Source organism: Aethina tumida, chromosome 2, assembly GCF_024364675.1.
Source record: "Aethina tumida isolate Nest 87 chromosome 2, icAetTumi1.1, whole genome shotgun sequence".
In the NCBI taxonomy this organism is placed as follows: Eukaryota; Metazoa; Arthropoda; class Insecta; order Coleoptera; family Nitidulidae; genus Aethina; species Aethina tumida.
This window is the reverse complement of record NC_065436.1, coordinates 31,979,189-32,267,546: the sequence shown is the minus strand read 5'-3', so window position 1 is coordinate 32,267,546 and position 288,358 is coordinate 31,979,189. Positions and strand designations below refer to the sequence as shown.

Sequence of the window (288,358 nt, the reverse complement as noted above, 5' to 3'; positions counted from 1 at the left end):
TTGGACACCACTAACAATTATTCAAGAGGTGTCTCTTATAACAAGTTCATTATCAATTTATCTCATGTTCATTAACTAAAAAAACGTAAAAGATAAATAATGGTATGGTTATTCCATTCTTGTATGTTATTTCACTAAAATCTTCAACAAGTTTTTCTTCATAGTCGATATTATTTTTTCTTGCGTTATGTACAGAAGTATATTGAGAATAGAGTTTATCACAAATATGGAACGTGGAAGTTACTATATCTATTATGTAGTATAATAAACAATTACAAAATATACAAGATTACATTACAATACAAAATTGTATAATGAAATATTATACAATAAACAAGGAAACTTTCTTTTTCAGCAGGAGGAAAAAATAGCTGGGACCCGAAATGGATACCACCAGATATTACATATCAATTGTTTAAGGCATGTCTCATGATAAGTTCATCATCAAAACATCTCATGCTCAGCTAGTTCATTAACCAAAAGGCGTAAGAGCTCAATAATGGCATGTTTGTCTCTTTCTTGTGCTTCAGTGAAATCCAAAAATGCATGCCAAATAAGACTTCTCATGCTCTTACTCTTCAACAAGTTTTTCTTCATAGTCATTACTATTTCTATTTTCTCTTGCGTTTTATAAAGAAGTAAATTGAGAATAGAGTTTACCACAAACCTGGAGCGTGGAAGTAGTATGGTTTCTGATTCTAACTCACATATTGTAGCATATCTGCGTTTCACTTCCTCGAACAATTTTATGTTCTTCTCGAGGGCGGCCATTAAAGTCTCGTGAGAGGGTACGATTTGATTGTGAAGCGTTTCTGATCGAAACTCATCAGGATCAAAATTGTCGGCCATATTTAAAGACATTGTTCTATCACTAAGAAGCAAATTGGTAAAATAATTCTCTCCAATTTTTCTATGAACTATATCCAATATTGTAACTATTTTTTAATAGTTCTATATAATCATTGACTATTACAGACGAGTTTTGTAAATGACACAAATGACATATTTATCCAATTTATCTATCGAAATCGGGTTTGTGTCAAAGTTGGCAACAAAATTTGACTATAGGTAAATCAAAAATGAAATATCAAATTTGTAATCCACATCATTTATTATGACATATTTACTTTTATGCATTATGTCATGCTATTATATATGATATGTACAAACTAAATAACAAATAACATTGTTGATCAACAACAATATATAACAAACAGTAACTACAACTAATTAACATTAATTCTAGAGGGCATATTATTTACTATGGCACAATAATCAATATTATGTCATATTATTATTATTATTAGTTTATGTAAATAACTAAATAATAAATAATATTGTTGATCAACAACAATACATAACAAACAGTAACTATGGGATAATAATGTATATTATGCCATATTATTATATATTTTATGTATATAACTAAATAACAAATAATATTGTTGATCAACAACAATACACAACAAACAGTAACTACATAATTAACATTAATTGTAGTTGGCATATTATTTACTATGGCATAATAATCAATATTATGTCATATTATTATTATTATTAGTTTATGTAAATAACTAAATAATAAATAATATTGTTGATCAACAACAATACATACCAAACACTAACTACAACTAAGTAACATTAATTGTCATAAATGTATACCACAACGTTCTAGTTCACAATGTAGTTGATCTATGAGCTCAATGCTCATATGTCTTTCCGATTCATGTACTTCCGCAAAATCCAGCAATGCGAACCAGACAAGGTTTCTCATGTTTTTGTGCATCACTAAGTTTTTTTTCATTGTTGACACCACTGCTATTTTTTCTTCCGTTTTATAAAGAAGTAATTTCAGACTGACGTTTATTACCATCTTAGAGCGAGGTGTTGGTTCCATCCTAGATACCAAGTCATAGATTGATGTAAAACCACGTTTAAGTTGATGGAACACACGTAGGTTTCTTTCGATTTCTGCTAACACCACTTCATAAGTCGGGATTTTTTCGTTGTTAGGTATATCATGTTGAAAGTGGTGTTCATCATCAAAATTGTCGCCGGAAGACATCGCCTTTTGCACGTACGACTTTGTAAGTTTGCAAAAATTAAATATATCTCAAGAAGTTAGTTAATACCTAGTATGATTAGTTTTCGTAATCCGGATTGTGCAGGTTTAACCTAATGCATTGAACAAATCCTTAAAGTGAATTTAGTTAATTTAAATAGATGTTTAAAAACCTTTTGGTCTTAAAGCTAGGAAACGTTTTCGTCACTCTCCGTTAAACAGGAAGTATCGGGTTGTGAACTTTGGCTAACCATAACCACCTATGGACTGACGTCGAATGGTTCAGGATGGAATAAGGTGGGGCAGACTAAGTACTGATTGGAATAATGAAGTAAATAATGCAAGTGGACACGATTTGTTAAAAAATTTATTGTTTATAATATAAAAAGGCTGATTCCAGCAAGATTTTAAACAAGAAGTATTTTGTTTCCTAATGGTATTAAGTGAATAATCTTATACTATGCCTTATAATATACACGTATATAAATTTAAAAACATAAATAATACAAAATGTGCGACAATACCAATACAATATATTGAAGAAAATAGACTTTTTGGTAGCTTTGCAAACAAATACATTTAGAAGTGTATTTTCCAAACATTTAGTGTTTCTAATATTTTCTCATACAGAACAAGGCTAGTATCTGAATGGGATACCAACATGTGTCACATTGTTCATGATGTATTGTAGATTCCAGTAAGATATTAAATAATTTACAAAACATTAAGTATTTTGTTCCCTATTGGTACTGAATGAACACAATTAAAAAAATACAAATTATTTATACACTAGTTATACTAATATGCGTATATACATTTAAAACTACACAAAATGTATAACAATACCGTGTACGTGTAGATGATTAAACATAATTCGTTCTCCTTTTCCTCAATTTTTAAGAAAGCCTGATAGATAAGTGTATGCCTATTTTCTCTTCATTGAAGAAAATATACTTTTGTTTCGGGCAGCTTTGTGAACAAATACATTTAAAAGAGTATTTACCCCAAATTTAGAGTGTGGGTATAGTCTCTTTTAAGATATTTTCTCTTACAGCACCAGGCTGGTACCCGAAATGGATACCAACAGATATCACATTACTATTGTTCAAGACGGGTATCACATTCTAATAAAAAATTAAATAATTTACAAAACAAAAAGTATTGTTCCCCTATTGGTACTGAATGAACACATTTCAAAAAAACAGGTAAAAACGTTTCGTTTCATACAACATTATACATAATATATATACAAGTATATACACGTAAAAACACATAAAATTATGGAAAAGGTATAACAATACCGTTTCGTTGTAGTATATCCTGTACGATTCGTATGTGATCAGCATTTTCTTGGTTCTCCAATTTTTCAATTTCCAAATATTCCATGTAGGTTTGCCAGAAAATGACATCGCTGGATTGACTCCTCAGTAATTTTCTTTTTATTAAAGAAAATTCACTATAGGTGCTGGCAGATCTGGCACCAAGTGTTTTTAGCAATGAATCCACCACAAATTTCATCATCGGAAGTAATTCTGTCTCTGACACTTTATCATACAACATCTTATAAGAAGAGTTCATTTTACGGTGGTATTCTATTTTTTTATCCAGTCTCGACAATAAAAGTTGTTTGGTCGGAACGAGTTCATTGTCGACTAAAACCATGCGCGTTTGATTGGGCATTTGCTCTTCGCCACCCATCTTTAGAAATTTTCTAAAAAAAGTAAAAAACATGTAAAGTATGTATGTAGTATACGTTATTTCATACCAGTTGTCCAGAGAATTCGACCAAGATAATTCTAACTTCCTCCAAATACAATATGTACTAATTAATGATAGCTCGTATCCTGACCCCTTATCAGATAATATTCCCTTTTTTACTGAATCCTCGTTTCGGCACAAATCACATTAGCTGACGAGTTTTGTAAATGACACACATTTATCTGATGCAACCGTCGAAACGTAAAACAACATGTGAACTTTTTAATTCCAAGATATTAATTTGCTTTCGAGTCTGCACGCATGGCCAGGCGCAGTTTTCAGCCGAGTCTGCAAGTCGGAAGAGATAAGAGTTTTTTTAATCAATTTAACCGGTTGATGGGTGGGATTTTAAAATGCTTCACGTTCCACCGGACTTATTGCCTCTTATGGTTGTGATAGTTTAGTCACTTCGATAAAATTGCAAGCACCAATTTGTCTCTCCTGTTCGGCCACGAACCTACGCCCAACTTCCAACGAATTCTAAAAAATATTCAAATTAGAAGAGTTTTTCAGAATTATAAGTAACAGTTTTCAGTTACTTCAGTTCAAAAATGGACTTCAAAAAAAGTATCATAAAATATAAAATTTTGTATATTTATACCAGTAAATTAAATTATTCAATGAAGTTTAAGTATGTTGTTTTTAGTAAAACACTCGATACATTTTTAATACAAAAATCAGCAAATATTTGTCGAGGGATACTTATATATTAGTGTAATTAGGTGGCACATTCAAATATATTTTCGTTTGATAACACTATTTAACAACAATTTTAGCAGTGGAAAGACAGAAATATTGAACTCTAGAGAAGAGAGAAATGATTAATATGAAATATCAAGGTCTAAATATTGCTGACATCACTAAAAACTCCCGATTAATGGTTTCTGATAAAAAAAAAACAGAAAAAATACAAGAATCAACCAACTAAATCATTTCTTGACTTCTTGGCAAATAAAAAATGAATTAATTCAGACATACAACATCAATGTGTCCAATGAATTAACAAAATTTTCATGTATTTCAGTAAAGAAACCATTGATATAAAAAAAGTTTAAACTTTGCACAAAAATATATTTAAGTAAAACAAAGTATTTTACATTTACATTGTATATTTAAAACTCACTTTCTTCATTTTACAATACTTCATAATATTTCCGATTAAATCCAATCCCAAAACAATAAACCGGATGCTTTTAACAAGAACATATGATTTTTGAACATGAAACCCTCGACTTCTCGACAACCGTCGATTGATTAGCTTCGCGTTCGTTCTCTTGAAAGTGTTATTGTGGATGGCGATTTGAAATTGATTTACTATAGCCAATGAACTGATACATTTCTGATTGATAAACTGCTATCACACAATCGCCTCGGAACGATTAGTTACAATCTGCCTTCCAATTTTTGTATGGGGCGAGTCACGTCGACGTTAGATGCTGATATATCGAATTAATATATCAAACTGATAAATATAGGTTATGTCAGCAAATATATATATATCAAGTGTTTTTCCTAGTCACGATATAAGCTTCTATAATCTACTTATCTTTATGTGAGCATCGCAATTTCAGAATCGTTAAGTGTTTTACCAATAATATTTATTGGAAGGGATAAAGGTTAAGATTATGCGATAATAAAGTTCACTTGGATAAATATTACAAAATTCAATACCCGCCATCTTGATTGATTTAATTAATGTGCGGTACTTTCAGTTTCACCGGTCGTAAATCGATTGCGTTATAAACTTAAACAAAAACTCACCAACTGACGATGCGCTGAACCTCACAAAAAACTCCAGTTTTTATTTATGCTAGCCAAGGGAGATGCACCGTCTACAGTTTAAATTCCGTAATTTTGTGACGTACCTCACAAAAAATTCCAGTCTATTGGTGCTACCAGAGGAAGACACACCATCCACGAATTGAATCCAGGAAGTCAGCAAACTTGTTTATCCTGTCGTTAAGCCACAGTATTAATCCGCCGCTCATAAATCGATTGCGTTATTCATAAATTTTATACAGGAACTTACCTACCGACGCTTCGGTACACCTTACAAAAAATTCCAGTTTGTTGGTGCCGTCTACGGATTAAATTCCAGAAATTCCAAATTTCATTATCCTGTCGAATTGCCACAGTCCCAATCCTGCCTTGCGTTATTAATAGATACTACAGACAACTGCCTGATCCGAACTAAAATTGCATCGCCATTATTAGTTCGATACGAAACGAAATTGCGGAATCGGTATTAATTATTTTAATTATGAAATTTCCAGCCCAATCCGTCGTATCAGTTCGGATTTGACGTGAAGGACGATCACTACACTAACTACCAGAACCGCAAGGAACAAAGGGAGGGCAACAAAATCACCGGAAGCTATTCGGTGGTCGACTCCGATGGTTTCATCAGGACGGTAGCTTATACCGCCGACCCCAAGGAGGGGTTCAAGGCCGAGGTATGTCCAATGCATCGTTGTCACTTAAATATATGAAAAAAGCACAATTATACTGGTTTACAAATTTGAGATACCTTTGTGACTTCCACTTTATGCTGATTCCGATAAAAACATTGGTTTTGTAGGTAATAAGTCAAAAGTCAAGATTTACAAAAATAAATAATCTTTATATCTAATTTCGATTTATTTAATATAATCGCTTGACTTCTTTCTGTATACTCAAAAAAAAAAACAAGTTGACTATCTGAAATAAACATGTCGTTTACATCCATATATATTTTTCGCAGGTAATTATTGCAATATAATTTCAACTTAGAAGTAATCATTCCATTAGTAGGTAACGTTTGAAGCCAATCGTCGGTTTGAAATGATGTATCAGCATTTCATGTTGGCCCAAACAAAAACGCTGATTCGTATCAATTTTAGGAAACCTTAATTTGCATGCAATTTGCAAATTGTTTAACCAACTTTTTTTAAATACAATTCAGTTTAATTAAAACAGACCGAAAGCAATTACAGTAATAGAATTAAATTTATTTAGTTGAAAGATATTTACCGTTTTTAAAACACATTTTACGGCCATGAGATTTTATTTTGTACAATTAGGGGCGTTCAATTAAGTTAAAAACAATAAAACGGACTATTCAGCATTTCGGTTTGGGCGTTATATGAATTTGTTATAAAATTAAAGTGCATTTGAATATGTGCAGGTCAGTTTTCTATCTGGTAAATTATTGCCTGCATTAATTCCATTGCAACTTTCATATTGACATTACAGAAACCGGATTAAACGTTTTTCAGCCTCGTTTTAACCATTACTCCAAAAAATCAAAGTACATGGTGTTGTAGAAATCATAGAAAATCGTTTGTGTTATTTGTTAATAATGATTGAACTACCTACAATGTGGCGTAGTGCTTGTAGTTGAAAGTTAAACAACGTAAATGTAAGATATGATTACGATAACAATTGTAATGTTTACACCTTTTAACAGGTAGTGATAAAGTCAGACAGGATTTCATATAGTTTATTTGCCAAAAATTAACTTTCTGCTGTTCACCTGTGAATCAAAGATTAAGAATATTTATGTGTTTATTTTAAATTTTAAATATATATTATCTAAATTTATTAATATCATAACAATAATATAATTAAAGAATAATTAATCATTCATTGCTTGTAATCACATCAGCTCAATGTTTCTTTCTTTCAAAGAAGTCTTTCATTCTTATGTTGCCACGATAGACTAATCTTTCTTGCAGCTGACTAATATCTTAATTTCATCGACATAGAAGAAGCCAAAGTCCAAGAGCACTCTACGTCTATATTCTCCCAAGTATGTTCTACAGCCTTCACAAACTATTCTTTGTTTTGAGACTGAAAATTGTATTAAATTTATTTCTTGTGCCATTCATCTCCAAATATTTTCATTTGAATTTAGATAAGAACCTGGTTGGCTATGGCAACATGTGTATATTATGTGTAACCTGTCTGGTGTGCTGGAATGTGTTTGAATAGGCCCATACAATGGAACAAACATTATGATCTCCTCTATTGAGAGATAGAGAACGATTTTTGCGGATCAAGAATTCCTTGATTCCGACGGCTTAAAAAAAATCAACATCTAGGAGTTCTCTACGGCTGTTTTCCTCCAAGTGTGTTATACTGAAAAGAAACTTTCACTCTTGTCCTCACAACCACTTTCTTCTTGGAATTTGAAGGTTTTGCTTACTTATTACAGAAAGTTCTGCAATTATCCCAAAACTGTAGCTTTGATTTTTTGTTTCACTTGACAATGTTAGGTCATTTAAAACATTGGGAAAAAAAATTTTAACCATCATTTGCTAGCCACGACTACCGACACGATTGTGTCACGTAGTCAGCGTATCGCACCGAATTTTATTTTTTCGTTAATGAATAGGTCGGGAGTTGTGCGACACCCTCGGAATCAATTTTTCTTTCAAACCAACATATGCGTTTGTTGCAACGCCGGCCGCAATAAAATTGCACAGAGCCGATTCATAATAGCATTACAAATTCCGTCAAGTGCTCGGACGCAATATTTCCACGCGGGACAGTATCAAAATGAAAAACGGCAAAGCGAAAGAACCGAAAACCTATTGCGCCGTTATTAGGGATCGCGTCGCATGGGGCATGAATGTTAATTTTTTGACGCTTTTAGTTTTTTTTTCAATGGGCCGTCGTATTGATTTTTTTCCGGCCGTGTTGCAGGTCACACGGCAGCCGACTGATATTGTCGTCAAAATACCCAAGCCCGAGCCCCAGTACCAGAGACAGCCCCAACAATACATTCAGGTTCGTAGAATGAATTAATGAAAACGTAAAGCTTTTCTTTTAATTTCGTATTTCAGGCGCTTCCTGAAAGGAACGTACAGTACCAACCGCAAGTACAGGCAACACGTCCCGCACCCCAGAAGCCCAATGTGATTTACCAATACCAGTGAAAGGTTCTAGAATCGTAATGATTTAGTTCAAATAATAATTTTTTATGCTTATTGTTACTATAGTTATTAATTTAATTTCGTAGGGAGTTCCGTAGACTTGTTTTATACTGATAAGTTTTCTAGGAATAAATAAAATTTGTAAATATTTCAAATTGACTATTAGTTTTGCATGCATGGGGTAAGTATATCGGATGTAATTTTATTTCATTGCTCGGTATATGCGTTCGTAAGCCGGATCGCAAAAATATAAATTGAAGTATATCCGATGTGGCTTTCAATTTTACGCAGCGAACGAACATAAAAGGGAATATCGAGGTATTTTTCTTTACCTAAATTTTCATCTGATATTAGATTGTCTAAACAGAAATTCTGATTTAATATCGACAAATTTTACAAGTTAAAAAACAGCAATAAAAACTAACTAGTCGAAATTTAACTAAAAGAAATTCAATTTTCTTGTAATATTAGATTATTAGGCAGTTAAAACATTCGATGCATATTTCCTTGCTTCAGCTAAAATTAAGTTACTTTGAAATTAGTAGTCGTATTTTTAATATTTTTTAAATTTGATTTTATGAATATTTTTTGAATATTTTCCTTGATGTTGGTTTTATAAAACCGAAGCTGATCAGCTTATTATAAAATCAATTTTAAGTGAATTTTCATGTAATATTAAATTACTAGGCATATAAAATATTAAATTTTGGTTGTTAGAGTTTAGTTTATATACTCACTGAGAAAGGAATTAGATTATAATAACATAACTACTGTTATGAGATGTTGCCAGGCATGATTTAAAAATGTCCAAAATCGGAGAAGAATAGACACCCGACGTTAAAGGGACATATATGAAGTTCAAGAGAGACAAGTAGATCTTTGGCTGATGAGTGGTTAGGAAAACAAGGACATGTTGTAAGTGTCTGAACGATTTACCGCCGTGTAAGATCATTTGAACTTCAACATTATGGGGCCCATTTTGTACTATCTCTGACAGATGAGCATCGGCGACAACGACTTTGAAATGTGGAATATCATCAAGTTGTCTTCTCTGATGAATCCCGATTCTGCTTGGGTGGACATGACGGGCAAAAAAGAGTCAGACGAACTTGTTTGATATTGACTTCACCAAACAATGGGCGTTATGGTATGGAGTGCTTTTGCTGGACTCTGTTATGTATGTCTGTTTGTACATCGTCTAAGGAAAACAAACTGGAAGAATCGAAGAAAACCGGTGAAACAACAAAACCCGAAACCGAATTTACATACCAGCGGCGTGGCCCGGTGGATTTTATCGACTGGATGGAATTGCTTGTAAATAGGTTACTACATAATGCGATACCTTTTCGGACTCGCAAAAATAAATAAATTGTTTATGTTAACTACATTAACAGATGAGCATCGACGACAACGACTTTGAAATGTGGAATATCATCAAGTCGTCTTCTCTGATGAATCCCGATTCTGCTTGGGTGGACATGACGGGCAAAAAGGAGTCAGACGAACTTGTTTGATATTGACTTCACCAAACAATGGGCGTTATGGTATGGAGTGCTTTTACTTATGGAAGTAGTTCACTTTTAGACTTTATTAGAGGTCACATGACCGCAACGTTATCATCAGGAAGTAGTGGAGTCGTATGTTCTTCCTTACCTTAATCATCTCAGGAGTCCAATTTTTCAGCAAGATAATGCTCGGCTCCATGTTGCCAGGGTTAGTTTAAGGAAATTTATCCCAGCCCCTACAAACTTTGGAGGTTCTAAGACATGAAGTACAGGCAGATTCTGATACTATACCTAAGATGAAATGGATCACCTCACTGTATCAATACCAAGGCACGTTTTATTTACTACTTGCTATAACATGTTTTACTGAAACAATATTAAATTTGAACACCCGTTTTTTGGTTTTGCAATTTGTTTGTCTGTAAGTATATTTCTAATAATAAAGAAGTTATCAAGATGCTCACAAACTTCTTTTTTTACATTTTTTATTATATCTTATTTATTTTTTGAATAAATTTTTGAAAAGGCTTTAAAGGACTTAATTTATGAATTTTATAGGATGGTCATATGAGTCTCTCTGGCGATTCTAAATTTAATTTATAAAAAATAATGGTTCTGTTTATGTTAAATATCATACAGAGACAAAACTACACAAAAAGATTGTGTAGTTTTGTCACCTACAGTGAAATATAGTGGCGGTTCAATTATGCTCAATTTTTGTGGCGTAGGCCTCTTAGACTGATTTATGTACAGCACTATATTAAATAACAATTTGCTTTCAAACATTGAAGGAAAGAAACTCTTGATAAATATATTTCAACATGAAAATTATCCCAAACTCAAACCCAAAAAGTGCTTCAGATTAGTTAAAAGTCCAAAATATTGATGATTTGTCTTGCCCGTCCAAATCTTCACATATTAACCCTAGAGAATAAAAATTTTAAATGAACTCAGTAATTCAAGAACCTTCAAAAAATTAATCTTAAATTAAATAATACAGATCTAGTCATTAAAAATTTCTTTAAGAATTAAAGTAGTTTTATAATACCATATACAACAACAACATTTTATAGATTTTCGGGTTCGGGCAGTGTGAAAATAAAGCTGACACTAAATTAAACTAAAATCTATTAAATACATTTAAAATTAATACACTCCATTTACAGTTTATATACACTAATATTTATTTTCAACCCTTGTGGTTCTTTATCTCTAACGCTCACAGCTGCAAGTCTAACTCTCTATAGTACCTCCCTGTTGGTCAAGCGTACATTTATATCCATAGCCTGTTCTTCTAGAATATTTGATCCCGGTCGAGACTGGAGTTTTGCACATTGTACGCAGCGATCCTCGGCAGATCGTCCATACTTTTCTCAAATTTTCTGGCGCGCTGATTCATCGTCTTTTGTTCGCCACAATATTAAATTAATGTTAAACATTTTAACAATTTTCTATAATAATGATTTCCATTGTATGTATTAACTTTTTAACTCAAAGTTTCTTATTTTTTCTTGCTGCAAAATAACCTTAACTATAATTATTTATAACATCCTTGACACCTCTTAGCCAATTAACATTTTCTAGAGCGTCTGCTAAATTTAATATTGGCCGCGGCGGCACTTGTTCACAGACAGGGCCGTCGAGTGGTTTATTGCTTGGCAAATCGATTGTGCAAAACTTGGCAAAACAAACACCGGGCCAATATATATATAGCAGGTGAGTGACAGGTCTAAGGGCGCTTCACGGGGAACCCCACGACCGTGCGCAACACGAAAACAGTAGCCCAACTTAAAGATTCAAACCACCGGTTCACGTTTAGCAGGAACTAACAGCACGGAGTACGTTTAACAAATGGTTGTTTTCGTCTTTTTTTTTTTTTTTTTTTTTTGTTTTGGGACGAGAGAATGGAAAATCTTGCTAGACGCCTCCTGAAACTGGGTCGGCGGAGGCAAGTGTCCGATTCACACGGACTAAAAACCACTCTCCGGGCACCGATCCGAAGATCATAACCATGCGGAATGAGCGAACCGAAGTCGCGGTGAACAAAGGGGGGTATACTTCGGTACTGTTAGCGGACTGACCGCTAATTTGGGGAAGATGTCGCAATGGACGCTTAGAAATCGGGATCGATAGCCAAAAGGCATGGCCTTTTGTACCTATCGGTTCCTCGGGGGAGTATGTCGCGCAGACTGGAGATCTCCGGGTTGGGGTGTTCGGGAAGCGAATTCCGGAGATTTACGGCGTATCTATGTCTGATTTCCGTAAAGGTTGGAATATTATATTCGAGGCGGACTTGTGCGTTTCGAATATAGTAAGGAATGCCCAGGGCAGATCTCACCAAGCGCATGTAAGTTCCTTGCAAGGAACGAACATGGCACGGCTTAATCGTGCCCCAGATCGGCAAAGCATATGTAAATATGCTGTGCACCACCGCGTTGAAGACGCGAAGTTTGGTGCTTTGGGAGACTTTCTTCGCATGAAAGAAAGGTTTGAGAGATACAAACGCTGCCAAGGCTTTTTCCCTGGACAGCTTCTTTTGGGGGAGGAACGACAGCTTTCTATCCAGGATTACTCCCAGATATTTAGCCGACGGACTCCATTCTATTTGATGGTCATAGATATGGAGTTTGGGGGGTTTTCTGAGACGATTCGAAAAGAAAACGGCCTCAGATTTCGCGGGGTTAATGTTCAATCTCCACTGAGTGTACCAGGAGAGAAGTTCAGGGAGAAAGTTCCTTATCTGCACCGCAGACGAACGAATCGTTTTGTTGGAACTGATGAGGGCAACGTCGTCAGCGTATAGTGCCTTTACGACGCTAGGGCGGGTGGGCATGTCACAACAATATAGATTGAATAAGACGGGAGAGAGACGGGAACCCTGCGGGACGCCAGCCGTGATGGGTTTGGGGGTGGAGAGTTCCTTACCGATCCGCGTTCGAAACGAACGACTGGACAGGAAAGAACGGATCGTACCTACCAGATATGGAGGAAATTCCATGTCAGTAAGTTTATGGATCAGGCCATCGTGCCAGACACGGTCGAAGGCTTGTTGGACGTCAAGGAGGAGCATGGATACATGTTTACCTTGGTTGCGAAAGCCGGCGATGGTCTCGGTCACCCGCAGAAGCTGGTGACCGGTGCCGTGTGCAAGCCTGAATCCGAACTGATCGTTCGGGATCAGGTTGCGTGCAGCCACATGATCGTCGATCCGAGAGCGTATGACGCTCTCGGCGACTTTGCTCAGGGTGGAGAGGAGACTGATGGGTCGGTAGCTGGAAGTAAGGTTGGCAGGTTTGCCAGCCTTGGGGATGGAGATCACGGTGGCTTGTTTCCAAGCCGCCGGGAAGTGTTGGAGGCGGAGGATGGCGTTGACTATGTTAGTCAACATCGTGATGTGGAGGGGTGGGAGGAGTTTCAGGGCATGATTCGGTATCGAATCAGGTCCTGGACTCTTGCGGTTTTTTAGGAGACGAACGAAATCGGAGATTTCGTTCGGGGAAGTGTGACGGATGTTCGGATTGGGTACGGGATGGACCATGGCATCGATGGCCTCGGAGATGTCGCGGTGTTTCCCCACGAATTGGGGGTCACTGGGATTGGGGGAGCACTGGGCTTCCAGAGACTCAGCGAATGCTTCAGCTTTGTCGGCGTCAAGGGTGAGTTGGGTTCCGTTATGTGAAATGGGAGGGTATCTCGTGCGGGCACCACGAATGGACTTCACGACTTTCCACACTCGTCTAGGGTTAGTTTCGGCCTCGGCTACGAAATCGTGAAACGAAGCGCTTCTGATTTCACGCAGCCGAGCTTGAAGTTGGCGGTTTAAGGCGTTATATTCCGCTTTAAGTTCTGGGTCCCTGGAACGCTGCCATCGTTTACGAAAACGATTTTTCCTTTTGACAAGGATCACAGCGTCCAGTGGAAGTCTGGACAGGGCACGGCGGGCGGGTACGAGTGTGGTCGCGCGGTCGATTGCTGCAATGATGTCGCCGGCAAGTTTGGAAACTTCTGCATCAATGTCAGCGGGGGTGTTCAGAACGTTGCATCGAACGTCTGACTTCTCCAGAAGAAACTGGTAGTGAAGCCAGTTTGTTTTCTTCCGGAGGGGGTCGGATTGGTCAAAATCGGACCGGGTTTCCATCATGACCGGATTGTGGTCAGAGGAGAGGGCAGCATGGTTGACGATGTCAACCGTGAAGGGGATGTTTTTGCATAGAAAGACAGTTAGGATGTCTGGTGTTAGATCCTCACTGTCCGGAAAATGGTTGGGAGTTTCGGTTGTTTCGATGACGAAACCGTGAGCAAGGGGTTTTCGTCGAAAACGTAGCGGGATATAGAGCCGGAGCCCATAATTTATATGAAAAGAATTCAAATGGTGTATCGGGAATACTTTTGTTATGGACTCTGTTATGTATGTCTGTTTGTACATCGTCTAAGGAAAACAAACCGGAAGAATCGAAGAAAACCGGTGAAACAACAAAACCCGAAACCGAATTTACATACCAGCGGCGTGGCCCGGTGGATTTTATCGACTGGATGGAATTGCTTGTAAATAGGCTACTACATAATGTGATACCTTTTCGTGCTCGCAAAAATAAAGAAATTGTTTATGTTAACTACATTAACACGGGAATAGCGTTATGGGAAAATTATAATAGACTTCTTTTTTGGTTGGCAAGTAGAACGAATGGAACGTCCGGATTTCAGTTTTAAATCTAATAATTCCGTGCACCGGGAGCTTGTCTATAACGGTGAGTGGAAATAAGGTCTTTATCCTCGCGGGTGCACTGTTCAGGATTTTCCAGGAATATATTTTACAACTGCGAAATCTCCGCGCTATCGTTACACCAAACATAATTTTATTCCAGTAAAAATATTAAAAAGAAAGACGTAAATATACGTATCCACGTTGAAGTTTCCCATTGCCGTTTTACTGCACCCCGTGAAGCACGACTACCGAAATCATTTACAGGACACGTCTCGAATAAACGATTTTATGAACACTAATTTTAACTTCAAGATAAATACACTGTGGATGAATTTATAAGTCGTATTTTACTGCGATTTGTGGCCTGTGTTTAAGCGCTGAATTATTCAGGATTTATGGCCGAGACCTGCATTTTGTCGGAGGGTCTTTTGGGGATTTAGTATTTTTGTGGTTGTTGCAGCCAGTGATGCCTTTTCGTGCATCCGTGCAGTGACTGTTAAATGTTAAATTAAACTTGATCAATTTGTTAATTTTATTTGCTGTGATTTTAACGTATAAAATTTGTCAATATTAAATCAGAATTTATGTTTAAACCATATTTTTTAGATTATAGCAAGTGATTGCAAAATAAAAGAATACGTCTTTACTTTACTTAAAATTAATATACTCTGCAACTAGCTTAGATTTTATGTAAATGTATTCTTTAGAAAATGTAGTGTTAATATTTTATCTCCATTAAAACTTACTGACACAAACAAAATTTAGTTGCGTAATAGGTATGTGATTCTAGGTAACTGATAGTTTCTTATTGGTTAGTTCGGAAAGGCTGGCTTCTGTTGATTACTGTTTCATACTTAAATTTTGTCAAGAATGTATGAAATCGAACCATATTTATTTAATTTACAAACTGTTTATTACATTTCTATAACCAACAAAATTTTAATTATAAAAATTTCCTGTGAAAATTATTGTGAAATAAATTTCTTGTGAAAGCAAAATTGGAAGAAATTTCGGTGCTCTCAAACAATTTAGTTTCGAAGAAAATTTCCCGTATGAGTAGTAAATACTAATGAGCCATACTTTCGAAATTTCTTGGGTGTATTAATTGCTACAATTACGAGTGGTAGCCTTAAATAAATATATATACATACAGTATATATATAAATATAACGATGTTACCCAAAACGTTATACGATTAAAATCCATATGATCATTTTCCATACGATCAAATTCATACTAATTAAATTACATAGTTTCACTTTAATAACTTTATGATTTTTATTTTTTTACTAATACTAATTTATTGAAAAATCATTAAAAAAGTAAAAATAAATAATTCTAATTCTTCCAAAAAATTACTAAAAACGTAAGAAATAACTAAAAGACATAATCATTTTATTAAAAGAATAATTCTTTTTAATTTAAATTAATTTTATGATTAACCAGCTGTACCCGTGACTTCGTCCGAGAGGCGCCCGATATGACGGCCCAGTGGTGGCATGTGCGTGGTACTGGACAGTACTTGGACATTATATTGGCTTTATTTTTTTTTAAATAAAAGAATTTTTCTAAGATAAAAGTCGCCTAAGTTAATCCTTATTACATCAGCTACCTGCAATAAAAGTCCTGTCAAAATCGGTCCAGCCATTTCAGAGATTAGCCGGAACAAACAGACAGACAGACAGAGAGACAAAAATTGTAAAAAATGTTATTTTGGTATATGTACAGTATTTATATTCATATGCATCTAGTAAAAAACGGTAATTTCAGTATTACAAACAGACACTCCAATTTTATTTATATGTAGAGATGTATAGATTATTATTATTTATTTAAAATTACGGTAAATTATACCACCAATTACTATCTGAATTTTTATACTAAATTTTTAAATTCAAATAATTTTTTAATATTTGTTTAAAATATTACTTAAAATTCTTTGGTTTTGAATATCAACAATCCCGTGTACTGTGCGTGAATAGCGCCTGACTATTGTTGACTTCACTCCGTACCTTATACGAATACACTATAGGTTAAAATTTATCAAGCAAAAAAAATAAATAAATATACAATTAAGATTAAAAACAAATAAATCTTTAGCATTTATTAAAATAAGCATTTTATGAAGGTCTATGGACGCGCAGTACACATAATTGTTGACGGAACCTTATTTAAAACTAATAATATTACATATATTTAAAAAAAATCTTTTGAATTCAATAATTTAATATAAAACTGAACAATTGGTATTATTTATCGTAATTTTAAACAAATCACGAATAATTATATTAATAAAAGAAATTGCAAAGGACAAAGAAGAGGGTGTTCAAATGTAATATTGTTTTGGTAAAACATTGTTATAGCAAGGAGTAAGCAATTAAAATTTGAAAATAAAACATCAAAAATTCCTAATTTTGTTAATAATGTGTGTGTCCACTGAGGTTATCTAAACACTCCCAACACGTCTTGGCATTGATTCAATCAAGTGGTCTATTTCCTCTTGAGGTATAGTATCATAAGCTACCTTTACTTCATATCTTAGAAAGTGCGTGGAGGCTGGGATAAATGTCTTAGCCTTCTCTCTATACATCATATCTCAAACATGCTCTATGGGTGCAAGGTCGGGAGATCAGATTCACATAGGTCTCTTCAAAAAAGTTTAACCTAAACCTGGCAACACTGGGCCGAGCAATATATTGCTGAAATATTGGATCCCTGAGCGGAATAAGGTAAGAAACAACAAAAGGCTTCACTATTTCCTGTAGTTAACGTTGCGCTGTTGCTTTTAATAAAGACTAAAGGGGACCTACTTCCATGAACTATAGTACCCCATTGTTTCGGTGGTTCGGTGCTCAACATCAAACTCATGTTAACGTTTTTCCCTCCGACATCATCTGACTCTCTTTCGCTCATCATGTCCATACAAGCAGAATCGGGATTTATCAGAAAAGACTACAGATAGTAAACAAATACACTTTTTTACCTGTATATAAAAATAAGAAAGTTTGTCTATAATATCTGTGGGTAAACTAACTGAAATACTAAACCTAAGTTGATTTTTATTATGTCAAAGATATTAAATACTCTGAGGGTATCTTAACGTTTTTATTTTTCAAGTCTCTTTAGGGCTGCTTATCTTAATAATTTAATTTATAAAGAATAATAGTTCAGCTTATGCTAAACATTTACGGATCACATTGCACAGAAGAGTGGGGTTAAGCAGTTTTTGGTGATGAGTCTAAATTTAATTAATACAAAAAGGTAGTTGGTGTATGATGGCAGTTCATTTATGCTATGGGAATGCTTCCATTCTTCTGGAAGGGTCTATGGTGGACTAATTTATGTATAGGTATTAATAATTGTGTTATTATCCCAAATACAAATCCAAAATTGTTTGGGATTGATTAAAATACCAAAGCACCGATATTTTATCTGGCCTGTCCCAATTTCCAAACATCAACCCTATAGAATCATGGATTACTTTTATAACCAAATTCAACATAAAAAATTTACAAATTTAAACTCATCACGGCAATTCAAGAAGTTTCTTGGAATATATGCGAACATGATCGAATCTACGCGGAGATGGACTAAAATAATAAAACAAAATGAATATTATTATTATAACATAGATTAATTTAATAATTAAAAATCCCTTTTAAAATTAAAGTTGCTATATTTATGGCCAGTTCAATTCAGAAAAATATATGTAACTTTTTATAAAATAAGAATGTAGTGGTCTTATAATACTCTATAAAACAACAATACTAAATTAATATTAGTTTAATAGTACACATTTAATAAAAGAGTTATGGGTAAAATATATAATATTTTAAAAAGTTGCATAAAAAATTATACAATATTAAATAATACGTTTAAAGTTTAAAAATATATCTTGTAGTTTAATAACAATCACAATTGATACTTAACCAGGTAAGTATTGAAAGTTTAATCGTGAATGCACGAGTGCACGGAAACAATGTTGAACAAAGATTCATTTACGGCGGGAGTTTCGACACGGGTTTTGGTAGGGGAAGATGTATGAGAGAGATAAGTCGAAATCGTTGACACTTACGATGGCTACAAGAATTTCCTAGAAAACGTGCACGGAATTCCTTCAAGAAATATCGTCGTAGTCTTATGAAACTGCTCGCGTACAGGACTTCCTCGACCCCACTAGATGGTTTCATATTCATTTTTCACCAATTTTCTCTTTTATATTTATCGTAAGCAACCGTTCCTCCTTTCCCATCCGTGTCCTTTTGCACAATAAACGGTGTGCTGTCGATGAAAAACGACATTTCAACCGCCAAACTTATTGACAAAAAAGAGCACACAATGTTTCACGTAGTTTTAATATAGGAAATGCGTGGAGGTCGAGAATTGGATTATCCGTTTTGTGCGATGCAATTTGATACGTTATTGAAGCAGCCTCTGGGAGTACCATAAAAGTTGAAAAGTGGCTGGGTATTACGGTCGACATTTTGAAATACAATTCGTTCATCATCGCACTCTATTTCAATATCTGGCTTCGAAACTGTACGGAACGGTAAAGTGCGACATTTACGGGCCGCAACACACGAAAACTTCCCCCCTCACAAGTCAGTAAAACCCCAATTTTCCCCGATCGAAGCGGAACGGATGAACGAAACGACGATTGTAAGAATTGTAGTTCGGTTATTTGGCGTATTTTCACATGGCGTGTAGATAAAGACCTGAGGGCGTGTGCGGGAATCCCGCATCGGCCCGATAGGAACACACCACCTAAATCTGCACCGGAGCCCTTGATAAGTAAGACATGAATCCACGTTGCCAGATGAGATTTCCGAACGGGTCAGCACATTGCTATAAATTATATATTTACCGGGCCAGTTCATCCCATCTATTTTATGTCCTCGTTCAGTAGCGACTCGTGATTAAGTGTCCGCCGGAACGAAGATTTAATCTTTCCGCTGTCGATGGACAAACTGAAACAATCAGTCCGTCTCATCGACACGCTCCCGGTCGTCTTATCGATTTGCTTTTGTTAGTTTTCCCTTGCACGAGTAATCTGACTTTTTTTTTCCTTATTCACTCCGGTTTGAAATAATAATAAACACGACCACGGGGCACTGTGTCGACGCGACACATTTCAGGATTATTTCATGGAGAAAAAAAAAAAATACTGCAGGCGTAATCAGATCAGAACGCCTCGTATCCCGAATCAATGGCATCACGTGTTCAGACCGAGTGAAATGTGAGATTGGTGCCGGCGAATTGACAGCTCGCAAATGGCCGTGCGTGTACATAAATCTCGAACACATCGAATGAATATATGATTTCTATCTGATTGATGAAAAATGCGATGCGACAAAGCACTACGTGACGGCACTTTATTTTGCGTTACAGCTAGGGGATTCGTCGCCGCCGGACCAGATGTTTAATATTTTTTCCCTTCCATTTTCGTCGACTCCGTTCGTCGTTGTTTTGAGTTTTAGGAATTACATAATCGAATACTGATGACATTCATTACGGGTCAGAAAAATGGAAGAGGTCAAGTTAAAAATAAAAATCCACAAACATGGAAAGATTAATAGAATCGGTTTCCAATCAGACGCGGCAAAAAAGAAGGTCAATGTGAACGGACAACAAAGAAATTTCATTTTTTCAATTCCGGCATCGTTGTTAAGATTGGAATCTCGCACATATAGGACTAATAAAAACAATTCCTTTTTGGACTTTCCAGCTTATGAATGACGGATCCGTGGTCTGAATGGGTATTTCCACTTCGTTATTCGTTAAACTTTCAGATCTTATATAGAAAAGATCTCAATCTCTAGTGAAATCCTTTGAGAGCGTCATCTTTTTATCGAAATATCTGTCCGTTATTGTCACATTCAATAAATTCCTTTTACGGTATTTTGGCTGAATGTGAGGGGATTTCTCAAATAAAATTCATATCCAGGGGTTGCTATACGCATAAGTTACCTGCTATTACATGTATATGGAGCATTTTCAACCATTGTAGACTTACACGAGAATGCGACTGAATAAATACTTTTAAGAATTTTTTATTGGGTTCCATCATTGTCATTTTATTACACCCTATAGTGTATTCACATAAGGTACGGAATGAATTAGCTAATAGTCAAATGACGCGGAAATATGAGAAAAAGAACAATTTTTTGATCTGTGTTTACTTCAAGAAAAACATTAAAAACAATTTCTTAAATTTTAAATTTTGCCAGGGTACCACTCAGGTGTGATGAGTTTAGTAGTTCTATTCCAATAATAATAAAATAAATAATATAAGTTATTGTGTTCACTTTTATGTTAAATTATCAAGTACAAAAGATTTTTAATATGCATTTTCAAAAAATAATTTAACTTATAAATTATAAAATAACATAACTTAATATAATAGAACACACTCCATAGCACTTTGTTTAATGCAAAAATAATGCCATTTTACTATTTATCATATTTCTGGATACCTTTTATATGGTGCAATTCAATACATTTTGTGTTATTGACTCACTATTCATCAAATTTTTACAAAAATTCTTTTATTATTATGGAAAGGAGGGTGGATCATCACTACGTGAAGTGGTTCGTCAAATGGACACACCTATGAGTGTAATAAGTAGATTGTGGAGACGTTACGATGAATATAATGATGTAGACCACGTTTAATGGTACCCCGATTGTGTTTTGGAAATCGCGCTTATCGTTTAGCTTATTCTCTTTTCTGATGAGTCAAGATTTTGCGATCACCCAAATTCTGAAGCGAAACGTATCTGGAGATCTTGGAGGAGGTTCACTGATGTTTTGTGGAGGATTAATATTGGAGAAATAACCTAACTCTTTTTAATGGAAAGCAGTTTGAATGCAGTTCGATGTCGCGACAACATAGTTTTACCCATTGTGTTACCATATTTAACTAAAATGAGTTCAAATTTCATTTTCCAGCAGGATAACGATAGGCCGCATACTGGAAGGATCGTACGAACAGTATTCGACATTCGACATAAGGTTTTCCGTGGCCAGCAAAACTCCCAGACTTTAATCTAATAGAAAAGAAGACATTTGAATTGACAAAACCATTATGGAGACCACCAGCAATTAATTTTAGTGGTACAGGAGATGTGGCGAAATCTGGACCAAAACCTACTCGATAAGCTGTCGAAAACAATCGAGAAGCACTGTCCGCTTATTAGTATTTAATAAAAAAATTATGGCATAATTATGATGATAATAATAATACCACCTTGTTCAGTTTTTCATGCTGTGTTTAAAAATACCCTAAACTCCGACTATCTTTCGTAACTTTATACTTTATCCGGATGCGGATGTGCCAGATGCATTAAACGATTTTGAGAATTTACTCTCGAGCGCCGCCCCAATTAATTAATCAAATGGAGGCGAAAGGACATCACAAACAATGAGAGTATATTTCTTAAGCTCAAATGTGCAGCTCCGTCAATGTTTTTAAAGGATTTTAGTTGTGAGCAACATCGAACTTTGTTTGGTGTGCATTTGAAGTGGCACACAATTTTCCATTCTATGTATTTAAGACTTAATTGGAAAGTTACAAAATTGAATTCAGTCCATACACAATGGCCTCAGTTGCGAAACAATTATCATAAATTATACCCACGTCCGACATAAATAAAAAACAAATCAAGAACAAGCAACTAACCTGAACAAATCAGTTTCACACTTGTCCAAAGGAAACTTTCAGGGAGTTAGGTAGTCACTTTTGTACCGCTTCCTCTTATTCCGGTACATTAACCACAATCTGTTTTCAGTTAGAGTTCCATTCTTGACTCACTCCCTTTCTAATATCGCCCGAATCGCTAAACAACGCTCGCTAAGATTTATTTGATCCGAACATTTTAGGCATTATCGGAAATGTATTTCGGTCCTAATTGATTTTATTGGACACTAGGAAACATCATTTTTTTGTCTCTATTGTTCTTAAGCTTCAAATTGGACAATAAAAACTCTTTTTATATATTACGAAGCCATAAATGAATTTCTTAGGAATGCTATACTACATTCACACTAGTTGATAACTACTTGATACTTAAATTTGGCCAAGGTAGCATTCCCGTTACATATTGTCACACATGTGACTTTATTGGAGGTTGGCGAGTAGCTCAGATAAACACAGATTCCAAATATATACAAAATACTTAGCAAATAGTTACAAATAGTAATTTATTATTATTTATTTAAAATTACAGTAAATGATATCCATTCTAATATTCATTTTTATGCTATATTATTGAATCCAGAAGAATATATTTTTTTAATATTTCTCTAAAAATATTTTTTGGATATCTTTAGATTTAGTGTGTATGCATATCTTTTGTGAACAGACTATAAGTAAATTTTTTCTAGGATATTTTTCTACAAAAAATTATTCAGTTAGACTGATTCCCTAGGGGACGTAGCCATACCAGTATCAGAGACACTTTTTTACATATGCCCAGGTAGTAAAAAAGTAAACATAACTTTGTTTGTGGTAATACGTTTAACGTAGAAAAAGGTAAACCTCTATAACTTCTATTTGGGTGAAAAAAGTAAAATTAGTATCAAAAGTGTTTTCTTTAAACCATATTTTATAAAATCTTAATTTTTTGTTGTTTCTTAAAGTCCTTGAAAGATTTATTCAATAATAATATAAGATCTAGATAAAGCATGTAAACCAAATAAGTTGGTGAACTTCTTTGTTATTGGAAATATAGAAAAATAGGTCACATAATAAATAGTATGACATATCTATGTCTAAATTAACTGAAATACTTAAAGATAACAAGGAGATAGATTAATTTTCCTTATGTCAATGGTGTTAAATTTCTTGAGGAATATCTTAACAATTTAATTTTTCATATTTTTTTAGGCCCACTTTTCATAATTACATTTTGTCTTTATTTATTCGATTAGTAGTTGGTAAGTTACCGATAATCTCTCCTATTAGGTCATCCGATGGATACATTCATGAAAATAATAAGTTTACAATAAAATTCTACAATGTATTAATTGTAATGTGTAAAGTGTAAATAAATCTCATAATTTAGGCTACACATTTGAACCTAAGAAATATAGTTGCATTGTTTGCAAAGTCCTTTCGCCCCCACTTGATTAATTAATTGGGTCGGCGTTCGAGAGTAAATCCTCTAAATAGTGTATCATCGTTTAATGCATCTGGCACATCCGCAGTCAGATAAAGTATAAAGTTACGGAAAACAGTCACATTGCTCGGCCGCTTTACGTCACACTCGGCATAATGCCACATGTTGCAGTGGCATCTACCAACACTAAATTTCCCTCGCTGAATCTCATTCTAATGTCCAAACATCGCGTCTATACTACGGTTCTATTGCTCTGCACTGCTAGCCTGAAAATTTATTGTTTTTGTATTTTTGTACACAATGCACATTTGAGTGGTATTCGCTGTTCCTTCTCGCAAAGCTACTTTTCTGATTTATACTTACATCCATCCACAATAAAACGACAATAGAAGAGTGGACAATGAAGAAAGAAATATTAACAATATTCAGACGTTGATTTCTTTAAAAACGGGACGACTGGTAGAACAGTGACGGCTTTATCGTGGCTGTTCCATCATTTTCCACTAATTTGAAACCGGAGAAGAGTGTAAAAGAAAAGTAGGCGGCACCGGCTGCAGACAACGGTGACACGGAATTGTTCGTCGTCACGAGACGTGAAACTTGTGGCTGCGCAACTCTCTTACGGACTCCGTAATTAATTAATCAACTTAACCTAATAGAGCGGATCCGTTCAGAATGGCAGAAACTTGTGTCTGTCTATTTGCATGTGTAATTAACCGAATAGAGAAAACGTAACATTCCGCCGTCGCTTTTACTTAACCGTCGTGTCCCACTCCAGCCTAGTAGCAAACTTACTTATTGTGCGAAGTTGCCCGGAATTGCAATATTTGTCGATGTACGTCGGAAATTTATGCAATTCGATGCCGGCTTCTGGGCGGATTCCTGACTCAATTATAACTATTCCCTGTTTTGGAACAATGTGGCTTTTTCGATTGGGACAATCGCCATCCGCACGGGAGACACAGAACTCCGGACCAACTAACATTTACACTTAAGTGATGCACCAAGTTGTTGAACGGGTTTTAATTCCGCTTTGGGAAAAGATAAAATTAAAATCTTGTTAAGAGGTGCTGCGTGACTGCACCGAATAAGATTCCCTCACGCTGTAGTACACAATGTGCAACAAAGTGAAATTTAATATTAACGTTAGAAGTTGGCATGTTCCGGCTAATATTTGCCAGTATTAGCACAATAATTTTACACAAGAGATGCTTCGCAGAGCACTTAATATTTAATTACTATCAGAAAGGCAATTTCAACAGGTGCACACCCACTAATAATGTATCCAACATGAGGTCCATTCACTAGACGCTGCTGCATCAGCAGCGTCGGCGGCATAAGGCTTGTTCGTACGTGTAGTGTTACACGACCGTCTGGAATTAGCGTGCATAATTAAATTTCTGGCAGGCCGACGTACACAATAATGGGACGAAGTCCAGGACTCCTGTCCAAGAAGGACTGATTTACTTGTATTTGAGTTGGTGGGACGGCGGACTGTCCCACGGACCCGTGCACATTCCGCGTCGCCAATTGACTTTGTAGCGTGGTTCGAGTAGATGAGGGCCCACTTAGGTAAAGTATCTCTTTTATTTGAGTTTACTCCGGACAAACATCGTTAAGTCCGCCAAGTTTGCGCAGATGTCCGTTCGGTTCGGCGTACGGCTGAAACAACGACGAAAAGAATCTATTGTCACGTAATATCGAAGTGCTGAATTGCACATGATTCGATGGAAATTGATTTTATATCGGGCCTTTATTGATCCGGTTTTCCTTCTTGAAGCACCTGATAACCGGCCATCAGGAATAACTGCGTACTTACGAAAGTTGGAAATACCTGCCGTAAAACTGGACTGCTGAAATTTGAAATTGAAACACATGCGTCTGTGTTTACTCTTTGGTTAGCACTTTGGTATTTCATTCACAAAACTTAATATTTTGTTGAATGAATGTGTAATTTGGTAATTAACAATTTTTTATATACAGGACGTCCAAGATTGTTTATTTTGACTGTTACGATTATTTAAAGACTAAACAGAAAAATAGACTGAAGTGTCCAAAGATTTTTTTTAACATTGAATGCCTCAACTGCTGATTGATTTTCCGAGCGGTTCTGAATTATTTACGAAAACTGACAAGTATATTTATTTTTTTATTTCGTTTTTTATGAAACTGCTTTATGTAAAGAATATGAAAAATTTAAGTTTTAAAAAGTATTTTACAGTGGTGTAGAAATTAGAACAAGACAGGGATTCTTTTTATGCACCGTAGCACCTTACTTTTTGAGTATTTCAGTTACTTTAGGGGTAGGTATGCCATACTATATATAATACGTATATATATGTTATTATATTCTCCATTCAAATTAGATCTGGAGTAACATAAAGGAATTTAGTTGTCAATTGAGGAAAAATCAATTCAACTGTCCACTTTTCACAAGTTAAGTCATAAAGAACTTACTCAAAGACAAGCTTTTCTACTCAATAGACTTCATTTCCAAACTTCAAAATGTTAATTGGAAATTTCAACACATCAACTGTTCCTATTCATTTCATTGAACCCAATTTTTTTTCGTGACATGAACTTGTTTTTAAGATGTTGATTACAATGACATTTATTTATGTTGAATAGACCTGATAGTAAGCAATTAGGTACTGTTAATTTACAGCCAAATAATATGATTACTAGAAACAAATGGTGTTTCGTCTCGTTTGAGGTCTAAGCCCCGTCCAAGCATTTTCCAGTCAAATAGTCTTAATCAAAGATTATTTTCCAAGTGATCGGTTAGCGGCGGAGATTGAGGAGCCTGTCCTGCCGTAACGACAGTATGACTAACCACCTCTGTTAACAATTGACAGCGGTTATTTTTCACGTCGGGAGATGGGGCAAAGGGGAAAAAAATCAGTTTGTCTGTTGCGCTGACATTAACATTTTCCCGGTTCACATTTATACATCGTTTATTACGGAATGGTGCGATTTATGTCTGGTTTTCGATTCCGAACAATACACTGGATAACTGGTTAACAATTTATTGCGCCGAGTTTCTACGCCGGAAAGAAACATGTGCATCAAATATTTAGACGACGGATAAAATCGACGAGAAAAAGAGACAATCATATTAGAAATAATCTAATGGAGTGGGAAAATTCGAGCGGGAAGGGTCTGAGTGTCGTAAGAGTCATGCAGACAATTTATGCCCCGATTATGTCTTCTAATGTTGGTTTCTGGTTGGGCCGTTGGGAAGTATTTTCCCTTTAACGTTAGCTCGACGGGGTATATTCGCCTTTAACGTGGCAGATAACCAAACCCCAACAATATTAGCATAAATTATAGCCAATTTGTTTCTAATCTGTATGTAAGTGGATTGTTACTTTTATCATCCGGGTATTAAGTTTGTCAAAAAAAAAAAAAAAAAATAATAAGAAGGACCGTAACGTGAGAACACTATTAATAACGACAGTCAGAAGTGCAATTTCATTCACGACGCGACTGAATGCTTAAGCAGGTACTTTTAAAAACTTACCTCGAATTAAGAATTCTCCTCAACTTTTGGCGCAGACATTTTTAATAAATTTTCGTCGGTGATATTTTTTAAGTGCTAATAAATGCAGTTTTAAATGTAAATAATTAAATATTAAGTCATTAACATAAGAAGGCAATTAAGACTTAATGCACACATTAAAATTTTATCGTTGCCAAGATGAGATATTTAAATTGCGAATTTAAACGGAGTAAATTAGGCGCACAACCGGTGAAAAGGATTGTGGATTTCACATAGTACTCGGTGTACCGAGTTTATTACCTTCTCGGTTCAATGAAAATCTCCTAACAATTGTGTCGAAATTGTGATATTATATTACAATAAGACCCGGCAAAGATTTAATAAAGAATAAGAACAATTGCTAATGAAATTTTAATGGGGAGTAATTTCTCGTACAATGAAGATGATTCGAGTCACTAAATCCATTCTTATAATTGAGAAAACAAAAAGACAATCGCATTATCATCCAACGAAATCCTAAATAGTTATTAATGTAAATTGCCTTTATTAGAGTTGAGGAATCTTTTATTTCCACGAGATCAGAATGTATACGGAAAGTTTTACACAAAAGATTTAATTATTTTCAGTTGCAATTCAAAGGCGGATTAAAACTTGAAAGTATAACAAAAGAAGGGCTGAAAACAATGAAAACAAATTCCATTGAAAAGAGCCGCGCTGTAAACAGACACCTCACTCATTTTTACACATCATTACAGTTTGAAACTTTCTCAATTTGCTTGAAATTTATATAGTGGAGCAAGGTCCCTGTCGTCTTACAAATTTTTAGGTAAATGTAGTGTAAATTTTTGCACGAAATTTTACATCATTTAATAATTCCACTTTTAAAAAGTCATAAAGCATCAATGGGTTTTATGGCCGCGTAGTGCTTTATGTTTTATGACACAAACTCAATCAATATTGTTTCCGCTGCGGTTTATTACTCTATTATACTTTTTCCACTTTAGGAGCTTCATTTGTGAAAATGGATGTTTTGTGACTCCGATCTCAAACATTGGCTCCATTACACCCTATTTGTTTTTTCTAGTTTCATGTTCCAACATTTAAATACATTTTGTTTAATTTTGATTTTACAAACAAAATAAATATTTTTACTTTTCTATATATTTAGTTTTTCAAAACTATATATTGGATATTTATACGTATCTTATATTAGAGTTTTTAAATAATATGACACATTATTAAATATAAAATTTGGCTTTTTAAAAACATACCGAAAATAAAGTATCAGCTTTGTTCTCTTTGTTGCATTGTCGACAATATTAATTATCTCGAAATTTGCCATAAATATTATTTATAAAGATAATTTCAAAAATTTTATAATGTCTACTTTTTAAAATTTTAAAAAGAATTCAAAAATACAAAATACACAGTTTTAAACAAAGAAGTTGACAAGTGGTAAAATTGTATGTTATAGAATATCAGGTAATAAAATATTCCTTAAAAATTTCGAGATCATGTGTGGTTCAACCTATTTCTTTCGAAAACATATTATCTCGAAAATTACCAGACATATCGTTAAAGTGTCATATTATTATATTTTTCTAAAGTTATAAATTTATTTTGAAGACGAATCCAAAAATTGAAATTTAAAGAAAGTCTATTTATTATTTATTATTATTATTTTTTAGTAAACGGTAAAAAAATAATATGAGATACTCACCTCAAAGATATTTTGTACAACTTATATTATTTCCTTAAATATTAAACTTTAACTTGGATATTTAATGACTATTAAACATAGGAAAATTTTATTCTCTACAAGAAAAATATACTTTATAAAATAAGTTTTTGGTTGATTAACATTTGACAAATATTGAAAAAGTATTTTACTTTCTATTTATTTGTTCTTTGACTTCCAGATAATATATACAATTTTCAAGTGGAAACCCTTATTTTATTTGCCTATAAAATGTCGTCATAACTGTTAGATAACATATTTCTTATTAGTCAGTTTAGAAGGGTTGACTCATGTTTTACCTATTTCATGTTTCATACTTCATTTAGACATAAAGACCATACAGGTAACATATTTATTTAATTTATTATTATTTTTTATAATTATTATTATATACTAAATATTATAGTTATGTTGTAATATCACTTTTAATGCGAAATTGAGACCAAAGGAATATTTTTTCAATATTTGTTTAAAAATACAATATGGATATATTTAGTTTTAGGGTATCGTACCTTATGTGAATACGCATAATTTATTTATTATTAAACATGTTGTACCTGTTCCCAAATTTTGACTACTATTTGGAAAACAGGTTGTATAAAATTCCAGACACAGTCCAACTTTATGAAGAAATTAAAATATGATCAAAAATATAAATTACTTTATCCTGTACCTGTTATACAAATTGTATCACAGTTTTGAGGAGGTCAAGAACGAAGCTTATACAATTCCTAGTCCAGTTTCGTAACTGTTGAATCAGTCGTGGGCTCCGTTGAAACGGGACAGACATAAAGCAAAATAACCGTTTCATAATTGCATGAAAGTAATAAGTCGGTAATTTCGTTGGCGAAATTAAATTCGTCGTCGCAGCTAGAACGTTACTTGTGTGTTGCGAATTAAATTTTCGGATTAGTCGAGCGACGGGGCACTGAATACAAGAGTACGCAGAAGACACGCAGCAGCACGGGGGCCGGAGGAGGGAGCGCAGTATCCTCCAAGGAGGGTTCAGGTGATAAGTGCTGATTAGTGTCGACTTAACAAAGCCGGAGGCTCATCCCGTGGCGATGCGGTCTTACGCCGCCTTACTTAACAAATATAATGAATAATTACGCACTTTCGTAATTGCTCATTTGTGGTCCTTCGCCATACAAAATTTCATTATCACTTCGCCATATTTCTAGGTTAATAACTAATTACCCGGTTTGCAGCATTTCCACTCTAATTAAATTACATTTAATTTATGTCTGGCTTGTTTTCGAATAAACAAAGTGTCATGCCGTGTAACTGAACGCAACAACATATTGTTTAACTAACGAACGAAAAACGGTTATGTCTAAATCAAACCTCAAAACATTTAGACAAATAGCAGAACGCGAAATTATTTCCTGTTAACGCGTGCACATCTACATTCATTAGATACTGGCAAAAGCTAATTATACAATCTCTGCCCCGGGATAAAACTCAACGAACATCGTATCGACATTAATCACACTTATACAATACATGCATTTTGGTTTGTAACATTGAGCTCGTTCTCTGATAAACATGTTTCCGTTGGTAGCGTCTGTACACAAAACAGTTCAATGATGCGGCCGTAATTAACAATATGTGTTGGGAGTTCGCTGGGAAGATATTAACTGAATTCCTTTTTGTCCGGTGGAACTTGCGAAAATAAAAGTTAGTCTTTGTCTTGAAATTTAAGTGTTGAAGTTATAGTTTCTATGTACGAATATAAAATAGTTTGGGAATTTTTAAAAATTGGTGGATGCGCCCAAAACTTGTCATTCAAAACAACAAAACAATCCTTCATTAGGTTATTATACTTATGAGGCAGTCCACGATTGATTGATCATTTTTGTATTAAATATATTATATTATATTATATTTTTCAAATTTTAGATAATTTTTAATAATATAAAGTCTTTCAAATATTGGTGAATGATATGGTCGCACCATGAATGTTATAAATTGGTGGACATACTAAAATGGAAACAACAAAGATTAATACTTAAATGAGTCTGTTCTTTGTCCCAAATTTTGAATAATTTCAAAATATAAAGCCTTTCAAATATTGGAAAATGCTTTAGTATATCTTTGAAAATTTGATGAATGAACACGTTAACATGGGCGAACCACTACAGATCCGCTGAGATAGATACCCCATGAAATCACGAATTTATTAAAAACAATCCCTTGTATTATTATAGATATATGATAATCCGTACATCTTTGAACAACCACTTTTCCGTGCTCTTTTTTAATATTTTGAAAATGTAAATTCTCAAATTTTATTGTAGTATGCTTTGGTACATCTTTGAATATTTGGTGAATACGCAGATTGACCCACCGTGAATGCAGAAGCTCTGTGGCCGTACGGAAATGAATAGATTAATAAATATTTATTAGAAACGCTATACATTATATTATTATTTATATGAGATGGTACATGAAATTGATCATTTTTGAATTAAATAAGTCTCTGTATTTTTTTTTTCAAATTTTTCAAATGATAAAAATATAAACTCTTCAATATTGGTGGATGCTCCAGTATACTTTTGAATGTGTTGAAATCAATATTCAAAATAATAAAGATTAGTGTCTTAAAATTACTATTACTAAGTTTGCAACTCTGCAAATAACATTGTTTTCATATTTTTCAATTTTTAAAAACTTTAAATTGATATTGATGTTACATAAGATTTTTAAGCTTTATAAAATAACTTATTAATTTCGGAATGAATAAATAATTTATTTTCTCTGTAAAATTATGTTATAAAAATAAAAATTAAGTTGTGAAAGAAATATTAAATACTTGTTCCAAATCTAATCTTAAAATTAATATAGAAGGGAAGAAATGTATGAAAAATAAATAAAAAAATATCAAAATTTGTAAAATTATTATTATTATTATTAAAATCACAATTATATTGTGTTCTATTCATTCAATATTTTGTATTTCCCTTTTTGTAAGTTCATTAAAAAATTGACAATATATATATATATATATATATATATATATATATATATATATATATATATATAACATTTTTTCAGTTTTTAAAAACTTCATATTCTTGTTGATGTTACATAAGATTTTAAAGTTATATAAAATAAATTATTAATTTTAGGTTGAATAAAGAACTTTTTATAAAAAATCAAACTCCAATAATTTGAAATGTTAATAATTTATTTTCTTTATAAAATAGTGTTATACAAATGAAAATCAAGTTGAGAAAGAAATATAATAATACTTAATAACACTTTTTCTAAATCTAACCCAAAAATTAAAATAGAAGAGTGTTGTTCCCTTGATGAGGCTTATTGCATTAAACGAAGAATGGATGAAAAAATAAATAAAAAAATATCAAAATTTGTTATTTGAAAAACACAAAAATATTATGTTCCATTAATTATTTTTTGTATATTTCTTTTTGTAAACTTCATTAAAAAATTGACAATTTGAAAAAAATATTGTATTTTATTATGATTAGGATAATTTTAAAAAAACGTTCTATTTTAAAGAATTTAATTGTTTAATAAAGATATTTGGAAAGTAGCATATTTATATATTTTGTAGGGTGTAGTAAATTTTATATGGAATCCCCACGTATGGTATATATGTTTATATTAATACATTTACCAGTACACATAAAAAATTAAAATGCTAACATTTATCTAACCCGATCGTACGGATTAAATACAGTATCATCCACAATGTAAGCCAAACTGCAATACTGTTATTTTTACTAATCCATTATTTCCATTTGCACATATGTTTCAAGTCTACTGATCTATCATCAATTTTTAATTAAATTTTATGTTTGTTTTAGTTGTTATCTCATATGAATCAAAATTATATTTGTTTGATCGGTTCTGTCCGCTTATAAAAAAATAGAATTGTTTGTCCATAGTAAACACGATGAATTCGTGTGAAATTAATATAATACTTTGACATTACATTTTATTTTAATTTGGAGTCGTTTAATCCGGAAATTTTGTTCGTATTGTTCGCACATATTGTAATATAATATTGCATCTGCAAATGTAACTACTAACACTTAAAACGAAAATTTGATATATTGATCAAGTAAGCGGAAATCTCATTAATTACAGGGGATAAACATAATATTCTAACTCTATAATCAACAATTATAGTATTGGGGTTTCATGCAATTAATTACAGCTGTTGAACTGAACGTTATTTTTAACATTTCAGTGTGTATAGTAATATCAGGTTAATTACTACATACTAATTATGATTAGTAATTGTGTAAGTTTAGGTTTCAATTCAACATCCGAATTCCATGATAAACGAAATTAGTATTGCTAATTTACGTTACAACAACACAAATATCGTCCGCATTTCAATACTTTACAGAACTAATCACAACTAATTTTACGTTAATCAAGAAAAGAGCCGGCATAGACGAAACATCCCAGGAACAGTGGAGAATGAAAATCGCGGGTAAACTGCAATAAAAATCGCGGGCAAGGGAGATTGGTGCCCAAATAAAGCGAAGTGGTCTATTCTAATTGAAATTTCTTTGAGTGGTGCAGTGGCCATCGTGAAAGAAATGCAAATGTTTACAGTTTGTTACTTTTTTTTCATTTTGGACTGTTGGATGTTGTAAAGGAGTTTCGCGGCCCGATCTTTTTATTCTGTTAACCAATGAGTTTGTTAAAAGCGCTTAGCAGGAGCAGGAATCACTTTAGTTCTTAAATCGTGTTTATCGATCCCTAGACGGCGGTTTGTTGGTAACCACAGACTTTCTCTAAAGAAAAGGTTACAATTTAGATTCCGCCCTCGCCAGGTTATTGAAGTTTTTCTTGATTTCCCAACGGCACTATCCTACAATTTACTGGCCCGGTTTTTGAATATATTTTAACTGATTTTTTATCTTTTTTAATGCGTTCGGCCGGTCCTCATTCAATATTCATTGATATATTATCTAAGCTGCAACATTATACCGACTGAAGGAAAACAATCTACAATTACAATAATTAATCATGCCACCAGCAAAAACTATTTTCCGAAGTGTATGTGTAAATTTTAACGAATTGAAAACCCAATAAATCATCTACCGTGAACTCGAACTATTTATTCTTCATTTACATAGTAAACAAGTAAAATTAATGAGTTTTAGTTTCGGGACAATGCATCCCTGGTAATAAGTTCAACGGTTTTCTGTGGCAAACAAAAACCATCAACGCGCAGATATTTTGCTAAACTTCTCAACAAGTCGGGCTCGGTTATTAATTATTTTAATATTAAGTAAACTGTATTTTACCCTGGGTTACTTAAGGGTGGTAACAAATAAAAACAAGAAAAAAAATTGCTTTTAATAATCGCATAAGAATTGGCTCATTGAATTTCATGAACATTCGAAATCATTAAATAAAAAAAAACCAATTACCAGGCAAATGATTTGCTTTCATTCAGAGGTAAAATTCCCGATTCCGAATGCATCGCGTCCATTTGTCTACGTCTCTTTGAGCGAATTCCTGGTTGTAATTGCATTCTTATTGCATGACATATTTACAGTCGAATGAATCTTTTGTGCCCGCAAAATATTCTACTAAAATAGCAATTATAATTTATTTACAGCGCTGTGCTAATTGCATTTACATATGGTGGGATTCTGATGCTCGTTGAATAAATGTTATTGTTTTATATTCTGATTTTAACTTTGTTCGTTGCTCCCATCAATTTAATTTTTTAATATTTATGTACTAGTAACTTATGTAATTTAATTTTTAACGTTTGATTTTAAATAACCTTTATTCAACAAAATAATCAGCATTATAATCAATTAATATTATCCTTGTAACAGAAAAAAAAACAGGTTAGATTTCCTCATGAAATATATACATACAAAAATTAACAAAAATAATGAATTAATTTATGAAAATTATTATTTCAAAAATTAGGATACTAATAATAATATATTGCAATAAATAAAATAAAACTGCAAACCATCAAGAGAACTTTTAAAGCAATAAAACTAATATCTTCAAATTTTTTAGGCGATTAATGAAATAAAATTAATTAAAATTGAAACAAAAATAAATAGAAGAAAGAAGTAAAAAGTCTACTTTGAGACAATTTACGGTGCTAAATAGCCGTTAAATTAATAGTGAACCGAATCTCTTGCGTGCAAATCCACAAAATGATTTAAAAAAAAATAGAAGAAATAAAATTTTGTGTCTGTTAAATGTATAAAAAGTAAAATAAATTTAAAATACTGAATGTCAAGAGCTGCAAATATTCAAATAATATACTGATCAAAATAAAACAAATTGAAAATATTGTTAAATATATTTAATATATACTCCATTCAAACTAGGAACATTTTCTTGATGGTCAGTTCGTAAGGGTGTTGGCCTGCTTCATATTTAAATTTTGCTACGGTAGTATTTTGATATAGTCATTGCCGTTACATATTTATTTAATTTATTACAATAAATAATTATTTAAAATTACGGTAAATAATAGCAATTATAATGTTTTATTTAATTATAAAAGCGGTCAATATATGGATATAATTAATATTAAATGCGGCGTTAACCATAATTACTGTGCAATTGTTTACTTTACTGAATACACTACAGGAAATTCGAATTATCTACTTCAAAAGATCACTTCAGATGCACTGATTTATATGGTGGATATGGTACAACTTCCTATTTAACTTTTCAGTTAAGGAAAACCAGAACATATTATATTGACCAGTTTAACTGATAAAGTTTTCCAAGGATCTGGTTAATTTTCCAGCGGTAGGCAGTTGCATTGACTATTTGACATTTGATAGTCAGTAAATATGTAAAATTCCACCTGCAGTTCACCATATAAATATCAAAATGTTTGTTAGGATAAAACCAGCTTCAGCTTATTGTCCAGATCTACAATAATTAGAATCAACCCGTTTTTAGTCACATGTAATAATATTATCAACAAAAGGTTCATTTGCGTCGCGCGTAAGGAGACAAAAGAAAAATTGCTAAAAGTTTAATTCTCTTACTCCCACTTTTAAAACTTCTACAGTTAATGTGAAATCTATTGGTATAATTTTTTGATAAAATTCTTTGCATCAATGGAACGAGCAACACTTTGTTCACATTCAATAACCACTTGGGAAAGATAAATAAGAAAAAGTACAAAAAATCTTTCAAATAATATATACAGTTTAATACAGGAATAAAATAGTAATTATTGTTATAATAAACAAGTTAATTTTTCACTTTTATCTGTCAGTAAGTAAACATTATTAAGTTTATCAACTAAAAATAAATAAAGACAACTTTTCCGGTTTAATGTTCTGCAGATCTCATATTCCGAACAGTAAACGCTCATTTCTTGAGCTTTAATGGAAGTTGTAAAGTAATTTCTACATTGTAAGTACTATATTGCGTTACTTATAAACAAAGGAAGCTTTTGTACTTTTTTAAGTCCGAATACAAAAGACAGATTATATTTGCTAATTAAGCAAAAGTTCATTTTCTCATTGCGACCAATTAAAAATGGATTAATATGACGGAACGGGTAGTTTTTCAACTGAAATATTCTTTTGTCGTCATAATGTTGAATATATATTTTTATTGTTTTATTTTTATTTCTGTGTACCTCGGCGTAAGCAGAAAAACAAATCAATTAAGAGTCGTCCGTTGAAATGTTTCGGGGTGAAAGGCGCTCTTTTATTATCAGTTCGGGATACAATAAAATTTTAATTTCACATGAACGTACTTTGTCACTCAAGTATTTTGTAGTGGAAATTAAAAATACCAACACGATCTGCCTAAAATGTCTGGGTTTCGGCAAAATTTAATTAAATTTCACTCACCAAAAATATATATTACGTTCGGATAAAACAAGAATTTCTTTCCGCTGAATGTGTCCGAATGTGAACATTTTTTTTCCACTAATATCTTCGAACCTGCGAACTGGAAACGTGTAACGGCGAATGAATCTAAAAATAACAACAATCAAAAGTTGAGAAGCGTTCTTGTTTTAGCTGATTATGTGTCTCTTCAGCGAAGTTTCCCATTTCCCGGATAACGGGCGAAAGATTTGTTTTTATTTGTGCATGGAAAGTTTGATGCGAACACAGAAGCTTAGAGCTGACACTGAGGCGTCACTGCTCACACACTTCACCCACTTTTATAAAACTTCCGATGTCCTACAACGGTATTTCAATAGCGACAATAAAATATTCTTAAAAATCTGCATTCTCCGTAAATATTTGTACTCCATTTACAGAAGTGAAACATTCAATTACTGGTGGCAGTAAAATTGCATTGACATTTTATAGAGAACGATTCAAGTGGAAACGATAGCGTTTCAAGTGTATGCAATATACCGTGTCTAACCAGGTTACACTGTTAACCCAGTTTCACATCAGGAAATGGGGCAAAATTGCTTGCATCATTATATTAACGTACGTATTGTGTTTGGCTGCCTTTTAAAGCATTTCCACTCATGATATCTGATACCGCCTTACCATTTTCGTCTTGCTGTAGTCAACTTTTCTTGTTTGAGTATTAGTGGTTATGAGTACGTTTATTAGGAAAAGCTTTACAGTGGAATTAAGTCAGTTTTAAGTGCTTAATACTGTATATTATGAAATATATACAATTTCATTTCTTATTGCTTTCATGATATGCAATGAGTTTCCAAAAGAGATTATCAATATTGAGATCAGAGTTTCTCCTGAGGAAATTATAACCTCTTGAATTTAAATATCAAAAATTGTATTTTTTATAAACTTTTATTTAAATTTAGTATATTTTTTCCCAAAATACATACCTTTAATTCAAAATAATACATTTTTCCATAATAATACTTTGACATTGATTCTGGGGGATTTCTCCTCTTTTTTCCCATATTTTCTACGCCACTGAATATTTTAAAAACTATTGAGCTTTTCTTTACACAATTTAGTAATCTTCATTAATTTTTATTAACCCAACCGTTTTAAGATATTGCAGTTTAGAACAATATCCTATACTCCATTCAAACTAGGTACGCAGTAACAAACAAATTTAGTTGTGTGATAAGTCGTTGATCGCAGGTAATTGATGGTAACATTCAGAGATAAATAGTATCGCGCTATTTTGGTTACACATTTATTTAATTTATTATTATCATTATTTAAAATTAGGGTAAATTATATCAATTATAATATACATTCTTATGTTAAATTATTGAGCCCCAAAGAATAATTTTTTAATATTTGCCTAAAAATATTGAATATCTTTAGTTTTAAAATGATCCTGTTGACTTTATTCACTTATAATAAAAGCTGTGGATTTTAGTACATATATTAGAGGAAGATTTGGAATAAAATAAAGTTTTAATTAGGTAACATTGCTTATTGTGCACTATTTTAATTACCATTTAATTTTAACAGAATAAGACGTTCTTGGTTTTAAAATATTACCTTTTCAACCACACACCACATATCTGCCTTTTAATTTTTTAAAATGTGTTCTAGAACTGAATTGGCTTTGTTTCAAATATAAAATATCAAATCCTCCATATATGAGCTTTAATTGGTATTAAATTTATTTTCGATTTCACCGCGAGCTAAATCGGTACACGTTGATTAGATATCACATTTGCGGATTCGTAATTAGCGTTAGTAATTTAATTAGGCATGTAGATGTAATAATTTAGGGTATCCCATTACAACGGGGTTGCCGATCGATGCAATCACTTACTTGTCACAACCATTGAAGCCCATTACTGGGAGTACTAATTAAGGTCCACTTGCTCGTTCCATAACTCATACGCCGGCCGGCGATTGGGCACGATACATTTCGATGATTCCCCGATATCAACCTGTAACGGGGCTGATTTATTTATTGCCTTTTAACTTGCGCCCGCAATCAATTATAAATACTGATTTATGGCCGTTCGGGGATGCCGCAATTTTGCTAAATGTTACATCGACGTTTGAAAACTTAATCAGTCCACACGAGCCGTGGAAAAGGTAGAGCGCAAACGGAATGATACAGGGGTGCTCGGGGTAATGGGAAATTTCAAAAGTAATTTTAAAGGTCGGTCGGTCTCGGTGGTGTGTCACCGAGACGTTAATAATAAAATGGGTCAATAGGTGCATTGTGGCGTTGACGGTTCGCACAGGGGACCGATATGATATTTATGCAATAACCTCCGCGTTACACGGCATCGGTACTTTCTTTACCGATCCACCCAATCAATACACGTTCATTTATGCACGGGGCGCACTGTTATTATGTTACAATGGGAGTGATCAAGGGTGTGTGCGGCAAAATTGTTCCAAGAAACTTGCAGTTTCGAACGGATGAAGCTCTATTAATTGCTAGCATTATTTTGCTTTGCTGAGTTGCTTGAGTAACATGAAACGAGTTTCTCTGTTTTATAATAAACTAGAAATATAAATTTTTTAGACAATTACATAATATTTAGTAAAAGGAGAATGGTGCTTTGCAGAATTGTGTAAGTAAGCTAAAACCATTAATTTTGAAAAATAAGTTTTATAATTTTAAGGTAACATAAACTTTTTAGAATATTACATAATATTTAACTAAAGAATGATGAGTAAGATTTATATTTTTTCTTAGTTAAACAGATTTATTATTTTATTTATATTGCCCTGCTTTGTAGAATTGTAGAAATAATTTTGAAGAGTTCTTTTTATAATCATATGGTATCATAAACTTTTAAGAATATTAGATGATATTTAATTAATGAATGATGAGTAAGATTAATATTTTATTCTTTTTTCTTAGTTAAGGCAAGTTATTACTTCCTACTTTGCCCGATTGCTTAAATAAGCTGAAACAACTAATTTTGAACGGTCGGCTTTATAATCACGTGGTAACAAATTTTTTTAGAATGTTTGATAATATTTAATTAAAATAATGTAATTATAGTATCCTGTTTTGCAGAGTTGTTTAAGTAAGATAAAATATCCTAATTTTGGTCAGTCATTTTTATAATATAATGGAAACAAAAATTTTGTGGCATATTTGATAATATTAAATAAAAAATGATGAGTAAAAATTAATAGTTCATTTTTTATTAGTAAAAGAAAGTGTGAACAGAATTGTTACTGTACTTAAAATATCCTGCTTTGCAGAATTGCTTACGAAACACAAAACACTCTAATTTTGAACAATCAGTTTTATAATAAAATAGAAACATAAATTTTATGGAATATTTGATAATATTTAATTACAAAATGACGAGTAAAATTAGTAATTAATTTTTTATTAGTAAAAGAAAATGTGAACAAAGTCGTTACTGCACTTATATTACCTTGTTTTGCAGAGTTACTTAAGTAAGACAAAACACCCTAATTTTGAGCAGTTAGATTTATAATAATATGGAATCATATATTTTGAAACATTTGATAATATTTAATTAAAAAATGTTGAGTAAAATTAGTATTAGTAAAAGAAAATGTGAATCAAGTTGTTACTGGACAAAACATTTTGAGCAGTTAGTTTTCAAATAAATTGGAAACATAATTTTTTTGGAATATTTGACAATATTTAATTAAAAAATAGTAGTTAATTTTTTATTAATAAAAGAAAGTGAGCAAGTAAATTAATAGCTTATTATTTACCCTAATTAAAGATAGTGTCAACAGAGTTGTTTGTTACTTTAATTTCTACAAATTAACTGTAGGAAAACTTTAAACATCATTATTACGCTGCAAAATATTTATATTGAACTGTTGTACTGTAAACTTATTTTAAATTAATTAACTTATTTTCAGTTTGTTTGAATACTGAAACTAACAAGAGTATAAATAAAAATATTGCCATATCCAAGAGCTACCATTTACTTTTAAAATGTTTACCCTTTAATGAAATTTAATTAAATTAGTCTCGATGTAGTGTTTGAAGGTATTAAATTAATATAATTAATATTTGCACTCTGTTCGCCATCAAGGAATTCGTTGGGGCATGAAAAATATTCGCCTTCATTTTCTGCACTGAGGAATCTTTAGTTTTCTATTAAGCCGGGTTAAAATATACGACGTGCACGCAAAGGCGACATACGCCTCATATTTAAGTGTACAAGACACACGGGATGAATGGAGATGACATCCAGTGCTTCACTAAATAGTTGATATGATTGATGAATTCACTTCACAGTATTACAACCAAACCATTATTAATAACCTTTCGTGTATAAACAAAGAAGCTCAATCTTAGTAAAAGCCTTATTACATTACGTACAGTCTAATTAGAAACGTAATACAAACTTAATAATGATGAGAAGATATATGATGCAGTTTGTTGTCGCGTCGAATTAGATGTGCCGAATAAATCTGATCAGGTTTCATATTTACGTCGTGACGTATTATTTAATTAGTCCTAAATGAAATTCTTGACAATTTCCAAAATGCATGTCTGGTGTGCAATTATACAACTCTGTGTTTGTGTTGGGTCGTAAATTCACCCACTTCCATTCACTATTTACTGCAAACCGAATATTAACATGGAATCTCGTCTTCAAAACATAACACCACACGCTACAACTTACATATATATAAAACTAAGGGCAACTGGATTTCAATTTAGATGCACGTAATAAAACCAGTACATGCTTGTCGTAAACAACGAATCGATACTCTTCTAAGTTTCTTGAGTAAGATGTTTTCGTATTGATTTGGAAGTTTTAAGCATTAGAGGTTTAAAACTTCACTACTAAATTACAATTATTCTATTACACGTCCGATTGATTGTATTAGATTGGCAAGAAAGTTATTTGTTTATTTTAGAGGTGAATATTCTGTCAAATTATTAATTTGTGGATGTGAAGTGATGTACAGTTTTAAAGCACGTGTTTTGTTCTATCTTTAGTCATTTATTCAGGATATTGAATAAAGTATTTTCCTGTTCTCGAATGAGCTTGCGACATCACCGATGCGTTTGGCCCAGGAACCACGAACAAACGTACAGAACTATAGTGGTTTCAAAAATTCCGTGGTCCTTTGAAGATGATGAGCACAGCAACCGTCCATCTATTGATGTAACATATACTACCATTTTCAATAACCTAAAACAGATCGGAAACACCAAAAAGCTGGACAAAAGGGTGCCACACGAGTTATGAATGAAAATCACTAAAACCGTCGTTATGAAGAGTCATCTAGACTTTTTTTATGCATCGTTGCCGAAGTAACGCAGTGACTAGTGATGAAAAGTGGATATTATGCGATAAAAAAAGAAATTGCACCAACAGAAGGCTATGGTTACTGTTTGGTGGTCTGCTGTCGTTGTGAACCAACCATTCTTCACGACAGTACTCACCCACAACTGACACTGAAAGACCTGGGGTAAGAAAGTCTGCGTTGTGTCGATAACTTTCTACATGAGACATTCTTTAAAAATCAAAATGATGTCCAAAACACCATCAACGACTTCATCGCTTCTAGAACATCAGTGTCCTATTCCACCGGCATAAACAAGCTTGTTCCTCGTTATCAAAAATGTGTTGTCTCAAATAGTTTTTATTTCGATTAATAAAGTTTTGTTTAAGTTCATTTTTAAGCTTTCTTAACATCCTAATAATACTTATTTAAACTTGACCACCAAACCAGAAATTTGTCTAGGCAATCGATTCTTGCAAACGTAAAAACGAGGACGGTCGTCTTGTTTTGTGCATTGTTATGGTGGAACGGGGAAAAAAGAAGGAACATCATGATGGAACAGCATCAGCATTGCAACGAGATGGTTGTAATTTGCGCTCGCCTTACGAATTTCAAGGAAGTGGGTCGATCCCCAACCGAGAATACATTAGCACACTAATTTCTGAAATTATTTAAGAGACAATGGGGCAAAGTGCAATTTCCCTGAATAACTTGTTTGTATTGTTATTACGTCGGACTAAGCGACTCCCTCGCTCGGATAATTAAAATGTTTATAATTAGTTAATTTCGTTCACCTGACGGTCCGGCTCCGGGGACCGTTTTTGGCGGTTTTAACATATTTAATTATGAATTTTTCATTTGTGTCGTGGCAACGGCTTTTTTGTGAGACCTAAACGTTGGGAGTAGGGAGGGCTGAAATAATAAACGTTACATGTATGATGTTTGATTGCTTGTCAGACATGAGAACAAGGTATAAGTAAACATGTTAATTATGCACAAGTATTTATTTCCAGGTTAGACACTCGAATGTTATGCAAATAATACATATTATACCAGCTCCAGTTGCGCCGTTGAAATGAAACTATAGAAATTAAATCCTAAATAATTGCATCTCATAATTTGCCAACAATCATTGTGTTGGAATATACGTGTGTTTATTGATCGCTATAAGCGGCTCGTTTCACTTTTGGAGTTGTGTTAATTATTGAATTTAATCTGATTATAAGAAGAACAATACTAACGGAATTATATGGTTTATTAAACAATAAGCATTCACGATGAAATTATTTTATATGTGAACATTATTCGAATGTTCTAGAAGTAAATACGACATTTTTAATTTTCAATCTTCAAAATAAAAATAAAAATTTAAATTTATTAAAGAAAAATTTCTAAAATAAAGTTTCTTGGAAAATATTTTTATTTATAATTAATATAAGTTCCTCCGAATCATATTAAATTATTATTGATTTTTATAAATAAATTCCAAGTTATAAATGTCTAAAAAAATATATTTACAGGACACATTATTATGATTTAAACTACTTATATTTTATAAATATTGATATTCTTATGGTTTTCGTAAATTTACATTAAGTTATCGAGTAATATAATAATACTTCAATTTGTAATTAATGTTAGCAAACATTTTTTTAAACATATTTTTAGATTTATTTTTCAAAACATTAATTGTTGATAGTATATATTAATGTTGTTGTCAGTATATGTTTTATGCTATTTAATTCAAATTTTTATCAATCTATATTAAAAAATATTGATATTTTTATGGGAAAATGGAAAAATTGTCCAGAGTCCAGTAATATTTTAATTCTTGTTTATTCGTATATAATTAATTTTAATAAGATAAATTTTTTGACAAATATTTTCAATTTTTTTTTGTTATTATGTTTTTAATACAAAATTCTTCAAATAAAAATTTAAACCAAATTTAACTATCTATTTTAAAAATATTTTTTTAAATATATTTTTTCTTATAATATTTTAATTCTTAAACATTTATTTGTAACAAATTATTATTGCTGTTTTAAAATATTTTCATATTTTCTAATATGTATTTCTCTAAATATAAAATATTTAAATCAAATTTTATTATTTATTTTAAATATATTAATACTTTAAAATATTTAAATCAAATTTTATTATTTATTTTAAATATATTGATACTTTATGCATATGAGAAATTTGAGTAGAATTTTACAATTTTTCAATATTTTCAAACATTTATTTGTAATTTATTTTTGTATAAACGTTTTAATATAAATTTATCCAATTTAAAAATATCAAATTTTTATGCAAGTCAGAAATTTTACCAGAACTTTCCAGTTTTTTAGTAATATTTCTGAACATTCATTTTAATTAATATTTAGAAGATACATTTTTGATAAATATTTCAAGATTTTTTATTATGCTTTTAATATAAATATTGAATTCATATTTTATAAATATTAATGTTTTTGATTAGAATTTTGCAGTTTTTCAATAAAATTTTAATTCTTAAACATTTATTTGTAACAAATTATATTTTTTAAAAATATTTAAATAAATGATTTATTTTTGTATTGTTTGTACCAACTTTTATTATTAATCTTACTTTTTATTTGATTTGTAAATTTATGTAGAATTTTCCAGTTTTCCAGTAATAATATAATTTTTCAACAATATTTTCAAGATTTATTTTTATAGTAATGTTTTGATATAAATTTATCCAAACATACAATATTTAAATTAAATTTTGTTATCCATTTTAAAAATATCAAATTTTTTATATAAATGGAAAATGTTACTAGAATTATCATTTTATTAACATTTTAATTTCTAAACATTAATTTGAATTATTATTTACAATTTTTGATAAATATTTTCAAGATTTTTATATAATTATGTTTTTAATAAAAATTCTTCACACATAAAATATTTAATCCATATCTTTAAAAATAAAAATGTTTTATGCTACTGAGAATTTTATTTGTTTTCCAGTTATAATAAATTTCTTAAACTTCCTTTTGTAACAAATATTATTTTTTAGTCATGTTTTTAATATATTTTAACAAACAAAATTAAACCAAATTTAATTAACTGTTTTAAACATATTGATATATTTATGCTTAAAGGAAATTTATCCAGAATTTTATTATTTTCCATTGATATTTAATTCCTAAACATTCATTTTTAAATAATATTAACAAGATAAATTGTTTGACAAATATTTTTTATTTAATAAAAAATATTTAAATAAATATAATAATAAATATTGTTACCTATTTTAAAAATAATAATGCCTAATAAATTTAACAAAAATTTATAGTTTCCAGTAATATCATAACATGATATATATTTTGACAAATATTAAGATTTATCTTCATATTAATATGTTTTAATATAACATTCTCTAATTATTTAATTAAATTTTGTTTTTTATTTTAAAAATATTAATATTTTACTGAAAACTTTCCAGTTGTATTATTATTCTTAAACACTCATTTGTAATTAGAATATATTACAACATATCTCCTTATTAATTTATATATATTTTTTAAATATTATTTAAAATATATTTAGTTAAAATTTTGTCTCAAATATTTTGTATATTTATTTGGTAATTTACGAAACATTTATTTGTTACATTTTTTTGTTCAAATGTTTATTTAAAATACAAATATCCGTATGTTTTTAATAAAAACAACGAATAACAAAATTTACGCAAATAAACTCGTATTTAACACTGTAGTATTTCGGCTTTTTCAAATTTTTGTTGTCGAAAGCTTAAATTGTATTAACACTGATTTTATTTTCAGCGAATCGATTCCGATTTAACGCAATTAAAAAATTAAACGGCAAATAAAATTTCCAATTACAGCTTAAAAATGCTTGTTTATGCATTTTTTATTTCGAGTTTAAAGTTTTTTGTTTCTTAAAATAAATCATGAACAGTAAATAGTGAAGAAAAATAAAGAGGAGAATTAAATTTGTGTTGTTTCTTGTCCAAATACATTCGGTCGGTTTTCTATCCACTTATCAAATTGCGATGATTTAAAGATAATATAACAACATACACAACAACGTTATTGTTTGTTTTGTCTGAAATAGATTGGTTTCGCCGAGATATTTTATTGTATTGGGGACCGGATGGAATCGGCCATGATGAAATAAATCTGGTCCGTCGATATACACGATATATATATAACCCCGATCAAAAATACCGTGCTCACGTCGATTGTATTTTAAGTGCATTGCAAGTGGAGATACGACATAACGAAATTACTTTTTTTGGGCAGCGATCATCTCAAGACGGCACACACCGCCCCCGGATTCGCTAATGTCGCCGCCATGACAATGAAAACAAATAGCGGCGGTTAAATCAACATTCCTTTGTCTTTTCGTTTACACTAACATTTATTTCACTCGGCGGAATGTTGTTGTAGGCAATTTATTTCACGGGTCACTACGTCCCGTTTCAGTTTCAGTTACCCCGGCCATAAGCCGCGGCTGCGAAGCTGCACTACCACTCACTCACTCACATCGTCAGCTCATGTAAATCCCACGTCAAACGTTCGTCGGGTCGCGTTTTTCAGTTTCGTCCTTTTTATGCGGCCCGCCTCGGCTCGGTGATTAGCTCTCGACGTTTCCCAGATGTTTGTTTTCGGCGTCGCCCCCGATCACTCCTTCCTTAATGGATAATACAGGGGTTCACGACCTTAGACACTAAATCAAGTTGCATCAATTAATTTTGACCATTTCAGCCTGCTATTGCTGATGATGGTGTTTCTGAAAAAATATATTTCTCTGAAAACATGCAGAAATTATTGCGGAAAAATTTCAAACATGCACGCAACTAAAATATAAATTAAACAAAACATTCCAATTATTTTAACTTAAAATTAAAATATGCTAACAATACGATTATTTTTGTATCCTGTTTAATTCAATATTAAAATGTAAACATGTTGCATGTTAAATTTTAAAATTAAAATTAGTTTTAATCATTGTTATAATATTAATTATTAAATTTTAATACGACACAGTTTTAGAATTATCCAAAACAACCATGGTTTCAATTAATTAATTAACTAATAAATTACATTAAATTATAATGAACAAAAAATTATTCATAAATTGAAAATATAATTTTAGATTAATTTTAATCCCAACGTGTAAACATCATTATCTATTTAAATTTGAAATTTCATAAAATAATATAGTGGTAAAACTGTCGCATTTAATAGGATAATTAAAAATAATAATTAATTTTCTCACAGCATGAAATAAATCTTAAGTTGCAAACGATTATTAATTTTGGTTAAATATTTTTCCCAAACTTAAATTACTCGGTAATATATGCCACTATACAAAAGTTTAATTTTAGAAATATATGTTCTACACATTATTTCTACAAAAATAGCCTAATTGTTAATCCAGAATATAAGATATAAAAAATTCAAAATTGGTAATTGTATTAAATTATGGTATAACGAACAAAATATTATTCATGATTTATATTACGTTGGAAATATAATGTTAAATTAAAATTAGTCTTTAATAGAAGAAACATTTTTTTAATAAATACATAAAGAGTTAAGGACAGAATATTGAATCAGTCTTTATTGACAATATTTTTTCAATAGCACATTTATCAAAGTTAAACAAACTACAAAAATTTTGGAAATCTTTTTGTTTAATTTTAAGCCAATTTATTGTATATAAATAAGTATTCTAAATAGTATACCAAAATATAAGGATTTGTTTCAAGTTTGATAAAAAATTAATAAATAGTTATAAATTAATTTTCGCGTATATATAATTATTATAGATGTTATAAATGCGTAAACTATAAGAAATCATTATATCATGTTTTATAAAAAAATGTCAAATATTTATTTAATATATTTGAACATATATTTTTTATTAATTTTCTTCAGCTTCGGCCTGCAAACGTCATCCCTTAAGTTCATTATTAGTAATTCTATGAATTACATACACTATAACTGCACTACCACTGCACTACCACTACACTACCACTGCACTACCACTACACTACCACTACACTATCACTGCACTACCACTTCACTACCTCTGCAGTACCACTGCATTACCACTACACTACCACTACACTACCACTACCAATACCACTACCAATACCACTACCATTATCACTACCAATACCATTACTACTACCACTATCACTACCACAACCACTACCACTACCACTACACTACCACTGCACTATCACTGCACTACCACTACACTACCACTGGACCACTACTACTACCACTACCACTACTACAACAACTACCATTACCACAACCACTATCTCTACCACTACCACGACCACTACCACTATCACTACGAATACCAATACCACTACTAGTACCACAGCCAATACCACTACCACTATCACTACCAATACCACTACCAATACCACTACCATTAATTAATTTAATTAATAACTAATAATTGTTTTATAATAATAACAATTTTTTAAATTATCATGTAAGGTTTTCAATATTCTAAAAACTTTGGTGTAGGTGAGACTGATTGCAGCATATTTGTCTATCTGTGTATAATTCTATTTATAATTTTAACAGTATTTAAAATTATAAATTATTTGTTACTATAATTATGTCCAACTCAATTCAGAGAAATATATGTTACCTTTTTATAGAATAAGAATATAGTAGTTTTTATAATACTGTATATAATAATAAATATATGTATGTATAACAGGTCACATCAAATAAAAGAGTTATGACTAAAATATTTAACAATTTTAAAAGTTTCTAGAATAATGTTCACTATTGTACATATTAATTAGAAAATAAATAATGATTAAACTTTTATTGTAAATATTTCTAGTTGGTTTCTTTAATTAATAAATATATAATATGTTTTAGTTGAAATTATGTATGTTTTTGTATTTTTTTGTATGTTGCCGAAATTATTTATGTATATGACACATTTGCCCATTAATTTTCTGATCATTCATACGGTCACAATGTGCTGCCAAATCGATTTAATTCGGTGCAACATTGTCGCATTTATACAATATCTTCAAGTGACCGGTCCCGTTTATGATTCATTAAACAACTGAATTCCGTTTAATATGAATACGGTCCATGTATGGAATAATTAATAGTTGGTTTGTAGGAGGCCGAATGCCACTGTTATTTATCGACGGTCAAATATGCAAAGTCGGCCACTGCTCCCGAGTCCGGGAGTCCGGGTGTACCCGCTTTTTGGCCGACGAAATTCCTCCGCACATACTTTTCGGTATTCATCTATGTATGTTCACTGTTAAATAAATGAAACTGTAATCGATTGACAAAAAAGGGACGATTTTTTTATTGTTTCAAATAAAAGGCATCGAATTTTTTAAAACTCAATAATATACTGCTGGTGTTACAAATATTTTCAATTAAAATTTCAATTTCGGAAGCCTAATAGAAATATGGGAAATATCCACCAATCAAAAACGCATTATTAATATTATTCTAATGATAATAATGAAATTTGCTTTGTGATGTAATATTTGCTGATTTTTAACTCCATATTTATTGAATAAACGTCTGAACTAAATACAATTTATGCCAGTAAAACGATTTCAAACAATTTACATTTAAATCTACTAACGTACCAAAGTATTTTGATTAAAACTTGCTAACCCCGATCATCACAAAAATTACATGTGACTAACATTCTTCACCTAATGAGCAACGTAGGCAGCGACTCGAGTGGTAATTCGTGCTCCCGTTTCGCGACTTAATCAACAATTATTAAATTAGAAACGGGCCCGGCTCCTCACAAAGACGGAAAACTTGCCCGACAACAACGCATTGAAAATAAATCCCGACTGTACCGGAGAGTTGTGTAAGCCTCATCAAAGAAACAGTGAGCTATTTAACTTTTCAATTTTCCAGTCTCAAGAAGGGGTTCGTTCACGTGCTGTTAGTCACTTTCGCGAGATTATCCCGCTGGAAACTATACTACGAGAGAACAAAAATGGTATTTCTTATTCGGTTGACGTCTCTAGATAATTACACTCCTACACGGATACATTAATAACTAAGAAAAACTAGTTGAATTCGATGTAAAAGCATTTTTTTGTAGCTGAAGGTTATTGAAGTAAATGCGAATAAACTCCAAAGAGCATTAAAACATTTTATTGTGTTATCCAGAAAGAGTTTTAAAAAGAAATATTGCGTTTCTGAGAATATGGAATAATTTATTGAATTGCTCTATTGAATTTAATTTACTGAATACATCAAAAGAAATTCTTCTGTTTGAAAGCTTGAATTCGCATTTCATAGTTCACAGACTCTATTGCCGTTCACTTAAGATAATTTCATGAAAGAAATTATATCAATAATTGTCCAAATAAATTTTTAATGCAACTAATGCACGATTCAAACTTTAAATATTGATCCAATAACTAATGAGCAACTAAGACGATACTGATGCAAGTGGGAGTAATTTGTGCTCGGGTCTTACGACATAATTAATAATTGTTAAATTGGAGACAAACTCCGCGTGAAACAAAGACTTGATATTCGACGGTATATGTGTTTGTTTACAAAATAATTTCAACTTTGTGTTTCATCAAAGAAACAGTGAACTGTTTATCTTTTCTATTTTACATGATACGAATAAGAATTCTCGTGCAGTTAGTCACATTCTGGGGATTATCCCTTTAGAAATGCCGACGGAATTCGTCTTACAAAATGGAATTTATTATTTAACTTACACATATCCTCAGCTTAATGTTGTGATGTTTTATAATGAAAATTTATTAACACAATTCTAGAGATTAATTATGTCTTTTTGCAAACAAAAGCTTATTTAATTATAATCTGTGAAAACTTAATTAAATTTAATTGCAACTGTATTGGGTTTTTATTCCAGCTTTTACATTAACTTATTGAATAAAAACAAATCAATGAATTTAAGTAATTTATTAGCATTGTCATTGAATGACTATTTAAATGGTTTCAAGTAGGTACTAGGAGGCAGATAAGCGACTCATTTGGAAGTACACAAGACGAGACTTTTCCCCATTGAATTATAGAATACTTCAAAAGAATTTTTTCTGTTTGATAACTAGAGTGTTCATTTCATAGTTGCCACTCACTTAAGACAATTTCATAGAAGAAATTTAATCAATAATCCGACAAAAAGTTTTTTTAATACAACGCCTACACGATTGAAGCTTTTAATGTTGATACAATCACAAACAGCCATATCTAGCGAGTATCTAAGACGATAGTGGGAGTAATTTATGCTCAGGTCTCACGAAATAATTAATAATTATTAAATTAGGAAGAAGCTGACTTGAAACATATGCTTAATATTCGAAATTTCAACTTTGTGCTTCATCAAAGAACTATTTACATGATCTCTTGTAGTTAGTCACTTTCTGGGATTTATCCATTCAAAAATATCGACGGAATTCGTCTTACAAAATTGAATTTATTATTTAACTTACATATATCCTCAGCTAAACGTTGTGATGTTTTGTAATAAGAATATATTAACACAATTCTGAATTTCAATTACGTCGTTTTGCAAACAACAACTTACTTATGTTAATTATAATCTGAGACAGCTTAATTAAATTTAATATCAACTATACTGGGTTTTTATCCGAGGTTGTACATAACTTGGTTGAACAAATCAATTATCTTAATTAATTTATTAGCTTTGTCCTTAAATTGACTATTTGAATGGTTCTGGGTAGGTACTAGGAGGCAGATAAGCGGCCCGTTTGGAAGTCCACAGGACGAGACTTTTCCCATTGAATTAAAAGAAATTCTTCTGTGTGATATCTAGAATTGCAATTTGATAGTTGGTAGAGTCAGTTGCCACTCACTTAAGATAATTTTATAAAAGAAATTAAATCAATAATCCGGCAAATAAAATTTTAATTCAACGCCTACACGATTGAAGCTTTTAACATTGATTCAAGCACAAACAGCCATAACTAGTGAGCTTCTAAGACGATAGAGATCCAAGTGAAAGTAATTTGTGCTCAGGTCTCACGAAATAATTAATAATTATTTAATTAGGAAGGAGTTGACGTCAAACATAGGCTTAATGTTCGACAATATATTGTGTTTACAAAAGAAACTTGGATATTGTGCTTCATTAAAGGAACAGTGAATAGTTTTACTTTTCAATTTTACATGATACGAATAAGAGTTCTCGTGCGGTTAGTCACTTTCTGGGGTTTATCATTTCAGAAATGCCGACGAAACTCATATTATTTAATTTGCACATATCCTGTCCTTAACGTTGTATTGTTTTGTATTAAGAATTTATTAACACAATTCGCAAGATTAATTACGCCTTTTTGCAAACAAAACCTTATTTAACAATAATATGAGAGAGCTTAATTCAGTTTAATAGCAACTATATTGGGTTTATATTCGAGGTAGTACCTACATAACTTATCAGTTAAAACAAATCAATGGCATTAAGTAATTTATTAGCATTGTCATTGAAATGTCTATTTAAATTGTTCCGTCTAGGTCCTAGGAGGCTGATAAGCGGCCCTTTTGAAACTCCATAGGGCGAGACTTTCCCCCATTGAATTATAGAATACTTCGAAAGATATTCTTCTATTTGAAAAATAGAATTCTCATTTCATAGTCGGTACTCTCTGTTTCCATTCACTTAAGATAATTTCATAAGAGAAATTAAATCAGTAATATCATCAAATAAAAAATTTGAATACAACTCCTACACGATTGAAGCTTTTAGCGTTGATATAATCAAAAACAGCCATAACTAGCGAGCATCTAAGACGATAGTGACGCAAGTGGGAGTAATTTGTCTCGGGTCTCACGAAATAATTAATAATTATTAAATTAGGAAGGATCTGACGTGAAACATACGATTAATATTCGACATTATATTGTGTTAGTTTACAAAAGAAATTTAAACCTTGTGCTTCATCAAAGACACAGTAAACTGTTTAACTTTTCAATTTAACATGATACGAATAAGAGTCCTTGTGAAGTTGGTCACTTTCTGGGATTATCCTTTCAGAAATACCGACGAAATTTTTACAAAATGCAATTTATTATTTAACTTACACATATATAACGTTGTGATGTTATATAATTAGAATTTATTAACACAATTCTGAATATTAATTAGGTCTTTTTACAAAGAAATTCTAATTTAAGTATTATCTGAGAGAGCTTAATTATTTATTAAGATCAACTTATTCGAGATTGTACATAACTGATTGATTAAAACAAATAAATTAAGTAATTTATTAGCAATGTCATTGAATTAATTATTTAAATGTTCCGAGTAGGTTCTAGGAGCCAAATAATCGGTCCGTTTGGAAATCCATAGAACGAGACTATTCGTCATTGAACAATATAATTCTTCCACTGTTTGAAAGCTAAAATCACCATTTCATAGCTGATAAACTCTGTTGCCATTCACTTAGGATAATTTCATAAATGAAATAAAATCAATAATATGCCTAAATAAACTTTAATGCAACTCCAACGTTATGGAAGCTTTCAACGTTGATACAAGCAAAAAACTAACCAGCGAGATTCTAAGACGATAGTGATGTAAGTAGGAATAATTGCTCAGTTCTCACGAAATAATTAAGACAAAATTTGACTCAACATAACATAAAAAGTATATTACCCCCGTAATGCAAAGTTAATGAAAATGTTTTGCGATTATTTGTATTTTTCAGAAATTTTAATTTCGCATGGAATGACTTAAAACTGATTAGGATTCCACGTAATTGACATTCCGGCAATTTATGTTGTTTAAGTTGGTTCTCATAACGACAGGCGGCCAAGGATTTATTAAATTTTTAACCCAACTTTCGCACGCGCTAATTTAATAAAATCATAAAATTCTTTTAAAACAATGAACACATAATGCATTATTTAATCCAGTTTCCGTTCGTTTTATCACACTATAGTGTGCCCCGTTACAATGTTTGCGTTGGAAAAATAAAACCTTGATGAAATAATAAATCCCTCGGACAATTTAATCTGGTTCGCGGCAGTAAATGTATGCCATTATGCGTTATTACTTCCTTATTAGTGGTGATGTGCTAAAATCGAGGGTTTGCAACAAAGTATTTAACTTGGGTCCTTGTTTACTCGGAAGTTTCTGGATTGAATGGAAACTGATACTGGACTGTGTTATGAGTTTCGCGTTTGTTAATCGGATTAGGCCATTTTGAGACTTAATAAGTATTTAATAATGAAGTTTCGACGAACTTCTCTGAGACACAAAAACCACAAATAAATAATGATTTAATCTGTTTCTGTGTTCGGAATTAAAAACATTCAATAAAATATTTATAAAACGGCAATACATATTTATGGGGGACGTACGGGAATGAAATAAATTGCTCTTGGAGATAAGTTGTTGAGCTCAAGTATTAAAATATCCCCGCATTTTACCGGTAACGACATTACGATTGAAGAGGGTTTGGGACGCCATTGAAATAAATAAATTTTTATCGTGTAAGATAATTAATTCTTCTAATTTATCGTGCTCCTTTACTCTCGTTCGTTCCGTCATAATACAAATACTCGAAATTCCATAATTCAATGGGGAAAATTCTCGTCTTGCGGTCTTTCAGACGGGCCGCTTATCTGCCTCCTAGGGCCTACTTCGGGACAATTTAAATAGTCGATTCAGTGACAACGCTAATAACTTATTTAACTCAATTGGTTTGTTTTATTCAGCAAGTTTATCCGGAACCTCGAATTAAAAATCAGTGCAACAGTCATTAAATTTATTTAACCTTTTTCAAATGATAATGCACGAGAACTCTTTCGCTAATTCACGTATTATTAAAAAAATATTATTATTATAAATAAAATTGGAGTGTCTGTTTGTAATATTGAAATAACCGTTTTTTACTAAATGCATATGAATATAAATACGGTACATGCACCAAAATAACATTTTTTACAATTTTTGTCTCTGTGTCTGTCTGTTTGTTCCGGTTAATCTCTGAAATGGCTGGACTGATTATGACAGGACTTTTATTAGCAGGTAGCTGATGTAATAAGGAGTAACTTAGGCTACTTTTATTTTTGAAAAATAAAGTACTGTTGCAATGTCCAAGTACTGTCCAGTACCATGCGCACCTCACGCGCATGCCACCACCAGGCCGTCACGTCGGGCGCCTCCCGGACAAAGTCGCGGGTACAGCTGGTTAATTATCAATCAAAATTAATTTAAATTAAATTTAATTAAGAATTGTTCTTTTAATAAAATGATTATGTCTTTTAGTTATTTCTTACGTTTTTAGTAATTTTTTGGGAATCCAGGAAGAATTAGAATTATTTATTTTTAACGATTAGTATTAGTAAAAAAATAAAAATCCATCCAAGTTATTAAAGTGAAACTATGTATTTTAATCGTATGGATTTTACTTATAGATATTAATTGTATGGAAATTGATCGTATGGATTTTGATCCTATGGAAAATGATTGTATGGATTTTGATCGTATTGATTTTGATCGTATGGATTTTAATCGTGTGGAATTAGGTCACTTTACGTTTTTAGTAATTTCTCACGTTTTTAATGAATTTTTGATATTTTAGTAGTTTTTTACGTTTTTAGTAAATTTTTACGTTTTTCGTAACATCGTTATATACTGTATGTATATATATTTCTTTAAGGCTACCATTCGTAATTGTAGCAATTATTGTACCCCAGAAATTGCAAAAATATGGCTCATTAGTATTTACTACTCATACGGGAAATTTTCTTCGAAACTAAATTGTTCGAAAGGACCGAAATTTCTTCCAATTTTGCTTTCACAAGAAATTTATTTCACACTAATTTTCACATAAAATTTTTATAATTAAAAATTGTTTGGTTATAGAAGTGTAATAAACAGCTTGTATTAAATAATTATGATAATATAACTAAATTAAAGTTTAAGAACTATTAAAATTACAAACGTAAAAAATTATTAATTATTACTTGTGATATGTTTTAAAAAATTATCGTTGTAAAATATTTTTTAAATATCATTCAAAATTAAATTTAAAAAATATATGATAAGTTAATTAAATTAATAAATTAAAAATGATAATTAAAATCACAAAATAATTAAATAAAAATTATCAATTTTTATTTATAAACATATGCTTTAATAAATTATCGATAAGATCATTCAAAAGCAGTTTATTTAATTTTTTTATGATTCAGTAATTTAATAGTTTTTAATTTAATAATAAGAAATCAAAAAACCCAATTTAATTTAGGTTTTTATAATTTGAGGTCATTCAATTAGTTTTTAATGTATAAATGAAATATAATTCAAATTTTTTTAAATTATCAGCTTTTTCAATATTTTCAGTTTACATTGATTTTTTTTTAAATTTAATAAACAATAATTATTATGAACTTTAAAATTTACACAAATTATATATTTGTTGTAATTACAATTCAATTAAATCAAAATTATCAATTCTTATTTTTAATAAATTATCGATTGTAAATATCATTCAAAATCAGTTAAAAAATAAAAAAATTAAGTTAAATTTATTTTTTTAATATTTTCAGCTTACACTGAATTTTTTTAAATTTATTATTTTAAAAAATTTAATAAACAAAAATTATTATAAAGTTTCAAATTTTGAACAAAATATATATTTATGAATATTATTATTTTAAACATCAGCAAAATCAGTTTATATTATTTTCTTATGACATTACACTGTTTTTCTCAATTTAATAAACAACCAAAATAGTTTACATTTTCAAGAAATTATTAAATAATTAATATTGAAAAATATTTAATATAATTAAATTAAAAAATTAATTTAATTAATTATTTATAATTAAAATTACAACATAAATAAATAAAAATTATAAATTCTTATTTATAATTAGATTTTTTAATGAATTATCAATTATGAATATAATTTAAAACCAGCTTATTTCATTTTGTTGAAAATTATTTAATAATTTTTAATTTAATAATAAAACAAATTTTAAATTTATTAAACTGGTCAAATTTTTTAAATATATTTGTTTCTCATTAACTAACTTTTTGAATGTTCATATAAAAAGTTAATATAAAATAACGGTTATAAAGTTAAATTTAAATAATTATGATAATATAATTAAATAAAAAAATTATGTTTATATTATATGATTTAGGCCTATTAAATAATTGTCAATTTAATATAAAACAAATTTTAAATTTTTGAATATAGTCTAAATTTTTAAATAATTTTATATTATATTTAGTTATATAAACAATAACTATTCTGAATTTAAACAAATTCCTAATATTACATAATTATGATAATTTATTTGTGTTAAAATATAAAAATAATGTTTAAAATTACAATAAATAAATTAAAATGATCAAATCTTATTTGTTTTTGTTTTGATAATAAATCATCGAATTTAAATGTCATTCAAAACTAGTAAATTTCAATATTTAACCATTAGACCATTAAATAATTTTTAATTTAATAACAAAATAAATTCATTAAAAATGACAAAATTTAATAAATTTATTTCAGACTAATTAATTATTTCAATGAACTTTGATATATTTTTTAAAAACTAATAAACAAGAATGATTCGAACATTTATAAATATTAAATAAGTAAAATATTAATAATTAAATTTAATTAATTAATAATTAAATAAAAAAATTTAAAAATTTTGTTTAAAATTACAATAAATTAATAAATAAATAATAAAATTTCTTATTTGTGATTCCATATTTTAAAAAATCATCACTTTTAAATATTATTCAAAACCAGTTTATTTTATTATTTAGTCTCATTCTTTTATTAATTTAATAATAAAAATTTTCTGTTCAAAATTAGATAATTATAAAATAGTTAGAAAAAATTATGTTTAAAATTACAATAAAAAATAGACAATAATTGTCAAGTTTAGTTTGTTTTTTAATAATTAATCATAATTAAATATCATTCAAAAACAATTTATATTGACCCAATTAAATGCCATTAACTATTTTATATTTAAATTATTAATGTTTTCCTCTGAATTTTTATTTGTAGAAACTAATAAATATTACCCATTCTAAAAATTTAAATAGTAAATATTAATATAATTTATATGTTACATACAAATAATTATAATTATATAGGTATGTGGTAGGTATGGTTGAGGGTCACTTAATAATTTTCAACACATTAATTTCCAAATTTAATTTTTCACATAATTTGTAAACTTTTATTGTTAAAATTCATAAATAGGCATTAAACAACAAAATACCAAAATTATGAAAATACAAGTTATGTAAATTTAAACAACTGGATTATTTTGATACGCTAAAATTATCCAGATTACAATGTAAACTCCAGTAGTGGCACCAATTATAATAGAGACAAACGGTAGTCGAGTGGAAAGATCAGTCACGCAGCTAATAGAGGCTAAATGTGTGTTCGTTCAAAATTAGTATGAGTTCAGCACTAATTAGACAGATACATGAAGTACATGTGTAACAAGTACAAATTTATGCTAGTGTAGGACCCGTACCCCATTCACCGAATCCCGAAAACAATGGCGAAATATCCGGTAAATATTTACGCCACCGAAACACAAAAGCAATCGAGCACAAATACAGAAGTGAGAAGCCGCAATTTTAAACGTAAACAACTTGTTTTTGAATTGCACAGCCCTTGAGTCGGCCACTTTAGACGCGGGAATTTACAAAAAACTAATCCACCCCGAAAAACACTCGGAACTTTGACTGATACAGAAGTTTCAACAATTCCAAGTTCCACTGTTCTAAATTTAATATTAATGCGAGGTTTTCGAGGGTGTTGTTATTGTGCACGAAGTTCGGGCATAGTTCAACCTCCCGGCTTATTTCATAACCATGCACATTTCAGATTCGTCCGCAACTTTACGCGTACCGTTCTCCCCCTTTGTGAACGTAATGCAATCTGGAAAGATTTACGTTTGTTGTTGTTTTTTTTTGTTCTTCTATTTTTGTGGGTCGCGCAATCTCGAATTGCCAATCTGAAGGAGAACAGGCACACATCTTCAGCGGCGCCTTTATAATGCATAAAAATCAAATTTGTCAGGTGTAATTCCTGATCTGTGCCCGAAAAAATAAAAGTAAATTTGTGTCGGCGCTTGTTTTGTTGTGTTGTTGATGGGCCCTTGCCGTTTTTACACTGGCGTGCAAGTTTGCCAACGTTATGAAAAGCATGGGGTGATTTACTGTTATAATATAACGTTGGTTGTAGACGTTTTTATTTATTTTCAAGTGGAATTTTCTGTTGTTTAACTAGCAGTGGGTCGGAATGTAATAATTGATGCTGTTGCAGCCAAGAAATCTCTGCCAAGTTATATTGATTATAATGGTCATTGTTCACATTTATCTTTGTTTTCAATTGCTTTTTTCTATGGACACTTGTAGGAGTTTTTTTTGTTGTGTCTAGTGTTGAAAACCAAGACAAAAATATAGAAGAATAAATAAATAAATATTTTTAATTCCCTTATATCTTGTAAATCACTATAATCTAATGTTTACATCGTTCTGTCATTTTTTTTTTAATTTAATTCCTGTAAGTACGATAAAATTAAAATTAATAAGGTAACTAATTATACTTGCGAATGCAATGATGAATGTGTTGATATTGTTATTAATTATTTATTTATTATTGCAGCCTGTGGAAAAATGATTAAAACATTAGCACATGCACATTAAGACATAACCTAACCTAACTTTCCCTAAATCCCCAATAAAATTATTTTTAAATCCAGAACTATGTACCTAGAACTTGATGTGTATAAAATGGGACAAAATCAGTGTCAATTTATTTACCGTTCCATCAAATCAACATGGCTACTTCTATCGCAACATCATACTTCAACAAAGAAATCGGAGAGGACTCAAAAATTCCGGAACCTGAGTCTGAATTGATGCGTAGTGGGAATAATTTGAGGGGATTATTATTTTCAAACAATACCCACTTAAAAACACCTGATAAAGTGACTAAAGAAACTCCAAAGGATGAAGTAATGGAGCTCTCCAGACGTAGAACGTTCAGTGAAGGAATCACCAGCGGAATAATAAATGTTTGGAATTATTTTAGAAGGGGACCAGATACCAAAGAAAAAGCCATAGGTGACGAGCCAGAACCAGAAGGTTTATTGGTTCTGGCTAGGAAAAAACTGGATAAATTAAACCACAATATTAGGCAACGTTTGAGGAGTGATGTAAGTGAATGCGAAGATTAGAGAAGAGGTCATTGACAGTACCACAAATATATTAAACCATATTAAGAGATTGGCTACCAAAATATAGCTATAGTATAAAACCAAGTACATTAAATTTAAAATAGATAAATAAATAAAATTATTTATAAATTCTGATTTGTGTATCTATAACTTGATGGGACAAAATTGGAAACTACTTATTATCATTCCTTTAATCCAAAATAGCAATGACGATTCAAATATCCAATATTCTAGAAACTGTAGGATTCGAATTGATGTGTAGCGGAAATAATTTAAGGGTATGATATTTTCTAATAACACCTATTTAAAATCACTTCATGGAGTGACTAAAGAAACTCCAAAGGGAAGTCTCCAGGCGAAGAACCTTCAATAAAGAGATCAACAGCGGAATATTAAATATTTAAAAATAAGGACTAAAAATTCCGGAACATCGGAAAATTCAGAGTCTGAATTGATGCGCAGCAGAAATAATGAGGGATATGCTATTTTCTAATAACATCTTTTAAAATCACTTAATAAAGTGACTAAAGAAACTCCAAAGGAAAGTCTCCAGACGTAGAAGCTTTAATAAAAAAATCACTAGTTAAATATTAAATATTTAAAAATAAGGACTCAAAAATTCTGGAACATCGGAAAATTCGGAGTCTGAATTGATGCATAGCGGAAATAATGAGAGGTATGCTATTTACAAATAACACCTATTAAAAATCACTTAATATACTAAAGGAACTCCAAAGGGAAGGCTCCAGACGTATAAGCTTTAATAAAGAAATCACCAGCGGAATATTCTAATAATTTTTAGATGAAGGAACAAACCACAATGTAGGTTAATGTTTAGAAATGGACTAGAGAAATGTGAAATTTAACAGAACTACAAATATGAGAAACGAAACTATTTCAAGAGAAGATCAGATATCAAAGAAAAATGAATCGAATAAAATTGTAATAAATGAAAGTGGAAGAAAAATGAAAATAATTTATTGTAATTTTGTAAATTTTACTCAATAAAATGAAATTGAAAAAAGCTAAAAATTAGTCCATTAATAAATAACCTAAAGAACCGAAATATTTCTAATACCATTCAAAAGAATTTTTGGTTTGATTTGTACCAAATAAAGTCAATAAAATATATTAATGATTTGCGCTTTGCCAAACAAGTATAAAACTACTAAATATAAAAATGAATATATTAAAAATCCCAGTCTTCTTTATAATGATATCGAAGATAATTCTTTATTCCCTGCTTTCAATCTTTTAAAGTTTGCACGTAATTGACATTGCCTAAATTTACTTTTCTCAAGGAAAATTTACTTTTACGAGAGTAATCATTTCATTACTCTTGTCAGCTTTAATCTGATTTTATTCAGTACGAATTCCCTTCATTTCATAGTGAACCTTTTTAATTCATACTCCCAGAATGGATATTAGATTTGCTGATACATATTTAAATAAGGCCATAAATCATATTAATGTCAGGAACATGTGTATTTTATATGTCAGTTTTTTATAGTGCATTAATGCGTTTTATTGCAATCGTATATCATATTTAAAGTAGCAATATAATCTGAAAACATAAATAAAAATGTCGTTTTTCCTTTTGCAAATATTAGGCCATATACTACTTTATGGCCACTTATCACTTACACGAGATAATAAAATTCGAGTTAAGTCAGCCTAAAAAGCTTCGAGGAAGTTATCAAACAACAGTAAAGCTTTTTTCCTCGGTTAAAAGGAAATATTAAATTTACTAAGGCACCTTGCCTGCTCTCAAAACTTTCCAAAACCAATATTCATAATAATGGATGTGTAAGTGATTTTACATATTCATATTGTTAAAATAAATTTAAGTTAATCTAGAATTGCATTATGCACTACATAAAAGATTAGCTAAAGTGCATTAAATTGTTACCTAAATCTTTTAATGCACCTGCAAGGCCTTCCATAGGTAAAGTTAATTTATAATATATAGCGTTAAAACTTTAAACTAGTTACTTAACAAATACGATGTCATCTTTGGAAGTCGCAGCCTTCAACAAGTGTATTGGAGAAACTACTTCTCATGGGAGACAATGGGGGTCCTATGAGAACTTAGACTCCGACGAAGAAAGGGACTTCATGGAAAGCAGAGACTGCATACGTAGACTGACATATTCTGCAAACTATGACATGAAACCAAAACCAAAGAAAAGAACCCAACTAAAAATAAAAAACTTGGAAGATCCTAAGAATAAAACTATGATTGGAGAGGTGTATGATAAGATGGCCACAGTTTTAAAAATATTTAAAGGAGAGGTGAAGAAGAAGAAGGAGTTAACTATGGGAGATGAGCCACCCAGCGAATGTGTGTTGTCTGTCAGCAAGAAAAAGCTTGACAGGCTCAAGTATAATATCTTAAAGATGTGGAAGAGATTTTAATTAAGTTGTTGTTTGTACTGTATGTATAATAAAGTTAATGTTGTTAGAAAATACTTTTAAACAAAAATTGTGTGCATAACCCAGATAAACTCACAATGAAGCTGACTTAAAAAAGTAAAACGAGCTGCAAAGTATATTCGGTTCACGTATGGAGAAAATTCTTGGACAATTGGAAAATGTCAACCGATCCAGTCTCGCTTGCTGTCAAAAGCAGATTTCTTTGAAATACTACACGCCCCCACGACTTCATAAAAACGATCCGCTCCGGCATGATAATGTGTTGTTGGTTGCATCCGGAGACATATACAATCTCGAATCAATTTAACTCCGGATGGATAAAAAATTGTAAAGGTATGTACTTGATGATGTTTGTGGATTTTATAATTCAGTCTCGAAGCTCGAATAAATGTCCTTCGCACAGCACTTTCGTAATAAAAAAAGCTTTGGGCGTTTTTTCTTTTGACGGGCGTGGAATCAATAAACAACTGAGCGCCGAGAAACATGAGTAAAGGTAGTTAGGGACACTGAAGGAGAAATGGCTTTGTCCATTAATCTAGTGTACTTCGGCGAGTTCGCCGCATAAAATTAGAACTGTTCCATTTCCCGGCACCGAACGTAAGTAGTTTTATGGTATCAATTTTCTCAATTAGCTGCCATTTTCGAAACTTAACCGCATCGAATGAGGATAATGGAAGAGTATCTTTTGTCGGAGAGTTCGTCTCAGGTGTCTTGCATGGCCGAATTGCCTATGTTCTTTTATAAATTGAATCGCGCTCTCCGATATTAGCTTTTCGCAGAATGAAATTGCAAAAGTGCGAGGCACACTTAATCTCTAAAGAGTTGTCGCGAAAATTAAATTGCGAATACAACTTTATGGCCCCCATCCCCCATGCAGGGACAACTTCTTCGTTCAACCATTGCAAACAGCATAATTGATAAGAAATTACCATTAGATCACGTTTAAAGTTACACACAAAGAAATATTCCCAATTCTGGTGTATCCGGTCGTAAAGTTTTGATCTGGGTTTCGGCGAGAATGTGACGGACGGAGCCGTAAAGTCGAAGGTGCGGCTCATAAAGGAGCTGTGGAGGAAGCCGCCTTGACCGACAGCCACTTTATCCGGCTTTATCGGCAGCCATCACTTTTCAATAAGATATTCCGATGCTGATCTTTTCCTTGCGTGCTGTATGTAAAACGGCTCAGCTGAGGTTTGTTTTTAAAGCCCGTTAGCACACAACAAACCAAAACAATGACTGGTAAAAAGCAAAACTTCCACAAAAAGTAGTAGGCTGGCAGATAACACCATTAGACTCTACATTTATTATCCGAATCAAACAGCATCAAAGAGAACAAATTACATTAATAAACGTCACGATTGCGTAAGAAGATTGCAGGAAAAAATCGATGGCAAGGGCTCGGCTGTAGCTTTGTATATTCATTAGTCTGGGAGGATGCATTGGTGGTTCGAACAATGAGACAAAACAAAACGTTTAGACTCTAATTATCGCGTCGTCGATGGAACAAAAGGGCCTGCGTATTTCAGTTGTTCGCTCATTGTTGGCTAATGATATTTAAGACATCGTGTTGTGTCTTGCGGTCGCGGGATTATACGTAAAACTTGCTTAGAATCTCAGCAACTTGTTTAAGATTATATTAATATTAGAGTTCGAAGTTGGAACTCAAACTCGACGGCGCATGCTTCAATGCCAAGAAGATTAGGAGTTTTTTAAAGGAAACATTATGTGATAAACAAAGCTTAAGAGTAAAAAAGAATTTTTCATATAAAACGAAGGATTTTATTATTAGTTTTACTAATGTAGCTAATTAGTTTCGTTGACAATACTACAAATATATGTTACCATAATAGGAGATCATATAACAAAGGAAAAACCTAAACTAACCTAAAATTAAAATAAATCATCAATTAAATTATTTATAAATCCTGATTTGTGAAATCTATAGCTTGATGGGTATAAATTGGGACAAAATTGGAATAAATTTATTATTATTCCTTTTATCGGAAATGGCAATGCTTAAACAAAAAATTCGGAGAACATTTCAATATTCTAGATCCTGAAGAATACGAATTGGTGAAAATCGGAAATAATCTGAAGGGTTCAAATATCTCCTATTTAAAGTTTTCTACTAAGTGACTAAAGAAATTTCAAAGAATGCAGTAAGGGAAGTCTCCAAAACTAGAACGATGAGTGAAGAAATCGCTGTGATCAGAAACCAAAGAAAAAGCCGTAGGTGACCAGTCATAATCAAAAGGAAAAAATTGGGTAAATTAAACCTCAATATAAGACAACGCTCAAGGACAGATAATCTGAAGATTAGAGAAGAAATCATTGACAGTACTACAAATATGTGGAACCATAATAGGAGATCAAATAGCAAGGGATATTACCTAACCTCAATTTAAAATAAATACTCAATGCGCATGCTTCGATGTCAAGAAGATTAAGGTTTTTTAAGAAAAAAATTTACATTAAACTGAACCTGGGAATAAAAAAAGAAATTTTCATCAAAAACGAAAGAAGAGACGAGTTTCCAAATTAGTTAATTAAATTGATAAAATTATTTAATATTAAAATGGTACCAGCCTGTATGTGTTTTTCCATTTTGACCTTAAACTAAATTTAATATTTAAAGATCGCGTGTATAATATAGTTTAACATTATTTTTTATACCAAACAGGAATAAATTATCATATTATATTAATACTAAAACCATTAAAAATTCAAATGATCTTTTATTTACATCATTTGAGTGAGTCATGAATGTCAATGAGCATCAGTGTTATCTCACAGATTCGGTTACCATCTCGTTTATAATCGATACAAGTGGAATCGTTCCATGCAAACAAATCTTTCTACTATAAAAAATATTAATGAATGCATTCGATTTCTAGAATGGGTAATCAAAATCAACTGGTGGCCTTGGGTACCAGCTTTTTTGTTGATATATAAACAGATTTTTGGCAAATCGTTTCAATCATCGGGATTCTCTGACAGTGTCCAAAATGAAAACTATCGTGGTTGCTGTGCTTGTGATCGCTTTGGTTGGAGTTTCTCACCAGGTAGGTCAAATTATTATTATCATGTGTGATAATTGTCAATTTTTTTAAAACCTTTTTTTTGTAAAGTTGCATATTTCCTTCATTCTGTTTCCTTCCTCAATATGGGATAATAATTTTAGTTATTACTTAATAACTAATAATATTTTTATGTAAGCTATTCACTCAGGAAACATATGGTACCTAACCAGGATGTGATAAGATATGATAATTTATTGAAGACAAAAAGTTGTTTGACATTAACTTGCCGACATAAATTAATTAAAATTGATTTAAATCCACAACCGACCAATAACTCATAATAAATTTTAGCAAGAGGACCCCGCCGCCATCCAGAAGAAGCTCTTGGAATACCGTGACCAATGTCTGACCGAAACCGGCGCCAACAAAGATGTGGTCACCAAGGCCGACGCTGGCCTCTTCGATGACAATGACAAGAAACTGCAGTGCTTCGCCCAGTGCTTCTACAAGAAGCAAGGCTACATCGGCGACGACGGTGCCTTCAAGAGCGACGTTGTTGAGGCCCGCCTTCCATCCGGTGCCAACAAAGAGGAATCCTTGGCTATCATCCGCAAGTGCCAAGCTTTGAAGGGAGCCGACGGATGCGAAACCGCCTACGTGATCCATAAGTGCTTCTTCGAATACATCAGACAACAAGCTATCGCCGCCGCTCAGGCCGCCCAAGCCGCCCAAGCCGCCGCCGCCGAAGCAGCTAAGAAGGACGCTCCACCAGCCGCCGCCGCCTCCGCTTAAATTTAATTTTTTCCTAACGATTTTGGTCATAATTTTGTTTTATTTATTTTATTGTAATTATGTAAATAAATTAGTGTAGACGATAACTTGGGTTGAAAGTTTTAATTTTCCGGTCATGATTGGCTCCCTCTACGGAATATAGAGGTTGGAGTTAATTAGCAGAATGGCTAATGGCGAACGGTCGCATCGCTGATTAATGAAATAAATTCGCATGTGTTTATTTATTAGCGGTAACACTGGCACGTTCAAACGCGGGGAATTACCACGGATCGTATTGAACACTATACATCGAAGCCACCGCGGTGGCCCGTTCAACATTCAGGACCGTGATTTACCAATTCCATTAGCGCGGCAATTATGTAAAATGGTGCTCACTCATTGGACATTAATTCCGTGCAGGTTTGTATGGGGACACGAAGCCAAAAATCGGGATTGACACCTGAATTGGTATATTTACAAAATCATAGTCAATTTATTCGTGACAGGTGAATGTTATGACCACTTGATGATTGACCGTGCAGATTGTTATATTTATTTAATACTTTCGCCGGGGTTAAACACCAATGTTCCAATTATTTTAGGCAAATAAATCAAGGGAGGTTAAACGGCACGAAGGCAATTCATAAAGCCTTCGTCACAGCATGATTTATTCCGGCAAAAACTGAGACAAGCTCAAAATTACAACTCGCAGATTACGAAACATTAGTATGTTTCTAATGAAATTTTGCCGCGTGCTGGTTGGAGTTTTACTGGAAGTGGGAAACTGTAAATTAATTTAAGTTTTCTGCCAGGCCAGACAAAATTCCAAATCCCCATTATATAAATTATTGTTAAAACTGACGAAAAATATAATTTGGGTCAATCTTCTCTTTCACCAAGAAAAAAAGAGACGTGAATAAGGTGTGAAATTTTCCGGGACGGGAATGAAGGCTTCTAATCAGAAATAACGTGTGTATAGGTTTGCTACGTGTGCCAAATGTTTGGAAAATGAAGGATTCGTGGTTGAATCGAGAAAATTAGACTGGTTTCCGATCGCCGTGGCAAACACAACAATTTAACGGGAACGTGGGGCAATCGAAATTAGTGCACATTTGACGGGATTTGAACGTTAACTAGAAATAAAATCGGATGCGTTTTCGGTTGTGGATAACATCTGTTCTTTTATGGCTCGGCTCAAATCTGTCACTGGCTGTTACGAAAAGTGCTCGTCGACTAATTGTATTTGAAATGTATTAAAAAGTTTTGGACAAGTATAAAAAGGTTAAGTGAAAACCATAAAGGGGGAAGCGATTACTACAGATGTCAGACGGTTGAAAAGAGGAAAATGTTGGGGAAAAAGTAAAGTGACATTGACGGCCATAAAGATCCGTTTTCAATATGATTGCGGACTTTTTAAGAACCTACAACAAATAAATAACGTTAAGTCCTTTAATTATTCTATTTCTTAAGGAAGCACTTTTCTGCTGGCTGAAATATTTTATTATTGACTTGAGGATGAATTTCCTTGCAAAATACTAACATTAAATGAACGGAAATATATTTAAATCTTCTTTTATAACGCATTTCAATTTCCCTTTTAAATCCTAATCCATTATTCTTATTAAGGGAGTTACTGAAATTAGCATATCCATTTATAAGTTGGAATTTTTATTTCCAGCGACATCTGCATTCAATTTTATATTATTGCGAGTGTCCAATAAACCTGAACTGTTTCGGTCTATAATTTAGACAAACGTACATAAAGTGATTTGTAAATTTTTTGTCCTTTACAAACTCGAAAATTGGGAGCAGTTAGAACATTTCCAATAAGAAGAAAATCGAAAAATTATTATTTTTCTATATTTGTCCTGAAGAAAATACAATCCCTTAAATTTAAATTCAATTATTGTGGAAAACCACTGAAAATTAGTTAAAACTGACACATTAGCAGAAGTTATGGATTATTTCAGTTAAATAGCACTATATCTGTCAAAAAAACATTAAATGTAACTCAATTAAGCTAATTTAATCAAAATTTGTTTACGTTTTCCTTATTTTACTATATTCCCCATTAAAATAACATGCAATTGTTTGGAATCGCGGCTCCATTTATTTTTGGCTATAAAAAGTTGAAAAAACGACATTTTTTATATATAGACATAAAGAATATGTTTTGATCAACTAAAAAAAAAGTTTAAGTTTGGAAAATGGATATTTTTGTTGAATTTTTTATGAAAAATTTTTTTTATACCATATGCCTATTTTTTTTTTCAAAAAATTTATTAAAAAGACCACAGTTTGAAAAAAAAACCAAAAAATGTTCGAAAACGTAATTTTTCAATTTTTTATTTTAAGTTATCAAAATTAGAATATTTTCAAAAAAAATGTCGATAACGTAATTTTCCAATTTTTTATGAAATAGAATCTTAGAGAAAAATAATTTTTAATTTAAAAAATATTTGATTTTTTGAGGTTTTTTCTTGAAATGTTTATGAACGTATATAATAGTTCAAACTTTTTGGAATTTGTAAACATTTTAACAATAATAAGATTTTCAAATATTTATTTAATAAGAAACAAATAATTTTTTAAAAATAAACAAGATCATAAAATTCCATTTTGAGTGAATTTAGTCAATAATTAATATAACTTTGTCTGTTGATGATAAAATAAATAAAATTTGATTTCTTTTTCAATAGAAATTTTTCGTAAATTATTGAGTGTTTTAAAAACAGAATATTAAAAAAAAGTCATGAAAAAAATAAAAATATTTTTTTTATTAAATTTAATAAAAATTACAAAATATTCAAAAATTTATAAAAAATTGAAAAAAAAAAAATTTTTTTTTCTAAAAATATTCTGTTTTTGATGAACTTTCTGAATAAACTAGGTTAGGTTGGTTTTCTGCTTTTGTTTTGGAAAGATTTTATAATTGATGAATTCTCTGAAAAAAAATATGCACGCAGTATAAAAAAAATTTTTCATAAAAATTTCAATAAAAAATGTAAAAATTTTTTCAAAAAAATATAAATTAAAAATATTATTTTTTATATTAATATTAATTAATTAATAATTTGACCACCTATTTGAGAAACACCTTGTACAACTTTCGTTGTGTGAAAATTGAATTAGTTACCTCCAAACCAACAAATCACAAATTTACGACCCTACACAACCAACTCGACGGGATAGCGGGAAACGTTACGAATTCTGGTCGTGGAGTAGTAACACATTGAAAGATAGACAGGGTCTCCCTTGACAGAGGTGTGTATAGATAGCAGTTGTGGTTAAAAAGGTCAATACCACACCGCCTTCCTACGCTGATGCCCCTCGGTTTTCTCCTCAAACACAGATAATTCTTGCAACCAAGATAAATAGCATTAGTTCGGGGCAAATCCGATCGGAACGTTATGCAAACTGTGTCTCAATTTTCGGCAACGGCCATTAATGTTTCAGTGACGAACCACGATTTATTAACTCCAGTTCCAGATGTGTGTATGTGGTCTGGATAGACCTTAGGATGCGAACAAAAAATAGTTGCGGTGTTATAAATCTAATCAGAGATTGCACCAGACGCAGTAAAGGGAATGATCATAAAACAGAATGTGCAACGGAATTACCGACAGACATACTTTAAGTCTATGACAAGGTTCATAACTTCACTGCTCTCAGACTGTGTAAATCTAATGGAAATTTTAAAAAAATCATTTATTACGCAGACGTTTACTCCATTTGCGTCTGCCATTGTTTGTGATGGAGATTTCGAGCCAATAAAAATCTGATGGATTACAGTTTGTTTTTTTTAATAACACACAATAGAGCCTTTTCAACAATACTAGTAAATCATAAATCCTTTCATACGAGAATCATCCATCCCTTAAAAAATTAATAAAACCCTAAATCTATAAATGATCAAGAATGAAACTAACATAATAAACAAATATAACGGTTCATATTCATCGATGCTTTGAACACAATTTTTTAATAATCCACGACCACATACAGACCCATTTGTCCAAAATTATCTTGTTGACGTTGGGATTACTTCTATGGCCTGGCCATCTTGCAGTTTAGACCTTAACCTAAAAGAACATATCTGCAACATATCTTAACCTAATAGAACATTCTTGGCAGACGTTTAAGGGACCATTCTTAAAGGATGTGGAGCGTCTTCTACTTGAAATCTGGAAGAATTTGGACCAAAATAAAATTTGAACCCAGATTTTGAGTACAAATAGAGGATGTGAGGTCATCATTCGTAGTAGGGATAGAAATGGGGTATTTGTATCCCTCCCTCAGTATTAAATTTCGTTAATTTTTTGTAACAATTATACATAAATACCTATTTTTAAATAAATATACAAAGAGTATATATACGTTTATTTTTCAAGTTTTCAGAAAATATTACTAATAATCAATTATAATCAATTAATTTCTTGTAAAAGTGTAAAAGCACTAAATTTTTAGAATACAGCCTTAAAAAATTAATAAACGATACGTAAACACTAATAACAATTTTTGTAATAATATCCACAAACTACAGGGCAATAAAGTCATCATGGTTACTAATATAATGTGTGTGGTCATTTGTTCAGTGATAAAGGCTGGCCAACACAAACTCCGTACAATTTACCGTCACAATATACTATTTAATTTAATAGTCGGTTTATGATTACCCCAGTATTTACCAGATTTGTCATATTAAAAGGTTCATTAAAGCGAATTGTCCCAGACGAATCGTTATGGTTTTTGATGAATGGTGCTCTGAAATGTTTATGAAGCTGACGATTATTAAATTAATTGAAGTTGATACATTCACCATATGATATTACGAGTTTGGTTCAACATTTAAGCTAAATCAAATCAATTAATTGGACTGTTTTATAATTGCAAAGTGAAATGTACAAACCGTAACTAACACTGAAAACTTGGGGCGTTAATTCTATTTGAAAAGGCGGCCACAATGAAAGGAGACTTGAATAACAGGCGGCGTCTCCTTACAATGCACATAAGGAAAATTACATTCTGATGTTAAAATATACAAAGATATTGATTACTTATCACATTCTGGGCCGAATGAAAGCACCACTCGGATTACATTAACTCCAACGCCAATCAATTCCGACGAACGGATGGAATCCATTATTGTCCCTATATTCGAGCTAAAATAAACGATGGTCCCGATCAAGTGGATTTAATGAAACCCACCACCACACACATCTGTATTCACTTTGATGCCACCGAAATTATTTCGACGTGAATTTGCGTGAGTCGTTCCAATTGGTATTATAATTCGATTATCTTGAGTTGAGAGTGCAGAAGTTCCTTTTTTTTACTCCCTCGTCGTGCAGGAGTGGGAGTAGCGACTTTAAATTACATTTTATGTGCGCCACCCATTCCGGAGAACCGTCATCTGTTACAGTTTTTGTTGCTTTCCGACTTCGGCTAATATCATAATAGCAACGAAGTGAACTATAACAAAAAATTGCTGAATTGTTATTTTCCGGAAAATATTACTCGATGTCAGATGAACTTCTTGAAAAGAAAGTTATGAGAGCAGCACATCTGCTGACTCAGCCGGCGAGTGCATCCAACAAAAGGATAATGTGCCGTTTATTACAAGAGTAAAAAAATGTTTACGCCCGCGGGGACATAACAGACAACTTGCTCTTTTGGCTCACAAAACCAGTGCTTTAATTTATGTCGCGATTTTGTTAATTTGCACTGGAGGATAAACGTCCAGAAAATCCTTTTTATAATAGTTTACATTTTCCACACCATGAAATATACTGCTGCGTGTTTGCTTTAAGACTTTATTCAGACGAAATCCGACTGAGGATGTAGCCGGCTTTTTTCAATTTGAACTTGGGGGATCATTTTGACATCAAGTAAAAATAATTCAGCCAAAATTTCACCTCGAACGGTTTTCGAGATTTTACATAATATCTCTTTTAAAGATTGAATTATTATCTAATAATAAAAGTCAAAATTAATGAATGAAGATTTTTTTCCAATTCTTAGGAGTAAAAGACATAAAAAATACCATTTTTAATAACAAAAATTAAACTAAACTAATCGCAAAAGATTAAACTGCCTTATTTTAGAACTAAATGATTATTTATTAAGAATTAATATTGTAATTGTAGAATTGTAATAATAGAAATAAACATCAATAAGAAATTAAATCAAAGACAACTTAAACTTTATTTTAAATAAGAAATTTTGGTCCCACATATGAAAAATACACTTTTCCTTTTAATATCGAGTAATCCCTCCTACAGATTGCTCTTACAACTTGTACTCTACCCATGTTTTAATGTTTTCGTTTTTATGTTTTCATTCGCAAATAATCAACGTATACAGGACGTATAAATATGTCTGGTTAAATTTATAATTTGGATCAATTTAAATTCAATTTTTTGACAGCGTTTTTAAGAAGTGTCCACCGCCAAATTTTATCAGAAAATTGGAACATTCTATCGTATTTAGAAATACATTAAAGTTAGCATTAACTCAGTTAGTGTATATATAATACACCTTATCAAATACAAATTATTGTTTTTATTTATTAAAACTGTCGAAATATTGCCAAAAGTATAGTACCTTTTTTATTGCAATAAATTTTTGTATAAAAAATATTTTTAACGTTAATTTAATAAACTTTTAAAGACCTAATCTTTCAAAGGATTCCATTTCTTTATTTTCTAAAATATTTTACAAATAAAATAATTGGGTATATAATAAAATTCATAGAAAAATATTGTATTTAAAAAAATTATAGATAAATTTTTTTTGCTTTAAAAGTACAACAAGATTATTTTATATACAAAGTTAATCAACAGCATTAATTATTATTGACTTAGATTTAACACACAAAATTAATTGTTAAAATTCACAGTATGGTATCTTAAAATAACAACTAATAAATTAATGGGTGTACTTTTTACGTTTTAAATAAGAACACATAAATAATTGTATTTAAAGAAATTGACTTTGAAGTTGAAGTTGAAGTTTGAAGGAATTGCATATTTTTTTATAATATTTTTTCAATTTTTTATTGTAAAAGTACAACAGAATTATTAAGAATAATAATTGTAAAATAAAATTTTGTACAGATTAAAATAAATTGTCAGGTTGTTAGTTATAAAAAAGCTTTCAAACTAAAGTATATCATTTTTTTATTAAATAGAATTGTGAACATTGCATTTTACGGAAATAGATAGATAGCATCATAGTTTCTGTTTGTTTTTGGTTAAGTAAAGGATCCTTTGAGTATCCATTGACCTCATTATTAAATTGGTGTAGGTCACGAATTCATTTTAAAATCAAAACTATAATTAATTATTACGTAATAGAGTGTTATTTAATGAATGGACATAAAGATAATATTACTATTAAAATCTGTTATTTTTTACTACGGTTTAATTTGCAAAATATAAATATTTTTATATAAAAGTGAACTGTAACTAATGAAACAGGATTATTTTGTGAATTGATCACATTTTGTGTTTTGGTTTCAGCAAAACATCTATAGAGTAATGCACATTAATAGTCGTGAAATGTTTATATCCATGTTTTCATGCAACGAATTAAATATTAACAAATTTTTAACCATCTCTTCAACCGGCAAAATTTACATACACTTTTTTATTAAAATTGAGTTGTAAAAACCACAGCGGGATAATTTTGCAAAAAAAGCACTCGGCGTCACAGTTCGCTTGTTTTTGGGAGCGGTAATTTTTGTATAATAGCGATAATTGGTTTTTGATTTATGACGTCGGTTTTGACATATAAAGCTTTTTCTGTTAATGGGTTATTGGACGCTTCATTAATGTTTTCCGCTGTACATCCAACGTATTTATCAGATTACTAATTTAATGATGTTTCGTAAGTGTGAAATGAAATTAAGCGTGTACGTGTTAATTAATTTTTAGTGTAACAATGTTAACCTATTTAGCCATAGCACACATTACCGCCTAAGCATTTTGCAATATTTAAAACCACCATTCATCAAATTATGCCATTTTGTGCAGATTATCAAAAATTCTAAACTATAGTGCTAACGCTCCAATATAATAAACTCGTGCCGAAACAGTGAAAAGCTTTTTATAACCGTGCTCCGCCAAAGTGCGGGGCAATAAAGTCATGATACACAAATCGTGATTTAGCGTTCGTGCGGTCATTGATAAATGTTGGCGAACTCGGAACGTTTATACTTTCCCACCACAATAAACTATTTAATTTAATCGCTGCTCCTTGTTTGTAATTCACCACTATTTACCGGATCTGTCATATTTAAAGGTTCATTAAAGTGAATTGTCCGCATCCGAATCCAGGACTAATTATTTAGTTGGAAATGGGCTCATGACGAATGGTCAGCTGTTTCGGTTAAAGGTTATGTTCGTGTTTGTATCAAAAATCTGCCCCTGCACCAAATTTTTAGCTATTTACCTTAAACATTTTTCGAGTTATGTACTTAATAATATATATAAAAGAATTTGAAATTTATTATTACAAATTTGTCAAGGGGGCACTTATTCTATTATACTAATGTATTTTTATTCTTAAATGAATCTTATCAATTAAATTTTATTTTTTCATCAAATAATCCTTTTGTAGTTCCTACAATGAAAAATTGAAACATTATTACAAAAAATATGTAATTTCTCCAATTTTTTTTTTATAAATATTAGACTGTTTCAAAAAAATCTATAAATTTTTATTTCTTGTTTATATTGAAAATCTTGTTGGAAATGGTAAAAAAATACTGTGAAAGTTACAGCTCTTAATATTAATATTAAGAGGTGCCGCATCGTAAATTTTAATTTCCCGTTTAAATAACACGGTAACGGTGAAATTTTTTAACTCTCGTTAGAGATAATATTTCAAAATGATCAAAACAGATTTTTATAGAAAATTTAACGCTCTACAAAAAATGTCTCTCATAGTTTTTTGATATATTCATTTTTTCAAAAGTTATTTAACATTAAAGTTGGATTGATTTAAAATTTGGACATTTTTCTCATGTTCTGACGCAACCATCAACTTTATGGGAAAATTTTATATGACATTTTTTGTAGAGAATTCAATTTACTATAATTTATCTCCGAAAAAGTTTTTGATATTTTTTACAGATCACTAGTTTTTACTAAAAAAATTGATTTTCCCATAAAGATGATGGTTGCGTCAGAAAATGAGAAAAATGTCAAAATTTTAAATCAATCCAACTTTAATGTTAAATAACTTTTGAAAAAATGTATATATCAAAAAACTGTAAGACACATTTTTTGTAGAGCGTTAAATTTTCTATAAAAATCTGTTTTGACCATTTTGAAATATTATCTCTAACTAGAGTTAAAAAATTTCAAAATTCAAGAGAACACCGTTCCCGTGTTATTTAAACGGGAAATTAATATTTACGATGCGACACCTAATAAATTTATTAATTTAAATGTGTCAAGAGAATACTTATTTGAAGATACTAATGTTTTTTTTCTTCCTTAACTTAACTTTTTAGACAATATAATAATATTTTTATAATGAAAAATTGAAGAAATATAAGAAAAAATATGTAATTTCCCCAAAATAAAGTTTCTGCAGTATTTTTTTGTGAAATTTACTGCCAAAAGGACGTGAAATTCAATTATCTATATTAGTTCATATAAAGTACCCTTCAATTTATTAATGAATGTATGATAAGACGGCACTTATTTTATGTCCTCAATGTTTCCTACCTAAATGAATCATCTGAAGGGAGAGTGAATTAAAGAGAAACTTTAACACCAACTAATAAAATTAAAGGAATAAAATATATTTACATGGATCATGATCCTGGGGACCAGAAAGGCGCACATGCGAGAAAGGCATGGCAAAAGGAAGTCACGTCCCATTGTAAATGAATTACACACACACACAGTCGCACACATACACTCACACACTAAATTGCAGAGAACAGTGGCACTGTAAAGGGGCGTAAGAGCTCGAATGCCCCGCAGGTATTGCAAAATAAATTAAGCTTGCACTGGCAAATAAAACAAAATAATAATAAAATATTACGTTGCACAGACGGTGAAAATTAAAGAGAAAATGTGCTAGCCGACATTCCACCTCTGCAACACCAAAACGGCACGGCAATAGTTATAAAAGTTCATTATGGGCCCTAAATCCACCTTAATCTTGTCAACATTTTCTCTATTTTTATAGTGGTGTTGCAGTGAGTTTCCTACACTTTCTTACGGTGTTTTTAACCCCGATGTTTGTCACTCTCAAGCGGTTCCAGTACAGTCCTAACTCCTAACTATACATATAACCGTAATGTCCTGTTGGAGCGGTGCATTTACTGAAAACTCAGATGAAAATATAACTCGCTCAGGTATGTCGTGCTGCTTTCATTTTCGCTCCAGTATTATATGCGACGTCTTAATTAAATTTGAGCGCAAAAATTCCGGAGTTCATGAAAAATTGATAAAGTTTCGCTGAAAAGCAACTTCCAATTTTTCTTTCTTACAATTTCCACTAACGTTAATTACGGACGCTGCCACTCAAAATAATAAAAAGACTTTATAATTGGCATTTTTAATACACGAACTGCCGGATATTCTTCGGACAACAATAAAAAACCCGTAATTATTATTTTCACTTCTTGCATGGTTTAAATTAGAACTTAATTAAACTTTATTATCCTTTTTTTTTGTTCGCAAATAGTCTCAGGGCCTTGAATTGATAATAAAAAAATCTTCTTAAAAGAAGAAAATTATGTAATGTCTCCAAATTTAAGTATAATTTATTAATTTATTATTTATTTTGTACTAATCTAAAACTCACTGCCACTTAAAATGATAGAAAGACTTACCATTAACATGTTTGGCATTTTTAATATACACTATCGCTCATATGTAGTACAACTTTAGAAATTTTCTTTTGTCTTGATAAAAGTGTACGTTTAAATATCCATATTATTGTGAGCTATAATCGTTTTTTCAACTGATTTTTAACTGATTCGTAAAGTTCATTAAAATTTTGTACTTTGTACATGTACTCCTTAAGAAGTGAACCATTGTTTAATTAACTTAGACGTGAGATACTTAAACTCATGTTATCTTCGGCAAGCATATGATTCTCCAGAATGTAACTATAAATGAAATGATCCATTATCCCCCTATTTTAATCAGCGGGCCCATGCCAAACTCAGACAAACATCACCAAACCATAACGCCTCCTCTACCGTGCTTCACAGTAGGTATTTGGAATTATACATTTCATTAATTGATCTTCTCACCCAAAAAATGTCATCAGATTTCAATAATTGGAACGGACTTTCATCAGACAACAAAATTGTTTTCCATTGCCCATCTGTCCAGTTCTCTTGCAAAAAGAGCTTCTTTGCTGATTTTCTACCATAGAGACCAGGTCTTCGTTTTATGGTACTCTCCGATATACTGACTTCTTTTATTGCTTGATTTATGCGGGATACGCTGGTAAAAGGGTCGCGAACGACAAGAATATTTATTTTCCTGTTCACAGCTCTGTTATTTTTGCGTTTTCTACTACTTTTGAAAACTTATTCCAGTGAATTCCTTCTGTTAAAATTGGTAATCGTCCGCAAAATGATTGATTTGTATAAATTTAAATCGACTGCAATTTTATTCTTCTTTTCACCATTCCAGAACTTTTCTACAATTTATTGTTCAATTTCTATTGACAAATGGACACCTCTGGCCACTTTTAGCTTTAAAGAATTATGTCAGACACATAAATAAATTATAAAGTCAGCTTATGAACCCTGCTCGAAATAAAAAGTCTTCAGATAACAATAAATAATCCATAATTATTATTTTCATTTCTTGCGTGGTTTAATTATAACTTAATTAAATTTTTAGTATCCAAGAAATAATATTAAAATAAAAATCTTAAAAGGATTAAAATGTAATGGTAATATATAAATCAAAATTGTTAACTGTAATTTCACGACCAATTTGTAACTTTTGTCGTTCAATGTAACGTTATTCATGAAGTGGATATCCATAAATTTATATGCAATAAATATTGATCCTTCCTGGTTTTGTGCATAGATAATATTTATATTTATGGGTAATGTTAAATTATTAATTGAAACGAAAAACCAGGATGTTCACTTTAATTAATTTATTTATTTACATAGCCGGATTGAATTTAAATAAATTTCAATTATTGATGCACAGTCTAATAAGTTTTAATCACATCGAAAATGGATGTAATTTTAATTTTTACAATTCACATTTAACGTAAATTATTGAACGCGACCATTATTAAATGCCCACGTATTTTATGCGTTGTATTTGTTGTTTGTACGCACGGAATCTTCTTGATTCGACATTAATTCGTAATAAAATGTTTGTATTTTAAATACTCAACATTGATTTAAAATAAAACTTTTATTTAATTTCTATTAATTATTCGTTTTTTAATGTGTTTGTTAAACATGTGAAAATTATATCGTTTAAAGCTCACAAACACCGACGTACTTATATCGATCTGTTGCTGATGTATATGTGTAAATTTGTGCATGTTCAAAGATCCCGACTGATGATTATAAGCCCGAAATTATGTGTACTCATTATAGCCTAAATTTATATGCATGGGGTTGGCAATCTTCTATATTCATACCATAAAGTTAATTCTGTTTGAATACGTAATTTTGTAATAATCTGGGCAAACATATATTTCTCGAACCGATCTTATTTATAGTACAGTCTGCTAAGACACACGTATGTATGTGTGTTTAATTAAATGATTTAACGGTAATTAAATTCCGTGAAATCAAACGAATCAACTAGGACCTTATCAATAACATCCAGACGTTTTCACCAGCAAAATTTTAGGTTTAAATTATATTTATTATCCTTTGCAAAAAGTATAATTAGTCCTAAAGTTACAAATATCTTTTTTTTAGTTTCTGATCAAATTTTAACTTTGAAGTGTCCTAAAGTAAGACAGCAAATGGTAATACCCAATTTTCTGGATGTCTCACTGGGTGGTCGATTTATGCTAGTTCCATTTAAAATAAGTAAGTGATTGGAATTTAAAATAGTAAAAATAAAGAGAAACACCAAATACCTGGTTGAATGGGAAGTAACAGGGTATTGAAATTATTTTAGAAGAATGTATGGCATCGAAAGTAAGGAAAATTTCAAATTAGTTCTCTATAATCTTCTGATGAAAATTTGACTTTCAAGTGTCCTAAAGTAAGACAGCAAATGGGGTACCCAATTTTCTGAATGTATCACTGGGCCACTATTTCAAAAAGTGAACTTCAGCTGTACAATGTAGAAACCTGTGAAAATTTTATGCTAGTTCCGTTTGAAATAAGAAATTATTAGTATTTAAAATAGGGAAAATAAAGAGAAGCACCAAACACCTGATTCAAACGGAAGTGACAGAGTATTGAATATATTTTAGAAGAATAGGTGATATTGAAGGAATCCTAAATATCATATTGGTACCATTCACAAGTATACAAACTTCTAATAATAGATGAAAAAGGAGCAAAAAAGTAAAAACTCATTTTTAAAATTTATAAATCCCTGAGATTTCTTAAAAATAATTTATATTTAAATCTGTAATTTTCTATTCCAATCAAATAAAAATATATCAGAAATAAAATAATCATATTTACTGACAGTGTACTATACTGTTAAACATTATTTAAAACTTCATAAAAAATCCATTCTAAACAACATTAAACATCAATATTAAATTATGCTATTTAGATGTATTTTTTTGGAAAGTATATTAATAAAAACTGGGCCTTACGCATAAATAAATCAGGGTCAGTTAGACACCATTAGAATATTTATATAGGCATGAGATTGGAATAACGAATGTCGACGAAGGGTTTTGTTGACACAATCCATTTGCCACCTAGGTCCCATATCATATCTGCCGAGAACACCCTTCTCTCTTTTGAAGTGCCACATCGCTGTGCATTTCTTATTTCCTCTCCAGAAATGCCAGACATCTTTTTAAGTTATGTCTCTGTTCCAATATAATTTATATTTTATTTCGGCGCGTCTCTTTTGCTTTGAACACGAATCTACATTTATTACAGATATACTTCGTTAGTGTAAGTCTTTAGAGTAATGAAATTTTGATATACTTGCATTTAGCTTTTCCTTTACAATCTCCTTTCATATTACGAGGAATGGACTGAATTAAATTTGCGAAATTCGTTTATGTTTCTCCCAGACAAGATATATTGGATTTCGTGACAACAAAGACGTAAATATTATATTGCGTATACAACTTTATTTCGAGAATAAAGCCTATATTCTTCGGAAAAAAAGGAAATAACGTTTTAATACCGTCCCAGAAAAATTGTATCTATAAACGATGACCAGGAAAACATTTTATTATTTATTGTCATGTAAAACAATGAAAAATTTAAAGCAAACTGTTGAAACGTAAACCAACATACCTTGTCGTTTAGTTTGATAATGTATTATAATAGATTCGGGCAGACACAAATAAAGAAAGCTCCTTTTATCGTTCTATTTCAATTGGAAAATTGGAAAATGTATTCAGGATCAATTTGGGATGCCATTCAGACCATATTGAGCATTGAAATTGACAAAATGGAATAATGCGATCCCCAAGTAAAAAAAAAACTCTATGTACATTCCACTTAATATTATTCATTCGTTCAGCCAAACCAGGAGACGCAATAAAACTCAAAAGGTCGACTTCTGAGATTTGTTTTCACGCAATTGGGAGCCGAATCGAAAATGGATGTGTGTACGCACCACATATATCGTTAACTGATCGCGTGCATATTGACGTGCACATAAACTAATGCCATTGATCCCGTATGCCATTAGTAAGTAAAGGTTGAGATAAAGCCCCATCACCAGCTCATTAGATTTGTAATGTAGTGTGGCTTAAACAATTCCATTAGTTCCACTACATGAAACAGGGGCTATCGTTGCTGTCAGCGACGGCAGAAACCCGGATTTTACTCGGAAACACCCCTGCACACACACATTCACACACTCACTGGTAGAATCGATTGTAATTGTTCTTTTCCGGTTCGAAATTCCTAAGATTCTGGTCGTAAAATCGAGTTTAATTAATAAATTAACAACGTTTTCGCGATGCGAAAACGGGACTGCGGCAAATAAACATTTGGAAAATGCTATTTTCTTTATATTACAATATAATTTGTAATAAACTAAATTATCTTTATCTAACATATAACGTTATTTGTAAAAAATTTCAAGATATTGTCGTCTATATATAATTTGTAATACATTAAATTATTTTTATCCAAGATATAACGTATATTTCTGCTAAATTTCGAGATATTCAATACTGTCGCCTATGAAATATATTAAAAATATTATTTCTTACAGTTAACAATGATAAAGCTACCAAATATGATATTTGTATGGTAATATAATATTTCTGTTAAATTTCGATATATTTAACAATGTCGTCAATGAAATGTGTAAAAAATATCATTTTTAAAGTTAACAATATTAAAGCTACAAAATATGATACTTTTAATATAATTTGTGACATATCAAATTATTTTTATCCAAGATATAACAACATTCCTGATAAATTTCGATATATTTAATATTGTCATCTATAACATATATGGAAAATATTATTTTTACAGCTGAGAATGTCAAAGCTTTCAAATATGATATTTTTAATATAATCTTTACCTAAGATATATCACATTTGTAAAAAATTGAGATATTTAATATGAGAGTGTTAAAGCTAACCCATATCATATTTGACAAAAGTATTATTAACGATTAAAAATTAAGATAAATTTATTTATAATATTAACAAAGACGATTTTAAATTTTTGCTATATTATAAATAATATTTTATAAATTAAATATATATATATATATATATATATATATATATATATATATATATATATATATATATATAAAACCAACAACATCGAGAAATCCTTTATAAGTTATCTAAGCTTTTTCAAAAATGTTTCCGTCAGTAAGCCGATTAATCGATTTCGACTATTTCGCCTTTTTCGGAAACTAGTTCCGCGACTTCCGTGCCACTTTTCATTCAGAATCCAATTTAAATATAAGGAAAATCCGTCGTACATTGAACAACTCCATATGACCGCATAATACGGAGCTGTAATGGCTTTCACGTACTCCATTTACATTGCGATTCAACCTCGGTCTGTACTTGTAATTCATTTTGTGTAACAACTATAAGCCGGAATGATTGACGGCCGTTATGCTAAAAGCTTTTACCGCGGAAACGCGAAAAACGCAAATCCGCCAGATCTGACTTAAAGGACTCTATTACGTCTATATCGGAGAAAAATAATAAGTTCAGTTGGAAACAACATTTTTGGAATCGTAGATTCGGATAAGGTTGAAGTTTTCACGGTAACCGTGAAAGTTTTCTTTGGGAAAAATGTGTGACGATAAAAATAACGACATAATGATATTGCGACATTAAGATATCTCATTTACATAGATACGGTCCCGCAAAAGATAGACAGTCTCACTACGAAGAAAAATAGTTCAAGTTTAATCTAAACTTCAAAACGTAACTTCGCCACTTTAGCAGATGAAACAGATAAAACTATTTCCATTTTCCGCAGTCATAGACTGCTCGTGGCCGTGCATTAGCAATAAAGCCATAGTTTTACCGTATAACTTATTAACAGATGCAATGTGCAATGCGATGCTATCTATGACGGTAAATAGAATTACGGAATTTTGAGTAGGTGGCCGACCAAGTTTTGATTTAATATCGCGGCTAGTTTTAGTATATTAATTTACGTAAGGTATTTCTGAGCTAACGAGCAAAAAATTACACGGCTATTTTGGTATAATTAAAGTGATAGTTTAAGCTCTAATTAATTAGTAACTTTGACATAGCCCTAATACAAATATAAAAGGCCGATGCTTTAAAGTTTTAATAGCGTTTAAGGCGAAATCATACTGCGCAACATGACACACAAAAGTAAGTTTTAATTATTTATACAGTGATCAAAATTTTGATTAATTTTGTTGATTAGTGGTTATTTTTTCGTATTGAAGTTATATAATATAAAATGGATTTTTCCTATAAAAAAATAAGTTTCATAAAAAGGTAAAATATTCGAAATCGGTTAATCGACTGGGAAGCTTTCCGAAAAAATTTTGATTTTGAACTCCTTCATAGAGTTCATTCAAATTTGACAGTCTTTTAGCATAGATTTTCCTATAAATTTCATCCCAAAGGTTTTCAATTGGATTGAGGTCTAGGTTTTGTGCTGGTCAAGACACGTACTACTTCTTCAACTTAGACTCCTTCAACTTAAATCTCTTATAACTTCTCTTCTTATGACACCTATATTATCAACAATTTTTTGTAATGGTACTATACCATGCCAATAAAAATAATCCCAAATCATAATATTTTGTCCATCGTGTCTCAATGTTTTTGTACTGTGCTTTTTATGAAATGTTTTCTATTAAATTTAGTACTCTTTATTTTGACCACAACTGTAAATGTAAAATTAAAATGTATATTTGTAAATTTGAAATATCCATATTAAAGGAATATTATAGTCTATAATCATTAATTTTTAGGTATAAGAACAAATAATTTGTTTATATTAAAATTAAATTTATAATATGTTTCTCTATAATCTTCATATCACAAATGAACAATTCAGGTTCATTACCTGTTAACAAGCTCCAATCAAGCACAATCAGCACTTCAGATATAAATGGCAATAAAAAGGAATTATATCATGCAGCAAAACCGGTAAAATAAACTTTGATTCATTAAAATGGAGTAAAGTCTGTAGATATTAGTTATAATCTGAAATAATTCTTTTCAATTCAGAAAAATTATTTGCCCTATACAACATTGTACGACTCTTAAAAATATATTTTGAAAAGTTTGTATTTGAACTGTGTTGTAGGATAGTTTTTTATTATCCTTTTCGAACAATTGATGACATAAACCGATTTGCCGATGTCCATTGCGGCATGGTGAACATGCAAAGACAACAACCGCTAATCTGATTTATAATATCCCCGTAATTGATTTAAAGTTGTTCGATCCACAACAAATTCCGTAAATGCGAGCCAGCAAGCTGACATAGCTTTTAGTATAAATTAATTTAACATAATTGTATTACAACGGGGTATTATATCGGAAACTTAATAACCGGCGGCTAAAACGTTACATTATCACCGATTAATGTTATAACTCTTTAATGTACGGCACATCCGAATTAATATTGTTTAAGCCGTTTCAATCAATGCACGATGTCGACAATAGACAGATTCGATCATTTTATTACCAGTTCAGTGACGATTACGTTTTGAACGTTTAACATTACTTTTAACGTTGATCCACCGTTAATAAAGACGTCGGATGCTAATAACAAAATATGAAATTGGGGCGACGAAAATTGTCAATAAACTAGTACTAAACTCGTTAAACCGCAATATCATGATCCTCACAATTAATAGGGTATTATAATATTAATTACGATCGATATCTTTAATAGATTTGATACTATTTGTAATCAGAAAATTAATCTTAATTGACTATTGCATTTATGTGCAATCAATAAGGGCATAAATAAATTTTAGTAGGTACGTTTATTAGTCGTATAAAAATATAACTATGACAGATAAATTTGGTGGATTGTTAATTTTATAACAACCCTCAATGGTTATTAAAAAAATATTATTAATGAGTGTTTTGTGAGATATTCAATACAATATAGAGTCGTCACACACAGTCTTTGTTAAAGGATTAAAAAAGCCTCACCACGAAACTGACAGGATGACAAGTGAAGCATATCGTATTTAATGCTATGTAAACTGATAACCATATGTGCAAATGGGACGACGTGATTACAAACATAAAAATTATAGAGCCATGAATACGAACTGACGAACGTGAAATGTACGTTTTTTATTCGGATTTATTGTTTTTTTTTGTGATAATATCCCAATAAGACAGACTCGTCTGTATATTTCGCTTTGTGTACAAAATGTGAAAGGAGCGTCTGCGATTTTTTCTGTTGCCGTAACTGGGCTAAGTAATTTTTGACTGACAGTCGCTGGATTTCAGTTAAAATATTAACCTCTTAAGCATTTGAGGATTTGTTAACTGGCAAACACTTCGGGGCATTCTAACAACTTCTGCACACCATTAAAGCAGTCTGATGAAATGGAGGAGTTGAATTTATGCGGATTTAATACACTCGAACGTTTTAAGGGCAGCTGTGTAAATAGAAAGTTTTCATATTGATAAACATATTTATGTAACTCTGTATAATCATAATGGTCACAAATTTTTATTTTATTGTTAAAGAAGTTATTTGTTTTTATCATAAAATATTCACTTTTCTATTCTATTCACTAATATTCTATTTCTATTATCTATTTTATATTCTAGGAGTAACTTAGGCTACTTTTATTTTAGAAAAATTCTTATATTTTAGAAAAATAAAGTTGCAATGTCCAAGTACTGTCCAGTACCACACGCAGCTCACGCTCATGCCACCACTGGGCCGTCACGTTGGGCGACTTCAGGACGAAGTCGCGGGTACAGCTGGTTAATTATAAAATTAATTTAAATTAAAAAGAATTGTTCTTTTAATAAAATGATTATGTCTTTTAGTTATTTCTTACGTTTTTAGTAATTTTCTGGGAATCCAGGAAGAATTAGAATTATTTATTTTTACTTTTTTAATGATTTTCAGGAAATTAGTATTAGTAAAAAAATAAAAATCCATAAAGTTATTAAAGTGAAACTATGTAATTTAATCAGTATGAATTTAATCGTATGGATTTTATCCTATAGATTTTAATTGTATGGAAATTGATCATATGGATTTTGATAGTACGGATTTTCATCGTATGGAAAATGATCATACGGATTTTAATCGTATAGAATTATGTCACTTTACATTTTTAGTAATTTTTCACGTTTTTAATGAATTTTTGAGATTTTAGAAGTTTTTTTACGTTTTTAGTAAAATCTACGTTAATATTCATTTTAAATTTAGGGATGTTTATACAAATCTAAAGGTTTTTAAATATTTACCTCAATTATGCTAAAACATACATGGTGTTCCATGGAAAATAACAAAGGTTTTGATGTTCTACGACAAATAAGATTGAATCCCCAAATCAATGTATTAATAATTGAGATGAATTTTGAGGATATTCTTGTTAAAAAAAATTCTAGTCATATTAACAATAAATATATTAATAATTAAAGAACAATATTAAACATTTAATGATTCAAAACATAAATATCTGTAAAAATTTAATTAAATATTTTTGGAACGGTCTGATGAAAATGAATTAGAAATAAATATTAAAAAATTAACTGTTTTTAAGTATTATTGAATTTGAGATCTTATATATACAAATTTAGAAATTCAATAATATTTAAAGGCTTTCATTAGAAAAAAAAAGTGACTATTGAAAATAATTTAGAAAAATGTAATATATTATAATTAATATAGCTGCAATCAAAATTTCATATTTTTAGTTCTCAATAAATTTTTAATGAATCACTTTGTGTTATGTATATTTTAATTACAAATATTGAAATTATTCATTGCCAAATTTCAAATTGTACAACTAATATAATGTATTGTGTTAAATGTTAAAATCACTTTAATGTTATTACCATAAAACATTAAAACAACATAAATTGCACAAAGTTGAAATAAATATTTGTTATCAATCAATGAGTAAATTTTGATTATAATCTGCATTTATTTATATTTATTTAGCGGTAATGTACTACATATTAAATTAATAATATCAATAAATTATGTTTATAAAACTGAATAATTTCTTTAAAATCAACATTTATTTTTAAATGCCAATAAATATATATTAATAATTGAAGTGAAAAATATTATTTGTATTTTTTTCTCTTTTTTGATATTTTTGTTAAACACTTAATGTCTACAATTTAAATTCATTTCAGTATTTTATATGATCGAACAAACTGATATTAAATTATTATAATAATATCAAGCGTTAATAAATAATTAATTATTCCCGTCATATATTTTAAAGGTTCATTAAATTAATTAAAACAATTTTATTCTTGTGCCGTAAAATTTTATTAATATAAAATATTAAGTGCCAAAAGGTTGCCTTTATTTTTTTTTTTTTTTTTTTGGAAATAGGAAGAACCCTATAAATATTATTAAATATTTTGAATATACATAAAACATAAATATATTTTGTTTAATAATTTGAAATATATATATAATATAATAATATTTGAAAATCTTTGTTATCATGTTTACTTGTAAAAAAATGTTTAAACAAATATCTCAAAAACACATGAAGATATTAATATAATTCAAAAAGCAATAGATAAATTTTAAATGTAATATACAAGGTGTAAAGGAAATGAAGAAAGTTTCACCACGGGTTAAACTCGTTATTCCCACTGAAGAATAAATCGAAGATTGCAAAAATATGTCATTGAAAACAATTGTTTGCAGATATCATATTTTTCCACACGTCTCGATCTCACATCATGGACTTGGACATGGACATGGATTTTCAATGTCATACTTTTGCACTTTTTCGACTTGAGTGGCGGATAATAAAATACAAACAAAAATAATAATAAAAAACAAGATATGGGTGATTCAATTAGGTGAATCACCCAGTATATTAGGTTTATTATAGTTTAAATCAAAATATTGTATTTATTCATTTACCAAATTGCAATTGTGCAACTAATATGTTGTATTGGGTTAAATTTATTATTCTTATTATCATAAAACATTTAAACAATATATAAATTATACAAGTTCAAATAAATATTTGTTATCAATCAATGAGTAAATTTTCATTATATTCTACATTAATTTAAAATTATTTAGTAGTAATTTAATTAATTATATCAGTACATTTCGTTTATAAAACTGAATAATGTGATTAAAATCAATATTTTTTAAAACGATTAACTGTATATTAATAATGTTATGTATGTGAAAATATTATATATTTTTTAACAATTTTCCGGTCACATTAACAAAATTCATTTCAGTATTTTATATGATAGAACAAATTGATATCAAATTAATAACATTACACGTCAATAAATAATTAATTGTCCCAGTGATATATTTTATATGTTCATTAAATTAATTAAAACAACAACTCTTGTGTTCATTGTAAAATTTTATGAAATATAAAATATTAAATGACAATTTATCAGAAATGCTGTCTCCCAAATTTCTTTAAAATCCAAACGACGGAGACCCAATTTGATAAAAAAATAAATTAAAAGAAAGTTTCCGATCTGTAAAAGTTTAATTAAGAATTTTTTGACAAGCTCTGACGATCAAGTTAATTACAAAAATATTAAAAGATTGCATTTTCCCAAAAAACTTTCAAATTGTTTGCCACGTGAAAAAATGTAACAAATTAATAATTCCTCATCGAACGAGTCGTTAGTTAGGATGTGCATGCACCACACCACCACCACGAACCACGAACAGAAATTTAATTACTGCAACATTGAAAAACATTCCGGCCGCCGAAGCTCTTAACGCCGATCATGTTTGAATTTTTTAATCTGGTTGGTATCCGGCATTCGTTCTAATTTCCATTCTGCGCGGCGGCGCCCCGAAAAACCCTTTGTCGACGGCTGGAAAATCATAAGTCCATTTTATTCAATTTAAGGGAAATGATTTTTCCCGCATTGCAACGTCACGGCGTATCCATTAGAAAAGTTTGCAAACAATTGCGAATTGAAAACATATCGAAATGGAGAAATGGCATTGTGATTTTTTTTTTACTTCACAACGGAACGTTAATATTTATTAATCTGGGGGTCGCCGTTTACAAGTACAAACATAATAGACAATAAAAGAAGACTACAGGACGTAAAAAAAACTAATTTGTTTTATGCTCCTAATATTCAAAAGGATTTCTATGTGGAATGATCATAACATGGCATTAGCAAATGAGGTTTTCTCAAGCCGTTTTATATAATTGCGTTTTTCTCGCTCCGACCGCATTTCCCGGTTTTGCATCTTTCCTTTTTTTGTGTCATATCAAAAGGCACGACAGTCGTAAATGTTTATAGAAGTGAGAAAAACAAGTCGGATATGTCCTTTATTTTTGGGTTATTAATTGTTAAACATTCGCATGGAGAATATTCAGTAAAATGAAAAAATTCCCCGGAATGTAACTGACGAATGATATCGCCCGTTGACTTTTTTCATCTCTTTAAGCAGATTCATTTGATTTCACGAAAGAAACAGGGCGGAATGAAAAAGGAAATTGGACAACACAAATCTGTAAAAGACAGATCAGGAAATTCGGTATCAGGGATTTCGCATCCAATTTTCTCTGTTAAATCGCTATCTCTCAAATTATATTCGAGTTTAATTAATTTCTTATAAATTGAAGCAATTATGTCGACGGTACGTGGGACGAATGTCCAATTAATGACTGATTAAACATCGGATTTATTTTTGGTACGTTTAAATAGATAAAACATCGACGGTCAATTAAATCTTCACGTTAGTCGAAATGGGCATTTACAAGAAGGCGAAGGAAAGTTTTCGGTATTTATAAAAACTGAGCGGGAGAAAAATGTAGACGTGACGGAAGCCGCGAAACTTTTTCATCTCCACGCTTGTCTTTATTATGAAGTTGGGGGTCTCCGTAAGCATTTGCCTTCTTTAACTTTTATTCTAGAAAAAGAAAAGTCCTCCAGTTCCATGTACGTATCACAAGGTATGCCACTCCCGGGACTGCTATTAAATTAGGTTTTCAAAGTATATTTTGATTTAGGGAAAGTGACAACTAGAATACACTGCTGACATATAGCTATATTATTTTATTTTATGATCATATATGCACGACATTTGTGGGGGATGTTGTCTTTTGTAAAAGTTTCCACGACGAGGGAAACTCGAGCGGGGAATATTTGTTCCCAGTTTAAGTGCAGTTGTGAGACAGAGAAATGTAATTTTAGTAAAATGTCTGATGTACATCCACTACGACCAATTCGTGTTATGTCTCGACTGGTTTATTAAATTGTACTGGAATATTATATTTAGGCTCATACTTCCAACGACAGCTATACAAAATAAAGCCACTGATTTTCATTCCTTATTCTCATATCCATGGAAATACAAATGAAAGAAAACAACAAAAACCAATTTATTATTTTTATCACATTAAACGTTTTTATAATTAAACTATGAGGTTGTCAAGAAGGTTATTGAGTTTTCAAACTTAAAAATAAAATCTGAAATCTCAGCTTGAACAAAACTTTAATCGAAATATGAACCATTAGAGTGAATACATTTTTACGAACGAGAAACAAGCTTATTTATACCGGTAAAATAAAAGAATGAGCTTCTGGAAGTCGTTGAAGGCGTTCTGGGCATCATTTTGATTTCTCGTGAAGGAAGTTGTCGAATTGGGGTAATTGTTTAGGATCATGGCTCCACCTATTTTCAGCTATAAAAAATCGAAAAATTGAGCTATCTATATATATATTTTTTCAAAATGCGCATTGTTTTGATATTAATATCTCTTAGAGAAAGATTACTTTTAATTTATAAAAAAATGCCGAATGAAAAATTTTGACCAGTTTTCAAGTTCAAAAATTCAAAAATAACATATTTTCAAAAAAAAAAAAAAAAAAGAAATTTACCGATAACATAATTTTTCAGTTTTTTATGAATTTTTGAAAATTTAACAGTTTTTATTAAATTGAAGTTTTATATCATAAAAAATCAAAAAATTAGTATTTTTTCACATTTTCTATTTTTAATTGGGAAGGACTTGGTCAGTGAAAAAAACAAAGTTCATCAAAAATAGAATATTTTCAAATAAAAAAAAATTGTCAATAAAGTAATTTTTTATTTTTTTATGAAATTGTTGATTGGCTGCATTGTCGAATTTATAAATCCAACGTGAGCCATCTCGAACGTCGACGCGGACGCTAACGGCGTTTATAAGTGCTTCCATAGGAATGCACTATAGTTCAACATTGAACGCCGACGCGGACGATAACTGCGTTTATAAAAGCTTTCATACACTATTTTATTGAACGCCAACGTCGAGTTTATAAATCCAGCGATAGTTCAACATCGAACGCCGACGTTAACGCCAACGTCGAGCTGGTAAATTTATGTACAATAATTTATAATAGATTGATATTTTTGGTTTAGAGTGAAAATATTAGGCCCACTAAAATTTTGCAAAAATTCTGTCTGTGGAGTATCACAGAGAATCACAATCTTCTTCGGGTGCATTTTCGCTTTTGAAAAGTATTTGGGAGTTTGATTATAGTCCAACTATTGTGCTGAACATTGCTGATTATCGTATAGTATCCATTTTTCATCACCAGCCACAATCCAATCGAAAAACAACTTCACAATGCGTAAAAGAAGACTAGAAGACTGTTTGCAATTTTCATTCAATTCGTAAGACACCCATTTGTTAAACTTCTTGGACTTACCAATCTGTTTTCGATTGTTGGAAATGGTAGTACACGTTATGTCTTATTTAAAGCCCTGAATAAATGGCTAAATGGTTTCAAAAAAAACTAATTTATATATTTAAATAGGTCTAAACACGTGCTTTAAAATCACCTCACTTAACACATTAATAATTTGATCGCATATACACTACTAACAAAACTCGCAATACCTTTCTTGACAATCCAATAATTATGAGTCAGCAGCTGCAAGTCGAATACTAAAATGTTTAATAAAAAACGAAACATCTCACTGGACGTAAATGTGTAAAATATTGAAATGAATCGACATTTAATTAAGTCACATATTAACCGGAAATTCCAATTCCCCAATGATATCGACAAAATAGTCCCCAGAGTCATTTTTTAACAAATCTATGGACATGTAATTTATAATAGAAAATCATTTTTCAAATTTTACATTCAAACGCAATTTATCAAAGTCAATAAATGACCTTTACTGCATAACAGTAAAAAACAATTTATATTGCACACGTCGAATGGTCCAATTAAAATTAACAAAAAAAAAAATTTCATTTGTACTCGGACTGTTGGTCTTTAATTAAGTTTATTAAAAATGTACATTGAGTGGTGTTTGTTTTATCAATTTTAGTCAAATTTGAAACGGGACCTTTTAATCACATGACTAATTAAAATCACACATTACAAAATTACCTGTAATAAATATGTTGAACTGTAGCAGTGAATACATTTGTTTTATCCAATAAATAGGAAAGTTGAAATTATATTTGTTTATTAAACTCTGCTTTTAATTAAATATGTTTTTTCAATTTATGTTATTTAATTAATATCATTTTCTTCGTTTATATAGAATGCTATAATGGATTTAAATTTAAACAGTTATTTTAATGAAACAGAGAGGTAAAAATTAACTTTAAGTTATTATTAAAAATTTGAAGTTAAAAGAGTCATGATAATAATAAGCATTGTTGCCTATATAGGATTTTGACTCATTTGATCAAATCCAGTAATTGTTTGCTAATTGTAAATATAGATTTAATATGTATCAAACTAGTGGAAAATTAATTTTTATATATGTTTAATATGTTACAAAGTTTGCTGATGGATTTAATTGAACATTGTATCTATTTGCGATTTGCATGTTTTGTATAAAAAAATTTAAACGATTAACTTTAAAATAACAAGAAATGCATCACGGGTTTCATTCAGTTTTAACATTCTCCTTAGAATTAAATCATTTATTATGTAAAACACTTGTTAATAACAAAAATAAATAATAGCCACATGAAGAAATATCTAGACCATATGGTGTATGAGGTAAAATTTGTCTTTTAAGATTTAAAAGATTTCTGTGAGTCTTTAATGTCAGTTACATCTTTTTTGGGTTATACTCTTTTAATTACTATTTATATTTTGGTCGAAATTTATTTATAATAATTTATTTTTATGTAAATAATATTGTATAACAGAAACAAAATAATTTTGTTATTCAGAATGAAAGTTAAAACAGTGATTGACTTAACTTGATTAATCAACAATTTCAATTAATTAAAATACTTTATTTTTAAAAAACCATTGTAAAACATGACATGTTTTGTTATAACTTGCAACTGTTTTCGAACCTGCATAGAAATCAATTTTTATCTGTATCTCTGAAACAAATAATCATGTTCAGGAGTGCAAATATGGATTTTCGCTCTAAACAAATTATTCACAGCTCCATAAACATAACAAGCTGACAAAAAGATGAGTTCCAACCAGTGTGTTATGTCGCAATTGTTATGCAGTATAAAAATATTTTTACGATTCCGTGTCGTATAATTTAATATATCGGGCATGTGTTGTGGCAGCATCAATTTCGCAATTTAATACGTATTTGAAAATCCACAATAGAGTGTGAATGTGTCTTTAAAGCACTGGCAGATTGCCATAAAGATTCGCTGCAATATTATTTGCACTCGGTACTTTTTTTGTGATTTATTTTGTTTTATTATTATTTTTTTTTTTTTGCTGCAGCCAAGACATCTGGATCTTGGTTCGGTTGATTACTTTCGGATGCCCTATTGAGACTTTACCACGGTCGCATTCCGATTTCGGTTTATTAAATTGCCATTTTAGTAAAAGTTTCGTACCTGGGTCCGGGAAACTAAATCGTTGTAAATGAGCCAAACTATGTCGTAATTAAATTTCTTGTAGACAAACCGAACAATTCGAGGACGGCTCGATTTGTCAATGTCCGTGGAGTGGAAAGTTTTGCGGGATGCACATTCGACGATAAGGAAAACGTTGCGTGTTGACTACAATAATTAGAATTAAGGGAATTACAGTGGCGAAAGCGGTCCGCCGGTCCCCTTTTGAACCAGATATATCGTAAAAGCTTTCACTTTCTTTTAATGATCAGTCAGTTTTCCTTTATCTCGTCAGCACTTACATTTATTGACTATCTACGTGACGCTGTATCTGTTTCTTATTGCCACGGACTCGCACTTACTTTTACTTATTGGACTTTTTACTTTTGTCAGAACACAACTTGCCCTTTACGGGGGTTAAAGTTGTCGCGAAAATTTTCCTTTCAAAGTACTTAAGCTGTTCAGGAGGAAGAAGTGGCTTAAGTGTCTGCAAGTGTCAAATTTGTTAAATGTGGATTACTTCATACCGCATTTTGATTTCTATCGCTCTTTCGCAGATATATAACAATATTTTGGGAAAGGTTCGTAATAATTAATATAATTCTTTACTGTTGTAAAGGGCAACTTGATTCTGACAACTTTAAAAACAAATAAAATGAATAGTAAGAAACCTCCTTTATGTTTCATTGACATATTATCTTGAAATTTACTAGAAATATAATATATTTCAGCTTAATATAATTAAATATAAAATATTATAAATTATATTTATTCGGAAGCTTGAATTTTTTACAGTACCATATTTTAGCGATAAATTTAATTGTGTTTTACATTTGAAAAACATGTTACACATTTCTGGAAATTTTTGGTAAATTTTGAGATAATTGTCTGTGGAAAGCAGAAGGCGTTAACAATGTTCAAAGTAGTATTAAATACATGTTTCAAGAAATCTATCTCTTTTAATTTTTAGAGACATATATATGCAGGAATTTTTTCAATTCAAAAAAATTAACCTTTTCAAAAATATAGAATTTATGATATAATTACTTATATTTAGCTGATATGTAATGAATTTTCTACTGAATTTCAAGATAATTTTTAGTGCAATCCATGGAACGTAGAGGATGTTTCTGACAATTAAATTTATTTATTTCAATAAATCAAATAAATTAATATTTCAAGATAATATATGTAGCATTTTTTCCAAATGAAAACCGTAATTTTTAAATTATTCAATAAAAAATATCGTAAAAAAATCAACCTTTTGAAAAATATAGAATTTATGATATTAACTTATATTTTGCAGATATATAATGATATTTCTGGAGAATTTCGAGATCTTTAATACTTCTGTCTATGACAATTAATTTTAATTGTCTTTAAGGTTCAGTTTTCACAAGCAGTAGAAACATTCTAGTGGTAATTTTTAATCTAGTATTAAATATACTTATTTCAAAATATATATATCTTCTTAATTTTTCAATAAAATATCGTAAAAAATAACCTTTCGAAAAATATATATTTTATAATATAATTACTTACATTTAACTGATATATACTTCTGGAGAATTTAGAGATATATATAATAATAAATAAATGATAATATGAAATGTAGAGGACGTTTCTGACAATTTATTTTATTTATTATTTAAATTTCAATCTTTATTTTTTACTCACACTCATGTAATTGACAAACAGTAAAAACTTACGAGAGGCACTTTTTTAATCTAATATTAAATACTTATTTTAAAAAATATATATCTATAATTTTTTGAGATAATATATGTTTTTTTTTTCAAATGAAATCTATAATTTTAAATTTTTCAACCTTTCGAAAAAATATATATTATATTATATTATTACTTATATTTAGCTGATATATAACAATTTCTGGTGAAACATAGACGACGTTTCTGACAAACGTTAAAAATTTGTAGAGGCACTTTTAGACTAGTAAATACTTATATCTTTTTAATATCTATAGATAATATATGCAGTAATTTCTTTTTTTGGGTCATGGAAACCATGATTTTAAATTGTTCAATAAAATATCGCAAAAAATCAACTTTGTTTATAATATTATATTATAGCTATACTTCTGAAGAATTTCGAGATATATAATAGTGTTGCCCATGAAATGAAGGGGGCGTTCCTGACGATTTATTTTATTTATGTTTTTAAAATTCAATTTTTATTTTGTATTCAAAAAAAAAAACTAAAAACTTTTTACAGGCACTTTTTAATCTACTTATTTCAATATTTTTAATTATCCGAGATATTATATGCAGATTTTTATTCTTTTTTCAAATAGTATTCAGCGTATATACGATATTTCTGGTATATTTTGAGATAATTAATAGTGCTTTGTACGAAATGTACATTACTGACATTTATTATTTTAAAACCCAAGTATTATTATTTACTCACGCTCGTGCAATTGATAAACGTTGAAAACTTTCTACAACCACTTTTTGACCTAATATTAAATACATACTTAAAAAACAATATTTAGCTAACATAAAATAATATTTTTAGTAAATTTTGAGATTAATAGTGCTGTTTATGAAACCTAGATGACGACTTGAATTAAGAGGTACTTTTTAATACAGTACTAAATACTAAAACTAAAATTTAAGAAAACTTTTATTGTGATACTGATTTATACTACATAGTTTTTGTCGTTTCTAAAAAGAAAAAAGTTATTCCACTATTTTGAAATTTGTCAAATGTCAATTTTTTTAAATATTTCCGGAACGGAACAATATACAGTTTGCTACAATCAACAAAAAAAAATTGGCCACCGAACAAGCAAGTCAGTTTTTCTTTATCCAGTATGAGAATCTGGTAACAGCCAAAATTAACTGTGGTGCACCTTGTACGTTCGTTGTTTGCTCCCCGTATTGTGAAATCCTGACATTTTATTACTGCACATAAAACTACGAAAATAAGACGTAAAATTTTTCAGGACCATTAATGCAACGTTCGTCCAGTATTCGGAGATACGTCGACTCTTTTAAAAAGGATGCGAGTTGCTCTGATGAAATCGGTAGCATCTGGTTATTGCAACCGCGCTTGTCATGTTAGTTCATGGATAAAATAAACAGAATAATACATCTTCTGTCATACGGTCCGTTGTGACAGCGTTTTTTATACTATATTTTCGTATTTATCCCCTGCCACACGTTATTAGTAATACATGTTTAATTTGTTGAAACAGTAATATAAAACTATTTAAAATAATTAGTTAATTCCTAGAATTGCAAATAATCCGATATTGTTAATAAACAAAATTAATTAATGAGCTGAATTTTGCAGTTATAAACTTTTAATGAGATTCATTTTACTGGCATTAAGTACCATGATAATTACAATAATGAATTATCAATTAATTTATATTGCGTTTCATTTAATCCATAAATAAATGGCGAATCTTCTAACTCACCCGCAAAACGAACGCATGCGTCTAATTCAAACGCCAACCAATTAAACTAATTAATCAAATGCGCAATGAAAAGTTACGTACGTAGTAAAGATTAAACAGGATAAATTCGTTAAATCCACGATTAAAAGTAAACAAAGCCAGCCGAAAAGCATAGACATGTAAAAGTGGTTACACCCGTGCATTTCGGTTTTATTTCCACCCCCTAGCCCTATCATAATGAACGACGAAGCGTTGCGGCTCTCGTCGTGAAGCGGGAACGTTACCCGCCAAAAATTTGGGACTAGATCAAAATCGCCAAAAAATCTAGACATGCGGCGAAAAGCGCCGTCGCGACGCTCCGTCCTGCGAGAAGTGCGGCTGCGAAGCTGCGAGCTTCGGCAGTTTCGATGCGCGTCTCGTGACGGACGCACGACGCCTCCTACTTCCCATATCGAAGTTGCGACGTGCGGATAACCGAGCTGCGGTTCCCTGAAGTTGTTGTGGGTGCTGACTAATAAAACTTTTTATTTTTATTTAATTTTTATTATTATTAATCGACTTGGGTGGTGTTTTAGCAACGGATTGATCGAGAGGTTAGTGTAAAAAATTATTAAAATATCCTTTTATGAGCATCTGTTTTTTATCAGTTTGTTAACAATTGTTAAAAGCAAACTAATATATTAAACAAATTTTATTGTGATTTTTTTTACAGTTCACGGTTTACAGTCACATTAAATGTGCAATAATTTAAATACGTATACTTTTTAATATAATATTTTTACCAATAAAATTATGTTCATTAATTTAATACTCTAATAATCAACTTCAATAAAATTTAATTAAACCAAAATGATATATTAATTTTTGTTTTAGCAATTTTAATGTATGTAATTAAAACTACTTTCAATTTAATTTATACTAATTTAATTATGGTGGTACATTATTTTTACAGTTTTGTTTTAATTTTCAATTAATAAATCTCACCAATTACTTTCAAATTAAAATTGAATTTTTTTATATGATATATGTAATAAATTACGTGAAATATTAAATTAATTTAAATTTTAAATTTCTTTTGTATATAATAATATATAATTATAAACTTAAAACCATTAAATACATGAATTATTCTGAATGACATACACCAACCTCTTTCTATAAAATAAAAATAAACACTTTAATAAACAAGCATTTAGACACAATAAATGAAAAACAATTTTATTAACCACAAATAAATGTTTTTTTTTTAATTAATTTTTAATTTTTTTGGTATTAAATAAATTATAAAATATTTTTAATGACTAACTTGTTTAAAAAATTAGAAAAATAAAATTAGGTAAACAAAAAAATTATTAAACAGGTTTTAATATTCTTTTTAATTATAAAATCTAATGATTATATATTTAAAAATTATACTTATGTGTTTATTAAATTGCTACGAAAACTATAAATAAACATTTTATTAATATTTTCTGTAGTCTTAAAGATTATTAAATTAAAAATTGTGGAATATTTTTGTATAAATATTAAAATGAAAACGCATCATATAATATTATTAAACAAAAAATTAAAATATATTTAATAATATATAAATAAACTTATTTTTCCTCAAAAAGTATATTTAATAAAAAAGATACTTTAATCAACATTTTAGGAATAATTTTTATATTTTAATATAAAAATCTTAGTAAAGAAAAAACGCCTAATTGGATATATATATAAATTAAATTGTAAGTAAAAATTAAATGAAAATACGGAAACCACAAAAAATATTTTTTAAATTCTATTTATTGATAAAGATTATTTAAATAAAAATTATGGAATATTTTTGTTGTAAATAAAATAATTAATATTATAAGTTACATAGATAAACTTATTTTTTACAATATTTTTGTATTTATTCAAAAAAATACTTTTATCAAGAATAATTTTTATATTTTAAAACTTTTATTAAAGAAAAAAACTTCATTGGATAGACATTAAATAAAAAAGACAATCGTAAGTAAAATATCTGAAAAAAAAAAATGTATTACTACGAAAACCACAAATATTTTAGTAATAAAATTTTAATATTATTTAATTAAAAATTGAAGTACTTTTATGAATTTATCAAATCAATGAGAAAACTATAATAAACATTTTTTCATATGTAAACATACTAGTAAAAAAGAATTATTTAAGTAAAAACGGAAGAATATTTTTATAGGGGCTAAAAAAACATCATTAATAAAATAATAAATATAAATAAAAAATTAAAATATTCTTAATAACAAAAATAATCATAGTTTTACTATATTAAAATTAAGTTTTATTTTAGTAAAATAAAAATTTTAGAACAAAAACAAAGCTTAGATAGATACACATTAAAAAAATAACTGAAACAAAAAACTGCGGAAACCACACAAAAATTTTTTAGAATTATATTTGCTAATGAAGATTATTTAAGCAAAAATTATGTAAATATTAAAATGATAAAGTATCATATAATATTATTTAAATAACAAAAATTATTATAATAATTCGAAACGATACTTTTATCAACATTTTTGGAATAATTTTTATTATTTTTAAACTTAAACTTAAAAACTTAAAAATCTTGGTAAAGAAAAAAAAACTTCATTATAAAACAAAAAAATAAAAAAAACTGCAAAAAGGTATTTGAAAAAATTAAATTACTCTGAGAACCCCAAATATACTTTTTTTAATATTCCTTTTCGTAATAATTCAAAGATACTTCTAACAACATTTTTGAAATATTTTTTTATCTTTAAAATCGTGGTAAAAAAGTTTCACTGGATAGACAAAAAAAAAACAGAAAGCTGAAAAACATTAAATTACACAATTTTTAATGTTCATTTTAGTAATAATTAAAAAAAAATACTGAATAGTTTTTACGTGACAATTAAGTTGAAAAAAACCCATAATCTGAGTTTATATAAAAATATATAAAATTATTCTTAATTTTGTGTATTTATCTATTTAATCACAAATATATTTTTATCAACATTTTAAGAATTATTTTTACATCGTAAAAGGAATAATTAAAGAGTACCTAGTTATAAATTTTTATAAAAATATTTATTAAACCTTGACTTTTTTTATACATTAAAAGTTTACTCAAATTTCGAAAAAATATAAATTCTTTTATAAATTGAAATTGGCAAGATTTATTATTTGTCAATATTAAATGAATTATTTGCACATACTTTTAAATAAAAAAAATAATAATTTATACCAAGATAAATATTTCGTAAAATCATAAATAAAATTTATCATGTTTACACCTGTTATTTATTTATATATTGAAGAATAAATGTAAATAAATATATAATTCATTTTCAAACTGGTTTGTGTTTTAGAGATAGAATTTTCCAACATTTTGTGTATATAATCGAGTAAATTAATTTAAAGCTTACTTCTAATAAATCTACTAAAATAAATAGTAAATATTTTCTGTATTGAAAATTTATATTTATTAAAATTTAAACCATATTAAAAGTCAATAAACAAAATACGTTTTAAAATCACAAATTGTTTTATCCTTGCACAACAAACCAATAATAACCCTTTCGTATATTGTTCATTAAATAGCTTTCATTCCGTTATTGCGAGAAACTTCCGATGAGATCGATGCAAACTCGAAATATTAACAAAGTTTGGTCTACAAGAACGCGAAATCGCTATGCGCTCTTCAGAAACTTTACCCGGATGATAATCCCGTCAATTGGAAACAGTTAATGCCTTTATATAAATCGCGGGAACAAACAGATCACTCAGTGTAGGTGTGCGTTGCCACGAAGTTTCAAAGTTCAAAGTTTAACCTAATATCGACTTGTTTTATTATGAATCTCTAAAATAATTCACCGAACCCGAACCGTATTTGTATTTTAATAACGGACCGCGGGGAATAAAATATTGGACCATGAAATTCGCTCAATTGGAACTTTAATAAAAGAATATTGAAACAAATACAAGACCATAATTTACGAGAGGTTGTACGCGCAAGCTGTTTTACGTAAATAGATTTTTCTGTGATTTGTGCACACAATATCCGTGGCAAAACCAAAAAAAAAAAAAGTAATAATATAAACACAGTCAAAGTGTCTAGGGAATATCTATACTTTTAAATTATTTATATATTATATTAATATAATACTTAAATGGTGCCTTTCCATAATAATAAAAGTATTTTTGTAAAAATTTAATGAAAATTATTGGGTCAATAACACCAAATATACTAAATTGCACCGTGTAACAGATACTCAGAAATACGGTAAATAGTAAAAAAGCATTATTTTTGTATTAAAAAAATGTGTTATACATAGTATTCTTTTATATTTAGTTATGATATTTTATAATTTATATGGTAAATTATTTTTTTAATTTAATTTAATTCGATTTTTCTGGGTGTTCCCCAGACACTTTGACTGTATATATTTTTTCGCAGTTGTTCATGTGCGGTTGCGCATTTTCAATTTGCCATTTAACCGCAAAGTCCGGATTTTCTACGGAATGTGTGCTTGATTAAAGCACATAAAACACGTATACCCGTATGCTTTTTGAAATGTAGAATTATGCAAAGTTTAATATTGCCCGAAATATTGCGCACGTATATTTCCCACATGGTGCACGACGTGGGACCGAGACGCTAAAAATATTTAATACAGTTGTCATAATAAAGTGGATGCAAATTTTTGGAATTGCACACCACCAATTCCATTTTACACAAAAATTTAATTAAACCCGCACTCGACAACTTTACGCCGATTGTTTTTCGAACGCTCTCAACAATTAATGCGGAAAACAGGCACAAAAAAAAAAAAATAAATAAGCCGGTGATTTTATTAAAGTTTTTTTTTGTCCCGCAACTCCGGAGTGATGTTTATGTGAGACTGCGTCAACCCACACAAAACCGCCATTAAATAATTCATGAAGTATAGAAATTTAAACGTCCCACGTAAAGCTCAAACCCGGAAGCACATTAAAAGTAAATCATACACACACAAAGATCGATCGGAAGCGTGATTCAAAAGAATAAAAACGGCCAAAAAAGTCTGTCGCGTAAAGTCATTGACGGGCGGAATGGCAAGGGAAGTAACGAAGTGTCACGTCAATTCGGACGGAATTTCCAAACATAAATACATGCGAAATATGTTTTATTGTTGTACACGAAAGGGATATCTCTAGTGGAAATTATTAGCGGTGAAATTTGGACGTGAATAGAAAGTCTGGCAAGTGCTGTTCAACTGAAATATTTCTCCCGTAACAAAGGAATATACAACTTTTATCATTCATGATGTTTTTTTTTATGCGGATCGCAGTCATTGTAGCGTGGTATTTGATTGTGCGGGGCCTTTTATTAAAATGTAATATACAATATCGTCTGGACGATGGACAGTTTATGAAAAATATTCTATATATATATAGGGTGTTACACATTTCGAATAATTTTTCTATACAATTTCTTCTAAAAATATTAAACCACAGTTAAGATCTTCATAATTTTTAAAAATATACTATTTATGGTAAATTAAATTATGTAACTAAAATATTAAATTTATTATACAAATTTTGAGATCTGAACTTTTTATATACCTAAAATCTCAAAGTAAAACATATGCTTAAAATTTAGATATAATGCAGTCAAGTCGTAAAAGTTCCCCTTTATAATAACTCACATGTGTAAATATTGCCCTGTAATAATTTCAATAATAAACACAATAGTTTTTTTTTATTTTTGAAGTTTATTTCATTAAATGAAGAGATATAATGCAGTGAGGTCGTAAAAAATATTGCCCAATAAAATGTTTTGTAGTAATAAACAGTGAATAGTTTTTTTAAATGGAAACTTGGACATATATAACTTATCATATAATAAATTATCTTAAACTTATATAGAATACTATATTTACTTGAAAGAAAAATATATCCTCCAAGTTTCGAGATAACGCAGTGATGTAAAGAATCCTCAAAAATATATAATTTATTATTTATAACATAGAGTAACATAATCACGTATGAAAAATAATATTTTCCGTATGTTCTACAGACAACAAAATTAAATATTTATTTTAAATATATATTTATCGGAAATATCATCATACCTTAGATAAAAATTATATATTGTGGAAAACCACTACATTTTATAGACAAATTCTGTTAAAAATAATAAATATAAGTTATATGAGACATAAATTGCTCTTTGAGAGAGTCAAGTCAGTTTTCTTCTTACTCTCCCTCTTTGGTCTGAAAATACTTATAACAGACAAAATCAAGCAATTTGGGACACCCCGTACAGTTAATACAACCCGACAATGTCGCCGCCTCTAAAATGAGGTTCTTGACTAAGCTTGTTTGGCGCCATTTATTTTACAACTCAAATAAAAATAAATACCTATAAACATGTAACAGGCGTATAAAATACGAAAATGTCGAGGCACGTGCAAAATCTTTTTCCAAACATTGTAACAAATTTTTATGCAAACGAAACAGTTACTGAATTAAAATGAGTAAATGTCAAAAAATATGTAAAACTTAGTTTGTTGAAGAAACAAATAAATACAGAAGTTATAAATCCTTATTCGTTAATGTAATTTATCCGTAGAAACTCTCCAAAATTATATGTTCAAAAGAGAATCTAAAACAGCACTTTTAAGTTAATTAAAACTGAATTTATTGAATAATTTATGGTGTTGAACTTAACTTTAAGTTTTGTAAATTGAGGCAAACTGTGTCCAATGTTTTGTTTAGATACGCATAAATTAAAATATGCCTTGATTAATGCTGTTCCATATTCACATGTACGGATACATTTACATTTATTTTTAACGATTTTTATTTTACATGGAACATGGCTCTACTAATTGCACTCGATTGTTTATTCATTTTTTTTTTGTTTTTGTGATTTTCAGTGCAGTAAAAAATGTGATTTATAATAATCAATGGCATGAATAGGTGATATAATAATTTCGCATACTGGGTGATATTTATATATAATAATAAATGATAAATAAAACTGTAATAATAATAATAATAATAATAATAATTTTAACTTTTTTAAATCTGGTCATAATAACCATGTCTATGAAGATCAGACAAAGAAATATAATTACGTTTGTAATTTACGAGACAGATTAATTAAAAGTTGATGAAGTTTTAATAGTATTTAGCTCATTAAAAAGTATACCCATATATATACAAAAAATGGAGACAATACTAACTCAAGATAATTGTATGTACTTTTACAAAGCTAAACAAATTTATAAAAATTAGTAAACAACAAAATAAATTCGAATAAAAGCTTTCGATAGGAAGCTTTTTGTTTGATTTGAGCAAAAAGTTGGTACGATTTATTGCGACAGTTTACGTAGATTCTTAAAAACTGCGTCGTAACTTTTAGTACACGGGTATTTTGCTTTACGACCATCAGAACCAATAAATCGGAATAAAACGGCCATAATAATATAATTATATATTTCTCTTTTTTTCTGTTGAACCGTACTAGAACGAGATCCGTTTCGAACACTCGACGAGGTTGAAGTGCGTATAAATTGAATTAAATCGTCATACATAATTTCTACGTTTGGCTGGTTTCAGTGTTACAGTATGAAATCAAATTCAAATTCGGTTAAACTTATTTGTAAAGCATGTTATCCACGTCTAATCCTCGACTGTTCATGTTAAAAGCTGTTGAAAATTATCTATGAACTAAATAATCCATTAGCATTTGGATAAAGTTATAAATACATAATCCCGGGCGAAACTTTACGAAAGCATTTAAATTTTGAAATAACGTACGGCGTGCAACTGAAACTGAAGTTTTGACTGGATGTGTCTGGAGTTATTCCGCTTAAAATTGATGTTCGATATATATTTATCAATTTGTTGGTTATTATTGTTGTTTCTGCACACAAAACGCTATGAGAAGTACAAATGCTGCAGTTTTCATAGAAACCGGACAGTATCGAAGCTATTTCAGCGTTTTCGCGTCCGTATTATTCGTTTGAAGAATAAATCCCGTTAAGATGTTTTCTCATCTTTGATTTGTGATAAAAGTTGTGCGATTTATTGCACACCGCCTGCAGTTTACGCAGTTCCTTACAAACTGTGTCGATGATTTTATTATACCAGTATTTTGCTTTATGAACTGTTAAAATAGGATTAGTCTAATAAATCTTAAATAATACCACCATTAATTTTTAGATTTCCACTTTCTGAATCGTAATTAATGAAGTTTTCAGACTTACTTAAATCATGAATGGCGAAATTATTAACAGTTCTCTACGAGTTAAATCAAAATTAATTGAAATTCAGTTTGTAAAACGTGTTATTAATTATTAATTATTGAAGTGGCTACCTATTAAAATTATTTGTGCATGTGCATATATTATTGAGCGAAAACAAACGTGACGTTTTTCAGTTGAAAAAGTGATGAAGTTTAAACATTATCACCTTTCAATAATGATTGGTTTGAAAATTGATTTTCATTATTAATTAAAAAACGTATCCGGATTCATTTCGCTTCCCCATTTTTCGAATTGTGCAATAAATTCACCGGTTCTACTACTTCTAATTAATTGCTTCCGTGTTCCAAACAAACCGGCAAATAAAAGATAATTTGAGGGAATTGTCTCTTTATCCGACCTCCTTTCAGTGTGTTTTGTTGTACATTTAGGGTACAGAAAAAGTTTTTTCTTTTTTAATATATATAAATAGTAATCAATTAAATTAATCAAATAAAATTATTGGAAAAGTGGCCAAAAAAGTCTAATTTTCTTTCCAATTTACCAACTAATATATAATATTAGTAACATTAATAAATTAATATACTTTAATTTAGAATATTTTCTGAACTTAACCGCTTTGGCTTAACGAAAGTGGATAAATCTAGCATCAAAAGGAAGAGTTTTCTATAGCCTATCTTCCACATTTTATTGAGATTATTAATCTTCTTCATTTCACACACAGGAACCAGTAATTTCTCTCCTTGTTAAAATTTTTTCAAACATTTCAAATGGAATATGATTTTTTTAATTTCAATAGTTATAGACAAAAATATTTATTAGTAAAAATAGCCCTAAAAGAGTGGAATATATTTTTAATATTCAAAAATAATGTACCAACTAAATCTGCTTTTAATATATTCTAATAGTAATCTTATAATATAGACTATAACATTATTAAACATTAAAAATGGCCCTAAAAAAGTGGTGGTATAGGGACAAACATTGAAAAAGATAAAAGTCGATAAATTCATTTTGGTTCGATAAATCTGATATCAAACGGAAGAATTATATTATTAAAAATGTTTATCATCTCACCCTGTATAAACAGTAATAATTATATTTCATATATTTTAATATTAATCTTTAGACTATTTATCATATTTTTTGTTAAAAGTTTTTTTTACGGTATTTCTTCAAATAAAGTTATGGTATGGCATTAAACATTGAAAAAAATTAAAGTCGGTAGCTCGACTTTGGTCCAAAAATGTTGATAAATTTAGTATCGAAAAAAAAAAAGTTTTCCTTGCTCTCTATTTTGTAATATAGAGCTAATATTATTTTGTTCACATCAGCTGGTTATGGTACCAATTTGTCCACTCACAAACATTTTTATGCAATGTAAAGAATAAAAAATTCCCTTAATCTCTTCTTTATTTCCAGAGATATAAAGAAAAGTATAAAAAGTATTTTCTTAACATGGGGTTTATGTACTTAAAAAAAAGTCAACGACAATCTTCATTTAAAAAACTGGTTAAATATAAATTATTCGATAATGTAGTATTGGTTCGAAAATTGATTTCCATTATTAATTAGAAAACTATCTGCATTTACTTCGTTCCCCTATTTTCAGATTGTGTAATAAATTCGCCGGTTTCATTACTTTTAATTAATTGCTTTCGTGGTATAAACAAACCGACAAATAAAAAATACTTTGAAGAAATGTCTCTTTATCCGACCTGCTTTTTAGGTACTGCATTTCATTATACATTTAAGGCACAGAGAACGTTTTCAATCTTTACAAAAATATTTGAATACGAAATAAATTCATATTTAATTGCTCCTGAATGAATATATTTGTCCATTTCTGCACGAACATACTTTAAATCCGCCCTGGTATTTTATATTTTCCATTATTCGTTTTGTCAGTATTACACAATAAACATGAAGGAAATTAAAAATTAATTCCATGAAATTGTATATTTTCCATCTTGCCCCGTTTAATAAAAGGAACATTTAATGCAATGTAATTGAAAAATGATGTTAGAATTTGTTGAAAATTACCTGGGGAAGTAAATAATCGTCCATTAAAATTTCGCTGATGTTTTATGAATTCGTAATTCACGAAACTTTGGCTATAACATCTACATTTCGTAATGTACGAGCATAAAATTCTGTACCAACTGAATTGTGCGCTGGCCAGATATTAAGTTAAAAACTGATGAAGCTTTAATGGTATCACCATCCGATAATGAGTTTTCGAAAATTGATTTTCATTGTTAATTTGGAAACTATCTGAATTTATTTTAAGCCCCCGTCCGAAATTAAGCTTCGAATTTATCACGTACGTGTGTCGTTTGGAAAAAAAAGACCAAAAGGAAAAATATGTTGGAAATTATTGAAGTTGCCAGACAGTTTGGAGTTATGCACGCAGATACGTAGTGATGTGTCCGAGTTCACCGGAGAATATCACAATAAAGTCGAATAAAAGACGATCGAAACGGTTACTAGGAAAAAAGCTTTTCTTTGATTTGTGATAAAAGTTACACGATTTATTGCCGTTGGTCTCCTACAGTTTGTGTAGTGTCTTAAAAACGTTGTCGTAAATTTTATTACACGAGTATTTTGCTTTATGGACATTAGGACAATTGAACTCGAATAATATTACAATGAATCGACAATATTAATGCAATTATTTTTTGCTAGAAGGTACGTTGGGAATAATTGTTTCGGGCTTAATTAATAGTTAGCTCCATTCCATTTCTAACATCAAACAAGCTTTTAGTGAACAACTCCAAACAGACTTTTTGCTTAAAACTACCCACCAAAAACCATAATGAATACCTGTCTACTAACATGCCTTGTTCATATATTATTGTCAAGATTATACAGATAATTAATTACGGTAAAAACCTCAGTGAATTACGGAGTCAAACAATAAAAACAGGAACGTTTTGATTTATTTACAGAACTTAGTTACATATGTCTAGGGAGAATTAGTTAGTTTTAGTCGTAATAACGATTATTTATTTGTTTGTAATGACTTGACGTCACGGGGGCTTTTAGAAAATAATTTCCTACATTGGAATTAATCTTAAGATGTTCACATTCATTCCTACATTTTGGGCAAAGCAATCATTGTCGAACGGATATTAAACTTTAGTATTTATATTTTTGTATGAACAGTTTTGAAAGACTTTTTTCAACGTTTTGTGTTTTATGTATTTTTAAATAACTGTGGATCAATATTATAATAATAAACGGGGTTCTAGTAAAAATTCTTTAAATGTGACGTTGCACAACTTCTACAGTAGATTAAAGGTTTGTGATTTTTATGTTTGAAGACTTTTTCAATTTGGTTTGTAACAGGTTCGTTAGAAACTTGAATTTCTGAAAATCTAATTACTGGACACGTTTTCCGTTCAAGACTTTGATGCATCGCTACTCTACCCTCTTAATGGATTGCTAACAGCTTCGAGTTGTCATTTAATCCAGTTAAAAAAAAACGAGGTGTACCTATAAATATATTCAGTGACGTAGAGAACTTAATATAATGTAGACAAAGTTTAGTGTTCATTTCGTTATAAAATGTGTTTTTCATAGAAACCGCTGTTTTGAAGCTTTTTCTTACCGTCTCCTTGCATACCCTTCACATTGGAAAATCATCATTAAAGGCCAGGAAGATAAACACATTGAAATAGACATATGAAATTGAAATCCCATTTAACATTTTATTTTTTTTAGTTATTTAATAAATTTAACAAAAGAGTTGTTAGGTTACTATAAAATAAACCTAAGAAGAGTATAATAAATTTTATAGATATCTGTGCGGGGATCACACTAAAACTATTTTATGGATGTGAGTGAAACTTACCTTAGCCATAACCTATATACTAAGCCAACATTTAGAATACTTTCATTTCTGAAAATAAACAAGGCTGTTTAAAATTGTTAAAAAACTAATCAGTGGCGACATCTATTTTTGAGAAGCAAAACTAGAAACCTTTAGATCTCTTTGGGGGTACTCATTAATTAATTTTCTTAAAATTTATATAAAATTTAAAACTTCTAAACACATAATAGTGAATGTTAAATAAAATATTAAATATACGATCAATACTGTGCGTATTTTGAAATAGATGAGTTAAATTATTTTATAAATCAGAGTACTCTTTGGGTAACAGAGGGTGTAAAAAATATGTCCGGGCTCTAAGACCAGCTTCAAGAAACCTTCTTCTAATGATAAACAGACAAAATTTTCTTTGAGGCACTTTATGAAAATTAAAAATAAACAGAAAAAAAATTCAAATCCAAAATATGCGTTTTTTCAAAATAAAAATTTTACAATTGATAGAATAGAATGTTGTTTATTTTTATGGATATTAAATATATAATAAAATAAAATGAATTTAATATATTGGTCGTAAACTACTGTAAATATTTAAAATATTTTTATGTCCAATGTCACTGCTTGTATAATAATACTTCCTCAATAAATCTGGGTTATTTAACCGTTTCCCCCTAAATGGTACGTGCCAGTTAAAACACGGTTTGTGGCAATCAAAGGTCGATCGACTCGAAAAAAAAAACCTTCTTCGAATAAGCCGTGCAGACGTGACGTGAGGAGAAACGGACGCAGGAAGCTTTCAGATCGAACCGGAAGACGGTCTCCTCCAGCCTTTTTTCCTCGACTGGTGGCCGGGAGTTTTAAAAGCTCGCATGTCCCGGTCCCGGCGTCCCGGCGCACGGCTTATCTGGCTCGGTTCGCATGTATCAGATCACCAACGGCTAATGGACTGTGTAATGCCTCCTCAATTACGCCGTGCCCGAGATTAATGACTCTCATTTGTGTCCCCGTAGTTTTATAATCGTCGCGACCGTTCCCAAACTATTTTTCAATTTAGCGGAAAAACTGTCCGGTGCTCGAAACGAAAGAAACGACGTCATTAACAGTGCAATTCTCTTTGGGCGATGGAATTGATTGAAAATTTCGCTTGGTTTCAGCCGGTGCTGTAATATGTACACATTATCGGAATGCTTACAGGGTTAAAACGCCTATACATGTATAGAGAACGCCGCGTGGTCATTTATGGCGAATGGCAAATACACCAATAATGATCAAATAAATATCGGAATCGGCTGGTTTTGCCATTAATATTCCCGTTATAACTACGGTCACCTTGTTCCCATCGTCCCTTTTATGCGGATCCCTTTCATGTATATGATTGATAACAACTGGTGTGGAAATGAAAAATATATATTCAACGTTTCAACATATGTAGGACCATTGTGAAATCTGATATTCATGCTTGGGGGTCCGATTTTCCATCTCTTTCTCTTTCGCTCACCGCGTTTTGATCTCGCATGTCTTTGAGTGCCGGGTTTATTCATAAGATGGGAGAGGGGAATTTTTGAAAACGTGAAAAACCGCGTGAAATACCTCTGCCGAATAATTTACTGTGCCCCGACTTATCCTAATACAATTTAAAACTTTTGAAAACAATATTTTATAATTTTTACCGTCCTGAAGTTTTGTTTATTTGTTTTAAAATATCGCCTACATTTTCTCAAGAGTGAGAAATGGTAAATATTAATTAAAAAAGAGAAGAGAACGTTGAATATATTAAAATTCCACCCTATATAAGTAATATATAGCTAATATATAACCTTACTGAAATAACAAATTATACACAATATCTCAAAATAATATATATATATTTTTCGGAAGGAATTTGTTTTTTGTCGAAATAAGCCTGTAGATTTTAATTAAAAAAAAATTATTAAGTATTAAGTATTTAAATATTTTCTTTTATATTAAATACTACATTTTTAAAATTTTAATAAATATATAGATAAAAATTGTATAAACATCTTTTTTTTAAAGAAAATTTTATATTGTATAACATATATATATATATATATATATATATATATATATATATATATATGGTTAAAATTTCCATTGAATTTAAAAAAGTAATACATTTTATCTCAATTTTATAGATATATTCTTTGATCTAAGAGTGTTTAAAGTGTTTACAGATCATTAGAGAAAATAAATGAATAATTATTTTTGAATCTAAATATATTTTTAATATTAACACACTTTTTTATTTATAAATTGAGTATTTTACTTTACTTTTTTTTTAATTTATAATTAAAATTGAATAAAACTATTAAATTTTCAAAGTAAATTAACTACATTTAATTTAATATTAATTTGTAGTATAAAAATTACTGTTACCATACAATTATAATTATAATAAATATCCAAAAATTAAATAAAGATTTTTTAAGAAGTTTATATTTTTTGATTTATTTTCAAATATTTTGGCGAAAATATTTAAAATTAAAAATTACAGAAAGAATTGTTAGTCTGTAAGTATTTTATTAAGTGAAAGTATTTGCGGGTTTTTACTATTCATCAAAAAGAATACTATTTCATGTATCTAAATATGTTTTATTAATTTATTTATATATTTTACTTTTATGATTATTTTTTGTTTTTTATTTTCTTTAATATTTTTTATATGAAAATAAACTGTGCTTCACTAAGTTTTATTTTTTTTTTGGTTTCTAGAGACTATTGAGTTTCATTATAACTTTTTATAACAACCAAATTTACATTTGCATTAAACAATATGTTTTTAATATATATTTGATAAATTTACTAATATTTGAAATATTCCATCTCTTATAAACTAACTTTTAAATACATTTTAATATTAAAAAACACCTATAAAATCAAAAAACAATTGTTCGAAATCTACAAAACGTTTAATGCCCGTGACAAAACTATTTGTTCGAGCTGTCACATCAATTCGCGTCGAATGGGAACGAAGCGGGCTTGAAAATTTTTAGAATTAAACAAATCATTAGACATCTGGTTTGGAAACGCTCTCGAAACTTTGCCATCAAAATCTCTTATAATGCATAATGTAACGGCTTTCGTATTTCGAGTGCAAAAATTCCAGTTTATGGGAAATGCAGTTGACAGTTTGTGATGTATCTTTTCAGCGAATTCACATTCAAATATGTACTTTTATAAATAAACAGACACACTATTTGTTATAAAATATAAAACTGAAATGACAATGGCAATTTCCATTTTAATCTCATATTTCCAGTGGAAAATCGGTTGTCCAGTGATTTATTTGATCGTTTTGAATGACGTTTTAATTAAATTTTTGTCGTGTTTAAAGAACTTCATTTAAATAAATGCGTAATTGGAAGTATAAGCCAAACAGTTGCGCGAAAAATGTAAACACGAGCCGCAACGGGGGCACATGAAATAATAAATGTGTGTGTGTGAGTGTGGAAATGCCGCCATGTCCCCGAAAAACGTTTTTCGGAGAGGCGACCAGACTAAAAATTAACGGACTAACATTGTTACATACGTCCGTTAACGCAGAAATTTATTCGGGTCTATGCACAGTGGCGTGATCTTTCTCAAAAAGGGTTAAAAAATATACGAAATAATAATGTTTTCCAGATAAAACATAAAATTTTCGTTATATACCTCTAGGTATGTGCAAAATGAAATTCTCCTCCTAATTCCTTATCTGGGAAACTTATAAAAAGTTTAATAACAAAAACTTTTTTTCAATTTCTAAAATTAACAAACAAGGGATTTTTTTCCATAGTTCTGGATTGAAATACCAAAGAATTAGAAGAATATCTAATATCACTAATATGTAAATTTATTAATGGAATAAATGTACAAACATCAAAACAAAATGAGTTATTAAATTAAAATAATACTTAAATATAAAATTTTTATTTCAATTGAAAATTGGTATATTTCATAATTAATAACTTTTCAATCACAATTTGTAGCAATTAGTTAAAAAAGTAAAAATAGATAAATTTTGAGAATTTCTATATTAGTGTTGATTAAAATTTATTTATCAATTTTACCTTTTTTTTCAAAACATCAATAAAAAATATTTTTTTTTTAATTATTTTCAAGAGTAAATTTTTCTACTAAAATATACAATTTAATTAAAATAATAATTAATTATATATTTTTAACTAGATATAATAACTGATCATAAAAAATAATTTTCTTATAATTATTTTCAAGAATAAATTTTTCTACTTAAATATATAATTTAATTAAAATAATAATTAATTATATATTTTTAACAAGATATAAAAGCTGATCATAAAGCATTACTATAATTTTTTTATTTTTAATTTTTTAAGTTTAATGTTTCAATATTTTTTATATTTACATACTCATTTTTACTTTTTTAAGCTTATTTATTTTATTTTTGTTATTTTTTAAGTTTAATAACTCAAATAATAAAAATTTAAATTCATGATTTTAATTTCTAAATAATTTAATTAAATAATAAAAATAATAAATTAATTTGCAATGTAAAAATTATTTTTAACGTACAATTAACCTATTTTAGAAGTATTTATATTATTTGCAATAAAGAATTGTAAGAATTAGTTAATTAATTTTATTTTAATTTTTGTAAATATCTTTAAAATATCTATAAAATTGTATCTTATATATTATAATTTCAGGAAATAAATGTGTAAATTTCAGAACAAAATAATTTAATTTATAAATAATTTAATTAAATATATAATTTTAATTAAATATCATATTTGAATGTATATTAATAATCTGTGGGTGAAATAGAATTATATTGAATATAAGGATTTTAAGAATTTGTATATTAAACATTGGTAAAAAATAATTAATTAATTTTACCGAAATTTAAGGAATAACATGAAAATGTATTTTCGATATAATAATTTCACCGAATAAATGCATAAATTTCAAAACAAAATAAATAATTTTTAAATGTGATTAAAATAATAATTAATTATATAATTATAATGAGATATATTTAATCGTATATGTTATTATTAATAATTAATGAATATTAATGAAATTAAATCAAATAAAACCACTATATTTTCGATGCAATCAAAAAAATTATATACTAGTTACATTTTATATTTAAAACTTTAAATATTAATTATATTTTATAATATACAAATAGGAATAAAATTAAATCGAATAAAGCTGCTAATTTTTCGGAGCAAAGCAGTTTATTGAATTATATTTTTAATTTTTAAAATTTTAATATTAATTTACATTAGAATACTATTTTAGTAATAATTTTGATGTTAAAAATAAACCAAGGATAAAAGATTGGGTGAGATTCATATTGAATGAATAAAATATTGAGATAAAAACAAATAAATGTTAAATTTTTTATAAACATATTGAAAGAATAAAATATTAAAAATATTCAGAAGATATAACAAAGAAACATTTTATTATAAAATATATAAAACATCTCAATGTAAAACATTTTTATGAAGTAACACACAGAGGCATTATATAATATAAATTTAATACTAAATTTTACTAAAATAAAGCAGTCCATTATGTGCAATAAGTACATTAAATATGTACATATTACTTTGCTAACTAGACACGCATAAAGATCAGCCATTTTACGAGTACGAAATCAAACCGCATACGCCACGTTAAATTCAATATAAAATTTATATTAGCGATGTTTAAAAGTTTCTCGGTATATGCACAGACAGAAAACGAAAATATACGACTGGCAAAACTTTGGATGGTCTAGATAAAGCAAACTGCTCATCCCCAAGTATAACCTCGTAATAGAGAACAAATTTAATGAAAGTTTCGCTGATATAACAATAAATGTGGTTTATTAATATGGCTCTTCTATCGTTCGTTCGTATTATGATTATGGTGCCTTGGATGCTATTAATAACTGCTTAAGCTGCTAATATTAACTCTGTTTCGGGCGTTAAATTTCATTTTTATTATTTTTAAACAGTCGCCGTCGCGTGTAATAACCCGAACATTTAGCTCAATTATCACCAGGTGTAAAATACATCGACAATCATGTGCCATCATCATTTTCGTGGCGCTCTTTTTTCCTGCCACGAACCGAAACTACGGCCGCGTTTATGTAAAACCCACAGACTAAAATATACATGCAAAAAAAAAGACTGAACAGTCACATTTCGGCAGCGCACTGGGGGACAGAATTCTATGTTTTTGGCCAAAATTATTTTGTGTCTTTATTTTTATTTGTTACTTGTGTAAATAATAAAAATATTATAAAAAATAGTAAAAGTAATAGGAAAATTGATATCTTAAATTTATATTCGATATATTAAAAAATTAAAAATACATATATGAATTACAAAAATAATAATCATAAAATATTTAATTTAAATTTATAAAATTTAAAATATTAATCTTAAAAATTTAAAAATGTTTGTTTAAATCTAAAAAATTAAAATCTAATTTATATTTATAAAATTCAAAATGAAGAATTAAATTTAAAAAAAAAATGTCATCTTAAATTTACAAAGAAATTTAAATATATAAAAATAAACATTTAAATAAAAAAATTCATTTACTAAAATAATATAATAATATATAGATATTGAGTTTAAAATATAAGTAAATAGATTAGATAAATAAATTTGTTATATTTTTTTTTAAATTAATTGAAATATTAATAAAAATATTCATTTAAATTATAAAAAAATAAAATCGTTAATTTCAATTGAAATAATTCAAATTTGAAATATTAAACTTAAAAATTAATTAAATTTATCATATTTTTGCAATAAAATTTTACAAAAAAATATTATACTAAATTTATAATACAAATATTAAAGGTAAAAGTTTCAAAATCACTACTTAAATTCAAAAAAATTAAAATTATAATGTTTCTAAAATTAGATTAAAAATTAAAAATAACCATTTAATTAAAAAAAATTAAAACTGTTAAATTAAATTTATAATATTTGGGACATTCTGCTTAAAAAATAAAATCGTGAATTTAAATTTATAATATTTGAAATATTAAGCTTAAAAATTTAAAAATGACTATTTAAATTTACATAAATTAAAATCTTTAATTTAAATTTATAATATTTGTAAAATTAAGCTTAAAAAATTAAAAATAAACAATTAAACTTAAAAAATTAAAATTGTTCTCTTAAATTTATAATATTTGAAATATAAAATTTAAAAATAAGCTTATATATTTTAAAAAATTATTATTAGGAACATTATTGAAATGTATAAAATTTGAAATATTAAGCTTAAAAAATTAAAAATAGTCATTTAGGTTTAAAAATAACAAAAGTTTTTATATAAAAAAAATAAAATTGTATATTTGATATTAATCTTAAAAAATAAATTAAAAAAATATAAAATTGTAAATTTAAATATTTGATAATCGAAATATTTAGTTTAAAAAAAGTAAATAAATTTTAATAAACTTAAATATCATTTTAAATATTTGAAATATTAAGCTTAAAAAATTATAACAATCATTTAAGTTTGGAAATTTAAATTTATATTTATAATGTTATATTAAGCATAAAAATGGTTAAATATTATATCTAATTAAAAATGATAATTTGTTTAAAAATTTTCTTAATTTATTATTATTCTTTTTTATTTTATTACATTTAAATGAAAATAATAAATTAAATTTTATCTACATTAATGTAAAAATACTTAAAATTGTATTTAGTATATTAGTATTAATACTATTTATTTAATATATAAATTGAGTTTAAAATGCTAATTATTATATACTTAAAAATAATATCGATTAAAATTGTACATGCTATTCCATTATTAAATGTAAATATTAATATTTTAATAGTAATTAATAAAAAATATATATATTTATATACTATTCAACCCAGAATTAATTAAGTTAATTATCAATATTTGTACATAATATTTTCTTTCAATTATTAACTTTAGAAACTGACAAAATGGTAATTAAAAATATTTTTTACTTTTTATTTATGTCACCTAATTAAAATTACAACTAATCTAAAATAATAAATAAAATAATATATGTTACAATACTTATATTTTATAAGTACATACACCATGATGCACCCACCATATTTACAGCGCATTCACCATATTTCCAACGCATTCGCCAATTTTATAAACCGACGTCTGTTACCCTAACAAAGCAACACTGAGATCGGATTTAAAGGGAAATGTTTAGCATTTTTTGATGATGCCATAAATAAGACCGGCATAAAAAGGTAATAAGACGAATATCATCTACGGCTGAAACTTATAATTCCGCGAGGGTAGATCCATTAGGCAGCACGCGACACCATAAATATTTATGTCTGCATTTATCTGTTTCAGGCGGGCGCTAAGAAAGGAAATCCAGCCATCCACATTCAAAGAGCATCATGGTGCAGGAAAATGAATTCCTCGACTGGTTCCGTATTGTTTGTAGACAATGTGGGAATATACGACGTCGACGTGCGACCCATAATGAAAACGGCGTACGAACCCGGGATCCCGACGCCGAGATGTAAAACATATTTCAGCCCGAACAATAAGTGAAACACACACACACACACTCACAAACAACCGCCCCCGAGTCTGTATCGTGAAAAAGAAACAAAAACGCGAAAAAAAAAAAAATAAAAAAAGTAGCGAGAAGCAAAATAAAAATAAAAAAACAAAAACAACAGCAACAACAAAGCCTGAATGTTTGTCGGCGAGTCGATCCGATGTAAATTCCAAAGGGGGTGATGTGTTGCAAGTCGCGGGGCGGACTGTCCCGTCTGGGACTGATTTGGGGCCTCTTCGCGTCCGTCGCCCTCCTCATCGCTTTCATCGGTGGCTCGTGGCTCTACACGAAGGAACCGGTCACGCTGCCCAATTCTCAGCTCACCACCTCCATCAGTTTTCGCATCGGATTATGGCGGGTCTGTCCTTCGGTCAAAAGGGTCAATTCCTCGACACGTGAGTGCAATTTTATTTGTTCGCACGGGCATGTCTTTTAGCGTTTTATGTGTGCTAGTTTAAGGGATTGGGTTAGTAGTATAGAGTACAACGTTTTTTTAATAATTATTTAAAAAAAATATTAAAAAATATAATTTTATCATTTCCCCAACTTTGAAAATCTATTATTATTAAAATATTACCAATTATATAATATAATTACATAATTTCTTAAATTTAATTAACATTTTTAAATATTATTAGTAATCAGTATGTTTAATACAAAAATGTGTAAAATGAAGGTTTCTTAAATTTTTAAAAATATCGTAAAATTCACATTTTTTCTTCTAGTAGCCACAAATTAATTGATTACAGGAACATCAAATTTATTTAAATAATAAATTACTAAAAATTATATAAATTAAAATTTCTTAAATATAATCAAAATGTTAAATTATTTTTAGTTATCAGTATATTTAACATTAATACAAAAAGATGTGAAATGGGGGCTTAATAAATTTTTAAAGACATGGTAAAATCCATATTTTTTCTTTTTGCAACCACAAATTAATTAATTATATGAACATAAAATTTATATAAATAATAATTTATTAAAAAATTTAATAGTTCTTAACATAATTTTGAATCAATATTTTAACTTTGAAGTTTTATTATTATTAAAAATTAAGAATTACATAAATTATAATTTCTTAATAAAATTAATATTTTAAAATATTTTTAGTTTTCACTATGTTTAACAAAATTGTGTAAAATAGGTGTTTATTAAATTTTTAAAAATATGGTGAAATCCATATTTTAGTTCTAATAGCCACAAATTTATTAATTATAGAAATATAATATTTATCTAAATAATAATAATACTTTAAATTAAGATAAATAAATGAAGATTTATAAAGTTTAAGTTAAGTAGCCAATTAATGAATTACATATTAAGTTAAAAAAAGTAATTAAAAAGTTTTATTAATGCTAAATATAATTTTGAATAAATATTAATTATCATTAATTGTCATGGTTTTGTTAGAATGTATACTTATGTAAAATATAAGAGTTCATTATAACAAAGTATATTAAATTAAAATTAAATTTTATTAATTTTATATTAAATTTCAAAATATAATAAATAAAATCGGTTTTTATTTTTTATGTTACTTTTTATGAATCAAAATATTTATATTTTACTAAAATAATTTTTACCCCATAATAAAATTATTTTGTTTTATAAATTATTATTTTGTAAAATATATTTTTAAATTTTGACAAAGAGTTTACATTTAATTTGCAACAAGCCCACAAAGAGATTCATTCGCATTTTGATTTCTCTATGGATTTGCCAAATTAATATATAAAAATAAAAAGCAAAAAGCAAACAGTAATTTAAAAAATAAAATCAAATTTATATGATATTGAATACGAAATCGTGACTGTGTCCGACAAAAATTCGAATATTAATTTTAATACGTATATTTATTTGAAACTCTATATCGTGGTAAAAATAAATTAAAAACGTCGTTTTATTTTTTGTAATTTCAATATGACATGAATGGTTCAATGAATTGGCTAACATATAAAACACACATTGTAAATATCAAATATTGAACATCAAAATTGTAATCATTATACATAATGTATTTATATAATTTTACAAGTACTTTTCACTTTTCCATCAACAGAAATAAACTACAGCTGCAACTCAAAAATTTCTAATGATGGCACGTAAAAGTGGGCCATAACGAATTACATAAAAGAAAAATGTGAGCAAACAAAACACACAGAAAGAAGTCATTAGTGGAACTATTGAAAGCAATGTTGACTTTGATGTAATGACATCAAAGCGGACGAAAAGAGAACGATACTGAAGCCGTACGGGAATCAGTGTTTTACAAGAACAAGAGTCTTGCAACAATACACTTATTAAGAATCTACAGCCACCCACTCCCTTCTCCTTAAATTGAATTTAATTAAAGTCACAAAATATTTCTAGTTGTCTCGTTGCAGTTTCGCGAAACGGGAAGAACGAAACTGCGTAATCCTCGATGACACGAATGACGTGTTCCAAAAGTCTTATTGTTTTTGTCGGGTATTAATAAACTGAAAACGTTGGCAAAATTGAAATGTTTAAGTAGTCCGTAAACCTGTACGGTTTTATGGGCTTAACTTTGCGAATATGGCTTAAAATCACGTTAAATTCTTAAATTGTTTCAAAACTTACCAGACTGAAGCTTTGCTACTTACACTTTTTCCATGCGGATTTAAGACTAGTGCCCCGGCTTTATATTAGCGAATTTGAAAATCCCGCTTCCGTATTCTGAACTTCTTTCGATTCCAATTCCGATTACGTGTTTTAATTAATTATTGATATTTATACCGGACGTTGACAGGTCCAAAATGACGGGGATTTCGCTAATAAATTTATCACGCCCAGTTAATCCCCGCAAAGGATTTGGCTCCCTTTTAATTTAATTCCGGGCAATATTTTCAGCAACGTTTGGCGCATATGGTCAGAGAACACCTACGATAATAGATTTTTAAGACCGAATTTATAGCGCAAATTTCCCATTATGTGTCCCGTTAAGATTTTATAATTGAATTTTTAAACCGTCCACCAAGTGAAATAAATAATTCGCTATTTCAGTCAAACCGTAATTAACTGTCGTAAAGTAACTCGAAGATTAGCACTGCCTTTGTAGTGCTAAACCCACGTTGTATAAAATCGAATAAGGGCGTATATGAATAAATGTAACATATTTAACATTATATTTCAGAATTTGCACATATTACTAAATTAAGCCAACTATATGAAAATTTTAAGAAATAATTAAAGAATATACGTGTATGAAAAATAATATGAAATTAATTCTATGAATATAAAAATTTCAATATTTATCCAAAAAAAAAAAAATAAGAAAATTTCAGAAATTGTATAAACCTTTAAAAAAATATATTATATTTAGGATTACAAGATTTAATTTACGAGTTATATAAATTACAATTTATATGTTTTAAATGATTTTGGTTATTAATATATTTAACGATAATACAAAAAAACAAATAAAATTAAAATATTTTTACAAATTAAGTTAAATAAATTTAGTATTGGTTATTAATGTTTTTCAATATTTTTAAAAATATGAATAATCGTTAATAAATAAATGACGATTTTTAAAATATAATTTTAATTTTTAAAAAAATAAATGTATAACAATTATTATAAATTAGATAATTAATATACTACTACTAAGGATTTTTACAATTTATTTAATTTGGTAATTTATTACTACTTTCTAGTAATAATAAATTAAAATTTGATAAATATAATTATTAATATATAATATATTTAAAAATAATACAAAAATGTGTAAAATATGGATTTATTTAAAAATTTTTACAAATATGGGCATTTTAAATTAAGTTGCGTAAATGAGTATCTTTAAAAAACCAATTAAAATTTAAAAAAAATTATCGGCATATTACTAGAGAATAAGTTAATTAACTGAATAAATATGAAAATATTAAACATTATTAAAAATGTTATTAAAATCATCCTAATAATTTGAAATAATATTTTTATCATTATTTTATAAGGTTTGTAAAATTTCTGTATTTTTGACACTTTATTACTACCAAATAATTTCGATTTTTTTAAATTTTAAAATTAAATATAATTATATATTTAAAATGTAAAAAAATTATAATCATAAACTTAATTATTAATATTACGAATTTTACAAATTATAATTTCTTAAATATATATTAAACTTATTTTTAATTATTAATAAATTTAAAGGCAATAAAAAATGGAAAAAATATGAATTTAAATCTGAAGATTTATTGCAAAAATAAAGATTGCAATTTGTCTAGATTTAAATTTTATTAATTTATTTAGAATCATACCATTAAATTTATTTAACTAAATGGAGAATTTAAAAAATAATTAAATAATATATATGAATAATAATATGAAATTAATTATATGAATATAAGATATTCAAAAATTTTCCAAAAACTGAAATTACAGAAGTATAATAATAAATCAAAATTATATTATATATATTATATATTCTTAAATATTCTTATATTCACATAATTATTATATTTTATTTATTCATTAAAGATATAGAATTTCATAAGTTTTTTTTTTAAATACTTTAATTTTTTATAACAATATTAATCTAAAAATTTTATAATTAAATTTTGAAACTGTAACTCGAAGATTAGCACTGCCTTTATAGTGTTAAGCCCCCCTTGTATAAAATCGAATAAGGACGTATCATTATCTATGAATAAATGTATCCTCGAGTCTTAGGTTCCATCAGCCTTTACACAAGATTATCGAGGGTCAAACCAATTTCCATTGGAAAAAGGGTCAATTTTCATTTTATATATTATTTCTCCCGCTAGGAAAGCTGTGTAAAATAAAGCTTAACTTTATAGGACGAAAGCTACTGGGGTTTTCATAAATATAACTATAGTGGTGAAATTAAATGTGATGTTATTAAGTTTGTCCTTAAAGGGAATCAATAAGACCGTTCGGCCATAATGGACCATAGGAAAAATATAAAATTTTATTTGTTATTTCCCAAGAAATGACCATTATTTTTTATTCCGTATTTTTAAATTTATGTCCGGAGTAAGTCGGGCAATATTTATGGTTCGGCAAGATTAACCGTTGACAAAGTACATATGAAAAATTGTAAAACGCCCCCAATAAAAAATAATAAATGCGTCAAACTTCTTGCCACGACGAAGTTGCGCCAGCAAAGTTAAATGTCTTGAGAATAAACCGACGCAACGAATACTACGCGAATAAATCATGCATTTTGTAATAAATATAATGCAGTGAGTAATGTGAAAAATTTGCATGGTGTAAGCAATAAATCTTCGCCGAAATTATTGACTTTTTCAACACGGTCGGGGAACACTGGAAGAAATAAATAAAAAAAGAGGAAAATCGATACGTGTTTCCGTCTTCCTTCGGGTTTCACAACGAGGCGATGGGGAAAATGTCGTCGTTTTTAATAATAAGACGGAAAAAAGATTAAAGAAAAAAATTGCCAGAAGCGGGATAATGAAAGTGAAACACGGAGGTGCGACTCTATCTCTGCGATTATGACTTGATTACCTCTAATGACTAATTTACAAGTCAAGATACGATAAATTTATCCTCGGGTTTCATGGTTCGTTATTATGTTTTTCAAATTTAATGCCCGGCAAGCACAATATTAAATAATAACGTACGAACGACAGGATAACCACAAAAAACCTTCAAATATTTTAACTCAAACCTAAGCAAATATGCGCCGAAACCCTAAACAAATAGGCAATTTTCGAATCATTGTTCGTTTCGCCGGGACAGTTCCGCAATATAAATTAAATTGTATCGCAAAATGAACCTTATGTGTTTACTTATCATGAAAACTGAATGGGAACTTCAAAATCATTTCTGTACAAATCACCAACAATAAATAATATAATATTGGTGTGTTTATTAATTTATTTTTTAAATATCTGAATTTGGAATAACGTAAATTATTTCTATATTCAATAATTATGCTAACTTAAAATTTATTAAAAATTTAAGCAATACGCTCTTTTGCTTATTATAATTATTTAAACATTGGTCGAAGTGAAACTGAAAGAAAAATTATAATTCACCAGTGACTAAAAATTTACGGCTTAATAAATCAGTTGTTTCCCGCATTATAAAAAATTTAGAGAAACTGGTCAGGTAGTAACTATGAAAAGAATTATTTGATCTCAAAAAACTTAAAAGAAAATCAATAGCTAGGTAGCATATCAAAAAATATTCTAATCTAAACGTCAACTGAAATTAAAGCCAACCTGGAGAAAATAGAACTTACTGAAATTAGTTCAAGGATTGTGAGAAAATGGTTAGTGGATGGGGATTCGTTTGACCCCACACATACAAGACAAACTCTAGTTTCTACTAATAATGTGACCAATTTAGACTCGCTTAGGATCACATTGGCTAGACCACAGAACAACAGAGAAGAATAGCTTTTTGTGACGAATTATAATTTAATTTATAAAAAAGTGATTAGTTTATGTTAAGCATTCTACAGGAACAAAACTACACATAATTAAATAACACAAATTTAATCTTTAAATTTCTTTCAAAAATTGAAAGTGCTGTATTTATCTCCAGCTCAATACCGAAAAATGTATGTAACATTTTATAGAAAAAGAGTATAGTAGTTTTTATAATCCTGTATAAAACAACAGTAGTAAATTAATATTATTTTATCAGTTCACATTACACAAAAGAGTTAAATTTTAATAAGTTGCTATAATAGTGACCAGTACTGTACACCAATGCTAAAGTTTTCTTAATACTGAAATAAGAAGTTTCACACCATATTGCCATTTCAATCTACGCGTGTTGTGTAATATTTAAGAATATACAGTTTATTTTTCCTTATATTTTTATTTATAATATTTTTTGTGGTACTCACTCAAAATTATTGGAATTATCAACAACTATTTATAACAAAATATGCTTATAGATTGAACCATGAGTTACCCTTCATAATATTTTCTATTGGGGTTACCCCCATAAAATGTTATTTCCTCCTTCGAGGGAAAATTCGAACGGAAATTCATTAATTAATGGAGATTTTCTGACCATCTTGTAATTTTCCAACAAGTTTCAATTAATAATATAATTAAATAAATCATGAATTGAATCACACTTTTTTATTTATAAACAAAAATGAGGAAATTATTAAAATTTTTTTTATAGAATTTCTCTACTTTTATGTAATGTTTAAGAGTATTCTATTTATTTTTCCTTATATTTTTATACAAGACTTTTTATAATACCCACTCAGAATAATTAGAATTATTTTTAAATAATTTTCAACTAATATTTATAGTATATGTAGATTAAACCCTTTATAATATTTTCTATTGACGTTATCCCCATAAAATGTATTTCCTTCTTAGAGGAGAAATTCAAAAGAAAAGTTAATTAGATATCTAAAATAGTTGGAATTATCATAAATCAAATATTTTCTTTTGGTTACATAATTTGAAACAAATATTTATAACAAAGTATATTCAAAGAAAATAATCATTAAAATTTATTATTTTAAAAAACAAAAGTATATAAAATGTTTCATTTCATAATGTGTAAACTTAGAAATTGAAATAGAAGTCACTAAAAATAATATTTGTAGTATCCTCAAATATTTAATTATTAAAACCTTAATTAGAACCTAAATTATTTCAATAATTCCCTGAAAGTTACTATTTTTTACCCTTTATAATGTTTTCTATTTCCAGAAAATGTTTCCTTCAAGAGGAAATTCAAAGAGTTGGTTAATTAGAGATGTACTGACCATCTTGTAATTTTTCAATATGTAGCAATTTAATAACTTAATTGTACAAACAATTGAATCATTCTTATTAATTATTTATTTGCGATACAAAATTCAAAAACTTTTAAAATTTACTTCTATATATTAATACTTAAAATATATATATTTATTTATATTTTAATTTACAATATTTTTAATAATAGTATGTTTTAACAAAGTATTCATTTATCTATTCATAAAATAAACTATGTAAACTCAAAAATTGCAATAGAAATCATCATATCATAATATTTGTTGCATTCTCATAAATTTAATTATAATCCAAAAAATATAAAGAATAATATAAAATAATTTAGACTAATCTTAATTATTTCAGGGGTTCATTTTCCGTAATTCCCACAAAAGTTATTATTTTTTTTCTACGCTTCATAATGTTTTCTATTGACGTTACCTCCATAAAATATTATGGCCTCCTTCAAGGGGGAATTCAAAAGAAAAGTTAATTAGACAATTTCTGCCAATCTTGTAATTTTCGAACATGTATTAATTTGATAAATTAATTAACCTAATAAAACACGAATTGAATCACTTATTAATCATTTATTTGTCATCAAAATTTCAGAAACTTTTATACTTTCATTACAGAACTTGTATATATTAATTTTAATATTTACATTATTTAATATATAAACTTAAAAATCACCAAAAATAAATTTTGTAGTATATTCATGTGGAATAACCTAAATTATTTCAGAAATTCATTTTACGTAATTCCTATAATGTTACTATATTTTTCTACAGTTCATTAAGTTTTTTATTAGAGTTATTTCTATAATCCTACTTCGAAAAGAGTAGTTCATTATTACAGTTTTTTGACCACATTGTAGTTCTCTGACAATTTAATATCTTACTTGAAAAATGTTTGCTTTTATTCAGAAAATTTATAATTGCTTTATAAATACTGTTATTTACAATATTTTCATTCATTCGAAAAGATTGAAATTATTAATAACATAAAATATTTTAATAAATAATTAATTTACAATAACAATTATTTTTGTTTGGTTAAATAATTTAAATCAAACATTGATATGTATGAATCTCATACACTCATAAAATAAACTATTAAAAGTGATTATACTATAAAACACAAATGAATTAAATGTTTAAAGTAATTTAATAATATATAAACTATATAAATCACACATAGAAATTCCAGTAATTGTTTGTTGATACCTCGTTTAAATGCTAAAAATTTAAATATGAATAAATATAATAATAATATGAAAATTGTTTCTACATTTTTTATAATTTATTTGTATTTAAATGAATAAAGTAGGTAAAGATTTTCCAGATTTGGTTCCCGAAAATTACCATTCAAATGGAAACCGCAAAAAGCATCGATACACGAAACCAATAACAAAACACCTCCTTAAAAGAAACATAAAAGAACAACGTACTTACTGAACAAAAAAAAAAGAAAAATCCTCTATTTATTAAACTCCTTGCCATTGCGACGAGCACCGTAATAAGATGGAACTCATCCACGAAGACAAGAAATTCATTCGCGTGGCTTTTCTCGGTATCGAATATTCGGGGGGTTAGACTGTCGGATTCATAAACGATTTTCGATGAGACGAACACACACACATACCCACCGCCGCTGTGTTAAAGGTTTTTCGATCATCCCCTTTCGCTGCGGGCACAATTATTCTTATTTATGTTTAATGGGGTTCGTAAAAACGGAAATGATTTTCAGACGATACGACGGGATAAAGTCGATAAACGAGGGCAACCAATTAATTTGCCAATAAAAAAGTTTTGCGTGTGTTTTATTTTTAGACAAGGCTCCAAGTTATTTTGGGGTTATGGAGTAATAATTATTTGAGGCAAATTTCTTCGTTTTGGATTAAAAGGACAAAATGATAAGGTTTTTTTTAATGAAAACTTTCTAACAGCGGGCTCTTATTATAAAGTTCGTTCACAAGAATAAATTAGGGAAAATCCTGCGATTAAAATCAATAATTTAGTCGCTTTGAGAGTTGAATTTACCAGTAAAATAGATAATTTTAACTATTGTTCATGGTGCACAAAAACGTGGCCTTATTAATACACAAATCTGCAAGATTTATTAATTAAACGTGTAAAAAAATCTTAATTAATCACGTCAATTAAAATAAACCGTTGCAATTAAAACTGGCATATTGCGGAAAACTGTTGGTGTAACCTAATTAGGCCTTTTTGACTAGGCATACTTCGTAAACAATAGTTTATTTTGTTTATGATTACAATGTTCGAATAATTCATGTGCATCGTTATTACGGCCAATGTTAGTTTTGACAACAAAGCTTCATGTTATTGAAGTTTGATTTAATTTTTATTCGTATTACGTCAAAATATTTTAAATTAATTGTTATTAATGATAGGAATTGGTTATTGGACAATATAATAAAATAGATTTTGCATGAAAATAAATTTATTAAATGAATACATGGAATCGACAAAGGGCTTTGAGGGAAAATTACATAATAATTATTATACATATCGAACATATCGATAATTCAAAATCATAAAATTAATTAATAGGCATTTACATCTAATAAACTTCAAAGCATTGAATCGGCAATAATTTTAATTGAAAAACTGTACAACCATGACTAAGGAACATTACTATTTTACGTTACCACCAAAAAAAAAAATAAAAAAAGAAAAACATTGGTGCGTTGCAACGTGCATCAAAACCATTTACGAAACATCATCCGACTATAAGATAACAAAAACGAGCCCTGTCCATTTCAATACGGCGCACTGGGAAAATATTATTATGTAAAAATCGTATAGGTAATGTGTTCATTCAGCCGTACGGGAAATAAAATAAAGGGATCGAGATAGCGGGAGATGATGTTAATGCGGCCATGCATGCAAATCTGCCGCATTATGGACGGCAAAAAGTGTAGTTGGTGTCAAAGTTCATTTTATGTTGCACCGGGAATCGACTCTGATGTGTTTTTGGTGGTGAAACATAACGGAAACTAATTACTTCATTGTTTGTAAAATATAAAAAAATGACTGCCATTTAAAGGCTAATATGTTTAATAGTTTATTATTAAACGAGCACATGAGGATGGCCACAAGTATAATACTGTGCATATTATTATATACTTTAACTGGCTGGAGTACTAGCCATTATACCCGAGGTTATGTTAGAATTTGGTTAAGTAAACTTGTAAATCCATTGAGTAATGGCTTTATTATTCAATGATTCATAATTATATGATAGATTCTTAAAATAATTATAGATAAGCAGTAATATTTTTATAGCAAAAATTTATTAAGGATCAAAAACTGAGAGGATTAATGGTGTATTAATAAACTGAAAGTAAAGATGCATATTATATTTTAATATTATGCATAATACTCTTAAGTACAGGAAGAAGTAAGTAACATCTTTAAAGTTTAACTTTATCAACTATACTCCACAATGTTTCCCATCATTATATAAGCAAATTCTTAACACTAGAAAAACCTTCTGTTTTCTTGGAATTGAAGAAGAGATCCTCTCTATTTAAAACTTCTTCTTTAAAATCAGACTCAAAATATTCAATACACATGAAGGAATATACTACTATATGGTGGATGAACATTTTGAACCTGCTCTCGTCTCTAATGGAACATGTATTTTATTTGAGCAAGTTTTTTGTGAATCTGGTCAATTTACAAGTAGTAGAGGAGTAGTATACCAGTTAAAAGTAAAGCAGCAAACATATATTACCAAGGAACCATATTTTTATCCGATAGTGTACCTTATAACGTGATTGGAACACTCTTGAATTTAGATATAATCCGTTTTTAATATTTTTATTTACTAATTAATCAATTATTCTTAGTCTACTACAATCAAAGGATTGTAAGAGCATCCAAAAGTGACAAAAAAAAAAAACTGACGAGGATCTTAAAACTAAATATTCACCTTTGGGGATGGCTGTCAGTTCCACAAGACGTAGACTAAATCAAAATAATTTACACAGAAGAAGAGCTGTCAAAAAATTCTTCATTTCAAGAAAAAATAGAGTTGCCAATCTCCGGTTTGCACGGGAGCACAATGGAAAACCATTGTTTTTTGATGAAAGTAAATTTAATTTATTTTCTTCAGGTGGAATTCAATGATTAGACCGTCCAGTCAAGAAAATGTTTGACCTTAAGTACACCAGATTTATTTCATAGTTCATAGTTCATTTTGTTTAACATCAATATATTTTCAACAGAACATCATTTTTGGGAAAATCTCATCAATCATTAGGAATATTTTTAATATTCATTTTAATTGTGCTTGAATTTCCATTGATAATATCAATATTGTTGATGTTTTAAGAAGCTCAAAATAAATCATAAATAACGAACACCCTTTATAAAATTTGAGAGAACTAATAATGTTCTCTTATATGACGCTTAGCATATATAGCAAAAATGAATTTTCCATCATTAATATTGATGATTAAAAATAAAATCAAAAGCCATTGTTTTAGATGTAACACATAGTGGAGTCATTTTATTTGCAATTATATGTGAATTTAAAAATCCAAAAAGTTAATGTCACTTTCGGCTATCCCGGAAATGAAATTTAATTCAAAACAAATTAGAAAAGTAGTTGAAGTCAAGTAATAATTGATATTAAAAATTAAAATCAATACTTCTAATGAATAAGTCCATTTCTCTTCTATTTAGTTGACCATAAAAACACTGTTGGCAAGCCAGAACCATAAAGTGTCATTTTATATGAAAAATATATTAAAATTTACAAATGAATAAAGAATTTTTGTTGATCTAAAGTAAAAGCTCGTGATGGCAAAAGTAGTTCTGGTTGAAGCCCGGGCGAGATATTTATGAGCTCGTATATCGGAGGCAGGAAAATATTTCGGCATAGGCGTATCCGCATACTCTACGTTATTTGTATTCGAATCGGCAAAGAGCGGGCCATAAACAAAGGTGCGTAATAAAACGTCAAATAAATTTCGCTAAACACAACAATCAGTCCTCAACAATGCGCCAGTAATCGCAATCTGTTCAGGCTTCACACAAATCAATGCTTGAATGAAGCCGACGCCATTATTGATATCAAGCTTGCATCCAGGATAATGATCATCCGAAATTAGAATGCCCCACCATCCTGGCGAATAATCCTTTTGAAACACGCCATAATTATGGATAGTTTAATCTTCGCCGCCATCCATCCGTCTGTGACTGTTACGTATCGGCGTACGTTCAATATAAAATTAGAACGATCAATGGATGTTCGAAAACTGCTAGATTAAAATTGTCTGCACTCCAACATTTTTGTTGACGAACAATGGCGATTATTAAAATGTCCTTGTCACAGGAGATTACTTCAAATCTAAGGATTCAACGGATTTTTGCATATTTTTTGAACCGGCATTACTACAAATGTCCTTTTAAATACGAACTCTCAACGTCAAAATGCTAAGCTGCACTTTTAAATATTTGTATCTATTAATAAAAAGAGACATCCAGTTAGAGCACGAATAAAACAGTGGGACTCGCCGATAAGCCATCATAAAACCTCAGTTATCCCGGCATAGACAATAAATATTTAGCTCCCTTTTGTGTCTGTCCTATAAATAAATTCCTTCGCCAACTATTTTATCTTTGCCGCAAGGAAGACGAACGCGAAACGAGAGCGGGAGGGCACGAAGGAACAAGTTTAGTGACACATGATTTGACGTGCATGCAAAGAGCCGTGCCCAAATCAAATATCGTTTGTAGCGCGGATTCAAAGCACTACCAGGTTCGGCTGAAAGGGAATAATAAAGCAGTGCCAGCAGTAAATGCTAACAAACAAACTTTAGTATTAAACTTTTTCAATAACAAGTGACCCCTCAATGAATGTCGATGTTTCCTGATTTTATTTCGACTTTTTGCCGAAACAAAGCACCTTTACCCAGACTTGGGCTCTTTGAGGAACTCAATTTGCTTATGTGCATGCTTAAAAGATGCGACTTCGCCATTGCGCTTTTGATTTTTTACCTAATTCACTTTGGCCACGTTCAAACGAAAACGAATTTAAAACTGTGTTTGTGTTTACTGCTTTTGCCTTTTCGCCGGGGTTGGAACGCGAAGCCGAAATCGAATCACAAAGTGTTATTTTATTTAAAAATAATGGGAAAATGTTTAGTATAAATTACTCATCGCTGTCAGTAAATAAAAACATTTCAACAGTCAGCTTTATTATCTTTAGTTCTACGTCAGCCTCGAAAAAGCTCGACTAAAGGGCTTTTAAATAGAATAGCGAAATCATATTATTAAACGACCGCATAGATTGCTATTCCTACACGAAATAATATTATGCGTAATATGCAAGTAATTTATGTCTCTAATGTTTAAGTTTAAAATAACGATTCATCAAAATAATCACCAATGCTCAATAATTTTTGTCCTCATTCTATAAGCAACCCAGAAAAACCTTCTGTGTTCTAGGAATTGAAGGAATATTCAGATTATACATTGAATCAGGTAAAACTTCCCATTTAACACTTTAAAGTTTCTGTTGAGTATCTATCGCAACATGTGGATTTGACTTTTAATAATTTTTTTGTGAATTTATTTAATATACGAGCAGTAAACTAGTAATATAGTTTATTATTTATATAGAAATATTGGACTGCTCATTAAATTTCGTACGACTCCCCCTAAAACCCAACATCAAATCAAAACAACTCATACCTCAAGATGATCTAAGTTAATTTTTTAGTATTGTTTTTTGTTTTTTTTTTTTTCTAAAAAATACAAATATATTTGAAATATAAATCATTTTAAAACCAAAATAAAACTCAAAAACAAAATAAAAATTTAAAAATAAAATAAAATGCATTATATTTCTCGTAGACGTACGTTAAGCCCAAAAACATGAAAAAAATTAAGACATAAGCTCAAATAATGAAACTTTCATTCATGAAGCAATTAGTGGAAATTTATCGCTGAAAATAGTAAAAATAACGATATTACATTGTAAAAAATAATATTAATTACATATTTAATAAGAAATTGTTAAAAAAATAATTTTACCAAAAAATTACTTTAGATCGGTTTGAAACACGTATTGTTGTGGTTTAAAAAATTACTCATTTTTTCAACAAAAGAATACATTTTAGAGGGCGTCGCCACAAATTTAATTTTTAAGGACTAGCCTAATAAAACATATATAGTGTCGGAAAAAATTAGAGCGACTTTCTTTTTGTTTAAATATTAAACAATATATACTTACGAAACTTATTTTTGTTCCATTAAATAATAAAGCACACATAAATTAAATAAATTAAATTATGTTATTTAGTCACGAAAAATGTCATAATATCCACATCTTTTTGGGATAGATGAGATTAGATTGGAAATTATTTATTTCCTCGTCTATATTGTTCCAAACACTTGATTTCTTCAAACAAATTTGCTTTATTTGTAATGTAATTTGCTCTAATATTATTATTCACAAGTTTTCTATTGGATTTAGATCGGGAGATTGAGCTGGCCACATTAAGACGTCGATTTTTTGTTGAACAAACCATTTTTTAACAAGTTTGGCACTGTGTTTGGAGTCATTTTCATGTTGAGTTATAAATTTTAATGGTATTTCCCATTCACAATAGAATAGCATAACATCTTCTATGTTACAATACAAAAAACGAACCATTTTGCCTTCTATTTTGTTAATCGGTAGAACACCGTAAACAGAAAAACAACCCCAAACCATAATACAGCCATCTCAATGTTTAATAGTTGTAACATATTTTGGATGGACTGCGGTCTTTAGGACGATGAACAAATTGTCCACCATCACTTCCGAAAATATAAAATTTTCATTCATCCGAAAATAGTACTTTTTTCCAATATCTTGCTGTCCAGTTCCGATGCCTATGAGTGCACAAGAATCTTGCTTCTCGATTCTTTTTTGAAAAAATAGTTTTTTTGGAGGACGTCTTCCTGGCAGTCCTGCCTCCACTAACCGACGCTAAATTGTCCTCGAACTAATTGAATTATTTCCTAAATCTCTTAAAATTGAAAATTGAATTGCGGACATCCTTGGATTATTTCTAATAAACATTTTTATGCGGGAATCTAAGATTTTTCTGTTTTGTCTACTTCGTTTTTGATTCTCCATACTTCCTGAATTATAGGTCACAGTAACTCTATTTTGTAAATCCGCTTACAAATGTTGGCCATTAAGCATGCTTATGTATTCTTATTGTAAATAGAATATTCATATAAGAGAGATATAAATACGTATGAAAAATACTCGACTTGCTTTAATTTTGTCAGATACATTTTTTGTTTTTATATGTTTTATAATTTAGTTTTTAAACATTTTATTTAATATTTAAGATAGTCGCACTAATTTTATCCGATACTATATATATTAGGTCGACCCTTAGCAGGGATATTTTCAAATTTATTTGCTACCAGGGACTTAAATAGTTAAAATTGATAAAGAAAAATCCCTGAGAATTTGAGCTCTTAATATTAACTCCATGATAGTCCGCATTCCAACCAAAGTTTCTTATGAAAATAATATGTTTCACATATTATTTCTTTCATTCTTTAGAATTTTGTTACTCGGGGACAAATAAATTTAAAATAATGGGACATATTTTTATAGAGAATTTAACGCTCTACAAAATAATATCTTATAATATTATATTTATATTTAATTTATCATCTATTTATGTAAATATAATGGTAAAGTATTTTTTTATTATAAAATATTGAATATTTATGTTTTTTTTTTAATCGTCGAAACATACGTATTGATCACAACTAAATAAAACACAAATTGGTGATAAATAACATATGTTAACTAAAATATAATATATTTTATAAATATATTTGATAATATTGATAATTATAAAAAAATTAAACTTTGAACTCAAATAAATTTTGGATCAATCTACTTAGCGAAAAATCATTTATCGACGTCTCGATGGGTCTAAGATGATTTTTGAACTCGTAAAGCAAATTTGCACCAGCACTTCAAAAAATAAATAACATGATTAGAAAAAATATAAAAACAAATAATAGCCAGGAATTTTAAAATATAATACGAAAATTTATTAAAATCATGAACCAAAATGATTCCAGTATTTAATATATAATACATATTCATTAGAAGTTTATGGAGAACGGAAAAATGTATTAATTTGAAATTTTTATCATAAATTCAACAATTTTTTTTATTTAATTTGAAAAAAATTTCATTTGAATATATTTGAATTATTATCTTCTACATGTAATTGCAAATAAAATGACTATGCCATATTCTATATCTAAACCCAATAGTCTTTGAATTATTAACCTTTTTCCAAAAATTTTGGGAGATTGAAGGTCTAACTAAAATGTGGTGTAAAACTGTTAATTTTAATTCTGGAAAATTCGTATTTGGCATACACGTTAACGATAATACTAGGAAATATATTAAATACAATTACTCATCACTGTCAATAAATAAAATCAATAATTTGTACAAACAATATTCGTATATTTGGTTAATAAAAACATTGCATCAAACAGCTTTATTCCCTTTAGTTAGATGTGACCTTCGAAAAAGCTCGAATTATAAAGCGCTTTTAAATAGAGTAGCGAAATCGTATCACTGTGAACAGAAAAAACTTGTTTAGTAACTCTATTGGAAATTAACATACCATTAAACTAGGTTTTTAAACAACTCCATCCAAAGCAATTTACATTTTAAAACTTTCAACTAATTTGGGCTTGTAATAAAGTTGTGTTACTTCGAAACTACCTTCAATGGAAACCGAATTTTATGTACTACTACAATAACACCAATTTAACAGCAACATAATTTATTCATTTACGTAGAAACTAATTAAAAAGTGAGTGGGTATAACATGATAATTATTATCGATCAAGCTCTTTAATAATACTTGTAAAGGGTCGGATCTGGAGGATTGACAAGGAAACTCTTTCAAGTCCTAAGTACCATCATTGTACGTTTTGCCGTAATTAAAATAAACTCATTATTTGAAGTTTAATTAATCAAAATTCTCTTAGCCCGTTCAGTAATTAATTTTACATTATCGGAAATTTTCTTTCTCTGTTTTTTGCGAATGGCACAACAAGGGTCTTGAAGTCAGAGAGCTGCGATACCGTTTAAATTCTAAAAATTCTAATTAATTCCCTTTGAAGACGAATATTAGCTCTTTCGGATTTTAAGAGATTCGTAATTTTGATATCACTGTTTGCTCACGGGCATTTTACAATCTTCTTTACCATTTCGTTATTAAGACCCGGAAGTAATGTTTTAATGTGCTTATCACCTTCTGTTGACGTTAAATAAACAAGTACAAATGCATTCAATTACACCGTGCAAAGGACTATTTTACCTTTCTGTGAAGGAGCACCTGAACTAGCTTACGTTATTAAAAACCGGAGTAAAAGAATTGGATGGAAACAATTAGGTCCATAATTAAAACCGCAGTAACAGATTACGTTTTTTTTTTTATTGTTGGATCGTTTCGGATATGTTAAACTTCGATGGTAATTTAAATTTATTGAGCGCAGCAAACAATACATTGTCCGAATGGGCAAGTCCATACAAAAATCAACCGATACTAAGGCAATTTATATTTGTTGGGATTCATATAAAATTATTGACCTGAAAATTTAAATGAATCCTTTTTTGTCGTTTGAACGTTGTAAAACCGTTTTGCTCTACACATAATTTATTATTACAGTGATTTTATCGTTTGTTTTTTGCATGGCTGTTTCCGATGTGGACATTTTTAAAATACAAATTATTTTTATATACAAATTCAAATTATTGTAGAACCAGTTAAAAAAATATTTTAATGTTTCTATTACACATCCTCGTGAAGATGAATTGGCTGTATTTGTACAAAGACACTGAGTCTGTATCTCTGACAACAAGAGTTAAAAGATACGAAATTTACAATAATCGATTATGTACTTTTTAATTAAAAGCACTTGATGACAGACCTACTTTTAACACCTAAGATAAGCGATTATTCCTTAATTAGCATAAATATAAACTATATTTATAAAATTAATAAACTATATTTATAAAAAAAGCATTGTAAATGTGACTATCGGATGAAGTATGTTTTGTTAACCATCTAAACAAAAAGTGTCTCATAAAAACTATGAATATTCCTGTTAAATATGTTGAGAATAAATAGAAAGTATTAAAAAATGTTAAATAAAGGGATATTGTGGTAGATATAAAGATATTTTTACTAAGAAAGAAGAAGATTTGGAATTATAGAGAACCAAGAGATATTATGATAGATATAAAGCTATTTTCTCTAAGAAAGAATAATATTGGAATTCATATAAACAACTAAGAAATGTTGTGTATTAAACAATAGTATAGATAAAAGTGAAAGTTATATTTTAGAGAATATATATTTCAAAAATTTGATTTGGCTACTAAGTCAAAAAAAAAAAAAAATAATTTCACTAATAAAAACACCAACAGATTTTAAATTTATGATAATACAAATATGGTGAACGGTGTATTTGAAATATGTGGAAATTGTGTTTTAGATATTGTAAATATGTAATAGCACATAATGTATTTACACAATCCCGAAAAATCTACAATGGTAAAGAAGCAGTCAATCAAAATTTGTGACAAATATAATGTAATTGAAAATAATAATCAAGTGGTTTCAGTAGAGGACACTCTTATGAAACCATTATTTTGAATGTATGTAATGTGATTTAATTACATAGAAAATAATAAAATTATACTAACAATTTTCCTGGATTTCAGGAGAACTTTTAGAACTTTAAACAGAACATTATTGTAACAGAAATTGAATAAAATTGACTTTGGTATAACTGTACTTAACTAGTTTGAAAATTACTTAACAAACCGATATCAAAAAATCAAATTATCAATCTTTATTTATATATTTAAGAGAATGGATACAACTTAAATTTAAACATTAAATTATAATTTCTTATTTTGAATATTGTATAAATACATGGGGATAATATTGAAGACCATTAAATATATTGCAATAAAAAATATGTTGTGTATAATTGTTAAGCTTTATGAATTTTAACCAAAAAAATATTCTTAAAAAATTCGAATATATTTATAAAAATTTAAAATCAGATTACACCATAATATTTACATAGAAAAGTGCATGTTACATGTTATTAACAGACATGAATATAATACTAGATGAAAAGAGAATATCCGTCACAATATTTATATAAAAATTTGTTTGAAAGATTTACGAATGTATAATGAATTACCAAATAACGTAAAGCATTGTGATAATTTTCAAAAACTTAAAGGTAGAACGTATATTTTTGTCCAATTTTAGTTTTTGTTTATTAAGAATTGGCGTATGATAAATAATATTATTGTATTATTACTATTATCTTAATTAAATATTAAATACTCCATATGGAAAGACCCTTCAGGTTAGCCACACTACCTTTAGTTCCCGGTACCAGCTGCGCTTAATAGCTTTCCTTCACCTTAAGAAAACATTATGTAAATTGTTTATTAACCAAATAAATATTTATAATGAAAATTAATTACCTAATTGCACTAGAAACTTCTAGTTAACAATTGAGTTGGTGAATAGCACGTTCGCCAGTCCATGGTTAATCTTAAATGAATAATTTATATGACCAACGTACACACAACAAATTAGGATAATTACAAGCATCGTAAATCTCCATTCAACCTTCCTTTGATCTCGCTGCGTTACTCTTTAAGTAGATACAATTATAAATTAGGAAGCAAGAGCTACACGACAGTGCAGTACGTGCCCTATGTATTACCAACTATACACGAACGCGGTTGTTCACAATTAGGAAGACCCTTTAATCTTAAAACTGTTTAAGAACAATGAGTTCGTTCATTATCCATTTTCGTACGAACAAACCGAATAATTGACGTCGGTTTGTTTACAAAGGGAGACGAAAGTAATTTATACATTTGTAATTTTAAATGAGGTTTTGTTTATTTCAAATTAGCATACGGAATAATTGAACCGTGCTTATTTCCCTTAAATGTTCACTTTTACTTCTCTTTGAATGTTTTAATCTTGTTACGGTGTATCTGGTCCATATACGCGTCGTCTGTTTCTGTCCATTCATTTACCTAATTCTGATGAAAACTCTTACCTTTCCAGTCCTAGTTTTTGAAGATGATAGTTTACTTTAGTTTGGATGTGTTGTTTCTTCGGTTGAATGAGACGTTTCCTTCCCAGTTGCAGCTTTGATGCAAGATAAAACGTATCAATTGAATGGGCTGCAATTCTGGCGGAATGGTCCAATCATGGTTGGTGGCGGATCAGGAAAATTAAAGTAATTTGTAGCGCGTTGTATACGTTTCGCCATATAAATTATTCATTCAAGATTAACCGCAGGCTTGCAGCCGCTGCCTTTAACAATGCCAACTTACAATTTCATGACAAACTATTTACCAACTACCATTAAGATCAAATACACAAGATAACAACAAGTACAACAAGAATACAAATGTTCCCCACGCCGTCGACTCCTCGCCTTTTGGACCCTCTGTGTCGCGGCCTTTCCGTGATTTACGCCTCTCGTGCATCCCGTTTCCCACTTAATATTCGGCTGGATACATAACGTCGTTTGATTTTCGGCGACCAAATCTCAAATTAATTTATCCCAGTCGTAAAGTTTTAATGTAACCGTTATTTACGGCCTCGGACACATTGTGCAGCGTTAAATTAAGCTCCGGAACATCGCTAACGATCCTGACGCCGCACCGAAGAATGTGAAGATAAAGCCGACCCACGCCCCCCACCGACACAACTTCGGAACGTATCTAAACAATATCGACGATCGCGATGGCAGGAATCCGTCCCATCAATTAAACGATGTACCTTCGCATACCGCGAGGAACTACTGCTGTTGGGTTCGATGCGGAGGAATCGTTTGATGGCGTATCCGTGAAGTTAATTCGCAGTTTCATCCGGACAAGAGCACTTGGAACGCAACGCATGCCATAAATTTGATGAAGTGAACCGACCGACATCGAATCCCATCAACGCACCGGAGCATAAAACCCGGAAATCTCTTCTCGGCCGGCGAAGGCGTCCGCGCTGCTGCGGAATTTATAATGTAGCCGAGGTACGGTTGTTCCTTTTCTGTCTACGTCATTAACCACTGATTATTTGGAATTAAATTTCTGTCTGTCACCGCCCCCACGATCATTAGTTGTCATCGTCGGATGTTTCAATCTGTACGTGTGCTCGAGGAAGTTTTGCTGGGATTGAAGTTTGTTCGGTGACACAGTGAGTGGTAGTTTTAATAAAATTGAGTGATTAGATTTTGAAGGTTATTGGTGAAAAAGTTTTTTCTTGTTACATTTCACTGTTTTTCTTCGTTCTATTCAAATACGGTTAGTATGAAGACGTGCTATTTTAGTCAACTAAGTGAGTTTGATTGAAGAAAAATTATTGACTTAAATGAAGCTACACTTTTGTTTGTGAAAATTGCTTATTGGATGAACTTAAGTTGAAGCACTCTCATGACCACTACTTTAGAACTTTATCTTAATGATATAATTTTGTGACTCAGTAAGGCTTCCTCCCATGCGAAATGTTTGTGAATCGTTTTATAATGCAACATCAAGTAATTCTTCATTCATTCATTGAAAGTGTCTAGGGAACACCGAAATTATTGGAATAAAACCAAATAACTATATGAAAATATAATGGATTAATAAAAACAAGTGTTTTTTACCAATTAAATAAAAATTATATTGCATAATGTTACAACTACTTCAAACATTAAAATAACACCCAACAAATATCCAAATATTTATTTTTATAATAATTATGCCATATTTGATTTTTTTATTTAGAACTAATATCCGGACGAGTAGGTTTTGGTCTAGACTTCGCCATATCTCCTGAACCGCCAAAATTAACTGCTGCTGGTCTCCATAATGGTTTTGGCGATTCAAAAGTCTTCTTTTCATAGCATCCCATATTTTTTCTATTGAATTCAGGTCTGGGGAATTTGCTGGCCAAGGTAAAACGCTTATGTCATTTTTTTCGAATGTTGCTCGAACGATCCTCACTGTATGTAAACTAACATTATCCAGTTAATAAATGGAATTTAGGCCCATATTGGTTAAATGAGGTAACACAAAGGTAAAACTATGTGGTCACAATATCGAACTGCATTCAGGTGATTTCCATTAAAAAGAACTCAATTCTTCCGCGAGTATTAATTCCTCACCAAAACTTCAATGTCCTCCAAAATTCACCACCTCACGAACACGTTATAGCCATCCTTGATTTCCAGGTTCTTCACAGGTACGAATCCATCCAGAATCTGGGTGATAGCAAAATCTTGACTCAACAAAAATGAGAATAAGGCTCCAATCATCAGGATCTAATTAAGATGTTCTTGTGTGCAAAAACGAGTAGAGCGATTTCCAGAGAGCAATCGGGATACTCTTAAAGGTTGTCTCTGACATAGACCTTGTTCTCGGACACTGTTTCTGACGGTTTGAGCTGACACAATCACATAGTTGGTCTACTGCGATCTGGATGTCTTTCTTTTACGTCTTTATACTCAATGTAAAGTAAAAATTTTAGAAGAAATATAATGTTATTTATATTTATGTCTATTAAACATATAAAATGTAAAATAAATTTAAAATACTGACCGTCTAGAGCTGTAAGTTGTCAAATTATCACATATTGAAAATATTTATTAATATGTTTAATCTTAGAAATTCTAATTATCCACCCACGTCAAAAAAGTTGTACTGAAGTTTCTTGTACCCCTGTGTATGGCCTTAATTTTTATTAGATATTCGACTGCCGACTAAACAATTAGGAAATTATTATATATATATTATATTAACCTCATTTGCAACCTTACCTTAGAAAGTTTCAATATCAGTTTGTTACCTTGGAAGTTTTCCAATACTTCGATACAAATTTGTTGGCATGACTGGTTCGGATTTTCGCCAATTAAAAATGTGTAGACATCATAAGTAGGGGACTTCCTTCCAAAGACTGTGGCAGACCTTCAGCATGTAATAAAGATGGTAGGAATGAGGTACTTGAGGACGAAATTGACATCATTATCATTAATTTGAAAAAAATATATTGAACAATATATTAAAATAATTTTGTCTGAATTTTTGAACATTTACTACTCTGTATTACTTCTAAATGTATACCAAGAATAAATAAAATCTGACCACCATCTTTGTGATCCATGTGTTGTACTTTCTGTGTCATTGTGTACATTAGTAAAGTCATTTTTTTATCAAAAAATATTTGTTTATTTTTATGTCTATTACAGATATTAAAAGAGCTGCAAATATCCAAATAATGTTACTGGTCAAAATAAAACATATTGAAAATATTTTAAAATTTATTTAATCAAAGAAATTAAAATTATCCATTTCAAAAGCCATTGCATATTAATTTTTCATTATCCAGGTTAAATATTATCGATAAATTATGTAAAATATAAATAAAAATTAAAAATAGTTTTAGTTTATCCCATATTTTCCTAAGTAAACTTCAAAAGTACGTAAATAATGTTATGCATAATGTATTTTTGCATCGAAACTTTCTTATTAGTTGTTTCATTACTTCGTTAAAGTTTGCAAAACTTCCCCATATAAACGGCATTTCCGAACGTTTAAGCATCGTTTTATTAAATTATTATAATGCACACTTCGCATTAATTAAATTTTTATTCGACAAATGTAATTTTGACATTTTTGTTGCGTCGTTAAACTGTTCAGTTCTAAATTAATAAAAACCTCATATAAACTTTAATCACTCAGTCACCAATTGCAAATTTGCTCGTTAAAATATATGCCACGTATAAATACACGTTTTTTTTGAATTGTTTAAAATATGAATGAGGCATTTAAAAATTTACATCCGGGCTTACATTTTAAAATCGATGGATTGCGAGTTTGTAAGCTAAGCTTTGCATAGAAATGTGATCATCGATTAAAATATCGTCCCTACTTTGTGTAATTTTTAATAAAGCATTTTAATTAGGCGGGTTTTAAGTTGTTGCAGTAATTATTAATTGTTGTATCAAGCGTAATTGCACTCTCTGGTCTGTAAATAATTGAATTTTTAAAACATATTGGCTTTAACTTTATTACGGTTAACGGTTCAATATTCGGCGTTGATTAAAAATAATTTTGCGACCGTGCATAAATCGCTCCCCCGACATTAAAACCGGCGATGTGCGGAACGCAGAAAATTTTTTTAAAACCGTTAAAAATCTGCAACATTTTATTAAATGAAATTCCTTAGCCCAAATTAATTATTAATTATCGAAAAATAGTGTGGCAAATTGTTCGAGGTGTTCTTTATGACTGGTTAATTCGTCCCCCGTTAATAAACGGGGACACAATCAATTAGTGCGGGCTAAACAAATTACATTTGTATTTCGAACGCAAATAACAATACATCAGGATGATTAATGACCTAAGAGCATATTAAATTTCGTAATAAACTGCGGTCCAATGATAGTTCCTAGTTCCGCAAATTTCCACCGCCACGAAATTCATTAAAACATGTGTGGCGGCAAAAGTGCTAACACGTTTTTAAATAACTCGTCAGCTTGACGTGCATTTGATTATTACAGCGAAACCCCGGGTCCGCGCGCACGCTCAACAACAAAAAATTCAATTAAGGTCCGCACTGCAAAGTGTCATAATGCATAACGAACTCCCTAGTACCGGGGAAGCATTTGTAAATATTAACTAATTAAGGATAATGCACGCGGACGTGTTATTAAAGTGTAAAAAGGATTTGCCGTACGGAAAATGGAAATTTTAATTACGAACCGTATAACACACATTATGTTTTTCGATAATAAATACTTGGCGGGACACACTTTAGTATTTTTAACTGCGTTCTTGTGCAGCTAGGAAATTTTCACTTCCAACTAACTACCCGGCTCTGCTGCTAATGTACTCAGTGACACAGAAAGTACAACACATAGAACATAAAGATGGTGGTCAGATTTCATTGACTTTTGATGTTCACTTTGAAGTAATATTTATTATCGCTCACATGTAGAGCAACAAATTAATAAACATTATCATTTTATTAAAGGAACGATTCTTGTTAATTTAAATTAATTTTATAATTATTAAGTGAAACATTTCGTACCTCCCTTTATATACGAATAAATTTATTTACATCGTTTTGATATAACTATTTATTTCGAATGGTGAAAAGCAGAATAAAATTGCAATCGATTTAAATTTAAACAAATCGAACCTTTCGAAGACGATTTCCAATTTTAACAGAAGGAAAACACTGGAAGAGGTTTCCAAAAGTGGAAGAAAACGTAAAATTAACAGAGGTATGAACAGGAAAATAAAAATACTGCCTATTCGCGACCGTTTCATCAGCGCATCGTGTCGGTGAGTACGATAAAACGAAGATAAAAAGAAGCTAGGCTCTGTAATAGAGAATCAATAAAAAAGTCCTTCATTTCTGCAAAAAATAGAACAACGAGACTACTTTTTGCAAGAGAACATGTCAACTGGATAGATGGGCAATGGAAAATAATGTTGTTTTCCGATGAAAGTCGGTTCCAATTATTCAAATCTGATGGCACATCATGGATGAGAAAACCAATTAATGAAAGATACAATCCCAAGTACACTAGACCTACTGTGAAGGATCGTGGAGGAGGTATGGGCTCACTGGTTAAGATAGACGGGGGATAATAGATAATTTCATTTAGTGGAAGAAAACGTAAAACTAACAGAGGTATGGACAAGAAAATAAAAATACTGCCTTTTCGCACCGTTTTATCAGCGCATCCCGCATAAATGAAGAAATAAACGAAGTCAGCGTGTAGGTGAGTACCATAAAACGAAGACTAAAAGAAGCTGGGCTCTGTGGTAGAAAATCAACAAAAAAGCACTTCATTTCTGCAAAAAATAGAGCAACGAGACTACTTTTTGCAAGAGAACATGTGAACTGGACAGATAGGCAATGGAAAATAATGTTGTTTTCCGATGAAAGTCGGTTCCAATTATTCAAATCTGATGGCACTTCATGGATGAGAAGACCAATTAATGAAAGGTGTAATCCCTAGTACACTAGACCTACTGTGAAGTATGGTGGAGGAGGTATTATGATGGCATGGGCCCATTGGTTAAGATAGACGGGATAATAGATAATTTTGTTTACCGTGACATTCTTCTCTTTGCCGAAGATAACATGAGTTTAAAGTTGACCTTCCAGCACGATAACAGTCCGTAACACATGTCCAAGTTAGTTAATGGTTCTCTTCTCAAGGAGTAGGTGTAATGTCTTGGCTATCACAAAGTCCACACCTCAATCCAACTGAAAAACCTTTGGAATTAATTTGATCGGAAAATCCATGCAAAAAGAAGAAGTTCAAAATCAGTCGATAAAAATATCGAAGGGTTATGACGTTCTACTTTTGATTCTTGATTTTTTTTTTCAAATATTAATAAAAACCTAAATAAACCTACTAATAAACAATTATATTGCCCTAAATATGAATATTTAAGCGTACTCTTTTATCAAGATAAAAGTTACTCTACATATGAGAGATAGTGTATTTCTGTACACTTTGGATTAATAATAAATAAATAATAGATGATGATGAAGATAAATAAATAATAGATGATGAACAATTTGAATTGAACTCCACAATGGCTCAGGTACACTTTGAATCATCTTAGTATTGTCTAAATTCATCCTGGGGTACCTCATTCCTGCCACTTTTATTAGATGTATAGTCTTTGAAGAGAAGACCCCTGCCTATGATATCCACACTTTTTAATTGGTGATATATCCGGAAATCTTGGTAGTCATGCCAACAAATTTACATCGACATATTGGAAACCCCTCGAAATAATCATTGTAATTTGATGTTGGGCATTATCCTGTTATGAAACTGGTCTTGAAGCGTTCTAAGGTAAGGCTGCAAATGGGTTTCTTAATTGTATAGCACAGTCGGCAGTCGAATCTCTCTAATGAAAATTAAAGCCATACACAATGGCACAACAAACAGTCTGCATCATTTGAAGTGGATAATTAAAATCTCCCAGATTAAATAGATTAAAAAGTATTTTCGATATGTTTGATATTAACCAGTAATATTATCTGTATATTTGTAATTCTAGACGAGTATCTTAAATTTATTTTACTTTTTATATATTTAATAGACATACAAATAAACAATATTCCATTTCCAAAGAAAACTTTTTATAGATTTTATTCAGATCATCCTTAATTTATCTGTTATTTAGCACCATACTCAAAAAAGACTTCTTCATCAGCCTTAAAATTTGCTATTAAAGAAAAATAGCGTCCGTCTTTTTTTAAATTTAATTAATTTTGTTTTATTAATATTAGTTTTATTACAGGTTAAAAAGTTCTGTTATTAATGTAATTTTGTTAAATTTATGTAGCAGACCGTGTTGAAACTTATTTTAATAATATATTTTTTGCAATAAAATGCCATTGGTATTTTGATTTTTGAAATCATTCAAATTTTATTTAATAATCACTTAGGTATGTGATTTTAAATTTTGTACATACATTTTTAATAAATCAATTAATTACTTTTTTACTATTTTGAAGAAACTTATTTAGAGACGAAAAGTATCTTAAAAGTTAAGTTATGATATAGGCTGTCACTATGAAAAGTTTTATCCACATCCATAAAATAGTTTCAGCGTGATGTCCGCACAAAAATTTGTCTGTAGATTTATTCTATTCTTCGTAGTATTAGTATGTTTTTGAAGTATCACTTCGTAAATATTTTGTTACATTTGTTAAATGACAAAAAATAAAGATGTTATGGTTTAAATTTCACATATCTATTTCAATGTATTTATTTACGTACATGTATCATACAACAATAAACAAAACAAAACAACATTAGCAATGTTTAATCTATCGAGCATAAAGTTCAATTTTCTGCATGTCCCCTCAGGGATACTAAAATCCTCTTTCTATACTGAAAGTTTGAATTAGACCATTGTACTGAACCTGGGCAATTCGTTTCTCTAAATGCGGAACAATGTATGTAGAACTTTTCGCCTTACCAATTTATTTTATAATTAGCCCGGCATGTGTCATTGTAAATAATTAGATATCAGAGGACAATTAAAAATGTGATTGAACAGAATTTGTGTGCCGTTTAAATTAATTAATAAGGGAATTAGGCCTATCTGGATACTGTCTTATTTAATTACCACTGAAGTGCCGAGAAATTTAATCAATTCACCCTCATCTGAACAATATCGCCGAAATTGTTGACCGAAGGGCCCTTACGGTATAAACCAACTGAAATTATGCCATTGTACCGGCAAAAACTATTAATACAGGAGAGTCTCGAGATTGAATTCCTGTTATTTAAATAGGAATCGATTACTTCCATAAACAGTATCCGTTTTAATTGATGCTCAATTAAACCCGGTCCATGAAAAACCATGATGTGGCACAAATCACACATAATTTCTGCGACACGATTAAAAAACCCCAGACAAAAACACGAATCTTTTCCACGTTTTCTCGCCTCCGAACATATCAAAAGGAAAAAACCCCGTCCCTGACACCTTTTTTTTGTGTTGTTCCAGAGCGTTGATCTTATCCGTCGCTGCGGCGAAGTCAATTTAATCCAAAACGACTTTCTCACATAATCTCGAACAATATCAAAAGATAACAAAAGGGGAATGAATGGTGAAAAGAAATGTTTCTATGATAAAAATCTAACCACCTTTTAAGCCCGACATCAAGAACCAATAGGTCCAAGACCAGATGCTTTCCGAACAGATTAGCCGCGTCTTTGTTTCCACGTATCCACGATTGCACTACTTGGTTTATTCGGTTACAAGGAGGAACGTGTTTTTCGGATTGTCAAAGCATCGGCCTCTAATTCGATTGGGCCTAATTTTATCCCGAAATAAGTTCCCCCACAACAAACTGATCAATTCGATTACGGCACCGCAGTAATATGGAAGTTATAACGTCCAAATCAATTTATACTCGGGGGAAACGGAAAACAATTTTAACGTTATTAGGTTCCGTTGCATTTTTCGGATTTATTATTATGTTGTCAAGAAGGTTATTGAGTTTCACAACCTTAAATAAAATAAAATGCACAAATATCAGCTTAAACAAAGCTTTATTAATCGAAATAAGAACCACTGAGTTAGTTTCCCATTGACATTTTTGTCAATAAGAAACTAGCTTATTTATACCGATGGAAAAGAACTCTGGGGTTCTGGAAGCGACGAAGTCGTTGAAGGCTTTTTGTGCATGTTTTTGATTTTTAAAGCATTTCTCATCTCGAAAGTTGTCGAAGAGAAGTCACTTCAAGAAAGGTTTGGTGAGTATGGCAGAATAGGCTGTCTTTCGTACACTGCAGTGCCAGTTGTGCGACGTGTTGGTGAGCATTGTCATGAAGATTTGCCCCCCGTGCACTTACGCTATCACCAGTCACAATCCAATCGAGAATCAGACTGTTCACGACATCTAAAAAAAACTTTTGTTCATTTTGTGTGGCATTCACTTGTCTAGCGCTTCAGTCTTTCCAATCTGTTTTAGACGACTGAAAATTGGTATACACTACAGGATGAATTTGTGTCAACTAAGGGCCTCAGTTGGTCTATGTTGGTCTCTGGCCAGCTACTATGGTCATTATCTTTAAGACTGTCGTCTCCACTGTTGAATTTTTGGAACCATCATCGTGCTGTACGTTTGTTAGTAGTTTCTATGCCAAACACATGGATGATGTCACGAGCAAATTCAGTCGCTTTTTGGTCTTGTTTGAAGTGGAACAAGAAAATTGTACGGATGGATAAGAAGCTAATCCATACTTTAATCAAGGCCTAATGAATAAATGGTCAAATGATTTCAAACAAAAATGAATTTACACGTATAGATAAAGCAAAACACGTACTTTTAAACTGTATATAATCACACATCAATACATTAAAATTTGTCCGAATACTCATCATTAAGAAACTAAACAACAAAAAATGCAGTAACTTTCTTAATAATCTAATAGAAACACATGTTCGACTGTATGTTTATCTGTAATTATTTGGCAGACGTTCCTTGGGCGTACGTCTAAAATTCGATTTCAGATCAAATGTAACAAGTTTCGAAAGTACCAATAAAAGTACGTTAAACCCGCACCGCAAATATTTCCAGTCCAAATAGCCGGCGTATTCAGTAGCAAATATCTAAAGTAAACATCCTTCTCATCTTCATTTCTCTAAAATGCTTTTGAGGTTCGGAACATGTCCGCATATGTCATTTACAAACAGTTAAACTTTACGAGGGCTTTTATTACTCGTACACTTTTATTTAGAGTTTGCTGTAAAGTTTAGTAAAAATGTGAAACGTTTAAGGGCTCATTATCTGACGTTTCGGGTTTTCGGCGGCGGTTTTAGGGGTGGATTTTTCTCTTAAATATTTATAGGAACATACAAAGTGGCTGGAAATATTGCAGGATATTTTATGTTACATCTTCCAAAACACCGGCATTCGATATGCAAATATGCCTTAGACAATATTTCTAAATAAATTTGATCTATCCCCGCGGTTCTCCCAGAAGACGTTGTTCTCCCGAAATCACAGAACGTGAAATTCCACCATGAACGTGGATTTAGACGGTACAGCGTTTTCGTCTCACGTCCTTGACCTATGGAAGATGAACGTCGCGCCTTGTTAGGCCCCCGATTCGGGGCGCTTATATTATTTAACGGTTTGTCAAACCTTTGCTCGAAACTGTAGGTACACAGATTGTCGCATCCATTATTCTGACTTAGTAAACTCCCTCGCCGAAATTTATCACCCTAACCCCGGCGGGATAATATTTATCCTCTCAGAGAAAAAATGTAGATAAAATCCGCCTGCAAGTGATGTTGGTAAATTTTTAATTGTTTGAAAAATTGCGATGTTAAAAGGTTCCTTTGTAGTGAAAAACAATTTGCTCGGCTAACACGTTTTAAAATTCATCGCGTTCCGTGGCATAAATCAAAATTAAAGGGGGCGCCGTAGTACAAGACCGTCGAAATATTTACACGAACGACAAAAGAACATTTAAAATGGAATAAAAAATAAATTAGACTAAACAAAAGATAAACCAAGTCATTGTTTGTAGGCAAAGCACTCAAAGTGGAGTCCGATGCCATTGTTTCGTCGGGAAAGCTCATTTAGGTCCCGGAACGCTCCAAAATATCCTGTTACTGTGCCTCCATTCCCCCACTGTCAGAATTGAAATTTCGCACTGCTTATTCTGAACCTTAGTTGCTAGTTTTCGTCGACAACAAGCTCAGTGTTAGAGACGCCAAAGGATTTTACGTTTGATGTACAATTAGAAATATTGTAATTGGAGCACTTATTGTAATATAACAGCCGGAGCTGAGAGATTCTGGTAATTATTTCGTTGTGTGTTTAATGTAATTAACACGTAGTAAAACACCTTATAACTCATACACATTGTTGTCATTATTAAAAATTGCCACCTTGTAATTAAAGCCCCGACCCTTCTTCATTCATAATCAATACCTCACATTAGATTCCCGACAGCGTCTGGATAAGTAAGCAGCTTCCCAGAGAGAAGGAAATTTGTGTCATCTACAAAGTCCATTACCTAAAGCCGTTCTTACAATGCGGTATCACCCAAACCGACGAGTCCCAACCAATTTTGTCTCACACATCAAAAACCTCGTTTTACCACACGTAAAAGACAGTTCGTCATAATTATCCCCGAAGCGGAGAACGAATGGGAAAAATTCTTAAGACACAACTCCTCTCGTGGGTAGCTGCGACCCACAATCATCGATCATGCACCAAAACAGGATTAGTGTTTCCCCCGAAACAACACCACCCCCCGATTTAACACCCGAAACCCCATCCAAAACCGGTTAATCCCCTGCATCGCTCGAAGTCATCCGGCCCATCCTGCCGGAACACGCACAGGTAGGCGTTAGGTAAGCGGCTTCGCCGGGGATAACGGCCGTGGACGCGCCGCCGAGTAATAAATAGGAGGTTGCAGCCGAGGGATGATATTATTCTCAAAGCGTGACCCGCGTGTGAATGCCGGAACGCCTCGGGCGTCTCCACGAACAAACGGGGTTTTGTGCCCGTGGTCCCGCAACGTCGTTCTCGCCTCCGCACAGCCCTAACGCTCCTGGCAGCCACCCCGGGTCTCTTGCGTACGCTCGGCACGGATCAGGAATAAAAGCTCCTGAATATTTCAGTATTAATACAATTTCTAAATAAATTGTTACCGGTGTTCACTGTCTTTAGTATACAAAAGGAGGGGGTGATGTATCGAATTGTAAAACAATTACGGTAATCAACCGCCACAATTGTTGAATAATGTGACTATTACTCAATTAATTATTGAATGTTGAATGCTGGGGAGTTTGCTCAATGGTTATTCAACAATTGCGGAATGTTTAATTTGAAGCTTATCAATCTAGCTTTAGAATTTTTATCCAACTGGATAAAAGTATCATTTATGTTTTTAATAATAAAAAATGACAAACGGAAAACAAAAAATTGCATTTTGTAGATGTATGAACCAAATAAAAAAATAATACGATTTTTGTAGTCAATGCACCCTAAAAATGTAATGTAATTTTTTTGTAAATCAATGTTCACATATGGATAATAAAATTATCAACCACACAGAAGTCACCATAATTATGCTATTCAATAAAAAAATTCTCCAAATAAATTTTTCGCGTCTGGCTCTCATTTTTCGGAAATTAATTTATGAATCAAAATGAATATTTAATCTAAAATCCCGATTTTAATTAATACATTAAAAATTCCTATTCGGGATTTCACACATATGAAAAATACATTTGTGTCATCAAATTTTAAAATTATTGATTGAAGCTCAACATAATGATGGACAAATTAAGAATTAATTTTTTATAATATATATATATATATATATATATATATATATATATATATATATATATATATATATATATTTTATATACTCAATTAATTATCAACATCTGCCTCGATCAGTCTAACGATAATAGTACTAAACTGAAAATCTACAAATATTTTTTTAGTACGAGTCATCTTTCTGAACAAACAGAATATTAACAGTATTTTAATAATGAAAACAAAATTTATTTACACGCATTAAATAATGTATCAATTACTCAACATCTGTCTCGATCAGACTAATTTTGTAGTATTTCAAATATTAGTTGAGAATCAGTCATTTTCCTGATTGAATAAAATAATTTTTAGAACTATTAATTGTACTTCGAGTTTGGTTATGAAAAAAATTAATTCAAATTTACTTACAAGTATTAAATAATGTATCTATTACTCAACTAGTTGTTCTTAGGCATTATATTTTGGTAATACAACATTTATCTCAATCAGTTTAATTCAGTAGTATTAATCAAATTTTATTTTTATTTCCAGTTATTTTTCTGAATAAATAAAGCAAATTTAGTTGTGCAAAAATTAAATTCATTTACAATTTTTATGTAATTGTTTTTTTTTGTATTATTTACTGGTAATACATATTTCAAAACCTGATTAATAATATAATGTTGTTGTTTTATTTTAAAAAATTCAAACTGTTTAAAAATCATAATTACAGTGCTTACCGCCTTCTCATTTTCAATAACCACTCTAGTAATTTTGACATAAACATGCACACAAACATTTTGCTTTGTTGAAAATACGAGCTACACATGTCCTTTCAATGATTTCATATTTACGGAATAAAAACACGGAATTCAAATTAATTAATTACCCTTTGAACAAAATCCTATTGTTCATTGGGATTTTCAGGTATTAGTTACTACCCTGAATTCAACCCTACACTGTACAATCCGCATAAACATGGACAGGTTTCGGTATACATCGATTGTATCTGCACCATAATCCATAATGTGTATACCTCGGGCGTATTGGGAATATTGTCTAATACATAATAGAAAATCGAATCAATTATTCAATTTCTAAGAGATATACGGTGTTATACATTCTGAAATATCTGTTTAACAGTGTTGCGTTTGCTCCGGCATAAACAATGGGCGAAAATATACAAAAACATTGATCCCTTTAATTAGCTCTAATTAGTGTTTTTCACTCCTTCGGCGGATCAGATTTAATAGTTGCCTGGCAAGTGTAAAAATAAGAAATCCCCCTCTGAGACCGATCTAAAAGGGCCGATAATAGATCGTTCTCATTTCATAATGAAGGTCTTATGGAAATCGCGACTTCCGAATTTAAAACAAGCAGTGCCTCTCGGGCCACTTCCTTAATGACTGCACACAATTCTTTCGGGTTAATTTGCATAGCTGCGTCAGCTTGTTCAAATACTCCACTTTCTTACATCTATAACGACTTTCCGGCCTCGGTCGGTATAAAACTCGGGGGCTAGAATTAATAGAAAAAGTGGCCCGACGAAAAATAACAGTAAGAAAGAGTTAATATTTACATGGTTCTTGAAAATTAAAGATAAATATTAACTGCACGGATTTCCGTTTGGGTGATCCATTAATTTTGCGAGTTTCGTAAACAGGGTTTTATCAGGCGGAATTATTAATTATCGTTGTTCGATGTTTCTTGTGAAGTGCACGTTTGTTTGATTTTGAAATGATGCTTCATAATCATAACAAGGGTGGTTGTGAAAAATGTTTTTACCTACAAAAGCTTATTAATGATTTTTCATTTAACCGACGCACACTATCTGTTGTTTTTATCAAACTATTTTTTAACAGGCGCAAATCCAGGGGCGATTGAGTTTTTCCATTTTTTATTTTAATTTGAACACGTATACAATTGTTAGCATTTATTTTTAATTACTCAAATAACTAATTAAAACTAAAAAAGTATATTTTTTTATCTATAACTTCCCTCATGTGATATTTCAGCAAGACGAATTGCTTTGTTTACATTTAATCTTTATATACTCCATTCAAATTAGGTATGGCGTAACATAAACAAATTTTGTTACATGATATGGACGAGATCACAAATAACAGATGGATAATATGATAATATGTTCCTTAATGGTTAATTCGGAAGGAAATTTTGGTACTGAGGCATTTAGGTATAAAGAGTATTGCGTCACACCGGTTACATATTTACTTAATTTATTATTATATATTTTAATATTCATTGTTATATTATATATTTCCAGTCCAAAATAATATTTTTTTAATATCTATCTAAAAATATTATTTGAATAATTTTCAATATGGCCCCTTCGACAATCACGAGTACTCTGTGCACGAGTGAATATGATATGAAATGATTCTTGTTTACTTCATTCCGTACATTATGTGAATACACTATAGCATACTCTATAAATTTGACAAATTAATAATTTTTATTAATAGATATTCGACAAACAGAAATATACTTTTTTAATCGTAAGTTAGTTTACAATTATTTTTTTAATTTTATCTATACATATAAATAAAATTGGAGTGTCCGTTTGTAATATTAAAATAACCGTTTTTTACTATATGCATATGAATATAAATACGGTACATACACTAAAATAACATTTTTTACAATTTTTGTCTCTCTGTCTGTCTGTTTGTTCCGGCTAATCTCTGAAATGGCTGGACCGATTTTGACAGAACTTTTATTGCAGGTAGCTGATCTAATAAGGAGTAAGTTAAGCTACTTTTATTTTAGAAAAATTCTTATATTTTAGAAAAATAAAGTAATGTTGCAATGTCCAAGTATAGCTCACGCTTACGTTTTTAATAATTTTTTGGGAATATAGGAAGAATTAGAATTATTTATTTTTACTTTTTTAATGATTCTTCAGGAAATTAGTATTAGTAAAAAATAAAAATCCAAGTTATTAAAATGAAACTATGTAATTTAATCAGTATGTATTTAATCGTATGGATTTTAATTCTATAGATTTTAATTGTATGGAAATTGATCGTATGCATTTTGATCGTATGGAAAATGATCGTATAGATTTTAATCGTATGGAAAATAATCGTATGTATTTTGATCGTATGGATTTTGATCATATGAAAAATGATCGTATGGAAAATGATCGTATGAAAAATGATCATATGGATTTTGATCGTACGGATTTATATATATATATATATATATTTATATATATTTATTTAAGACTACCACTAGTAATTGTAGCAATTAATGCACCCAAGAAATTTTGAGTATGGCTCATTAGTACTCATATGTAGTAGAAATTTTCTTCGAAACTAAATTGTTGGAGAAGACCGGAATTCCTTCAAATTTTGCTTTCATAAGAAATCTATTTCACAATAATTTTCACATGAAATTTTTATAATTAAAAACTGAAGAATAAAAAAGAACCTCAGGTTTGACTCCCTCAGAATTAAACTATTTATTATTCAAAAAATTATGCGATGACAAAATTAAATAATATCGACGAGAAGAAGAAAGGTTCGCTTGGCTTATTAATAGATAATCAATCATCAAAACTCCGTGAGTTAATAATTTTTTAACTATTGTACCACCAGGTTTTCTAACTTCAACCCTTTTGTTCAGAGCAGATAAAATTGTAATAATCAACCCATTTTTTATTACATGTAATACAATAATATGATCAATAAAATGCTCATTAGCGTTGCGTGCAAGAAGAAAATTGGCAATTGTCAAACACCTTTGCTATCCCCACTTAATTTATATGGAATCCATTTGTTCATCTTTTTGATGAACTCGTTAATGGTGGATTCAAGATAATTTTTAACTTTATATTATTTAATTTCTTCGTTGGCACAGGTTTCAGGACGACCTTGATATTGTTCATCTTCAATGAATGTTCATTGCAATTTGCATCGTCTGTCGTTTTAAGTTGATATTTGAACTGAAGCTAATTTACGTGGATTATAGTACTTAAAATAAATCATAAACCAGAACGTAGATTACTTTTTTAGTGAACTAATGTTTGACTTATTTTGAATCCATTGTATAAGTTTGATGAAATAATAACAAACCTGTAATTTTTAAGTGTAGATGTTTAATTCACACGTTTGCGCAAACATTTTTCTAATTATTGCTGATTATAATGGTTCTTCAAAAACCTTTTATAAAATTTTAATGACCTTATTATAAAATGTTATGTAAAACATATTTGCGAATTATTTTTTGTGTGTTTTTAATTTCGTACAAAATAAACGAAATGTTTTATCGAAATTAAAACTAAATAGCATGTTTTCAAAACCACTTTGTGCACATGAAACTTTTAAACATGCTTTATGTAAAAACCTTTTTAACAGATTTATCGACTTATAAATTATATATAATATATGAATGAAATAGCAAAAATCGATTTCCCGGAAAATTATATCGTTTCAAAGAGTTCCATTTTGGATAAAATTTTAATGAACGACCCACGTCCACACAACCCAATTAAGTTTATTGAAAAATCAATGAGTTTATTTCGCACACCTTCGCTGGCGTTAAACAACGTCAGGGCCCCGGAAAAATAATTAAGAGTGTAGTCAGTTACTTTCGCGAGCATAAAATTAACGGACGACTTTCCACCAGGCAAAATATAATTGGTAAAGATCGAAATTCCAAAGCCATCCGGCCCCAGCCCCACCGTTTCCACTTAATTGAGATAACACGCCTTGAAAGAGACACACGAACGAGATGAACTCTATAAATGCAAATTCGAATGGGTCCCGCATTAAAGCCAAGAATACACTTTAACAACAATATTAGAACGGTGGAGCGGTGTCGGAATATCGTAACGAAAGTGTTATTTAAACGGGCGCAAAACCCACAACGAAAATATTTAAATTCCGTTCGAATAAATTCGGCCGTTTCGCCGCAACGGGTAATTTGTCCGGTCGGAAACGTGAAAGGGCCAAGAGTCGCGTGTTTTGTGCCCATTTAGAAAATTAAAATCGCCTCATCTCTGTATTATTAAAACATCCGGGTTTTTGTCCACGGGGTAGGAACAGACGCCCGACGCCGCTAATTAGGCCGAACCTTCTGCATTTCTAATTTGCAAACCGGAATTACTTTCGGGCTGGGGACATATCTGTATTTGAATTTATATTGCCGAAAAAAACCCAAGCGTCGCACCGACGGGGGTAATTATATTAGATTTTTTGTTTTTGTGTTTCGGGGTTTTTTTTTAAAATGCGGCACGTGAATTAACCCGTTCCGAAGTTTCTTATAGTTGTTTTTAATCTGCATAAAAGGGGTTAAAACGTTTTTGTGTGAGGATTTGAAAAGACGCAGTAAATACACAAAAACCGACGAAAGCTTTAAAATTTCGCTTTATCGAACTTCTTGAAGGCGAGAAGCTCAAGAAATTGAAATTGTATGATTTCATTTATATTTTAACATAATGCAGAAGTGAATAAATGGACTGTTCACAAAAGGATTTGTGGGTGCTTGAAACACGATTATTTTATAAAAATTTTTATTCAAATTTCAATGATATTTTGTATAAAATTTGATATTAATTAGTTTTCAATTCTATTTTGAATGGGTATTATCGATAGTCGTCAATATGCGGATTATTATTAACAACTTTTAAAACAATAACCAGTCGCAATACTGTCGAATTGATTTTATTTGCATTGAATTTTAAACATTTAATTACTCCCATGTGTATTACTAAAAATGAACGAAACACAATTAAACTAAACATGAACATTATTTAATCTTTTGTCTGTTATTTAAAATCATTAAACAGCCGGAGGCGAAATTTATTATCCACATAAAGAGCTTATTAAAAATGTAGATATATTTTTTGTAAATACCTATTATAAATAAAGGTTGAGTAAGTATATTTTTTGTAAATACATATTATAAATAAAGGTTACTTGCCCTTCAGATGTTTAACTTTAACTTATTAAATAAACTCACTTCGAAATGTTGTAGTTTTTTAATTTAATAAGACCTTTTGAAAGGAATCTTGTTTAAGCTTGCTTTTTCTTTTTTTTTTTTTGTTTTTTGTTTAGCTGTATTTCATTTTAGTGCTTTCAATGTTGCATTACTAAATTATTTAAGTTACATTATAAATTATTTTGTTTAATGAAAAACATCTGACACATTATTTCTAATTAGATTACATGTATTTTATTTAATTTTTTAATATTTTTTCAAATATATCTTAATATGAGGTCTTTCTAAAATGGGTGGTCAAAACTTGGGAGTACTTAGAACACGTCCAATAATGTCTAAATCTACATAAAATTTCAAAATTTCTTCTAAGAAAAAAACAGGCCCTCAAATTTAATTTCTTACTCATATTTTCGTAACCTTGGGTTTAATCGTGTATAAATTGTACCTTAAATTTATTAGTGAACTTTTTCTATAATGACACATTGGTTCTATGGTTTTTTCCCATTTTCTCGTCATAGTCGTTTTTAAGATATTTTAGTTTTAATGTTTGAGGAAAATTAAAGTGACATTAAACACCTCAAAAACGACTATGATAATTAAAATGAATCAAGACTAGGTTTTTTCCACAATATATAAAAAATGTGAACAGCTTAATAGTTAATAGCGGCTATGGTACTATAACAAAATAAAAAACTTTATTAAATTAAATTGTAAACGCTCCCAAATTTTGATCACCATTTTAAAAACATTATTATTCTATTTATTCAGCATAATATATACAGATTGTTAAAAAAAGAATGTTAGATATTTAAAGAGGTATAAGTTGTATGGTATTGTATTGTATGGTTTGAAAATAAGAAAAATTAGTATATTTCAAACCTCTCATTTTTGTATTTTATCAAATTTATTTATTGTCTTTATATTTTATTTATTCAACATAAAATACACTTAAAAAAAAGAAAAGTAATTGTATGGACCAAAATAAGTAGAAACCAAAATGGACCAAAAAAGTTGAAAAAGAGATAAGGATTCTCAAATGAACGATTTCAGAGTTTTGGAAGATTATTCTTTTTAGAAATATTTATTTGGAAAAAAATTGCAACAAAAAACTGCTTATTTTGATCTACATTATTATCTCTTGAAATAGTTTGTTTCTTTTGAACAAAAGTTTCTGCTCCAGAAATTCAATATAATTACACGTTTCGTCAAATAAATATTCAAAAAAGATTCCTTAAATTTAACTCACATTTTCCGGGAATTAATTATTTTATAAAAAATATATAAAAGCTGGTATCACTATTTTAATGAATAAAAATTCAATTTTGGAGGTATTCTCCCATATGATTTTTATTATAAAATAACTTGATTTTATCGAAAAATATAAATATAATATTTAAAAATAAAATCAAATTCTCCAATTTTCCGTTCATCAATAAAAAATTAATCTTCTCATTTTACTGTTTTGTCCATGACATTCACCACAACGTGAACTTAAGCCGAGCAATATCAAGCTTTTGATACGTGCATGAAAGCGCCAACAATATTTATGTGAAGACCGCCTCACTGAATGCGTGTGTCTGTTTTGTTTCAGATGTGCCGCCGGTGGGATGTTCGGCGGTGAAGTACGGCGGCTGGGAGGAGATCAGCCAGGCCGATCTTGGGGTTTGGGCGCCCCTCGAACTGGCGCCACCCTTCATATCACGTATGAGGTCAGCTTCATTACAACCGATTCCGAAACCCCCGCTTTCAGCCGCTCGTCCTCATTAACACAGTCTATCCTTTAATATAAGTTGCGGGGATTATTTACTTGAAGGTGGTTGGGGTGGTGCGACGTACAAAACAACATCTCGCCTCTTGATCTTAAATATTTGTTTGTCAGTTTTATGGACTGAAATTGAAAAGTTTATAAAGTTTACTTTACGAGCTGTAAAAATGTATGGTCCAGTTTTAGTGTCTGGAGCTTATTAATCAAATCTGAATGGATATTTAGGAAACTTGTCACGAACGGGGTCAACAGCACCAAACCCTTGGAGCCTCTGCGAACTAAAATATCAATTTCAAAGTTTAATATATTTTTTCACTGGGTCGGTCGGGATCCATCGAAATCTGCAAGAAGTTATGTAACAGACGCTTGACATGCCAAGTGATAAATTGTTAATCTCTTCGCGTATCCCAATATGCTGTAACTAAAATCGATACACTCACCTACTTGTGAGTCTTGTAATAAATATTTCCCACCTTATTCTTAGCTGGATACAATTGAATTTTTCAAAGAAATGTGATCCTTTCTGTAGGGGGAGAAAATATGGGATAATAAAAATACTTCAGTTACGATGCCACTCACGAAAATAAAACAACAAGCCTTGAACGTAATGAGTAAAAGAAAGCTCGGGGGATGAAATAAACACGAAAATTATTATATAAAAAGCTCAATTAGTTAACAAATTAATGACGAGCATCAAGGGACTAATTTCCTTTAACGCGAAATTAAATTTTATTACACCGGGCTACTAAAAGAAAAATAAAGAAAACGGCTGCGGTGGTGTATTAAGATAATTTTACGTTCTAATTTCATTAAATGGGCTAATGAAAATTAAAAACGTATAATTTAATTTAGCGTTACCGAGAGTTGCACGGCGTCCAGTTGGGAACAATGAATTCACCACACAACAAGAACTTGATACTGCACACAAATGGTAATGAATATGCAAAGTTCAAAAAAAAGGCACTCACACCCAAAACACACAATGCCCAGCCAGCTATCTACACTGAGCGTCTTTTGAAGTGGGTAGTTTGAATTATTTAAAAAATCGGAATACTAATGACAAATAAATTTATTAACAAAATAAGTTTTAATAAACAGTGTAAGCTCTAATATTCTATGATTTTTCAATTAATAACCACAATTCATCTAAATTTGATGGTTTTTAGTGTTTTAATCGGGACTTCATATCGTACCATAAGTTTTCAATTGGATTTAAATCCGGACTTTAAGGAGATCACTCAGGAACTTCAACACGATTATCTTTTTACCAAAACAACCTCGGACATACACTATCGCTCATATGTATGTTAGAGCAACAAAATAACAAACATACATAACAGTCGATTTAAATTTAAACAAATAGATCATTTGACAGGACGATTTCCAATTTTAACAGAAAGAATACCCCGGAAGCACCAAAAGTGGCAGAAGACTAACAGAGCTCTTGATAGGAAAATAAAAATGCTTAATGCTTGAGACCCTTTTATCAGTGCATTCGTGACATTCTGGAGAATCATATGATTCCATTTGCTGAAAATAACATGAGTTTAAGGTCGACCATTCCAGGATGTTAACGATCAAAAAATCACGTCTAAGTTAGTTAAAGAACGGTTCTCAAGGATTACGTATATTGGCCAGCACAAAGCCCAAACGTTAGTCCAATTGAAAACCTTTGAGATGATATTGATCGGAAAATCCATGCAAAAAGGTTGTCACATTTGAATGAACTCTACGAAAAAGTTCAAAATCAGTGGAAATAAATATCGGAACGAGTATATTGAATAGCTAGTGAAATCAATGAAAAAAAGTTATTTAAAAGTTTTTATAAAGAATGGATATGCCACTAGATACTAAATAAAGGAAGGCTAAATATACGTAAGATTGCGTTTTTAAAACTTGCTATACTTTTGACCCTTGATTTTTTTTTCAAATATTAATAAATACCTAACTAAATATAATAATAAACAATTATATTGTCGTATTGTTATTATCAAACATACTACATAACTGTCAGTAATATGAATATTTACACATTTATCAAAACAAATGAAAATGTCTAATCTTACTCTACATATGAGAGATAATGGATGTAACAACAACAAAATAAGAATATAGTAGCTTTTATAACCATATATAAAACAATAATAGTTTTTAATTTGGATAAAATATACATATATAACACTTTAAAAAGTTATTATAAAAATAACCACTTCTTTGCATAGAATATAAAATATCTGTAGAAAAATTTTTGTGCCCGTATCACGCTGAAACAATTTGATGGATGTTGATGAAACTTAGCGTAACAATAGCCTATATCCTAAGTTAACATTTAAGATACTTTTAGTTTCTGAAAATAAACAAGTTTCTTCAAAATAGTCAAAAATCTAATCAACTAAACAGTGGCGACATGTATTTTTGAGTAGCAAAACCAGGAGCCTTCAGATTCAATTGGAGATAGTAATTAATTAATTAATTAAAAATGAATATTACAAGAAATGGAATGTTAATTATTTTATGTCTTCATGCTTTAAATGTAAAATAAACTTAAAATACCTAATAATCTAAAGCTGCAAATATTCAAATAATATTACTGGTCAAAAAAATCATAGAAAATATTTTTAAATTTATTTAATCTAGTAAATTCAAATTATCCACATGTTTTAAAGTGTTTTGTGAGTCGTCACCTGCAATCGATACAAGAGACCTGTGTCAATTCGTCGTGGACCGAAACAGTAAACAATTTCCCAAATTGCTTTCATCTCTTCCGGCTTTTTGGCCTACATCTTTGCAGTAAAAACGCCGAGTCGTTTTCTAAATCAGATTTTAGTTTACATTGTGATCATTTATCAAGCTCACGTAACCGAATATAAGTTAATATTTATTCTTGTTGAGACCCACGATGATAAAACAGTCCGGGATCGTCTCCCAAGAAAATTTAATGCTTCGCAGGAATCGATGCGAAACTAACTTCATATTTTACGTTTAAAAATCCGAATCCGAAGGTAAACATGACAAATATGGGAACGGTGGCGGGTGTATTCGACGGAGACATTGTATGTATTTAGTCGCTTTATCGAAACGAAATTTTCATGCACCACGTACTTAACGGCAAAGTATAAAGTTAAAAGTCGTGTTTGGAATTTTATCAAGGTTCAGATGTTGATGGAAACTAAACGTTTTACTAGTAGCAAAATTGAAAATAGAGTACATGAAATGCGGTTTAATCTGAACTTGTTTCCGTTCCGAAGTTATAACATGCATTTTTTTTTAATTACATAACTGATCAATTCAAAATTTAAAATAGCAAACCATGTATGAAAACATGGAAATTAATTGAAAACAAACGTTTCGTTTTTTTACGTGGAATCATCAATTTAAAATATTTTATGGAGCACGTTTCCTGAACAAGAAAAATTGATTAAAAACAGAACTGTATAAATCTTACGGAGTTTCAGACCGCAATAACGATTCCGATTGTAATTCCAGTTCGGTTTTCCGGGGGTATATAGTTACAGCGGACGATTCCAGTGCTGTAAGTTGTCACAAACAGCATCCGACAAAATAGTTGTGGTCAGGATATTATTTATATCCCCGGGAGTTTGTTTTTGATGTAGCGCATTAATATTAAAAAGATTTATTTAACGGGAGGGAAAACCAGTGTTGTTTTACCAAAAATTGCATTACTCCTCCCATGAGACTGTTTTTAATTAAAAAAAATATACATATCAGAGGTATAACAAAAATTCGTCCGTTAAAATACTGAAAGAAAAGGTGTTGAATCGTCGCCGAACTTACAGTGATGGCCAAATGAAGCACATGTTACTATTTAATGTCAAATGCAATCAAAAGATTTTATATTTTATTTGCAATTTTTTATTAAGTATCTATAGCAAAATAATTTCTACTTAAATTAAATCTTAATAAAAAAATGCAGAATGTTAGTAATCACAAAAACACCACACATTTAAAAATTACATATATATTAAATTATTTATATAAAATACCCTTTGTTCATTAAATTAAATTCTAAGACACCCAAACTAATAACTACAATTCATCTAAATTTGACGGTTTTTCGTGTTTTAATCGGTACTTCATGTCGTTTCATAAGGTTTTAATTGGATTTAATTTCGGACTTTGCTAAATAATCGAGAACTTCAACATGATTATCTTTTAACAATTTTTTACCAATATTATTCAATAAAACAATATAAGAATAAACTTATTGTAGACTCTACAATATAGAGTATTATTAAATAGTGCCTCAGAGACAAAAATTACACCGAAAGTGAGTTATTCAATAAAACAATATAAATCCTAGTAAGAATAAACTGTATATTCTACAGTGTAGAGTATTATTAAATAGTGTTTCATGGATAAAACTACACGAAATTTGCTTATATCCACAGTGAAACATGGTGGCGATTCAATTATGCTATGGGGAATAGCTTCAATTATTCTAGCCTAGGTCCTTTCAGTCTGATTTATGTACAGGGATAAATTAAACAATTTGCTTCCATATATTGATGAAATGATGCTCTTAATAAATGTATATCAACATGAAAACGATCCCAAAAACACAAGCCTAAAATTGTGATGGATCGATGTTTTATTTTGCACAATTTTCAGACCTTACAGATAACATGAGGGATCACGTTTGTAACCCAAATTCGACAAAAATTTTACATATTAAAAACTCGTAACATAATTTAAGAAGCTTGAAAGACTATAGATTAATTGTATATACGAAAAATGAGTCTATGCCACGGAGATGGGCCAAAATTAAAAACGAAAAGGATATTATGTGTGAATGTTAAATTAAATAATACAGATTTAATCATTATATCCAGCACATTTCAGAAAAATATATAAAAAACATTTTATAAAATAAAATTATAGTAATTGTGTTTTAATTTTTTTTTTTTTTTGCTATTTTTTTGGCCACCACCGCAAATATATTTGTTTCCGATTCCGCAGCAGATTAATTAAATATAATGCGGTAGTTAGAATTCCATTAGTGTGTAGACGCAGCACAGAAAAGAGTGGAAATAATCTGGATGACCGTTCGGATAAGCGTAGAAAGTTGGGCGTCGCGACGCTGCCCGGGCCGGCAACGCGTCCCGACTACGCTTCCACCGCGTCCCGCCGAGTCATTTGTTATAATTACTAAAACCAAAAACAAGGAACGGTCGCCCCTCGCAGGTTTTATCTGACAATTTATCGTCGGACGCCTTCTTCTATTTTCCACATTCTACAAATCCACCACGCCACAATTTAGTCCTTTTTATCCTGGATAATGTAATATTATGTTGCGCGGTAAATCTTGTTACACGTTAAAAATGTACATCTTTCTCTCGGCGCATCTCTAAATGCGTCTTCCGGCTTACGTCTTCCGTGTTAGTTCACGGCGAAATTTATTTATTAACGTTGCAAATTTTAACGTGCCTTGTCTGCATTTTGTTACATTTACTCGGATGCGGGACACGGGGAAATTACATGCTCAAAATACATGTGTTAAGTGAAGTTATATTCATCGTTTCCACGCCCTTGTCTTTTATATTGTAGCATCGTCTGGGGTAAAATTACCATTACATTTTAAATCACCGTCTTTTTCAATATTTTTCAGTACATTTTTTCGTGTTGGAAGATAATTAAATCGTTTTTAGCTCTGCAAAGGGATCGAATTTAGAAATTTGCATTGTACTTTGTACGTGTGGGTTATTACTACGTAACCTGAGGGGTTTTACTTGCAAAGAACTCTTAGAACCTGTTTAAAAAAACTTTTACTACTGCGGTACATTTTTACATTTGTGGTTGCATAATCAGTATACTTTTATCATGCAATTTGACAATCCTCGTATTCATATTTCTAAGCCAAGAAAAGTTTGTTTAATTAAAAATTATTTCATATCAGATTTCTTTTGATCATCCTTATATAAAGTAGTTCTGTTTACGACTTCTTTCTCATACGTATCAACTTACCTTCACTTACAATCAAGCTTTAGTAACTTTGTAATTTTACTACTCAAAAATAGATGCCGCTACTGTATAGTAATTTAGTTTTTCTCTTATTTTGTCACAATTGTTTAAGCTTTCAAGATAAAAAATATTCTAAATATTGACCCGGAATATAAGCTATCAATATGTCTTGTTTTCTCAAAACACTTTCAAGAATTTCGGCGTAATACGTGTACAAGCAGGAAATTCTTAATAGAATTTAAAAATTGGTACATACATAAAGGCAATAAAAGCTTACTTTTTGAACAGTGAAATATTTAACAACAACGGTGAAATGCCTAAGAATTTCTGATTAGTTAATTACTCCCGTGTTGCCTAACACTAATTAATAATACAAGCTGTTCATGTTTAATCACAAAATTGTTTATAACAGTTGAAAACTTTGAGAATATTTGTATAACCCAATTTATAGAGATGTCCACATAGATAAAAAAGTAAAGTCAAGCAGAATAATTTATTTTTAGTCCCTTACCCCACTGTGGTGACTTCTTTTTAAAATTAAATTAATATCAATGTCGTTACTGATTAGATTTCTATTTTTTTTTATTGCTTTTAATTACTCACTTACGGCCTGTAAAGTTATTCCAAATATAAATGAAAAATTTAATAAATCTTGGTAAGTTAATAACGCCAATAATTATAAATTATACAATATGTTAATTTGTGAACAAAAGTTTGTGTTTGGGTTGGTTGGAAACTCAATATTTGGATAACCCAATTTATAAAGACGGCCACCAAATCAAGGAGTAAAGTCAATGACCGTGTCTTTTGAGAACAACGAATCAAACAATGGATATAAATAGAAATATACATACATTAAATGACAAAGAAGTATAATGAAGGAAAGAGGAAGAATTTCCTTTCAGACCCTTATCCCTCGATAGGGACTTCTTTTAAAAATAACTACCTTAATTTTTAAAAGTCAATGAACTTAAACATACGATAAAAAGTTTTTACAAGATCGTAGTTTTATACCCAAAAATAGATGTTGCTGCAAATTAAATTTCAATTTTTTTTTTGTAAATATTATTTTACTTTTGAAGATAAAAAGTATCTTAAATGTTAACCCAGAATATAACCCGTAATTGTGGAAAATTTCCTTAAAATCTTTCAAGAATTTCAGTGTAATACATGTACAAACAGAAAATTTTAACAGGATTAAAAAGATTATTAATTTATAAAGGCAATGAAAGCTTACTTCTTAAGCATTGAAATGTTTATGACTTACTCACTTACGCCCTACAAAGTTATTTCAAATATCGATGAAATAATAATTCTTGATAGGAAACTACTAAATAATATAAGATGTTAATATTTGATTGTAAAATTTATATTAGAAATTGTTGGAAACTCAATACCCACTATCCCAATTTACAAAGATGGCCACTGAAATCAAACACTAAGGTCCATAACTGTGTCTTTTAATAACAACGAATCAGCCAATGGAAATAAATAGAAATATACATACAGTGGACAACAAAGTAGTATAATGAAGGAAGGAGAATAATTTCCTCTCAGACCCTTATCCCGCGGTAGCGACTCCTTTTAAAAGCACTTTGCCAGGATACAAAAAAGTGCGTGGAAACGTCGCGACGCAGGGTCGGACGACGAATTTTCCAACTGATTGGAGAACAATCGAACGAAACGATTTGTAAATCTACGAATGGGGAAAATCAACATTTAGTTGTCCATTTATAGAAACAAATGACCACCGCTCGCATACGTATATGCTTTTTGAAAGAGCCGTATCGCTTTTATATGGCGATGGTTCTGGTTTATTGCCCTTTTTATTCGCAATTGTGTTTTTCCATTAGGGTCGCTTTTTTAAAAATTCATATTTTCGGTATGCCACATTACAAAATTGACCAGATAATCATCAATTTGAGTTTCCCATACAAATAAAAGACTGAATGGGGCTTTGTTACATCGATGGAATATTTAATAAAGCACCTTTATTTATTCATTGCAACGTCGATTAACGGCTATCAAAATTGAAATTTAATCTCGCTTGCAACTATGCATACGTGGAATTTAGATACGTCAAATAATATTCGTATGTATGATATAATCCCAATCTATACTAGTTGCGCCAATATTACTAGTGCAAATACATAATCCCGACCTATTCAAACTACGTTTTCACAAAAAATTGCCGACCTTTAATTCTAATCTAGAATTGATGTTTGTCTAATGGTACTACGTATGGTTTCACATAATGACTTTTACATTTAATCCGAAATTGTTGCTTGTTTGATGAAAGTCGAAGTAGGAAAACAACACCCAGAAACGGTGCCCAATTGTGGCCGGTTTATATGCTGTTGGTCAGTGCCCGACTGGTGCTATTAAATTCTATAATATACTTAAATTAAAACTTAATAAGCTACAACTTAATTACGCCCCAGTCCGTCGGACAAGGGAAGCCACATTGCGGCCGTAAAGTTTTTGTCCCGGCCAAAACAAAAGACGAACTACGTGTTTATAACTTTATTCGATATCCGTGCTTAATTGAAAATTTAATAATGGAACCGACAATTTTATGTACTGGCGTTTTAATCAGATAGATTTTCACTTTTTCGTTTGGGTCGATTAACGAGAGCGAGGGATCATTATTCACTGCTAGCAAAATACATCGACAAAATTACTTTGGAACTGAATTGTTCAGGGGTTGTAAACAATTATCCGACACTCGTCGATTGTTTGCCGAAATTATCTGAGCAAACACCTTTAATGTCTTTAGTTGATAATACAGGATTGTCGCCGTATAAAATGCCGAACATCAGCACAAAGATTTACAGTTCAATTATTACGTTCTTACCACATCGATGTAAATTTATTTTATTTTTCTACTTAGTAGGTACCAAATCAGGCGAATAAACTGGTGTTATCGTTTCAATAATTTCTACGGTGGTAACTATTTTGGGATATTCTGGACAATCTTCAATAAAAATGGTTGTAGCTTTGAATTAGACTGTCCAATAATTTTTAATATAGATAACCTAACTTGATATTAATTAGAAACATCAAAGTTTAATTACATACGTCGTTTTCTTAGTTTTTTATAGCATGTCGCCTATATATTAAACATACTTAACATCAACTTATTGACTTTAATACACATTGGATCAAGGGCCTTTAATAACGAATAAATTAACACTGTTTTTTATTTAGAAATATCTTGGCCAAAAGATCCGTTCTACATTTATTAACATAAATCTGCAATAGTATTCAAAAAATATATGTATAAAACTAAAAAATACTAGGATCAATCTAGTTAAGTAAATCAACCGTTTTCTTAGTTACATCTTATCAAATTTAATTAAAAACTGATAAGATTAATAAAAAATATTCAGTTTTTTTTAATTAAGTTTTTGACATTCTTTATATAAATTGGTATCAATTTTTTTTTTGTACGAGATAAATGATACTCAAGCATAACATCTTTACAGTAATAACCTCTTGATGATTTCTATAGAAACCACCATGTATAGCAGAATGATGATAAAAACTCTATTACTACATTTCTAGGGACAACACTCCTAAAACCGATAAGGATTTATTGAATTTGTGCACGGAAACTGAAGTAAAAAAGTAATTTAAAACGGTGGAAGATTAATACGGGCACTTGTAGGTTACGTAGCTTTATTCATCAATCACGAACGTCAATAACCGAGATTGAAAATGCAGCATTTTTCCTTAAACAGGTTCACTCGAAACCGGATATCGCATTGATCCCTTTATTAATTATAAAACTGCAATTAATAATTCCCATTTGAATTCCGCGAAACTTTATTTAAGGGCTGAATGCAAGATACCATGCCGCCGCTGATTAATTGAAAACACTAATAGATGGAATGTTAGAGGCTCGCTTCTATTATTAACGTTTTACATAAAATATGATCCCCCAGTTTCATTAAAACCGGATTGATTAATCTTTTTTTCTTGATGAATTACGGATTTTACGCAACCGTAATTCTAGTATGGTACACACAAAAAAAAATTGTACACGGCAATTCCGAAGCGAATCTTAAATTTCAAAATAGACATGAATCAAAATCTGCGACCATCCATCTTCATATACGACAATTAGTGTCTCAGGACTTTTCCTCTTATTTTTCACTTTTGTAACAAATGATGTTGAGATACTATTTATCTTTAAGATTTATTAACAGTATCTGGTGTCCGCATTATTTGATGCCTATTTCGTCGAATTTTAACAACACGACTGAGAAGGTGCGGAAAATTTTGTTTTTTTTTTGCTGCTCATGGGCTTAATGCGAGGGAAAAACATTTCTGGCTTTTAATTTAGTGTCTGGCATATGATTAATAAGCTACATTAAGTTATCTGAAGTAAAACGCCTCTTCAGGAAAAACACAAAAATAAAACCAGTGATGATATATATCTTAATTTATCTTTCCCTATTATAAAACTGTTTATAAACCGCCGCATTTAGGTATGTTTTATATTTGTAAAAAATGTTGCAAATTATTCTCCATTAAAACCGGAGGATATTAAAAGAGCTGTGTTAATGACAAATTGTTGGATATACCGAATGGCAGTAAAGTCAGCAGTAAAATAAGAATTGCTTCGGTCTATTGTCTTTTGATGCGCCAGAAGACATAATAAGCAATAATTGCAATTCAGCAGCAATTCAGAAAACAATTACTTGAGAGTATAAAAGCAATCATTAATGTTTATTGTTTAACGTTAACTATTTTAATGTGTATTGAAGTTTATATGCGCTTTCAGAAATCGCTTCGCACTTATAATCTCGAATTTAATTAATTTTGAACCAATTTCAAACGCTCATTCATTTATTATTAATTAAAATTCGTTTTTTTTTTAAACGAATAAACAATTTCTCCTTATGATCTGTACACAGCAACACTCGAAATTATTGCGGGCATTACTGGAGGAGAAACAGGAACATAAATTAGATTTTATATGTTTATAATATCCGAAATTGTAGCTGTGCGTCCTATCGACTCAAGTTATCAGTTTCACTGGTCTCTGGGGTCCACCTACCGCAGCTTATAATTGAAATATGTGTTGCTTTTATCTTATCTACGTAACCGATCTTTATTTCCAATCCTATTACGTGGGAATTTTAATCAAACTAACTTTAATAGGCCGTTATTAACATTATGGTTATTTCACTAATTGAGTGTTTAGAAAACTTAATTCCGTTTGATGCTTGTACTCAAATTTAACCTTCTATTCAACAAATAAAAAATGAAAAATTTATCAAAATTACACCTGCAGTATGCAACAATTTAAGATAAGAAGTTTAAGATTATCCAGCAAAAATGAATGAAAAAAATAATATGTAATATGTGTTTGTGAATAAATTCCTTCCATTCTTATTTGAAGACCCAGACTCAGAGCAGGTTCCAGGACAGAGTATTATCCAGCTTCTCTTTCTTCAGGTCATAACTACATTACCTAAAATGTAACATCCTTATTTCTGTTAAAGGTGTAAATCCATTTAAAAACATATTATAATAACCTACAGCCAGTTTCTGTACTGAAAATGATACACCCTATTATCCTGCCTTCCCTTGTCAGGTCATGACAGACTGAATTTTTAATCTCATCATTATAATGCACTTTAACATTGCCGGAGGTTTAATATTTTTACTCCTGATGAAGGTGCAAACTCACTTGAGATTCTTGGCAGATGTAGCAAGTAAAAATTAATATCTTAGCAAATTTTGTATGAAAATATTGTAATTAAAACATATTATTATAACAGGTAAATATACAGAAAGTGTTTCACGACATTATCCCCTTCCTCAGGCCATGACAGACAGTATTTTTAATTTCATCATTGTAGTGCACTTAGGCATTGTAGGTGCAACCTACATGAGATCCTTGGCAGATGCAGCAAGTACAAACTAATATCTTAGCAAATTTTGTATGGAAATATTTTAAATAAGATCATATATTAAATAACTTTCAACAAGTAACTGTTCAGAGAATGTTACACGCCATTACCCTGCTGTCCCTTCTCAGATCATAATGAAGTACTAAAAACTAATATCTTATCAAATTTTGTATGGAAATATTGTAAATAGGAACATATTGTAATAACCTACAGCAGGTAACTGTAACAGAGGATGATACACCCCATTATCTTGCTTCCCCTTCTTCAGGTCATGATAAACTGCATTTTTAGCATCATTATTGTAATGCACTTTAGCATTGCCGAAGGTTTAATAGTTTAACTCCTGATGAAGGTGCAAACTCACTTGAGATTCTTGGCAGATACAATAAGTAAAAACTATTACATTAGCAAATTTTGTATGGAATGGATATATTGCAAATAAGAACATATTACCATGATAATAAAACCATGCATTTCGTAAAATATCAATTTCAATTTGTGTAATGGATTATTGATATATGTTGCGTCATACGAACCGTTTATACGGTGCAGTTGCAAATGGGTCGTATATTTCAAGATTGTCAAAAATTGAATCTAAAATATACGATGTCAATAAAATAAATATCTTATTTTACCAAAATTCAGTGTCCTGAATTTATGACCACTAACAGGAAATCTCATATATCTCCCTATCTCTGTTAAATTTCATTTCCCCGGATTATGTGCGCCCATTTTTATGTTTACTATTTTAATTTGCACATACGAAAAAGTGGTCCACTTTTATGAAAATAAACGACTGTGGATACGTTGAGTTAATTGGAAAGCCAAAAACAACAATTATAGTGAAGGAGTGGCGTTTAGCAGATTTATTTTTCCGAAATTACTCAGACAAGTTTTTGCGGGCAGGTAGTGCCGATTCGGAGCCGGAGCTCGTAACGCCCGGGACATGAAATATTATATCTGGGATGTTAATAAATCTGCCGTGAGCGAAACTGATTACACGGTATAAAGTTATATAAAATATGTCCTAAACTAAAATGCTTCACGCTAGAATGTGTTGGTAAATGGGGCCGCATTTATTAATTGATTTACGTTGCCTTTATTTGATGTTATAAACATTTCAATAAAGAACGTCATAAAGTTTTGCTGTACCGGACAAGGAAAAATATTACAAGTTAATTGCACTGGTGCTGGGCCGTAACCGGGACAAAAACCCCCAAACCAAAATCATTTTGTAACCACTTATAGGTGATGATTAATTATAGGCAATTAATACCTAATTCAATATCGTCATGACTAATTAGTCCGTCCTTTCGATACACCACCATTAATATTGGATTATTTTCAGTGATCATTCCGTGACATTTGATCAGCATGTTAATTTAATTACATTTACATGCCAGCTGCAATCAATGTTGTAAACATTGCATTCAAATTTAATAACAATTTATTAGAATTCAATTATACCCGAACGTTTAATTTTTGGACGATAACGAAGAAATATAAACAGCACGTGATATATCATAATTCCATTATTTACTCTAGTGTAACATTGTATCCGATCCTCCGAGATAGAAGTTTGTAAGCGTTAGTTCGACCATGCAAAATACGTAAGTTTTCGGTTGGCTTTAGCCGATTTGGCCATGTTTCAATTTACATAGATATTTCCTATTTAATGGCCCGAGATAAAATACAAACTTACCGCCCATGAATAACTTTCAATATCCTCGACTTTTATTACTGTTTGTTATTGGAATTCCGCAGCGACTTCTCCTACTGGAATTAACAGATATTTGATGTTGAGCACGGACCTTTGCCCATTCCGAGAACAACTTTACAAATAAATATGCTTGTTGTGGTTATTTTTTGTAGGTACGCCAGCATTAGGATTTCTTTGAGTATATGCTAAGTTACTCTTCGATAACTTCTGGACATCATTACATTCGCATTTTAAACTTGCAGTCTACGTGACATAAAAAGTCAAAAGTACAAAATCACAATGTCAAAATTTCAGTTTTTTAAATCAATATGAGTTAAAGTTAAGTTTTTATGCCCCTAGAGAGTACAATAATATGCGTAGACAACAGTGAGTACATGAGAAATGAAGACATTCCTCCCAGCAGGTTTCTGGCCCAGCAGGACGCCGTATTTTTACTTTGCAACACACAATTAAGATCACACCCTGAGAACGATGTGGGTTTAATATCTATGTCTAATTTGGACGTGGTGTGTCCCCTGACCAGCGATGTGGGTAAATTGTACGGCCTCCTTCACAACGTTAAGCTACAAGGGATCATAGACCTGAGAAGAAGTTTAAGGCTAGCCCAATTGGTACTACAGCACAGATTGGGCGTAAATCACAAAATGCGCATTTTCGCCTTCGTTGGTAGTCCAGTGACGGGAAACGAGGAAAGTTTTGTTGAGATAGCTAAGAAACTGAAGAAAGGGAACGTAACCTTGGATATCATAAATTTTGGTGAAGACACACACAACAACGAGATTTTATCAATCATCATAGACACCATTAATGGGAAAACGGGCACCAAGAATCATCTTGTGGACGCTGGAAAAATTCGAAATCTAGGGGAGGCTGTTACAACCCTGATACCTGATGCCAGTTCCTATCAGGGTAGATCTGCTCCGACGGATGAGAGCGACGAAGACTTGGCTTACGCTCTTCAGCTTTCTGTGCAACAATACGAACAGGAAGTGGCAAGTAGAACTGGAAATAGTGAAGCGAATGTGGATGCCGATACTCTCAGCGAATTCGAAGCTATGACTGAAGAAGAAGCTATAGCGTATGCGATGAATATGTCACTACTAACTAACAAAGATGAGAATAAGGCTGTTGAAGATATGACTGAAGACGAAGCTATAGCTTTGGCCCTTAATATGTCCATACAGCAAGGTGGGGCAACAGAAAGTGGCAAAGAATCTAAGGATGATGATATGGAAGAGGATCTGGATTTTGAGGAGATGACTGAGGAGGAAGCAATAGCTTATGCACTCAAATTGTCTCAAGAAAATAAAAAAGAACCTAAGAGTGATAAAGAATAATATACAGCTACTTTTTAAAAAACTGTGAAATATAATCCCTAATAAATTTTGAAATACTTACAGCATTAATTATTTAAATGTTAGCATGTCAGTTTTAACGTTGCCCAAAGACATATTATTTAGAAAAAGATTTTCTGAGATGATTTTGTGAATTTATAATGTTGGTTACTTCGAAATTATTGGGTGGTGCAATGTAAGTAATAAATCTAGGAATTCCTTCCATGTCTTATTAAAACCCAGGTCTGAAACCCCGTTGAATATTTCACTCCAACCCCCTTCAACCCACTCGACGCGGCATAATTTCGTGATTTTTCCATGGCTCGTCACTGGGGTAACATTTCACCTTTTTGTTTTCAGGTCATGCACGGTCCTGAGCGGCATAGCAGTAATTTTCCTATTACTGGCTGTGTTCTTCGCACTTTTAGGACACTGTTACACGGACAATAAAACGATCATAGCCTGCGGACTCTTCATCCTTGCCGGTGAGTCTCCGTTTTACCCTTACTGATTTTATTTTCTAACGTCATGAATACTAATTCACTAGACTACGTTCCTTTTAAGCAATAAAAAAATAAACAAGGTGCAAAGAAAAAATTTTTACGGAGTTGTTTTAGTTCATTAGTTGTGATAAATTCAATTGCCTCCGGTAAAGAGAAGTTTATATTTATTTATTTTATATTCTGCGCGTCTGTCAATTAAGTCCAGAAATTCGGCGTCCCATTTTCACTTATTACTTTGTGAATTTCCATAGCGTAAATTGAGTTTGGCCAATTTAGAAATGAGATTTCTGTCCATGTAATATTTGAATATATTTCTTCAATGATCGAATATTAAATTCAAATTTGTCTTAAATTAAATTTTGGATAACAATTAATATAGTCAGATTTTGTTTTCTAAATTGAAATTACTAATAATACCAAAAACAACATTTATTATAATTTAAAATCCGAAACAGTGATTAGTCTATCTGTATTATACTGTTTCAAAAAAATCGACAATTTTTTGTATTCACTTATAACTAGCAATAAGTGTTTCACGAAAAATGAAGAGCAATTACAATACTTATTGCTATGTGAATACAGAAAAAAATTGCCAAATTGTAGTAAAAGTCTGTTAGTGTAACGATATATACTACTTTGATTATAATAAACAATAAATTTTTTTAGTAAAAATCTATTTATTTAAATAAAATGCTTAATTTTAAGCAATAAAATAACATTTATTTAATAAAATTTTTATTTTATGATCTGTAAAAAATATCAAAAACTTCGGAAATTGAATTCTCTACAAAAAATGTCATATAAAATTTTCCCATAAAGTTGATGGTTGCGTCAGAAAATGATAAAAATGTGAAAATTTTGAATCAATCCAACTTTAATGTTAAATAACTTTTGAAAAAATGAATATATCAAAAAACTATAAGAGACATTTTTTGTAGAGCGTTAAATTTTGTATAAAAATCTGTTTTGATCATTTTGAAATATTATCTCTAACGAGAGTTAAAAAATTTCAAAATCCAAGGGAACACCGTTCCCTTGTTATTTAAACGGGAAATTAAAATTTACGATGCGGCTCCTCTTAATATTAATATTAAGAGCTGTAACTTTCACAGTATTTTCTTTACCATTTTTAACAAGATTATCGATATAAATAAGAAAAAAAATTGTCGATTTCTTTGAAACAGTCTAATCTGTATATTTCAGATACAACTAAAATTAATCATCATCTTAGTTTTTTATATTAATTATGTGAAAGATTTACAAGAAAAATTAAAACTAAATTCGGTTTTTTCTGTATTTTTCAGTGTAAATAGCCTTAAATATAGTTAATGCATTCTTCGTCGGTTTGCTATAGTGATTGTTTATTCGGGGCAAAAAGGATCTTTGCACGTTATTTACTTTGAGTTTCCGCACACGTACGTCCCCGGAACATATTGCCAGACATAAAAAAGGTTTCGTATTTGACAGCACAAGATGTATGATGCGGCATGACAACGGCTAAATTACCGAACGCAAAAACTGGCCAGATTCGATTTTAACATAATACTGATATATCGCACAGCTGCATTGCCGTCTCTAATAGCTTCGCAACGTCTAATAAGACTTTGATTGCGTTTTTTCACCCGAAATATAGGCGAGACCAAAAAACGCGGGTCGAGCAAAAATAATTTGCGAAATAATCCATTAGGCCTAAGGCACAATGGATCCGGTCGAATAAAATGTCGGAGGTCACCTAATAATACCATAAGCTTTAACTTTTATTATTGTGCATTTTTTGTACAGTCAATTTAATACGGCGAGAGACCGAAATGAATGGGATTTTCGCGAAGGGAAAACGGGCACAAAGGCCCATCCGCACGAAAACGTGAATAACAAAACTCATCATCGATCGCGTTCGAGCGGAATGTTTTCGAATAGTTTGGCGGGCGTGATATTAAGACATTGATGTGATTTTCTTCGTCTCGATATTTCGCCGGGAATTATTAATCATCTTTTGAAAATGGATAATTGAATGGCGCCTCTTTATCAAACGGATTATATTGTTTAAGTATCCACGAGGCGAGAAATGTTTTGTGAAAGGTTCGGTAAAAACTAATATTGAAGTTTTCAGAAGTTTCAAAACGGTCCAAAGTTTACGGTGACTTCAAAGCCTTTGTAAACTTGGATTATTAAAAAATTGAGTTGAAATAAAAATTATACGCGGTCGGATTTCGCCCTTTTTTGGCCTTGTGTAATATGTATTTATTCGCAAGATCATCTTCATTTTATTTCATATACGTCTGTTATAAAACGGGCATATATCACTGAAATGTAGACGACAATATGTGCCAGCTGCGATTCACGATATAAAAATGGTCCATGTGCCAGTCTTTTATATTTTTATTCTTTTATTTATCCGAATTTACCATATACTGCCAATAAAATACAGGTCCTCTGTTTTAGACGACATAAAGAAAAGGCAAACACCTTAAAAATGGAAGCAGAAAACGACATCTCTTTAAATTCTAATCAATTCAATAGAATCAATTAATATTGACCGTCTTTTAAAAGAAACTATATTTTTTTGTAGAGCGTTCAATTTCTTGCAGAAAATGTAAATAGAAATTTTCTGTCAGATCAAGTAATGGCGAAATATGGATTTTACAATATGCTCTTCCAAATGTTGTGGCTGATGGTTTCGAGTGTGTTCAATCGGCTTGTAGTCTGGTGAACGTGGGGGCCACTGCAACCTAGTAATGTTAATTTTACATATGTGTTTTTTGCAAATAAAAATTTTACAAGAAACTGAATGTTTTTAGGTTTATTACATGATAAAAGGTAAAATAAATGTAACATACTGACCGTCCAGATTCGCAAATATTCAAATAATATTACTGATCAAAATAAAACATATTGAAAATATTTTTAAATCTATTTAATCCAGGAAATTCAAATCATCCACTTGAAAAGACGCGCAGTGTAATTTGTGAAAACCAAACTTACTGCAGACAACGTTTATTTACACCGCTCAATGGTACAATTAATTAGGGCGAAAACAAATTGGCGTTACGTTTAAAAATAATTTCATTGAAAATCCATCGGTATATTATTATAAATTTGGTGCAATGTCAATTTTAATTAATTTTAGTCGGCTCAGTTAAGCCGAAATTTCGCACTGTTAAAATAACGTTTGCACATCGCAGTTTATTATTTAAACATCGTTTAATATTATTGATAGGTGATTTCCAAATTTAGTTGTAGCACACCAAAACCGTTGCTATTTATCCTAAAAATTAATTGTAATTTATAACACAATTCGATTGAAAAATTAATTGAAATTTCCCCAACGATTCGGATAACCACATTAAGAGTACACGAATTTGTTCCAATTAAAAATCTAGCACCCGCTTAATTATTGAACACATTAATTAACAACTAAGAGCACTAGAAATTTATGTGCAACATCGATGGGAAATATTGAATTTACATTTTCCACGGGGAATACGTAATTTTTACCCGAACGTATTTTCGTAAGCTTGTAAATTTTACACATTACATCTCAATACTGGGGCCCTATAAATATTAAATTAAGGAGATCCAGCCAGTGACGTCTGGACCTGGATTTAAAGTTGTTTACTGCATTGAGAATTAAACAGGTCCTACTATTTTATTTAAGCCGCGTATCCCATCGACGACATGAGCTTAGTTTTAATATTTAAATAGAACTGGAATCTTCCTCCGTCGCCCCCATGCGAAAGCTTTATTTAAAATATTTTTTCCAATGCTCTCGATTTCCATTATACAGTTTCCTGTGTGATATCGATAATTGAAAACTCATATTTTGCATGTAAATTGTCGAACGATCCCTTTGTTCTCTATGTGATTTGAGTGACACACAAATGTTTGTGACATAAGAATAATAATATGTACATTTCATCGAATTTACTCGTTACTATTGAATTTTCCTTGTAAATCAACAGAGAAATTGCATGACACCATAAGCCACAATTTGCACAAATTTAAACCGAGAATCAACCTTTGTTAATTTACTTTGACGTAAAACAGACACTGACACTGAATTAATCATCATCAGTCTGCCAATTCTATTTAGTTTGCTCCACACAAATTTTACCAACAACGTTTCAAATTCATGTTTTTCCACAACCATAAAAACTTACATGTAAATATCCGTAATTAAATAACTCGCGTCTCGAACCCGCTTCTAATTTATTTCGCTTCATTAAAAGTTTAACGCGTGTGTCCATTACAACGAGTGACAAAAAGCCGTGCTACAAAAGCTCGACGTCTCTTATGGCGAGCTTTGCGCTCCGCTCCGTTTTGTTTCGACATTATCCCCCCTTTGGCTTTTGATGTGCAAAGATAAATAAAGGTACAATTTGTCAGATGTCTTTTGAAAATCCCTACGAAATTAGTGAGTCCACTGTGTTCCGTTTTAATAGAAAAGAAGTTTTACCACGATTTTAAATAGGAATGTATTTACGTTCTCGCTTTTTACCGGTTATTTTTTGTTTGCTGTGTAATTAGTTGGTGAAAAAAATCCGACATAATTATATTTCGAGCAGCCAGTTTATCAAACGTGTTCGTTACCGTGTACGACATGTTTATTCGCACGAGTTTACGGACTGTTTTGTTTAAATTTTTACAAAAATGCGTAAAGCTGGGTGTAAATTCAATAGAACAATTCAATGCAACAAACGAAAATCGAGTTTTGTGTTGGTTTCATACGATTTTGCACCTATGGTGTTGAATTTTAAAAATAGTTAATGGCCACAATTAACATTAATTGCTTTTCTGATGAAACAATTTATATGTATTTTGCCGGTGATAGTAATGGATTGTATAGTAAAAGCTTAATTACTATTTGCTTTCCTACTTGCAACCAAAATAAATTTTATCAACGGTCAAAGCCATTAATTTAAAATACACAAAACTCCTCCCGTTTTTATTCCGTCCCTGGTTTCAAAAAATAATTCGTTTCTCCTTGAGCCGGATCGATAAAAAACATAATTACCAGCATCTGAAATTGCAAGAATTGGATAAAACAGTGGGAAATACATTGTCGCACCCTGTGTCCCCGTTGGGGGGGTCGAAACGGCCGAGCTTTGATAAGTTGCGCGAGGGCTTAGGTGTGGCCACCGTAGGCGAGCTGAGGGGGATTTCGTCGGGGATTTTCAGATTTACAATCCTTCTTTTCTTGTGTTTCGTCCTTTTGCACCGGGGCCAAAATCAACAGCAACTTCCAGTCTCTGACCGCGACAAAACCAGAAGATAAACTTTGAAAGTAAAGGAAGGATGGATTATTAGTAAGGACAATTGTCACGAACGATTTCCATCAAATTGATAAAATAATCCATGGGAAGCACGTAAAATTGTCTGTCCCACACTAATGGCATCAGTTGCCAGCACCTCTTGAATCTCAATTAATTGAATTTTCCTTCCAGGCTTGTCACTGGGCACCGGCCTTGTGGTGTTCGCCTCAACTTTGTCGGAAACTCTTCTGGAGATCACCCAGTACCACAAGTCCTACATGGGATCTCCACCCTACGAGTACCGATACGGATGGTGCTTCTTCACCGCAGGAATAGCCTTCATAATGACCAAAATGGCTGCCGTCTTCTCACTGTCAGGGTACTTAAATAGATTTCCAAATGTAGACGAAATGGTAAGTTTATCTAAACTGTCGATGAACGTGCGTAACTTAGGAAGCCGAAACATTGTTCCACTTTCCCCCTACCACCTAATAAAGCGACTCCAACAAATTCGCAGTATCTCCAGCCATTACTCAGGAGCCGCAAAAACGTCTAAACGCTATCTTCATATTCGGCGACACAATACTTCATTACCGGGCCTAAAATAAATCACAACAATGCCTCCTTTCATTCCTCAAATTTTCCAGCTTTAATTTAATCTAATCAAGGCCCACATATATCTTCTCCCCAGATCTTTGCTGCGCCTTGCCTTTCGGTCGTGGGGCCGCGTCTCTTGTAATTATTCCCCGAGTGCGGGGGTGCGCTTCGTTATCTCGCATTAATGACGTTCTTTTTATTTTTACAGGTTAGGGAAATGGTCCCCGGGGCCGAGAGGAAACTCAGAGAGCACCAGCGTCTCTCCGCCGAGTATCTGGTCAGACATTCCGGCCCGCCCAGAGGTGAGAGGGCGACGATTTCATTTTTTTTTATCGTCTCGTAAAATTAAAATAAAAATGGAAATTACGCAGCTCGTAACTGGCGCCTTTTTTTATACTGATTCGGGTTTTTTTCGGGCGAATGTTTGCGTTGAACTACCGATTTTGGCATGATAATCGTAACCTCGGTTAACCTTTAATTATGATTTTTACATTCAAAAATCCGTTGCCGGTACATTGTGTTTATGTTTGTGCCATATCGGAATTGGATAAAGTTGTTTAATGGTAGATAAAGTTGATTGAAACTATAAAAACTAAAATTAAATAAATGGCTTCGGCCCCCTTCAAAATATATAAAACATTACGAGCAGTTTCGTTTTAAGTTTTATTTGTGTTTTATTGTCTGGCATTAAAAAAATACTTCGCATCACTCTCAAACATTCACCAAACTGCTATGCAAATACAATTTAAAAGGCATAAAAGTTAAATTGCAGTTAAGAGTAAATTGTAAACTTTTCATAATTGTGAAATAAAAGAGTTAATAAAATAGACAAATAAATTTATCCATTTAAGTTCTCTAAATGATAATAGGTAACAGATTTAACGTACAATAGCTCAAATACATTTCTAGAGGCAAAAGTAAAATCAGAGAAAAGATTAAATCGTACACTTTTCATTAAATTTAATTATATATCACAATCAACGTACAATCTAATAGCTATGCAAGTACATTTTTAATGACATATAAGAGTTAAAACCGCAGTCAAGTTAAATTACAAACTTTTCATTAAATACGATTATATATTATAATTTCAAAATGAAGAGAGGTAACTTGAACTTATTCACGTAAGTCTTCTAAATGAAGATAGATCATTAAACGGCTTGGTATCAGATAAAAGTAAAGTTTCAGCCAACATTGACTTGTAAACTTTCATTAAATTTTATTATATATCCTTATTATGAAATGAAGAATGATAACTTATCCACTTAAGTCTTCTAAAAGAGAGATGAAACTTTTTGATGCCATGTTAAACGTATAATTAAATAGCTATGCAAATAGATTTTTAAGACAAAAGTAAAATCGCAATTTTGATTATATATCATAACTTTCTTTCTCTAAATGAAGACAGATAATTAAGCTTTCTTTACAACTTAAAATTCAGGTTCAACGTACGACCCAATAGCGTCGGACCGTCCGAAATACGAGGCGGAGCTGGGGCCGCTCCTCAACAAAACGCCGCCGGACGTGTGCACCACCAACAAGTGCGTCGACTTCGCCGCCGCTGTCGAAGTGTCCAGTGCGCCCACGAACTTCACCGGTGTGCTTGAACAGAACTACGGCGGCAACACGTTGGCCGGCCAAACCATCCCCATAACGATCAAGAACCACAACTCCACCGCGCCGTTGTCGTTCTCCAACCTGCCGCCCAACAAGTACGGTACCATGCCGCACCAGGGTGCCGCGCAAACGCTGCATCAGGGCTTCCTCGGCGTGTCCGAGATCGGCAGCTCGAGCAGCAACAGTTCCGGAGGCTACTGCCAGAAGAGCAAGACGCTGCAGCACCAGAGGCCGCGTAAGAAATGTGTGAAGATCGAGAGTTTCCAGACGCCGGAGTTCGCGGAGTTCGGCACGTCGAAGAGAACGAACGCGATCAGTTATTCGGGCAGTGCGGTGTGACACGAGAGACGCCACGACGGACGCGACGGTGTGTTTTGAAGTGACGCTGCAATCTCTGTGTTCTCACCTTCGCGCGGATGCTTTTTGCATGGAGGGAGATTTCGGGTCGGCTGTACGGCTGTTGCTGACGATTTTCGTGGTTTATGGAGAAACTAAAATTTATCTTGTTGTCTTTCGTGTGTAACTCCTCAGTCCCTTGGTTTCTCCATAAAAGGAACTAAACAAAATATATATAAACAGTGTTTCTGACCCACAGTATTTTTATACAGCTAAAACAGACGTACTAAAATGAAATGGAATAGTGGATTCCTTAAATCGAAGCTCTTCCTTCCGGCATCCGATCCGAAATCTAGCCGACATTAAATCGAACTGCGCACACAATAAAAAGTTAATTAAAAAAAGAACTAATGCAGATCTGTTTCCATTAGACCAATAAAACCTTTGATTTGGGAAAAAGCAGTCCGCGATAAAACGGATAAAACAATCAAACGCATATCCCGTGCATCCATCAACTTAACGGAAATTTAAGCTCTAATTGAAAATTATCGCCGTATCGACTGATACAGTTGCATTTGTACATTGCCGGTTTGTTTAAACAATAAACAATTATCCATGCAGAACGCATGCGTGACCGTGTTGAATTTTCGGCCGTAATACGTTGAACCATGTACTTCAACCAGCTGTAAACAGTATAATTTTACCGAAAAATATATAAATAACCCGAGAAATCCACAATACACAACAAAAAAAAATCTGTTTACCTCATCTTGACAAATCAAATATTCATATCGTAACTTATATGTTGGACGTGTAAACTAAACTTGGTTGTATTTTATTAAAAAATAACTTGTAATTGCTGTGATACATAAGGTATTATCATTATTCCCCATGATGTAAAAGGTTTGTGATTTGTTACTCATTTCGTTTGTTAATATTAATTATTATAATAATAAAGGTTATTACATATTTTATTGGATTTCAATTAATCATACCTTCAACAAAAGATCTATCTACCAAATAGAAGGTAAGTTTCAATACTAAATTATGACAACTTTTTTCCTGTCGCCGAAAGTTTATGGTTCGTCTTACTTTACAAGATTGTGTTTAAAGATTGGAGAGGTGTCGAGAACGACAGCTTTGGTTCCTTAACTTAGAATCTTTCAAAATCCAGTGATCCAACCAAATAATGCCTAACTCCATATTGTGAGAACTATTTTAGAATGTTTCCAATGTAAATTTGTTAGCATGGCCAGCTAGATCTTCTAACTTATCACTCTTCACACATATGAAGAGAACTTCAAAATTAAGCTTTCTCTCCTCAAATTTTGGATCATCACATTGGTCTAGTAAAAATAAGGTTAGTAATCAATATATTCAATATTTTTTCAACGAAATCTGACCATTTGATCTCTATGTTCTATTTCTTATGTCATTAAAAAAATATCAAAATAAAAATCACAGCCACTTAATATTTTGATAAAGCCATACTAAAGATAAGAAATCAAGAGGAGTTCATTAAACGTCTAATATTTTCTCCCATTTATCAATAACGAAACATTTGAAATGTTTAATGCAGTAAATTGCATTACAGTACCAGTTTATTTATTTTCTGACGTAGACAACATGGAACCATTGGTCCAGTTATAACAAAATTTACGGTGTATAATCGTCTATATGAAAACATTTTTCTTATCCTCCAAATGTGTGCTACCTCTTACTTTGAAAGGTTGTGGTTAAAGACTGAAGGGGTGTGGAGGACGACATCTTTGCTGTCTTAACTTAGGACCCGTCAAAATCTAGTATTCCAACACAATAATGTCTGATTTCATATTGTGAGACCTATTCTTATATTTTTCCAATATTCCAATGTAAATTTGTTACCATGGCCAGCCAGACCTCTTGACTTATCAGCAATTGTGCAAGTATGAGAATAACTTCAAAATTCAGTCTTCCCTCCACAGACTTTGGCGGATCTTCATTGATAAGTAGAGTAGTCTGGGTGTATATCATTACTTAAAAAAATTATACTAATCAATTCTACTTCTTACGTCACTAAGTAAATATCAAAATAAAAATAGTAGCCACTTAATATTTTGATAAAACTATGTAATTAAAAGTAAGAAATCAAAAAGAGTTATTTAATCATTTAATGTTTCATCCTATTCATCAATAAAGAAACATTTTAAATGTTCAAGGCAGTAGACTGTATTTTATTTGTTAATATTAATAATATTAAGATTTACCCATAACAGATCAGGTAAGTTTCTATACAATACAAGTTATTTATTCAATAAACGGCGTAGATTCATTTAACAAAATTTAAGGTGTAGACTTATGTGAGGACATTATTCTTATTGTCCCAAGTTTGTGCCACCTCTTACTTTGAAAGGTCTTGGTTAAAGATTGGAGATGTAGAGAATGACAGTTTTACTGTCTTACCTTAGGACCCTTCAAAATACAGTATTCCAACAGATAATGTTTCCAATATTTCGATGTAAATTTGTTAGCATGGCCAGCTAGATCTCTTGACTTATCACCAAATGACCACGTATGAAGGAGACTTCAAAATTCAGCCTTCCCTCCAAAGAATTCGGCGTAAATTCGTTGTCAAGTAGAGTAGTTAAGTCACGCCAATGAGATTTTGAATCATCATGTTAGTCCAACACACAATTAATTTAAAAAAGTGATACCGATCAATTGTCACTGAGTAAATATCAAAATTAAATTGGCAGCCACTTAATATGTTGATAAAGCCTTGTAATTAAAAACAAGAAATCAAGAAGAGTTCATTAACCATTTAATATCGTTGTCTTCCTCTCATTCATCAATAACGGAACATTTCAAGTGTGCAAGGCAATGGATTACGTTTAATTAAATTTTAATCGGAGCTCTTTCTTGCCTCGTGCCTTGGAAATTATACAAAACAGATTTTTTCCAAGGCGAAAGAAAAAAACAAATATTAATCGAACTTCAAAGCGAAAAAAAAACCCAAGTGATTAATTATCGAAATTTATATGCTGACGTTCTAATTAAAATGCTCTATTTTCATAACTCATAAATGCCGAGCGTTTTTTTATTATTATTTTGCGCCGTAATTAATTTGTAATCAAAAACTTTAATTTCGAATTTCATTGGATTCATCCGGAAAGTTTGCCATTCAAAACATACAAATGCTGCAACCGGATTGTCTATAAATTTCCGTGTAATTTTATTATTTTCGTCCCGCGCGTCCGGAAGCTAATATAAAAAAAAATCCGGGAGTAATATTTCTGAAAGTAAAGCTTGATTTAGGAGTCGGGGAAGTTATTGGCCGTTTTCCGCAATCGGTAATTTACCGGGCAAGTCGCATTGATACGCTAACAAAGTTCCCGCTCAATTTCGTCTACACTTTGGAAACAATAATTAACTTCGTCACCTTAGAATTTATAGTTTCTGAATATAAATCACGAGTTCCCTTAATCAACTTAATTAACATAAATTCAATAGATAATTTTAATATTCTGGGCTACGTTCTCTTCTATTTTCTTGGCGTAAACTTGAGTTATTGTTGACTCCATTCTGTTGAGATTCAAATTAGAGTTCTGTTATCTTAGTTTTTCAAATTTTAGACTGCCAAGTATTTTCTTTTGTTTTGTTTTATGTTAGTAAAGTATTTGAACTTAATTATATAATGTTTAGAATTGGTAAAATAAATATTAGATAATACTAATGGTTAATATACTGTTTATAATCTCTACGGTAAACTACAACAAATCAATATTGATTGATCTTAACGCTTGATATTACATTTGTCAACTAATATTAACAAGTCGTGAACTCTGTTTGTCAAGAGTTTAATGTACACAGACTACACAAACGTAAAACATTTAATTAGCAACTAAAATTATGAACCAGTCACGTAACTTCGGCTAATTAGTGTGCTCCGCAAATTAATTAAATTATCTATTGAGAGAGAATCACACTAAACTTTTTCCTTATTAATCTGCTCGTTGACGTTTTAGACATTCATTAATAAATGTCCCCATGTTCGACCCACCCCTTAGAAACACGAATATAACATTAAGATTAAGGGACCCAAGTAATGCAGTGAACCGTCGTTTAATTGCGATTGAGAATTATTAAAACCGCCTCGGATCATCTGTATAATCGTCTTCTAGCAAATTTCCTAATATTAATTAAGCAAATGTGCTTTACCGACTGCAAAGTCCCAACAATGCACGATGATCGTTCATAAATCACGGCGAATGTGCACTTTACCGGCAAGTCAAACAAATCGTACAAATTTAAATTGCAATTAAACATGTCGGAACGATAAGATTGCATCTCGTAACAGCAAATGTGTATTCTCAACGTGAAAATATAGGGCTTCCCATTTCGAAACTAAAATCTTTACTGTACTGCTAAACTGGATTAGGAATTATTTTACTATTATTTCTATTGGTGTCTGCATTGATTTTTTATGAAACTATTAAAATATATTACGAAATCGATTTTATTTTTTTCTAGTATAATTAAATTTAACGATTTTTCATAATTATTCTACAAATGCAAAAATTTCAATAGTCCTTAAAGAAAGTTAAATTATCGAACATAATAATAAAGTTCTCAAATAGTAAAATACTTTCTCAAGTTGGCGAATAGGATTCATTCATTTTGTTAAAAACATGGTGTGCGCCTCATTAATTTTGGCATTGGCTACTAGTTTAATGAGTAATAATAATAATAATTTTAATAAGTCATTGAATTTCACCTGATTTATATACTTAATATTTTGTTGTTGTTGTTGGTTATCACCACAAAAAGTGTTCTCAAAATGACAAATTGGATTTACAATAGATTATTTTGTTAAAAGTAATAACTAATTATTTGTAATTATTTCAATATATATAATAAATTGAACATTGATTTTCACCAGTCATAATAAATAGCATTCTCAAATTTCGGAATTTGATTTAATAATTAAAAATGAATATACTGGGTTATTTTATCATTAACTACTAATGTAATATTCGATCAATAATTATTTACATAAATATAATAAACTGAACGATGTTTTCATCAGTCACAATAAAAAAACTCTCAAATAGGCGAATTGGATTTAATAAAATTAAACTAATTTTATTAAAAATAAACTATATTCATTAATTTTGTTACAAGTAGTGTCTTCATCTTGATCATTTTAGCATTAGCTATTAATGTAATATACGATCAATATTTATTTGAATAACTATAATAAATTAAAGATTGATTTTTATCAGTCATAAATTGCTTAAATTGGGAAATTGAATTTAATAAAAATAGGTTCGTTCATTTTGTTAAAAGTAATCAATCTTTTGTATTAATTTTAGCATTGACTACTAATACAATCTAAAATTAATAATTATTTAATTAATTAATACATATAATAAGTGAATCGTTGGATTTCACCAGTCACCATAAAGTCTTCTCAAATTTATCAATTGGGTTTAGTAAAGGTATATTCGTTCATTTTGTTAAAAGTAGTGGCTTAACTGTGATAATTTTTAGCATTAACTATAATAATATATGATCAATAATTATTTCAATAACTATAATAAATTGAACAAAATTTTGAAGAAATTATATAATAAAACCCATTCCTTTTATTAAAAGTGGTGGATGCGCCGAATTAATATTATAAAATGTCTTTTAATTTAGTTAAAGTCCAAATTCCAATAATTATACTTCAATTAATGATTAAAGGTCGATTTTTATAATCTGTTAAAATCCCTATTCCGACTGGTTGTTAATTACTAGCCCAAAATCGTGAATAGATCGAACATACACGTAATCCATAGATTGTACAAAATCCAATTCAAACTCAAATGGTCAAAGTTACGAATATTGGTGTAGAGTCAACAGTGCAACTTGAGGTAGATCCAGTAAAGCAATTATGCATTCGTCTAAATATATTTGTTAACGTCTAACTAACTGCATAATGTTCACCGGTTGTTGTTTGCATGACCATCGGGAGCTTTGACGTGGACTGTTTGAGTTGAAGTGGTCAAACTTCCAGACGAACGAGCCGTTTCAAAGGTTCACGTGTGAGTTACGTAAATACATACGTCGGACAATTGTACGTGGATTTTGTATATGATGATTTGTTAAGTGACAATGAGAACGCCAGGTAAGAATATAAATTATGTCTGTCCGTCTTAAGTTATGCGAAACGTATTTTTAATACATATTCCTTTTGTTATTGCTACAAAAATGCAAATACAGTAAAACATTTTTTACTGCCAAGTATAAAATTTACAGTTTGAGGTCGCAAATTTTCTGTACGTTGTCAACTTTTTGCCTGCCATTCGTAATATTTTTGATATCCGCAATACAAAGATAAACATTTTATTGCGGACAAGAATTATCTCAATCCTTTTTATTTATATTTGTGCCTAGATTTTATTATGGTTTTTATTATGGCAGTTTCATTATAAGACAAGTGGAGCTCAGAATAAAGTCATGCTCTTGAGCACGTAAAATTTGATACTTGTTTAGATTAAAGCTTTATTGTTAATCTTCGTTTTATACGATTTCGCTTTTCGTATTTCGCCTCTTAAACCAGTAACGTCGATAAAAAGCTTTGAAATTTAGAATTTAAAACGTTTTATTACTTATTCGTAAGTGTTCTAATTGATTTATATCCGGATCTCTTTCAGAGTAACTTCGTTTCGAGACGTCATAGTTTTAATTTTCATGACTCATTATTATTCTGCATATTTTACGTTTTTTTCTTATATAGTGCAATTTAAAATAGAAGTTTTAATGGTATTCATGCTGTTTCATTTACTTTTTATGTTAAAGTATATGTTTCAGACTGAACTTTCTAATTAACACTTATTTGCTTTATAAAAATGTAAAGCTTCTAAAAAAATGAATTTATATTAGTTTTAAGTTACTTTTAACCAATTTTGCCAAAGTTCATTTAAATTACTGTTGCGTTCGTTGTTTAATGTAATACGATTTATAAATATTAATTATTTCATCAATATTTATTGTGACAAGATGCATTTAAAATTTAATTAAAGTGTGTTTCTGATTTAATGTCATAAAGTTTAATTGCTGCGTTTTATATAAAATTAATTAAAATTACATAAAATTTTATGCATTTAATAAAACAAAAGCATGCAAGCAACTTCACAACTGAACAAATAAACTTTGTATACACTCAGTGACACTGAAAATGAAAATTTTTTATCCATAAATCATTTCATTTGTTTGGTGTTTAAAGGATTCTTTCCCTCACATTATTAATTAATTTAGAGGTAATTTGACCGCCCAGTGATACATCTAGGAAATTGTGCTAAAGATGAGAAATCATTTAGATTCCAAGGTCATATTCTGGGTGAACTGGGTTCTAGATCCGATTATATGGTATGAAATAGGGTAAAGACACAAGTAAAGCAACAAACATATTTTTAATAAAAATATTCAAATAGGAATAGGAATCATATTTTTGTCAGATAGTGTACCTTACTATATAACTTGATTGATATCACATTTGAATTCAAATATAATCCGTTTTTATAAAGATTTTATGATTTTTTTTTTAATTTACTGGACAGTCAATCATTTAATTTTAGTTTGTCTTTAGTAGTTTATGAACCTGGTGGTCAACTGACACTAAGTAAAGATAGATAACAATGCCTACAGGACGACCTATGTCGAATGATCTTAAAAATCTTATTGTTTCCAAGTCTAAATCAGGAGTTCAGACAAATTTTTATTGAGTCGAATCGAAGTATTGTATCAAGAACAATTCCAGCTTCTAACACCAGAGGAACTATCACAAACACTTCCAAAACCGAGAACGTTCAAAAGTTACCCGAATAAAACTATCGAAGATCTTAAGACTAAGGTCCGTCAAAAAACCCTTCATTTCAAGAAAAAATAAAGTTGCCAAACTACAATTTGCACGGGAGCACTTAGACTAGACTGAAAAAAGGAAAACCTCAACAAAATGTTTTAACCCAAGACAACAATTAAGCATAGAGGCGGAGTAATAATGGTGTAGGACTCATCTTCGGGGTTTAAAATATATCTTTGTCGTGGATTTTCCAATACGATTATGATCCGCAGCGTACAACCAATGTTGTAAAAGACTTTTGTGCATCTGATAATGTAAATCTTATGTGGCCAGAACATGGGATATGATACATCTTAAAATGATATTCAGCTTTCTCTCCATCGTTGTTGGTGGACCTTCAACCTAAAATAGAAGCAATATGGAATGAGGTACCTCAGGATAAAATTCACCATCCCATTAGATTAAAGTCTATGCAAGTCAATGAGTATTTAATTATTAATTAAAAAAAATTATACAGGTCAATTATATTCAATATTTTTATATGAATTTTGGATCATTTCTATTGTATTCTTCAGAAAAATTTTATAAAAACTGGTCATTGTTTCAATTCCATTTTCCATGGCATTGAGTATACGCACATATGTGTATGTATTTAAAAAGCTCAATTATGAATATTATTATAAAGTTTATTTAAACGTTGTTTAAAATAAAAACAAGAATATTTATTACGTAGATGCAAAATGAATTTTTGTCTGTATCTAATTTATATACCTAATTAGTGTAACATGTTATTAATATTTACTTACTCATAGTGTGTACAATTTAAGACAAACTCTCGTCCCTCAACTTATTAAACCGGGTTGTCTAATTAATATTCCATCATATCCAGGTAATACAAATTAAATTACATATTCATACACAACAACCCCTTAATACAACTTGGGCGAAACTTACCGCCAGAAAAAGTTGTGCCCTTCACAATAATCCAGTCCGTTAATTACACCGCGTGAGCGGGACAGTCGCGTACATTAATCCCCGCGTGCGATGCCTCCTGCGCCCTTCCTACGGGGTTTCCGCCCTTAGCAGCGTCGACATAACCGGACCGGTTGGTCGACGACGACGCAACCATTCGTTTTAATTACCGCAAGAGAAACAAGAATCTGTGGTCGGGACGCGTCCAAACACCAACCCCACACCCCCGCCGCGATTTATCATCCGCGTCCTCCCGCATATTTTCCGGGCCCGCGCCCCTTATTGAATACCGAACATTTTTTTTAACTGCCCCAACATGTGTTCCGGATTCCGGGACGTGGCCGTTGCCACGATGATTTATCGGCCTCCGACGTTTCACCTTCGGTACTCAAATTTCAGATGTTTTCATTCACCCAGGACGGTTTCATTAATATTTAAAAGACAAACACCGAGATTCGAATTAAATCCGGTTTATTATGCCGTAAAAGTGGGACGTCGCAAATTGAAATTTTCCGGGTTTCGACTCGCACACCGACTTTCGTTATACAAGCAGATATTCAAATTGAATTATGTATTTTTTGGAATTTTATTTAAAGGGGCTTATACTTTTAATTGTTTATTAAACAATCACTTTTTGCATGAAACAGTTGGTGGTGAATATTTTCATTAAATGCAGTTATTAGACCGTAAAACCAGGACATCGTAAATTGAAATTTTCTGGGCTTCCGTTTGCCGTAGCTCTAACTGGAAAGTTTCAATTACATCTTGTATGTAAATATAGAAGCAATGTATATCCTGTTTCATAGTCAAACAACAAAAATGGGCCATCATTGAAATAAGAATGGCGGCGTTAAAAGCGTCTGGTTGTTTGGTGGCATTATTTTTTTTCTTTCATTTCTATTTAATAAATTCCATGCATTTGTGTAATTTTTCTGCGTGGCAAAGTGCAACAAAATTAAGTGGGCTTTTAGTCCCCCCTGAACTTAACCGGAATTTGTCAGGGCAGAAGTGAAATATCGCTGATAAAAATTCAAATAAATAAGCAAGGAAGAGTGCGAGAGAGAGTAGACGGTTGTCGGTGGCATTCATCGAGTAATGGAGCCGAAATTCCGCCGTGACATGACATCCAAATTACAAAACATTAAAATGAGTGGTGAGCTGTCCATGAACTGTGCCCATTACCTGACGTCACAAATTATTAATGACACCCTTTTATCTCAGTCGTTCTCCAAATTGAGATGTCGCCGTCATTATTTCTGTCAAAACGGCATTACAAAACGAAAGCGGTTATTTCCATCGCCATTATACTTTGCACTTCATTATTCATATAAAATTAATCTTTATGACTTCGTACCCTTCATACTCTGTTGCCTCTGTCATTGCCGTCGATTTTACGGTTGCATTTCGCCGTCTTCAGTTAACGAACCAACTGATGACTCGAGCAAAATTACTTTTTCACCTGAATCATCCATCGGCAATTTAAAATCGCAATTCTTTGATCCATTACGTTAAAAGTTAAGTTTAACTACATATCTATATGTTAATACAAATTATTACGTGATAAAATGTTGTCGACTGCATTATAAACTAAGGAGAGTTCTTTAAACTATATCTGATTGGAAGTTTAAGGCATGTCCATAAACCCACGCCATTTATGTTCCCTGTTATATTAGAAAATTTAATTTGCTGTTATTGTGTTTATAGAAGGAAACGATAATAAAAATTGTAAATATTTTCCCCATCCCGGTAAACCTCATATTGTAGTTCCGGTTTACCGGAGCCGGAGGGAATTTTGATTCACACAACTCCTGAATCAAAACATTACACATAACATAATTAGGGAAAACATCATCATTACAAGGATACTGATACAAACGGATGAAACAATAAAGTGACTGTCCAATATAAAGATGTAAAGAATGATAAAATACGTAAATTCAACTCTTTTTTTAAAGGCCAAACCTACAATATACCACTGATATCCGTCATTGTCCCGCTTTTCCTCTTTCGGCACATCAACTCCTCGATACGACTACTTTATAAACTAAAAATCGTACTTTAAACTACACTTTGCAATATCGTGATGTTACTCGGATGCAGTAACCTCTGCGTTCACCAGACAACAATCCAATTGAACACTGATGGGAACAACTTCATAAACAAATTTAGACTCGAAACCAACCGCATCAAAATTTGGAAGAAGTTGCTACTGCACTTAGAGAAGAATGGAAAGTGTATACCAAGAATTTATTCGTTCACTAATTTTGAGTATGTTAAGAAGGGTGGAAGGGATAAGGAGGGACCGATCAAATACTGATTGGAAAAATGTGGAGATTAATCTTCTGTTTTATTTATTTTAATTTTGTTTCAGTAATTTTCCAAGAATTTATTGATACTAGTTTTATTTCTGATTTAAAAGTTCTCCTGCTGATGTAATTTTGATTAATTCATAATTTTTATAACATCACTTATTTATCCACTTCAAAAGATGTACAGTGTTTATTAGTTATAAAATTTAGAAGAAAAAAAAGAAATTTTTGTTAAATTCTTAAAATTTTGACTTGTAATATATTCTAAACAGTAAAAGTTATGAAAAAATGTAAGATATCTTTTTTGTATACCGTTCATTTCTTACAAGTTATGTAAACAAAAATTTTCTATACGATCAAGTAATAATAAGATATGGATTTTGCCATATGGAAGTGAAATAGAAAACTAAAATAACCTTCTTATTAAAATAAAAAGCTTATCTTTGGAGAGCATTTTTAAAAGGTGCTTAGGAACCAATTTTTCAGCAACGGAAATTAAAAAAATAATCAATTTTTTTTTTCTGAAAGTTTAAAGCATGCCCACAAAACAAGTCATGTAAAAATTGTTAAAAAATTGAATTTTTTATTGCTTTTACGAAATTAACATTTTTAATAAGTTAATAATAACAGAACATCATATTTATACAATCTTATTATCTATATACTATTTTTGACATTTTTGACTACAAACAATCCAAACAAAGCATTTAATAACTTAATAGCCCTAAGATATTTTAGTAGTTTTAAGTATCAGAATAAAAAGATTTGCAACTTTAACATTTCATCATGGCTAATTTAAATTGTCATACATTTAGGGAATAATAAGCGCAAGTTACAAGTAACAATGGAAAAGGGATTAACGTTTCCAACTAAGGAAAGCCTGTGTGAATAGTTGCCAAGTGACCTAAGCTGTTCTTAACTCAACATTTCCTGTTATTCCAACAATTCACGGCCTAATTAAAGTCTCATTACGGATTTTCCTCTTGGTTGAGAAGTTGTGGTTTAAAACCGGAAACTTTTAATTATAAGGTTAAGTATCAGAGGTTATCACTGCACCTAATCACCGACGTTCCCCCCTGTTTAAATTCACAAACGGTTCGCGGACGGCATAATTGAATGTGATTTAAAATTATTTCGGATTATGCTAAATTATTTACTACAACAGTACAGTTTATTTGTGTGAGCTTAACAAACCATAACGTATTTAACGTCAAATCAGTCATTTAATTCCCCCGAAAATCCGTTTGTAAACAATTTAAAATTACCCCATCATTTATTTACACACAAATTACGGTCGAGGCCAGACGAAAAACTAACGATAAAATCAAAGTAATAATTGCTCGCAGAAAAACCGGGAATTTCCCCGAAAATAATACCACACGGAGTCAACCAAAAATTTATTGGTCCCATTAATCTCGTCCACTGTTCAGCAACATCCTGCAACAATCCACCGGACCCTTTATCAAGTCGTGGGACTCTCTTGACTGCGAGACACGGGGATTGTGAAAAGGTGTGGCCATTGATAACGTTTTCTTTTAACCTCTTCTTTTTTATGTACACAGCGGGACCTCTAACTGCATAATGGATTGAAATATGTTGAAGGGAAAGCGGCAACCGCAAAAACTCCCCGAATAAAAGAACCCAAATTGAAACACCACAGTAAATAAACATACCGACTTGACTTGATAAAAAATCCATTCAGCTCACACGACTAAATATTCCTTTTGTTGTTATAAATCTTAAAGTTGTAAGTAAAGGCAGAATAATATTGCAATTTAGAAGTTTTAAATGATTGCACACAAGTTCATCCCCTAGTTTCCTATCAGACCTTTATAACCGGAATCTTGGCGAAAGGAAAACTCGGAGGCAATCGAGCGGACACATACTTTAGTTCGGCCATTGCCGAACTAAACGTTGAACAACGCAATACATGTAATATGATTTGGGTTCTCCAGTTGCCTGTATTTTAAGGCATCTCAGTGGCTTCTGAAATCTGATTTTATTAACATGCGATACCCTTGAAAAGAGCCCGTGTTCTTGGGATCGACCCCAGGTCTGAACCACACCTGTACTCCGACACATGCATTGTTGTAGATATTAGTTTCGGCTCGTGTCAAAATTTTACACAATTATAGTAACTTCGTGGAGTATGAACCACTTAAAACGGAAACTGTGATTTAGTAAATGTCGTCTTTGGAAATCAATTGAAGTGAGAACTTAACCGGTTAATAAATTTCCTAGGCGAATTTATCTTAATAACCGAATCATAACCGGTCCGACGGCCGAAACCAAAATTAATTACCTAATCCCAATTTGTTAAATGTTGTAGTTTGGCTCGTCATTTTCGGGTATTATTATTCAGAATTAATGGGCTGGTAATGTCTTGTATAGATTCAGCTGGTGCAAACTTGGAGACCCGTAAACAAGCACTAAAATGTCACCAGCCGACATGGATCGATTTATATCACTGAACCGCACTTTATCAGATATAATGATATGTTCTGATGGTTATTTGGCATTAAACTTGCGTGTAATTTCCACAGTAATGATAAGGTAATGTTGGCCATTATTCAAGCGGAATGCCTTCTGCCTGGAAACCGAGCAAATGGACAGTCCGCTAATTGGATATTTCATTTACATGTGACAGATAATATGCGATACATTCAACTTTTCATATTTATCGAACCTCTATCAAACTTTCAATAACTAGTACTTTATGTGGTCAAATAAAAGAAATACGTAGCATTCAACTATCATTTTATTACAAAAATAATAAATTACAAATAAATACAACAAATAACAGTATCATTATTTAGCCTCCAAAAAGATTGTGTCCATGGCTGAACGAAAGTCCAAAGTTTCCTTCAGGCTTGGTGTTGCCCCAAGGGGTATAACTCCGACTGACTCCTCCGTAAGCTTCCAACTTGGTATTCTTGTCAGGGGCCCAAAGAGTACGACTCGCTTCAATACCTAGATTTCTACCAAAATGAGGTGTTTGGGAGATAACAGCCCTTATATTGTTGTCAGTGGGTATGTGGTGGTAGCCCAGGGAGCCTGTGTAAGTTGTGGCGTCGACCTGTCCAATATGTTTGTTTATACCACCTCCTGCGGTCAGTTCGTGTCCGCCTTTTCCAGTCAGGACTCCTTCATGACCTAATTGAAAATCGGTACCATGTGGACCTTTAGCGATGTCCCACGTTGTGTCTCTGTTAAAGAATTTATATTTTAATTTTTATACAAAATAATTGTGAAAATATATTACCGTGCATGTCTGCGCAATGGTACCAAGTAAAATTGTTGTCCAGATTCATCTTCCACAGTGTTAGATGGAAGAGCTAGAGCTACTGCTACAAAGCCAAGTAAAATTGCAAAAGATTTCATTGTGGTATGTTACTTTGACCAAATCTTGCTAACTAATGTTGAATGAATGAGTTGCATTAGGTTTTATATTAAATAATTGGGGATTTACTTCTTGTGTATTTCGCAATGTCGATATCCCGTTACAAAATATATCGTAGTACTACATTCAAAGTTCAAGAAAGGTGATATAAGAACGATGTATTTTACACTGTTCAGATTTGTTATCACTTATAACTTTTTTAGCCTATATGTTTATACACTCATACTGACAAATTTATATTGATAATTTTTATACTAACAGGTTTCTCTATAACAATCAATAAAGTTAAGTAAGCAAAAACATGTGGATCATGTTTTAATTGTTTGATAAAGTAATAGACAACCATTACTATTGCCAATTAAGACAATGAACATTTTGTATTCCTTTTATGTATTCCTTAGAAGATATGACGTAGACATAAATAAACATAAAAACATCATCACGCGAAATAAATTACGAAATTCTTTTCTATACATATAAATAAAATTGGAGTGTCTGTAATATTGAAATAACCGTTTTTACTACATGAATATAAATAAGGTACATACATCAAAATAACATTTTTTACAATTTTTGTCTCTATTCCTATCTGTCTTTTTGTTCCGTCTAATCTCTGAAATGGTTGGACCGATTTTGACGGGACTTTTATTGACAGGTAGCTGATGTAATAAGGAGTAATTTAGGCTACTTTTATTTTAGAAAAAAAAATAATGTTGCAATGTCCAAGTACTGTCCAGTACCACGCACAGGTCACGCGCATGCCACCACTGGGCCGTCACGTCGGGCGGACCCCGGACGAAGTCGCGGGTACAGCTGGTTAATCATAAAATTAATTTAAATTAAAAAGAATTGTTCTTTTAATAAAATGATTATGTCTTTTAGTAATTTCTTACGTTTTTAGTAATTTTTTGGGAATCCAGAAAGAATTAGAATTATTTATTTTTACTTTTTTAATGATTTTTCAGGAAATTAGTATTAGTAAAAAATAAAAGTCCATAAAGTTATTAAAGTGAAACTATGTTATTTAATCAGTATGAATTTAATCGTATGGATTTTAATCCTATAGATTTTGATCGTAAGGAATTTGATCCTATGCAAAATGATTATATGGATTTTGATCGTTCGGATTTTCATCGTATAGAAAATGATCGTACGAATTTTAATCGTATGGAAAATGATTGTATGGAATTTGATCGTATGGAATTAGGTCACTACGTTTTTAGTAATTTCTCATGTTTTTAATGAATTTTTGAGATTTTAGTAGTTTTCTACGTTTTTAGTAAATTTTTACGTTTTTCGTAATATCGTTATGTTTATATGTATATATATTTCTTTAAGGATACCACTCGTAATTGTAGCAATTAATGCACCCAAGAAATTTCGAAAGTATGGCTCACTAGTATTTACTACTCATACGGGAAATTTTCTTCGAAACTAAATTGTTCGAGAGGACCGAAATTTCTTCCAATTTTGCTTTCACAAGAAATTTATTTCACAATAATTTACACTTGAAATTTTTATAATTAAAAATTTTTTGGTTATAGAAGTGTAATACACATCTTGTTCAAAATATAAATAAAATATTCTCATTCATCTTGTCCAAAATATAATTAAAATATTCAATATTAGTTATTTGTTTAAATTATTAAGTCTAGGCCTCAAAAAAGTCTCAACCACAAAAAAATGCAAGATGAAATAAAAATATGTTACTAGAATTATGCAGTTTATGGGAAATAATGGAATTTATTATTAGCGTCACATTATAATTTATGAGCCCTGTCAAGGTCAGGGGAAGAATTATTTAAATTAATAATCACTGAACTAAGTGTGACAACGGAAAAACAAAACATCCATGTTGATTTCTTACTAGGTGTTAGTCCAAAAATTATGACAACATGTACAGAATTCACAATGTTTTGAGAGTTTACAGGATGACTTAACTTACATAACAATTACTTTAACATCGTTATCGCAATAGGAGGTGATAATAAAATGAATTATAAATTTGTTTCGTAAATATATATTTATAACATTCGGTTCATTTTTATGAACTATACAAAGATCCTCCGACAGTTAATGAACCGGTTGTATAAAAAGTTTTTTCAATCATCCCGCAAGTTTTGAATATTCGATTACATGTGAAATATTTCATAACTAGCATTTAACTTTTTATATTTTCTTTTCAAAACACGCATATTTTAGTTGTCAACAATCATTTTATTAAAAAAATAATAAATTACAAATAAATACAACAAATAACGGTATCATTATTTAGCCTCCAAAAAGATTGTGTCCATGGCTGAACGAAAGACCAAAGTTTCCTTCAGGCTTGGTGTTGCCCCAAGGGGTATAGCTCCGACTGACTCCACCGTAAGCTTCCAACTTGGTATTCTTGTCAGGGGCCCAAAGAGTACGACTCGCTTCAATACCTAGATTTCTACCAAAATGAGGTGTTTGGGAGATAACAGCCCTTATATTGCTGTCAGTGGGAATGTGGTGGTAGCCCAGGGAGCCTGTGTAAGTTGTGGCGTCGACCTGTCCAATATGTTTGTTTATACCACCTCCTGCGGTCAGTTCGTGTCCGCCTTTTCCAGTCAGGACTCCTTCATGACCTAATTGAAAATCGGTACCATGTGGACCTTTAGCGATGTCCCACGTTGTATCTCTGTTAAAGAATTTATATTTTAATTTTTATACAAAATAATTGTGAAAATATATTACCGTGCATGTCTGCGCAATGGTACCAAGTAAAATTGTTGTCCAGATTCATCTTGCAGAATGTTAGATGGAAAAGCTAAAGTTACTGCTATAAAGCCAAGTAAAATTGCAAGAGTTTTCATTGTGGTACGTTGCTTTGACCAAATCTTGATAATTAATGTTGGATGAGTGAGTTGCATTATGTTTTATATTAGATAATTGGGGATTTACATCTTGTGTGATGCCCCATGGTATGGTACACTACATTCAGAGTCGAAGAAAGCTGATATGAGTCTGACGTGTTTTATTTTGTTCGGTTATCTTTTAGTATGGGATTTGTATATATAATTATTATAATTATAATCATACTTGCTTATTTATAATTAATAAATTTAAATATAAAAATATATGGATTATGTATTCAATACTAATTGTCATATTCATCACATTCTTATGTTATATACGAATCAAATCAATTAATGCTAATTTAATTAATTCTTTACACTGTAGTAGATACTAAAAATAAAATTACACTTTATAAATATGTTTGTAAACATAATAATTCTATTTCAATGTTATAAATTAAAGACACAAGCCTTATTTTTGCCAAGGTACATTTTATTTATTTAGCATACATTATTATTAGAAGAAAAAACGTAGCAATACATATAGACATTAACATATATTTGACAAGATATAAATTTAGTTGTCACATAATAATTTAAACAATTAGCTAGTATGGAATTTATATTGACCCAAACGTCCATTAAGCAATATTCGTGATTTATTGTTGCCGATGTGCCAGTAATGATGCTTTATGTTTGTTTATGTCACGTCATGTTCCGTGGTCCCAAACATAGAAGGAATTCAGGACGTGCATCATCTTAATTGGCATTCCTAATTATTCCTGTGTATGATCGATAATTAATTAAACAACGAATAAAAATTCTACATACCCTTGTTTATTTAAATTTATTTGACATTGATAAACATTACTAAAACTGTAGTAGAAATGAATGTAGTTTGTCTGGGAAACACTTGCAAGCTATAACAAATTTGAACAAAGTAGAATACGTAAACATCATTCTCTTATCAGGTTTCTTGAACTCTAAACGTAAATAAAATACCACGATTTATTATTTAACAGAATATTAACATTGGGAAAGACACAAGGAGTAAATCCCCAATTATTTAATATAAAACCTAATGCAACTCACTCATCCAACATCAGTTAACAAGATTTGGTCAAAGCAACATACCACAATGAAATCTTTTGCAATTTTTCTTGGCTTTGTAGCAGTAACTCTAGCTTTACCATCTAACATTGTGGAAGATGAATCTGGACAACAATTTTACTTGGTACCATTGCGAAGACATGCACGGTAAGATATGTTAACAATGATTTTGTATAGAAATTAAATAATATATTCTTTAACAGAGACACAACATGGGACATCGCAAAAGGTCCACATGGTACCGATTTTAAATTAGGCCATGAAGGAGTTCTGGCTGGAAAAGGCGGTCACGAACTGACCGCAGGAGGTGGTATAAACAAACATATTGGACAGGTCGACGCCACAACTTACACTGGTTCCTTGGGCTACCACCACATACCCACTGACAGCAATATAAGGGCTGTTGTCTCCCAAACACCTCATTTTGGTAGAAATGTAGGTATTGAAGCGAGTCGTACTCTTTGGGCCCCTGACAAGAATACCAAGTTGGAAGCTTACGGTGGAGTCAGTCGCAGTTATACTCCTTGGGGCAACACCAAGCCTGAGGGAAACATTGGACTTTCGTTCAGTCATGGACATAATCTTTTTGGAGGCTAAACAAAGATACTGTTATTTATTGTATTTATTTGTAATTTAATATTTTTGTAATTAAATAATGGTTATACCAAAATGTGTATCTTTTATTATATATATTTGAACAAAATACATAATATTTTTAAAAGTTCAGATATATATATATATATATATTATATATATATATATATATATATATATATATATATATATATATTTATATATATATATATATATATATATATATATATATATATATATATATATTTATATTTATATATATATATATATATATATATATATATATATATATTCTACATGTAACCGAATATTGAACACATGGTTGGTTACAGAACCTTTTTAAACAACCTATTTAATAATTGTTGAAAACTCTTTGTAAATTTCGTTAAAATGATCCATCTGTTGAAAATATATGTATATATTTACTCAGCAAGTTTACAATTTATTTTATTATCATATCCTGTTGAGCTAACAGTATTAAAGTATATGTTAATCCGCTCTCCAATTAGTGCTTAGAAATCATTTTTTAAACTTTCAAAAACATTGTGGGCTCTCAACAAAAGTATAATAATTGAAAGTTCACTGTGGGGTCAATCGCAGTTATCCTCATTAGTCTAACACCTTGGAAGAAACCAACACTGATTTTTAATTTTATCCATTATAACGTCCGGTTTAATATTTAAATTATAAATTAATCATCTTTTCAATATTAAATAAGTACCTTTACCTTCATAGGCTTGATTCTAATAACATTTTTATTTCATAATGAATTTTTTCTTGACTGATAATTTAGTAATACGTAAGCTTAGTTGTCCCATAAACAAAGGAGGCTCTACAATAGAGGCGGACTAGGTAACTGGCTAAGGCGCCAAAATAGGGATTCTGTTTTTATTTTTATCAAGAAATCGAAACGGAGAATACAAAAGAATATAAATATTTATACCGGCAAGAATAACAAATTATTTTACTCCGTCATTGCACATAATAATTTAAACAATTAAGTAGTATTAAATATATATATATATATATATATATATATATTTATTCGTACTTCAATCAAGAATTTCGTGATTAATTAATTATTGCTCGATGTGCCAGTAACCATATTCTATGTTTGCTACTGGTTGAAAACTTAAAAGAAATACAAGATGTTCATTATACTAATTGGCTTTATTATTAATAGAAATATTTATCTGCTAATTAATTAAATAACTATTTTTGTTTTTGTAACTCCATTGATTTTCAATGAGAAATGCTGTTTGTAATTATAAAAATTGTAAATATAAATTTCATAATATTAATCGTTTAACTGGGGAGCACTTAAAAACGATAACAGAACTAAATAATATACATCGTTCTCATATCACCTTCCTTGAACTCTGAATGTAAAGTACCACGATTTGTTTTGTAACGGGATATCAACGTTGGGAAAGGCACAATAAGTAAATCCCCAATTATTTAATATAAAATATAGTGCAACACACTCACCAAACATCAGTTAGCAAGATTTGGTCAAAGCAACGTACCACAATGAAATCTTTTGCAATTTTACTGGACTTTGTAGCAGTAGCTCTGGCTTTTCCATCCAACATTGTGGAAGATGAATCTGGACAACAATTTTACTTGGTACCATTGCGCAGACATGCACGGTAAGATATTTTCACAATTATTATGTATAAAAATTAAATAATAAATTCTTTAACAGAGACACAACGTGGGACATCGCTAAAGGTCCACATGGTACCGATTTTAAATTGGGCCATGAAGGAGTTCTGGCTGGAAAAGGCGGCCACGAACTGACCGCAGGAGGTGGTATAAACAAACATATTGGACAGGTCGACGCCACAACTTACACAGGCTCCCTGGGCTACCACCACATACCCACTGACAGTAATATAAGGGCTGTTGTCTCACAAACGCCTCATTTTGGTAGAAATGTAGGTATTGAAGCGAGTCGTACTCTTTGGGCCCCTGACAAGAATACCAAGTTGGAAGCTTACGGTGGAGTCAGTCGCAGTTATACTCCTTGGGGCAACACCAAGCCTGAGGGAAACATTGGACTTTCGTTCAGTCATGGACATAATCTTTTTGGAGGCTAAATAATGATACTGTTATTTATCGTATTTATTTGTAATTTATTATTTTTGTAATAAAATGATGGCAAAGTACTAGAATGTACTACTTAACTGTAAATAACTTCCTTGAAATAGGTATTTTTAATAGTCTTCTATAAACATCTTTTCACTAAATTTATCAGAAAATGAAATCAAAATGAAAAAAATTGTATAAACTACATTTATCTAGTTAATTAGCCAACCCATTATGAAATTTATTTTGATGACAATGATAAGAATATGTGCCGGTTGAAAATAAAATTAATTATAATGTTACATGTAGTTTGTGAGCGGATACATATTTTAACTTGATTCTCCCTCTGGACCCTCACTATTCATCTTTCGCCGACCTTTGGATATGTCGTGTCCATGAATAATGTTTTAAACTTATTCCCCACCGTTAATCTCGTACATATCTCTGAAAATGCGATGTGGCGTAACTGAATGATTAATTGCCAGTATGCATAGCTGTTCTTAATCGTAATTGAAGTAACACCTAATGCTGAAGTGTTTATTAAATTACCTGGTTGTGTTGCAAGGAAATTAATAAACTTTTCCAGTTAGTGAATAAACTGGAAAAATACTGTTCTGTTGGTCTACTCTAATAATGAATTTAAGTAAAAACAGTAAAACGTTATACTGCAATTTATTACAGCCATTAAAGATTTTCAGCTAATTATATAATAAAAAAATTAATCGGAATTCCTTGGCTGCTTTTAACGAGCATCATAATCTTCAACAATATAAAACGGCGCTATCTCATTGCCGACGTTAAAAAATCTGTGTAGAATGTTCTATTAAGGCATTTAATTTGCATTTTCTTGTATAACCGGATACGACCCCTGCAAACATAAATAAACCTAAAAATTCATTTTATATTGTTGCACGTTAAATTTTGATTTAGTCTTAAATTCCCACTACATTAACTTCTGGATGTCTACAGTTTTATACCTGCGGATTATTTCCTGTTTTTACTGTGACTTTATATTATTTTTGAGGGATGAAACGATAAATATTTTTATTTCGAAATGAATATATTCGCATGGAAATGCGTCTTTGTTATTTTTCAATTTATTTTACTCGCAGTTGAAACATAAAAAATTTTTTAGAATTATCTTACACATTTGTACAAACACTGATTTAAATATTTACATTAAATTTCTCTTACTGAATTAATGCGGAGAATGACATTTAAACATTTATATTTAGGAAAATATATAATAAAATTTAAATTGTAAAGGAAATTCTATTGAATAAATAGTAAAATAAATAGTGATAATAAAAATATTTTATGATTTAACCGCTGAACCAATTGTGCCCGTGGGAAAACTGAAGACCAACATTTCCTTGTGGTTTAGTGTTTCCTCAAGGGGTGTAACTGTGACTGACTCCACCGTAAGCCTCCAGTTTCGTATTTTTGTCCGGAGCCCTCAAAGTTTTCGAAGCTTGAAGACCTACATCTGTGCCCCAATTGGGAGTGCGAGTAACAACTGCTTTAATATCGGTACCTAAACAAAACAGGGTAAAATAAATTGTGAAAATATTAAATAAAATATAATATTACCAGTTGGGACATTGTGGTAACCCAAGGTTCCTCCAACAGTCAATGGACCGGTTGGTTTAAATGTTTTTGCACCAAGGACTCCGGCGGTAAGTTCATGGCCACCTTTGGATGTAAGAACAGTTTCCTGGCCCAATTTTATGGTTGTACCAGCCTATCCTTTTTAAACATCCCACGAAGTTGAAGATTCACTAAAATAACCTTGCAAATTCGTTTGACTTTTAAATGTGTGTAAAAGGATCTTACCGTCTTTGTCTTTGTAGAGGAACCAACAAATATTGGTGCCCGTCATCGTCTTCTATAAGATCAAGGGGCACTGCAATAGCGAGGGCTAAAGTGGCTAGGAAAAATGCAGTTGTCTTCATTGTACTTGTGTGATTATGAACTGATATCGATCCTAATGAATTTTTCAAATATATAGTATCCATTGTGGGATTTACGACGTGGTTTATCCCCTTGACCAAGCAACAAACTAAACAAAAGATAAGCAATTGTAAGAAAACGCTTTTGTAATTAATCGTTTTTTCCAAATGCTAAATTTACTGAATGCGTTAATTTGCTAAGGTAGTAATGATAGATAGTAATAGAAGTATAATTAATAATTTCGAAATATATATTACGCTGAGACAGACGCATTAAAATTGGATGTTATTAATCTGAATCGCAAATTTTGTTATACATAATGCCGTGTCAAATGTATTGTGGAGCTAATATTGTACAATTTATTATATTAATTATCAATAAATTTCCTATTTTAATTTTTATTATATTTAATATACTAAATACTCGTCTACATTCTGTTTTAGAAGACTAATTGATACATAAGTTACAGATCAACAAATACTGCCACTAATTATATGTCTATACTATTTTGATATCAGTACCTGTCAAAATTTCAATAAATTCTAGCCAGTTGTGGTCAAGTGATAATAGTTCAAATATTTTATTTTTTTATTAAAATAACAAATTCAGGATGGTGTATTGAATAAATATTTTGATGGATAAAAACAACAAGTAAGGAAAACAATGACTTGAAAAGGATTACCCGGACTCTACACGATCAAAAACAGTAATTCGTCAGTGGTATCCTGATTTTAAACTCATTCATCATACAGACAGAAATGACATGGAAATCACTTGACTTAAAAAGACTATTTCTCCAATAAATATAAAAACACCTCAAAATTGTGATGGGCAAACATCCTGAAGGTGTCGTTTGATGGTATTTATAATACTCTGGAAAAATTTTGAGTATGAAAAATATATGTTTGAAATAGATGCTGTATTTGCTCCCAACATCAGAAGCAGATAATTTTAATTGTATTTAATTTAGTTTGGTAATATTTGCTGGAAATAAAAATGATGGTAATAGATGCAGTATGGTTCCACTAGTAAATTCCTGAACCAAATCTGTTAGCTGAGTAGCGAATAGATAATAGAAGAATTATCTTACACTTATCATTAGTGAACTAATCGAATGAATGTCATTTTATCTCCCAGATTAGAAAAAAATTAAAAAGGTTTACATTTTACTTGAAATATTTATTTTAAAAAATAATTAAATAAATAAATATGTTATATACATTATAATTTAACCGCTGAACCAGTTGTGTCCATGGGAAAACTGAAGACCAACATTTGCTTCTGGTTTGGTTTTTCCCCAAGGTGTGAAACTCTGACTGACTCCACCATAAGCCTCTAGTTTCGTATTTTTGTCCGGAGCCCACAAAGTTTTCGAAGCTTGAAGACCGACGTCTGTGCCCCAATTGGGCGTCTGAGCAACAACTGCTTTAACATCGGTACCTAGAGAAAAAACGGTAAAATAAATTGTTTGCGACTATTAAAAGAATTTATAGTATTACCAGTTGGGACATTATGGTACCCCAAGGTTCCCCCAACAGTCAATGGACCGGTTGGATTAAATGTTTTTGCACCAAGGACTCCGGCGGTAAGTTCATGGCCGCCTTTGGATGCAAGAACAGTTTCCTGGCCCAATTTTACGGTTGTACCAGCCGGTCCTTTTGAAACATCCCACGAAGTTGAAGATTCACTAAAATATCCCTGATAATTCGTTTGACTTTTAAAAGTGTGTAAAAGGTTCTTACCGTCTTTGTCTTTGTAGAGGAACCAACAAATATTGTTGCCCTTCATCGTCTTCTATAAGATCAAGAGGCACTGCAATAGCGAGGGCTAAAGTGGCTAGGAAAAATGCAGTTGTCTTCATTGTACTTGTGTGATTATGAACTGATGTCGATCCTAATGAATTTTTCGAATATATAGTATCCATTGTGGGATTTACGACGTGGTTTATCCCCTTGACCGAGCAACATACTAAACACAAGATAAGCAATTGTAAGAAAACACTTTTGTAATTAATCGTTTTTTCCAAATGCTTTCTAAATTTACTGAATGCGTTAATTTGCTAACGTAGTAATATATAGTAATAAAAGTATAATTAATAATTTCGAAATATATTTTACGCAGAGACAGACGCATTAAAATTGGATGTTATTAATCTGAATCGCAAATTTTGTTATATATGATGTCGTGTACCTGTCAACATAAATTTTTACATTTCTTCGAATGTATTGTGGAGCAAATATTGTAAAATTTATTATATTAATTATCAATTATATCCTATTTTAATTTTTATTATATTTAATATACTAAATACCCGTCTACATTCTATTTTAGAAAACTAATACATAATTTACAGATCAATAAATACTGCCACTAATTATATATTTATACCATTTATAGTATCAGTACCTGTCAAAATTTCAATAAATTCTAGCCAGTTGTGGTCAAATGATAATAATTCAAATATTTTAATTTTTTATAAAAATAACAAATTGAGGTTAGTGTATTGAATAAATATTTTGATGGGAAAACCAACAAATAAGGATAACAATGATTTGAAAAGAATTACCCGGACTCTACACGATCAAAAACAGTAATTCGTCAGTGGTATGCTGATTTTAAACTCATTAATGATACAGACAGAAATGACATTGAAAGCACTTGACTTAAAAAGACTATTCCTCCAAAAAATATCAAAACACACCTTGAAGGTGTCGTTTGATGGTATTCACAATACTCAGGGAAAATTTTGAATATGAAAAATATATGTTTCAAATAGATGCTGTATTTGCTCCCAGCATCAAAAGCAGATAATTTTAATTGTATTTAATTTAAGCTTGGTAATCTTTGCTGGAAATAAAAATGATGGTAATGGATGCAGTATGATTCCACTAGTAAATTCCTGAACCAAATCTGTTAGCTGAGTAGCAAATAGATAATAGAAGAATTATCTTACACTTATCATTAGTGAACTAATCAAATGAATGTCATTTTATCTTCCAGATTAGAAAGAAAATCAAAAAAGTTTAAATTTTGCGTGAAATATTTATTTTAAAAAATAATTAAATAAATAAATATGTTATATACATTATAATTTAACCGCTGAACCAGTTGTGTCCATGGGAAAACTGAAGACCAACATTTCCTTCTGGTTTGGTGTTTCCCCAAGGAGTGAAACTCTGACTGACTCCACCGTAAGCCTCCAGTTTCGTATTTTTGTCCGGAGCCCACAAAGTTTTTGATGCTTGAAGAGCGACGTCTGTGCCCCAATTGGGCGTCTGAGCAACAACTGCTTTAATATCGGTGCCTAGAGAGAAAACGGTGAAATAAATTGTGCAACTATTAAAACAATTTATATATTAATATTACCAGTTGGGACATTATGGTACCCCAAAGTTCCTCCAACAGTCAATGGACCGGTGGGATCAAACGTTTTTGAAGCAAAGGCTCCAGCATTAAGTTCATGACCGCCTTTGGATGCAAGAACAGTTTCCTGGCCCAATTTTACGGTTGTACCAGCCGCCCCTTTTGAAACATCCCACGAAGTTGAAGATTCCCTAAAATATCCTTGTTAATTCGTTTGACTTTTAAAAGTGTGTAAAAGGTTCTTACCGTCTTTGTCTTTGTAGAGGAACCAACAAATATTGTTGCCCTTCATCGTCTTCTATAAGATCAAGGGGCAATGCAATAGCGAGGGCCAAAGTGGCTAGGAAAAATGCAGTTGTCTTCATTGTACTTGTGTGATTGTGAACTGATGTCGATCCTAATGAATTTTTCGAATATATAGTATCCATTGTGGGATTTACGACGTGGTTTATCCCCTTGACTGAGCAACATACTAAACACAAGATAAGCAATTGTAAGAAAATGCTTTTATAATTAATCGTTTTTTCCAAATGCTCGCTAAATTTATTGAATGCGTTAATTTGCTAAGATAGTAATGATAGATAGTAATAGAAGTATAATTAATAATTTCGAAATATATTTTACGTAGAGACAGACGCATTAAAATTGAATGTTAATAATCTGAATCGCAAATTTTGTTGTGGATGATGTCGTGTACCTGTCAACATAAATTTTTAGATTTCTTCGAATGTATTGTGGGGCAAGTATTGTACAATTTATTATAAATACCCGTCTACATTCTATTTTAGAAAACTAATTAATACATAAGTTACACATCAACAAATACTGCATATATTATATATCAATATCATTTATGATATCAGTACCTGTCAAAATTTCAATAAATTCTAGCCAGTTGTGGTCAAGTGATAATAGTTCAAATATTTTAATTTTTTATAAAAATAACAAATTCAGGTTGGTGTATTGAATAAATATTTTGATGGGTAAAACCAACAAGTACGGACAACAATGACTTGAAAAGGATTACCCGGTCTCTATACGATCAAAAACAGTAATTTGTCAGTGGTATGCTGATTTTAAACTCATTCATCATACAGACAGAAATGACATTGAAAGCACTTGACTTAAAAAGACTATTCCTCCAAAAAATATAAAAACATCTCAAAATTGTGAAGGAGAAACATCCTGAAGGTATCGTTTGATGGTATTCACAATACTCCGGGAAAATTTTGAGTACCAAAAATATATATTTCAAATAGATATTGCATTTGCCCCTAACATCATGAGCAGATAATTTTAGTTGAATTTAATTTAAGTTTGGTAATCTTTGCTGGAAATAAAAATGATAGTAAGGGTGCAGTATGGCTCCACTAGTAAATTCCTCAACGAAATCTGTTAGCTGAGTGGCGAATAGCTAATAGAAAAATTATTTTATACTTGTCATTAGTGAACTAATCGAATGAATGTCATTTTATCTCCCAGATTATAAAAAAAATTAAAAAAGTTTACATTTTACTTGAAATATTTATTTTAAAAAATAATTAAATAAATAAATATGTTATATACATTATAATTTAACCGCTGAACCAGTTGTGTCCATGGGAAAACTGAAGACCAACATTTGCTTCTGGTTTGGTTTTTCCCCAAGGTGTGAAACTCTGACTGACTCCACCATAAGCCTCTAGTTTCGTATTTTTGTCCGGAGCCCATAAAGTTTTCGAAGCTTGAAGACCGACGTCTGTGCCCCAATTGGGCGTCTGAGCAACAACTGCTTTAACATCGGTACCTAGAGAAAAAACGGTAAAATAAATTGTGCGACTAATAAAAGAATTTATAATATTACCAGTTGGGACATTATGGTACCCCAAGGTTCCTCCAACAGTTAGTGGACCGGTTGGATTAAATGTTTTTGCACCAAGGACTCCGGCGGTAAGTTCATGGCCGCCTTTGGATGCAAGAACAGTTTCCTGGCCCAATTTTACGGTTGTACCAGCCGGTCCTTTTGAAACATCCCACGAAGTTGAAGATTCACTAAAATATCCTTGTTAATTCGTTTGACTTTTAAAAGTGTGTGAAAGGTTCTCACCGTCTTTGTCTTTGTAGAGGAACCAACAAATATTGTTGCCCTTCATCGTCTTCTATAAGATTAAGGGGCACTGCAGTAGAGAGGGCCAAAGTGGCTAGGAAAAATGCAGTTGTCTTCATTGTACTTGTGTGATTGTGAACTGATGTCGATCCTAATGAATTTTTCGAATATATAGTATCCATTGTGGGATTTACGACGTGGTTTATCCCCTTGACTGAGCAACATACTAAACACAAGATAAGCAATTGTAAGAAAATGCGTTTATAATTAATCGTTTTTTCCAAATGCTCGCTAAATTTATTGAATGCGTTAATTTGCTAAGATAGTAATGATAGATAGTAATAGAAGTATAATTAATAATTTCGAAATATATTTTACATAGAGACAGACGCATTAAAATTGAATGTTACTAATCTGAATCGCAAATTTTGTTATGCATGATGTCGTGTACCTGTCAACATAAATTTTTAGATTTCTTCGAATGTATTGTGGGGCAAGTATTGTACAATTTATTATATTAATTATCAATAAATTTCCTATTTTAATTTTTGTTATATTTAATATATTAAATACCCGTCTACATTCTATTTTAGAAAACTAATTAATACATAAGTTACACATCAACAAATACTGCATATATTATATATCAATATCATTTATGATATCAGTACCTGTCAAAATTTCAATAAATTCTAGCCAGTTGTGGTCAAGTGATAATAGTTCAAATATTTTAATTTTTTATAAAAATAACAAATTCAGGTTGGTGTATTGAATAAATATTTTGATGGGTAAAACCAACAAGTACGGACAACAATGACTTGAAAAGGATTACCCGGTCTCTATACGATCAAAAACAGTAATTTGTCAGTGGTATGCTGATTTTATACTCATTCATCATACAGACAAAAATGACATGGAAATCACTTGACTTAAAAAGACTATTCCTCCAAAAAATATAAAAACATCTCAAAATTGTGAAGGAGAAACATCCTGAAGGTATCGTTTGATGGTATTCACAATACTCCGGAAAAATTTTGAGTACCAAAAATATATATTTCAAATAGATATTGCATTTGCCCCTAACATCATAGGCAGATAATTTTAGTTGAATTTAATTTAAGTTTGGTAATCTTTGATGGAAATAAAAATGATAGTAAGGGTGCAGTATGGCTCCACTAGTAAATTCCTCAACGAAATCTGTTAGCTGAGTGGCGATTAGCTAATAGAAAAATTATTTTATACTTGTCATTAGTGAACTAATCGAATGAATGTCATTTTATCTCCCAGATAAGAAAAAAATTAAAAAAGTTTACATTTTACTTGAAATATTTATTTTAAAAAATAATTAAATAAATAAATATGTTATATACATTATAATTTAACCGCTGAACCAGTTGTGTCCATGGGAAAACTGAAGACCAACATTTGCTTCTGGTTTGGTTTTTCCCCAAGGTGTGAAACTCTGACTGACTCCACCATAAGCCTCTAGTTTCGTATTTTTGTCCGGAGCCCACAAAGTTTTCGAAGCTTGAAGACCGACGTCTGTGCCCCAATTGGGCGTCTGAGCAACAACTGCTTTAACATCGGTACCTAGAGAAAAAACGGTAAAATAAATTGTGCGACTAATAAAAGAATTTATAATATTACCAGTTGGGACATTATGGTACCCCAAGGTTCCTCCAACAGTCAATGGACCGGTTGGATTAAATGTTTTTGCACCAAGGACTCCGGCGGTAAGTTCATGGCCACCTTTGGATGCAAGAACAGTTTCCTGGCCCAATTTTACGGTTGTACCAGCCGGTCCTTTTGAAACATCCCACGAAGTTGAAGATTCACTAAAATATCCTTGTTAATTCGTTTGACTTTTAAAAGTGTGTGAAAGGTTCTCACCGTCTTTGTCTTTGTAGAGGAACCAAAAAATATTGTTGCCCTTCATCGTCTTCTATAAGATTAAGGGGCACTGCAGTAGCGAGGGCCAAAGTGGCTAGGAAAAATGCAGTTGTCTTCATTGTACTTGTGTGATTGTAAACTGACGTCGATCCTAATGAATTTTTCGAATATATAGTGTCCATTGTGGGATTTACGGCGTGGTTTATCCCCTCGATTGAGCGACAAGATGAAGGTCGTTAAACGTGACTATAACTAATTGTAAGAAAACACTTTTGTATTTTATGTTTTTTTCTAAATACTTGTTGGATTTATTTATTGCGTTAATTCGCTGAGGTTGCTTTCCGATTCCCAAAAGTAGTTTCGTGAATGGCCATTCGGGCAATCAATTTCCGACACCTAACCGACCGACAGCAGTGTATTCTCGCAAATCCGACGGGTGATTATGTGATTTTAATGTCGGAGAAAAAGGAGTGAACGAACGGCGAACGCCCCGAAATCGAAACGTGAAAATCCAAGTATCTCTGTCCGAGACGATCGCGTCCACGGGACACCGATCGTAGAGGCAACTCGCAACGCCCCATGGGAGATCAATGCGTCGCCCTCCAATGTGTGCTTCGTCAGCCGGATGCCGGATCACCCGGATTACAATATGTTCCGGGTGCGACCACACTCAACACCTGTCATCGCCACTCGCTCACTTCGCCTCCCCATCTTCCGAGACACTTTCCTGTATCCACAACGTGAAGGAATTTCAAAATACGTTCCCTTCTTTAAACACTATTGATTATATAGTCACATACAACAATGTAATTTCTACTTTTGTTATTTACAATATATTAAAATACTCGTTTCAATTTAATTATCAAGTCTCAAATACAAATATCTGTAGAAATACCATTATTTTCAATTGCAATTTACTGTGTAATGCTTATCCACAATGTGCGCTGTATAGTTACAAGCCCGTTTTAAGTGGTCCGACACCTTCGCACCTGTATTTTATTAGGGACAAGCCGTGCTTGCTTTGTAAACGGGTGGAGACGGTTCAGTATCTTCGGGTTTATGGGGATTCGCAGGACTTACTCCAAACACCAGACACAATATATTAGGTTACAGTGCTTAACAGATACATTGTTAACTACAGGCATAATTCAAACTGCATTTCTAGCTATAATTAGCTCTCCAAATTGCTACAAAATGTTTTTACATTCGCTTAATTGTATTTCTCCAAAATTGTAGCAAAAATTTTTTATTTTTTTAAATATTGTAACTGTATTGATATTCTAGGTGTGATTAAACTCAAATTCCTCAGTTATTTTTGTTGTGATTTACACATTTGTAATACATCAAAACAAATTTCTTTATTAATCATGCTTTGTTTGTTTCAGATTATTTACGCCAATTTCGTAGTAACAACCGGGGGATCAAGGTCATCAAAACATGTGAATCACTTTAAGTATATTTTAAGAAATCGTTTTGCTTACAGGCGAATGACCGTTTTATAAGTGTGGGGACTTTTTGCTTTCTCAACTAGTGTATCTAATGCTATACTGGGAATTTTATAAATCCCGGTACCGGAAAAGTAATTTACATTATAGGATTAATGATTTCTTTGAATATTTTTTTATTATTATTATTATTATTATTATTATTATTATTATTATTATTATTACTATTAAATTTGTATGGTTAAAATTATTATTATTGTTATTGTTATTTTTATTAATTTATTAATTTATTAATTATTAATTATTAATTATTAATTATTAATTATTAATTATTAATTATTAATTATTAATTATTAATTATTAATTATTAATTATTAATTATTAATTATTAATTATTAATTATTAATTATTAATTATTAATTATTAATTATTAATTATTAATTATTAATTATTAATTATTAATTATTAATTATTAATTATTAATTAAATTATTAATTATTAATTATTAATTATTAATTATTAATTATTAATTATTAATTATTAATTATTAATTATTAATTATTAATTATTAATTATTAATTATTAATTATTAATTATTAATTATTAATTATTAATTATTAATTATTAATTATTAATTATTAATTATTAATTATTAATTATTAATTATTAATTATTAATTATTAATTATTAATTATTAATTATTAATTATTAATTATTAATTATTAATTATTAATTATTAATTATTAATTATTAATTATTAATTATTAATTATTAATTATTAATTATTAATTATTAATTATTAATTATTAATTATTAATTATTAATTATTAATTATTAATTATTAATTATTAATTATTAATTATTAATTATTAATTATTAATTATTAATTATTAATTATTAATTATTAATTATTAATTATTAATTATTTTCCATCCTACGTTATATTAAACAGGTAATATAATTCATGACAATTTGTTTTATATTCCAAAATTTTGAAATGAACAACATCAAATCATTCAACACTTGGATTAAATGCATTGAAGATGAACAACGTCAAGGTCGTTCTATACCAACTAAGAAATAATCTTTTGCAAGATCGTCGTGCAACAGGTTTGGAAACTAATATGGAAATAATGAACCAATAGTAAGAGTCTCAAGAGCAATGAACTTCTTCAAGAAATTGAACACTTGACTAATAAACAAAGTCATGGTCGTCCTGTACTAATGAAAAAATTAATCAATATCTTGTTCTAGATCCTCTTGTAATATCTTTGGAAATAGACCAGTCATTACTCTGCAAAGAATAAACGAATAGTAAAAGTCTTCATGTAATAAAGATTATAAAGAAATTGAACTCTTGACTGATGAACTACATCAAGATCGTTGTGTACCAAAAAAGAAATTAAGCAATATTTTGTGCAGTTGTGTTACTAATAGTAAGAGTCTTCATGCAATAACTTAAGAAGTTGGACACTTGGGTTGAATACATTGAAGATGGTCGTCTTGTACCAACGAAGAAATTCAGCAATATCTTTGGAAAGAGGTCAGTCGTTAATCTGCAAAGAATCAACTATTAGCTTCATGCAATAAATTTCATCGCTAGGATTAAATACATTGATGATGAACAACTTCAAGGTCATTCTGTATCAACAAAGAAATTCAACAATATCTTTTGCAAGATCCTCGTATAACACATTTGGAAATAATCCAGTTATTAATCTGCTAAGAATCAACAATTAGAAATAGGCTTCATGCATCAAAAAGTTGAATTAGATAAAGTAAAAAAGTATTCTTTCTCTCCCTGCACGCAACGCAAATGAGATTAATATAGGTTGTATTGTTGTGTGAAATGGAAATGAGTTGTTTAGGACAAATTTTATCAATCTAGACAAGTTGAAACTGGTTAACCTGGTCGAACAACACTATAAAAAAGATTTAACTCATGAAGGGTTTTGATAACTGGGGTATACTGCATGAACAAGTTTACATACTGGCTACTATCTTCTAAGAGGCCAAACGAGCAATGTAATTCTTTATTGCTCCCAACAAGTCAAGGACGAGTTTCTTTATTCAACAGAAAAATTCTATCTCATCCACATATAATCTATTACTTTTTTTTGTCATTGTCCAATTTCTGGTTTTTTCTCCAATCCGAAGAACGAAATAAACTACTTTCTCCGGTATGTAATAAATAAATCTCCTTCCCGTGACAAAGAAAATTGTTATGTATTTGATACAGACACCAAAAGTTAATTCTGATAGTATTTCAACAAGTTTAAGCAAATTTCATGCAATAAATAATCGTCAGATAACAGTTATGTAGAACGTGTGAAATAATCATAAAATTACTGTTTCCACACATGTATATTATTTAAAGTAATACCCTAGCAATTAAAAACGAAACTGACTCTCGTTTCTAGAACCTCAAAACCCCTTTAAAGTTTTTGCACCACTCAAAAGCTCAACAGCGAGATACTATTACTAGCGTATGCAACTTTAATAAACTCAAACTGGTTTGTAACGTTGGCTGGATTTCCCTGAATAGAGTGGCCAACATTTTTCCTTATTTATTTACGAGGGACCGTCTAACACCGACGACAAGCTAAAATTCAACATTATAAAACAAAGACAATCGATATTTCTTGCGCAAATGTAATATTCGTGTTCCGTGAGCTTAAACAATACAGGCGGACCATTAATTAAGCAAATCCCGCGACAGCGAAACATAAATTAATTTAGCGGATTACTTCGAATTGCAATATTGTCCAGTTCGGAAACGCGGAAACGGAACGGAAAAAGCGGTAATCTCGTGTGTTCGGTTAAGTTACAACCGTTTCCGGAATCCGACCCTAAAAAACTACTTTCCGATGGCAAGTGCTAAAGCATTTTTTGATTTCCCATTGGACATTGTTCGCAACGAACGGATTTTAATGACGTTTGTCTCTCAACGTGAAATTCCATCAATCAGAATCACTTGACGCGTTCATCCTTGTGTTTCTGAATAGCGGGGGATTTTTAATTCATCAGATTGTGTATAAAACGGTGATATTCGTTTAGCTGGGAATAGATTTCGTTTACCTGTGGCATTTATTATTTATCGTGGGGAACGCCGGAAAGGATGCATGAAGGCCCGACTGAAAGAAGAGACGTCTAATTACTAGGTACTCGTGATTGAAGTGCTAATTAAATCTAATATTTAAATTAAATAGGGGACATAAAGAAGCAACAGTTAATTGGCAATTTACGTTTTGCAACGCAATATTTTTCATCTCTGAATTATCTCCAGCAAAACTTATAATATACATCCTTCTGCAGCTTTACTTCATTATTTTTTCATTAAAACTTTGGAAACAACACACTTCTCCCCGTGAATAGCAATTGTTTTCTTCTCGCCAGTTTTATTGCCTCTTAATTGTTTCCAAGGATTTATCTTTCTTTTGTTTACTTTTTATAGCTTTTTGTGCACGGTGAAGAATTGAAATTGTCCTCCGTTGCCTTCCATAAACCTGAAATTCAGTTTATTTGCATTAAATTGTCCCGGCTTATTTACGTAGTATAAGGTAAGAAAGTAATTTAAAGTTTGTTTATTTTATTACAATGCTGCGCTGTTAAAATAAATATCGCAAGATATTATTGTTAAAGAAGAAATTATACTAAAGGCACAGCCAAAAAGTAAAGCTGGTAACGGTAAACTTTCAGGATACTCTAATTTAAAAACCCTTATAACAACGTAAAGTAACAGATTGTTGTTTCTTCGTTTTTGAATTATATTTCGCAAGGCCATCGGATTCTCGAGGGGCAAAAACGTGTGTTTCCTTAAGGGAGGCATTCGCCCCACCCCCAATTATAAATTTCCTTATCCCAAACTCTCGGGCCTGCTTAAAACGACAAAACAGCCGCCGGAGACGATGAAAAATGATCCAGGTATTTTGGACCATTAATTTTTTTTTTTATATTTAACGTTAAAACTAATATATCTCAATAAATACTTGTTACCGAAGCGAAAATTGGCTACACGGGTCCTCCCCAGTTGCGTGGCTGAAGGGCAGAGTTTAATAATAAAGTAGTTTAAATTGTGAATTGTGATAACGGTTGTCAGGGGAATGCAGGTGTAATCTGCTGCTTTAGGGCTTGTAATAAAGTTTACTTCCCAATTCGCTAAATCCCATTTCTAAAACTTCCCCGTGCTTATGAATCCGCACCGTAATTAGGTGATGCATCGAAAATTACTTACTTAGAATCGGTTCTTTTTAATTCAATGTAGTCACCGAATTCGAATGGCACATTTCCACCCCCGCAGCCATAATCCTGCCCGCGTGTAAAATGTGGATTAACAGGAAAAAAAATTAAAACGGATTTCCTTGCAGAAAGGGGATGTTCCAGTGATTTACCGTCGAGATGAATGGAACCCATGTGCACGGGTCTTATGCAAAAAAGATTTATCGGTCACTTTTTGTTTTCAATCTGCTTTTATTACCGATTCCTTATAGCCCGTAAATCAAAGGCACGATTCAAATTACAACGTAAAAAATATTATCGAATAGAAATAATATTGTGGGACAACAGTCTGCGTTCCGTCATTGTCGCGGTCGCAATTTGTTTCGGCCCGTTTTTAGCCCTCAGGCAGACGAGATCCTCAGTGGCGGCCCCGGCAAAAAATATCAACTATATGTCAGATTGTCAATTGCTACCTGGTTTCTTAGTGATGGATATAGTGTCAAATTTTTAATGTGTAGGTGTGGTGTGGGTTTAAAGCACATGTTTTGCCCTATCTAAACGTGTAAACTATTTTAGAATTTATTCAGGTCTTTGAACAAAAAATAGATAAGAAATAAAATTGTACAATCTTCTTGTTCCACTTCAAATCGACCCGACTAGCATGCGACATCAGTGATGTATTTGGCTCAGGAACCACAGGAACCACTAAAAAATGTACAATACGACGATGGTTCCAAAAATTCCTTGGAGGGAACGAGAGCCTTGTAGATGACAAGCACTGCGACCGACCGTCTAATGTTGACAATGAGCAAATGAGCTTGCTGGTGAATTAGACTTAACGTACACTACCGCACAAAGGGCTCGACAAATGGGCCCTGTACGAATTGAAAGAAAACCAACATTTTAAAGTATCGTCTAGATTTTTATGCAATGAGAAGGAGCTGTTTCTCGATCGGATTGTGAGTTGTTATGAAAAGTAGATACTATACGACAATCGGCGATGTTCAGCATAATGGTTAAACTACAATCAGGTTATCAAAGACTTTCGAAAAATAAAATTGCACCAAATGAAGGTTGTGGTTACTGATGCCGATGTGATCCATTACAGGTTACTGAATGCTGGTGAAACGATAACGGCAGAGAAGTACCGTCAATAAGTCGACGAAAGCAATTGCAGCGTATGTACACGGTATTGATCAACAGAAAGAGGACAATTCCTTTTCATGACAATACTCGCCAGCAAGTCGCACAACTGACACTACAGAGGTTGACGAAGTGGGGTACGAAAGTCTGCCTCATCCGTCATATTCATCAGACCTTTCGCCAACCGATTATCACATTTTCAAATATTTTGACAACTTTTCTACACCGAAAATGTCTTAAAAATTAAAATTACACTCAAAATGCCTTTAGCGACTTCGTCACTTCCAGAACCCCATAATTTTATTCCACCGGCAAAAATAAACTTGTTTCAGGTTGTTAAAAATGTGTCGACTGCAATTGTTCCTATTTCGAGTAATATAGTTTTGTTTAAGCTGGGATTTGTTTATCTTATTGGGAAGGATTTTTAAGACTTCATAATGTATTAAAATAACAATAAATTACTCCTCAGGAACAAGGAAAATTGAAAGAAAACATTTCAAATGGGAAATCTTTATGTACGCCAATGGGAGGAAGAACGGGAGCCCCCGGCTTCCCTGCTGCAAAGTCTTAATGCTTAGAACGAGAAATGTTTTTGGCAACCGCTGAAACCAATCGCAGAGTCTATTGTAGGCGATAAATCTTGGTGCACCAGGGCTTTTTCACGACTTTCAACAGAATAACGTAAGACCTTAGATGTAATTACAATGATTTAAATCATGTTAGAGCGTGGAACACACTGCTGATTTATGTCCTGATTTTCTCCTCGCTGCTACACACGCATTCTCCACACCGTCGTCCGGTCCAACGTTCGTTCTAACGTCCTGTCCTTCTTTTTTTATTGTTCGGCTTTCTGTCGTCCTTTTATTGTTTTCCGTTGTTCGCAACTCGGAACAAAGAAGTCGCACTACGTCATTTTACTGCGTTTTCGTCCCACGAAACTTTCGTGTTATTAATTCGGACCACCAAACATTCTAATCCGCACCCCGTTCGGTATTATTGGCCATTTTCCGCCGAGGAGGCTCCAATCAAGTTACGGTGTTAAAAGGAATTTTAAATGTTCGCTTAGGTTACGTACCCGTTGAGATTCAATCCACGGACTAATACGGCATAAAAGAAAAGGCACGGAGGAGACCTGGAAGTTCTGGGGCAAAAAGCATAAAGAAGTGGGAAAAGTGTTAAAGTCCGTAAAGAAGTTTTTCATGTAAAGTTTTATGAGGGGCATAAATTTGATCAGCATTATTAGCATACGTTTATGAACTTTACAATCCAAAAACGAGTTTTGCTTTACCCCACGAATCTCGTCGCCTCGTTTCGCAACCAAAGGGCGAACAAACATTGTAAAAAAAACTGCTTTCAATTGCACTTTTTAATGCGTCGTACCTGCTTAATAAAATTTGATCGTGAAGAAATAATACCTGCCGGTTTGTGCTTTTTCATTTTCAGTCTTTCCAGTCTTTTTGTGCGAATATAATAGAGGATGAAACGGTACGGTCATATTTAATTTAGAATTCTCATTATTGTGATTTACGTTAGTTGTTTAGCATGTCCTCTGTCCCGGACTTGAGGAAATTTCGTTCTTGGAGACACGTTCCGGCAGTATTTATGTTCAGTTTGCGTTTTATTCTCATTACGGCAGCATATTTATGTTGTGCCAAGAAAAGTTCTTGAGCTTTTATGAAAGAATGGCAGCGAGGAGGACCTGCTTTGCATTTGTACAATGCACAGAGGAGCACAGTTTTGTCTAGAAAACGGCATTGGAGTCTTGTAATGCGACTACTGCGTTAGATCACGACAATAAACTGAGATGAATTGAATGCGAGTGATGTGCCTCGGAAATTGGTTATGGAAATTTTCCAGTTCCCCTTGCATCCAATCTCAAATTAAACAAACGAATGCACAAAAGTTAGAACAAATGCGAATGGAAATAGTGACGTTTTCAATGAAATATCCACTACACGGTTATAAATTCGGCTGTGCCGGTGTTTAGTTAATAATACATCATTTTTTTTCGGTGCAATAAAGTGCAGGACCGGAGCGCACATAAATGCTACATTATTTTGAAATACATCAGTACGTCGACTGATTTATACATCCATAAATTGCCGCACGGCCGACAGAAAATCGAAGGGCACCAGATGCATCTTGTAGTACCGCATTTCCTGCAGCGTCAAACGTGTGCGTGTTTCTATCATCAGTTTTTAATAAATGTGCGCCGTCATAAATTGTTCGGCTTCATCCTTGCAATTGTGCGAGGATATTATACGTTGTGGCTTAACGCCGTTCTAGGCCTCGAGACCAACGCGGGCAATGTATGGGCGAACTGCGCAATTAAAGAACTCAAAAGTTTCATTTTAAAGTATATAAAACTAAGTTTTGCGTCAACTTTGTAACTCATGAGCTAACATTCTTAAGGCATAAAGAAAATTAAAATTTTAATAAATAATTTTTACTTCTTACCATTTAATCGATTATTCGATATCCATTTTTTTCAAAAGTGTAGCAAAATTAAAAATATTACATAATTAAAATTTAAATTGTAATATCTAGGCAACCACGTTTACGCAAGTGTACACTCATATCCGACTCAATCCGACAAAGTGTGTGACAAGCTTTACGGAGTACGCCATCTGTGTCCCGAAATGTGCGCAGTTTTGGCGGTTAAATTTACAGACATTTCGGTCAGATAATTTTGTGTTTGCGACGCCTTGTAACAACTTTTGAATGAACATAATCAAATTCGTGGTGAATTAAACACACGCAGTGATGTAATTTTGTTTCGTCCGTCTTTCGTTAATTTTCCCCCCAGTCTATAATCGTTGGCGCATGCCCACAAATTGACGTTCCGCAATCAACACCGTTCGAAGGCTAATCTAGGCATGGTGACCGTTATGCACATAATCTGAGAAACGTTTTTTGTTGAATATTTTAAATGCTATTAAGTTTTACCCGTTTATGTTGTTAAAGTACAGTGATTTAAAATGTTCAAGACAAAGCTGGAGGTCGATAAACACGTGGACAATTCCCTGAAGAAGATAAACAACGAGACTGAGGTAAGCAAAATTTACTCCATACTGTCATGCCGGCACATTATATGACAACGTGTAAATTGAGGTTTTTCGTAGTGTTCGTCGTGAAAATGGGTGAAAAATGAAAGAAAATAAAACACTTTTGGTATTGATTGAATGTGCAATGTTGTGCAAAGGTATTTTTAGCTTATTACTACGCATGGGATCGAGTTTACGTTGGCGGGAATATTATTAGATGTCTAGAAATAAAAAAATTGGCCAATTAACTATTTTATTGTTCCAAATGTGTTATTTTTAATTAATAAAATAATTGTCCAGTACAACAGGCCTCGACGTTGGACGAGCCAAATGCGCAACGTTTTCTCATATTAAAATAGGTGTATATAAATTGACTGGTTCAAAAATTTCTTAGTAATGTATTGTTGCACTTGTAATTTATGCACGACTATAACAAAGTAACAACAAATTAACAGGCAAACTTTGATCAGGTTTTCTTACTTTACATTGAAATATTTTAAAAATTGGCTAGCCTGATTTTACCTTCACTATAGCGACTAGGATACATTAAGTTGTTGACAATTTCTGGAAATTTAGCAAAACCTCATTGAAAGTATATTATTTAATATTTTGGTTACTGTGTCCATGATTAAATGGTTGTAATTTGGTATGTCAAGGTTTCAAAACTCATTTATTTACTAAATTACTTATCTTAAAATACCCACAAATTTTCCAATATTTTTAATATTTAAATTGGCTTCAAACACAAAACTGTTTTAATGCTGTAGTTATATAAATATTTTTGCTCAGTGGGTACATCTCAAATTAAACTTTTTAAAAGTACACTAAATTTACAAAAGAATTGTGTGTAATGAAATGACATTTCTAGAGAAACCTGCGGAGCTTTTCGTTCGCGAAGCTTTACTTTAATGTGGGCGACTATGAGCACGCCGTTCGCTACGCCTCCCTGTACTTGAGCGTCAAACCAAAATCGGCCGAGGGTCAACAGTTGCTCGGCAAGGCGTTTGAAAAGTTAGGCAAAAAGGATTCGGCGTTGGAAGCCTACAGGAAGAGTCTCCAGCTTGATCCCAAACAGAACAATTTGGTGTTCAAAGTGTGCGAGCTCCTGGCGTCCGATGACGTAGACATGGACAAGGCCGGCGCCCGTTACTTCTGCGATCTGGCCCAGTCGTTCGATCCGCACAATTCAGCCGTGTTCAACCTGAAGGAACGGTTGATTACGATGGAGAACAAGGATCCAGACAACGTGTCGAAATTGTTGCTGGACGAACTGGAGAATCGGCCCACGGATGTAAACTTGCGTGTACGGTTGCTCAAGCACTTCCTGCAGAATAATATGGTGAAGGAGGCGTACAAACATGCGGCGGATGTTGACGCCAAGGATTTGGCTATTTTCCACAACAGCATCAGCTGGTACGAGACTTTCGCCGAGGTCCTGGTCAGGTAAGAATTCTGAATAACTTAACATCAACAAAACGTTAATCGCCCTTTCTTTAGGTATCAGAGGGATCAGGCCAACTGTGCGTCTCTGACATGGGAGTTCTGGTTTCTGTCAGTGTCGGTTTTGGACCGTTTGGTGGCGCTAAGTCTGGACGACCACGTTGATAATGTAAAAAGCACGTCCGATTTCGTAAATATTCTGTTCACCTTCGACCAAAATCTAGCTAAAGCCTCGCAGATCGTATCGTCCTGCCCTGAGAGACAACTCAGCCTCCTTTTCCTAAACCATTATCACGCACAACTTTATTTCCATATAGCCACGTGCCTGTTTAAACAAGCCAAAAAAGATGTGATGCCCTTTAAGGAAGTATCCAATTTGACGTTACCCGTTCTGTTCGCGGCATATCATTCCCAACCCCCAGACATTCACAGTGTTTGGCTCAACAGTTGTCCGGAGAACAGGCGACGTATGGTCAACAAGTGGTACAAACAAGCGGCTTATCGTTGCTCTCAAATAGGACACGTTTTATTAGGTGCCATGAAGGATAGGAAATCGATTTTATTAGAAAAAGCAGAACAATATTCCACGGGCATGTGGCGAGAGCAGCTCTATAAAAAGCTGTTCGTCAAACGAGACCAACAACAAAAAATGAACACCAGTTTCTTTGTGACCAGCACTAATCTGTTGGAGCCCGTACTGAAGATGCCGGAGACGGCGGATCTGTTGCAATACGATGAAGTCGCCCAGACGGTTTATCCGGATTCGTTACATCATCACATCTGGATTGCTCTCAACAATCAGCTTCCTAATTATATTTTGAAATGTTTCGATGGTCTCTCCTACTCCGTGAAACAATTGAATAACTGTTCCGCTGAATCTTTAAGCGTTTTAGACATACAAGCTTTCATTTATTGTGCAACCATTTCTGCCAAAGCCAAACTAGACGAGTCCAAGAATTTAATTTACTATAACAATGACAAACCTAATGTGTTGCCTGCCGCCATCACTGAACCATTGGGCACCTTAAAACAATCCAAGTTCCTTGCAGCAGCCTATAAAATGTACAGAAACGAGCAATCGTTCAACACCGGTGAAATCAGACAACTTCTGATCAAAGGCATAGAAGTGGTAAGGTGCGTGGGACACCACGGGTTGGACGTTAAAATGCTGGTCAAACTGGCGAACATATTCGAAGAACGTTCCAAGAACACAACCAAACAGTCGGAAATCGAAGCAAACGATGCACGTGCAGAGTTGTACTGGAAATCCGCCTTACCCCTCTTGGAGAAACTGAAGAACAATCAAGTGGTGACTTACCCATCTAACAGGCTGTTCGAGTTGAACACAAAAGAGTTTACCATGTCCGAGGCCACCATCAACTTGGACAAAGGTAAATTGTTCACGGCGGTGCAGCTGATGAAGAAAAAGGAGCACGAAAAGGCCTTACAAATTTTCGAGACTTTGAAGGACCCATACGCTAGTTACTATCAATCGCAGATCTACAAATTACTGGGCGACCAGAAAACGAATCAGAACAAAGAAAACGTTACGTCGGAAATGCGCAGCCAAAACATCATACTCCTGTCCAAGGCACGTGATTGTTTGTACTTGACTTTGGATCGCCTTCGTGAGCCGTCAGTGGATCGATCGCATCCGTTGAACACACAGCTAGGCAGCGATATTGAAAAGATTGAACGATTACTGTCGAGAGTGGATCCCGATTGTACCAATCGAAACGAGTGCGACGGCATGTCTGATGAGAACGTATCTACTGATAGTGCAGGTGAACATTATCTCACCAGCTATAGCGTACATCAGACCAGTTATCAGCACGCGCCACCATTCACACCCAAACATGACGTACACAATAACCACTCCACGCCATACAGAATGGACTTGAGTCGGAGGGAAGCTAGACCCAGCCCTGAGAGGCTGGACGCCCAATTGAGACAACTAGTGGCCAGCAAAGATGCGGCCCTTAACAACATCGTGGAGCAGAACAAAATGATGGTCGAGTCGCACAGGAGTTTATTGGACGAGCTGAGGAGTTTTAAGGTAAGCTGCTTACTTAATATAAATAAAGATTAAGTAAATAATAATATTTGTTAAAGGATGCGGTGAATAACTTAACCGCCACAGTGGAAGATCTCAAAGGTATGCGCCAGAGCATGGAAGAACTGAAAGTGATCAAAACTAGCGTGAAAGAACTGAAGGATTCCGTCGACGACCTTCAGAATGTTGTCGATGTTGTCCGCGAAATGAAACGTGACATAACCGAATTGAAGAAGGACTCCCTCTCTAAGGCGGCAGCTGTTGCCGCTGCCCAACTTAGCGAGGAAGACCTCTACGATTTGGATCCTCAGTATGGAGGCGTGGATTACCCTGGCTTGGGACAATATAATCAGGCGGCGGCAGCTGCAGTCTATCACCCGAATTACGCCCAGGGTCCGTTGTCTGCGTCGGCGGGAGCCCTTAATGCAGCAGCGGCTGCGGCCGCCCAATACGGCGGTCCTGCCGCTCTCTATCCTAGTCTTTACTCTATGGCGGCTTACGCTTATGGGAACAACGTGTTGCCACAGCCAGGTTTGTCTTTATTCTTCAATATTTTAAAATAAATTACTAAAACTGTTCTTCTTTCAGGATCTCTTCCATATGTGCAGGACCAACAGATTCCGGGGTATCCGGCTCAGACTGCTATGGCGCCATCCGCTCAACTGCCCCAATCAAATCTTAATATCAGTCTCTTGACCGGCCAAGGACTGTCCCAGTCTTTGCCACAACCCACCAATCTTGTGAAGGAGACTCCCAAAGCCACTTTATCAACTTTCACAAACACGACACAAACAGTGTTCCCAGCAATGTCCCCAGTCACAGTTTCCAAACCATCTGTAATACAGCCTCCAGTTTCTAACAAGGCTGCTCCAGTAAATGTGGTAATCACTTCTTCTGATCCTTTGCCTACCCATGTCACTCCAGTGAGTCAACCAATTTTGTCAGTGACCATTCCTCCACAACACATCAAGGGCAGCCCACAGAGCAAGACGCAACCGCATAACTATCAAATTCCTCTGCCTTCGACCGGCAACGCAACAGTCACTACAACACCTTCAATTCTGAGCAAACCACCTCCAGTTGTTTCCACCCAAAGCATCCTGTCGAACGTTGCACCCCCAGTTTTCTCTGCAGTTTCCCCCGCCAAGACTACGTCAATGAACGTGAGCCTTGGACTGCAGATCGAAAAGACTCTGGACAAAACGTTTAGCCCGAACGTCAGCCTGAACAAAAGCAACGCTTCTACTGCGTCAGCAGACGAACACGACCCATGTCCGGACTTCAAGCCCATTATTCCCTTGCCGGATGAAGTGCCGGTCACTACTGGCGAGGAAGATGAGAATGTATTGTTCTGCGAACGGGCCAAACTCTTCAGACACGTCAACAAGGAGTGGAAGGAACGCGGTGTTGGCAACATAAAGATCCTACAACACAAACAAAGTGGAAAAATCAGGATTTTAATGAGACGGGATCAGGTTCACAAGATCTGTGCCAATCACTATTTGAGCAAAGACATGACTATGTCGCCTATGGCCAATAATGACAGGGCTTACATTTGGGCAGCTCAAGATTATTCTGACGGCGAGATGACTGTGGAGAAGTTCTGCGTCAGGTTCAAGACCTCCGAGGAAGCCAAGAAATTCAGCGACGCTTTCGAAGATGCTAAAAAGAAGATTGTTGATAAGCCAACTACTTCTGTGGCTACCTCTGTGGCTGTATCAACGCCATTCTCTGTGAAAAAGACCGAAGCCTTGGTTACTCCGCAATCCAAGCCGTCATTCAGCTCTCCCAACCTTGGCGGATTCGTATTCAGTGGAACACCGACATTTAAACCCAAAGAAGATCCACCGGTTGAGAAACCTGTGGCAGTTACTACCAGTGAAACTGTCAAACCCAGCCCGTTCTCCAATTTCTCATTCGGCAGTACATCAAAAACAACAATCAGCGGTAACTTGTTTGGGAACTTGAAATCTGACTTCGCATCACCCACCACCAGCAGCACCTCCACGTTTTCGCCTGTCGTCCTTTCTTCAACTCCTAGTCAAAATACGTTGTCTTCGAGTCAGAAAGATGACGACGATCAAGTCGAGGAATTTGTGCCGACTGCAGAGTTCACACCAGTCCTCTCGGTGCTGCCCGACTTGGTGGACGTAAAAACAGGTGAAGAAAACGCCGAAGTTTTGTTCGAATGCAAGTCGAAGTTGTTCAAACTCGCCACCACAGACGGTGTGAAAGAATGGAAGGAAAGAGGCGTTGGCATCCTTAAAATATTGAAAGAAGACGGAGTCATCAGACTTCTCATGAGACGAGATCAAGTCCATAAGGTTTGTCTGAACCATACAGTCCTCAAGGACATGGTCTTCAAACTTAACGAGCAAAACAAAAAGGCCGTATTTTGGGCCGCCAAGGACTTCTCTGAAGGTGAACTGATACAGGAAACATTCACCGCCAGATTTAAAACTGAAGAGCAGGCCAGGGAATTCCTGCAAATACTGCAGTCGAACCAGGCCACGCTTAACGAACAAAACACTGTCTCCAACAAACACCACAAGCCGTCAACGGCCCAAAAATCACCTCTCGGCGAGAAATTCAAACAAGCCAAAGGCACGTGGGAGTGTAAGAACTGCTACATATTCAACGACGCCAAGGAAAATCGTTGCGTTGCTTGCGAAACCCCCAAGAATCCCGTGGCACCGAAGAAGGAAGATTCTGGTCAGTCTGGTGCTCTGTTTTCATTCGGAGTGCCAACAGCCAAGGATGTCAAACCGGAATCAGCACCCGGAAGCTTCTTATTCGGTTCTTCGAAAACCACCACAGCCACCACTTCATGGGGTGACAGTTTCAAGCCTGCCGAAGGTTCGTGGGAGTGCAAGTCGTGCTTTGTCAGAAATGACGCTGCAAAAACCAAATGTTCCTGTTGTGAAGCACTTAAGGATGGCACCGCGCCTCCCGCCAACAAGGGAGTAAATCTGGAAACGCCTGGATTGAAATTCAATTTCGGTGTATCTCCAGCAGTAAAACCTGCTGAGACTACGCCGAAGGTAGCTACGCCCAAGGAGAAGGTGGAGAATGCCTTTAGCTTTGGGAGTACTCCTGTTAGCAGTAAAACAGACGTAAATAAGGCGGTTCAGCCTGCCACTAAAGGATTTGGGGACGCATTTAAACCAAAGGCTAACTCTTGGGAGTGCCAAGGTATGTCTGTCACTGTGGATGTGTACTTGTAATATTAAATATTTTTGTTTATTGTTCTAGGTTGTTTCGTCCGGAATGATGGCAACGCCCTTTATTGCGTCTCATGTGAATCACCCAAAGATGCCACAGTACCCAAAAAGGAATCCACAAACAAAGGCGTGAATTTGGAAACGCCAGGTCTCAAGTTCAGTTTCGGCGTGAGCCAAACTCCTCCTGCAACTGCACCAGCTCCCGCAGCCGCTTCCGACAAAACAGCAGCCGCATTCTCCTTCGGAAATGCTCCCTCGCCTGCTTTCTCCTTTGGCAAGTCAACCACCTCGGCAACCACGACTAATTTATTTGGATCCTCACCCAAATCAACGTTCACCTTCACTCCTGTATCTAGCGGTGGCGACACTGTAAAAGCACCGGCGAAGTTCGGCAGCGCCCAAGATAAAAAACCCGAGACGGGACAGTTTGTGTTCGGTTCGCCGACCAAGCACGAGTTTGAGTTTACGCCCCGCTCGCCCAGGAAGGTGAGCCAGGGCCAAGGCGATGATGAGTCCGACGGAAGTTATGTGGAGGAAGAGGCCGACAACATTTACTTCAAGCCGGTAATTCCGTTGCCCGATAAGGTCGAAGTGGTGACAGGCGAGGAGGAGGAAGACGTTTTGTATTGTCAACGCGCCAAACTGTTCCGCTTCACCAACAGCGAATGGAAGGAAAGAGGACTGGGAGATTTGAAGATTCTCAAGAGGAAGGATACTGGCAAATTGAGGTAAATAAATTGATATTCATCCGAAGGGTTGTTATTAATTACTTGCATTTTTTAGAGTGCTGATGCGTCGCGAGCAAGTGATGAAGATCTGCCTGAACCACGTGCTCAACAAGGACATCGAATATCGTCCAAAGGACGAGAAGACGTGGCTATTCCACGCCGCAGACTATTCTGAGGGCGAATTGAGTCGCGACCAATTCTGTCTGAGGTTCAAGACAGCCGAGGTGGCTATCGAGTTCAAGAAAGCGGTCGATGATGCCGTTGGAGGAAGTGCCAGTGCGCCAGTTGCCGCCGCAGGTAAGAGTGAAATTGATGGCTCGCGATCGAGGCTGGGCGCATTCGATTCTAGAGTAGTTTTGCCGGTCGTCGGTGTTGTAGGGATCGCGGCGCTAGTTTTGTACTTTAAGCGCAGTCAAACTTGAAAATTATAGGAAAAATTTGGTTTAGGTTGGAATTTAACCGTTGGGGCTACAGATTAACCTATTACGAAAATAAGTACGCTGATTATACGCGTACAACTTATCTTATTTTTTTTCTATAATAAATTCTCAATTTGGCGGTTAAACTAAATTTCTCGGAGACCGATAAAAAATGTTAACTCGGATGCATGAATTTGATTGTTTGTTTTTTTAATTTGAGATCTTTTTAATGTTGGTTGATATTTTGGAATGACCATGACTATTATGAATGAAGGTTTGATGAATCTTAATATTAATTGCATGTGACATAAATCTTTAGTTATTTCTATTGTGTTACTGTTTGAGTGCAATATTTTTAATAATTCTTGTTTTCATAGAATATCAATTCAGGTGTTTTATGAAAACAAGAAAAATTTATGACCAAGTACTTATTGTTCCTTATTTGTTTTTACTAACGAATGGTGTGCCTGATGGCTGTGACTTTAACTTACTATTTTTTAATGTTATATAACAACTAACTTATGTTATTTTTGACAAAAACTAAACCAATAAACTTGTAGAAAGTAAAAATTAGTTTTATTAATAACTAATAGCCACCCTTTTTATATAATAGATCTAACTAAAGATTTTAAACATGCAAATAAAATGGTTTATATAACTTAACTAATATAAATTAATCACATGCATTGTTTTACACAAATATTAACTTTATTCAATTATGTATACATATGGCAGTATAATAAGAATATAAATACTTGTTATTAACAAATATACAAGGATTACAACCAAAAGCGAACGTTTCTTGTGAATTACCAACAATAATAAGAACTCAAGAATTAAAATAAAATATTCTCATAAATAAAGAATAAGGTTCAAATAATAAGTAAATTTAATTTCATTCGCAGCGCCTTCTGTTCCCGAATCAGAAGACGACGTCATCTTATTAGATGACCCGATTCCCGCCGAAGAAATCGCTGAGGCCAAACGCCTGAAGTTACCGCTTACTTTCTTCAACTTTAGAAGTAAGCCAGACTGTAAATGCGACCAGTGCATTAAGGATGACGAATACTACCGTGGCACAGAATTGTCCACGTTGCCGGCTGCCCCCAAAGCAGATACCGCAAAGAAACCAGAATCGAAACCTACTAATCAATCTGGTGGTCTGTTTGGTTCCCCTGTGATGCCAACCACACAGTCTCTTTTCGGATCTCCTTCGTTTATCAGCACAACCACAAGTGGTATTTTTTCAACGCTGGCTCAAAAGAATCAGCAGCAGCCTGTGGCAACAACTGCTGCTGAGTCGCCTTCGTTGAAAACATTGTTGACCACACCCAGCACTCTAAGCAAGACTGGTAACATGTTCGCGACTCCTCCCAGCACTACTACCAATATTTTCGGCAACAAGTCCCTCTTTGGAGGCCCCACTCCTACCAATTTCGGCACTACGGCGTCGGTGACCCCAGTATTCGGCGGCACACCCACCAACAAGCCCATATTTGGTGCAGCTGCTACACCACCACTCTTTGGTAACACAACCGCAGCCCAACCGATCTTTGGCAACACAAGCGCAGCCCAACCGATCTTTGGCAGCACAACTGCGGCCCAATCGACCTTCAGCAGCACAACTGCGGCCCAACCGACTTTCGGCAGCACAACTGCGGCCCAACCGATCTTCGGCGGCACAGCTGCAGCCAAGCCGGTCTTCGGCGGGTTGTCTGCACCCAAACCACTGTTCGGAAGTGCAACCTCCGCTACACCTGTATTCGGAGCCACTACCACCAGTGCAAACACCAGCATCTTTAGCTCAAACAACTCGAGTCCATTCACTTCCAATATTTTCGGTTCTGCTACCACAACCCCAGCCAACACTCCGACTAGCCAGAAGTCTGGAGGCAGCATTTTCGGCGGCAGCGCTTTTGGCAGTTCGACCAGTGTATTCCCCAGCACCACTTCGTCTTTGAGCAACATTTTCAGTGCTCCCGCTCAAGCAGAAACCACGAAACTCAAGGAAGGTGATGAACTGGTGCTCAAATGCAAATCTGATGTTAGCTTCGCCACTTTGGCTGCAAACGTCAGCGGCGACGCACCCCCTGCGTTCTCCAAGAAGGATGGTAAGTTTTGTTTTATTTATTATTTAATTGATTAATCATCACTTGATATTTTTTCAGATGAAAAGACTCCGTTCTCGTTCTTAGGCGCGGGAGCTCCCGTCTTCGGCTCCAGCACTATGAAGAAAATTGAAAAAAATCTCAATGTCTCCAAGTCCGATGAGCAACCCGAAAATTCGGTCAACGAAGAACAAGACGAGGATGGCGATGCCACTGGCAACGCTGAAGAGGAATACGACCCGCATTACGAGCCCATCATTCCCATGCCAGACGCCATCGTCGTGTCCACCGGCGAGGAGAACGAAGAAATTAAATTCAATGAACGCGCCAAAGTTTACAGATTTGTGGCGGAAACCAAGGAGTGGAAGGAACGTGGCGTGGGACAACTGAAGATCCTCTTCCATCCCGAGAATCTTACCTACCGGTTGATTCTGAGGCGTGAACAAGTCCACAAGGTCGTTTTGAACCAGCTCATTCAATCCGATTTGGAGGTGCAACCCATGATGAGTAGCGACAAGGCGTGGATGTGGGCCGGCCACAACTTCACGGATGATGGTCAGCAGTTCGAGAAATTGGCGGTGCGCTTCAAAACCAGCGAGATGGCGGAGCAATTTAAGCAGGCTATCGATTTGGCTATCTGCAAAGTTATTGAGATTAACAACAAGAAATTGTCAGAGAAGCCTGTGCAGCAGGAGATTCCTACGACTGTTACAGAGTTCGATCCCAGAGCAGCTGGGGAACGGGGAGAAGGCCAATACGAGTACGACGAGGAAGATGATGATGATGAAGACGATGATGACGACGATGATGAAGACCTTATCACGTAAGTTATCACATTGGTCACTCCTAAAAATATCTAATGAAAATATTTTTTTTTCAGCTCAGCGGTTTATGAGTGCGAATATAATAACTTGCAACTCTGCACTCAAAATGATAATGGACAATGGACTGATGTTGGCACAGGAACAGTTGGTGTTTATTATTACAATGATCTGTATGTTGCTCGTATCAACTTCACGGATACTGACGGAGTCTTCAGATCGAGTACTACAATCGGCTCAAACACGCTGATGGAAGTAAGTTATAAACTCTTTACTTGTTTATTAAATAATTAACGTATTTTTATTTTAGTTGAATGGATGTGAATGTATTTGGAAAGCAGTAGAACGTGTGGATGAAAAAAATCCACAGTGGAAGACGTTTAAAATAAAATTCCCCAATGAGGTGGCCGCAAAGCAATTCCATACTAGTTACTTGGAAGGTGTTAATTATGCCCAAGAGGTTGGAGTAGAAGATGATATTGAGAATGATTACGAGGATTAAAGCATATTGTTTTTAAAGATTAAGAGATGTCAGGCTGATTCAATATTGCTTATTATTATATATATTTTTTTTATCTCGCAGTTTATTTTATATAAATTAAATTGCGTTCAGTGATTGTAATTTTTAATAAGTTAGTTTAAATATTCTCTTAATAAAGTAATTATGATGTATATTGATATTTTTATGTTAGTTTTTATAAAACACTGAATAAATTCGTTGCTCATAGAAATTATGTAATTTTATTTCAACGCCTCCATGATGAGAGATTTTTAATTACGATAAGCACAGAATATATGAGAATATTTTTGGTTATCCTTCTTTTTTCTTGAGAGCCTCATCATTTTCAGCTTGTCTCTGTAGTGTTATCTTACATCTTCCTTTTTTCCTTTCCTTAAGGCTGGAATCTGCAGACGCAGTGGACGTGTCAGTGACGTACTTAACTTCGGTTTTCGATTCATATCCTGAGCGTCATCACCGCTATCATTCGTAGAAGACTCCTTCGCGAAAGAGTCCATAAAGCTGATTACCAGCTTGATTTTAGCCACAACACTATGATCGCAACTGTCAATTACAGTGGTCATCTGTGCAATGTCCAAAGCCTTTTGTTGTCACAACGATTTTTTCGTTCAATTCTTGCAATAGAATTTTCGCACCATAACATACAAATACTTTGTGCTATGATGATACCAATATCAGACATAATTTAACTAAAAATTCAATTCTAATTTTTTTCGACAAAAATATTTATTAATAATATTTTAGAATTAGTATAATTATTATATTATATAATGATTAATTATATTAAGCGCCAACATTTCTTAAAAATGTTTTACGGAATAAAAAGAAAAAAATACTTTTGTAAAATAAAACACTATATATAAATTTTGTATTTTAATCAATGACATTCATAAAATATTATGAACCAATTACATTCATCATTAACTTTTTTGAATATAAAAATTTTACTATCAATAATATAAATGAAAAAATATATATGATTAACAGAAATATTAATCATCTTGCTCTTCATCTTTTTGCTTATCCTTCTTCTTCTTTTTCTTCTTTTCTTTCTTGGGAGTTTCTTCACTCTCAGCTTCAACCGTTTCAGTAATGTCCTCATCTTCCGTCTTCCTCTTTTTCTTCTTCTTCTCCTTAACGCTGGTATCTACAGAGGCAGTGGAAGTGTCAGCCAATGACGTACTTAACTTCCGCTTTTTAGATTCGTCCTCGTCCTGAACGTCCGCACTGTTATCATTTGTTGGCTCCTTCTTTACGGAGTAGTCCACAAAGCTGTTCAGCCATTCCTTTGGCGTCTGGTCATTTGGTTTGCCATATTTGTCCAGTTGTCCCTTGGCTATCAACATCTTTTTCTGTGTTGCTCTCTGTCCCAAGCCCCACTTCCTAGGATACGTGTCTCTCTCCATGATTACCCGCTTGATTTTAGCCACAACGCCGTGATCGCAACTGGCAATTGTGGCGGTGGTCATCTGTGCAACGGCCAAAGCCACTGCTTCTCCCTTGGTCGTCACAATGACAATTTCCTCGTTCAATTCAATGCCGTCCTCGTAACGTAAAATACCCGGCAATAGAATCTTTGCACCGTAACATACGGCATTTACGGAACTGTCCTTCATAATTATCCTCTTGTGTTTAACTAAAAGACCTTCCAGAGGTTTAATAACACGCCTGAGGTAACTTTCGTCTTTGTGATTCTCGTACATCCATTGGGCGTCGAGGACGTCGTGCATGGTCGAAATATTATCCATCTCCGACTGAATACCAGACCTCACACGTCTGAGCTCCAACATTTGACCGCCGACGGCCAACACTAGACCCAAATGGACGCACATTGTACGAATATAGGAACCTGCTTCACATTTTACCCAAAATACACCTAGAAAAAGAAAATGCAAATTAAAATTGACTGTTTACATAAGATAAAATTATATTCTTACCCATATTTCTGTTTTCATCATAATCAAACAGTTTACTGTCATAAACTGTCCTCACACGTAGTTGCCTCTTGACAGCTGAAATGAGGGGAGGCCTTTGGAACAGGGCGCCTTTAAGCTTCTCCAATCCTTGAATTACACTGGAGACCCCACCTTCTGGTGGAGAGTGTAGCTTGAATACTGCAACATACTCTTTACCAGCTGCTTGTTGAGACTTAACAAGTCGGGTGGCTCTTTCTATGCATACTATTAAGCAACCTGTAATTTTGCAAAATAATTAATAAAATTTAATATTCATAATTAAAAATGTGTGCTGTACCTGTTACTTTGGGGTCAAGTGTGCCTGAGTGGCCAGTTTTTTCCACCTTAAGTATCCTTTTAATCCAAGCCACAACTTCATGACTGCTAGGATTACTAGGTTTATCCAGGTTTATGTAGCCAGATTTAATGTATTCTCCGATTTCTCTTTTGAGCGGCGACGCACCACATGCAATGGGTACATAGTGGTTTGTCCTAACATTTAATCTGTCAAAATACTGAAAAGGAAGCGTCACATAAAAAACGCAATTTTAATACAACAATAATATTACCTTCAGTAAAAGTGGCCATTGCGACGTGTCGAGCTTTCCAGAGATTTCCGACGGATCAACTTTAAAATCGCCTTTCAGCTGAAGTTCTCCTAGTTTGTCTCCCTTAACTTTCTTCTTCTTTTTCTCTTTAATAAACGAATCCCCTGCAAATTCATAAACAGGAGGATTAATTCCGATAAAACAATACACATAACTATAGTTACAACATATAAAAACATATCAAATAGCTTAAAGTGCAACAATTACCAGCTTCAGACATCGTGGTCGTGGTGTTACCAAAACACGTGGAGATTTCAAAATAAATTGTGGGTTATGTTTGTGTATGCGTTTATCTTCTTCTCCGCAAGCGGTCGTATACCTGCTATCTAAAGGCGACCATCCACCATTATGTAATAAAATCTTTCCTTTTCTATTCGTAATTCCTTAATGTCTAGGGCATTACATTAATTATAAATATTAAATGGAGAACATTAAATACATATTAATGTTTTCGTTTTTATTCAGCGAATAAAGTACTTAGGTTATGAGATAACTTCACGTCTGTATGATATTAAGGTTATGAAGGAATTTTGAAAACAGAAACATGAATTTTATTGTACAAAATGCAAAAGCCAGCTTCCTCACGGGGACAGAAATATTAACAAGTAATTATGTTCATTTACATTATTAGCTTTTTTGCATCAACATCAATTTTAGATGCTGTTCGACATGCCAGTAAGAAAACCAGTGGCAGTACTAGAAACACCAGCCCTAAGACAAGACCGAAACACAGAGGATGGAAAGTACAAGACGGACATAATGTGCAAGCTGGACACATTCTAGTCACTCAAAGGAATTTACGTTTTCATCCTGGTCTAAATGTATAACATGTTACCCAATTTTGGCTCTCCACCTCAGCTGATTCATTTTTAGGTTGGCTTAGGACGTAATGGAACCTTGTTCGCGATAATTCCCGGTAAAGTTATGGTCACATGTGAGAAAGTTGATCTAAACTGGGATCACACATGGGTGCAAAGATGCCATGGATTCAGGGAGGGCACAGAATTCTACAAGAAATATTTCAATATTATCCCTGAGAAACAACACCAAAATTTTAAATTAATAGATCAGATTTAAGTTGTTATTGTTAGTTTGGTAGAATAAAATTGTACAGTTTTACTCTGAATTTATTTTGATTAAGGTTAAAAAAACAAATCCCTTCACAAAATGATAATTTATTACGTTTTTAGTACACTAAATTGTAAAACACTGAGATCGGATTTGTAATAAATAAGCTTTTTGGCACGGAATGACGCAGTTACCCTACATTAATATACTACAAGCTTTGAAACTACAGAAGTACTGCTTTCCTATAATTCTGCAGTTTAAAACTCATATAATTTACACTTATCTACAGTATACATGGAATGTTCACATGATCACAATGAAATGGTATGGCAAAAAGGGAGGATAAATCTAAATAATATTCTAGTTTTTGACTAACATGCAAATACGGATGCTTTTATCTGTTTCTTTAAATAGTAACACCCATATACTATAAAATAACCTTGTCTCAACTTTAGCCATACCACAAACATCACAAATGAATACAAAAAACATGAATTAATTGTTCACAACAATACAATGGCATGGTCTCTTTCCAGCCTTCTTCTTGCCTTCAATTGCACTTGACCCATGGGATCCGAAGGCGGAGGCAAACCGCCTTGGGCCGACGCGGTCTCATGATAGTAAACCTCCGTTTGGCCGCAGTGATTTGCGTAAATCACGCTGTCGTTCCCCCTGTTTCATAAACAACAAATTTATTAATTATTTTTTTAAAATATTAATTAATGTACCTGATTAACATGTCAGTTATGTTGGGAATTTCAGTAAAATCCCGGTGAATACTGTTGAGCATAGTTGTGTCAGTTCCCCAAGGCCCGCCTCTATGTACAGTATCCCAGTCGGAATCCAACATGAGATAACTGTAAGGGTCGCTGTCGTGAGTCGTGCCACCTGGCTGCGACTCCATGCACAAGTGCAGCTGCTTCTCCAGCTTACCGAGATATTCCGTACATATTTCCCACTGAAAAACGTTGATTTAATAAACAAAATAATGGTAGACTAGGAATTATTACCAATTTATTGATGACTTCAGGCGACTGACAACATTCCTCTCTGAGTAGCATCGTGAGCACAATGTCCTGCTGTCCGCAAACGAACAACACGCACTTGTGCAACGCACAGTCGCTCTGACATTTACCGTTTCGTGCGTCTTTTGCCTTTTTGTACGGGAACGGGAAGTTCTGCTGTGTCGGCGTGACACCCCTGAAATCACCGGGTGTAGTGGTCTGGCTGCCGAAGCCGGAAGACCGTTCTTCCAAGGCAAGCATGCTTAATCTGGACATGAGTGGAGTGAGTTGCACTCCTCCCGAAAACTTTCGACCACCGGTAAACGAGGGCGAGGCCTGTTTGTCCGTATTATCTTCGCTGAGCGATTTCAGTGGCAGTGTCAGCGATTTTCGCTTTTCTTGATTGGTTTTGGCTGGTTTCTCCCGAATGATAACGTCTTCTTTGGGCGTCTCTATGGTTGTTGGAAGACTGTCGAAGTTTTTGAACGGTTCGCTTTTGTTGTTGTTGTATTGATTCTTCGACAGTTCGTTTTTGGCCGTCTCCAAGTCGTTTATGATAGTTTGGTTGTATAAAGACGATGAAACCACCGTCCCATCAGCATTAAATACTGGAAACGTGGGATCTGTTATTGTTTTACAGTGATTATTTTTGGGTTTGTCATCTTCATTATCAGTTTCAACTTTAATACTGCTTAAATCGCCTTGACTCGACGATTTGATAGATAATTTGTTCGATGTTACTGACGCCACTTCATTAGGTGTCTCTTTATCATCGACTAGATCAGTTTCAATAGGATCCAGACAAATTGAGAGCGGATTTTGGTGTACAAACTTCCGCAGTTCTGTCAGAGGTGTGGAACAAACACTTGTCTGACCCAAGTACGGAGTTGTGACTGGTTTCGGAACCGATTTTGCTTCCAAATCGACGCTGTTACTTTTTAGATTCAGAAATTTCGGCCGAGGTTTTTTGTTCGTGGGCAAGAATCCTTCAGGATTCGCATTTGCAATCTCAGTATCTTCTTCTGGGACCATCGTAAATAGCAACGACTGATCCCGCTTCATTTGGGACACAACTTGATCTTGAGATGATTGTTTAATGCAGTTCTGAAAAAGTTTAATAACATTCTACTGTTTATACATATATACACAACTAAAAGAATTTTTTAAAATTAATTTGAATGCATAACTAAATAAGAGAATATTTTTTATTTATGTGTGAATGAGAGTTGTCAATAATAAATACTAAATTATATTTACAATATTTTATTTATTTATTTTAATTTTATTATTTAATTAGCACTTTTCCTGATAAGACACAATTAAAAAGTTAATATTGCAACAACAGATACATATATTTACATTTTAATCAGGTCATTAAAAAAAATTTAATTGTAAATAGTATTATTATTTATATAGCATGAATAAATTACCTTTTTAATACTTTTCTTGTTGCTTAAATACTGAAAAATACTGCTGCTTTTAGCCATTAAACTGTGATATTCATTGCTTGTAACATATACTTGTAAGAGCTGGACACCTAAAGGCAAATCAAAATTCACCTCCACAGGCTCTGCAGGACATTTAATCCTGTATGGATCCGTCAATACAATTCTTTTTGTTAGATCAGCACTAAATTGAGTTGCAACAACCCTTAAAAAATAAAACAATTGTATTTTGTTAAGAAAACTAATTCAACACTTACTTGTTGTGGTATAACATTGTGCCCCCAAGAACATTGTTGAGTTCTTGACAACATTGTAAAATGTGTATTGCTTCTATAAATACAATGCTGGCACTCTAAAAATTTTAATGAATTAAATTGTCATAATAAACTGGTTTCTCACCTTTGGCAATGGAAGAGTAGGAATGTGTGAGAATATATTTCCACCAAATATCAACATCTTTAAATAAGTTTCAAACATGGTGTACAATTTTGCTGACATATTTTCCCTGTTAGGGTAAATTTCTGCTAAGTTTGCAAAATCATAATGGAAAAAATTTATTAAGGAATACAAAGTTTTGGCTCTGTATTCCAATAACCAGTCTGATATGTTTCTGTCGGTGCCAGTCACCTGAATACAATCATACATTAATTTTCAAACAATTAAACATGTTTTCCGGTTAAATACCAATAAATATCGTCCATTTTCTATCAGATAAAATTTGCCACTTTGCAATGAGACAATTTGTGGGGAAGTAAATATACTTTTGATGCATCGAGTGGTTCCAATGATTTGGCCACACAAAGCAGTTCTTTGTTGATCAGACACCCAAGTGGGATGGAAGTATAAAATTGCGGAAGCGGGATCATCTTCCTCGTTTCGTAATATCTCTGTATCGTACACGAAAATCACAATAACTTCTCTGGAAATTGAAAAAATTGTGTAAAAATGTCGGTGATCGTTATTAATGCGAACTCACTTGGCCATTTTATGTTAAAGTTAACAGATTAAGTTACATGAGAAAGGCGAGTATTTAAACTGGTTCGCGTTTAAATTTCATGTTTTAGTTTTGTTGTTGTAATTTGACGTTTACATAACCTTAAATGTATAAGTCAATTTTTGTTCGTCTGGGTTGTCAAATTTTTATTACTTGTTTTATTTTATGGATAATAATTCATAATTACGTAAAAATTAATCTACATAAAGTGACCATTTAATTTTAAAATTAGATTTAATTATTGAGGTAGCAAAATGAAAATCTCAAATCTTAGTAAATAATATCTCTTATTTATCTGGCAACATAGCTTGGCTAATAGATAATATAATTTGAAAAGAATTTAAAATTAAAACGAATTATAAAACTAAAAATATATATTTGTACATATAACAGATTTACAGACATAAATAAATATAAAAATTAAATAGAATTATGTAAACATATTCTTCAGTTTCTCCTTATCTTCAGCATCTTTTATTTTAACTTGTTCTTCCAGTTCATTTAATTCTTTTTGAACCAACATTTCCAATTTGGGGTCCAATCTTATCACAGTTTCAAAGTCCTCTCTTGCTTCTTTCACATTCCATGCACCAACATGGGCTTTTGCCCTTCGATAATAAGCTTTAACATTATCTAAAAGATATTCATTAATTTATTTAATAAATAAAATTATATATATTACCTTTGTCATACTTTATAACATCAGTACAATGTGTGATAACTGAATAATAGTCACCTTCATTTAATTTACATTGTGCATAATTCAATAAAATTGGAAGTTTCTGTTGATTGTATTTGTCCCATTCAACATCATGTGGTTTTTCACTAAAAATTAATAATTAATTAAAATTATTAAAGGTTAAGTCACTATTTTACTTTAACATCAGCTGTTCCAAAATACTAAGGGCGGTGGCATACATTTCAGCAGCTTTTGCATAGTTTTTCTTCCTGTACTCCTCATTTCCTTGTTGTTTTAGCTGTGGTATTTTTTCAATTCTTTCTGGCACTTCCATTTGCCAAGTTTCTTTTTCATAATCCTCTGGTTGCTCCACTTTCACCAACTCTAGAATTTTTTGTATGAAAATCAGGTATTATAAATTTTTATGCGCATTACCAATTGTGAATTCTAAATTTGATGGTTTGCTTAAAAATGCATTCAAGTCATCATATCCGACCCCTTGATTTTGTAAAGACATTGCACAATGATGAGTAGTTCTACAACCTTCAGGTCTATGTATATCTCTTAGAGTTTTAGCCACAAATGGATATTGTACAACTAACTAAAATTGAACAAATTATATTTCATTTCAGCTATTTCTAGAATAATACTAACACTTTTGTCAACTGTAAATTGAGCAACCTCGTTTAATGCCATTTTTTGTACAATAACTTCCCACACTTCCAATTTGAACTTTTTCCCCAAAACCAATTCCATCGGTTTGCCATCGCCGAGTTTTCTCGAATCGTCCAAAACAGTTTTGTCTTGGTCGCACAGTTTTGTAACAAAATGAAAATGCACCTAAAAATTAACTTGAAACATTCGTTCAAATTGTTCATTAGATGTTTACCTTGGTCCCATTTTTAAAATCTACCGCTTTTGTGCCCGCGTAAAGGGTTTTTTTGTCGATTAAGGCCTTTGATGAATCTGAAGTGTCCATTGTGTATATTGATTTTTTTGGTTATGAAGTATAAATTAGGTTATGTTGTGAGGATCATCTTCTTCTTTCTGATTTTTGTTTACATTTTTTATAGATTTTCACATTTTGTTATTTATATTTTGTGGTAATTTTATTTTCAAAATTTTCAATTAAAATTTGAGAAATAAAGGATTAAATATACAAAGTGTCTCTAAATTAGGTCAAAATTTGGAATAAGGTAGAAAACGTTCAATAATTAAGAAAATCTAAGTAGGTTTTTACTCAAAAGTTGTTTCTGAAATACAGTCCATAAAATTTAATTTTCTACTATTTACATAACCTTTGGCCAAATCATTTTAATTTGAATTTGGTATGTATTATCCTAAAATAGGATATTCTCACAAATAAATGTAATACATTTTTTCCGTAATGATACAGTATCACAGTTTCTGGGGGTTTCCCCTTTTTCGGGCCCTCTTTTCTATACCACACAATATTTTTTTAAAACTATTAAGCTTTTCATATTTTCTGCATTATTTGGAAGGAAAAAGGTACTCCTATCATAAGTGATCAAGTGTGATATTATGAAATAACTTAAGATTGTATTTGTGCTTCTATTTGCATGGGTTCTGTGCATTTGGCTAGCCTAAATGGAATTTTTGTGTTTGTATTTTTTGTTTTATTAAATATAAACATCGTGCTTGTTATACAAATGAGGACAGTTTTTTCTGGATATGCATTAATTAGAAGGAAGAAGGTACTCCTATTAAATTTTAATTATCATACCCGTTGTTGAGTTTAATATTTGAAGAAAGTTTATCATAAGTGATTGTCACACAATACAAGTATGATGTGAAATAACTTGTAAGATTGTATTGGTGTTTGTATTTTATTGTAATAAATAGATACATACCTCTAAAATTTTGTACACTAATTCTGAATATGTTGATTTACTCCAAACTTAGAACTCTGAATTTAATTTTATTTTTATATAATTAATTTTAGTTTGGAATTCGAATTATTTTTTGTGAGATATTTTCTTACTGTTTTTACCTGTGTACGAAGAAGATATTATGAAATAAAACATTAAATATTATTTATTTTTTATTCAAATAAAAACGCCAAACAGTATATATCTACGCGTAACGTAGTTGATAAATAAATGGAATGTTTTAAATATAGTACATACAACTCTTTATCATTTAGAATATTCAATACTGAGCAATTAATCGACAAAAGCGACAGAGTTCTCGATCTCTGGCCGATATCAAGAAATCTGAAGCTTCATCGCCCATACTGCCTTTTTTCACGGCAAGCTTCCATCCACTTTCCATTCTGTGCAGTGTTACTTAATCGCGAAAGATACACCATCAATAAATTGCAGTTTGTATTCCGAGTTGCACTTCGATATTTATTGAACGCGATGCATTTTTAGCAAACAAGTAGCGATAACCAAATTGTTAGATCATAAGAAGGAAGTATGACTGGTAAGTGGTGTACATAGCTTCAATTTCAGACTTTGCTCTGTGCAGTTAAGAAAAGAATTTATTTGTAGAATAGTGCTACTCAATGAAATCGCCTACCACCAGTTCTGAACTGACAATAAACTTCCAAGAAATTGTCAAACTAGTTGTTTAAAACTTGTATATATTTAACTACATAAAACTTGCTATTTTGCGAACGTTACGAAGCAATTTACGTTTTCACAAAGGTTTTTCTGGTACTTGGCAGTTTATTGTTTACAATAAATAGGTCTAAGTGCTTGGTCTAATCGGTGGTAGTAGACAATGAACATCATTTTAATTTTGCTGTACTATTCTTGGTCTGACTTAAGAGTATATTCCTCATTTTATATACGTGTGACTAGTGTATATGTACAGTCAAGTGATCTATGATCAGTTTATTTACTACAGCGCGTGTTCTAACTAAATTCTTTGTATATATAATTTTATTACATATTATTTATATTATATTTTAGAATTTCGTTTTGGCTTTTTGCGCCACTCTTGACAAATCGAAACGTAGTCGGGGCCAGTGGAAATTAATCACGAGTCTACTTTAAAAATTAATGCTTGAGAAACATTTCGTGAATGGTTCAGTCGTCCTGAAACCCGTAAGAGACCTAACGACACTCGACGAGACCCGATCAATTCATTTTTGAATAGTTTAAATTGCGATTATGCTAGTTTTTACGAATAAAATAGTCAACAACGATTTTAATTTTAAAATACTATTTATACAATTTTTAAAAAATTTTTAATGTGCGTTGCGTCCAGCAGTGTAGTAGTACTAGTGAATAATTTGATGTGCAAAATCTGATTTAGTTTCAGGCTGACCAAATTTTCCAATTCTGACTAGTTTCGACCTTCAAAAAAAGGAAATATTTCTTTTTTTTTAATCAAATTTAATCCGTGTCGACAGTGTACTGATACCACTCCCGAATTTTTTATGGGTTCAGTGCATTTGGCTACCCTAAATGGAATTTTTGTGTTTGTTTTTTTTGTTTTATTAAATATAAAGATCGTGCTTGTTATACAAATGGGGACGATATATTTACAGTTTTTTCTGGATATATAAACTATCTTTTGAAAATAAACTTTAACGTTCGCTAGACTATCATTGACTACAACATAACAGTACAAATTTAAACATCTAATGATTCAACAAATAAATTTAATATGTTTTTTACCTCGAACAGGTACAGATAACGTACGAAAACATTTAAACACCAACATAACTATAAATGTACAGGGAAGATACTTGATTGATCTTATCTAAACCTGTTCGAAACGACATTTTGATTCGAAATTTCAAGCAACTTGTGGTCATTATCGATATTTAATTGACTTGAAGTTTGCCCAGTAAGTAATAAAAATAAGGAATGAGATTAACTTCGAGTATCACATGGTATGTTACAAATTACTGCTTTACTATGCTTTGCATTTTGCTGAGTACTATCATGAGTTTTTAAGATCGAAGGCATAGATTGTGAATTGAAGTCATACCTCTGTTAAAGAGGGTGTAATCTCAATTTGCAACCCCTGAATGAATAGAATAATTACTTCCGTGGCTATTTTGTTCTTAAATCTTGGTGACAAATTAGCACGAAGATACCTATTTGGTTATGTACACATCTCCTCGTGAAATCTAAGTGATCTAGGTCTACATCGTTGGCTAGTCTTTGCACTTTCATCACTGTCCCTTTATTAACATAATTGTATCTTTAAACTTTCTCAGACCATGGGGTTGTCCTGAGTTACCATGATAATTTCTAACAGTTGACAAATTAATTTTACGTGACAATTATTATGGGGTTTGATCTGAGAAAGTTTCAAGTGCATTACAACCAGTGGCACTGCCTACTTGTCCTCCTCCAAGAGCACCAGATCGTCCGCCACCACGTCAGAGATGTGCAGATAGATGATCCAGTACATTAGATTGAAGCAAACGAAGCATACGGGAAACACGATACGCGAATACTTGTCGATGTCCGACGACGAGATACCGTACAGCTTGTTCAGATCTTTGTTCGGGTGGATGATGTGCTGCGGTATAGGGGCGGCGGCCTCCTCGTCAGGACCCCCGCGGCCGCCGTTCACGGTGCTCTCGAGGGTGCCTCCCTTACTGTGCGCCTTCGGATCGTGCACTTTGAAACGCACCTCCTGGAACAAACGTCCGCACTAACAAGTACCCAAATCTGGACCCGACTGGCATATCTAGACTCCTTCTGGACGGGGATGAGATTTCGTAAATACAATTCAGACACCGAACAAACTTCTAACAGTCAACCTAATTTGTAACTATGGCAGTTTAAGTTCCAAATGGGAAGAAAGAATTTTGACTATCAATAACAAATTAAGAACATACAAAGTTTTATTACATTTGAATATACTTTTCTTACTGTTAAACTATGCTTAGAGCTTCAATTTTACTTACATTCTACGCTATTGGAACACAAAAGAATCTAATGAAGTTATAGTATCTTACCTTTTACTATTAGATAATTTCTTAATCTACAAGAAACAACAGAAACATCGGCTGGGCTCTAAAGGAATTATGACCATGCCTCAAGAGAAGAAAATACAAAGAAAAGACGCAACAAAGACTTTAGCGACCAAAAAATGAAACACAAGGGCTTTTTAATTGTTTTTTATTCAAATAAAAACGCCAAACAGTATATATCTACGCAAAACGTAGTTGATAAATAATTGGAATGTTCTTCAAATATAGTACATACAACTCTTTCTTATCATTTAGAATATTTCAATAGTGAGCAATAGTTGCTCCGTATGCGTTAGTAGATATCCCGTGGAACCAGAGCCCTCCACAATGGATCCATGGGAGACCCGTAGTGCATCGAGCTCTCCGCCACTAAACTCATTCGTAACATTAGCCCGTATAACACCACAAAACGACCACCTTAAGGAATATCTCATCACCAACTGCATATTGTGGTGCCACACAAGCGGGTGCATTAAATATTACTCTCAAATGTTATTTTGTTTTATAATATTTTATTAGTTTCATAAGAAGGAAGGTTTTCTGTTGAATATTGCTCCGTAACTTCAGACTCTTGCTCTGTGCAGTGTGCTACAAGTAAACACTGTCGTGACTGTGTGGAGTACAAACTGAGGAGTAAGGGTGGTAGGGCCGCACAAGTTTCCAACCGTCAGAGCCATTTGACTGTGCAGGGGCATCATCGACGGTTGCAGACCGGTACAAACAAACCAACGCCTTTCCAGCCCCAAAAAGTAACGTCATATAAAAGTTATCACAAGGGTCTATCAAAAAATTTGCCATTGCTAGTGAAATCGCGTTTGTGTGGAGTCTCTCATTGTCGCGTGCATATATTGACCTAATGTTAGAAGTTGTATTGACAACACAAACGCTGTGATGGATGCTCGTTCAGGAAGACATGTCACGGTTGTGCAGATGGCCTCTAAGTGCGTCCAAAAAAGTCATTTTGAAAAATACGGGGCTCGGTAAGGGGTTGGCGCATTTCGTGCCCGCATTATAATTATATTTAACGACCATCGTCTTTCAAAACCGCGAATCTGGTTGTTTGACCTTTTTTGAAGATGCTCAGAAAGTAGTTTAGAGATATTCGATGGATGTACCGGTGTCTAATATTATCACAAAATTACCGCTTCTTATATTTAGAGATCTGTCCAAAGTGATGCTACGAAGTACTAAAATGACAGATTCAATGCTTATATTACACGCTGGTCCTAAGTACCTTCTCGAAAAATTATTATTAACAAGTGATATGGGCATATCATCGTTAATTTCACATGCTATTTTATGGGGGCGAGCCCCTCAAATAAATGGAAGGTCTGATTCATGGTCAAAAACGTGTGAAGATGTTTCTGTGAAAATCCCATCGACTACGCCAAATATTACACAAGATTTTTGATCGCGTTTCAGACTTCCAATTTCCTAAATTAATTTGAGTACCTGTATTATAAGTTCATAACTGTCTAAATTATCATATAATACATCGCTAGTATTACTTTATATAAAAATCTTTTTCTTAGGAGTGCTTAATATTAGAAACAATCTAAATATTTTTATAAGTATTCGTTATCTATCAATTCACTTATTTGTTATCACATCTCAATCTTTGATCTATTGAATTGTAAATAAATAGTACGGTACATTCATCGAACGGTGTCAAGATGTCATCAAGGTTTTGAAAGATGACTATCTAATTAATATATGTATGTGTTTCTAAATTTGTATGTATATATCAATTATATATTTATGTATATATATTTACAGTCAGATGAGCTATCATCAAGTTGTTATGTTCTACGAGCGCGTACCTATCTAATTTGTTGTATATATAATTACATAATAATTATGTTACATTTTAGAATTTCGTTCCACCGCAAATTTCTCGACGGTTTTTTATTATTTTTTTTTTATTTTTTGGATTTCGACATCCCATCCGGTACCAACGCCGCATAACGTGTAACTGGCACAGGCCAAATTCGTATCGAGAACAGTTTGACGTTTCGTCATAATTGTAGCTCGTCTCCAGTATGAACTCAGAGATATCCAAGGCACACAAGTTAGAGGTATTTTTTAAGAGGTGACCCAAGTTCTGAAACTCCTTCAGTATTTAATACTGGTTGTTTCAAGGTGGAGTACCACAAATAAGGTACATGAATCTTGAATCAGCCACCATTATGATGCTGAATGAGGTACTAGAAAAACGGTTGTTACTAGCAATGGGTCTCTTAGAGTGACATTCATTTATAACTAAACGTATCCGAAAAGGGCAGCCTGTGCAAGTACCACTTTCTGATGGTTCCGTGATCGGGAGTGCCGTTGTTATTTAACGTGGATCGCTGAATTAAGAGTTGAGTGCTTCCTTGGTTACAGGTTATCCGTTTTATTGTGCGTGCTGTCTAGTCTAAGTTGCAGGAGTTCATCTCATTGTTATGGATAATTTTTTTTTCGTGCGAGGAGTATAAAACAGGAACGTTCTTATGTACATGGAATGTCATCTTCGTATCGATGAACCGTGATAAACGAAACAATTGATCCATTTTAAACTGCCAGCAGTGACTAGATCCAATGTAAATAAAACTCTCGAGTGCATAACAATTAACAGAAGATTGGGCTTTGACCCACACGGTTCGAATTGAAGGGATACTCAGTGGGTTTAGTATTCACTTAGTGCAGTAAAAGGTGATGATGAAAATGGCTTCATAATCGTGTGGGGCTGCTTATATACAAATAGAATCGCTCTCGGATCCAGTAGATGTATATGGGCATAGCGATCGGGCAGTTCTTGAGTGACGTTACGATCACGTCGAAACCTTGTTCAATCACGGTCGTGTTGGTACTGTGTTAGGATGTGCGCGATATTTTGATTTGGAATTGACACTTTTAAATGATGATGACTTGATGATAATAACTGAAACACTTCTGTTTATTTTTGGTTAAGAAATTGGATTAATGGTGATAATTGGGGGAAGTACCAAGTTGTTATATTAATCTTCGGTATAATTTGGTTGATCCTTCCACCCAAAAGCGCCTATTATCGAATTAATTTAGTCGTTGTTGTGTAACTTATTGTCATAACATCCTAAGGATAGCTGCAGATGCGTTCCAGTTATCTCGGTACCACGTGCGATAACTTTGATTGAATAAGAAAAAACACAGTTGAACGCGACCGCCATCGGATGGTTTTTGTGAATTGTTGGCGCAACCGCACCAATCTACTTGTCCTCCTCCAACAGCACTAGATCGTCCGCCACCACGTCGGAGATGTGCAAATAAATAATCCAGTACATCAGGTTGAAGCATACGAAGCACACGGGAAACACGATCCGCGAGTACTTATCGATGTCGGAGGGCGTGACTCCGTACAACTTATTGATGTCTTTGTTGGGGTGGATGATGTGCTGCGGCACGGGGGCGGGCGCCTCCTCGTCGGGCGGACCGCCGCCCCCGCCGCCTCTGCCGCCGTTTACGGTGCTTTCGAGAGTGCCGCCCTTGCTGTGCGCCTTAGGATCGTGCACTTTGAAACGCACCTCCTGGAACAAACGTCCGCACTAACAAGTACCCAGATCAGCGATTTTGGTGATTTCGAGTTTTGATTTGTTGGTCACTCGTGTGCCATGATTAACGGGTCTCGACCGGTACGGCACTATTTGATTTGATGTGATTTTTTTCTAATGACTTTTGATAAGGCGTTTGAAACACAAGTTTATTGGTACTGTCTGTTATGAGCGAGTGTTTTGTGATTTTTAATGTTGATATATTAGAAAAAAAATGTTGCATCTACTACTAATAAACATGTGGCGACAATAACCTTAAAAAATCATCAACTACACAACTTTGTATAAAATGTCTCACTTGACTATATACAATTATACTTGTTGTTGTTGGTACTCGTTTCGATAGTAGACATATCTTGATAAACAAAACCGGTCTTATTGAAGGAAGAAAATGGTAATAAATACGTAGATAAATAATTAAAGTTCAAATCTATACATGCACAACAGTTCGCAAAAGCATGAAGCAGGATCATAGAGATTGTTTACCGGTTACCTTTGAAATTTGAAATGGATATGTAACAATTTTTACCATGTAAATTAAATATAAACATAGTTGGAGAGAAAGCAAGCAAATAAATGCAAATTTTCAATTAAAATTAAATAAAATATGCAGTGTATATTTGTGTTGTTGCAGGTGTATAGAATGTAGTGAAGTTAAGGGTTGTTTTGTAGTGTGGATCTAAAAAACTTCTGTAGATCTTAAGGTATTATTATATTGGAAATCTGCATATTAATTAAGAAGACAAAATAAATCATAAACAAATAATTACAAAATAAAAAAACTATTAAAGAGATAGGTTATCAATATGCAACCACTGGAGTTTAGGTTATTTTTCATTTTTTGTAGTATGAAAATAAAAAGTTATTAGGAGCCTGTTGACAAAATATGGCTACTGTTGGATCTAGTGGGTAAAATACAAATATACGTTCTTACCGTTTTTGATGAAATACTATTGACAATAAATTATGTCAAATTAACAGTTATAGTAATCCGTTATTAGTATGACGTTATTTTATACTGTTTGTCGTTCTTATTTATTACTAATTTAAGCCCTGCAATTAGCTGAAAAAAATTACACTCAAAAAAACAAACACAATGGGAAGATTTTGGAAATGATACCATCATAGGATAATAAAATGTTTGATTCCCCATTGTGTTTATTCCCTCGACAACATCAAAAGCAACCTGTAATAAACAAAAAGACATCATTACATATCCAGTGAACTCAGCCGATCGTTCCAAATAACTAAAAGAAAATCATCGATCTGCATTGATCCAAACTTCGTGTGTTTACCAGAACAATATAGATAATAGTGACGGTACGCACACACGAAAAATAAAAAACAATACTGATAATCTAGGAAGTAGTTACTCGATTATTCGATGTGCCAGTCAGTCTCCATTAATCATAGCATGCTTGAGGACAACTGGTAGAAAGAACAAAAACGTCCGATCGGACGACTACTCACTGTTTGTTTTGGGGCGTGGTCGCCGTCGGGACCGTCGACTGTGATCTTCTTTTGCTCGGCTATCTTCTGGATCGCCAGGAATCTGTTTTTGCGCATCTGGATCCTCTTCGCCATGTAGCCCACCGTGGCGTACTCTGTGAACGACACAATACGTCAGTGATTCATCAACTCAACTCTGTGATCAATACGTCCTAATTCTGTTGTAACAATTCTTGGGCCGCAACAAACGATTGAATTAGGTTAATTACATTTAAATCTATTCTTGTGCGAACATAAAAAGCGGAAGGCCGGGGGACGGGAAACCGTCGGACTGTATCACGGACGCAATCTCCATTTTTATTCGGAAGTTGAGCGGCGCGCATTCGGTCCATATTTATAGTGCGAAATCATTGTACATTTGGGGCGGCATAAAACCAAAAACGCTCACGAACATCGCAACCAGGGGAATAATATTCGGCGAATGGAGCGCACTATTTTTATGCGCGTCATTCGCCGTTCAGCTGCCGTCGGTGGCTCCTGGATGATTTCAATTCGTTAAACATGAACCGGTGGCGGGAACATGTGAAGCTAATTTGTTCGGGTCGCAACTTTTCACAATTTATCCTTTTTCTGTACCAGATAAATATTGGGTTGTCGAAGAATGTTATTGCGTTTTTCAACATTAAAAATAAAATGCACAAATCACAGCTTATATATAAAACTTTATTAATCGAAATAGGAACAATTTGAGTCAGTATACTTTTGCCAAAGAGGACAAACTTATTTATATCGGTGGAGTAGAACTCTGGGGTTCTGGAAGCGACGAAGTAACTGAAGACCTTTTGGATGTCATTTTGTTTTATAAATCATTAATCGTGTAAAAAAGTTTCATAAAGTGATAATCAGTTGGCGAAAGATTTGGAGGATATGGTGGATGCGATATACTTTCGTATCTCTGTTCATTTAACTTCTACAGTGTCAATTGTACGACATATAGGCGAGGATTGTCATGACATGTTGACCAATGGTGAGTACATACGTTGCAATTTCTGGTACATTGTGATGGATCACACCGGAAGCAGACCATCAAACAGTAATCATAATCTTCTTTCGGCATAATTTTTTCTTTGGGAGCCTGGTTGTAGTTCAACCATTATGTTGAACATCGTCAATAGTGGTCTAGTATCCACTTTTCATCACCAATCCGAATGAGAAACAGCTCGTTCGCTTTGGTTAAAAGAGAACTAGCAATTCGTGTGGTACCTATTGGTTTCAACTTTCAATCTATTATAGGTGTCAAGTTCTCAAAAAATGAAGCACGAATTGGTTTCAAATAAGGCCCTCAATTGATCTTTGCCTACATCTCATGATCGGCCTCTGTACTCATCATCTTCAAGTCTCAATTGTGCTGTACTGTACTGTTAGTGGTTCCTTATTTGAAGTGGAATAAAAGTATGGTACGAATTTGTTTCTTATCCATACGTTGTTCAAAAACCTCAGTAAGTGGTCAAATAATATTAAATGAAAAAATGTTGACACGTTTAGATAGAGCGAAACACGTGCTCCAAAACTGTACACCACCTCACATCAACACATTAAAATTTGACCGAATATTCATCATTAAGAAACCAAATAACAAAAAACAGCAATAACTTTCCTGACAATCTAACATATAAAGCAATGCGATGTAATAACGTCATGTAATAAAGAGAAGTTTTGTCGTTGGTTGAGGGATATAAAATTAGTATATCATACAACGGTGAACTTTAACTTTTAAATACAATTCAGTAAATTGTGTTGGTAGTAGTACGGACCGCTTGTCATGTCATAAAGATTTAACTTCGTACGTTTAAATTACTTGAGTTTAAATGGGAAATGTCGCTGTCTGGAAAATAAAAAGGCAAGATTCGAATCGCAGAACCTATGAACAGGGCTCATACATTTTATCACTTTATTTGTGTGCCCGTGTCGTAAACGCAGTATGAATTCCACCCACTCGTAACTCCATTAACTGGATCCTTGTTTTGGACATAACAATTTATATCATCGTGTCGCCGTTAGCTTTAGGTATTTTTATATTTACTTGTAATCATAACAATAATTTACAAAGAACCATCTAATAATGGTGGAGCATTAAAGAAGGTTTGTCATAATGGCTCAGTTAGTTAGTTAGTCAACAACGAAGTCGACTGTAATTTGGGGGAAGAACAAACACAAACTCGAGCCCCAAAAAAACATTATTTATGGCACAATTTAAGAATTAAATTCGCCAGGCTGGAGACAATAATAATATAATTTCGTTTTAATTTAAGTTTGCGTTCGAACGGGTTGTAAAAAACGAAACACAATAATTTGCATATTTATTAGAAAATGTCTACTGGAAACATATTGATGAGATGAACCCGGTGCCATTAGCTATCGACCGCCTCGACCCCCCATTCAACGCCCCCCCGACGTCCGCGAAACCGTCGGTATCAGACGCTTTAGATCAAAATAAAAAGTTGACAGTTCATTGAGTTTTTTATTATGGTTATTTACAGTAAAATTGCCGTTTTTTACATAATAATCGTGATCCGGCTACATTATCGATGACATTACGAGGATTTGGATGGAGTCTATTGAAACAAGTTTGAACTTACCTAGCAAGCTGGCGAAGACCATGACGAAACATGTTCCCAGATAGACGTCGATCGACTTGACGTACGAGATCTTGGGTAGCGCCGCGTTCGTCGAGGACATGAGCGTCGTCATGGTCAGCACAGTGGTGACACCCAAGGCAACTCTGGCCGGCGTGGCATTACGGTTCAGCCAGAACGACACCCATGAAATGATCACGATCAGACCGGACGGGATGTAGATTTGGATCAGGTAGTAGCCCATCGAGCGTACGAATTGGATCTCGCAGGCCAATCGACTGTAATTTCCTAAAGAACAAACAACATCTCTGTCCATGAGGTATAATCATCCTTGCATGGGGGATAGAGAGAGGAGTGGTTGTGGGGAAGGTTCTAGAAGATTGATCGTGTGACAGCCCTTTTGCTTCGCTTTGAAACACGTGAAAGGCGGCAATCATAAATCCATCAATTCCGAAAAATGGCAATTTACATTCGTACCTTAATAGAGCCCCGTGCTTTATTACATTTGTCTCAATGTCAGATAAGCAATCGTTGCTGCATTCGTTGGAGAAATGCATGCAAGAAATACTTAACCTGGTCGTGACCCGGCAATGACCTGACCATGATATGACAGGAACTATGAAGCGGCCTTAACCGGGTTATTGCATTTCTTTCTGAGTGCCGTTTAAATAGAGAACCGGTAAATTATTTACGCGGCGCAGCGAACGCGAAACGCTCAATTTGGCCTGCTTTCAGCGATTCAAAGCGACTGCAAATCGTCGGGTCTTTGTTCGAAATGAAGACTCAAAATGTTACAGTCCTTTGTAAGCTTTTTATACCATTTTATTATAGTTTAGGTTTGATAAAAGAATGATGACCTTCTAATGGTTGTTCACATCCACACTTAAGCCCTATCCTGAATAGAATTCTGACAGTTCAGGACTGTTGTAATAGGCAATATTGATTGTAAGATTTCTGCATCGGTATTACGTGTGTTGGTAATGTGGTGTGGGTCGAGGGGTGCAGATTGGGAACACAAAACGGCCGCTTTTAAAATAGCCCCGCCAATAAAGGATCATTACTGCAGAAGGCGAACAATAGGCCGCGATGCGCCAATAAAAGCGCGAAACTGTAACACATGTAAATTTCATTAATTCACCTTCATTTTTTAATTAGATAATCGTTGGTAACCCGCTGTTACGGCACTGCTTGATAAGGTTTATTGCTAGTGCTTGCGGTTTATCTCTCCGGTTTTTCTCCGGGTAATGAAATCGTTTTGGTAGTTCTATGTTTATTTGCTTTACACGGATATTTCGTTTATCTGTTTTATAAACGTATGTAAAATTTATGTGTGGCAATCTTTATTATAATCGGGTAATAGTATATTATTAAACGTGGCGAAGATGCCAATTCCTTCAACATGATAATACTTATGACTTTATTTGACTGAAATACAAGGTAGTTAAACAATGAGTTTCAACTACAATTTAAGTAGTTATTCTGAAGTTTGTTGAATAATAAAGTTGTATATCTATTAAGTAATGACCTCATTTTTCAACTACCAATAATTAACATTAATAACTATTTTAGAATGACTTAACTCTAGTTTTAAGTATTAACTTGCTAACAATATTCTGTATAAATTTGTTTGATGTGGTTTTAAAAAAGGAAAGTGGTTTTTATGAAATAATAATTCAAATTTGAGTACTCAATTAATAGATTCATTAAGTAATGATTTCTTTATTTAACTGTTACTAGTTATGACCAGCATTATTAAATTAAAATTATTTAATTAATTATTATTAATAGTAAGAGATAAACGGTACTATTTTTATTACAATTGATTTACGAATTTCGTAAATTTAATTTGATGTGATTTTAAAAAAGGAGAGTGATTTTTTAAATAAACAGATTCACTCACTAATGACTACCATATGACAGGCATTATTAAATTAAAATTAATTAAGTACGATTATTGATATTGATTATTAATAGTAGGTGATAGTAATGGATTTGAGAACAATTTAACGTAGTTTTAAAAAAGGATACTGATTTTATTTAATATACATACTTTTTATGAGAGCTCATAATTGTCAAAACTATGAAATACTAGTCCAAATTTGAGTCAGTTGTAAATTCATTAAGTAATTACCTCATTATTCAACTGCCATGAGTTATGACTAACATTATTAAATTAAAGTTAATTAAGTAATTATTGTTAATAGTAGTGTTTCTTTTTAAATACATACAAGTTTTATGGGAGTTCATATATTGTCAAAATCGATAAAATGCTAGTTCAAACTTGACTTAATAGCGTTGAATATTCATTAAGTAATTATTATTACTCAACAGACATAAGTTATGGTTAGCATTATTAAATTAAGTAATGAATATTAATATTTTGATATAAACAGTAGTATATCTATATTTATGAAACAACTTAACTCTATTTTAGATATTTACTACGTAAACAATATTATATTTAAATTTGATTTTATGTGATTTTGAAGAAATGTTGGTGTAGTTTGTTTGAATGTATAATTTAATTTAATGTTAAAACAGAAAAATATCAGTACAAATTCAATTTAATTCAATGCTGGTTAGTAAAGTTGTAGATCCATTAAGTAACGATGTCATTGTTCAACCGCTGTGAGTTATGAAGAGCATTAGTAAATTAAAATTATTTAATTAACAGTTTCAACAGTTTGAAATAATCAATTTGTATAGCTTGTACCGTATTTAATAAATAAATTTACTACTTTTTTTAAATTTATTTCCTATCAATATAAATATAATATTTAAAAAAATCATCTACACGTGCCTATTTTTTAAAAACCCAATCAATTTTCGTACCAAACACTGCGGCAGTTTTGAGTACAGTTTGTAAATAATAGTTGAATAGTGGGGTGGATTCGTGTCAAGGACAAAAATACAGAGGCACGTTTCCGCGATTGCGGACAGAGAAACAGGGCCTATGTGCAACCGATACACCCGAAATTTATTTCCTTCCCTACGAATTATATGCACCGTAGTTTCGTGTTTGACATTTTAATTTCGACCTTTTCAATTATTAAAATGAATTAATTTCTAATTGTTATGTTTTTTGTGACATCTTTTTTACGATTGTGCAGCGATAAAGTTGAGTTTTCCGCTGGCGGATGGTTTTTATTAACTTTTGATGTAATTCGAAAATAATCCAAATATCAAAGGTCGGATTCGATTGTTGACGTTTGCCTTTTCAGTCCGCCTCCCTTTTCATGTGATTCTGATTTTTAATTAAAACTAATTAATTGCTTGCCGTGCAAAAGGTCAACATCAATGTTTCACTACTTTTTTGCGGTTTTAATTGGTGGGTTCATATTTTGCAGCGATTTTGTTCATTTTTCATTCGAGTAAAGAAAATTAATGGAAGGTCAGAAAATAAAAATCTCTTTGAATTACTGACTTGCACGTTATTGATTAAATATGCAACGATTTTAATTAATCCTGGTAATGTCCTTTCAGTGACGGGAACTCTAAAGCAACCACAAAGAGTGAGAAAGCTGAAGACATTTATTTATGTTCCTGCGACGAAGCGATGAATATTAACTGAACGATTCATCTTCAACCTCCTTCTGGTGAAACTGAAGGGTGGTTTAAAATTGGGGGTGGATCGCATGGAGCGAGAGTGCGCGGGGTTAGGTACCTGTGGTAAGGCTGATCTCCATGGCCCTCTGACGATGGCCGAGTACTTTGAACTGGGGCAGCGACACCTCGTTGGAAACGCCCACCGAGTTCGGTCCCTCATTCCACTTGTACCTGATATCTCGCATAGTGTAACCGACTGCAATAACAAGCCAGTGCGAAATGTCCAGTTTTTCCGATTTTTTTTTATCTAACATTTTTTTTTTTTTTTTGATCTTTGGATTTCACACCACGCACCGCAGCCAACCCCGTTTTTTGGAAACACACACAGTGGGGGGAAAACAAGGACAACGAAAATTGTGCAGTTGGTCAGTGGTCCAGGTCTTCATTGAGACGTGAATCAATGAACAAGTGCATTTGGTAAAATAACTTTAGTTCGATTCCTGAAGATCTATAAACTTCGTCAATTGTCATTAGTACGGTTTAAAGTTGCATGAAAATGTAATGTTTTGAGTCGTTAAAAATATATTAACAACCAACATTAAACCAAGCGTTGTGTGTTTCAGATTATATTGTAAACATCACTTTTATAATAATGGGTTGTACAAGTTCAAGGCAATGGATGTATGCATTTTGAACTATTTATATTAAGACCACATTTACATGTCAAGTTATTAAAGATTAATGAAGCGATTGACCTTTCACCATTTTATAATGGTTGAATAAAAATGCTGACTATATTTTGGGACAAATCTAAAAGACCTGGCCAGACTTTTGAAGTTGCCAATGTGAAGCTAATCTTCGAAAGAACTTTGAACTTCTTGGTGGTAACGTCCTGAGCAAAAACCCCTTCAGAAATCGAACGTATGTAAAAAATCAGCATCAACGAACATTACCTGTTGTCAGGTTAATAACGGTCTGCCTTTGCCTGTGTCCAAGCACCCGGAACTGGGGCAGCTCCACTTCGCTGCTAATACCGACGCTCTTTAAACCGGAATTCCACTTATATCGGATATCTCGCATCGTGTAACCGACTGAAACCGGCCGCCAGAACAGACAAAGGAGGTCATTCGACATCTTGGACCCGCAGCTTGCGACAACCAGCAGAAAAAACAGCCCTCGGTTATCGCAAAACTTCGTCTCGTGGGGTGGGAGAGATAGAGGGGGCGGCTCGGAACGCACAACATAACCGTCCTAATGCGGATCAGACAATTCCACGTACCCTTATGTCACTTTCTTCTTAACTCGATCAACCAGTAATTACGGTTATTACGACCAACACCTTGATGGTCTGGCTGCCAATGGCACTAAAACTCCTCATCCCGAAAACACCACATTTATGTTGTACGTTCCCCTGCCTCAATTTAATTATGTCTTTTTTTTTGGCACTACGAAACTTATCTAAGATCTACGGTCATAAAAAATACATGAATTACCAAAATAAAAAAAAAAAAGAAAAACGAAAGACATGAAGCGATTTAAGCGCAAGCAAGTGAAAAGCAATTCGATAGAATGGTTAGGGAAGAGTGCAAATGTGCAAAAATACGGTGTGGGGTGAGATTAAGATACATGATGCTCACTTTCAGCTGGTGACTGTGTGGATTAGTGAATAATTTATTGTAAAGGATGTGTGTCATATTTAATACATTGTGTGATGCATATTTTATCGATATAACTTGTGAGATTACTGTATTTACAGTATAAAGAACGAAAATGTTAAGTAATGGCTGAATATTAAATGGCATGGAAGAATAAAATTTACATTAATACATAAAATAGAATTTCATGTCGCGATTTTCCTTGTCTCCATGCGAGACTGCAATTACATGTTTTGTCTAAATTAGGTAATAACAGGATTTGATTGATTTATGAAAATGTTCAATTCTTCGTGGATAAAGACAGATTTTTCAAGTTCAAAGTTTCCAATCGAATCAGTACATTTTTTTATTATTTTGACAACTGCAGTTATTTAAAATGTACTTTACTTAGAATTTGATTAAATGGTGAATAAATCTGATTCGATTTGACTGGCGAAAATGATGGGGCAACGTGTCGACGGGGGAGTACAGAACACGTGGGATGAACTGGGTCATGCAGGTGGGCATGCTGGGTGCCTGCCGGCCGGTACCAGTCGGGACAATTAACTAAATAAAACAGTCAGTCGCAAAAAATTAGAGACGGCGACCTGGGCAACGGGACCGTTCCGTTTCTGTGCGGAGCGACCCGTACCTGGATCACCTCATGTCCCGTCTTTGATTTTCTCGTGCGAGCTTTTGTGGTTCCGGTCCAGGTGAGTCCGGGTGCTGGGCCATCGAGCACGTGAGCAGGGCCGTATTTGCTGTTCATTGCTCACGGGCTTTCAGTTTTATTCTCATTCCGATTTTTGTTGTTTTGTTTTTTAATTAGATTTTTGTCAGCCCATTTATTTTGTTTTGGTCAGAAATTGCTGCTCCTTCCGCGGATGCTGTATTAGAGAAGGAGACCGTACAAACCAACGACAACAAACAAGTCGAATCAACAGAAATAATAATAATAATAATAATAAGTAGTAAACAATCAAAAACAAATATTCATCAACGGATTGCCGAAGGGAGGGAAGTAAATTCCATAAAAAAGTTTCCGGATTACTGAACGAAGGGATTGCGATCCCTTACCTGGAATGGTAAAAATCGTGACGGCAAGCAAGGTTCGACGGCTAATTGATCCAGAAAATATCACAGGTCGTAAACCTTAGAATTTCCCGACCTTTTCCGCAGGCCACCGGAACGATGACATTTTCCTCCTTCCGTTCGACAAACGCAAACACATTCGGGATTGCGACTGCGGGATCCCGGGAACGTCGCATAAAGAAAGGGCATCTAATGAAATCAACGACTGAAAGTTAACGTCGGGATGCAAATAGAGAATTTTAAATTGTTGAATGCGATTTCATTGATTCACTGTTTCCCGGGATCTGTTGCGTGATTTGAGCCCGTATCAAGAGCTATCTGTGTATAGAGAGTGCTGTGTGTATTCCCCTCAAGCCATATACACATGTTTTCCGTAAAAGAGAAAGATAAAACGTAAAAGCAAAAATTATCACTGGGTTTCTGTATTTTCCAACTCAGTCACAAGTATGTTTTATTTTTCAGTAAAATATTCAAACAGTGACGTCACACTGAAGCATGTGAAAATTGGTCGTCCAATTTGTCACAGTGATGATATAATAATATAAGTGCAGAGTTTCACACTGGCATGGGTGTTGTCACAAAAGCACAATGCAAACACAGGTATCTTTTGATGTTCTTATGAGCTAATACTTTTTTTTCTACGTACTTAGATATTTATAATATATCACAGTATTTTACATTAGTTAGTAGTAAAATTGTATCTGATCTAGTACTTACAACTTTCGATTTCAATGTGACAAAGCTGTCGGTCCATTGGGAAATATTGAAGATTCATTGGACATGATGCTGTAATCGTTAATCTGTAACAATCATAAGATATATTGTATAAATTTACATGAGACACTCTTGGAAATTTCACTATTTTCAGTCACTTCCTCTATTTTTTTATTTTTTAATAACAAATAAATTATATTATGATGTACTGAATAAATTCAGTTACAAACAAGCAGATCGATATCGGAGAAAAAAATTAAAATTTTGGGTGAAAATATTGAATTAGAATATAAGTTTGTTGATAAATCTCCATATTTTTCAATAATAAAAACTGCGTAAAATATGAGAACCAATTTATTGAAATTTTTAGGATAGTATATTCGCTTTATAAAAACAATGGTGGTCAAAGAACAAAGTTGCAACATATAATTAAAATATTATATTTAGAAGATGTGATCAAGAGAAAACGTAAAAGCTGTTTAAACAAACAATAGTTTCATCATATCAAAGCTTAGAATTGAAGAGATTAAAAATTAAAAACTTGCTCTAAAACTGGGAGTAGCTGAAAAACGTCAAAAATTTCATGAAATTTAAACTGACTAGTAGGAACTTTTTAAAATTTTTAAATATTTTATTCAAAATTTTAGAAATCTCTTAAATTTACCATGCTATTTTTTTAAAATAATTTCTAAACTTTTCAAAATTATTAAAAACTTGGAGCATTTTAAATTTTTAATTTTTTTATTTCAAAAATTTTTGGTACTCTTGATATCTCTTAATTTTAAATCAATTCTAACAATTCAGAATTTTATTATCGGGAAACAATAATATCTTAAAGTTAAATACACTCAGTAGTACCAAAAGTGTTGCGAAAAATAAGCAAAATTTTTAAAATGCTTTGGATAATATTTAAATTTTTCTTTTTTCAAAAATTATCATTTTACCGAATCTGAGGATGAAAAAAATAGTTTGTAAAATTTATAAAAATATTAAAAGTTTGAAGCTTTTTATATTTATTGATATAACTGATACATCTTAATTTTAAAATATTATTGTTTCAAGTTATATATTATAGTATAACCAATTTAGAATTTTATGGTTATAATAAAAAAATAATATTTTAAGGTTAAGAACAATGTATAAAAGTTTTTAAAGAAATTTTAGACAATTTTTCTTTTTACAGAATAATATCATTGTGTCTAATCCGGGGATAAATAAAATTAATTTGTAAAATTTTCAAATTTATTAAAAGCTTGGAGCTATATAAAATTTTTAATCATTTTGTTAAAAATCTTTTTTACTGCTGATATATTTTAATTTTAAAGTATTACAGTTTTAAATCATCAATTCTTACCAATTTAGAATTTTATGGTTATAATATAACAAAATTAATTTTTTAATTATAATGTATAATAGAGTTACGAAACTTTTGAGAACATTAAAAATTTTGTCAAACCCGAGGATAAATAAAAATAATTTGTATAATTTTTAAAATTATTAAAAGATTCACTGAAATTATAGAAACTATCGATTAAAAATTTAAAGTTTATTCAAATGCGTAAGGTGACTGAAAATCGGCAAAAAGAGTTTATATTGAGTTTATACAGCTGTAACTAACGAAATATATATTTTAATCAATCTTGTTGTTTTCAATATATAGTTCAATGGCCCAAATGGGAAACTCTTTCCATATTTTAAACTTTTTTTCAGTTGTGTATAGAACATAAAGAATCTTAATTGAAATATGCTAATTCAGTTAAAATTTTTCATGTTATGCAGAATAATATATTTAAAATATGTTTAATATCAGATATATTTAATGAATAAAAATTGTAATTTTCACCTTGTGTACATCTAAAAACACATTAATAAAAATATGAATAAATCCCCTGCTTATTTATTCAAGTTAATTGAATAACTGATCGTTTACCTTAACGGAATTTTAATAATAACTGATATTTATCGCGAAAATCGTTAAAAAATCTTTATAAATTCTTATGTGGGTTGAACGTGAGTGAATTAATAAAATCCACTTATTTATTCCGGACGTTCCAATATGCATACGGATTTTAAAGGCAGTAATTGTGATATATAGTTAAAAGTCTATAAAAAATGTATTACGGTTATAAAAGAAAAAATGCCTGAACACAATAAAATACGTAAATAGATTTTAAATATATAAAATGACCTTTAATTAATTAATGACAAACCCAACAATTTTATTCACGTTACTTTACCTATAGAATTTATTAACATATTTAAATCAAATGTCTTAGTCACAGTAAATATACTTATAATATTCTGCATAATATATTCAGAAAAAGCATGTTGAGCATTAATTTATATCGACTTAGGTTTTCGTCCCAAACCATTACACAGGTTCTATTTTAAACCGGAATCCATCAATAAAATATAACTAGAAAAGAGAGCTTTTACTAAATCAACAATCCAATAAGTATATTTGATATCAATAAATTTAAATTTAGACACACCGAAAACGTTCAAACAAGAAAAACACAATCGGCGATAAAAATGTGCCGAGATTAATTTTATTTGAACCCCGACCAGGGTCAAAATAAAAGCAAAAAGAAAAATCAATCGCATTGTTTTTCTAGGGGGATGCCATTATCGTTCCTCTTTACAGGAAACCAGGAGCGAATTAATTAGAATACATCACTTTCATTCGATCGCTTAAGGCCCGCTCACTAAGACAAATTACGACATTATTACGGCACTTTTTATCCATTTCCTTTTGTCTGTTTCCAATCAGACGGATCATTTACTTCCATTTATAGATTAGGAATCGAAATCGCAGCGGGAAATTATTACGATCGCACCACGATCGCATGAGTTTGTGTGCATGTGTTCTTGAGGAAATTGTGTTTTTGCCACTGTAATGCAGTATGAGACTGGGCCGTTTATCAAGATGCTTTACCATGTTACAGTTTTAGAAACTTTATTGCACATTATTACGTGTGTGTCACTGTCATCTTGTTATCTGGCCGAACGACAAAGTTTACCGTACAAACTTTATGATAAATTTAATGTGGCGGTTGTTTTGTTTTTCGCCAATTTTGCCCATTGTGGTTTAAATGTGCTAGACTCGCTTGTTGGCATAAATCAATAGGGTTGAGTTGAAGGATCCATTTAATTTGCATAAAGACATTTTCTTTGTTTCGGAAAATTAACATTCCAACACTCGACTAAAAATTGCATACTCAAGTTATTTAATTATATGCGGTTAAATTTCGAGTAGTCTTTCTCATGCCAAATCGCAATTAGACCTAAAACACACGAATTAATGTACAACTTTTCATGCCGGCAAAAACTTTCTTATCGTCATTTTTTAAATGCATATAATTAAAAGGCCATGTTCAACAATTTGATTTCTGTGTTTACATTTTTTTGTGGAAGTGAATTGATTTTTTGATTGCGAATGTTAAATTTTTATCACATGAAATCTACGGGGTGTGTAATGTGAGAGGGCCATTTAATATATCTTTGACATTGAACTATTTAGGACAAAACTTCCCTAAAGTGATTTATTGTGTTTTTGATATGTCTTAGACCTCAAATTTCAGAGATTTCTATATGGTTTATTTTAAATGCTTACACATCAAGTTTATACAGAAAATTTAATGGCAAAACTAAGATCTGTTACTGCAATTAAGTATACTTTATACATTTAGTCTACATTTGCTAAAAGTATTATATTCATATTTCAATTACACAAAAATTTTAGAAAGCTCCAAGTTTTTATAATATTGAACATTTTAGAGGATATATTTTCAGTAAAAACCATTTATCTCTCCAGTTTAGAGATAAATAAAAAGAATTTCTAAAATTCTAAAACTCTCTAAAGTTTGACGCTTTTTAATTATTTTTCTTTAAAATTTGTGGTACTATCAAATTTAAAAATAACGTTGTGTCCAATTCGAAGACGAATAAAAATACTTTTTAAACTTTTAGTAATTATTAAAAGTTTGAAGTAATTTAAAATTTTTATTTATTTAATATCTAAAATTTTTGGTACTGCTGATAATTTTAAAATGTTTTTTTTAAATCATTTCTAACCAATTCTGAATTGTATTATCAAAAAACAACAAAATTTAAGTTAAGGGTTATCAGTAATACCAAAAGTGTTGTGAAAAATAAACAATTTTAAAAAGCTTTTGATAAAATTTAAATTTTATTTTTTGAAAAAATATCATTGTATAAAATCTGAGGATGAATAAAAATAATTTGTAAAGTTTATAGAATTATTAAAAGCTTGGAGCTTTTTACAATTTTTAATTTTTTTTTTTTTTTTTCAAAATTTTTATAAACAATATTTCTTAATTTTAAAACGTTATTGTTTTAAGTTATATATTATAACCAATTTAGAATTTTATGGTTATTACAAAGAACAATATTTTGAGTTTTTACTCAATTTAACCTTTTACAAAATATCATTGTATCTAATCCGAAGATAAATAAAAATAATTTGTAAAATTTTCAAAATTATTAAATACTTGCTTTTAAGCTTTTTAAAGTTCGTAATTATTTTTTTCAAAATTTTTGGATTTTAATTTTAATTAATTATTTAATACTATTGTTTCATCATTGATTAATTCTCACAAATTTAGAATTTTATGGTTATTATACAATATTTTAATTAAGAGGTACCAAAAGTATTGAGGAAACTAATCAAAAATTTAGAGTTCCAAGCTTTTAATAATAATATAAATTTTATTGAATTTTACTTTTTACTAAAATTATTGTACCCAATTCGAGGATTAATAAGAATAATTTGTAAAATTTTAAAGTTTTAAAATACTAATGTGATTAAATTTTTGTCGTAAATTGATAATATTTTAATTAAGATTTGTGAGCAGTATCAAAAAATTATTTTATTTACAATTTTTGGTATTGATAGATGGATAAAAGAATTTCTAATGTTTGACAATTTATTAATTTTTTTTTTTTAATCAATCAATCTTCTAAATTTTTAATTTTGCTGTTTCATATCATCAATTCTAGTCAATTTAGAATATTATAGTTATCATAAAATAATATATTTAAAGTTAAAAGATATAAATACCAAAATTCTTTGTAGAAACTAATGAAAAAATTGAAAAGCTTTAAATTTATGAAAATATTGTAACTTTTGAAGAATATTACTTTCTGTTAAAAATATTCTGTTAAATTCAAAATTTTCAAGTAAAACATATTTAGTTATTAGAAGAAATGATTTATACTCACCGGATGCTGCGAGTGATCGATCCGGAATGATGGATGCGAATGAATTCGTTCAGTGTGGTGGCGATGTGAAAGGAGGACTGTTTCTCGTTGACGAAGAACGTATCCGGCACCCAGATGTTCTTGATGAACTCCGATCCGACGCTCAGCGTCTCGACGCCGGGCCGTTTACGGAACGCCAGCCGTGGATCGGTCCAGAATTGTCGGAAATAGAAGTCCAGTGTGAAGTCCTGTTTCGCGGAAAGATCACCACCAAATTAGACAAGACCACCACCCGGTACTAGCTCATTTACGTACTATATGATATCGAGGTTTTCGATTGTGCACGTGCAAATCAACCGGGAGGGTGCCGGCCGAATCGATTGGCGACACCTTGACTAATGCAAGACGTGTCATTAGCGGGCATAGTTCATAGTTGATTTGCACGTTCATCTAGTTTAATGAGGTCGTGATTGGCGGCTTGAATACGGCCGTTCCGGCATGCATGCAATGACTATGACCGCTACGCCATAATTAACAGTACGTAATGTTTCATAATGCACTGGGAAGCCGTGTGGACGCGTCAGCATGCAAAATCCGGCCAGAATGGGGGGAGGGCGGCCAGTCTGAACTGGCTGCTTGTTGTACGAGGCTTTGAAATTTTTGTTCGGGGGATAGACACGAATGGCACATAAATTTTCTATCGTGTGTTGCTCCGACATACGGAAGCATTAATTTGCTGCGCAAAAAATTTCCAATTGTGTGTGGCATGAATGAATTTTGCTTAAGTCCGGGATCTTCCATCGAAAGAGATATTTTTGTCCATCCGCGTCTAAATAGTGGTGGGTACAAAGAGGTGCTCTGAACTCGGCTTTAGTGAGAGACAGTTTACAGAGTGTGGCGGCTCTGCAGCAGTGGCTGTGGCACGGTGCTTCGTGGGGCGGTGCTCGACTGCTCCTGCTCTGCGCCGCTCTTGGGTTTGGCCTCAAGCCAGAAGCGCACTGCGACTTCCACGTCGGGTACGCGTTTTCTCTTCCGTGCGGCCGAAAACGCTGCTCTGTACCGTGCCAAATGCACGATTAAAGGGCCACGCCATACGAGTTTTGGGGGATCTTTTCGTAATCTTCTTTCTTACGGAGTGTCACGACATAGATTTAACTCCGAAATGTATGAATTGCCAATTTCTGCTTAAGACTGTTAAAGTAAATAAATGATTTCAAAGTCTAAAACATTCCAAAAATGTGTAACAGATCTTGTGACACTCCACAGACATTACTGATTTAATGTAACTATAAAATTTCGTATTACTTTTATGCCCACTTTTGGAATTAGATTACAAAATTTTCACTCATGTTTTACAGTAATTACTTAAAATTTTTCAAAATGGTGTATTTAATTAACTTTCATTAAGAAAATTGGAATTAATAATTTGTTATTTAAGGGTGAGATTATAATCTTGAAAATCGAATTAAGTTGTTCAGGGCATAAAATTAAAGATGTGTACATCGTTAACTTGAATATTTAGGGGAGAGACTGGCACTCGAGTTTAGGGCACTTGATTGAAGTCGAGTTCCCCTTCTCAAGGAAAAAAATTAATATAACCTAAATAATTTCAAAATGATTTATCGCACATTCTGAGGAATAATAAATCATGAGTGAGAATGATAATAGAAATGCGTTTTTACCCCATTTTCCGCGTTTACCCCAAGGTTGCTTTAAACAGGATTAGATTATAGTTGATAAAAATGGGGTGAAGATATGACCTAAAATCGAACAACATTAAGATGTCCTTGAAAAAAACACACAGTAAAATAACTAAACTTGGCCTACCTGAATAAAAAAAATTACTTATCAAATTTCAACTTTCAACTTTTGAAATTTGATATTTAATTCGACTTCCTTAATAGTAACGAAGCTTAAAAACGTTGAAAAAACTGCGTATTAAACTTGGACAGGGTAATCCAGTACCATCTAAAAAAGGGGGCACGAGCCAGTCTGGAATAGTTCAGGGCTCAAGTTATACTAAATCGGGACCGAGAGGTACATGCAACTAATTAAAATTAACTATAATATAATCTAAGTTTAAGGAACCTTGGAATTTCGTTTGTAAAGTGAGCCTTTTAATCTGGGCTCAAATTCATACGACTGGCCTAATTGTACTCTCAGATTAAACTGGGATGGGATTGGTTTAGGTACTTTGGGATTTTACGGAGATGTACTCGATGGAGTAAAGTCAAAAATTTCTCTTACAGTAAAGTTATAGCCTAGAATGTTTGAAATAAATGACAATAAATCTAACTACACAGAATTAGAACCAACTAGTTACACGTTCTTGCCTATAACTTTGGTACTGAATGAAATTGGAAATAAACTGAGTACCATCCATTGGCAGTACATCTCCGGGATTAAGTGAGGATTGTTGTAGTAAACGGTACTAACATGCAACATGCCGACACTCAGGCAGTTACTTATCTGCGTTCCTAGTGCAATGTGAGGGTTTGGGATGGCGGATTGGTAACGGGCGAGTAATGGGGTATTGGGGGGTAATCGTAATACGGGAGAAGTCGCGCGCTCAACAGAGCTGGCGGAAGGGGGCAGGCCAGGGTCACGTCCTGAAGTGACCTTAAACCTTGATTTGGTTTCCATCGGGGGGTCTAGGGCCCGTCCCTCGGGGATCGTACCCGCCTCTTTATTATAAATATATGACAATTTTTGTTGGTCATTTATTTTATTAACGCCCGGGCGACATTTTCGGCTTGTTATTTTGTAGTTGTTTTTTGTATACGACTAAAGCTGGCTGCTGGCAACAACAGACTGAGAAGAGGCCATGCACACAGTCCAAGTATTCAAGACTGCGACACACATACAGACAGACATTCTCATCTCCGGAACCGGCTGCCCCGGATAAAGGTCAAATATAATCGTCATTGTACAAGACCATGACTGGCATGACTGCATGACTGCTGGTTGCAACAACACACGTACGTACGACAGACAGATAGATACTTGTTTACAGTATGTATAAAGTAAGTTGCAGCTGTTAAGGCCGTTTCGCAGGACTCTCACCGCTCTCGCGAGCGGCTCGTGGTAACTGATCGACGTCCATACTTACCGTCCATATGCCTAGTTTTAATCAACATCACATATTTTTTCATCGAATGAAAATGTATTCAATACCTGTTACCTCATTAATACTTTATTAGAATTCAATTTGTTGTTTCCAATTTATCAATCTCTTATTTCCAATTATCAATCCCAGTACTCATTACAAATTTAAGTAGTGATTTGAATTTGGTAACTACTTTCTGAAATATTCAAATTGCTAACTAATGAATAACGTGATGTTAAAAGATCTAACTTATTATATCAAATATTGAGCAACAGTTTACGAGTTGGAAATATTGCAATAAAATATCTAAAAAACAATATTATTAATTATTGTTTTATATTAAATTTACAGTTGTAGCTAATATACGTTTTAGTAAATATAAAAGGATTCAATACTTTTGGTGGGAATGTGTTGAAAGTTAATTAGGGAACTGTATTTCAATAAAATCAATAAAACTATTTTCAAGCAACTTTTTCAGTACTGCGTGAAATATTATTTGAACGTTCGAAAACATTGTCTTGGTAGGAGTTTCTTGAAAATGAATTTCTGAACAATATTACATTAAAACAACCCCATCGACTTCTACTTAGTTTGAGAAAAATTTGAGGTACTCTATAAAATATTAATGACAGGTTTGAAGACATTATTTCGGTAAAAATACGTTGAAAATTAGTTTGGAAATTGTAATACAATATAACAATACAATTGCTTTTAACCAACGTTTTCAGTACTGCTTCAGGAAAATGATGTACTGCGTGAAATATTATTAAAACGTTTAAAGACATTGTTTTGGTAAAAGCACCTTGAAAATGAATTTGTAAACAATATTACAATAAAGCAATTTTTTAACCAACGTTTTCAGTACTTTGCCAAAAATCGGGTACTGTAAAAAATAAATAGAATGTTTTGGTATTAGCACTTTGTAAATTAATTTGGACACAGTATTACAATTAAGCAAAACAATTGATTTTTTCCAACGTCTTCAAATTTAGTACTTCGACTTACTGGAACAATTGAAAATATTGCTTTGGAAACCTTATGCTGAAAATTAATTTGGAAACAGTCTATATCAAAATAAAATAACAGGTTTCAAGCAATACCTTCAAATTCAGTACCAAAATAAACGTTTGAAGACATTGTTTTTGAAAAAAATAATTTTGAATACTCAACTAAATAAACATGCACATTTGAGGGTAAGCCTGAACACCAAATCGGTCAGACAACGAACGTGTCCAGCACCTGTAAAACGGCCGAAACGCTGCTAGTGATGCAGTGTGATACAGTGTTCTGAATATACAGGTATAGTAAGTAAAAGAGATGCACGTTATAATATATAATCAAAACAATACGATCAAGTAAGTCAATATAATATATAGTACGATATACACACACGAGAAAATAATACTGAAAAAACAGACAATATATAGTGTACGGGTATGCGAATACTCAACAGACACAGACTCCGCCACAGAGGGTGGCGGTCGAACGGGTTGCTTTTTTGGGGATATGTACCATCAAAACTTCGGAGACGGAGCTGATACTGAGCACGTACATGGTGACGCCGACGTCCACGGGCGGGCCTGCAACCGCAAACAGTCCTTTGGTGAGTGTCGCAATGCACAAATACCCTCCATTCATTTTTTGTGTATTTTTTATGAGATTTTTTTACTTTGCGTTTGTTTGTTTTTTTTTTTTTGGTATCCGAAACAGTTTCATTCGCTCTCATTTTCATCGCAACGGATAAAATAGCATCAGTCGTTGCTGGGTTGGGTGGCGGCGGCATGAAAACCAAATCAACACTCTGTGGGTGCCCTAGGCCTGCCCGCCTGCTGCGACGCATAACGTTACGCGTAAACGGGTAAAAAAACAACGCGGATTCGAGGGGGCGATCAGCGCCCGCCTCGCTACTACTGGACCGGGGAACGTGCGCCCCCCACAACCACCGCCCCTCTGAATCCAACTTCCGTCGACGTTGCCACGACGTTGAGGAGAAAATTTACGTATCTAAGTTAACAGGAAACTGAAGATAACTTCTACTTAATCAAAGAAACAAAGAACACAAGGTTAAGACTAGTAAAATTATTTGTAAAATCGTGTTCACATTTTAAAGTTTTCCTTCGAACAATCAATAATAACATAAAAAATAAAACAGACACATATAAGAAAAACTTTCACGTGTGAACCGATCGTTGGTTAGAGTTGTTCCAGATTGGGTTCGGGTTGGGAGGTGCTGCCCGCAAACCGGGGAACGGGACATGAGAAACACAAAACTATGTAATGTAAATAAATATCCGGTTGCGGCGAGATTAGAGATAGATACCATCTGGACCTCGGACAGCGAGCTGATGCTCAGCACATACATTGTAACTCCGACATCGACGGGGGGGCCTGCAAGCCAACCAACAATAGCCCAGTTCATTTCCGAAAATTTTTAATGCACACTCGAATTTTTTTTAATATTTTTTCAAAAGCAAAACAGATACAGGAAATAAACCTCTTTTGTTCCACGACTAATGAACTGATTGCGTTTATGTCCTGCAAATGTGCAAACATTGCTTTGCCACAACTTCTAAAAAACAGTGACAGTAAAACTGACGGCACAACAAAAAACGGCACGTTTAGTAAAACGCGACAACTAAACTAGGAAAATCTTCGGAAACGATCGGGGACCATTCGATAAATCATAATTAAACCTAACTTTAATTTTATAGGGAAACCTAGCGTTGTTCATGTTAAACCTAGGCTAAACTAAACCGAGTAATTTTTTACTGTCCTTCCCCAGGCCGCCAAGCGCACAACACGGGAACGGGCACGACGGATACTAAACGACGAGCACTTTTTAGTGTACGCATTGTATATATTTTATTTTTGTACAAGTCCCCTGGCTAGCTAGGAAAATACGAGTTAATATTTTCGTGTTTGTTCCTGAAATGTGAATTGTTTGACCTGAAAAATTTAAATTTTCCATCATAATTCATTGAGGCTTCAGTTTGTCATGTACAAACAAAAAATGGTTTTAATAAATATTTAAAAGTTACGTTCACAGCGACGAACTGAATGTTAAAATTCCATTAAATTTTGCTGCATTGAAAAAAAAAGTAAATACCATCAATGACAAAACGTAAAATTAAAAAACATTTTAGCTCCCTGCCGGATAAAAAATAAAAAACGTGTAAATATTACGGTCATATTTTCCTAGATGATTGAACGGCCGATCGATCTCGCGTGGGACTACCCAAATTCTCTAATCACAGAACAAGAACAGGCTGGCAATAGCAGTGTACGCCGACGGGATGCAGTAATGAACAAACCACAAGAACCAAATGCGTCTAAAACTGAAACCAAAAATTAAACGTACGAACAAAAAATAAATCAATCAAAATTATAATGAAAAACACGCTCAGTGTGTGATAAATATAAAGAGTATCAGTTTTTTTTATTGAGAAATGGTGTCGTGTCTGTACCATTTTGACCTCGGAGAGGGAGCTGATGCTGAGCACGTACATGGTGACGCCAACTACCACCGGCGGACCTGAAACCCACCATCACACCACGTCAGAGGTGGCGGTACACTCCGTCACTGCAATGCGCGATGCGGAGGACCGTGGCACACACGCGAAAATCGTCTTGATTTACAGTTTAATCGAATGTTGAACCTTCGAGGATCAATTTTATTGAATGTATTTTTTATTACATACAATTATATAAATATTTGGTTTTTTGAATATGCTATCCTATTGTTTTACTTTATTTAAAAACTCCGTATATTTCGAACTGCCGTTGTTTTATTTTATTTTAAAACCCTAGATTAGGTAATCATCAAGGGTACACCAAAAGTAGTCTGTTGATCACCTAACACCGAAACATAAGAAATTTGTATTTTGAATTTAACTCCCACATTAACATAGAATGGTATTTTATTTTATTTTAAAACCTTACATATTTTGCCCTTAAGTCTTTATTAGGGGTTACATCAAGAGTACTCTGATAATGACTTGAGGGGGAAACATAAGAGATTTAATTTTCAATTTTATCTCCAAAATATCATTGTTTTTGTTTTATTTAATTTTAAAACCCTATATTAGATAATCATGAAGGGTATTCCAAGGGAACTCTGTTGATGACCTAATGTCGAAACATAAGACATTTGTATTTTAAATCCTCTCATTATTTTTTTTATTTTGAGGATGACTTGAGGTAGAAATATAAGAAAGTTGTATTTTGAATTTTATCTTCCATATTGGTGGTTATATATTTAGACACTATTATTGTATTTTATTTTAAAAACCTACATTAAGTAATCACCATTTGAGGTTGACACGTAAGAAATTTGTATTTTGAATTTAACTCCCACATTTACAGAGAGTGGTACCTGAATTCGTACGTAAAAATGCACTTCCGTCTCTTTATTTTTTAGTTTAAAACATTTCGACCTTAAGAATTCATTAGGGGTTACATCAATGGTTCTCTGATGAGGACTTGAGATAGAAATATATGAAATTTGTATTTTGAATTTTATCTTTATCTTTGTACCTTAGAGTTGAAGTTATAATAAGTACGGTTTTAAAATAAAATAAAAACCAAGGAAATACTTTTTTAACTACAAAAGAATTATATTTAATATAATACTATAGTAGTGATTTTAATAAAATGATCAAAATTGTTTTTAACCCCAGATAATTAACTAAAAAAACCGGATACCAATCAAAGAAAACCAATCGTAATCTGAACAGTGTGTGGCAGGTGAACAGCACGAATAAAAATGTCAATTTTCCGACCTTGGATTAATGCAACTGCTACGGAAAACATGCATATCGATTTACCTAATGTTCCTTTAATTGACATTAGTTCATATTTAATCACGCGAACTGTTGCGATTTTCGGTACGGGCGAATTGACAGGACGACGCGCTGCAATCCGGTGATTTATTTCGAATCGATTGTGTGTGGATCGGTGCCAATGTTTGCACAGTGCCTTTTTTTTCACCCGGCCCCGTTTGTCGAAGTCAAGTGGGATGAAAATTATGCCTAATATGTTTGTGCTCGAGCGTGGATAAACTTTGGGGTAAAACAAGTCGGTAAACATTTTTTTTTGAGGGGTGAAAGAGATTTTATTTGTCAATCGCATTTATTTAATAACCGGACTGTGTTTTTGTGTGTGTGTGTTTTGAATTGAATAAGATCACGCATAATTTTATCCGCATTGCTTTAAAAGAACCCAAGTTCCGACGACGTTTTTTATTATGTAGTTCCTTGTTAAAAACTTCGTGTTGAATTCACAATACGTTTTACAAACACTTGTGCTCGGTGGAGAAATCTAAAAAAAACATAGCGTGTCTTTTGTGTGTTAAATACAGTGAGTAAAAGCAATTTGTGCTGGTTAGTCACAAAGACAAGCTTTTAAAACTTTGAAGACTGGAGTAAAGTAAATCTCACCGTTTGAAAATGCTGGTTTCGCTGAATCTTGATATGAGAGGGAGTATTAGACCGGAATTACTTCGAAGTTAACTCGGCAACGACTTTGTTCAAAACCGGAATTAAATGCGGGAAAATAGGAAAATGTGGCCATTTTTGAGAAAATCACCTACGTATAATTAACCGGGGTGGACTTAAAAATATTTTATGTCGTTTTTCTTTTCGTGACCGCACAATTATTATGCCGTGTGGCATAAAGCGACGGGGGTGCCGCGATAACCACGCCGCGATTCTGATTTTATGCTTTCGATATGCCGAATTGTTATTAATTAAATTGAACTAATAACACCTTGCAACGCAATACATCATGTCGTACAAAATAATGTTTTTCTAGGAAATTTATTATTTATATTCGAGGTCCTTCATGCGAATTTGCGATATGATCGTTCATAATTTACTCCCATACAACGGGTTCCTAAAGGATTTGAAAAGGCCCGGATCCTTTACTTAAAAATTAATAAGTACATAGAAAATAATTATTCAATTTGCGTCATTAAAAGAGCCCTAATTGATCTGACGCAGATCATCCCCTTTGAAAGACTTTCGTTGTGCATCAATCGCCGGTGAATTTTCATCGAAAACTGCTGACCCATTTCCAGGCATCAACATTCGGTCGAGATCCGGATCCGTCCGGATCATTTGGGGATTTTCGATGTTTTTTTTTCTCTCGTATAATACAATTTATCACTATTTTTGTATGACGGCAAAGAAACATCAATCTGCCTTTTGCCACAAAGTCCCACTGAATGAGTCTAATGAATAAAGTTATACATATATGAATGGCATTCAGCGGATGCGTATAATTTTCTTTTCACTGTGCCTATGAATGTCATTAGATTATGTTATGCTGAAGAGTTTTTCCAGTATAGAATTTTCATAATAAGGAACTTTTCAATGATGATAAAATTCGTCTTGGATAATCAGCTGCAAAGACGATAAAAAAAACTCCAAGGGTTTCATTCACATTGGCCATTATAAGTTCTGTTTATGTTTTTGCATTAAAAGCATGTTTCATAAAACATAATTAAGGAAAATAAATTTCTTTAGAATGGTACACGTTCTGGAATCGTATTTCATAGAAAATTCGTTTCGCCTTTAAATGTTCACTTTGATGTGTTATTGTATAAAAATAAAATTATAATTATAGTGCTTTGAATTATGAAGTTGAATAAGATTTTTTCACAAAAATTATACGAATAACTCAAAAAAAGGATAATCTTGTAATTAATTTTACTGAAATATTAATTACTTTACTGTGTTATTCTATATAAATAAATATAAACTGTTTTAAATAATAGGTATATTATATTATTTATGTATATTATATCTAAATATTGATAAAATAATTATAGTTCTTTGAATACCAATAACCAGCAAAAAAGGAGAATAATATTTTGTGACACATTTTTCTATAATCATCGATACTTATTATATTTCATAGAAATTTAATTTTCCCTTTATATATTTATTATTTTGCTGTATTATCATATAAAAATAAAAATTGTAACTATAGTGCTTTTTTAGAAAATAGTTATATTTTTCTAATAGTTGTAAAATGAAATAAATTTTCAAATAATTGTAATCTTTTGAATACCAGTAACCTGAAAAAATTGGACAATAATATTTTGTGGCACATTTTCTTGTAATCTTTGATACTTGTCGTATTTCATAGATATTTAATTTTGCCTTTAATTATTTATCATTTTGCAAAGTTATTATAAAAAAATAAAAATGCTAGACATAGTGCTTTTTTAGAAAATAGTTATATTTTTCTAATTAGTTATAAAATAAAATAATTTTTCAGACAATTATAATTCTTTGAGTACCAATAACCAGAAAAAAAAAGAGATGAAAATATTTTGTGGCACGATTTACTGTAATCTTCGATACTGTCATGGAAATTTAATTTTGCCTTTAAATGTTAATTACTTTGTAATGTTATCATATAAAAATAAAAATTCAAGTTACAGTGCATTTATCAGAAAATAATTATAATTTTTCTTAATAGTTATAAAATAGAACAAAATTTTAAATAATTATAAACCTTCGAATACCACCAACTAGAAATATTTTGTAGCACATTTTCCTGTAATCTTTGATATTTATCATATTTCATAAAAATTTAATTTTGGCTTTAAATGTTAATCACTTTGAGGTGGTTATAATATAGTGTTTTGTTAAATAAAAATAGAACATATCAGATAATTATAATATATGTTATTAATAACCACCGTTTTAATAACCGTCTTTTTTCATAGAAATTTAATTTTTTAGTTATAATACCTTTTATTAGAAAACATTTCAGTTAATTATAATCTATTGAATACCAATAACGAGAAAAAGGATAATAATATTTTGTGACACATTTTCCTGTAATCCTCGGAATTCCTCGTTCCCCAAAAGTCGTTCGGTTGCCGGGATGGACGCTCTCATTTTTTGTCAGAAGGGAGAAATTAGCCGGCGAAATAAAATTTGGTTATAAAAAAATCCCCGCCATAAATCTAGGATATGAGGGGAAACACTGGAATCCTTGTACATATTTTCTTATAAAAGTCATACCCACGTCCTCTTTATTATTGAGGATGTTTAAAGATATTCGCCAGGATAGTGATAAAAAATGGATTTTTTGTTGGATTTTTATAATACAAGACCGGAATGGGCATCATAATAAAATCTTGTTTTATAGATGTGGTCGTTTTTTTCTTGCCTCGGTCGTAAAAAACTGTACGGTACTTGATAAATCAAATATGCACATTTATTATTTTTGATGTAAACAATTTAGAAGATAATGGAGTAGTTTTAAAAAGTATTTCTGCCACCCTCTGAAACTTAAGAACCTATTGGCGGCGTAATTGATTGTTGTGAAGGTTTGGACAAGTTTTACTTTTCGAAAGTAACATAAAAGCTTGCAACTACTTTTATAATTGTATAAGAAACTTCTGCAACTTGAATACCTACAAGTTCGAAACATAAAATTCGTTCCTTCTTTTTACCGTCGTTATATCACAAAGCCGATATTTGTAAATAAACTTTTGGTCCATTTAAAGTTTTACTACTCGAGCTTATTCCTAGTTTTCGCATGTGTCCCAGTTCAAATTTAGAAATTCCGTAAACAAACTACCCCAGCGGGCAAAATCCCAACATCATGACAATCCCCGAAGGTTCACGCGCCTCAACAATATCAAACAAATGAATCAAATCAAAAATAAAACAATAAAAGTACGGAACATCTATCTGAGTGGGTGCGTGTGAAACCGCGTGTCCGGGGCCGTCGCCGGACGGTGGTGGCGAGCCCGGTGCCCGGTCCTGCCGTGTCCGCGCGCCCGGTCGGCGGTTGCAGCCGGAGTGGCGGTCTGGAGAGATGCTGGAACGGTGCGCGTCGCTAGGCAACACACACACGGAACCCTCCCGCGAGCATCGATTCAGCCCCACCCTGTCGCTTCGCGGACGCTCCGCCAGCGCCGTACCCTCGCGCCAGCTCCGTCCGTCTCCCCCTGCCTCGTCCGTCCCGCGGTTTTTCTCTGGGGCTCGTTCGGAGATGCCGCCCGAAGACGTGACGCTCCGCCGGGGGTGGTTCCGCAATTAAAATCACGACTTTCGGCGGTGTTCGATTGATAGATCCGGAGGGGTCGGCTTCTTGGACAGTTGGTAACTGGCGGTTTGCGCAACTTTTTACAGGTGATACAGGAAATAAAAATAGACGTTTGCGTGTTTACAAACTCCAGACTTGGTAACGGAAGATTGATAGATTCTTATCTGGTTCTATAAAAATGGAGTAACGTCAATAAAATAATAATAAAGCTTGGGGTTTGTTTAATTGTTTCCTGACGTTTATTACCGATTATATTTTGATTTTTCATAGCTTTATTGACCAATTTTATATATATATATATATATATATATATATATATATATATATAATAAAAAATTCAAGAAAATATTATTAATTAATTAGGAAATTTCAATAAATAATTTTAATAATTCGAAGATTAATTATATTAACATTTATTCTAATAAGAAACAATATACTACAATAAATGCTAAATATATTTTCTTTTTTTCAATAATTATATTCACGTTATCTAAATATATGAGAATTTTCAAACTCGTTATATCAATTTTTTATGTAAATATTTATTAAATTAAAATTAATGTAATATAAATTCAATATAATTTTATATTGGCTGTTTTATTTCATAGGATTAATTTATTTTATATTAATAGAAATTTTAAATAATTTCCATATAAATAATTATATAAATGATTTAAATTAAATTAGTTTAAATTATTTTAAATATAAATAAATTTATATATTTCCATGAAGTTAATTTAATATATGATAAGTACTGAAAACTTTTATGATTTAAAAATAAATGTAAATCAATTTCAATTAATGATCTAAAATTTAACAATATTTATGCAGCTTCATATAATGCTATTATAATCAATTTGTTGAACATAGAATTTTATAATGCAAAATGCAATATCCTTCAATAATTTTAATAGATATCGATAAATTTGGATTTTATTTGATTGTGAAAATTTATGGTCAGTATAACAATGACGTCTGTGAAATTATTTCTAAAAAGAATTTACCCAGTTAACTGTCCAAGCCTTGGAAAAAAACCGTTCAAAGAAAATGGCAAAAACCCATTCCGGATTATGAAATTGATATCCCGAGATTATTACAAATAAACCCTCGGCAGGAAGCTCCGCCCCTGGGTTCGAGATCTCTCGCGGCCGGACAAATGTCAAGGGACAGACGGACGGGTGACGGTCGGTCGCTGGTAACATTCCACCAAATAATAATAATAACAATAGCGCCAACACTTTCGAAAACAAATCATAAATTAAAAAAAAAGGTCACACGAAAAAAGATTTTTGGAATCAAAATATATAGAGACTTGCCAAAACTCGACTTACCTCCGTAGTTCGGTCTTACTCTTTTGTCATAACTGACACTGAAGGAATCCAATATGGCCGAAACGTTTACATCGCCCAAATAGCTCCCCCCCGGTGAACTGCAAAAAACAAAAAAAAACAAATCAAACATCGACCCCCCAGGAAGCGGTGCTGGGAAGCTGGGCGGCCGGGGGTATTTGCGGGGGGAACAGCCGCTGCACCCATCCCCAAACATCCACACCCATCGTCAACATCTTGCACTGGCTCTTTGTTGTTCTTTGCAAATCACGCACTTTTCGCACTCGGATCCACCCTGCTACAATGCCACTTCCGCCACTGCGAGTTCCGGGGACTTCGCTCCGATGAAGCTCGGAAGCCGCGGTGGCGGTACACGCACACGTACAACATAAATAATAAACATTAAAACAGAAACGATTCGTTCAGGTGGGGCGCCCAAAGGATAACCTTGAGCCTTCCCGTTTGTTAACCCGACCCAAACCAATCGCCTTCTGTTAACTCCTTCGCCAACTTACAAGTTGTTACATTTCGAAGTCGAAGTGGGTTTGGAAAAGGTCGAAAAATCCCGCAAACACACAAAGGGACATGGTGCGTTAAGATTGGCAAGACGGTAACGACAGCAGCTGGAGGGATGGTGGTGCGGCTGGTCCTGGAGGGCCCCCCGACTAACAACTAAGCGACTTACCCAGCTAAAATCCATGGTAGTAAGTTGAGGGCCAAGAGCGCGGTTGGCCACACCAGCCGGCTTTGCCCCATGGCCAGGGGATTCTACACGTGTCCCCTGATTCTCGTCATTTGGGCACAGGTCACTCGCAAGCTCTGTAGTGTCACATCAGACACCGACACTAGGAGTGGTCTGAAGGCCCGGTCCGTTTCGGGCGACCAGTGCGCATGGTGGCTGAAGTGTGCGAAATAATTGCAGCGCCCGCTTGCACGGACGCTGCTCACGGGGATGCCGCCCTCGCTCGGTTCGCGTGCACGACGAGGAGCGACGCAGCGACCGTACGTCGCGACGCGGTACGGACGCTCGCGGTCCTGGAGAGCGCTCACCAACCAATCAATACCAGCCGGTCGTATCTACGATTCTTGTTGTGCCTCTTCTTGTGACGTAATTTTCAGTCAACACCGATACCTGCGAGCAACAGTGGCTTTTTCTGATTAGTTCAATTATGCACTTGGTCTCCATCTCGAATGTGGATGAAGTCGGCCGGTGGAGGTGCTCGAAACGGCGGCACAATGGGGCCCGATCGGCGGCGCCGTTGCATGGGTCAATGTGCACCCCAAAAAGCTTTTGTTGGACGCGTACCAACAAAACATTTCGAGGGCCATAAATTACGACTTTATTTTATACACATGATATCCACTTCTCCTAAATTATATCCGTTATTTTTCACGATAGCGGCAGCGTCTCCGGGCCACCAGAACAATAAAAGTGGCACGTCTTCTTTCGCCGTTTCTCGCACAAACACATGTCAGAGTTATTACTTCTTTGCCATCCAGCAGGAAAAATTAACTGGATCCACCGACAATCCCTTTTATTTGTCCCGTTCATATCTTTCGAAACGCTTATCCGAAACTTTGCATAATACCGTGTGCATAAAAAGTAATGCCATACAGAAAACAACACTAGTAAGTACTCAAGTTTGGAAGGAATAACTAAGATACCGGTCAAGGAGAGTAAACAAGTAAATAAACTCAAATTCAAAAGTGTTACACCATCATGTACATTAAATGATAAATATACTTGTTCAAAAATCGTAAAAATAAAATAAACTAATGATTATTCGTTTACTAATTGTTATTGAAGGTTAGTCACGTAAGCAAAATGCTCAAGCATTGAACATTTATTATTACGGTTACGAGAGCCATTCAACGACGCAATGAAGAGATTCCGTAGAAAATAAAGTTCGAAGCAGACGTCTAAGAGTGACAACTCTTAAACATTTCATAGTCCAAGTGGATAACCGTTAGAAGTCTTAGGAGTTATTGCTACACTATTTACCATCAAACCATTTCAAATGAAATCTTCAGAAGACAGATTGTTAGTCGTTGATTATGATCTAGAAGACCATTAAAAATGCTTAGGCAATTACTTAGGTACAGAACATCAAGATTGTAATGGGTACACGATAATCTAAATAGGCTTTCGCCCCAATAGTCACATGTTCTTTTTCCGGATGAGGAGAGGATAGGATTAGGGAGTGATGATTGTCGGATTCGAGTCTGGAGATAAAGAGATGCACAACAAGGAATGTTTTTACTAGTGGAAGAAGAAATACTTTGGTGTATGTTTCTGTCACAATCACTGGACAAATTTAGATAGATCTTATAATTCGACCTTTTGTAGAAGTGGTGGATTTCAATTTCATATTTATGGATGACACTGCTCACCCACTTTGACCCTAAGCTGTCCAGGACATTCTTAAAGAAGGTGAAACTGAAAGAATGGAATGATCACCACTTTCCTCGGATATTGAGCGAGTATGCGATTACTTATCCAGATTAATTCGGCATCGTTGAAATCCTTCCATGAGTATTCTAGACCTACTACAAGCTACAGTTGATGAATGAAATAATATTCCTCAAGAATTTATTGATAATCTAATAAGAGACATGAACAGGCGTGTGAAAGCTTTATTATAATACAAAGCAGAGGTGCAAATACGGGGTATTAAGTTAAATTGTTAACTTATATTTCCATCGTTTTTGATAATAAAATTCATTGATTATTTTTATTTTACTACTATTTCTTTTTAACTTAATTATTCTCTATTTGGTAAATGTCAAATCGCTTACAAATATGAAGATAATAGGTATAATATAACAAAACATTTTTGTTAATTTTAAATCAAATTGTAGCATGCTGCAAGACTTTTGAAACTGAGTGTAATAAAAAGCAAGTAATACACCACTTTATAATACTTAAAGTGGTAAAAATTTTGACTCAATTTGAGGAAACGTGGACTTGTAAATGACTTGCAAAAATTTCGAACACAATTGTAATATTTAAGGCCACTAAAACAGGCAGGCACATAGTCGGATCCAGCGTCGAACAAAGGCGTGAGTAAAATGAAGTGACCACTCATTTAACATTTTATATCTGCTCCGGCAGCATCCCCGAAGCATCGCGATAAAATAATAATTACGGACGGCTCTCATTTCAACGGAGCAGTAGTTACAAGCTCTACCGGCGGCTGAATAATAAATAAAAACGTAGTTTGAAGCGAGATATAAATAAAGAGAAATAGTTAGAAGGACTTTTGTTCGAGGTGGGGTGGGGGGTTGTATTTGTTGGGGCGTTTTTTTTTTCTACATTACACCCGCCGTCTCCATAACTCGTGCCGCTGGCCCACGTTTCATTTGAGATTTCGAGCACTCGCACACCAGCACACTCTCGCTTCTTTTACCCTTTTATTATTTTAAATAAACGATGCCAACGAGTCATTGACGCTGTTTGTCGTTTCGCAGAACAACTCAATAGGCGTGCCTCGGGCAGCTTGAACGGAATTCGCGCCCGATTCCGAAACTTCCGACGAGTCGGCGGAACCGAAATGCTGATTGTTATTTGCCATAAAACGGCTGACCCTGTGTGCGTTTTTTTTTTGTAAGACGGGGGAGTTGTTATGCATACATGGTACCAAGTACCACTGTACTGTGAGACTAGGCTGGTCAGCATAGTATTTTGCCAGTTTACAAACCCTGTAAACCTGCCCAGCTAAAACTTTAAGGTAACCTCAAGATTGAGTTGAAATTACACAGAAGAATTTATTAGATTTCTATTTGATTTAAACATATTTTCAATGTATACTATTCCAAGAAATTATCGCACCACACCAATGATAATTTACTAAATTAATCTTTTTTCTGAAAACGGAAAAACACTCTTTATGTATTTATTCCATTTTTTATAATTGTTATAAAAAATATTATTATTTAATTATTGTTTTTCTAAAAAAATTTCAAATTAACAAAATTTGATGTTTATAAAAATTAATATGGGGTTTTTCCACTTCTACTGCTAATGACAGCCACACATCTTCTGTTCATACTCTGGATTTAAATTTCATTTTGATCCAAATTCTCTCAAATTTCGAGTAGAAGATATTCCACATAATCTATTAGGACGGTTAGGATGGTTCCTTAAAAGTCTCCCAAAAATGTACCAGATATGTTATCTTGGACTAAGGTCTGGCCTGCAAGCTGGCCAAGCCATAGTATTAATCTCACCAAATAAAGTGGTATTTATGAAGTTAGAGTGAGCATATATTTCATTTGACCGTAGAAACACGTAAACACGTCTATGGCATGTATTCAGGCAAAATTTAAATTCATAATTCATCAGTAAACAAACTCGTTCCCCATTAATGTGCTCACTAGCAAAATTTAGCCGGGCTCTACGATGATCCACGGTTAAAGTCAGGCCTCGTGTAGGAACACGGAGTTCCAAATTATCTTTCTTAAGTCGTTGTCGAATAGTTTCAATACATATTTCAACCCCTCCTACGTTTTCTAACTGAGACTGTAAACTTCTTGCAGTCTCAAAACGTTGTCTCAAAGATGAAAGACTCAAAAAATGATCTTAAACAGGAATATTAGCACGATTTCCATTCTGACCTGGTCTCCTAGTATGATCACCAGTAATCCTTGACCATATCACGACTTGGTTATTTAACACATCGTTCAATAAGTCCCGAGACTAACAACGAAAACAACATTTTTTTTTTAAATCATTTTTATTCATCAATATAATCTCCTTTTAGAGTGATACAATCGTTCCAATGCCTTTCCAACATTTCTATACCATGTTTATAAAATATATCCTTTGCTTCAAAATAGGATTCAGTTTCGGCAATGACCTCCTCATTCGAGCCAAATTTTTTTCCCTGGAGCATTTTTTGAAACCAACAAAGAGCCAGTAGTCGCTGGGGGCTAAATCTGGCGAATACGAGGGGTGGGGAAGTAAATCAAAGCCCAACTCGTTCAATTTTGCCTTTGTTTTCATGGACTTGTGGCTTGCTGTTTGGTTCCATTGAAGCAATTGCGGTACCCACTTGAAAAAAACCTTTGTCATGCTCAATTTTTCATGAAGGAATGTAAATACGCTTCCAGATGATATCTGTGTCATTTCTGCAATCTCACGGACCTTCATTGTTTGTGTCCGTACGACCACGTTTAAACTCAGCATACCACCGACAAATCGTTGTTTTGGATGGAGAGGAGTCCGGGTAATGTTTTTCAAGCCATTGCTGGGCTCCTACGGTGTTTTTACCCATAAAAAACAATGTTTTATCAATACGCGAAACTCGCTTTTTTCCATTTTTCAAACAAATTACAAAGTGACTTTACTCTAACCTCGATAACTCTGTTGTTTATGGTCCAATCGACGTGAAATTTTTACACGTTTCATATAAAGGTTCGTACTCTAGGAAAACGTGAACTTATTGAACGATGTGTTACCTATCATTATTTAATTTGCTGAAGAATTTAGACCAGATTTCGTTCGTGTAGACGACAATGCTCGATCTCATTGAACGGGGGCTCTCAAATATGATGACCATCTGATCAATTAGTGCTTGAAATACGAGTCTTTTTGCTTCTTTCTCGTACTTTTCAAATTCAAGAAGACGGAACGAACGCGCATTCGCCATTCTTATCAAACACTAGTGCATCCACCATTATTAGAAAAAGTCCACTAATTTCGACAAAGGCAATTTCATATTTCAGGTGACCTGATTCCGAAAGCAATAAGTCTTGTGTGTACAGCAATGCAAATAATAGACCCAAACAATAATACGCTCTTCTATTGACTTTTATAAGCTGCCACAATAAAAGGGACAAACAATTTTTGACGGACAATCGTGTTTTATAAATGTTTATTAAACGTAATTAAAGTCCCCGCTTCTATTCGAAACGTTCCGAGATAAAATTATTTTGGCCTTTAAGCAAACATCGGACAAGCAGTACGAAAAGAGCTGCAATTCTTTTGTGTCGTCGGAGTTTTCAAGTTAATTTATTTTTCGATGTCATCGATACGTATGTCATACGATGAATTTTTAATCTATTTTATCAGTTTGTATTTCAAAACAATTTTAGTTGTTGCCACGTTAAAAGCTACAATTGAGTTTTTTTACCAAGAGTAATTTAAACCTAAAATTTTGAATGAGTCATAAATTAAAAGTGGTTTTTATCACTAAATTAATTTACTTAATCGCATTGTAATGTGTTTAAACAATTTAAAAACAACAGGAAAATTCTAGAGTTTTAGAAAGTTTTGTATAGTTATTTTTTATGTATTTATTAACAGAAAATATTACTCAATTATTAATTAATTCTCTCTCTAAGTGACCAGTTCAGTGTAGATAGTGCTCAAGATCATTTTTCGAGACTTTTAACTTTGTGACAATGGTTTATGGCTACAAGAAGTTTACAGTCTTAGTTAGAAAACGTAAAAGAGGTTGGAATAAATATTGAACTATTTGATAACAACTTAGGGAAGATAATTTGCAACACCGTGTTCCTGCTTGAGGTCCGATCGTAACCGTAGATCTTAGCAAAGCCCGGCTAAATTTTGTGAGAGAGCACGTCAATTGGGTAGAAGTAGATAAAGCGTTAATATGTTTCGACATATGGACATATGGATAATTTCTTAAATATCACCTTATATGGTGGGGGCACAATTACAATGTGGTCCTTATTTTTTAACAAAGCAGGATAATGACCACCATGTTGTCCGAAATTATCTTATTGACATTGGGATTAATACTATAGTCTGGGCAGCCTGCAGCCCAGACCTTAACCCAATAGACCATATCTGAGACATTCTTGGGGAACGTTTAAGAGACCATTCTAACCGTTTGAATAACTTAGAGGATGTTCTAATTTGGGAGAATAAATCTAATAAAATGGAAAATAAATTAAAATGTATTCCAAACATTAGACCACCACTGTGTGTTTCTTGAATTAAATTTAAACAAGTAAATTAATCAGGATGGGTGTTGAAACTGTGTTTATTATTTTTAATATTTTTTCAGTATGAAATATTTATTTAAGGGGTGTCAATTTAATATATTATTCGAAATAACGATCAAATGACTTCGTCCGGTTTACAATTGAATTTCAAATCAATAGAGCCGTAATTAGAAGCTGGGCAGTGGGCCCAATCTTAAGTGTTTATCGGTTAATTAGCTCGCAATGTACACGAGTTAAGATAAGGGAGTCCATAACCGTTTCGTTTTAATAAATCATTCATCGAGCGCTGTGGAACTATTATTAGCATAGCGGGGTCCGAGCGTTACACGATGGCCGTCTGGTCCACCGACGCTATTTATTCCGTTACGGTGTTATTCCGCCGCGCCGATGTCCATTCTGCTTAAATGGGCGCACTTCAAAGGGCGGACGCGCTCATCGCACATCGCCATCAATCCCCGATTGTTCCCAGAAATATTCACA

At 32.0% G+C, this 288,358-nt stretch overlaps 14 protein-coding genes and 3 long non-coding RNA genes across 31 annotated transcripts; 8 read left to right on the top strand and 9 right to left on the bottom strand.

The window, feature by feature from the left end:
- Positions 1-1,552: 1,552 nt before the first annotated feature.
- LOC126264735 (uncharacterized) lies at positions 1,553-3,574 on the top strand. The gene is made up of 2 exons (XR_007547392.1): positions 1,553-1,953; positions 2,014-3,574. It is a non-coding gene; the product is annotated as an uncharacterized LOC126264735 (long non-coding RNA).
- A 2,510-nt stretch (positions 3,575-6,084) lies between these two features.
- Positions 6,085-8,810, top strand: LOC109605627 (larval cuticle protein A2B; the record flags this gene model as incomplete). The annotated part of the gene is made up of 3 exons (XM_020022219.2): positions 6,085-6,273; positions 8,504-8,587; positions 8,644-8,810. Coding segments are annotated over 3 exons (366 nt in total), but the record flags the coding sequence as incomplete, so codon positions are not given.
- A 57,218-nt stretch (positions 8,811-66,028) lies between these two features.
- On the top strand, positions 66,029-67,023 carry LOC109602721 (general odorant-binding protein 56d). The gene is made up of 2 exons (XM_020019149.2): positions 66,029-66,187; positions 66,497-67,023. Exons 1-2 carry the CDS (start codon positions 66,131-66,133, stop codon positions 66,935-66,937), a joined length of 498 nt encoding a protein of 165 aa, XP_019874708.1. The 5' UTR covers positions 66,029-66,130; the 3' UTR covers positions 66,938-67,023.
- A 31,405-nt stretch (positions 67,024-98,428) lies between these two features.
- Positions 98,429-184,218, top strand: LOC109599388 (uncharacterized). 2 transcript variants are annotated; one of them, XM_049963221.1, is made up of 8 exons: positions 98,429-98,472; positions 98,548-98,565; positions 118,397-119,005; positions 159,841-159,958; positions 175,329-175,453; positions 180,913-181,133; positions 181,526-181,619; positions 182,759-184,218. In XM_049963221.1, exons 3-8 carry the CDS (start codon positions 118,792-118,794, stop codon positions 183,271-183,273), a joined length of 1,287 nt encoding a protein of 428 aa, XP_049819178.1. In that variant the 5' UTR covers positions 98,429-98,472; positions 98,548-98,565; positions 118,397-118,791; the 3' UTR covers positions 183,274-184,218. The 2 variants fall into 2 exon arrangements, with proteins under 2 accessions (XP_049819178.1, XP_049819179.1); XM_049963222.1 differs by lacking the exons at positions 98,429-98,472; positions 98,548-98,565; positions 118,397-119,005; positions 159,841-159,958 and adding an exon at positions 175,062-175,164 and having other exon boundaries at positions 182,759-184,217.
- Positions 159,956-173,864, bottom strand: LOC126264627 (uncharacterized). The gene is made up of 3 exons (XR_007547307.1): positions 173,617-173,864; positions 160,166-160,292; positions 159,956-160,108 (listed from the first exon to the last, which is right to left on the bottom strand). It is a non-coding gene; the product is annotated as an uncharacterized LOC126264627 (long non-coding RNA).
- A 12,898-nt stretch (positions 184,219-197,116) lies between the features above and the next one.
- LOC126264613 (uncharacterized) lies at positions 197,117-197,758 on the bottom strand. Its single transcript, XR_007547299.1, has 2 exons — positions 197,639-197,758; positions 197,117-197,582 (listed from the first exon to the last, which is right to left on the bottom strand). It is a non-coding gene; the product is annotated as an uncharacterized LOC126264613 (long non-coding RNA).
- A 2,238-nt stretch (positions 197,759-199,996) lies between these two features.
- Positions 199,997-200,633, bottom strand: LOC126264609 (uncharacterized). The gene is made up of 2 exons (XM_049963129.1): positions 200,498-200,633; positions 199,997-200,441 (listed from the first exon to the last, which is right to left on the bottom strand). Exons 1-2 carry the CDS (start codon positions 200,614-200,616, stop codon positions 200,048-200,050), a joined length of 513 nt encoding a protein of 170 aa, XP_049819086.1. The 5' UTR covers positions 200,617-200,633; the 3' UTR covers positions 199,997-200,047.
- A 1,066-nt stretch (positions 200,634-201,699) lies between these two features.
- Positions 201,700-202,372, top strand: LOC109599393 (uncharacterized). The gene is made up of 2 exons (XM_020015382.2): positions 201,700-201,855; positions 201,912-202,372. The coding sequence occupies exons 1-2, from the start codon at positions 201,737-201,739 to the stop codon at positions 202,303-202,305; spliced, it is 513 nt and encodes a 170-aa protein (XP_019870941.2). The 5' UTR covers positions 201,700-201,736; the 3' UTR covers positions 202,306-202,372.
- A 1,415-nt stretch (positions 202,373-203,787) lies between these two features.
- On the top strand, positions 203,788-204,470 carry LOC126264576 (uncharacterized). Its single transcript, XM_049963050.1, has 2 exons — positions 203,788-203,951; positions 204,008-204,470. The coding sequence occupies exons 1-2, from the start codon at positions 203,833-203,835 to the stop codon at positions 204,399-204,401; spliced, it is 513 nt and encodes a 170-aa protein (XP_049819007.1). The 5' UTR covers positions 203,788-203,832; the 3' UTR covers positions 204,402-204,470.
- Positions 204,471-205,642: 1,172 nt separating this feature from the next.
- On the bottom strand, positions 205,643-211,946 carry LOC109608154 (uncharacterized). Of its 7 annotated transcripts, none has more exons than XM_049963494.1 (4): positions 211,790-211,946; positions 209,809-209,894; positions 205,981-206,082; positions 205,643-205,924 (listed from the first exon to the last, which is right to left on the bottom strand). In XM_049963494.1, the coding sequence occupies exons 1-4, from the start codon at positions 211,906-211,908 to the stop codon at positions 205,782-205,784; spliced, it is 450 nt and encodes a 149-aa protein (XP_049819451.1). In that variant the 5' UTR covers positions 211,909-211,946; the 3' UTR covers positions 205,643-205,781. The 7 variants fall into 7 exon arrangements, with proteins under 7 accessions (XP_049819451.1, XP_049819450.1, XP_049819447.1 ...); XM_049963493.1 differs by lacking the exon at positions 211,790-211,946 and adding an exon at positions 209,950-210,083; XM_049963490.1 differs by lacking the exons at positions 205,643-205,924; positions 205,981-206,082 and adding an exon at positions 207,499-207,780 and having other exon boundaries at positions 209,707-209,894.
- A 1,151-nt stretch (positions 211,947-213,097) lies between these two features.
- On the bottom strand, positions 213,098-214,187 carry LOC109599394 (uncharacterized). Its single transcript, XM_049963487.1, has 3 exons — positions 213,680-214,187; positions 213,437-213,624; positions 213,098-213,379 (listed from the first exon to the last, which is right to left on the bottom strand). Exons 1-3 carry the CDS (start codon positions 213,859-213,861, stop codon positions 213,168-213,170), a joined length of 582 nt encoding a protein of 193 aa, XP_049819444.1. The 5' UTR covers positions 213,862-214,187; the 3' UTR covers positions 213,098-213,167.
- An 8,955-nt stretch (positions 214,188-223,142) lies between these two features.
- LOC109599400 (E3 SUMO-protein ligase RanBP2) lies at positions 223,143-235,050 on the top strand. Its single transcript, XM_020015390.2, has 11 exons — positions 223,143-223,535; positions 224,398-224,972; positions 225,027-227,025; positions 227,082-227,553; positions 227,611-230,214; positions 230,275-230,971; positions 231,027-231,268; positions 232,296-233,501; positions 233,559-234,321; positions 234,379-234,574; positions 234,630-235,050. Exons 1-11 carry the CDS (start codon positions 223,464-223,466, stop codon positions 234,819-234,821), a joined length of 9,018 nt encoding a protein of 3,005 aa, XP_019870949.2. The 5' UTR covers positions 223,143-223,463; the 3' UTR covers positions 234,822-235,050.
- Positions 235,051-235,699: 649 nt separating this feature from the next.
- On the bottom strand, positions 235,700-237,761 carry LOC109599386 (H/ACA ribonucleoprotein complex subunit 4). The gene is made up of 5 exons (XM_020015376.2): positions 237,610-237,761; positions 237,364-237,506; positions 237,093-237,309; positions 236,777-237,031; positions 235,700-236,715 (listed from the first exon to the last, which is right to left on the bottom strand). The coding sequence occupies exons 1-5, from the start codon at positions 237,620-237,622 to the stop codon at positions 235,832-235,834; spliced, it is 1,512 nt and encodes a 503-aa protein (XP_019870935.2). The 5' UTR covers positions 237,623-237,761; the 3' UTR covers positions 235,700-235,831.
- A 19-nt stretch (positions 237,762-237,780) lies between these two features.
- Positions 237,781-238,521, top strand: LOC109599384 (50S ribosomal protein L27). Its single transcript, XM_020015374.2, has 3 exons — positions 237,781-238,007; positions 238,060-238,223; positions 238,276-238,521. The coding sequence occupies exons 1-3, from the start codon at positions 237,947-237,949 to the stop codon at positions 238,477-238,479; spliced, it is 429 nt and encodes a 142-aa protein (XP_019870933.2). The 5' UTR covers positions 237,781-237,946; the 3' UTR covers positions 238,480-238,521.
- Positions 238,522-238,561: 40 nt separating this feature from the next.
- Positions 238,562-242,022, bottom strand: LOC109599390 (uncharacterized). Its single transcript, XM_020015380.2, has 8 exons — positions 241,896-242,022; positions 241,604-241,838; positions 241,319-241,546; positions 241,177-241,271; positions 240,905-241,124; positions 239,481-240,578; positions 239,199-239,428; positions 238,562-239,142 (listed from the first exon to the last, which is right to left on the bottom strand). The coding sequence occupies exons 1-8, from the start codon at positions 241,901-241,903 to the stop codon at positions 238,974-238,976; spliced, it is 2,283 nt and encodes a 760-aa protein (XP_019870939.2). The 5' UTR covers positions 241,904-242,022; the 3' UTR covers positions 238,562-238,973.
- Positions 242,023-242,269: 247 nt separating this feature from the next.
- On the bottom strand, positions 242,270-243,629 carry LOC109599391 (AH receptor-interacting protein). Its single transcript, XM_020015381.2, has 6 exons — positions 243,482-243,629; positions 243,247-243,432; positions 243,028-243,193; positions 242,790-242,976; positions 242,596-242,738; positions 242,270-242,546 (listed from the first exon to the last, which is right to left on the bottom strand). Exons 1-6 carry the CDS (start codon positions 243,569-243,571, stop codon positions 242,344-242,346), a joined length of 975 nt encoding a protein of 324 aa, XP_019870940.1. The 5' UTR covers positions 243,572-243,629; the 3' UTR covers positions 242,270-242,343.
- A 1,012-nt stretch (positions 243,630-244,641) lies between these two features.
- Positions 244,642-281,725, bottom strand: LOC109599396 (gamma-aminobutyric acid receptor subunit beta). 8 transcript variants are annotated; one of them, XM_049962569.1, is made up of 9 exons: positions 281,595-281,725; positions 280,913-281,010; positions 272,028-272,113; positions 267,431-267,657; positions 262,193-262,275; positions 258,868-259,005; positions 255,207-255,491; positions 252,589-252,722; positions 244,642-247,212 (listed from the first exon to the last, which is right to left on the bottom strand). In XM_049962569.1, exons 1-9 carry the CDS (start codon positions 281,663-281,665, stop codon positions 246,910-246,912), a joined length of 1,425 nt encoding a protein of 474 aa, XP_049818526.1. In that variant the 5' UTR covers positions 281,666-281,725; the 3' UTR covers positions 244,642-246,909. The 8 variants fall into 8 exon arrangements, with proteins under 8 accessions (XP_049818526.1, XP_049818530.1, XP_049818528.1 ...); XM_049962573.1 differs by having other exon boundaries at positions 244,642-247,209; XM_049962571.1 differs by lacking the exons at positions 244,642-247,212; positions 272,028-272,113 and adding exons at positions 247,686-251,094; positions 273,980-274,047.
- Positions 281,726-288,358: the final 6,633 nt, after the last annotated feature.

Bases quoted from the DNA above. Each gene is read 5' to 3' on its own strand.
- LOC109602721 (XM_020019149.2), top strand. From the start codon at position 66,131: ATGAAAACTATCGTGGTTGCTGTGCTTGTGATCGCTTTGGTTGGAGTT. The intron at 66,188-66,496 runs GTAGGTCAAATT...AATAAATTTTAG, and splicing joins TGGTTGGAGTTTCTCACCAG to CAAGAGGACCCCGCCGCCAT.
- LOC109599388 (XM_049963221.1), top strand. From the start codon at position 118,792: ATGTGTTGCAAGTCGCGGGGCGGACTGTCCCGTCTGGGACTGATTTGG. The intron at 175,454-180,912 runs GTGAGTCTCCGT...TTTTCCTTCCAG, and splicing joins CGGACTCTTCATCCTTGCCG to GCTTGTCACTGGGCACCGGC. The intron at 181,134-181,525 runs GTAAGTTTATCT...TTATTTTTACAG, and splicing joins TTCCAAATGTAGACGAAATG to GTTAGGGAAATGGTCCCCGG.
- LOC126264609 (XM_049963129.1), bottom strand. From the start codon at position 200,616: ATGAAAACTCTTGCAATTTTACTTGGCTTTATAGCAGTAACTTTAGCT. The intron at 200,442-200,497 runs GTAATATATTTT...ATTCTTTAACAG, and splicing joins CCATTGCGCAGACATGCACG to AGATACAACGTGGGACATCG.
- LOC109599393 (XM_020015382.2), top strand. From the start codon at position 201,737: ATGAAATCTTTTGCAATTTTTCTTGGCTTTGTAGCAGTAACTCTAGCT. The intron at 201,856-201,911 runs GTAAGATATGTT...ATTCTTTAACAG, and splicing joins CCATTGCGAAGACATGCACG to AGACACAACATGGGACATCG.
- LOC126264576 (XM_049963050.1), top strand. From the start codon at position 203,833: ATGAAATCTTTTGCAATTTTACTGGACTTTGTAGCAGTAGCTCTGGCT. The intron at 203,952-204,007 runs GTAAGATATTTT...ATTCTTTAACAG, and splicing joins CCATTGCGCAGACATGCACG to AGACACAACGTGGGACATCG.
- LOC109608154 (XM_049963490.1), bottom strand. From the start codon at position 211,908: ATGAAGACAACTGCATTTTTCCTAGCCACTTTGGCCCTCTCTACTGCA. The intron at 209,895-211,789 runs GTGAGAACCTTT...AGGATATTTTAG, and splicing joins CCTCTACAAAGACAAAGACG to GGAATCTTCAACTTCGTGGG. The intron at 207,781-209,706 runs GTAATATTAATA...TTTTTTCTCTAG, and splicing joins GTACCATAATGTCCCAACTG to GTACCGATGTTAAAGCAGTT.
- LOC109599394 (XM_049963487.1), bottom strand. From the start codon at position 213,861: ATGGACACTATATATTCGAAAAATTCATTAGGATCGACGTCAGTTTAC. The intron at 213,625-213,679 runs GTGAGAACCTTT...AGGATATTTTAG, and splicing joins CCTCTACAAAGACAAAGACG to TGAATCTTCAACTTCGTGGG. The intron at 213,380-213,436 runs GTAATATTATAA...TTTTTTCTCTAG, and splicing joins GTACCATAATGTCCCAACTG to GTACCGATGTTAAAGCAGTT.
- LOC109599400 (XM_020015390.2), top strand. From the start codon at position 223,464: ATGTTCAAGACAAAGCTGGAGGTCGATAAACACGTGGACAATTCCCTG. The intron at 227,026-227,081 runs GTAAGCTGCTTA...TATTTGTTAAAG, and splicing joins ACGAGCTGAGGAGTTTTAAG to GATGCGGTGAATAACTTAAC. The intron at 230,215-230,274 runs GTATGTCTGTCA...TTATTGTTCTAG, and splicing joins TAACTCTTGGGAGTGCCAAG to GTTGTTTCGTCCGGAATGAT.
- LOC109599386 (XM_020015376.2), bottom strand. The intron at 237,310-237,363 runs GTAATATTATTG...CTTCCTTTTCAG, and splicing joins AATGGCCACTTTTACTGAAG to TATTTTGACAGATTAAATGT. The intron at 236,716-236,776 runs GTAAGAATATAA...TTCTTTTTCTAG, and splicing joins TGATGAAAACAGAAATATGG to GTGTATTTTGGGTAAAATGT.
- LOC109599384 (XM_020015374.2), top strand. From the start codon at position 237,947: ATGAATTTTATTGTACAAAATGCAAAAGCCAGCTTCCTCACGGGGACA. The intron at 238,008-238,059 runs GTAATTATGTTC...CATCAATTTTAG, and splicing joins GGGGACAGAAATATTAACAA to ATGCTGTTCGACATGCCAGT. The intron at 238,224-238,275 runs GTATAACATGTT...ATTCATTTTTAG, and splicing joins GTTTTCATCCTGGTCTAAAT to GTTGGCTTAGGACGTAATGG.
- LOC109599390 (XM_020015380.2), bottom strand. The intron at 241,547-241,603 runs GTATTTAACCGG...GATTGTATTCAG, and splicing joins AAAATGGACGATATTTATTG to GTGACTGGCACCGACAGAAA. The intron at 239,143-239,198 runs GTACATTAATTA...TTTATGAAACAG, and splicing joins ATAACTGACATGTTAATCAG to GGGGAACGACAGCGTGATTT.
- LOC109599391 (XM_020015381.2), bottom strand. From the start codon at position 243,571: ATGGACACTTCAGATTCATCAAAGGCCTTAATCGACAAAAAAACCCTT. The intron at 242,977-243,027 runs GTAATGCGCATA...AAAAAATTCTAG, and splicing joins AAATTTAGAATTCACAATTG to AGTTGGTGAAAGTGGAGCAA. The intron at 242,739-242,789 runs GTAAAATAGTGA...ATTAATTTTTAG, and splicing joins TTGGAACAGCTGATGTTAAA to TGAAAAACCACATGATGTTG.
- LOC109599396 (XM_049962567.1), bottom strand. From the start codon at position 281,665: ATGGGGCAAAGCCGGCTGGTGTGGCCAACCGCGCTCTTGGCCCTCAAC. The intron at 272,114-280,912 runs GTAAGTCGAGTT...CACTCACCAAAG, and splicing joins AGTAAGACCGAACTACGGAG to GACTGTTTGCGGTTGCAGGC. The intron at 267,658-272,027 runs GTACATATCCCC...TCCGCGAAACAG, and splicing joins CCGTCTCCGAAGTTTTGATG to GACTTCACACTGGACTTCTA.